This window comes from Pleurodeles waltl, chromosome 4_1 (assembly GCF_031143425.1).
Source record: "Pleurodeles waltl isolate 20211129_DDA chromosome 4_1, aPleWal1.hap1.20221129, whole genome shotgun sequence".
NCBI lineage: Eukaryota > Metazoa > Chordata > Amphibia > Caudata > Salamandridae > Pleurodeles > Pleurodeles waltl.
The window spans coordinates 660,180,783-660,463,113 of NC_090442.1; the positions used below are offsets into that span (position 1 = coordinate 660,180,783).

The following is a 282,331-nucleotide window of genomic DNA, read 5'->3' on the forward strand; positions in this document are numbered from 1 at the left end:
CTTAGCAATATTTGGAATGGGGTATTACTAAAAATCATAAAGTGAATATTTATTGTAATTGCTTGCATATTAGGAATATGGGGATTATGTAAATTGTGTCTAAAGATTAAATTGAGAAGATCTAAAAATAATCAGAGGAGGGAAGGACGAAATAGAGAAAGAATCTATAGGGAAGATTTGAGGAGAAGGCAAAATGCTGAAGAAACAGAGTTGTAAAACTATTGGTGGTAAAAGTAGTGTGATTACATATTTAGTCATCAGAGGAGGGATTGTTAACGCAAATGTCTTAATTAGAAATCATTAATGAATGTTTATGTATTTGAATAATGAAAAATGTAGAAAATTACTAATGTCGAAAAATTATGTGCACGTTCAAAAATTGTGACCTCGGAGAGTGGTCGCCAAAATTCACAAATTATATTAAAAGAACGACTAACATATGTGAAATATTGAAAATGTATTAGAATAGCGTAGTAGTATGTCATAATGAGAGATATAACTTATGTTTTGCATTATATTGTAGAGCTTAACTTAGCACAAGTCGTGGCCTAGTTTTGCCAGGCCTCGTGCAGAAGCTGAATATTAACGTTCAATGAAAAGATGCTGACAAATCAGACTAACTGTGAACTGCCTATTGTTTAATCAAAATTTGCTTAGCTGAAACCTTTGCATGAATCAATGGACAGGAGTCGATGGAAACTAGAATGCATCAATTACTGTGTAAAGCGCACAGAGAACATGCAACATTTTCGATACCTGATGAGCCGGATAATGAACACATCGCAAAGTGAACCAATCAACAATCTGGGAACTGTGTAATATTAGAATTAGAGATTTGAACTATAAAAATTATTGGACAAAGTAAAATTGTGTGATTATTTGACCAATTAGGAATTGGGGGCTAGTCTGGGTGACTTTGATATAATGTTGTGACAAAGAGGGAAGACTTCAGAGATGTTAGCTGCAGATGTAGAGAAGACCTTGTTCCGAAATTGATGCAGAGAAGATTCGAGATTCTGTCATTGGGCTCATGCTCTTGAGAGCCTGATGTGATGCTGATCGATTGATGACCTGAGGAAGAAGACTGATTTGTTGCTGATCCATACCGTGGATAGGTAGATATGACAATGTGACTGAATTAAATTGTGTGCCTTTTGTTTCTAGGTACCAAATGTGCTGTTTAAATAGTTTTTCTTTCCTTAGTTAGATGTTTTCCAAATTCATGTTCTAAACCAGAGGTCTTCAAACTTGGGGGCGGGCCCCCCTAGGGGGGCCTCAAGTGTTCACAGGGGGGGCGCCAGACTCTTGCCAGAAGAAGCATTAAACACATAACAGGCCTTTGTTTTAAGCAGAAGCATGTTTTTGCATCTTTAAAAAGGTAACAGTACCTAACTGCAATGTTTAAATAGGTCTAGACATATTTAAACATTGCCATCTATATACAATAATTGTGCCAAATTCTGAGGAGGGGACCCAAAGATTTTTATTTTTCAGCTGGGGGGTCGCGGCATTAAAAAGTTTGGAGACCTCTGTTCTAAACTGTTTTCGCATGAAGTCCTCCATGCTGATGCTAATCTGGGTTAGGTGAGGTTCTTGCCTTATGGCACTAACAACACAGAGACAAATGATTGACAAACTGATTTGCTGAGCTCTACTACTTATGTTGACTTATTCATTCCTGATTCAGTTGTTGACTTATGCTACTGCTTTAGAATGTACTCTGATTCAAGTTTTGATTAGGCTATGTTTTTGGCACCTTCTAATGAAATTAATACGGATTTGTTGACTTGTATAGAGTTTGAACTAATTTTCATGAATTAGTATTGTAACTAATAGGAATAAAACTACTAAAACGTATAGTGAGCTGTGGTTATTCAGGACTGGAGGGTCATGGGGTACTATTTTCTGCTTCATTGTTGAAGATGACTAATGTTTATTGAATTGCGTATTAATCATTAGTGTGACTGCCATTAGCCTAGCTAGGATAGTCCATGCGAATCAAAAGGTTCATCGACCTATACATGTCCCCTTGTAAGTTTACTTACTAAGGTCTAGGCGCGCTAACAAAGGGAAGGGTGTTCCAGGTGTTGTGTGCTTCCAGAGAAGGACTATAACACCTTGCATCTCTGCAAAGTGTCAACTACAAAAAATCTAGAGCAAGCAGCCAGTATCACAGAGACACAGAGATCCTTGGCTATGTTGAATTCAAGTGGACTCTTTGATCTGACCAACTGTCGCTCATTCCCAAAAATGTGTTTTTCGTGAATTTCACCAATGAAATAATGTTAGGAGCCTATGAGCAAATTCTATACAGTGACTAAATGTTTTAACCAGGAAAAAATAAAACAGTTTATTAGCATTCTACCAAAAAAGCATCTCAGACAATTACATTATTCAAAGTCAATTTAAAGTTGTATGCATCTCCACTATGAATGTGTACCCAGGTACTTCCTGCAGTATTGCGGTCCTTTCTTTGTTTCCCTGTGTGAGTGGATCATAAATGTCCTTATCTACACACCCCTCTAGTTCATCCATTCCCCCAATGTGTGTTGATGTTTATGTGAGCAACCATGGGCCTTGTAAAGTGGCCCTCTATGCTTTTATGAAGGTCTAGGCCTGCCTCCATTTTAACTTGGCTTGGTGCAACTCTCCACAGCTGTGTAATATCACATCTGAAAGGATTAGTGCTATATTTTCCCACAATCGTTCAAAAACACTACTCCCCATGCTATGTGTATAAAGTCTCCCTCCTCAGTCTAGCTTTTCAGGCAGATTGGAAAGGAGTTCTTCTGGAAATGCCAGACCCAATATCCAGAGAGATAATATGCCAAAAGTAGAGGAACTGCATAAACCTATATCTTGCTGAGGAAAACATCTCCAGTAGCGCCATTAAAGCTGTCTGCCAGGCAGTATCTTTGTGTATGCTGATATCTGTCTCACGTGTCTCCCTCGGAGTGGAGTATGTCAGAGGTGCTTATTACCAGGGATCTGTATACTCTGAAGGATATTTTACCTGGCAGTCACTCTAGGTGAGCTTGGGTTCATGAGGGTTCAAATCTAACATGGCTATTGTTGCGGTGCTATGTGTGTATCACACATGGCAGACTTGTAAATATCTAAAGAATTAGTAAGAAAAAACTCAAAATCTACCTGTATCTCTATGAAATCGCTTCATGCAATTGGGTGTAACTACTTCCTTTAGTGTAGAGAGTCCCAGCGTGTTCCATCCCTCAATCTCAGCTAGAGCCACCACTTGAGAGAGGCTAGTGCCTACCCACAGTTGAGATACTGCGGTCAGTGTCCCATCCCAATCCATAGTATGCAGGGCACTCCTCATGCGGGACCTAACTTTGGTGCTAAGGGGATCACAGTAAAGTGGAAGTAGAATAAAGCTAGTGAACCTTTGAGCTGTTGCCTGTGTCTAGAGTGTGTACACAGGGTCAGACCCCGACCAAACAGCCAGTTATTAATAATGACTAGGTGGGAGTCCAGATGGAATTATAGCATGACAGTCATGCCCAGGCCACTGTTGAAAGTCAATTTGCAAAATTTGCCAATGGATATACTGGGCACCTACTTTTTCAGAAAAATTCCCTGAACACAGAACTTAGCTGTTGAAAGAACTGTGAGATTAATATATAAGGACAGCTCTGCATAGATTTTGTAGGCTTTGTAAAGCTGCCACCATTCTCATCAGTGCCATTCGGCCAATGGGAGACACGGTAGAGGGATGCCACACTGGTTCCTTGTAGTCATGCTAACCATTTAGTGTGGGACATAATGTGGCTATCTTGGGCTCTTAATAAGAAGGTCTCCATTTGCAGGTATATAGGGTTTGCAACTTGGAATCTGAAGCATTAATTTTTTTAATTGCTGTGTTTTAAGAGCCTCATTCTTGTGTAGATACTATTAACCCCTTAGCCGCTCAGGATTTTCCTGCCCCAGTACTGAGCAGTATTTTTGATGTTTGAAACACTTTGCACATGAGCCTCCAAAAGTTTGTTTCCCACACAGAGTATACACACCACATTTGTGTCCTTTTTTCCTCCACATGTAGTGATTCTAAAGGTATCCAGAATGTGTTGATTCCCCTGGGGAGAAACAAGAAAATATCCAAAATAGATTTTTTTTTAAATGGGATGACAACAAGCCACCTCAAACTGAACTCAAACAAAACAGAGATCATCATCGTTGGCCACAACAAGAGAGCATGGAACGACTCCTGGTGGCCGACCACCCTCGGACCACCCCCAGCACCCACCACCCACGCACGCAACCTTGGCATCATACTGGACTCATCCCTTTCCATGACCCAGCAAATCACGCCATATCATCCTCCTGCTTCAACACCCCCTGCATGCTACACAAGACTTTCAAATGGATACCCTTAGAAACAAGAAAAACAGTCACCCACACCCTCATCAGCAGCAGACTGGAATACGGCAACGCCCTCTACGCAGGGACCCCAGCCAAACTTCAAAGAAAAACTCCAGCGAATCCAGAATGCAGCCGCATGACTCATCCTCAGCCTCCCTCGCCACAAACACATATCTACCCACCTCAGATTCCTACACTGGCTGCCCATCAACAAAAGGATCATTTTCAAGGTCCTTGTCCACGCTCACAAAGCCCTCCACGACACTGGACCGGCCTACCTCAACGAACGAGTAAACTTCCACATACCAACTTGCCAGCTCAGCTCTGCCGACCTCGCCCTCGCCACAGTCCCCCGCATCCAACGCACCACCTCCGGTGGCAGATCCTTCTCCCACCTCGCCGCCAAGACCTGGAACTCCCTCCCCACCAACCTACGCAAGACCCAGGACCTAACCTTCAGAAAGCACCTAAAAACATGGCTCTTCGAGCAGTAACCGGCACCACCATCCCCCCCCCCGCGCCTTGAGACCCTACCGGGTGAGTAGTGCGCTTAAGAAATTATTTGATTGATTGATTGATTGTATGGGAAGAAACTGCTGTGCAAGAAAGTGTGATTTTTCTAAAAATTGCATCAACAAATGGTTTGCGGCGCTAAGATCATCATGTCAGCTTTGAGGAATAATCAGATTTGTAAAAAAAAACAGATTCATCGCATGTTTTGCAAATGTTTTGAATTTTTCCAATTCGCAGTCTATTTTCCTTTTTTCTCATTTCAAACTACTTGCAGTTTGTGGTGGTAAGAGGAATGAAACACTGACTCTGCTTCAAGACATATGGGAAAAATCTAATTGATGAAAAATGGCTATGAAGGAAACCTATACATTTTTTTAAATGTGCCAAAGAAACTGTGTTTATGAGTAGTGGTGATTTGTAAAGCTCAGAGCTTGGGGTTATCCATTCTATCACGAATTTGGGGGTATTTGAAAAAATGTGTTCTTTTTTCACACTAGTGTAAATTTGGAAGCCAAAAATGGAGAGAAATTCAATTGATAATAACAAATGTTCTACTAGCCTGTTTTCCCATACTTCTCCATTAACAATGGTACCCCATTTGTGTGGCTGGGCTTAGCACCAATGCACCCAAAATGCAAAGGGGAGACATCAAATTTTCACCACCAAAATCAACCCACCGAGATATTGTTTTAATTGAGAGAAGTGTGGGAACTGTAGGTTGCAGGTATTTTTATGGATCCCTGAACTTTCTCTCACAGAAATGTGAGGAAAATGCATGATTTTCACCAAAGTCTAAGTGTTGTAAGACATGCTGGGTAAAAAATCTGAGCAGGATCAATGCAAGCCACACCACTCTGGATTTGTTTGGGTCTCTACGTTTCAGAAATGCTAGGGTTTGTTGGATTCCCTGATTGCCAGCTGATCCAGCACCGAATAGTGTGGACATTCCCCATGACAAGTGACAGGAAATTGGGAATTATCCCCTCTCTGCTGGAGCAAATGTCAAAGCTACACCAAAAAGAAAAAGAATCCAAATGTTCAATTACTTGCTACTGGAATGGGGAAGCTCTAGGCCCGGAGAAGGAAGAAAGACTTTGGTGGTTCTTTAGAAGTGAGGGATAGGGGGACATCCCCACACCATATTTTTTTCCACTAAAAGAAATGTATATATATATATATATATATATATATATATATACATAAATATATATATTACCTACTGGCGTTTGCAAGTAGGTAGTTATATTTATATTTAGGACCATTTTTTCAATAGACAGACCTTTTTTTGTTTTGCCAATAACTTTGGCGCTGCTTGGCGCATCTCTGCAAAAGTTTTAAAACATATTCTTTAGTCAGTTCAGCTGCTGTGTTGAAACTTTCGGGGTGATCCGTCAAGCGGGGGCCGAGAAGAAGAGGGGTCTCAAAACACTTTTCCCCATTCTATGTCAAGGTGATTTTTCAAATTTTTGAACAGGACTACAGCCCGAGCTGCTGTACGGAATTACACCACATTTGGCAGAAAACTAGCTGTTGGTCCAGAAAGAGTGTTTTTGTTGTGAATTGGTGTAAATCCCTTCAGTAGTTTTGGAGATATTAAAGGTAAAAATTATAGATATCTAGGGATGCAGTTCATCCGCTGATCCAACTGTCCCCATGCTGGTATCTGATTGGAGGCCAACACTATAGCAAGGAAGTATATAACTCACCCCCTAAGGCAACTACAACTCACGCCCTCAGCATTTACTGCTAATTACCCAAGGCATTACAGCACTCATGACAACTTTTATAACGTCATTAAAATATAAATCATACATTAGCAGTCAAATTATTGAGGAAAAAAACTGTGTATGGCAGAGGTGTGAGTTACAGTTACCTTAGGGTGTGAGCTACAGTTATACACACACATATCCCCCTTCTGGTGTGTAGTGGCCTGGGTGAAGGCTGAGCCCAATGGCTGTGCAGACTACCCCACTCCTTCCTTTTTATAACATTTTCCCTGGTGTCTGGTGGGCTTTCTGGTACCTTCCTCAGGTGGGGCAGAAAGACTGCTGGGGCTGTGTCACAACCCTACTCCCTTGTGCTACTGCACGCTCATGCGCAATGTTACACTACAATGGAATGTGCTTAAAATATTCAGGAACTAAGTATGCATGCTCTAAACGGAATCATGACATCATGTTTCTCTGATTTCTTTGTTTTTTCATACAGTATATAAATAGTGCATTGTAGTACTCAAGTCCCCTTGTAGAGTTAGTTTGCAAGAAAGTGTACGTATTTTTGATTCACTTTATTTTCTTTATGCAGTTCAAAGTGTTTAAACACATCCTGTTGAACAAAATCATGTGCAAGGACATTGTTTGACAATTGACAACCATTTGCTGTGCGTTACGAAACATGAGGAAAAAACATCCTTGACTGTTGAGACCAACTGCTTTGTACACATTGCAAAACATAATGATTCATCCCCAGTTACACGTGCAATTGAACCGCTGCACGTGGAGAGCAGCAAGCAGTGACTCACGCCCTCAACAAGTCTATTTAAAGAGAGCAGTTTTGTTTGCCTTTGCTTGGCCTCATCTATATTCCTTAACTGAATCTCCAGCCTCTCGGTCAAAGCGTCTTCCTGTATACTGGCAATGGATCCCTTTTCATCAGCCGGCGTCTCTCTTTGGCTTTCTGGACAATATGTTTCCACAGCAACCACCCATCACACAGCTTCGGCTCCAGGCTTCCCTACCTGCAGAAAGAGAAAAGGGACAACTCAATTGCAAGTAATACGTGAACTTCAATTTTGCAAGGTGTGTCAAAAAAAACATTCTGCATGAATACAGTATAGTTTATTTTTTTGTTACTTGTAAAATCTGATTTGTGTGGGAAGTTTGTGAGAAAAACTGATCAGTGCCAAAACTTGGAGCGCTTTAATTCTTTTTCTTTCGTTTGAAACAATTGGGTGCATAAGCAATGTCTGATATTATGTGACTCAAAAAATTGTTCACCACTGCTAACGGACATTCTTGGCTGCTGTGAAGCAACAATAGCCCAGTTTATTGAGAGACAAAAGCATATTGTCTACAGTGTTATTGGTGTAAAATGTGCGCAGAGGTACTTGGTCATGAAAGGAACTTTGTTGGCTTGATGTGCTATACTGGATAAGATTGACGTGAAGAAACTCCTGTTGAGATTCTATGTACTCTAACCTGTACGTTTATTTTGGTATGCTATGTTTTGATGCACCACATCAAGCTGTGTTCAGAGTGAACTAATTGTGTCTCTTTCTACAGACCTGTTCCCCCTGCTGAAGTCCTCTTAACTAAGGGGACCCGAAACCTGTGACAGCACATCCTACCCACCAGTCCCTGCTTTGATAAGGGGGTGTGCTGAGACCTGAGTGGTTCATTTTTCTTTCTTTCTCCTCCAATCCCCCTTCCCTTTGGGGCCTTCCCCAGTGCAGTGCTTGTTCAGAACCATTGCAACCACAGCAAGATCCTAGAGGGAGTTGGGGCCATAATTACCCCATCGGAACAACCTGGGGAATTCAGGTGAGTGGCCTGTGACAGGACGTTTTGAGGGTGGTAGGTTGATGGCAGTGTGGGCTTCCACCACCATTTGTTTTCTTCTTCTTCAATACCCTGGTGTCTAGTGGGTTTTCTGCCCTTTTTTTTTTGGGGGGGGGAAGGGATCAGAGGTAAACCTACAAAATCTACCCTCTGGGGGACAAAGAGACTGTTGGGCTCTTTTTGGGCCATCTCCACCCCTCCTTTTATATTTTTTTTTAAAAAAATTCTGTGGTGCCTAGTGAGCTTTTTGGGAGAAGGAACAGAAAGGCTATAGTATTTTCAAAAATAAAGAAAAGCACTTGACGATGCCGGAGGAACCACTTACACCTCCTTTCTGTCTAGTTGGTGGAACCATACACTCCTGTTCCGATCCCCAAGCAGGAATTGATTTGGGAAATGTACAGCTGGAAAGGATACATTGTCCTTTTTCAGTGGTATCTGTCCCACGCAAATCAGTGCTTGTGAGCAGAGTTTTCCCCTTACGCACTGATCAAAGTGAAAAACAGACCGCATCTAGGCCCATATTTATACTTTTTTGCGTCACATTTGCGCCTCTTTTTGATGCAAAAACTGTGCAAACTTACAAAATACAATTGTTTTTTGCAAGTTTGCGTCGCTTTTGCATCAAAAAATGACACAAATGCGGTGCAAAAAAATATAAATATGGGCCCTAATGAGTAGCAAAAAATGAGGTGCTTAAAGCATGACTTTGAACTTGAGGCACTTCACAAAACACATACCATATGCACTTCAAGAAAGCGCCAAAAGCTAAATTTAATTCAGAACGCTTGTGGCCGCCTCAGCTGTAAGAGGCACTTTATAAATGCTACCATAAAGTACATATATACAACCCAACTTACTTTATCAATATGATGCACACAAGTAAAGCACACACACACAAACTCAAATGTTTGCAGCAATTTGGTGGATGAAATGTGGTCTCATCCTTCCAACCCTCACTCAACATACCATTAGTTTTACTTTTCTGAGCATATTTGAAGCTTTATGATAAAGAACAGTGGGATTTAATAAATACCTTTTTTACAGGTATTACTCTGGATTACTTATTCTTTATGCTCATTTGAAGCACTGAATGAGTGGTGTAACAAAGCCCCCCTCAGCCCCTGCAGTGGGGGGGGGGGCCTTCAGCACAGTACACTGTGGATGGGTGGCAGGCCCCCTGACTGGGTCCATGTGGGGGGGCCCTCAAGGTTATTAGGGGGGGGCGGCCTCAAGTTTTATATCGCCACTGTACTGAATGAACCATCTTAAGGTAGCTGTGGTGGGGTCAGGAATGTCTCTTTGGAGCTCCAAGGCCTTGTTTTCATCTAATAATCTTGTGGAATGCAACCACCATCCAAATGTACTCAAATGTCCAAAGAGAATCACAGAGATTGTGATTGTGAGGTCATGAGCATCCAGACTGAGCTCCCATGTCCTTTTGTCTTTTTGGACTCCCGCTACACAACCATGGTTAACTAGACTAGGAAAGCTTTGGAGTGTCTTGAATGGCAGTAGAAACCTCTGCTGTCGCTTTGAGGACATTATGCTGATCATGCATGGTTGGCTCAGCATTGGGTGGACAGATGAACGGACAAACAACCTGCCTCAATATGGTGAGTGTGAGGAGCTTCGAGATTTTGCTTGTTCAGGCAGGACAAAATGGAGAAGTGCACCTGGTGCTGTGTGTCTTAGATTTATCTCATCTGCATCCTATCTGGGATCTTGATGCCACAGGGAATGGATCGACATTCATCTGGGAATAGGGATGGTGGAAATCCCCCTTCTCTTCTGTGGTGTAAACTAGAGGTCAGGATAAAGCCCCCATGTGACTTGCAGGCCGCCATTTGTGCCATGATGATAGACAGAGGTCAAATGTCAGGCTATGTCCGCTGACAAATTGCTGCTTATTCTTTTAGCATGTATTTCTTTCTCTGACTGCAAAGTTAGAGGATATTGTAAGTGGCCTATCTAACAATCTCGAAGGAGTGACGGGGAGTTGGAAGGAAAGACTGTAGGATGTCATTTTTCCTAGTACACAACAACATTTAAATACCTGTAAATTAACTGTAGGAATATTTCAAAACATATCAGCAGTTTTGTAATTCTGAAGTGTGATGGAAAAATATGTTAAGAGGACCTAAACAAATCAAGACACTTGACTTGGTGATGCACACATGATAAATATTTGCTGAAATACGATTTCCACACATTGTCATTGGGAAGCTTTATAGTTTTATCAGTAAAACAGCGCGTCACTGCACCCTGTGTTCCGATTTCATTAGAAAATGCGCTAGCTGCAAATAATAGTGAGCCACAACACGAAGAATTAGAAATATATTTATGCACGAGTGCTCCAAAATAAATGCACCACCACCTCAAACACCACACCCTTACCACTCTACCGCTGAATACATTTGCTACACTTGTTCTTCGAGTAATCCTTATGACTTCATTAATGGCAGCACCACTGCTACGAAAATTGTTCCAGCACCACTGTCAGTGTGCGACACAGTTGACAGGCTGGCATCCGCATAAAATCGCTGGCAACTTGTCTCTTGTCGTGAGAGCCTATTTCAGCCAGTGCTGGCCTTTCAGAATAATAAAGCTTTCAGTTGTCCTTCCTATTTGAACAGCCCTACAAGTTCCAGCATGCAAAGCGCAATTGACTCAAAGGTTAAGACAGCCTGAAGAAGTCTCCCATGGCATGGGGCCAGGCCAGCTAATAAACTCACTGACTATGTCACACTCACTGGCTTCTTAATGTAAACTTTATTACACGCCCAGCAAACTCATTTCATGCCCTCAGAACTATGCAAGTGGGCTCACTGTTTATAACCTGCAGGCTACACGCGTCTCTGGGGAACTGCAGATGTCTAATCCGACTCCCGAGACATTTTAATGCATTTGGAATGTTTTAGCCGCAGTCCACGTACATAGTGTCCACCATACACTCAACTCAACCTAGTCAGGGGTAGTAAGCGCTATTTAAATACTATTACTATTGCATTACTATGATGAAGAACACCACAATGTTCATGAATAGAAACAGCAAACCAGACAGGTTTGCCGAAGCGAAAACACTCGTTCCAGTAAGATTACAAGCGTTTCATTTGCTTACTTAGCGGTTTGCAGGCATTGTCAATGAGTAACCATGAATCCATGTGACTTGTGGAGTCTGAAAACATGAAGATACGTATTTTTTTAAATCTCATCCTTTGTTTAAGTAACAGATACGTGTTTTCTCGTTAATACAAGATTTTCGCTCTGTCTCAGATAACTTTAAGGTCGAGCTCACTGGCTCCCTTCCCAGCACCTGCGCGCCATTAACCCTGAGAAAGTGCCAGCCATGGGGGCGATGGCAGCTGCTGCAAACCAATTTTCAGAGCCCTGCCCTCCGAGTGAACCCTGGCGGAGCTCCGCCTCCGAGACCTGACCCTTACCGTGGGTGTGCTAATGCATGCCCTCGCGGAGAAGGAAACCGCGCTAGAATCAATGCAGCGGGCGCGTGCTGCACAAGGTGCGGGCTAGTGACTTCCTGTGTGTTGCTGCAGACCCTCGCACCTTCCCTACGCAAGAACTGTTCTCGTGTTCGTTTGGAAGGGTCTGAGTAACTCTTATCTGCTCATTCACAGGACCCAGCGACTTAGAAAATCAACGACTGGGAGAAATGTAAGGCTCCATCGTTTTACTATTTTTCACAGTTTCTCTTTCACGTATATTTTTTAAAAGTTATCCATGAATTGTTATTGCGCTTGTTGTGTCGTAATGCGCACTTCAAACTAAAATATTTTGAATATTGTCCCTAACTTCTTCGAATATTGCCTAGTTTGCCTTATAATACATTTCTTCTGCATTGGTGTCCTCAGTTAACCTATCGTGGGAAAAAGCTGGTTGCTGATATGTGCCAATTTCAGTTTTGAAATGACTTTATCGGAAACGAGCAAGTGTTCATATTTTTTAAAGAGATTTGTGGGATTTTAAATAAATACATTCGGAGTGAAGGCAAACAAATGCATGTTTTACGTTGAAATAAATTAACTTCTCGTGTTTTTTTGTTGATTACCGGTTTCTCCTAACATATAGTATCGATCCAAACATGGTATGTGTGTAATATTTTGAGTGTTTTGGAAAAATTATGTGCAGTGCTTAGAAAAAAATAAACTTGCTTCTTATTAATGTTGTTTCTTATCACTTAATGGCTGTTTTAAACCTTGCTGAAATTAGAAGTGAAGCACTTCATATGAAAATAAGTTACTTTAACAATTTTGAAAAAAATCTGTGTATTGTACTCACGAAAAGTACAGCTATGCTGATTAGCCACTGGAACTATGAATGCAGGTATACAGACATCAATATATTAAACTGCAAAATATCAACCAGTATTCACTCAGCACACCTGGTTGAGCTGAACTCGGGGACAGAAATTCTGCAGTTTGTATTCAGATAAAGTAACTCTTTTGAAAACCTCTTAACGAAAATTAACATATTTGTCACAGTCTGCATCTTCCAGTCCTCTCATTCCGGCCCGGACGAGATTACTAGACCCAAAACCTGATTGAGTAAACAAACTTTTGTTACATCTATAAACACCTTACCATTATTTGTCTGATCTAGTGCATCTGTACATGTATCAAATTATGTCCCATTTCTTTTCCAAGTTCCTGACTGCAATATTGTCTGGTACTCAGTCCTGGCTGTGAATAGTAAGGAGGATTTCCAGGCAGGCCGGGGTTTAGGTATCACCCGAGACACAGGTGTTGCTTTGCGATGATCTATTGTTTCTTTAAAAAAGCCTTTAAAAATGGGCCTCCAGCTCTCACATTGACAGTCCTATTTTTTTTCCTTTTTTATTAGTTAAAGCCCATCTACTTCACTTTGTCTATATGTTTTTGTTTTCTTTCCTGGAGGATGAACCAAATACTGATTGATTTCTTGATTGTTGTTCTTCTGCACTGAGTGTACCCAGATTGCGGTACTTATTTGCTTGTGTTTGCAGGGCAACTTTTTTGCGCTTCCCGATGTTTCCAAGAGCTGAAATGCAAACAGCTGGCAATGATGAAACTTTGTGGCATGTGACCAATTTCCAAAACATACATTGTGGCCGTCTTTTGCTTTTATTGATGGAACTGTAAACATTCTTCCTTCGTTAAAGACTGTAGCCATACAGATTGAGTTTTTGTGAATTAACGTTTGCCACTGTCTCACATTTACTTATTTGCTGGATACCTCTTTTATAATTTAGAGGCTGTTTTAGTCATCATCAATCACATGCTGATTTCAAAAGGGTTATGTTCCACTTTACCTCCACCCACCTGTGAGCCCTCAACTCCCTTTACCTCTGCCCACCTGAACCCTCGTCACCCATCCTTAAATCTTAAAATGACTCAAATAACATAAAAAGTGTGCTAATAAAAAAAATAAAAAAAACTGTGTGGTAAGGAGGCTCCGTGATAAAGGATGTTTCCCCTTATGCAAGACACTTCTCCCACCCTTTATTTAAACAATCTTCTGACTTCACCTTAGTGCCCCTAAATGTTTTGGGGGTGCTGTTGGTTATTTTATTTATTTCAGTAGAGTTGGGGGGCACCTTTGCCTCTTTAACAGTTTGCCTCCTACCTTGCCCCGCCCCACTGCCACTTGTGAGACTTTTTGTTTACTTTCAGGGGGCTTTGAGCCTGCACACTGCTTACCATTGGTTGGCTTCATCGTCACTCATTTCCTTGCTTCTCTGTGGTCAGTGCTAGCCACCCTACCACTTCTTGTGTTTCTCCTTACCCTGGAGCATTGCCAAATAATGCATTCCTTGCCCAGTGTCCTTCCACTGCTTGCCCATTTCAGAGGTCCTTTTTTTTTTCCTTTTACTTGTGCCACTTTCCTTCCCGCCATTGCATTGTTTCTTGATCTGTCCCTCCCTCGTGATACTTATCTGGCCCACCCCTGCCCATATCTTTGCTTGCCCCCTGCTGTCCTGCCATTTAAAAAAAAAAAAAAAAAAAAAAAAAGACATGACAGTGGGTTACAGGATGCAGACGGTGAAGCGCTTCCTTCTTTAAATGGCTTTTTCAGAGATGTCTTAATCTGAGGCCAACACAGTGAACTTCAGCAGATACATTTTTTTTTTGTGTGTGTAGGCAGAGAATAATCCCATACTGAGAAAATGGATCACTGCCCCTTGCAGTCAGCGCTGGCTACGTAATATCGCTTTTTTTGTTTTTGTTTATCTTTCTTTCAACCATGCTCTACAGCATCTGTTCTGCTGTAGAATATGGCTACAAAATTGATCAAGCCAATATTTGTTCCATAGGTGAGACCTATCATCTTTGCCATGCTTGTTTTCTTCTGGAGCATCAATCACATCTCGGGTTCTGGATTTTTTTTTTTTTTTGTCGTATCCATAATATTTACAAAATGACATGGCTATTCGAGGCAGACAAATGCACAAACGTGTTGTCCTTTGATAGGAGACTGATGTTTGAGTACATCAGACTTTTCCTAGGGTGTTGAGTTTTTACAAAGGGGCTCTGTAATGAAGAGAGCACAAAATGTTTGCCTAATTGAGAAAGAAAGTAGACACTCTAGTCTTTGACGATGTTGCAGGGATAGGGAAGTGCAGAATATAGTATGTGAAATAGCTTAAATGATTGATATGGGGTTGTGTTATGCAGCCAATAACCCCAGAGCATTCCACGTTAGTGCATGTACCGAAGACCAGCCTGCCCAAAAACACAGAGTGGCGGTTCATCCCTTTCCTCTCAGTTAAACTATTTTTGGGTGCTCTCAAGAACATAAAAGGGTGGGTGCAGTGCTAACAAAATCAGCCTCAATCTGGGCATTAGCTCTGTTGTCACGGGTCGGGGTGCAGAGTGCCTCTAGTGCTAACAGTATAACCTCTACCAGGCTATCACTGTCTATACAAGGGCTATCCTTCCCTGTTATTGGAAGGGGCCAGGGACCCTCCCACCATAGGATACAGTCTATGTCTGCATCCTTTTCACAGGAAAAGCGGACAAGTGGATGACTGGGACTCTCCTGGCACTTCCTTAATGGGACTTGGGATATGAGATTTCCACCACCTCTTGTGTGGTGCATATTGAGTGTGTCTGCTTGCACCTTTTTGCATGTACACTATTCCTGAATCTGAAGCATGCACAAAGGCCAAAGCATTCCTACATTGCATAGATTATGCCCCATGAAAATGATGAACCTACACTTGCTATTGTGTACGAGCTAACTTTGTGTCTGCGCAATACGTAATATAGAAGAGGCCCTAAAACCAGATACACTCCCTTTTGTAATACAAGATTACAGTGTGAGCGCAGAAACAGGTGCAAATGCCCATCACATTCCTGCAACAATTTTGAAATACTGCCCCAAGTACTGCAAATGGGAAGGTTGAGACTCAAAGCTAAAGAGTTTATGAAGAAACCACACAATTCTATTTGAGTTGCTTTCTGTCGGTGTATTATACAATCTAGGTTCTATAAAAAGATAAAGGTTTCATGGACCTCTTAGGCTAAAGTTTTTTTTGTCTTGGCACATGTTGCAATCTCCCTTTATGAGGGTGCCCCAGAGAAGACGAATGTCCTCTATTACAAAGCAGTAGTGTGGAATTTAATAAAATATCAACTTGTCCACAGGACAAGTTGCTTCTTAAATCTACTTGTCCTGTAAAACAATCTACTTGTCCCTTTGGTGCCATGTAGATCCGCAACACGTTATGGCAGCAATCTCATTATGTAAGACGTCTGATAATAGCCTCCCTGGTTATGCCAGGGCTAATACTATAGTAGGGTTTGAATACTAGCAATTCCAAGCCCTAATATAGCAATTTCTTTATTTTGCCACCTTTCTGCAGATCTACATATTGGGGCTAGAGGAAGCAATAAGCAATCATTTCAGGCCTGGAATGCCTAGTCTGTGCAAACCAACTAACTTGCATGTTTTAAGGATTTTCACCAGCTCTTCCCTTTTCTTTTCCCATAATGAGAAGGTTGGAAATGTACTCCTGACAAGGGCAAATGTAGAAGTTCTTTCAGGGTTGGGAATAAACGTGGTTGATAGGAAAGTGAACTTGTAAATGCTCAATAGATTTTCGCATGAGGAAATCTACACAAGCATATTAGCGTGTGCTAAAATACAGTTCACAAATATTTTCTAGGAGTACAATTTCCTGGTCTGATTCTGTAAGTTCTTGTGAATTCATGAAAGCCACTAATGCAAAGACATATACAATGAGTGCACCCTTTTGACTTTCCTTAACAATTGGGCCCTAATTAGGTCTGGTGTTAACAAAGACTTTTTGTTTTTATTAAAATTCTATTTCTCTCTCTATCGGCTAGCTTTACTGTGAGTGATGGCATTCTGCTCTTTGAAAAGTAGCATACTGGCACACAAAGTAGTTTTGTTCAGTGGCAGGAACTACTGTGGCAATGTGTGCTTTTTGAGACAAAAAAACTTTTTTTTTTGCTTTTTGACAATGTTTGTTACAATGGTAAGGACCTAGCAGTTCCCACAACAATAAAGTGTTACAAAAGCCATGTCAAAACAAGACACGCATTGACAAAACCGAAAGACTGACAACCAATGTCGGATCAGGTGGCTTTGCCAATTCTTGTTTATTTTCATGTTTCCCAAAATCTTGTTGAAAGTAGTTAAACTGATTTTCCATTTTGAATATGTTTTGGAAATACTAGAATGCATCAGCACATTTTACTAAATGATGCTTCAAAGAAATAGTACCTAAACTTTTACAGTAATTTAGCAAAACGTTTTTTCCTACTTGCAATTGTTTTAGAACAATTTATTTTGAAATCAAGGAATCACCAGTCTTGCTTACAAACTTCTATAAACACATGCATCTAATCAGAGAGCATTCTGGGAGCATTTATACAGAGCCTCATATTGTTAAACTTTTCTAACATGTGTGCACACTTTTTTCTTTTACTGGAACCACTGCCAGTAGTGCATTGTGACCTTACGTTTATTTAGAGCGCTCACCCTAATAATAAAGGCTTCACATTAATGAACCATAAATGCAAGTTCTAACAGCATTAACATGAGGACACAAATATTACCTCAGCTGCAGACAGTTCCCTTTCCTGTAAACTGGTAGCTAAAGGGGTTTGAACCTATTTGTACCAAGGACAAAATAAACGTGAAAACTTGTTGTCCTTGGTGTCCAACAATATGTGCTGGGTGTCAGGCTATAGGAATTCCACACCCCTGTAAAGTGTGTGTGCACTAGATAGATTGAGATCTCTCATGTTTAAAAGTAGTCTAAGGAGCATATCTATCAAGATTTTGCATCACCATTTCACGCCGCAAGGATGACACAAAACTTAAATGATATTTATCAAGTCATACAATGCCACCTTGCATCACTCCGTGATATGGAGGCGTGCCATGGGTGGAGCTTGGATGTTCCCATACATCGATCCATGTATTCTGACAGATTCTCAGATTTACCAACATTGGTAGACCTTGGAATGCATCAGAATTGGACACTTTCCCACCAGAGGCGCAAAGAGGAGAAAAATATGTATTTCTCCACATTGTTTCCTCTTTCGAAGTGTGCTGCATTATGCAGCACACTTCAAAGGGGGAAATGCTTCTGAGGATTATTGTTGTGCAATAAGGTACTCCTTCAAGCATAAAAACAATTCTGTGTGCAATGCAGGCACCCTTGTAACGTGACTCAAGGGTGCCTGCGTTGGTACTAGGCAGCCAAAGTGTGCTGGTGCTAGGGAAGGAAAGCAATTTGCCCTGTAATGGTAAATATGGTGCAGTCCTGTTCTTTCCCTTTCACACAGCGCAGCACAACAAGGTGGCTTGTTGCATGAATTTGTTTTATAAATATGGCCCATAAATCTTTTCTAAAAGATCTTTTCACTTATAATGCTGTTGTTGGAGGTAGGTTAGTTGGAAGAGGAGTCTGGCAACTGAAACAAGAGTTGGGAACATGGTACAATTGTATGTATAATGGATCATGATTCTTTTTTCAAGCAAAGTAATATCTGAGCTGTAAAAGAAAACGGAAATTCCCTTTCAAAATGTGAGGCTTTTTCTGAAGAAATGCACACTGCCCACCTTAGGTAAGCTGAATTTTTATGGTAATGTGGGAGTCCGAATCCAAATAAAATTAACAGAGTAAAATCAAATAGTAACTGGGACTGCTCAATAACCGAGTAACAGATTAGAAATCAGTTTAAAGGTTTATTACAGAAATCTTAATATAAGCAATACTGTGAATATCATGAAGGCTCAGGTACAAAATCTGAAATCCATAATCTTTTAGTCCTAATTAAGCATGAAAACCCCTCAAAATTCAAAAAGTCAGACTCTTAGAGAGAACTGACATCATCATAAAGATAGAAGAAAAAGTATCAAAGCAAACATACAGTCTAGGCAAGAAAATGAGAAGTCACCTTCAAAACTAAAATACCAGGAGTTTGTATACACATTGAGCAAAACTGCAGATTCGGTGTGACATGATCACCATTATCTTACATCAGACATAAAGGGATCAAGTTTGTAGCCTTTATGCCCCTTAGCACTTACCCATTTTAAGATAAAATCCTTCAGTTAGCTTCGTCAGCAATAGTAATCCAGAGATTTAAAATACAATATGAAACATTGTCAAAGAAAGGCTCATACGTTAGTGTGTTTGCAAGTCTGCATCAGAACTTCCAGTGGAAGTGTTCTTCAAAAAAATGATACGTCAGGAACACAATGGAATGCTTAATTCACAATACATGCTGTATAAGGAAAGATACTAACTCTGCCACAGTACACCGTGCTCCACGGAATCTATGGGGAGAGAAGACTTACAACTGGACACTGATTGGGTGGGAAATGAGCAGGAGCAAGATGGACACCAGAAAACGGCATCACTTTTAATAAAATGGTGCCTCACACAAAAATGTGGCATAACTAAGCTACATGAATAAACGCACTTCTAAACATTGGAATCAGTTTTCTTCACTTGCAACATCATTCATTCACCAGTTGCTACTATATCCATCATAGAAATACTCATTTCACCCAAATTATTTGTTACCCATAATTGCACATTTGAAAAAAAACTTCAACAATAATATTGGCCTCAGCAGTAAGAGGACTCCCTGTCCACAGAAAAGTAATCTTTATTGAACAACCTTGCCAAATCTGCAGATAAACCTTTTTTGGAAAACCATTTTAATGTATGCCCGTTTGTTTGTATTAAGAGGTGATTATAGCCATATGGTGGTGTATTTTCTTATCAAATAGGGATCTGCACAACCCATATTGGAACCTGGCTGGGAATCGGCCAGGTCATCGTGTTTTCAATCAGTTTTTATCTTGAAACCGCCTTATGCTTCTCTGGAAATTGATGTGTTTGCAATACCAACATTACAAATAAGTTTATGGCCCTACCTATAGAGATCTCATGATGGATAGGTACCTAAGACACTGTAGGTTCATTTGTAGACTGCAAAATATTAGTTAACAAACCTCTTAAGTTCAGTGATTTAACTAGGCAAGTACGCCCAATCTCTGCCTGTACCATTATGTGGGCCTATAATCGAATGTTAATGGAAGAAAAGCATATCTGGGTCTAGCTCTAGGGCAGTGTTAATGTTTGCCTTGAAGGAAGTTCTGGGAAACTCCTCTCTGTCTTGATGTAGTGATTTATATATATATGTGCTTACATTGCCACAAGCTTGCTCAATTTTAAATGTATTCCCAAGGGCACCACTCTCCAAGTTGAGGTGGTGTCTATCCTGAAGGTGCTAAGTAGGCTCCTAAGTCGTTAAAGAACCGGTATCAAACTACCGGCAAGCAGTGATGGGATTAGGACAGAATACATTACGTGACATTCTCATTAACTAACCCTCTGTCCCATTTCATAAAGTTAGCATTTTTACTAGGCTGATCGTTATTATGTTTTCTCTTTTTCACTTTTGTTTGGCTCTGTTCCTTTGTCTGCCTGCAATATTGGGCATTACCATAGTGATGTCCATTTTGTTGACTACTGTATTTCTAAAACATGTTTTAAATATCTAGTCAAGACACTTACAGATGATTCTTGCGATTTTATACACATTGCAGTCACATTGGGGACTTATGCTGATATTGTTATATTCGTTGTTTGTAATTCCTTTACAAACAATTGCAATATATATATTTTTTTATTTAAAAAAGTAACCAGTTTCAAGACGGGAATTATACTTTTAGCCCAATTAAGGTTAGGTGGATCATAGGACCTCACAACACCCTCCTTAACAGAGAAATATTCAGAAAGATCACAGTATTGAAAATTGGAGTTACGACAATGGGATACTAAAAATGAGTTTCACCTTTTTTTTTTTTTTTTTTTTTTTTTTTTTTTTTTTTAGAGCTTGAAGAATTGTGCACTGCATGTGGGTCAAAGGGTCTTTACATAGACCACTACTACCTTTTATTTTTAGCAGAATCCACTACGTTATTTGAAGTAATGTGCTCGGGGTGTAAAGAAAAACTGATAGCCTCTCTTTTATTACCTGCTTCTTTCTTTTGTTTTTTTTTTATTGCCCAATCTCATCTGCCATCAGTATTTTGATGTGCTAACTCTTTCCCTTTGATTAAATGATTTTCATCATTGCTAGGGGAATGCAAGGATAAAGGTCTGTTCATTGCGGCAGATGAGGCATTTCCTCCAAAGAGCCTGCCTCTACAGGACATTCAAAATCAAACTCGTCTCCTCAAGAAACCTCTCAGACACAGTAGAACCTGAAAGGCTGACATATCATGTCTGGCGTTCATAAGAGACACGTAATGGAACGCAGGCCTTTTAAAGTCTTTGAAAAGGTCTAGAACAGTTGCAGATACTGGGCATTCCTGGATAAGTTTATGGCCTTCTGGGAAGTTTCCATAGCTACATTTAAATCATCCAGTGATGGAGAGGAGACCAACCGGCTCTATAGTAAAACAACATGCCAGACATTTTTTGAAGCAGGTTGGCACCTACGACAAAAATGCAGGTTACTGATGCGAGGTGTCAGTCAGAAATGAAAGGTACGTTCGCTCTCAGCATGAGCAGGAGCCAGATATGAAGCGCATATGATAAAGAATGAAGCACACATAAAGTGATGGAAGGAATGCTTGCAATTTGTCTAACCACTGGCAATCGCTTGAGGTAGCATCCCAACCCTTTGTTCTTGTGCTCACCATGCCACTTAAGTTTGGATCCAGCCATAGGCAACCAGTTCGGAGTTGCTTGTGTTCTGGTTCAGGCAGGATCTGGCTTTGCAGTTCGGGCTCGACTGATCCCATTGGAGCAGGGTCAAGACCTGATTTTCATAAAGCTGGTTCCAAAGTGAGGTGGCATTGTGTACAAAATAACAATGGATTGGGATGCGGCCAGAGTAATTATCAGTGACTGAGATTAATTCAAGCATTCCATCCATCACTCTTTGTATACTTTAGGATAAAGAATGAATAATGAGAAACTGAAGCCTTGAAGCACCACAACTGTAACATGATGCATCAGGAAATTGTGAAAGGTACCAGGAGAGGCTGCCACATAGCTTTTGGATGGACTGCATCAGCCACACAATTTGGCCTACACCCAAGTGAAAGCAGTGTCTCTGTGCCACCAGAAGAGCTGTCTTACTATTCATGGTACCACCAGCACAATTACTTCTCTTTGCTCAGTTGACCCCTGCACCCCCATTTAAAAACAAAACAGATAAATTGATATTGTCCTGCTATTGCTGTTTGCTGACACAAGTTTGTTCTTAGGGACTTAAGCCACTGTTTTAATGGTCTTAACTTAGTGAAAAAACAAACCATCATGTAGAATTATGTGCAGCATATGCTAAAGGGGTGCAGTTACAAGAGAATTCCCACTGTGACATCAAGGTATTTGGTTTGACATTAATATAATGCGTTGTTAATATAATGTAGAGTTTGGTTCACAGAGGTATTTGCGCTGATGAACAGCTAGTTCTGCCGGTATGCCAATTTATGCTTGCACCACTATTGGTGTCCTTTTCAGCTACCAGGCCTCCTTCCTCTCACTTTTATAGTGCATGTCCTGCAATATGAGATCTTTTTAGGTATGGCATTAGCTAGACCTTTTAGATTTCACATATTGTATATACAATATAATTACTTGTAGGGGTTTTCAGCCATCCCTCTCCATTCATTGGTCTGTTATTGTGCATTTCGCATTTTTCCCCGCCCAATACAGCATAAAGCATGTGACAGTGGATCAGCCCACTTCAGCCATTGCTAACTTCAGTGAGAGTGGCTGCATTTCGCCCTTTCACAAAGGGCACTTCCACGCACAAAGTTGTTCCATCTGTGCTAGGGAGTACTCATGCCAATATGTGCTTCTTTGGGCCCCAAAATATTTTTGCTTTAGTCTGTGGCGTATTTTTAGGGTCGAGCCTGCGTTGCATGCGTATCGCAGCAAGACGCTTTAGTATTTAGAAAAGGGCTCGGAGCCCTGTCAACTTCACGTCAGTGTTTTTTATTGGTTCATGGGCTTGCCTAATAAAATCTGCTTGCTTTCATTAGTCGAAGGCACGAATACGTCATGCCTTTTCCGGTAGCTAGCCCTCCTAGAGCGCAACGACCAAGTACAGAAAACATGCGAAGCTCGCTGTTTTCTGTCCGGCTCGTGGACTTCTTTTTCTCTAATTTACGAGCGCGATCTCACTTGGCAGAAGTCGAGCGCTTTACATAGTTAATTTCACTTTTTCGGGTTATGTACCTAAATGCACTTTTGCCCGATAGGTGAAAAGTCGGGTTAGGAGTTTACAACGCGATCAGCTCTAACATGAGCAAACGCGAGACCCGTTGCATTGTAAATGCTTGTTTTAGTTTGATACAGGTCCGATGGCTTCCACAACAATTAAGTTTTGCAAATTCCATGCCAAAACAAGCATTAAAAAAGCCAAAAGGCTGGCTCCCAGTACAAGGCCATTTGGCTTTGGCATTGCTTATTCGTTACAGTTCTGGGAACTACATGTGTCAGTTGTGGAGAGTGCGAGGTAGTTTTTTTTTTTTTTTTTTTTTTTTTTTTTTGGTGCTTTGCATGCAGGCCTTGTGATGAACTTCAAAATCACATGGCCTTTTGCTAGTGTATTTCCTCTCACCTTTCTTGTACACTTGATGCACCTACATTGACCACTCTCTCCTCCCACACCTGAATCTAAGATGATGACTCCCAGAGCTGAAGAAGGCAAGGGCTGGTGCACATGCAACATGAGTAGTATGGTGGTCATGCACACCAGACTCTCTCTTAAAACACAATGGATTGATACAGTGGACATAGTAACATAGAGTGGGTCAGATGTGCATGCACACTGTTGTACACATATACTGTCATACACGTGGAGGATGCCTAAGGGACTGAGAAATAGTGAGGCACGCTGCCCAGTGGGGCACTGCATTTGCAGCATAAGTAAGACAGAGCTCACGATCAGCCGGTCCTAATAGCAAAACCTTTCTTCTTGAGTTTCAATGAGCGGGACAGGTGAGCATGAACAATATGGTAGAGATGTGTTACATTAACTGTTTTGTTTTCTGCTTCAGGTTTGTGAGGTAGTATCCTCAGCACCAAACCTGAAATGAAGTGAGACTACCTTCCGCTCAGAACCCACCAAGATCATCTGCGGCGTCCCACAAGGCTCCTCGCTCAGCCCTACTCTCTTCAATATCTACATGAGCCCCCTCGCCGTCATTGCTCGCAAACACAACATCAACATCATCTCCTACGCCGACGACATCCAGCTGATACTCTCCCTCACCAAAGACCCAGCCACCGCCAAAGCCAACCTACAGGATGGAATGAAAGACGTCGCACAATGGATGAAACTCAGCCGCCTGAAGCTGAACTCGGACAAGACGGAAGTCCTCATCCTTGGAAACTCCCCATCCGCCTGGGACGACTCCTGGTGGCCCAAGGCCCTGGGCACCGCACCAACCCCTTCAGACCACGCACGCAACCTCGGATTCATCCTGGACCCCCTCCTCACCATGACCAAGCAAGTCAACGCTGTCTCGTCCTCTTGCTTCCACACCCTTCGCATGCTCCGAAAGATCTTCCGCTGGATCCCCGCCGACACCAGAAAAACTGTGACCCACACCCTCGTCACAAGTCGCCTGGACTATGGAAACACCCTATACGCAGGAACCTCCGCAAAACTTCAGAAACGTCTTCAGCGCTTACAAAACGCCTCTGCACGCCTCATCCTCGATGTACCACGCCACAGCCACATCTCCGCCCACCTGAAACACCTGCACTGGCTACCCGTCAACAAAAGGATCACCTTCAGGCTCCTCACCCACGTACACAAAGCCCTCCACAAACAAGGGCCCGCATACCTCAACAGTCGCCTCGCCTTCTACACGCCCACCCGTCACCTTCGCTCATCCAGCCTCGCTCTCGCCGCCGTCCCTCGCATCCGCAGAACCACCGCTGGAGGAAAATCCTTCTCCTACCTGGCAGCCAAGACGTGGAATTCCCTCCCTGTCCACCTCAGGACTACCCAGGATCACCTCGCCCTCAGGAAGCCCCTCAAGACCTGGCTCTTCGAGCAGCAGTGACCCCCCCCCCCCTTAGCGCCTTGAGACCCTCACGGGTGAGTAGCGTGCTCTATAAATGCCCTGATTGATTGATTGAGACTATCGGGTAAGCTATAGGCTTCTGTCTCAGTAATCACCAGTGTGTTCTGTGTCATTCAGCCATGCAGTGTGTGTTTGGCAGTGACCCGCACTTTCTGCTTTACTGTCTGTAGTGCTTGTGCTTCCGGCTGTAATGCTATCTGTATTTAACCACCGGTTCCATCTTGACCACTGACTCCATTTTGTGCTTGGCTTAGCTTCAAACGCTGTCACATTGGTGGCACAGATTTTTTTCTGTGCACCGCTTGTTCACGTGTTCTCGCTTTTTCTCACCAGGGAAGGGAACATAACAAGAGGGAGGAATAAAGATAAGGATGTACCAGGCTGAGAATGTTTATGGTAGAGCAGGGTACAGCACGGTCTTGAAAATACACTGTGAGATCTGACCAGTCTATCGTGTTTTTTCAACACTGACCTGGTACGGCCCGCATTTGAATTTCACAACTTACTCAAAGGGAGGGGGTTTCTTGATCCTTCCTCTTAAGTTTGTTTAAAGTATATAAGGTGGGGGAGATTGGTAACTGGGAGAGAAGGAACACATTTTTGGAGATGGATGCATAGCCCAGAGAGTAATCCCATCGGGGTTGTTCTCTTTTGTCTCGATTGTGAAGGATTCCACAACTTGAAGTTGGCCAACATAGGATGATGTTGGATTCAAGCCCCATGGTGATGCATTTTTAAGTCTTATATCTAGCTTTACTGTGTGCATACATGAATACGTAGTCACAATATGTACAATATTCATTATTCCGCTACTGTGATTAGTTTAGGAGTTGCATGCGTGTTGCTCATGTTGTTATCTTTGTGTAACTTGGCAAGTGCCTTAATACATTCATTACTTAGACTAAGAGTGCTGCATTCTTTGCATTCCTTTCACTTCATTCCCTCTCAGTCTGAGGTAAAGCAGAAACACTGGCCCCAGTCCAGCTCATAGGCAATGGAATTAGGGTTATGAGGAGTACTGCAGCACCCCCAAAATAACCTTGCTGGAGTTCAGAAGGTGAATGAGCAATAAGGATGCCTTTTTACATTTTATTTTTATCATCTCACTGTTAAAATGTCAGAATATGTCTTCTGGAAAAATTGCTGCTTATTCTTTTAACATGAAAATTGGTATTTACTTTCCTTTTTTGATTGCAAAATTAGAGGATTTTGTAAAGTGAACTATCTGAAAATTGTCTTGGGCTACAACGAGTGAAAAGAAAGGATGTAGTAGGTAATTTTTTTCTGACACAATATTTAAATATCTGTAAAATAACTGGACAGATATTTCAAAATGTATCCGCAATTAGGAAAGTACAAACAAAGCCAGTTTTTTTTTTTTAGGGTCAAGCCTGCGAGTGCTTTCGCTAGCGCATACTTCTTGCTTGTGAGACTCTGTTGTGTACAGTAAAGGGCTTGGAGCCCTCCTATCGCTCACCATTTGTGGGCTTGCTCTTCTTTATAGCCTCGTAATTCATCACTACAGGCCTTGCATCATTTCCAGACCTCTATGTGGAGCAGGGACAAAGCACTTATTGATTTAACTTAATCAGTGCCCCTCCACTGCCCCAGTGTGATCGAGGTACTATTTTGTTCTTTTTGACTTCTAGTGCCCTACAAACAGAAGGTTTGTGATTGGCAAAAATGTGCCCAGCAGGACACACCAAATTGCAAAGTTTTGTTTTTTATAGCTAATTTTATTAAGTCACCTTTTCTCATTTTTTCCACTCTTGTTTTTTTTTTTTGGTTCGGTTTTTTTTGTTGCTTGTGGGCGCTCATCTCAAAAGATGATGATTATCTAGTTCCAAATATTGCTAAGCGACATTGTTTCTTTATTATGTGTCATTGATGAAATGATGCTTTAACACATAACCGTGCCACCACACCTTACCCCACACCAATGCAATCCACTCACTTCAGTACAATCCATTCTCCAAGTAGGAGAGCGGATGTGGCGCAACAACCAGAGCTGCTGACTTTGGAGCTGGGGAACCAGGTTTGAGTCTCTGCATCGGCTCCGCATCCTGTGATTCTGAACTGATCACTTAGGGCCTATTTAGAGTTTGGCAGACAGGTTACACTGTCACAAACGTGACGGATATCACGTCCACCTTATTATGAGCTCCAGAGCTCCATAGGCTATAATGGGATCCCAGTATGGCAGATGGGATGTCCATCATATTTGTGACTGAGTAACCCCTCTGCCAAACTCTAAATCAGGAAATCAGGCCCTTAATCTCCCCCTGCCGGCCAAAAAAAAAAATGTAATGTGTGTCTTTGTCTAATGTTACTTGTTCTCATGTAAAGCGCTTGAATACCTTTTGGGTCGAGTCCACGCTATATAAAATTGTAAAAAATAAAAATAAATTCCAACCCACCCCACTCCACTTGTCCCAACCCCCTCTAGTCTAATCTGCCTCACTCCAATTCGCCCCACTCCAATTCAAAACAATCTGCCCTGCTTCAGTCTAAAACAATATGCCCCACTCCAATCCAAAACAATATTCCCCCTCCAATGTGCCCCAACCCAAAACAATCTGCCCCACTGAAATCCAGAACAATCTGCCCCACTCAATCCAAAACAATCTGTCCCACTCCAATCCAAAACAGTTTGCCTCACTCCAAACCGCCCTACTCAAGCCTGGCCCACTCCAATCCAAACCAGTACGTCCCAATCACCTTCACCCCAATCCAGTCTACCACTCTCAAACCCAATTCATCCCACTCTAATCCACCCCACTCTAATCCACCATAATACTATCTGCCCCACTCCAATCTTCCCCACTCCAATCCAAAACAATATCCCCACTCTAATCCACTCCAATCTGCCTCACTCCAATCCAAAATAATCTGTCCCACTCCAATCCACCTCAGTCCAATTCACCCTACTTAATTCCAATCCACCCCAGTCCAATCTACCCCATTCTAATCCAATACACATCACCTCAATCCCACCCCAGCCCAATCCATCCCACTCCAGTCCAGTCTATCCCACTCCAATCCAACCCACCCTACACCACACCACTCCAACCCACCCTACATCACTCCAACCCACTAGATTCCTTTCCAGTCCAATCAAGTCCATGGCTACCAATCCACCCACACCTCCCCCGTCCATCCGTCTCCAATACATTCCACATTAATCCACCCCACTACAGTCCACGTTAATGCACCCTAGTCCAGTCCAATCTACCTCAGTCCAAACCACCTTAATCTACTGCACACCAATCCACCTCACTCACTCCAAACCAATCCACCCCATCCCACTCCAGTCCACCTTACCCCAATCCAGTCCACCCCAATCCAATGGACCACACTCAGTTCAATCCACCTCACTCACTCCAATATACCTCACTCCAGTCCATTCTCTTCCATCCCACTCAAGTCCACCCCACTCCAGTCCAGTCCAATTCACCCCACACCACTCCAATCAATTCACCCTCTGCAGTCCACCCCACCCCATTTCAATCCAATCCAATCCATCCACTGCACTCTGATCCACACCACTTTACCCTAATCCATCCCACCCTAGTTCAGTCCACCACACTCCAATCCATCCAGCCTACCCCATTCCACTCCACCCCACTTCAGTCCACTGCACTCCAATTTACTTCACTACTATCCACCCCAATGCAATCCACCCCGCCCGATAGTCAACCCCACAACATCTCAGTTCAATCCACCCCACTTCAATCCAGGGAATCCAATACACCCCACTCCACTCTAATCCACCCCTCTCCAATCCACCCCTGCCCATTCATTCCAAACCACCCACTCCAATCCACTATTATCCATCCCACTCTAAACCATCCCAGTCTCATCCACCTCACCCCAATTCAGTCGAATCCACCCCACTCCATTCCACCCTACACCACTCAACCCCACCCCAATCTAATCCATCCCACTCTACTCCAATCCAACCCACTACCTCACTCCACTTTAACCCACTCCACCCTACAACACTCTCTGCCACAGAAGTCTACTCCCCTCTACTCAACTCTACCACACTCCACTCCTACTTCACTCTACGACATACCACTCTGACATTCCACGCCACTAACCTTTCGCCATTCTGAACAGCAACCACACTGGTGTACAACATGAAAAAACACATTGCCAAATCCAATAGCTCTTGTACAGGCAATACCTCTTGGCTTTGCTAGTGCTTGTTTTGTAATTCTGAGGTTTGATGGGACCAACGATTTTACTAGGTTTAAAACAAATTGTTTTCCACTTTTCCTTGTGATGTGCAAATAGTAAATATTTGCTGAAAACCGTTTTTTGCACTGTATAGGTTTAGCAGTTAAACTGTATGTCGGTGCAAATTTTGTGGCCATTTCATTGGAAAATTTGCTGTCTGATAGTGCGCTACCACACCATGCTTCAGTAATTTATTTGTGCCAGTGCGCTCCCAAATGCACCATTGACTACATACCACACCCGTACTACTCACCTGCTGAATGTGCCTGACATATTTGCTCCATTTGTTCTTTGTGTGACACTTGTTTTTTTCATATTCCCTATGACTTCAATGATGCCAGCACCCCCACTCTGAAAACTGTTTCAACACCAATGGGCCGGCCTGCTACACATGCTGGCTAGACACTCAGGCCCTCATTTTGACTTTGGCGGTCTTCCTTAAAGACCGCCAGTGCTGGCAGTCTTCCGCCCACCATATGACGAGTACTGCTGGATTTCCGCCACACTTTGGGCAGAAATCTAGCAGTAGTGCTGCTGGCGGGCGGAGGTGCATGGGCGTTTCCACCACCGCCCCGCCAGAAGGACACCGCCTGCCGTATTATGTGCAATAATACGGCATGGCGGTGTCCTGATGACCAGGTGCTGCCAGAGTTGAAAGCGCCCTTTTCCTGCCAGACGACCTCCTCCCCGGACCATGTAAGGTGATCGTCTGACAGGGGAAGGGGGTGGGAGGATGGAGGGTGTTGTGTGTGAGTGGGTGTTTCGTCTGCATGTATGTATGTGTGTGTATGCGTGTTTGTGTGAGTGTGTATACTCGTGTTTGAATGGGTGTGTGTATGCGTGTTTGGATGGGTGTGTGCATGCATGGCTGAATGCGTTTGAGTGCTGAGCTGTATGAGAGTATGGATGCGTGTGAGTAAATGCGTGTAAGTGTAGGTGAATGCATGTATGCGTGGTGCCTGTGGGTGTCTGTGTGCATGTATGCAGGGAGGGGGTAAACATTGTTTGCCAGTGTTTGAAAAAGGCCTATTGACAATCGCCTGTTGCCCCCTACATGCAAAGTATGTACTGTTTGCAAGATCATACAACCCTACAAGTCTATTGAAGCGTAAACCTAAAGTAACTAGGTTTTCTACCAGACTTGGATAACTGATACATTTACATAAGCATTAGAAGAGTCCATTCTTAGGAGCTTCTTACCGAGGCCTTGATCGTCTCTCTGCTGGCAACCCAGGTAATGCTACGTCTTTACATGAGCTACAGCTGGCGATTAACACCATGTACAGTCGTCTCATTCTCCCTCACGAGGAGGTTTGCGACAACCACAAGAGACAAAGCATTCCTCATTAATGTTGATTTGTTTTTTACCCTTGTAGGATGGAGATACATTAACTAGGAGTGTATTTGAATGCGAAGCCCTTTGAGCAATAACCAACAAGCTTTGGCAAATCCAATAAGTCTTGCCGATGCTAGAGCTACTGGCTTTGCCAATCTGTTATAGCCATGTCGTTCACCAGCGTAGCTGCTGTTCGGCATGGTTAAAAGTTAGTGGCACGGGGGAAGAGTGGCGTGGAGTGTTGTAGAGTGGAATGTTGAAGAGACGAGTTGAGTGTTGTGTATTGGAATGGCATTGTGTGGAGTCGCATAGAATGGCAAACACTGGAGTGGTATAGAGTAGAAGGGACTGGTGTAGAGTGCATTGGCATAGAGTGTTGCAGAGTATAGTGGTGTAGAGTGCAGTGGCATTAAATTCAGCGGCGTACAATGCAGCTTCGTAGAGTGGAGCACAGTGCAGTGGTGTAGAGTGACGTAGAGCGGTATAGAGTGGAGTAGCATAGAATTGAGTGATACAGAGGGCAGTGATGTAGAGTCGAGTAATGTAGAGTGCAGAGTAGAGTCAAGTGGCATAGAGTTTTTTTTTTTTTTTACTGTTGTGCCTTAGTGGAGCCGGCCAATGAGTTGTTTAGTTTTCGCTCCGAGTTATAGCCACGCTTCTGCAGGGACTGGCCTTTTCATTTTTGTGCACGCTTGCCTTTGTAGCAGTTCATCCTGCTGGTGTGTGTGCAGACAGTGACCTGACAGCCAGGATGAGAACTCACCGCTCCTCCTTCCTGCTATTTTCAGGACAGTCCTTTCTTATCTGTGCAGCATGACTCACTGGGATATTCTGCACAGATAAAATAAATGTGTCAATTTTTTCTTGTTGAGCAGTTCAAGGAGCAGGGTTGAAAATAAAGAAAAATATTGCAAATTATTCTGGGCACAGAGTGTGTGGTAGTAGGGTCACACATGTAGTTAAAAAGGATGAAATATTGTATAATGTGTTGCCTTTTACATGCATCTAGCAGTATATTATAATATGTAATGCACAAACCTTCAATGACAAAATGCAAGTTAAACTACCTTTGTCAGCTGGGAAATCTGGTGGTTAGTGAAATCCCTTCAGACTTCTGTGTGTGTAGCAATGAGGTCAGTCATTTGAAGTGCACTGGGGAAAAGACTCCTGTTTTATAGTTTATAGTGTTCTGAGGACAAACGTATGACAGAAAGCGCTGTCAGTATGTAGTCGTGGGTTTCAACAGTGTACTACACTTTGTATAAGATACACAGCCATGGATGTATCTGTTGGTGGGAGGAAATCCACTTTTTGAAAATGTACTCTTTTCCTCCCTTTACCTATTCCCTCCCCATAACCCTAAAGTTACACTTACCTTCCTTTACCATTACTCACCCCTAAACATACTCTTATCAATATATATATATATATATATATATATATATATATATATATATATATATATATAAACCTAGTGGTGACCATCACTGCTAGATAGTTAGAATTATGACCTAGTTTCTATAGAAAAAGCGTTTTTGACTTGCATATATCTTTGGCGCCCTTCTGTGAATCTTCACAAAATATTCTAAAAAAATGAATTGCTCACTTTAGCTGCTGTCTGGAAAGTTTCAGGGTGATCTGTCAAGCGGGGGCTGCAAAAAAATAAGGGGGGGGGATCCCAAAACATATTTTCCCCATGTTAATTCCCATAGGGTTTTTTAACATGACTACAGCCCAAATCACTGGACCGAATTACACATGATGTGGCAGAAAGGTAGCTGTTGGCCCAGAAAGCACCCTTTTTGTTATTTGGTGTAAATCGGTTTAGTCGTTTTTGAGATATTAAAAGAAAAACAAATTTATATATCTAGGGACATGGATCCTCTGAGGATCCGACAGTCCCCCTGCTGAAATCTGATTGGCTGCCAGCACCTCAACCAGGAAGTGTTGGCAGTCATATTGGTACTCTGCTTCAGCCGGGTTCCTGAAGAAAAGGGGCCATGGTACGGACACCTTGAACCCTTAGCTCTGGTGCTAGCATTCCAGAGGGACCCTGGCAGGGGAAAAAAAGCATTTTAAAAAACTTTTTTGCCGAAAGACACAGCAGATCTGCAACTCTGGTGAGAAAAAAAAAGGTGCAGGCTTCTATACGTGTTTTGAAAAAAGGCCCTGTGTGGGCCACATTTCAGGGGCGTTATTTAGGAAAAGAACGAGGCTCATGGGGTAACCCCTGAGGTTTCTAAAGCCCCAGGGATCACAACCTCCCTGGGGCTTACTTTATAAATAAATAAAAAAAGAGGGGGTACATGGCCCCCCCGAGGCTCTATAAGCCCCAGGGACCACCACCTCCCTGGGGATAAATGAGCAGTAATGGAGAGGCCCCTGGGCTAAATTACATGTAATGGGGCTCTATGGACCTCACGGGACCGGTGACCGGGGACCGCCACCTTCCCAGGGCCAAATGTTTTAAAAACAATGGGAGTGGGGCCTCATGGCATCCCTCATGGGCCATATATGCCCCGGTGACCACCAGTTCTACAGGCCCAGCCCTGAAAAGTAAAGGAGAGGGGGCTACACAGCCCCCCTCATGGAGCAAATAATGCCCCTGGAGACTGCCACCCCTCAGGGCCGGCTCCTGCTATGTCCTGGGGTGACCACCCCCAGACATAGCTGTTTGCTTTTGCTTGATGAGAGCTAACATCTCCCACCAAGTGAAAGCAAACACTCCGGTTCTAGCAGGCAGGAGCTGTGAAAGTGCCCCCACCCGCTGGAAGCAGAGGTTTAATCTCTTTCCCTGCCCGCAGCAGCTCCCCGTGTGCTGTAACAATGCCAGATACCGCAGGAGGTGGGTAGTCTGTTGGGACCGTGGGGGTCTGGAGGCTCCCCCGCAGGCCCATTGCACACTGGATGCCCTGGGTAGGCCCCAGGACACCCAGGTAGACCTTGCTGGGCACCAGGGGATGTGATCACCAGGGCCAAAATCGTCTGGGGGCCGGGCTGCCCTCCTTCACCACTTGTATTAATATTGACAGGTCTTCCTGACATTTGCCAGGATGATAGACAGCTTACCAAAGGGACCTTGAGTGTATTTGCCTCCAATTTTAGTGGCACATTATCAATTGCGAGGAATTCGAGAACATCTCCACAAAACAAAGAAGCACTTGCGTAATATAGATAAGTGTAACGACCCTGGTTTGTTGGAGATATGTCTTTGTAGTCCTGTTGGACTGTGGAGGATTCTTTTTACCACAGATGTTTAGTGAAAGATGCATGAGTCACACTCGCATTGCCAAATGCACACAAGGTTGCTGGAGACATTTCCTCGTGGTCCACTATGCATCTGTAGTGTAGAATACGTACTGAACATTTACCCAAGGAGGCAGAAAGAATTACATTTGAAAAGATATTTTGTACTGTGGACTCTTATTGGATAAAAGTGCAGGTGTGGTCCCTTTGTGGCCAAGTCATTCACACAGCTACTGACATACCCACACAGACACTAACACACCCACTCACAGTCGCACTCAGAGACTCACGTACTCACTCACAGACCCATTCAAACACTTATGGACTAAATTACAGACCCACTCAGACAATCACATGCTTTACACTCAGACCCCCTCAGACAGTCATGCATCCATTAACAGATCTACTCAGTCATGTAATGACTCATACATTTACTCAGACTTGTGCACTCACTCACAGATCAACTCAGAGACCCATGCACCCACTGACTGAGGTACTCATGCGTACACTCACAGACCCACTGAGGGACTTATACATGCAGGGTTGGGTGGTTATAGGGGGGTTGGCTGCAGCCCAGGCCCTGTGGCCAACCCAATCCACACTTGTTTGGAGGCTGTGCATTGGGTGGTGGTGTTTAGTTATGGGGGTTGGCCAAAAGAATTAACATATAGTAGTTAAAACTACATTACGTTAAAAAAAAAAAACCATAGAAATACGCTGAAAAAAACAAAAGGTTACAGTGACCAAATAGATGGGAAATAGTCTTTTTTTTTTAAATAGAAATTCACTTTAAAATACAAAGGTTACAGGGATGTTATAGCTAGGTTCTAAATTTACTCACAGAAAACCACAGAAATTCAGCAGTTATTGTTAATTATTTCAAGTAACTTGCGCCCTAAGGTAACTATAACTTGCACCCTTGCCATACACTGCTAATTACCTGAGATATTACAGCACTCATGACAACTTCCATAATGTCAATAAAAATATCAGTGAAACATTAGCAGTCAAATTATTGGAGAAAAAAACTTTGCATGGTGAGGGGAACGAGTTAGTTACCTTAGGGCACAAGTTATAGTTAGTTGAAGTACGTCTGAATATAACAGCTGAATTTCAGTGGTTTTGTACGAGTAAATGCAGAACCTAACTGTAACGTCACTGTAACCTTTGGTTTTTTTAAAAGTGAATTTCTTTGTTTTTTAATTCTATTTCCTAACTATAATGTCACTATAACCTTTGTTATTTTCGGGGTGTGTGTGTGTGTGTGTGTATATACATATATCTTGCATTTGCTGCGAAAGGTGCTTCATTTTAAATGGCAGTGGCTGAAGATTAGAATCTGTGCTTCAGCTGCACCCTGCAGCCTTGGTCACCTGACCAAGGCTGGTGGGTGCAGCTGAAACACATAGAAGCTAACCTTCAGCCACTGCCTTTGAAAATAAAGCACCTCAACTGGAGTGCCTGTCTCGTGGCCATTTTAACATGGTTTGCAATATCCACAAGCGCTGTGACGAAGCACCATTGATGGTTTTGTGTACTCCGCCAACTGCCAAAGGAAATATATAAAATTTACTGGCTCTTGCCAGTAGGTAGTTACAGCTAGGACCTAGTTTCCGAAGGAAAAGCATTTTTTGTTTTGCTGATAACTTTGTTTTTGCGCATGCCAACAACTGCCGAAGGAAATAAATAAAAACAAATGGCGCTTGCCAGTAGATAGTTATAGTTAGGACCTAGTTTCCAAAGGAAAAGCATTTTTGGTTTTGCTGATAACTTTGGCGCCATTTGACGAATGTTCACAAATTTTTTAAAACTGATAAGACAGTCGGTTAAGCTGCAGTATTGTAAGTTTTGGGGTAATTCGTCAAACGGGGGCCGAGAAAATATTGGGGGGAGGGGTTGTCCCAAAACCCGTTTCCCCATTCATTTTTGCAATAGTCTTTAGACCGGCCTACAGCCCGAACCGCTGAACGGAATTCCAAATTTCGCACAAATCTAGATTCTGGTGTGCAGATTGTGCTTTTTGTGATTTGGTGTATATCCATTCAGTGGTTTCTGAGACGAGAAAGGTTAAAAAAAGTAGATTACTAGAGACACAAGAGTCTCAGGCGATCCTGGAGACCTCACCTCCTGCTGAGATCTGATTGGTTGCCAACACTTCAACCAGGAAGTGTTGGTAGCCATTTTGGAACTCTGCTTCAGCCAGGGCAATTTTTTTAAAAAAATTTGGACAATAATTTTCATTACAAAAAAGAGAACCATAGAAATTCACTGAAAAATGCCAAAGGTTACAGGGACGTTATTGTTAGGCTGAGAAACTGATAACAGGGCCCATTTTTTTGTTTTTTTTGGACTAGGAAGACCGAACTGATGAAGCCTGAAAGATGGAGTGAAAAGGGGACAATTGCCCGCTTTTGAAGAAGGGTTTGAATCTCTGAAGAAATTAAGTTTGTCATTTCCGTAGAAAACTGGGGAGGATGAGGAAGTATTAACTGAAAAGAGTCTGAGTAAAGCTCGATAGTATATCCCTGAACAGTGTTTAAAACCCATGTATCCGCTGTTATTGACTGCCATTTTGGAAGAAATAGTAAAAGCTGACCTCATACAATAGGGAGGCCAGAAGAGTGACTTACCGGGCTGGGAGGTGTATCTGGAACCTCTGTTGCCTTTAATACAGAAACCATGGCTTCTCAGTGGATAGAACTGTGGTCTGTACTCCTGGTAAGAGTTGTTGTTGGCACCACGGGAACCTTGGTTATTGTATGCACGGCCGGCAAAGCGGTTCCTGCCTCTGCCAGCCCTGGCAAAAACCCGACCCGAAAACATCTTCTTAAGTGATTGTTGAGCTTTGTGCAATGATGCGAACATTGCCACATATTTACTAAGCTCCTTTACGAATGAGTCCCCAAACAGGAGACCTTCAGCTTTAATTCCTAAATCTGTAACTGCTAGACTCACCAGTTTTGGATCAAGCTTGAGCAGGAGCCCCTTCCTGCGTTCATTGGTGATCGCTGAGTTGGCATTACCCAGTAAACATACAGCTCGCTGCACCCATAAAAACCGATCAAGAGGGTTAACAGCATTATCCAAGCAAGCTGCCTCATTCATGTCAAAAATGCGGGCTAAGGGCCCCACTATGTCTAACAGTTTGTCCTGGCATGTGGACCATGCCTTATCCATTCCCTTGTGTGGATCCTTGCCGATCTTTGTAAGAAAGGTAATGAGGGAAGAGTCAATAGTAGGAGTTGCAGTTATTGTTTAATGTAGGGAAGCACGAGGACATTCCAACCTTATCTGGCTTGTCAAGAGGAGTGCGTAGTCTGGAAGCTACGTATTCAGCTACATGGTCCGCAGGAAACCATTCAGTAGAATGTGGATGATGAATATCATTCGGGTCGAACATAGGAACCCATTGTGTGTCAGTAATTTTACATGGTTTGGATAGTTCTTGAGCCACATGTTTAGCTTTCTTGGAGGAAGGGGGGTAAACAAATCCCCATCATCATTGTCTGATTTATCCGTATCCAAATCAGCATCTTGCAACTCCTCATCAGTATCAAGGATTTGAGATGTAATAATGGGGAAAGATAAGTGCTTGGACTTAGACGCTAATTTTTTTACACAATTTATTTTTGGATAACCCCTCCCGTAAGGGAGGCCTTTGAGGAACCACACCCTCTGCCTTTTGTGAGGAACGCTGACCAACCAATAGCTCCACCTTGGTATTTTTTTAAGAAAAAGGACACTTTCTGCTATCCCCCACAGACTGAGCCAAAATAGTCTTTGAAACCAACTTAATAACAGAATTTTCTATTTTTTTTTTTACAGTTTACCCAATGAGGCAGAGACTGCAAGCTCCACAGATAGTTGAATAAAATAATTAAAATTTTCTTTAATAGCCTCCTCCTCCTCATTCAGAGCATAGGAAATAGAAATGTCCATTTCCATGATAATTGATGGGAAAAACTGCACACTTTGAAAGTACTGGCGAGGAAGGGGTTAACAGCCTCACAAGTGAAAGAAAAAATGGCTAAGCTCAACCTATGGGGGGAGAAAAGAGAGTGGCTGGCAAGGAGAAACGGTAACGGAAAGTAAGCTCAATCTTAATGAGGACTGCAATGCCAGTGATTGGAAATTCAAAGCCCCAAGCCGACGAAACCGGAATTCAAAGGTTGCTGAGGGCGTAGCGGTAAGAATTCGTCATTTCCCCCTCAACGGTAATCTAAAATGGCTACCGAAAGCTGAGGGGAAAGCTGAAGATTCCAAGTGGCAGGCGCGAAAGGAAAGGTGCGGCTACAAGCTGGCTAAAGAGAAAAAGCTGTGTGATAAACAGACGTGCATATAAAGTTAGCAATCACTGTAAATAACACCACTTCAGGAATATCGTGAAAAAAATATATACTCATCTTGACTGCGAGCAGAAAGAAAAGAGGGCTGTTCACGGTCAAGATAAGTATTATGGGGGCAGCTTGTTTGTGATTGATGTGTTCTATAACTACACGTTTCTTCCCATTGGCTACTATAGTTTGCATCTTGGGATATGTAGTTCTTTGTCTTGACTGTTGCTATTTAAAATAAACAAGAAAAGAAGGCATAATAGGAGCCTCCGGTCTTGTCATAAAATTTGAGAGTGCTTTGGGGCTATTTGAAGACTCATAAAGTATGTCCTCATTTTAGTTTTTTTAGACCACGAACCATAATTTCTATGGGAATAAGACTCTCATTTTTATTATTTCTAAAGGAAATGCTTTAGGTAGTACAGTTTTGATTACATCAAGATGATGTCGGGTGTGCCACACTTTTGTAATAACTATAGAATGATAACAGTCTAGTTTTTCATTAGAATACTGTGGGGAGGCAGATGTCTCAAGGACATAGGTAATTGAGAACGGAGGAGGGTGCAGAGGCAACAAGTTGACCATGCTGGGCAGGCCGGAGAGGCCGTGGTAGCACAACAGACCGGTGATGGGGTGGGGTCATCAAGGGCAACAAACCAACCAGGTAGGACAGGCAAGGGAGGCTGTGTCAATATAACAGACCATTGAGGACAGAAGGACGAGGCAGTGTCAGTACAACCATGCATGCCAACAGACTCGATTCAGCCAGGAGACTCCTGATGTTTTTAAGCCCAAAAGGGCTTTATTTTATCTGTTTTTTTGGCTAAAATCTCCTCTTTTTCAATGTAATTCAACGAAGAAAAACATTTCCCCTGTTTATTTATTTTTTTCAAAATCTCCCTCTTACCAAGTTCAAATATAGGCAAGTGTAGTACATTGGATCACTGAGGGCAGGAGGAATTGGGTAGGGAAATGGACTCTGACAACAGATGGCAGGAGGTAGATGGACAGGAACACCAAACTGACCTTACAGGGCAGATGTCTGGGTTACACAAGCAAAGTACACCACACAGGGCAAGAGGGATGGCAGTGCAACGGACCATGGAGAGCAATAGGGGTGTCAGACAGGGTCCCGTACATAGACATCAGAGAACAGAGGGGAAAGAGGCAAGCTGGCCATACCAGACAGACAAAAGGGACAGTTGCAGCATAACAGACCATGAAGGGCAGGAGGGAGGGGGCAGAGGCATGACAACAGATCAGACAAGGCAGGAGGGAGGGGATAGGGGCCTGCACATGGAAACGGAGGGCAGGGGACAAGGGGGGCAGGGCTGGAGCAGACAGCGGACCATGGAGGGCAAGGCTATAATGAGGGAGCAGCGTCATGGGCTTGAATAGTGGCTAAGAAGTGGGGTTCAGGAGCAGCAAGCTTGGGTGGTGACAGCACAATGCCAGACCAGGCCTGTGTCCACCTCCTTCTCCCCACCCCCTCCCCCCCCCCACACCTGTGCATTGTGATGGGCATTTTACTTCGTGTTTAAAAAAAAAAACACAACCTAGAAATTCACTGAAAAACAAAGGTTACAGAGACGTTATAGTTAGGTTCAGATTTTACATGCACAAAATCATAGAAATTCAGCTGTAATAGTTATTTCAAGTACCTATAACTTGTGCCCTAAGGTAACTGTAACTCACTCCCTCACAATGCACTGCTAATTACCCCAGAGGTTACAGCACTCATGACATCTTTTATAAGACCACTGATAATGTCGCTGTAACATTTGCAGTAAAATTATTGATGAGATAACTGTGCATGGCGGGGGCACAAGTTTTAGTTACCTTGGAGCACAAAAAGACAATAGATAGATACATAATCAATAGATATATATACATACACATGGCAAAGGCATGTGTGCTACATGTATGCGTGGAATTGGATGCATAGTAAAGGTTGTTTATGCAGTTCCACCAATAACTGATTTGAGCCAGTGGTTACAGGTGTCGCCCACCAGCTCTCATTTGTGAGGCTGGCACTTATTTTGTCTCATCCCTCTTTAGTCTAGAGTAAGCAATAGATAAACACACAAGTGGGAAAGAAGCTGGGAGGGAAAGACGGAAAAACAGTGACACATGCAGTACTCATGGATGAAAAAGATTCTGTAAGAGTAAGTTTAAATTACAGTGAGTGTCTGGTAGTGGATTAAAGAGACATGTGAGAAATCAAAAGTGGGTAACCTTGGTATCCAGCACCCTGACCTTCGATAGCCTCAGCTGCAGACTTCTGAAATAAAGAATGGGTCCGGCACTAATTCTTTTACAAATTAAGCACTGGCTGTCACAGTTTCCAAAATGTATTGCACACTGTAAGGCGGTCTGCATGTAGGATAAGAGGCAGCCACAACATATTCAAAATTATAAAGCATTTAAATGATTACAATGTATCCAGAAGTTACAATGATCTGTATTAGAGAAGTGTGATAAAAGGGAAAGGGTGGTGGCAGAGGCTGGTGGCAGGACAGAATGAGTTAACTGACAGTAATTCCATCTGACGTCACAGCCTTCAAAAAGTTATGTCAATAGTAAATCATTAAACAACAATTATAAAATGTTGAACCACGGCAGAGTAAAACACCACTACCATTACATAATCACTAAGAAGACCACGAAATACTATCCAAGTTCCAATCTATTTCACTTGTGAATCCTTGTTGAATTTGCATATTAATACCTCCAGTAGTGACTGATTCACTAAGGCCCCACTCAGCAAGTCGCCATTGAGGTTACACGACTTCTGGTTGTGTTTAATTGTTCTGTTATTTTTCAGCATTTTGGGTTTTCATTGCACTGTTTTAAAATATTTTTGCAAATTTAATGTACTTTTCACAAGGATGCCTTGTATGAGTATTAAATATCAGTGTTTCTGAAAACTATTTTAGAATGTGTAAAAACTGCCTTCTTACACAAATTTTGATGCTTACTGTAGGAAAGTACCATCTTGCCTGGCATGTTACCCCCATATTTCACTGTATATATGTTGTTTTAGTGTATGTGTCACTGGGACCCTGCCAGCCAGGGCCCCAGTGCTCATAAGTGTGCCCTGTATGTGTTCCCTGTGTGATGACTAACTGTCTCACTGAGGCTCTGCTAACCAGAACCTCAGTGGTTATGCTCTCTCTGCTTTCCAAATTGTCACTAACAGGCTAGTGACCAATTTCACCAATTCACATTGGCATACTGGAACACCCTTATAATTCCCTAGTATATGGTACTGAGGTACCCAGGGTATTGGGGTTCCAGGAGATCCCTATGGGCTGCAGCATTTATTTTGTCACCCATAGGGAGCTCTGACAATTCTTACACAGGCCTGCCACTGCAGCCTGAGTGAAATAACGTCCACGTTATTTCACAGCCATTTACCACTGCACTTAAGTAACTTATAAGTCACCTATATGTCTAACCTTTACCTGGTAAAGGTTGGGTGCTAAGTTACTTAGTGTGTGGGCACCCTGGCACTAGCCAAGGTGCCCCCACATCGTTCAGGGCAAATTCCCCGGACTTTGTGAGTGCGGGGACACCATTACACGCGTGCACTGGACATAGGTCACTACCTATGTACAGCGTCACAATAGTAACTCCGAACACGGCCATGTAACATGTCTAAGATCATGGAATTGTCATGATCCCCCGAGTCTCTAGCACAGACCCGGGTACTGGCAAACTACCTTTCCAGGGGTTTCACTGCAGCTGCTGCCAACCCCTCAGGCAGGTTTCTGCCCCCTGGGGTCCAGCCAGGCTTGGCCCAGGAAGGCAGAACACAGGACTTCCTCAGAGAGAGGGTGTTACACCCTCTCCCTTTGGAAAAAGGTGTCAGGGGTGGGGAGGAGTAGCCTCCCCAGCCTCTGGAAATGCTTTGATGGGCACAGATGGTGCCCATCTCTGCATAAGTCAGTCTACACCGGTTCAGGGATCCCCCAGCCCTTCTCTGGCGTGAAACTGGACAAAGGAAAGGGGAGTGACCACTCCCCTGACCTGAACCTCCCAGGGGAGGTGCCCAGAGCTCCTCCAGTGTGCTCCAGACCTCTGCCATCTTGGAAACAGAGGTGCTGCTGGCACACTGGACTGCTCTGAGTGGCCAGTGCCAGCAGGTGACGTCAGAGACTCCTTCTGATAGGCTCTTACCTGTGTTACTAGCCTATCCTCCTTCCTAGGTAGCCAAACCTCATTTTCTAGCTGTTTAGGGTCTCTGCTTTGGGGAATTCTTTAGATAATGAATGCAAGAGCTCATCAGAGTTCCTCTGCATCTCTCTCTTCACCTTCTGCCAAGGAATCGACCGCTGACAGCTCAGGACGCCTGCAAAACCGCAACAAAGTAGCAAAGACGACTACTGCAACCTTGTATCGCTGATCCTGCCGCCTTCTCGACTGTTTTCCTGGTGGTGCATGCTGTGGGGGTAGTCTGCCTCCTCTCTGCACTAGAAGCTCCAAAGAAATCTCCCGTGGGTCGATGGAATCTTCCCCCTGCAACCGCAGGCAACAAAAGACTGCATCACCGGTCCTCTGGGTCCCCTCTCAGCACAACGAGCGTGGTCCCTGGAACTCAGCAACTCTGTCCAAGTTACTCCCACACTCCAGTGACTCTTCAGTCCAAGTTTGGTGGAGGTAAGTCCTTGCCTCCCCACGCTAGACTGCATTGCTGGGTACCGCATGATTTGCAGCTGCTCCGGCTCCTGTGCACTCTTCCAGGATTTCCTTTGTGCACAGCCAAGCCTGGGTCTCCGACACTCTAACCTGCAGTGCACAACCTCCTGAGTTGTCCTCCGGCGTCGTGGGATCTCCTTTTGTGACTTCGGGTGAGCTCCGGTTTACTCTTCTTCATAGTGCCTGTTCTGGCACTTCTGCGGGTGCTGCCTGCTTCTGTGAGGGGTCCTTGTCTTGCTGGGCGCCCCCTCTGTCTCCTGACGCAATTGGCGACATCCTGGTCCCTCCTGGGCCACAGCAGCATCCAAAAACCCTAACCGCGACCCTTGCAGCTAGCAAGGCTTGTTTGCGGTTTTTCTGCGTGGGAACACCTCTGCAAGCTTCTTCATGACATCCATCCTCCAAAGGGGAAGTTCCTAGTCCTCTTCGTTCTTGCTGAATCCACAGCTTCTACCATCCGGTGGCAGCTTCTTTGCACCCTCAGCTGGCATTTCCTGGGCATCTGCCCAATCTCGACTTTGTCGCGACTCTTGGACTTGGTCCCCTTGTTCCACAGGTACTCTCGTCTGGAAATCCACTTTGGTTGCATTGCTGGTGTTGTACTTTCTTGCAGAATTCCCCTATCACGACTTCTGTGCTCTCTGGGGAATATAGGTGCACTTTACACCTACTTTTCAGGGTCTTGGGGTGGGTTATTTTTCTAACTCTCACTGTTTTCTTACAGTCCCAGCGACCCTCTACAAGCTCACATAGGTTTGTGATCCATACGTTATTCCCATTCCACTTTTGGAGTATATGGTTTGTGTTGCCCCTATTCCTATTTGCTCCTATTGCAATCTATTGTAACCATACACTGCTTGCATTACTTCCTTTTGCTATTACTGCATATTTTTGGTATTGTGTACATATATCTTGTGTATATTTGCTATCTTCATAATGAGGGTACTCACTGAGATACTTTCGGCATATTGTCATAAAAATAAAGTACCTTTATTTTTAGTATATCTGTGTATTGTGTTTTCTTATGAGATTGTGCATTTGACACCAGTGGTATAGTACGAGCTTTGCATGTCTCCTAGTTCAGCCTAAGCTGCTCTGCTATAGCTACCTTGTATCAGCCTAAGCTGCTAGAAACACCTCTTCTACACTAATAAGGGATAACTGGACCTGGTACAGAGTGTAAGCACCCCTTGGTACCCACTACAAGCCAGACCAGCCTCCTACACTTACCCACCTTGTTTTTTCAACAATATAGGTGGGTCCAGCTCCAAAAACAAGCATTGGCAAAGCCAATAGGTCTGGCTGTGGAAAAGCTAGTGGCTTTGTCAATTTCTTTTAGCCATGTTGTACAGAAGTGTGGCTGCTGTATAGCATGGTTGAAAATTAGGGGGACAAGCACTATGACTTGCCCAACACTGACCACGAGGGCAGTGATTCTTTTTCTTAGTATGGTATTATTCTCTGCCTTCACATAAACATTTAAAATCTTAAGTCTGAGATGAAGTTCAGTGTTGGTCCTCATGAAGTCAAGCTGTTTGCATCTGTGTAGTGCTTTTTTCTGTTGATACGAGAGGGGCTGAGCAGTGAAGGGGTACTTTTGGTGAGATGGAGAGGGCAAGCAAGGGTAAGAGTAGGCCAGACAAACAGCAACACAGGAGGGAAGTGGGAGGCAGGGAAAGCAAAAATGTGGGAGAGGAAGGGAAGAAGGAGGTGCAACGGAAAAAGTACCTCTGCAAGCAGCAACCAGTAGAAGGACACTGAGCAAGTCAAGCATTACCTGGCAGTGTTCCGGGGGCTGTACAAATACATCTGGGTAAAGTGAAGCCGAAACTCGCTGACCAAAGAGAAGCAGAGTAATGTGAGTGAAGAAGCCAATCGATATTAGGGAGTGGGTGGGCTCCAAGCCTCCTGTAAGTAAACAAATGGTCAAGCAAACAACAGCACAAGTGCAGTCTCGGGTGAAACCTATAGTACAGGGTATGGGGGGCAGTAAGGGGAGGGAGTGATGTTAGGGTTCACTTCTGGGTAGAGGTGAAGGGAGGTGAGGTGAATTGAGGGTTTTTTCTCAAGGCAGAGTTACTGCCTGGTAAAATGGATCTATTGTTCCAACCCCCAGGAAGACCAGGTGTAGGAGTACCGGCCCAGTAGGGGGTCGGGCAGACTGGAGGTCTCTATGGCAATTGCACTATGCCTGACTATAACCGGTGCCTTAATGTCTCTTTTAAAGAATTGGTAATAGTAGGTCTGCAGACAACTTTGCTATCAAGCAAGATCTAACAGTGATTATGTTGAAAAAAATTCTGTCAAAATTGCTGGAAATAAAAGGCTTCTTGTTTTAAGAGATTAAGCTTAATTTGAGTGCTTTTTTGGAGAACTTGGGGTGGACCATTTCTACTCTTTAATCATCCCTTTCTTCTGCCTCACAGTGGTGTTCTTTTGGACTGCATGACACTGAGGAACACCATTTCTCCTGTCCTTCAGCTTGGTCCTGTTAACCCCCTCCCAACAAGTAGGTATTTTTTGATTTGTGTTTTATGGGTGGTTCAGAAGAGAGACCCTTCTGATCCCCTTTCTAAGGACCCACTACCCCGACCCTCACTGGCATTTTTCACCAGTGCTTGCTTCACTGTTCTTCCTCACTTGGTGCTTGTACAATAGCTCGCCCATTGCACACTTCCAATAATGACATCCAAACACTTCCTGACGTCCATCGTTCACTGCTGTGCACAGGCGCAAACTTTTGTGTTGCTAGAGACTCGTTTCACTACAGTCCTTTAGGTACTTTCCTTTTTTTGGCGTTCGTGTTGTTTAGTATGCATGACTTGATAATTTTTTTTAAGTTGGTGCTAAATGAGTGAAGTATTTTATACTAACTGAGATATTTTCGGACTGCCAAAGCCAGTTGGTGTGGAGGCAGTCTTGTCAGAAGAGGGCCTCCTGCAACACTGAGCAAGCACTTATGGACCTCCCTCAGCTCTCGCAGTGCGTGATGCATACGGAACACACCTGGGCGATGACCCGGCAGTCTGCATCTGTCCACATCTGGACGTGGTAGCGCTGGGCCTGCTCTCATAGCCTGGGGATTGAGGTCTCTTTCGTGTATAAAGGTACTCCTTTTTATGGGCGAGCACAAAGTGCTCTGTCCATTCTGTAATCTCTCTTTGGGCTTGAAACCACGCCCATGCCACGTCAGTCACTTACATTGGTTCATGGGCTTGCCTTTTAAAATCCATTTGCTTTCATTTGTGAAAGGCATGCATACGTCATGCCTTTTCTGGTGTTTAGCCCACCTACACAGCACTGGTAAAGTACCAAAAACATACGAGGCTCGATGTTTTCAGCCTGGAGTCCGGACTACTTTATCTGTTTATTTTCCACGCAGTGCTATCGCGCTGCATTTTACATAGCGCAATCGCGCTGCGTTTTTTTTTTTTTGCTTAATAGCTTTAACTTGAACAAATGAGAGACCCGTTGCATTGAAAATGCTTGTTATTTTTATTTTACCCCTATTTATATTTGGCTCGTGCTTGGTTTTATGCTTCCTCCAGGATAGTAAAGAGGAAAGCTAAACCCCTTCAGAGGACCCAGTAATTAAGTCAATTACCAGGTTCTTGACAACGGTTATGAGGCTAACAATTCGGAAGTTAGCTCAGCAGAGGGTAGGATTAATGAATTGATGAAAACGTCCTTAGCAATGGTGTCAGAATCTTTTTGTAAGAAGAATTTTCTGGATTGGCAAACACGAAAAAGAAACAGCAGGAGACTGTGTGATCATTAACTTTAAATCCCCTCAAATTGTAAGAGCTCTTTAACAGCACCTCTATCAGCAGACTTTTTCCCCAACCTCAATTCAAGAAATGCTTCTTGGCTATTTCGATAGGGCCGAATGACCCACCAACACTACTGTCCTTTGCACCAGCAAATACAATGTCATTAATCACCTGGCCAACCTATAATGCTGAAACTACAAATAGCTTTGAGGTTTTACACTTTCCAGAAGTCTTGGACTAACTTAACACTCATGGGTATTGTGGTCATAGGAGTCTGCATAACAATTCTGGATTGGATATTTTGCAGCAAAAGCTGCCAGGGTCAGTTAACGGGGTACTCTGACGATTCTGCCCCAAGTTCGAATACAAGGATTCTTTCAAGGAATATTGCTGGTGTTCGATCTAAGATGTCAAACCCTGACTGGCTTTCAGTCATGAATGAATATGGCGCAATCTATCTTCAAGAGACCTGGGCTCCTGACACCTTCAGCGTAAATGGGTTCCTTTGCACGTGCAACCCAGCTATACCTTCTGGATTCAAGCTAGCCTGGCTGATGAGGGGTGAAACCCTGAAACCGGTCCCAGGATGCTTGTTTCCAGTCCAGGGAAGACCTGGCCTAGCAGTTCGGGCTGGACTGTTCCCATGGGGAACAGGGTCAAGACTGATTTGCATATGGCTGGGTCCAAACTGGAATGGCATGGGCAGCAAAAAAACGATGGATTTAGGCCCAGATCACTGTACTGCGGGTGAATGTTTGACATTGTTCAGCATTCCGTCCATCACTTGTTGTTTTTGCCATACCTTCAGAGTCTGGCATAGTGAAAGGGGTCATGGCCTCTTTGATTTTGGTTAAATGGTTAAAACTTGCTGTATAATAAAGCTGATCTACTTCTTAATATCAAATGTTGTTGCTTGTGATGCAAAATGTATACAATATTATACTGATTCATTAGTATAGTAATATTTTCGATGTGCACTTTATTTACCAAGGTAGTAGAAAATTTTGAAACTAATTTGTCCATTTTCCAAGATAGGCACGGTAGGCATGCCATTTTAATCTTCGATTTTGTGATGAAAGTAACGCTTTGCTCTGCTGCCTAAAGGACATTGAAGGGCGGGATCTACCATATTTTAAGCATGTCAGCTCTTTCTTAACAGGATTATTTTTTCTAAGAATCTGATTTTGCCAATGAGTGTAGAATAACAGATACATCTCTCCCTCTGACAGTCAAAGGAACCATGTATGGTAGTGATATTAATTTTATGATTTTGTCGCCTGACTTGACTCCACTGTTAAGAGTATAATGTAGTTGCACCTTGCATCAGTGATCATAACCCACTTATTTCTCTTGCGCTAACATTATATGACAATATTAGGTCTGAGGAATATCTGGTACCAGCCTCGACATGCAATAAAGGTATTAGGATTAAGTGGGACAATAAAGGTAAGCAAGAAGTTATGCCTTGGCTTATTTGGGAAAATCAGGAAGCATTTATGCGCTTGGCCACCCCAGATGAAGAGCCAAGAAAATTTTAGGGACCTACAGTTCTCTTTGTATTTCTGTCTCATTGTAGTTACTTCTAAATAAGCCTTCTAAACATAACGTCTCCAGGGGCTGGTTCAACCTTGCCTGTTCAACAGTTCAAAGTGACTTAAATTATCGCTGTCTAAGTGCCCACAGCCTAAGGAATATATCAAGTGTGCCAGGAGGTCATATAAAGAAATTTTAGACACTGGAAAAGCTGAGCTTAGAAGAAAAGCATGGGAGGACTAGGTGTCAAAGGCATCAACGAGATTGTGCTGCCTTTTGCAAGGTTGTTAATCATCCTTTTTTCTAGGGTTGCCAAAAATCCTCAATAGTATGTCATATACCAGTACAGATGTGAGTGGATCATTTATTAACATTTTTAATACATGCACTCCATAGGCCATCTCTAGTAACAGAGAAGAAATATCCTATGATCTGGGGGCTGCTTTATGACTTAGTCAGTCTATCGAGGTGAAGAAAGTTATAGCTGTAATCAAAGTAACAGTGGCGGCTGGTAACCTTTGAAACAGGTAGGGCGTAAATACCGCCGTTCTGATTCATTGAGTCATGTTCGTAAAATGAAACCATGCATTTGACTGTGTGAGAGCAGGGGGCGAGCACAAAAGTCCTGTGAGTAATTCAGTGGGGTAAAGGGATATGTTCTTTCCCCAAAGAAAATGTTTCAACAATCGAGTAAAATGATGTACTTTCCAGCGCAATATCATTATTAAAATGACTAAAAACCGGTGGCTCTCGACTGATTGATGTAGAAGAACTTCAACCGGTGTAGCCTTTGGTAATGGTCTATAAAGCTATGGTAACTTAAGGGTATCCATTTTAATAGCATGCTAATTATTAGCATGAATTTTGACTGAAGGTAGTGAGTGAGAAATGTATTTTTTAACTGATGCTAAAATATTTATCCTAGCATTAGTTTAAAGTGCAGACGGTGTTGTTGTAGGCAGTATGTAGTTAGTTCTTATTAGTTTGAAGTGTGCTATCAGACCACATAGCTGCAAATAAGCACTTGTGCATGTTTTATAATGGGTGCAAACATGACATTGGTCGGCCTGCAGAGCTCTCAGATTAGAAAGACGGTGAGCATGTTTAACAGAGGAAATGGGCACTCCGATATTACACCTTGGCTCAGAATAAGCTGAACACATTGCAGTGGACAAGAAAAAAACCGCTTTCCAGAAAGAGCAACCTTGAGTATGAGCAAATAATACAGATGTATGCACTTTTTCTATTGTGGATTGGTTCTGGTACTGATGAAAATATAAGACAAGTTTCTCTTACTATTAAAGAGTTACATCCATTTGAATATGAGCATCACAGTGAAGCTTCACAACCAAGATAATTATTGCTTAATTAACACACTCTCCTGCTGTAATATTGTTTTGGCATAAGGCATTGCCTAAAGACAATATGCACTTTTGGAACATAAACATTTTCTGTTCCAACGGCACATCAATGAAGGCATATCACTGGTTTACTTTCCATGCGTATTTAAACATTGTCTAGCAAACCTGTCCAGCTTCTGTATGCACTTATAGAAACACAATTAAGTTTCAAGACAGTGCACATCTTGTGATGTATTCTTCTGTCACCTATAGAGAAGTTGTTCACCAAAAATAAATCTAGTCTAACACCAGTGGGCAGTTCATTTTCAGAAGACGAGCTAGTACCATTGCTGACAGTCAGCTGCCAAAGGAAAGAGTCCACAACAATTCGGTATATTATTTAGATTACTTAGCAGCAAAACAGTTACATAACATCTTAAAATCCTGTAGAAAAAAATATTTGTTCGTCCTTAAAATGTATTGGCACTTTGTGTACTATGTCAATCATTCATGGAACACTAAAAGGAATTGTAAGCTTGCAGTGCTACCAACCTTTTTTGCCGCTATATTTATGACTCCAAACATCATTAAGACCATGGCTACAGGTTACCAGAAAAAACCTTTCAATAAAAGCACAGCGACCAGTCATCAAAACAGAGCTACCACAATCACTAGGAAAATATAGCACATATGAAATGCAAAGAAGCAAATATACACCGATTTAGAGTAATTGTATTTTTCTGCTTGGCCCTGTGTGCATGCACACACTGTTTTATTTGAAGATGTGTGCACAGAGTAGGCAATCAACTATTGAATTATACATTGAGTGGGCCCTCAGAATTGAGGCAAGCACTGTTGTGTTAAGGCACCCAAAACTGTTCTTTGTGCTTTGGGTTTTCAAACAATAATTTTCGCTCCTGAAAAACGGAACTGACTAAAAAAAAAAAGAACATGTTTAAAACAGCACAGCAATACTTTGTGTAAAGTGGTGCTAACCCACACCTCTGTGCTATTATGCCCAACTTCTTTCTTCCAAAAATCATTGTTGCTCTGTGGCAGAAAAAAATCAACATTCCTAATTTCTTCCATCTAGACTAAACGGACTGATAAACACCACCTGTGGTTCAAATCTTTACAATTTCAAATGTACATAATTGCATAAACCTGAGCGGTTTATGTAGGCTTGCGTTTTAATAAATAATTTCTTTGACATACACATTCTTTCATACAGCAGGTACATACCCGTGATATTTATCTCCGGGACTCACATGTCCCCTTTTGAGTTTTATTGCCTATAAGCGGTTCCTGCTCAATAAGGTGAGTATTCGCAAGACAGAACAGCGAGCAAGCTTCCAGGCTAGAAAGAGAGCAGCTGTGGAAGAGTAAACAGAGACAGCACCCCTCGGATCACACATTCTAACAGAAATCAACTCCTGCCTGTCACACCCTGCCGCACGGTGCACTAAGCTCACCTGTTTGAACTATGCAGTTCATACTCTCTTGTTCGATCCAGTCAGTATATACCAGGACCCTCAAATCACAGACAAGAAGCTCGGCGCGATAACCTGCAGAGTAACACCAAAACTTACGTTGGTACACTATGCACGCTCTAAAGCTCAGCTTCTGCCTGCACCCTCAAACCTCAACCTTTCACAATTTCTCACAGGGAGGGGTGACGCCAGCGAAGCTTATTGACCACTCCCCACCCTGTGACGAGTTGTGAAAGGGTGGGGAGGCCGAAACTGCAGTGCTTGATTAGCATGAAGCCTGTGGCGCTGCAGGGCTTCAAGCAGAAGCGCCCAGGACAAACGTCACAACTCTGTCTTCAGGGGGTGGAGCTCAGCACACAAGTCTATGGCTGTGCTTGGCTGGTGACATCACAAGCCTCAGGGCTGTATGAACTCTAGCCCGCAAATGCATTAACAAGGTAGATTGCTGTAAATGTGCGTCCGCGCATAACAAAGTCCAAACAGTGTTCACAGGGAACACGGAGAGAGTGTGTTGAATCAGGTAGGCGTATGTGTGTGTAACATTAGTTGTTTATTTGTTTAGTTACATTAAAATTCCTTTCCTTATATATTTTTTAATCTTGTTGGAAACAATTAAGGGGATGGAGCCCCGACACCCATGAAAGGAAACCGCCCCTGCAAATTAAACCACTCCTCTGAGGCCCCGTGATTGGGCAGGGAGCCTATGGAACTGTTTAAAGACAATGGTGCATTTGGACCCCCTGCTAACCAATATGATTAAGGCTACAATAATAGGGTCGTGAACACAAAAAGTATGGGGGGTGAAAAACAAGACCTGATCATCCTGTGGTAGAACCACTCTTTCCGTGATCCAGTCTAATCAGACATGGTTGTGAAAACCATATGTTTAGGGCCTATCTTGGGGGTTCCTCCTTACGAAATAGGTGGTCTCACACACATAATAGTGTCATGCTTCATCATTTTGCCCCCTGCCCCCACCCAGGTAGGACAGTGTCACCTGGGTGCACCCAACCTCATGGTTAAACCCAGAGAGAGGTCTTAAATTATATTTTCTGGATAATATCAGGATCCAGTCGTTTAAATAAAATTACCTAACAGATCGCCAGTGTGTATCACACCTTTTAATAGTAGTGACTGCTGGTAAAAAGCTGGGTTTATTTAACCACGAGGTTGAGTCCGCCCAGGTGGCACAAAGCTAGGTTCAATTATTTTATCCAACTTCAGACTAGTTGCCAACTTCACTTGGCAGAGGAAATCAAATCAGAGATGTGTCTCCAATCAGTTGATCTCCTCTATCATTGTAAATTACATACTTGCAGACTACCGATCTGGCTTCTGACCTGGCTGCTGCAAAGGGATTGCCACTTTAAAACAAGCAGCTGTCTAAGATCCCACCAAAAGGGGAATGTCAAACTGCCCACAGCGGCATCAACTGTGGATTTGGTTCACAGAACAGGAAGCAGGGGTTGGACGTGCACTATTGGCGCTCAGTATGAAGCAATATTTACATTGGTGAAGTGCTTGAGATGTTTTTATTTTAGACAAAAAACTGCTGGTTTACTGAAATATGCTGAATTCATATGCAATATTAATGTACATAACAGGAATGTATATATCGGCTAATAATAACACCGTGATTGACTAATGGCCAATCAAGATGATTATATAACCATTCTCACTAAATAGCAGAATAAAACTATAATCGGCCCACAGCTGGTGGGAGGGCACAGTGACCTTTGTACGGGGACAGCTCTGGAGAATATGACAAGTTGGCTTCAGAGAGTCATATGTGGAAATGGGAAATCTAGAGTTAACCAGACATGCTGTTAATACGGGGTTCTCCTACCTCCTCTATGGCTGCAGCACATCTCATCTGCGTCTGGGCTGAGGGTCACTGTAGGAAGTAAGTGGCCAAAAGGAAGCATGAAAGCGAGAGGCTCCACATGACCTCAGCTCAGGATAACTTAGCGAAAAACTAAAAGGCTGCCCTTGTGGTATGCCAGTTCAGTAACTTAAAGGAGGATCATATTGCGCATGTGCCAGACAAAGACACAAACAAAAAGAACGTGTTGCACGTGTATATGTGGACCGTAGGACCTTTGTGTCTGGAAACGCATAGTCCGGATTAGTAAAAACATTAGGCGAGTGCCGTGCAGTAGGTAGCTGTATAATAAAGTGCACTAGATATGAAAACAGAACTTGAGCACTAATGTGAAGTGATCATCCAAGTTTACAACAGGAGGCTGCCACGTTGTGTGATCAAGCACCGCAGCCGTTAAGCCGCCAAGAGCGCATGAATAAGGTCCCTTTTAGTAAATACAGCATGTCTTGAAGATAGCGCATGCACTCAACCTAAAAAGGGAATAGGCCCTCCCCAAATTGCTATTAACCAATCTCCCTTTTCAACAGCTTAGACTCAAGAACAGGGTAAAGGTTGGAGGAAAAGCTGATAATATTTAGGTTCCAGTATGGCTCCCGGCCAGGGCTTGGCACTGTAGACAGTGTCTCAAACATCTGCTAAATATTGGGGAATTTGTCAAGACCAGGAGAGGCTCAGTTCATTTAGGCCCTCATTACGACCTTGGCGGGTGGCTTCAATCGGACCGCCGGGCGGCTGCCTATGCGGCCGCACCTCCGCCGCAGCCATTTGAAGATCCCCGCTGGGCCGGCCTAGTTTCCGCCCGCCGGCCCAGTGGGGATCTCGGCCGCAACACAGGAGCCGGCTCCAAATGGAGCCGGCGGTGTTGCGGCCGTGCAACGGGTGCGTCGCGCTTGTCATAGCAGACAGTGAAAAGCTGCACGGGGCCCTATCAGGGGGCACCTGCACTGCCCATGCCAGTGACATGGGCAGTGCAGGGGCCCTCAGGGGCCCCGCAACTCCCCGTACCGCCAGCCTTTTCCTGGCGGTTCAAACCGCCAGGAAAAGGATGGCGGTAGGGGGACTCGTAATCACCTGGGCAGCGCTGCCCTGGCAGATTACTACCGCTGGGGCCATTGTGGTGGGAAACCGCCGGCCCCGGCGGTGCGACCGCGGTGCTTCAGCCACGGTCGTAATGTCTGCGCAGCACCGCCAGCCTGTTGGCGGTGCTTCCGTCATAACAGCCCTGGCGGTCTTGTACCGCCAAGGTTGTAATGACCCCCCTTAGTCTTAATGGACTTTGATACGCCTTTGATATGATGAATCATCCTAAACCTTGGGACATTATGGAGAGAATGGGGATAGAACAAGCCCTGACAGACTTACTACACCGGATGCATTGGGACACTATGGCCAGTATATGATATGGGGTCAGTAGTGAACTTTCCCCTAAGGTCAAATCCACCCTAGGAGTCCTCTCAAAATTGTGTGATGGTCCCACATGTTTTTTAGAATATATATATATAAATGGCTTGGAAAACTACCTGTGACACTCAAGGAGGGATTTGCCAGGAATATGATCTAGTGCAGTACCAGTTCTGCTTTACAAGGATGATGCAGTTTTCATTACAAATATCCCCCAATTACTCTTGGGTGCTTTCAGCACTTTTATGGGTGACCTGGACCTTAAAACAAATCTTAGCAAGTCATTTACCATGAAAATTGGGCAGAAAATATTAAAACCATGATATTGCAATTAGGAGAGGCTGAGTTAGTGAAAGTGTCCAACTTTACGTATTTGGGTTTGCCTCTTGTTATGCACTTGAGTTGGGAATATCTACTTAGCTCCAGGACCAATCAACTTCAGAGAACCATCGAATCTATTTCTAACTTTGCATGACAATTGGGGCATACACCTGTGAAGGAGTTTAATAGTAGGTGTGTAGCCATAGCGACATACGAAGCAGGGTTTTTTGGGTACAAATGCACGGAAAAACTGCAAAAGGTAGAAAATAAATTTATAAGGAGACTGTTCGCCATCCTTCAAGCATCGTCAACCTTTATGTGCTACACTGAGGTTTTCTTGATTTCATAGAAGATAAAATTAAACCTAGACCCCTATTGCTATGTCTAAGGATTTGGGTCACCTCAGAAGCAGGCTTCTCGAGGGAAATTCTGTAAGACTGTCTCTCACTGGAAAACACCTTAGCTATTCCATTGTTATACTATAAGAAAACTACTTTAAAAGCTTTAGGATTTCCTGAGTTTTTCTCTAATCCAGGTTGTATTGAAACAAGATCTAAATTGTCTTGTTAGAAATACATTCCTTCTGAGGCAAGTGAAAATCTATTTGGAGGACTCTTAAAAGCTATAGACCGGTACCTCTCGTCCAGATACCAGGACCCGGGTTTTATTTACTTAATGTTTGACATATTGAGCACAGGTTTTATCTCAGTAGATTAAGTTTTACTAAAAAGCGTTTCCATCCCTTTCAAATTGTCCTTGTGACAGTGTCTCTAAACACACCACAGTGCACTTTGTTTTTGTAAATTATAATCTAGCCATTGGAACTGTCTTCTGGTCCCAATTTTGTTTACTACCTACATTAGACAACATAAGCTAGTACTAGTCTTTTTGCAACAATTGGGCAGTTTGCGTAACTGCTTAGCTGTAAAAATGCTATTTGTTATGTCCTGGCTACTATGAAGAGGTATGGGGCATCCGTATGAGTTTTAAATGTTTCATCAATGGACTTTAATGGACTTGTTTCCACAGCGCTCTTTTTTGTGCCTAGATTTTATCAATAGGTATTTACATCGTGTTTCTTTTTGATGTATTTCTGTGATGGACTTGTTTAAACTACTTCTGTAAAATAATGTGCTTTTATGGTTCTAAAGTAGCCGAAAAAAATGATGATGATGACTGCCAAAGCTATTTTGGTTGGAGGGCATCTCGTCAGAAGAAGGTCTCCTGCTCAAGGGGGTACTTCCTGGACGCCTACTGCCAAACTCCCTGCAGGAGTGCAGGCACCTACATTTCCAGTTGGCGTCCCTTAGTTGCACAACTCATGAAGATGTCGGGATATGGACAAACGGGACAGTTCTAAGCCATATACAACCAAATGTTGTGCTGGAGATTGTGAGGCAGATTGCCCGCTAAGTGACTCCAACATCCCTTAGCCTTGGATGTGTAAAGGCGATGTAGCTAGGCGTGGTGGGAACTGATGGAGTTTTGTTACCAATTATATGAAATTATTCCTGTCATCTTTTTTGGGTTTCATTGACCATGGTTGTGGAAGCTGTTTGGGTACTTTGAAATGTTGCCACATTGGAACGTCAATAGATCTTGTTTATTGAACTCGCTAAGACTTGTGTATATTGTGACTCCTTTCTGCTCTTCTCCTGGATTATTGGAATTGGTGTGGAATTTCATGATTACCAGTGGTTTCATTCTTGAGCAGGCTAAATGAGCAGGTTAAATGACAGTTTACTAAACAGAACTGATAGTTTTCAAAGTATGACTGCCTTTCAACCAAAAGCCTAAATTCCTGACTCTTTCCTTCCTCCATGACAGAGCCTTTTGTTTACTTCTTCATAGATGATTCAGATGACCTATGTGGCGTGCTGGGCACTTTGGGTTGTTTAGAGAGCCTCCCAGTTTGCAGCAACTTTATGTCTATTTTGTTTATCACTCTTTTTCTCTCTTTAAGGCATTTTTCCTGTATTCCATGTATAGCTGTTTAGTGATAGTTTGTTCTCTGTGAGGAGTTGAGACACCACTGCAGAGATGCACTATATGCAACAGCTGCATAGCAGAAATACCATTCTCCTACTCGCCTCAAGCGGCTCTTGTGTGTCAGAGTTAAGGACACTTCTATAAAACTCCAGATATTTGACTAGTCAGTGGGTCATACCAAGAGGTTTCATATGTTGTTCCAGTCGTTTGTTTGGGCACCACCAAAATTGTATACCATAAGTAACCTCATATGTATTGCTACACCATGAAGCTTTCCATTCAAAATAAAGAAGAACATAACTTTGACTTTTTCTGAATATCTTTAACCAGGCTGTTGTCTGTTAAATTGTTTGCATAGTTTTTTTTTTTTTTACATTAATGATTAACCCACAGTGAACAGACACTTATTCCAAATAGCAGGCAGTTCGCAATAGAGGTCACTTGTGAGATGCAGCTAATTCATTAAAGTTGTAAAGGAAAAAATACAAGATGAACTGTACAATTGGTAATGCCAAGTTGATGTATGATCTTCTGGATATCAGAGTCTGAAATGACATCCCTCAGATGTTTGCAAGGTTGACAGTGAAGGTAACAGAACATCATCACTGACCACCTCTCCTGTGTGAATGCAGAAAAGGGGAAAGAATGTCTATTCATAAAGCGCACACCATGGCATCCACTGTCAGTATTATTACAAGACACGTCATGTATTTTACTGATTCAGAACGGTAAAATGCTAAGTTTGTACTTGTGGATTGAGTTAACAGCCTGTCACTCTCTGGTTGGATATTCATCCTTCTTTTCTTGTTCCTCCCTTGTCCTTTGTGCTTCCTGAAGTGATTCAAGGAGATGGGGTGGCTTTTCTACCTAAAGGGGATGGTGCTGCAGAAATGTTGCTCCTGTTGTATGAGAAAGATTATTTAATGGAATTGGTTATTGTCAAATTGGGAAGCAGACACCCCGGTGTTGAGGAGCTACGACTGGATGTTCATGTTTGCATTAAGTCTCAATGCAACTTTTTAGTACCAGAGTGATCCTCTGTGAAACATCTTGTAGGAAACTGGCCCCTTGTCTGAGTGTGTGCTGGGATGCTGCTAACTAGGCCCCATCACCTGTGTTCCTTCCCTAAAACTGCACCATTGTTTCCACAATTGGCACACATATATATGTCCCTTGTAAAAGGTACCAGTGGTACCAAGGGCCCTATGGCCAGAGAGGGTCCCTAAGGGCTACAGCATATACAATGCCACCCTAAGGGAACCTGCACCAAACATATGCACACTGCATTTGCAGATTGTATGTTTTGGTGGGGAGAAAAAGGAGAAGTCTGCATGGCAACCCTCTCAGGGTCTTACCATTTTTTCGCTTTTCTCACTAGGAAAGGGAGCATAATATGGGGAAGGAAACCTGATAAGAATGTACCAGTCTGAGGATGTTTATGGTAGAGAAGGATACAGCTCGGTCTTGTAGATACACCATGAGATCTGGACAAGCCTCTAGCATGTTTTTTCAACAGTGACCTGGTATGGCCAGCGCCTTGAACTTCACAACTTATTCAAAGGGAGGGGGGTTTCTAGAACCTTCCTCTTAAGTTTGTTTAAAGTATATAAGGTGGGGAAGCTTGACACTGGGAGAGAAGGAACTCATCTCTAAGTGTAGACACATTGCTCAAAGAGTAATCCTATTGGGGTTGTTCTCTTTTGTCTCAGTTGTCACGGGTTCCAAAGCTTGAGGTAGGCAGACAAAGGATGATCTTAGATTCGAGCCCCATGGTGATACATTTTAAATTCTTGATATCTAGCTTTACTGTGTGCGTGCATAAATAGAAGTTGTCACTATAGTTATATTCATTGTTGTTGTATTGCATTTTCTTTGAATAATCGTATTCCACTGCTGTGATTATTTTAAGAGTTGCACATGTGTTGCTGCATTCACATTAAGTGCTCATGTTATTATCTTCGTGAAACCTGGGAAATGCCTTAAGTTCATTACTCAGACTAAAAGTGCTGCATTCTTTGCATTCCTTTAGCTTTGTTCCCTCTCAGTCTGAAGCAAAGCAGAATACATGCCCACAAACCACTGCATTTGGCATAGGTAAGTCACCCTGTATCAAGCCTTACAACCTTAAGGCAGGGTGCACTATACCACAGGTGAGGGCATAGCTGCATGAGTAATCTGCCCCTACCATGTCCAAGTGCATTCTTAGACACTGTAAGTGCAGTGTGGCCATACTGAGTACCTTGTTGGGAGTTCATCATTACAAATTCCACAATGGCTTTACTGAAGACTGGGAAGTTTGTTCTGAAACCTCTCAGCACAATAAACTCACACTGATGCCAGTGTTGGATTTATTGACAAATGTACAATGAGGGCATCTTAGAGATGCCCCCTGGATTTTACCCAACCCTCTAGTGTAGGGTTGACTGGTCTGTGCCAGGCTGCCACTAACAGACAAGTTTCTGACACCATGGAATGACAGCCTTTGTGCTTTCTGAGGTCAGGGACAAAGTCTGCTTCACACCTCCCCTTGCAGGAAATGCAACACTTGACGGTGAGCCTCAAAGGCTCCTGCCTCATGTTACACTGCCCCAGGGCACTCCAGCTAGTGGAAAAGTTCGCTCCCCTGGGTCAGGCCCCACTTTTGGTGGCAGGTCCGGCAGGAAAATTAGTAAACACCAGGAGGTGTGCCCATCCCAGCCAGGACCACCCCTAGGGTGCCCAGATCTGAGGTGAACCCCTCCTGGCAGAATCCTCCATCTTGTTTTGGAGGGTGTTAGCCAGTAGGGTTAGGCATGTGCATCCCTCCCCAAAGGGAGTGGGCACAGAAAGGGTGTAGCCACCCTCAAGGACAGTAGTCATTAGCTACGGTCCTCTGACCCCTGTAACACCCCTAAGCGTAGCATATAGGGGCGGTCCTGAACCTTGCTCTTCAGATTTCTGGTGGCCTAACAAGAAGATGGACTCATGAGCCACACCGGCAGAGAAGACTCAAGATGACAATTGACCTCGCCCCAGCCCTACTGGCCTGTGTGCACCTGCAAAGACCCCTGCTAAAAGAAGACGACTCGTCCTGCAGGACCAGCTAATTCTACAAACCCCCAGAGGGCTGCCTGCCTACCCAAAGGACCAAGAGCTCAAGAGGACAGCGGCCCTGTCCACAAGAAACATCCAAGAAGGACTCCATAACCGCCCAGGATCCGCGAGTCCTGCCCACTTTGCACCCGACTCCCACAGCCCATCGGACCAGAGAGGGTCCCCAGGCGATTTCAACCTTGAGTCCACCCTGGGTTGACCCCTCTTGACCAACATGACCATGCCTGCAGCCTAAATCCAGAAGACCCCCTGACCGCGACCAGCTTCGGTGAAGATTTCCCAGCGCCTAAAGGTACCCCTGCACCTGAAGCCCCCTAGCGTTGGGGAACGCAACCAACAGTCCAGCAAGGTCCAGTAGCCTCTCTACTTACCTGTCCAGCAGTTGTTTTTCTTCAGTCATCTCCCTAGACCAAGCCTACAGCCAAGGTGCCCATTATAGCAGCAGGGCTTGAATGGAGTGATGATGAGACAGATGTGGAAGGAGGGGATACAGAGTTTCTGTCCCAGGTCAAGGAAGAGGTGGATGCTTGGCCTAGGTAAGTAGGGACAGGCCAAAAAGTGTATGCCAAGAGAGGGACTGGTGGGAAGGAGACTGGTTCAGGAAGGCAGAGGCCGGGTCAAAGGGTGGAGTGGGATCACAAGGCACTAGCACTGGTTGGTGCAGAGATGGAGGGTAGATGGGAGAGGTTAGCAGTAGGGGTGTGCTCAGTATGGTTTGAGTTAGGGGACAACCCACCAGACATTTCATTCCCTTTGCAGAGTGCAGAGGAGGACAGAGACGACTCTGGGGAGCTTGGTATGGCTCCTGATCTCTGGAATGAAGGAAAAGCGTGGCCGGGTATAGCCAGCCGGACGCTATCGGTGGATCTCAAGATCACCGCCCTATGAAGGCCCAGCACGGTTTTGGCAGTGCATCTGACCAGAGGGTACCCCACTTCTCTTGGAACACAGCTACAAGGAAGGAGACCTCGTGTGTCAGAGGAAAGGTTGAGAGGGTATGGTGTGACCCCCCCCCATGGTAGCAGCTTTCAGAGTTTTGGACATGGTGCTTGGCAATGCCACAGTGGTAGGTGGCAAACACTGCCACGGAGGTTGCATGTGTGTATGGGGCAATATGACACTGTTGGATTATGAGGAAGAAAGCTTAGAGGAAGAACTGGTGGATGATAAAGGTCCGGGTATGGAAGAAAATCGCTGGTGGCAAGGGGATGAGGGGGTTACACTCATCAATCTGTACCTAGTATTTTGCAGCAGTCAAGCTCGAGACTGCAGTGGCAGGAGAGAACGGTTGGCGATGCGGCAGGCTCCAGCACAGGCACTGACCCTGGCACCAGGTAAGAGGTGAGCGCAGGGCTGCTGCAATGGTGTCAGTTGGGCTAGATGCAATACCATTGCAGGATAGCTCATTGAGACGCCAAAAAAGGCACTTACGTTGCTAACATGGGGGTAGGAACGGGGGAAGAGGCTCTGCGAGAAGCAGATAGGGGCCCGCAACAGGGGGAAATGGAACCAGGAGTAGACACACCCAAAAGGGGGTGTCCAGAGTGCTGATGGAGGGGCAGGGGCAGCGCTGGTATGGGCAGCAGGCAATACCAGGGATGGGGAGTTAGAGGTAGGTAAAGGGAAGGTCAAACCGGAACCCCTGAAGAGTAAGGAGATGAAGATCAAAAATATGCCAAATATTGACATCTCAAAGCCTCTGGGGGCTCTCCTGATGCAGGCAACTTAAGAAAAAATCTGGAATGGGGAATATGTGAACCTATAGAAGCTCTTACATAGGGAATTAAGGGCAAAAGAGGGTTCTGTGGAGGAGGAATATGAACTGGGTAAGCGCCCTAAAATTCCACTGACCATTGAGAACTGGATGGCAGTCTTTATAATTTAGGCCAGTGTTTACTATGAGCGACACCTGGAAAGGTGTGTGGCACTTTTTAAGTATATGGACACAATGAGGAAAGCAGAGATCAATTATGGGTGGATATGCGTGGGTCCAGTATGATGATGAGCTTTGGGCACGCATGGCGGCAGATCCTGACATACAATGACCTGTGGCATCATAAAATGGGTCCCTCCAAATTTGGCAGGACCATCTTTACGGCAAGTTGGCTGCCAATTGTGTATCGGACCTTTAAAGGACGCACCACCTGGAAAGGGTTGGGGATGAGTAGCAAGATGCAAAATAGACAGACGGGCATGCTCTGATTTCAATAAAGGCCTGTGCACTAGAGAATACTGCAAGTTTCGTCACTAGTGTTCCAAATGCTTGGGCATGCATGCTCTCTTCAACTACTATGGTGTGGGGGGGGACAATCTGGAGTTCTAGGAGGACAGTGGGCACAGGAGCAACACAGTAGTCAGCAGATGGGACAAGCTTCCAATTTCAGGGGAGGAAGAGGGGCTCATGGGGCCATGGGCAAGAGTTTGTGCTCTCATGAAGTTGCATTGGTTATGATTTTGGCTGGTTCAGTACAATAAGGTAGTGGAGAGACACATATTGATTGAAGGTTTCATGAGAGAGTTTAATTTAGGCTACCAGGGGCCACCAGTCTTAAATCTGTGGGTCCTTTAAAACATGTGGTCAAAGAAACGTTGCTGAAGGAGATAAGACAGAGGAGGATGGCTGGGCCGTTTGATGACTGGCCCATGTCGGATTTCATGAATTCCCCTATTTGGGTGTTGCCTAAGAAGGAGAAAGGGCAGTTCAGGCTCATCCAACACTTGTCATGGCCAGAGGGATACTCCATTAATGACTTCATTCCTGAAGATCAGTCTTCCGTCAAATATTCATTGTTAGACATTGCTATGGCCATTGTAGAAGGGGTGCGCTCATGGCAAAGTGCAACATCAAATCAGCTTACCGTTTGCTTCCAGTTCATGTGGACGATTTTCAGCTATTGGGAATCCAATGTGAAGGTCAATGGTACCTGGATAAGGCACTGTCAATGAGGTGTTCCATTTCATGCACAATGTTTGAGGGATTTTGCACAGTCCTACAATGGATTTTTTTCATAGCATACAGGGTACTCATGTTACACATTATCTAGATGATTTCTTGTTTGTGGGGCGGCTATGGACAGGAGACTGTCACAGCATGCTGAGTAGTTTCCAAGCCATTATGGAGGACTTAGGGGTCCCCTTGGCACCAGAGAAGACAGTGGGACCCGGCATTGAACTGGATTTGGAACCAATGGAAGCCTGGCTACCAGTTGACAAGAAATTGACAATGCAGGTCTTGCTGGACATCATGCTAGTAAAAAACAAGGTAACGGACAGGGAGGTGCAAGTGCTGTTTGGACATCTTAATTTTGCTTGTAGGGTGGTTCGAGCACGGAGGTCATTTTGAAGGAGATTGGGGCAATCGCTAACAGGTTCCACACTACTGCACCACCATATCTGGTTGTCAGCAGGAACAAACCATGGCTTGTGTATGTGGAGGTTCTTTTTAGAATCTTCTAACTGGGTGGTATTGGTGGTGCTGTCTGAATTTGAGTGGGAGGCACAAATTTACTCGGATGAAGCAAGGGGCATGGGTTTTGGATTATACTGGCAAGGCCAGTGTAGTGTGGAGGAATGGCTGCTGGCATGGAAGCATGGAGAGAGGAGTATAGCCTTCTTGGAGTTTTTTCCTCTGGTAATGGCTGTGGCACTATGGGGAGAGCAATTCGCTCAAAAGAAAGTCTTATTCCGCATTGATAACACAGCTGTGGTGGAAGTAGTGAACAGGCAATCTGCAAGGGATACTCAGGTGCTGAAGCTGCAAATTTTTGTGCTGCAATGCTCGAAGTATGACCTAATGTTAAGAGAGCAACATATACCAGGGGTGGACAATGACACTGTGGGTGCTTTGTCTCGTTCACAGTGGAAGAGATTTCATGGGCTAGTCAAGGAGGCGGACACGGTCCAGGACAGAATGCCTTGAGATTTATGGACAATAGACGAGCAAGAATGTCGCAGCTGGTGGTAGAGTCTCTTGCTGTGTCGACAAGACAGGCCTATAGGCAGGCTTGGGAGGGGTTCCTGACCAGCGATGTCAGGTGGAGGAGGATGTGAAGGGGCTGGTTGAGGATGTAGTGCAGTTTGTTTTGTCGCTCATTGAGAAAGGACAGTCCAGGGTAACAATCACCGGTAAGCTGGCAGGTATAGCATTCTGGGGGAAGCTGCTCTGGGGTTATACTCTTCAGCTAGCAAATTGGGGAATCAAATATTGGAGGGATGGGCCAGGGAGACCGGGTGAGCGTGGCCAAAGAGACAGCCATTGACATGGGAAATATTCTGTGACGTAATTTATAGCCTTAGTGACGTGTGTCTTGATGAGGATGAGCAGGCCCTGTTTACAATGCTGATGACCTGGATGCTATTTGGGGCATTTTGAGTATCTGAACAATTGGGGCCAGAGGGGCAAGGGGGAGTGGAGGGAGGAGGTATCTGAGCTATTGGGGCCAGGGGGGTAAGGGAGGAGTGGAGGGAGGAGTTATATTGGAGGAAGTGTGTCCTTGCAAAGTGAGACTGTAAGTATAGTTGCACAAGTCTAAGACTGATCAGAAGGTGCAAGGTAGGTCAGTGTTACTTCGCAGATACCCAATAGCCCAATATTGCCTGTTTTTTTTTTTTTTGGGGGGGCCGCATTCATTCGAAACAGAGTTATGAAGAAAGAGGGCAGGATTTTCCTTCATAGGACAGGCACGCTAGTGATGACATTTCAACTTCTGGCTGTACTCTGTAAGATACTGACTTATATAGGCAAGGAGGCAAAGGAATACTGTACTAATTCATTCTGCATAGGGCTGGCCACGGAAGCAGGGAGGAGAGGATGGAGTAAGGACACAAATCTTTTTTGTATTTAAGGTTCAGTTCCAGGCCAGAGGCAGCTGGACAATCGCTCTGGATCGTAGGACATTCATTTGTTAAATGGGCAGAGAGACCGGTGAAGAAGTGTGCCGTTGGATATAACTTAGTTTTCGACCCCTCTTAGCTAAAAATTTGTTGGCATGGAAAGGGGTTATGAAATGGTTGGGATTGTTGCATTATTGAATAAACTGATAGTCGGGGGACAGTTGCCGGATATTTTAGTTTTGTACCTAGGGGAGATTGAGTTGGTTTGGATAAAAGGAGTAGCATTATTGAGGGACACGAAGGATGATTTGTCTGAGATAATGAGGCAGTGGTCGGGTTCTCATGTTATGTGGACTGAATTTATTCCAAAGCGTATTTGGCAAGGGGCATTGAAGCCGTTGTCACTGTAAAAACAAGGAGAAAAGTGAATAAGGAGATTAAATGAAAAGTAGAGCACAGAGACGTGACGTATGAGGCAAGGCAATTCTTCTGGGGGGACGGTGTCCACCTCTCATTTATGGGCATGGAGCTTTATTTGCTGCAGGTACATGAGGTGGTAGGCAGGGCCCTCAATCTAGATTAGGGGACTCCTAGGCAGGGAGGGGGCAGAAAAGGTTGGAGTAGTACCCCTCCTTTTTCTGGGTGGCGGTTGGTTGAGAAGTTGGCCTGGGTTAGCCAGGTTTATGGTAGTTGACAGCGGAAATCCAGGCGGAAAGGAAATGGGTAGATAAGCGCACGCCTGGACGAGGCAGGAAGTTTAAGGTCATTAACAAGTTAACTCAGTTACAGGTTAATAGTTGCACCGAAACTGTTTGGGAGGTTAACGGCCTCAAGTGAGGAAGTTTAGCACGGGATGGTACAACCTTTTAGGTTTAAGCTGGAGGGGCAGGAGGGACACATTAGGGGTGGGGTAGTTTAACTTGGATAACTTGGTTGTGTAGTGAGGTGTAGTTTTGTAAGGCAGAAAAGGCCAGGGGTTTTTCACATATGTGATGTGCACCTGTTTCAATAAAGCAGACTTTTACACACAAACTGTGTGTTGTGGTCTGTGGTCCCCTATTCCCCAACGCACGTGTGTGCCTACAAAATAAAATGGCGGGGGCATCCCTTTTTTTTTTTTCTTTTTTTTTTGGGGCAATTCTATTTAGCATGTCTAAAATAAAATATTAGCAAAGCCAATAATTCTCATAGGCAAGACCTGCTGGCTTTGCCAATGCTTGTTCTTCCAGCCCCTCTCTCAGCATGTTTCTTGTGACTCTCCTCTTGAGGCCAGCCCCATTAAAGCCTCCTTGTTTAGGCGGACACCCTTTTTGGTATGACATCATTACCATAGCTTGGCATCCTCCAGCCATCCCTTTAATTTTGTTTCCTCGTCCTCTTCAGTCACATGATCAGAATCTTCCTAATTGAACTTTTATATATTAGGCTGATTTGAGCCTTCTCCTCTCCCCTCTGCCAGCCTGCTTGTTCCCAAATTGTCCTGTTGATGTTATCTGTCTTCCTCCTCAGCCTTCTGTTCCCTCGCTGAACCCCACTCCTCCTCCATCCCTCTCCCGCTCAGCTTCTTTCTCCTATCCAGATTCCCCCTCATGAACGCGCTCTGCTACGAAGCCCTATTTAATTCAGTCTGTCCCATCCTATCCCTAGAAACCCCCTCATAACCCTGCAACATAGCCCTGCTCATGTCTCTGGCCACATCTAGAGTACAGATTTTAAACTGTGCCAACGTACATTAACTACTAAAGACAAAGGTACGCAGCCTCCTAATTTGGTGATGATACCTACAGTTTTATTTTATTTTAAATGTGTTTTTAGCACACAACGAGATGTGCCTTATGCTTTCACTCCGGTTTAACATAGTTGAGTTTGTTATGAAAGTTCACCTGTAGTTTACTTAGTGGTGATTGTGTGATCCATTTCTATACAAGGTTTTATATGAGGCATAAACAAGTAGGTTCACCTCCACAGGAGGTTGCAGTGTTTGTTTGATATACTCGGGTACAGGTTCTATTGTGCGCTTTACATTTGGACAAGGGCCACAGAACACCACATAAATGGCCCACACTATATACTGTGCATTCATATATTTAGTTAAATAAGTTTTTCCACTCACTAGGCTCGCCCTTGCATTGTAGTTGATTCACAAAAAGTTAATTCAGATTTAGATTTAAAATTGCAGTGTTAAAAAAAAAAAAATGAACAAAAAATAGAATGCAAAGCAGATTTGCGAGCAGACAAACTGTGTGTTGGTCAGATTTGCCTTGGAAGCAATGAGTCTTAAGTTTGCACTGCAATGCAGGTTGCTACAGGGTGGCTGGCAGCGGGGGTTGGCTGGAATTTGAGGAACCAGGGGTTCACCAATGTTGGAATAGAAAAAAAGATTAACAATTATTTGCAATGCAATAGGTATCACATTTGCTTGAGTTAGAGCAATTAGCATTGTAAAATCATAACTGGACTTTTCTTGCCACAGAAATTAGTCAACCCTGCCTTATAATTTCATCTTTTACTGCCATATGATTCCAGTGGACCTGCATATAACTAAAGCACTTCCATTTACCTTCTTCCTCTGTCTGCAGCAAAAAATGAAAATGTTGCCATTTAGCATCCTAATTTAAATCTGCCATGCTAATTTCAATAGAATACCACTTTCATCACCCCACCATCAGAGTTGCTGGCTGGCTAACACGATTCCCCCCAAAAAGACAAGACAGCTGCAGAGGAGAAACAAACTAGAAGGGTCACCCAAACATATGAAGTGTGTTCAAACAGTCATAGTGTAATCCGGATGTTAAATTGGCCTAAATTATGTCCATACTTGTAATAAGGAGAGATTATTAAAACATATACAATTATCATATAAACCTTTTCAGAAATAAGCTTTGGCATTAGACTGTAATGCTTAAAACTTCCCCTAGAGGGCACTACAACAAAAATATGATTTTTAAGAATTATTACATATTGTTAGCCCCTAGAGAGGATAACCCCATGATAAAACCAGGAGAAAGTAATGCAGAGTAACCATATACTTAGCCCCTAGAGGGTGTTTTTAGGGCTAGCAGGCCTATTGCAATGATATTACAAACAAGGCTTTTAAAACAAAACTTCTCCCAGCTGTAAAACAAAAGTTGTAAACATGAGAAAGCTTAAAAAACACTGAATGGTGGGAGGGGTTATTATTTTGAGGTCCCCACTAACCTAGAGATGATGTAGACAGAGCTTTTTGAAGGTGGTCGGAGTGTCGCTAGGACTGCCACAGGCTGATTTATGAGCAAAAATGTTTTGCAAAACTAATGCCCTGCAAAACATTATGGGGCAAGTTCGTGCCATTAATATTTTAATATATGTATATGACTGTAATGCTTAGAACAGCCCCTAGAGAATACCACAATGAAAATAGCATTTGTAAGAAACATGGTCATGTAACTATATAGTTAGCCTCTAGAGGGCTAAACGCCACAAAAAGAAAATGGCAATAACTAATGCAGTGTAACCATATATTTAGCCCCTAGAGGGCATAGTGCATTATATATCTTCAGGGGTAGCAGGCCTATACCAATGATATTACAAACAAGGCCCTTAAAACACAAGCTATTCCCAGCTGTAAAACAAAAGCTCCAGCCATGAGAGAGCTTAAACAGACACAGAATGGTCAGAGCGGTTATTATTTTGGGGTCCCCACTAATCTAGTGTGGGGACCCAATGATTGTGTAGACAGAAAGTGCATGCTGTTGTTAACGTTTTGGTGGTGGTCCCATTGTCCTAGGACCACCACAGGCTGGGTTATGAGCAAAAATGTTTTGTAATAGTAATGCCCTGCAAAGCATTGTGGGTCAAGTTTTCGGGAGTGCAGTGGATATTGTGGTATCAGCTCTCCCATTGTTCCAGGAAAGCCACTTTTGCAGGATTTCTGTTTTACCTAAAGCTTTCACCAATTTCAAATGTTTTAAGGGGAGAGCCACAAGAAATGTCTGTGATTAGGTCATTGTGAACAATGTGACCAGCGCTCCAGAACCGCCGATTGAGTTCTCACTGTTGTGCCATGATAGCGCTGGGAGCGCCATGCTGTCATGCAGAATGAAGGGGAGAGACAAAAGAAATAGTTTGCCCACGCTGAAGTATATCAGCAATCCTGCAATAATCCATGTAACGGGCAGTCTGCAAGGCGTGATACAAACAGCCTCAAGGCAGGACAGAGGTAAAGCAGTTACCAATGACATCAAGTGATTTTTGAAAGGCAAGCCCATGAACAAGTGAAAGTGATGGCGTGACATTGGCGTGATTAAAATCCCACAATACTTACAAGAGGTCAAAGTGCTTGTGCGCACGACCTGAAACCAGGGGACTTAATTTTCAAGACAAGAGTTCTCTGGGACTGCCCTGTATCTGCTCCAGGGTTTCCTTGTTCTCAGCAGGTTCTCAATATTTTACGGAACACCCTGCCTGTGTGGGCCAGAGGCCTGAGGAGCCCCCTGAACCCTGATTATCACTGTAGTTTATAATTCAAACAGCAGCCAGGGGGACCATTTCCTTTCTTGCACTAGGGCTCATGACACAATGCTACTGTTACAGTTTAAGGTTGTTTCATAGGAAACCGTGATTTCATGACTGCTAGTCATGAACCTTTTCTACTCTCCACAAAATCATGACATAGCTTCAATATTTCCCCACACTATTAATAAGGCAAGCCTATTCCACATGTCTATTAGTCATTGGAAGAGGTTGGCATGATCACCTCACTACTGGGTCATTGCTTTGTTTTTCTTCCCTTTTGAATTAGTTGTAGTCCAAAAGACTCATTTTTCAAAAGTGAAACTTGACCAAAGGTTTGTGATTTAGTCGGAACAAGCATTGGCAAAGCCACTGTCTTGCTACATGAGAGCTATTGGCTTTGCTAGTGCCTTTTAGCCATGGTGTACAGGAGCATGGCTGTGTAGCATGCCTAAAAGTAAAGTTGGAAACAAAGCGCTATGACGTGGCCAGTGCTGGCACCATGTCATAGTGCTTTTTGTTCAGGGTGGGCAGGATGGGCAAGCAGGGACAGATAAAGGGGGATGGGCTACGGGAAAGCAACGATGACAGGAAGGGGTAGGAGGATGGGGACCGCAACAAAGAAGGGGTGATTGGGAGGGGAAGAAGCAGCACAGAGAAGGGATAGTTGGGAGGGGGAAGAAGCAACAATGAGAATGGGTGGGCAGGAAGGGGTAGAAGCAGCATGGACAAGAGGGAGTGGAAGGGGAAGAAGAAATAGTACCTAAATCGCACCGAGAGCAGAAGACAGATGCTAATGAAATGGAAATAATCTGTGCTTGTCTCATGCTCCACACAATGAAAAATGTCAAAAATAAAAAATTGAGCCATTATATCATCTAAAACAAAGAAATTATTTTACAATTGGAATCTTTTCCAAGGGATTAAAACAAAAAAGTGTTTTTCAAAGTTAGTCCTGAAATGTACAAATAATCCTCCAATTTGCTGGTGAAGTAAACCAGGAGTTCTGCTCCTGGTTTACTTCACCAGCACCACAAGAACCCTCCCACCACCACAAGAAGTTCTGCTCATCAAGGTAGGGCTTAGCCCTTGTTTCGTATGAACAAAACATATGACATAATTTTAGAAATTCTTGACAATTGGTATTGTTCCTGCTAGGCAAATGAGTGCCCGGAATGGTAGCCTCTGCATGTTCTTACTTACTAGAAATAATGCAGAGACTAACTTCCAAATCGTTTGTTAATAAGGGCTTCAATCTTCTAAGAAAAACACACACTGGGAAATAAAAAGTACCATGCTAAAGGTTGACTGAAATCGCTTCGAAGGGCAGGATGCCACAGTAGGCTCTGACTTGTTAGGTAGGACTTTGGTCTCTGAAATCTTTCTCAGTTTGAAAGTATTTGAAACAGTAGCACAGTGGTGGGAAGCATTAGAGGGAATTCTAGCTTTGATATTTGAGGTTTTTGCCCCAGCCCTGGTTATCTGAAATTTCTATGAATTTTATCCGCTGTCCTCTACTGGTCGGCAGACAAGAAACTTAGCTGGTAAGTGACACTTTATCACAAGGGTATGTTTACCCAGTCCTGGCTTTTTAATCCACAGAATGTGGTTTTTATACTATTTGGGAAATGCTGTTGACAAAAAGCTAGGACTGGCTAACTCATGGCCATGCGAGAAGTATTTGGAGAATTGAGGCTACTAAAATGCCCCAATAGTTATTGAACTTGAGGGGTTCACAGCAGATATTGTTTTATGGGATGGAATAGAAATGAAAGAACGTAGGAGGAAGGGAACTTGAAGAGTGAAGTCACGTGTTCATGGCAGACTACAATGAAAAATAGAGAGGACCATCAATAAAGAGGTGGAACTGCAGTAAATGGGGAGATGTACCTGGCAGGGAAGAAAGAGATGCTGAACAAATGAGTGGTAGCTGGAGGGACACAGTAGAATCCTGGGTAGACTGGAATAACTGCAGGAGTGTTTGCAGGAGCTTGTTAGATATGAGTCTTTTAATTATTGAAACATATGTTTAGACTGAGAATGTTTTTGTAGAGTGAAGAAGATGTAACATGTATTGGTCTATGCTTGATAAAAGGATGAATATAGAGGTTAAAGAAAATGACTTTCATTTAAGCTGTTTGCTTTAATATGTGAGGCAAAAAAAACATTATTTCAAAAATATTTGAAATTGGAAGCTTAAAGTAGCAGCAGCTAAGTTCAGCGTGGGTGTAATGAGCCTATTTTGTGAACTGATAAAAGGTGCTGTGGTTTTCCACGTAGGTGTTGAGAAGCATTGGTCTTTATTTATTCATAGTCTCATTCGAATTATGCAGGTGGAATATCCACTTATATAAAGAAAAAATATTTTTTTAAAGAAACCCTTCCCCATGCCCCTCTGATTTTTGCTTTCTCCATATTTGTTACTTTTTTCTGAATGTCCTGTAATTGTCAGTGGGTGTTTACAGCCTGTAGAACGGTTTGTTCTGAAATGCCACATTCCTCCTGTTTTCGTTATTATCTTGTTTCAGAATTTTACTCATCATTTTTAGGTCACAGCCAATCAAGCAGCAGAGCTGCCTGATTTGCTCTAGACATCTTGGAGCGTTGTAGAAAGTTGACCTAGGAATGTATTCTGCACATTGTTTACCATTAGCTCTGTGGTTTGTAACTCACACCTTCTGGCTTTCCATTTGCTGGCTTTATGTGCATTAGGTTCCCCAGGTCCAGTTTGTTCCTCCTGATGCCTAAACTTTGTGTTCAATGGCATGTGTGGCTGTAGCTACAAATGCTCTGCATACTCCTGCCATACATATGCTCTGCATACTCTTGCATCTAGTGTTGGGTCCCGAGTGGTGCAAGTCGTTTTTCTTTGAAGAAGTGTTTGGAGTCACAGGCTCGAGTGCCCCTCCACTCTGTGATAGTGCACATAGACATCGACTCCTTTGTTTGATTGTTTTCGCTCCACTGTCGGGATCAGACGTGTGTGTGTCTCCTCTCCTTCTTTGATTTGTTCCGGTTCAAAATCTTTCTTCTATCTTACCCTCTTTTGACGGTATTGTTTTATGATCTTGTTTCTTCCACCCTAGCGTTCGTTTCAAATTGTCAAACTAGACATCGACCGCATGCCCTTCGCCTAACTCAGGCCTATCTTCCATGTAGCACCGACGGACATGCTGACCTGATGGAACGGACTCCATTCCATTTCTGCCCTAAGTGCCAAACAAAATTTCCACGCACAGAACAACATCGGGTGTATAATCTCTGCCTTGCTCCCGATCATCAAAAGGCTACCTGTGACACTTGTAAATCATTCAGATCGAAAAACACTCTTCAGGACCAAAGAGCATGTCGATTTGAAATGGCGCACAGGACTTCAGACAACATTCTGGCCATCTTTGGGGAGGAACATGCACATGAGGAACCCCAGCAGGAGAAGGAGTCTCTTTCTATCCAGGACTCTTACGACTACGACATTCATCATCATATATAACTTTATTTCGGCTATAAGCCATAAAAGTAAACAATACAAGACATAACATGATTAAGAAACATAGCACTTTAGAAATTTTAAGAATGTATAGACAACGTTATTTTTAAACATTTTTTGTTTTTACGAAATCTCAAAACGTATAAAAATATTAGGTTGTTAAAATGTAACTTCAATTAATTAAAATGTTATCAAATTAATTAAATATAATCTAAAACCAAGTTATTAGAAGCACGTGATTATCAGAATTCTAGTTCGTGTCACCTGTGTATTTTACAAGAACCTTGCCGCTAAGTGACCAATTTTATCATTTGTCTCTGTTATCCGAGATAAAAGGAGAAAATTGCATAATTTACTTTTTTAAGAACCCTAGATAAATAGTGAGGTCATATATTTATAAAACATACAAATCATCATTATTCTTTAAACTAAAAATCCAGACCCTTTAGGTTTTAGGTTCATCCGGTTAAGAACTGATGTATTAAGTGAATATAGTCTAAAACCAATGTATTAAAATTACACATTTATAATAGTTCTTTTGTTCTTATTAACCATGCACTTCGCAGATATCCCACCACAGAAAAAACTATTTTATCATTTGTATCAGTTGTTAGGAGTCGTAGTGCCGTATTCCATTCCCTTATCCCAATTGCCCTACATAGTGGAGCAATCCACTTTTTCCTAGGTACCAAATATCAGGGCAGAAAAACATAAAGTGCGCGAGTGACTCTTTTGTCTTTTGACAATGATGGCAGTATATTGAATTGCAGTCCTCCGGTCTCCATTGCGCTGTAAATGACTTAAGCGGAAGAGTCCCTAGTCTAAATTTAATAAATAGTGTTTTGGTATATGGAGGATTTACATTATCCATATAGGCCTCGAACTTGGGACTACATTTATGGCCTAAGAACTGCAAAGTCAGACTACCATGATTTTTTAGCCAAATTTGGGTCAGAATGCTCTCCCAGTAGCACCTTTTTACACGTTCCTTTGCTTTCCTTTGCCAAATTGTGGGGAGCACTCCACACCTCCTCCATTTTGAGAAATTTACACGTATCTCTGATGTGTCTGAACCAAGGGATCTTTAGTACGCTGTCATTTGCAAGAAATTCATCTAGTGCTTTATGGAGAGTGGACCGGTCCTCTGAGGTCCAAAGATTAATCCAATACATTAGGGGTCTTAATGCAATTTCATTGTGTTTTTCATTTAGGGCTAAGTCAAATCTGAGTGGAGTGAGAGGGGTGCTCATCGGCAACTTTAGGAAATTTCGAATAAACCGGTTTTCTACAGTGGTCAGACACCTAGAGTTGGTATGACCCCAAAGCTCGGCACCATAAATTGAGGCCGCTACTGCCACTGCTTTGTAGACGGTGATGGCAGGTGTTATCTCCCCTTCACAAGTATTAGCTATTTTCTTAGCTATCGCTATAGACCTTTGCCTAAGTGTTGTCAGACTCTTCTTGATCTGTGCCGACCAACGTTGGTCGTCACTTAACCTAATCCCCAAATAATCAAATTGTCTGACTCTCTCCACTGGTTGGCCTGCTATCATCATTTTTCCCCTAAATAGTTTGTGTGGGTTAAAGGCCATAAACTTAGATTTTGTTGGATTAATTTCAAGTCCTCTGTTGGAGCAAAAATTATAAAAAGTGTCCAATTCATTTTGCAAGCCCATAGTTGTTCTTGAAATTAGTAAGGTGTCATCGGCGAACATTAAAATAGGGACCGGGGTTCCAGCTAATCTAGGGGCATCATGATTACAGTGTAGCAATTGGTCCACAGCAACGTTTATGTAGAGATTAAATAGTGTTGGTGCCAAGATGCAGCCCTGCCTAACCCCTCTATTGACGGGTATGGCTTCCGTTAGGTCGCCACTATCTGACCAACGTACATGAGCATAAGTCCCTTCATGGAGATATCTAATCAGTCTTAGTAGTTCGCTATTGGGTTGATAACTCTCCATAACTTCCCATAATGTATCCCGAGGTACCATGTCAAAAGCAGCTTTTAAGTCGATAAAAGCTACATACAATTGACTTTTATTGAGTGACAGGTATTTCCAGCAGAGGAGGTTAAACCTAAATGCCTGGTCTATTGTACTCACTCCTCTTCTGAAGCCTCCCTGGGATTCAGAGAGAATTTGGGCATCATCTATCCATGTCTGTAATCTGTTCAGCACTTGCTTAGCGAAGATTTTTTGGCTAACATCAATAAGACTGATAGGCCTATAGTTGTTAGGTTGTTCCCTTGGCCCTTTCTTATAAATAGGGACTATAACTGCTCCTTGCCATGTAGTAGGGAGTCCTCCCCCCTCAGTATCTCGTTACTAAGTGCGTTTAGATACAATGACCACGTTGTCAGACGAGAAAGATATAAATCTCCTGGGATACCATCAAGACCAGGGGCCTTTCCCTTTCGTGTGGATTGGAGAGCCTCTGTTGTTTCTTTTATGGAGAATAGGTCCAGGTCAAATTTGGGTGGTGTTGTACTCCCCCACGTTAGGGTATTGCCAACAGGATCGTTAGGTTTTAGTAGGGGTGTAATAGTACTATTGGTATGTGGTTTTCTGTATATATTTGAAAAGTGCGTCATCCAAGTTTCTGGCTGGATGACAGGGTAACTTTCCATTTCTTGAGGGCTACTCTTATCTGACACTAGTTTCCAGAATAGGTTGAGATCCTTCTCCTGGAGCGCCACAACCATCTTGTTCCAATTCCTATTCGCCCATTCTTTTTTTGCATTTTTAAGTACATCTTTGTATACAGTCCTGCTCTTCCTTATCTCTCTTAAATTCCCTTCCTTAAGTGCTCCCAGTAAGTGTATCTTAGCTTGACGGCAGGAGTTGGAGAACCACCTAGAGGTTTTAATCACAGTCTCTGTCCGCCTCCTTACCGTCTGGAAGTGTGGTTTTAGTCGGATGGCCAAGATGTTATGGAGATAGACCAAATCAACCAATTTGATATTTGTATGTTTCAGGGGGGAAAGTGTTGTTGCAACTGTTCTATAGATCGCTAGCTGGAAATTTACATCACTTTCAACCCGATCCCATTTCACATTTTTACGGTCATTGGTCCTAATGAGGGCACTATTTGAAGTCCACGTTGATAGTGTCTTGGAACTAAATAAGATAGTGGAAAAGGAGGTACTTAAGGCTAGATGGTCACTATCAATGCGAGGGAGAACTATCATGTCAGTTAGGGATTTCCAGAGGGCGTCATTTACTAAGACATAGTCCAGGTGGCTAGTATATACACCTCTCCTATATGTAGGTGACGCCGGATTGTCTGATCTGGTATTCCCATTTACTATTCTTAATCCCTTTATTTTTATTAGGTCTTCCAGTAGTTCTGAGGCTCCTCCTTCTTTCTTAGATGTAATTTGCACCGGCCCTGATCTATCCCATGAGTCTGTGAACTGGGATCCCTCTTGCTGATTGCCATCTCCGCGGTTCCATTGCATATTGAAGTCGCCCGCAACCATTATGCCCCGCCCATTAGGTAAGCAGTTAAGAAAGTCTACTATTGAACTCATCTGGATGGTCTGGGTCCTTTGGGTGCCAGGTCTAATATATAAATTTACAATTATTATGTTAACAAGACCTTTAACAGTACTAATTTCAACTGCAACGGCTAATAAATCCCTCAAAGGGGATACTATCTCTTTAACTTTTGGGAACAAGTTGTGTTTTAACCAAATTATCAGGCCGCCTGAAGCCCTACCTGATGGTGATGGTAGTGCAGCCTTCTGGAAGGTCCAATAGCCTTCTCTATTTACTACAGATGGCGCCCATGTCTCCTGTAATAAAATGATGTGGTGTTGATCTATAAGTCTGTACCAGTCAGGATTAGCTATTTTCTGAGTCAGGCCTGCCACATTCCAGGGTAGAATCTTAATCGGTAGGTCATGGTCATGCCCATTTTCTGGTAGATTTTCCCTAGTCTCATATGTACAAAGTATTTCTTGCTGGGACTTCTCCTTTGGCGAGCCACTACAATAAGTTTTAGGCTCTGCTCCCAGGATATTAGGTAAGTCATTTTTTGTAGTATAAGAGTCGGGATTGGGTATGCCATTGCTCCCAGCTTCAGCGGCAGGAACTTCGCGTCAATCTATGTCTGAAGTATGGGTTTGCTTTCGATCCCTTCTCTGCGGGCAAGGATACTGGGCCATTATAGTATTATTTATCTCTTGTGGAGACCGGTTTGTCAATGATTGAGGAAGTTTGTGAACAAGTGTCATTTGGGAGGAGGTGCCCGGTCTCATTCTTTCCTCAAGTGCCAAAAGGCCCTTAACTAGATTCTGACTAGTCAATTTTATCCCAATGAGATCTGATGTTGAACCTATTTTTGTAAGTCTCTGTGCAATGACTATATCGGCCCTTATAATGGATCTACACTTCTTTGTCCTTCTTATCCAATGTATAACTTTATTTTTAAGGGAATCCCCTTGCTCAAATTGATCTTTACTTAGCTTGGGGACGTTTGTTATGTAAATATCATAGACGTTATGTCTAGTCTGGCTTTGGAGGTTATTTCCCAAGGGGCATTTGGAGCTTTTATCTAGGTGTCTTTCTCTGTGCTTCTTCCAATTATTCCCTGTGTCCAAGGGTGGATTGTAGTTATTACGAACACACGCTGCAGGAGGTGCGCTATTGCCCCCCTGAGTAGTCTGTGTTACCATTTCGACCCTTTGACCCCTACGCCTCTGTGGGATGGGTGTTTCCGGTATTTCAACTGACTTTGGTAAGGAATTAAGGTCTAATTTTTGTGGTGTCTTCCTTATGTCCCCAATTACTGCAGATATGCCGTCCAGCTTCTCATATATCATATGAGTAAAAGATGTAAGATGCTCTCTAAGACTTAAAATTTCATCTCTTATCTGTGCTAGCTGGAAGACAGCTAGATGTTCATCCTGAGTGGATATGACTGGGACTGGCTCCTCAATTTCCCTTGAGATGGTTCTCTCTAATTCAGCTGGCGATGGTAGGACAAGGGGTAAGAAGCGGTTATTGCAGTTTGGCAGGGGGGATACACCATCTTGCTGGTTAGGCAGATTTAAGTTAGGGCTCTCTGTTGGATTCTTTAAAATTTCTAACTTCCTGAGTTCTGTGCTGGTGCCTTGGGGTATAGATATCTGCGAATCTCTGTGTACAGGAGCGAAGAAAGATTTTATGACATTAGAGGAGGAAGAAGCATCTTTCCTACGAGATTTTGAGGGTTTAGTGGCTAGCAAACTCTCCACTTCCTCTATAAGATCATCAATTTGGGTGAGCGTACAATTTTCGGCCGCGTGTCGAGGTGCTCTTTTTGCCCTTCCCTGCTCAGTAGGATTACTGGTAGCTTTCCTTTTCCCCATCTTGATAAGCTATTTGCCTCAAGGACGTTATAACTAGCGCGCGAAGGGGGAGTTATGAATACCTTGGGTAATATATTCCAAAAGCCGATAGGCCCTAATTGGGAGGTAGTGCGATATGGGTGAGGTTGTTTGTACTTAAATAAACCCAGGCGCACTGCTTTTGAGGGGCATCACATTTGAGCCTACCTAGTTCAAATTATTAGGGGGGTGGCCCTGCCCTGGCTCTTCCTGGCAATGACGGGCCCGCCCTTGGCCCGGGCGCTGCGCGCGTCCCGCGCAGCGGGAGCGCGTCAATGTTTTTGAAGGGCTCCTTGCCCTGACGTGTGGCGGCTGGCCCCTCCTCCTGCTTCACGAATGCGCTACCCGCGGCAGCGGGAGCGCGTCAATGTTTTTGAGGGGCTCTTTGCCCTGATGTGTGGCGGCTGGCCCCTCCTCCTGCTTCACGAATGCGCTACCCGCGGCAGCGGGAGCGCGTCAATGTTTTTAAAGGGCTCCTTGCCCTGACGTGTGGCGCTGGCCCCTCCTCCTGCTTCACGAATGCGCTACCCGCGGCAGCGGGAGCGCGTCAATGTTTTTGAAGGGCTCCTTGCCCTGACGTGTGGCGGCTGGCCCCTCCTCCTGCTTCACGAATGCGCTACCCGCGGGAGCGCGTCAATGTTTTTAAAGGGCTCCTTGCCCTGACGTGTGGCGGCTGGCCCCTCCTCCTGCTTCACGAATGCGCTACGACATTCAATTGGACATCGAGAGCCATGAGATTACCTTGGAACCCTTGAGTAAAGTGGCCCCTTCTGTTCAACACAAGATCCTTAAAAAGCCCCTGCTTGAGGTCACCGGTCCGCCACTGCTACTGGGCCAAGGTCCAAATCTGAAGGATACTTTGACTGCCTTTCCTTCAGGTTCGGCACCGAAAACAATTGCCAAAACCACGCTATGGTCTTCGACCTTCTTCTCATTGGACCAAGAGGTTGTCTCCGTCTCAATTTGAGCTTCGTCTCTGAGCCAAACACCTTCAGCTTCCACTTCGGTACAGAGCAAGTTGTCCCAACCAGAAAGACACGGACCTGAAATCATCGGATCAGAAGGACTTCAGCCAGTCTTCTGCTAATCCTTCTACAGTTTAGCTCAAATTTGAGACTATAGACGCTTGTCTGCGCTGACTCCAAATCCAGAAGGGTACAGGGCGTATCATTGCATCCCCATCTGTGCTTTTGAAAAGGAAGCTTTCCTTCCAGGAAGCTCTGGACACTCCACCTCGGAAGAAGACGACCAAAGACAAGGCCACTAGTCCACGACAAAGGCCTTCACCACCTTTATCTCCACCTCCTTCTTCCTCTTGAGCTCCCTCTCCTTTTCATTCTCCCACCTCTTCCATTCCAGGAGGTTATACTCCTAAGGGCTCCCCTTTATCACCTGGGGGGCTTAGGTGGGCCACCCCATGACCCAGACCCATGGGATATTTATGATCCTGATCCGATCACATCTAATGATCAAGATCTCAACACTGCACGCCCCTCCACACCAGGGGATACCACTTTATACCAGCAAGTATTGGGGCGAGCATCAGCATTTCATAACGTAGAACTGCATAGAGACCATACAGAACAATACTTCCTTTTCGATACCCTTACTTCCACACATAGGGATATTCAGTTTCTACCAATGCTCACCGGTATGCTGTGTCACGCAGAGGAAATTTTTAAGGAGCCCATGTGCTGTAGAGTTATCACTTCTAGAGTTGATTAAAAAGTATAAATCCACTCCTTCTGACCCAATATATAATGGGTCTCAGGTCCCTCCTGACTCAATTGTGCTACCACAGACTGAAAACTTGCCAACAGCTAAGCTACTGGGGACTCACCTCCTCCTTAGAAGGAACGCAAGAAAATTTATGCTGTGGGTAAAACGGTTGCCGCACAGACAGCCAATCATTGGCGTATCACCAGTTCACAATCACTATTGGCCAGATAGGACAAGGTTCACTGGGATGAAATGTAGGCACTCCTCCAGTTCTTACCAGATGAGTACAGAAAAAGAGGACAACAAATAGTTGCAGAAGGGCAAACAATTTCAATTAACTCCAGTCTCTGTGCCCTAGACGCTGTTGACACAACTGCACGCGGCATTAACAGTAGTGTCTTACTCCGAAGGCACACTTGGCTGCGCTGTTCAGGTTTCAAGCCCGAAGTTCAGCAAGCGGTCCTTACCATGCCCTTCGATAAGGAGCATTTTTTTGGAGTGGACACTACCCTTGAGAAGCTCAAAAAATACATGGACACAGCAAAAGCTATGGGTGGCCTTCAGTCCCCCACACAGAGGTACTTTTCGTCAAAACCACCTCATCTGAAATGTCTGCGTCCCATTCCAGGCAGCCTTAAACCACTTACTCAAGGGGTTATAAAGGTAAAACCAATAAGGGACGAGGTAAGAGTTCTGCCTCCCACAACTCTTTCTCCATTGCAAAGCAGTGACTACCTCCATCTGCCTCCAGCATATTCCACATCTGGCAGGAGAAGACTTCAACACTTTCACTCACAATGGTTTAACATCACAACTGATCAAAGGATCCTTTCCATTATCCAACATGGTTATTGGCTGGATCTCATCATCACTTCTCCCAATATGCCCCTTTGCACCTACACCCTTCTCTAACAAGAGGTCCAATCCCTTCTTCTCAAAGGGTCCATAGAGCCAGTTCTGCTGCAACACCAAGGGACAGAAATCTACTCCCTATACTTCCTAATTCCTAATAAGGACAGCTCTTTCAGGCCGATTCTCAACCTCAGACTGTTAAACAACTACATCCTATCAGAACGCTTTTAAATGGTTGCCCTTCAGGATGTTGTTCCACTTCTACAGCAGGGGGACTTCATGACCGCTCTAGATCTGAAGGATGCCTACTTCCATATTCCCATCCCCCTCTGCAGAGCAAAAATACCTAAAGTTTGTCACTGCAGGTAAACATTACCAGTTCAAGGTCTTGCCTTTTTGGGGTTACCACCATTCCCAGGGTCTTTACGAAGTGTTTAGGAGTAATTGCCGTACACCTCAGAAGACCAGAACATCCACGTGTTCACCTTATTTAGACAACAGACTCATAAAAGACAGTGCCTCACAACAGTGTCAGCACCATACCCAGTTGACAGTGGACCTCCTTCACATGCTGGGTTTCACGCTCGACTTCCAAGTCCAACCTTCAGCCTCTTCAGGAGCAGCCTTATCTAGTGGCTATCCTGAATGCAGAGTTGGGGTTGACATACCTCAGCCCAACCCTTATCCAAAGTTTCCAGTCTCTTCTCCCTCATTTTCAGGAGAATCATACTTGCACAGTCACGACCATCATGAGACTCTTACGGATGATTGCATCTTGTATTGCCATAGTTTCCATGCCAAAATAGACATGCTTCCTCTACAGCTGTGTCTCTCTTGTCAGTAGTCTTAGTCACAGAGTCACTCTCAGGATCGAATGTTGTTAGACCGCCATACTCACCGCTTTCTGCAATGGTCTACCACCACCAACCTGTTGAAAGGCCAGCCCTTTTTGGACCCTGTGCCTCAGGTTATTCTGACCACAGGTGCATCAATAACAGGCTGGGGTGCTCACCTTTACAACCTCACAGTGCAGGGCTTCCGGGATCCCAGTCACCAATCCCTACACATCAGTTATCTTAAGCTACAGGCAGTCTTTCAAGCTCTCAAAGCCTTCCTTCGTCACCTATCTCCCATGGCTGTCTTGGTCCGAACAGACAACATGACCGCAATGTATTATGTGCAGAAACAGGAAGGGGCGCAGTTGTCCCAATTGTCACAACTTTCTCAAACAATATGGGAGTGGGACATTCACCACCACATTCACCTGGTGGCGGAGTATCTCCCAGGGACGGGCAATGACTTTGCACTTCTGCCCAGCAGGATGCAGTAACAAGTCCACAAATGAGAACTCCACCCACAAGTCCTTCAACCATACTTTGCAAGGTGGGGAACTCCTCACGTAGACCTCTTTGCCACAACAGAAAACATGAAATGCCCAAGCTTTGCCTCCAGATACCCACACCCTCTATCCAAGGGCAGTGCTCTGTGGATGAATTGGTCAGGGATATTTGCTTACGGTTTTCCACCTCTCCCTCTCATTCCATTTCTGGTTTGAAGGATCAGGCAAACGTTCCTCACCATGATCCTTGTAGCTCTTATTTGGTTGTCAGGAGTCATTTACCACACTCCCAGAACTAGTTCCCCATGAGAAGCTCCCCAACAGGCCAGAGCTCACCCAAAATCAAAGACAAATCAAACATCCAAACCCAAAGTCACCCAACCTTGCAATATGGCTCCTGAGGTCATAGAGTTTGGTTACTTCTGATTGCCTGTGGAATTCTTGGACATTCTCAGGAAAGCCGCTAGACCCACAACTAGAACCTGTTATGCTGCAAAATGGAAATGTTTTGTTTGCTACTGCCAACCCAAACAGATTGACCCCATGAAAGCTACTGTTCAAGACATTTTTTGTTATTTGCTCCACTTACAGAAAGCAAATCTAGCGTACACCTCAATTCTCCTACATCTTGCAGCTATAGCTGCATATCTAAAGAACAGGCATGTCTTTGTTCAGATCCCAGTCATTAAAGCTTTCATGGAGGGCCTCAAATGAGTTATTCCAGCTAGGGTTTCTCTTGGTACCCTCATGGAACCTTAAACTTGTGCTCCCCGGACTCATGGGTCCACCTTTTGAACCACTCCATTCATGTCCTCTTCAATACCTTTCTTGGAAGGTAGCCTTCTTAGTTTCTATCACATCACTTAGGCGTGTCCGTGAGCTCCAGGCATTAACCTTGTAAGAGCCTTTCTTCCAGATTCATAGGGATAAGGCAGTCCTTCATTTTAACCCTATTTCCTCCATAAAACCCGTCTTATGTCTGCAACCGGACTCTGTTTCAGAAAGAGCTCTCCACACCCTAGATGTTAAAGGAGCACTCATGTTTTACATTGACGGAACCAAAGAGTTTAGGAAAACAGAACAGCTTTTTCACTACCACACAAAGACAGTCTAACATCCAAAACTGGCATAGCTTGATGGGTTTTTAAATGTATCCAGACTTATTATGCCTCTGCAAAGAGCCTGTTACCCCTAGAGCAGCACATTCTACTAGGAAAATAAGTTGCTACTATGGCCTTTCTTGGAAATATCCCCATAGCTGACAATTGTAAGGCAGCTACATGGTCTACATCACACACATTCACAAAACACTATTGTGTTGATGTGCTAGCACGTCAGTAAGCCAATGTATGTCAAGCTGTGCTACAAACACATTTCCAGTCAACTGCAACTCCTTAGCCAATGCTTTAATGGAGGGACTGCTTTACAGTCTATGCAAAGCATGTGTACCTACATCCACACATGCCATTGAACAGAAAGTGCTACTTACCCAGCACACATCTGTTTGTGACATGTAGTGCTGTAGATTTACATGCACCCTCCCTGGGTGACTGTGGCCATTGCTGTTACATTATATTTGTATATATTTGTACATCTGTAGTTACATTTGCATGGATATCTTTCTCCAGGCTTTTCTTTTCTTACACTCCTTTCTCACCCACCTGCGGGAAACCTATCTAACTGTGGAGTTGATGCCCATGCGCACTATAACCGAGCGGAGGAGTCACTTGATCCTGTGACTCAAAACCCTTCTTCGAAGAAAAACAACTTGCACCACTCTACACCCAACACTAGATGGCGCAAGAGTATACAGAGCAAGTGAATCTACAGCACTACATGCCGTGAACAGATGCTTGCTGGGTAAGTAACGTTTTCTTTTCAGCATCCTTCCACAGGTTCGCTATCTGTATACAGGCTTTTAAATCTTGTTCTTAACTTGTCACGTTTGGTGTGCATTCAAAGACCGAGGTCAAACATCAGGCACTGTCTTCTAAGGGCACTTGTTTACTTCTTTCTCGGAGTTCAAAATGAGAAGATTTATGTGCTGAAGGTAGAAAATAGTTTTTTCTAGAACACGAAAATGTTTAAATGAACTGTGTAAGTATTTCAGAGTATATCAAATTATATGAAAGCACAAAAGAAGTATATTTTCTGTTACTTCTGAAGTGTTTTAGAAGCAAATACTTTGATATGATGAAAACGAATCATAAAACTAGGTGAATCATTTCCACACATTTTCGTCTGTGCACTGTTTAGTTTTAATAGTAAAACTGTTTCTTTGCAATACAGTTGTCATTTCAATTGAAAACGTGTTGTCTGTTATGGTAGAGTGCTACTACACTATAAATACTCCCCTCTATGCCACTCCACTCTGCACCACTCCAGCCCACTGCACTCTACTCTGCACCACTCCACTTTACGCCACTCCACACCACTGCACTTTGGACCACTCCATTCTAAGCCACTGCACTTTATGCCACTTCATGCTACACCTCTCTACACTACCATGTACCACTCTACACTATTCCAAGGCCCTCTTCACCTCTCTACTCTACACCGCTGCACTCCTTACCAATGCCCTCTACACTAGTCCAATGTAGACCACCCCAGTCTACTCTGCACAAATCCACTCTACGCCACTGTACTCCATGCAACAATGCACTCTACGCACCTGCACTCTATTCCAATGCACTCTCCGCCAATGCAGTTTACTCTATCACACTCAACTCTATGCCACTGCACGCTACTGTAATCTACTTTGCACCTCTGCACTCTATGCCACTGCACTCTACACCACTTTACCCTGCACCACTCCACACCACTTAACTTTACTCTGAAACGATCTACTCTACGCCACTGCACTCTGTGCCCCTCTACTCCACTCTGTGCCACTCCACTCTATGCCACTCTACTTTTAACCACTGCACTCAACACCAGTGCACTGTACACAACCGCACTTTGTCACTGCACTCAATGCCACTGTACTCTATCACTGTATTCTATGCCACTGCTCTCTATAGCACTCTACAACACTGCACTCTCCGCTACTGAACTCTACGCCACTTTACCCTGGACTGCTCCACTCTGTGCCACTGCATTGTATGGCAGTATACTCTACTTTGCACCAGTCTATGCTACTGTACTCTTCACCACTGTATGCCACTGCACAGTTTGCCAAGCGCGTCTACACTGCACTCTACACTATTGCACACTATGCCACTCAACTCTACTCCATACCACTGCCCTCTGCATCACTCAGCTCTGTGCCACTCCACTCTACGCCATTACACTCAATGCCACTGTACTCTACTTTGCGCCACTCTACTCTGTGCCACTTCATGGCACTCTGCACCGCTGCACTCTACTATTCACCACTGTAATCTGTGCCACTCCATTTTATGACACTGCATTGCATGCTGGTTAATTCAGTGCTACTGCACTCTAGACCAGTCCATGCTGTGCTACTCCATTGTATACCACTCTACGCAACTCCACACTATGCCACTCCAAAACACAACAATCTGTGCCACTCCACTCTACAACACTCTGCTCCACTCTTTGCCATTCCACTCTGACACCCCACACCACTCTCACGCCATGCCACTAACTTTTATCCATGATGAACAGCAGCTATGCTGGTGAGCAAAAGGTAAAACACATTGGCAAAGTTAATAGCCCTTGGACAGGCAAAACATATTGACTTTGCCAGTGTTTTTTTAAAGTATTTAGATTTATTTCACTACCTTGTCTTCTCCCTCATTTCCTAGAGAAAGATGACTTGTTGCAGCTAACTAAACAAAGGCAGTTCTTACAGTAGAACATAAAATAACCTAGTTCCCTTCTGTTTTTTCTTTCTGCCCTTTGAGTGTGAGTTGTCCTCATTCTGTTTTATTTCTATCTCCATTGGAGTCGGGTCACTATCAAACTGTTTTCTACTGCTAGGTTGGTAGTTAAGAAGTGTGGGCTTCTAGCAAGCTCGGAGGTAGGGCTTCCAGTTGCCCTTTAACTGAAACTTTATCAGGCAGTCTTTGATGCTGAGGGTTGGGTTGCATGGCTGAGAGCAGCCTTGTTATAGCCAACATGTTCTTCGCTCGTAGCGGGCAAATGCCAGTGTACTTTGCTCCAGAGGGACCATGATAGCGCTGTGCATAGTGCACATCCCAGGACCTGGCCCTGGTATCGCCTTCTCTAGTGCTATTGAAAGAAGGCCCTGATCGGAGCCATGGACAGGGCAGACAGGAGTGTTGGTGAGGTGACATTCCTTTGTGTATACCATTGCCCTGACTGGTGAAGTTGTCTACCTCGTAAGTGAAGACCTATTTATTCAGAATGGTTTGAACACCGTTTGCATGGGTGCCACCTGTCTCCACAGGGCTGTGAACTGCATGGAACACAACGTCTCTAATTTGGCAAATGGACAATTTGGAGAGGCTGCCAATAAAAGTCCTTATAATCAATTGAATTATTAATGTTGGTCTAACACTGACCTAGTAGCAAAAGTGCACATATGTTACTAGATTTGCTCATGCCCAAATTTGAACAAATGGTGCTCGGAAGGGAAGCATGTCTGTGGGAGGCAAAGTGCGCATTACTTCTGGACTGCAAGCACGAAGCCACATCACTGCCAGGACAGGCTAGCTCAGCAGTGGGCTCCATAATGAATATGGGGCAATGCACAAGTGGTAGACGTACTGATAAAATGGTGGCATACCAAGCGTATAACTAAACAGTTACCCAGTGAACATTGTTTTGAATCTGTCTGTGTTTTGAACACTTGTGCCTGGACTGTATTGACTTACTGCGGTACTGTTGTTCCTGTCTCTCTAACAAAAGACTGACCCATAATTGACGGCTATGCGCTTCACAAAATTAAGTATGCAGTCACAATAAACGCGCTACGACAGTAGCATGTTCCCATTTTGAAATGTATGTTTGGAAAGCACCTCCTTTATGCAAATGTAAATTTTTTCCTCTCAGGACAATAGGGATTTAGCAATCTCAGCATGTTAGGGAAACAGTTACAGTGTACTACAGGTACATTTGAGTTCCATGTATCCCCCTGTTTGGAAGTTTATACTGGTCCACCCAGTGAGCACACGTGTAGCAGGGACTCCTCTAGATCTAGCCATTGCTCCAGAACAGAGGGAGGAGATGTGGTTTACTAGATAACGTTCTCTAAGCCATATTTTTATTTCAGCTTTGGCTCTTAAAAAATAGTGACCTCAAGAAATTGTGGCAGTGGATGGCCTAGAAAAAACTGCGTAAATTGCATAATTCAGGATAGTATACCTACGCTGTACGATATTAATCTGCGTAATATAATTAGGTGTTCTGTGAAATCCTGCTCTACAGTCTTCAGTATCCGGTTGCCTGTCTTCCAGCAAGTCAAGGTAAACTTCGTTGGTCGATAAGTCTGAAGCTTTATAGATATTAAACATGATGTTCCTTCCACAAAAGCTTTAAATATGTGAAACATAAGAAGTTAAATTGTTCTTCCTTGGATGCCAATTATTTGACTGATTGTGTTTTTGGTTTTGTTTTAAAGTGTACTAGACTAGGGGGAAAATTACAGGTTGGCTATAAAATTGGGTTGCCTTGAAAGTAGCAAATCTGAAAAATTAAGATAATAAATTATGTTGGGGTCCCCCTCAGAGTGATATCAGCACAAATCTCTGCTTCTCTCAGGAAAAGTAAGCAAGTTTCAATGCAGTTGTCCACTCACTGGAAATCCTCTTGACACTAACGGGGGACTGTTGCCACCCCATAAATTTCCACAGCAAAGACAGCCTTTTTAGGTTTATGCGAAGACTTGTACATTAATTGATATCTGTTGTAGAATCTTAATGAGCAGCCCAAAAAGTATTTCCTTGTGGTTGTGCCCTTCTCTGAGGCGTGCTAAAATATAATATGCAAGATCTGAGCCAGCAGTGCGCAAGATCCAATTTTTCAGTGGGTGCAGCAGGCTCGCGCTGATCCCACCGAGTATCGAGGTCAGGGCCCTCATTTATGTGGTCTTTACTTTGAAGGACTGTCAGTAACTATCCTAATCTGCCATGTGTGAATTCAAGAGGGTGCTCCATCAGTCATTTTTCATTATGGTCCCTGATTGCCTTCCAGAGCTGCAAAGTTGTTGCCTGAATGTTGGTTCCATGGCCAAGTCATTGAGCCCTTCACAGTTTCTCACCGAAGAAGCCATTTAACTTAATGATTAAAAGGTCTGACTTTGTTCAAGCCATATTGCAGGACTCCATAGGGAAGATCTGAGAATTGTAAAACAAAAGATGTAGCAAATATGGCTCACTCAAACACGACAAAGTAGGAAGCTGGAAGGCCTGGAAAGTGTGGAAGACAGGTTTGGGAGGCTGGGGCTACATAGGAGGAAGGCCTTGAGGGGTAGAGGGAGAGAGAATGAGGACATTCAGAAAGAAAAAATCACAATGACATTTTTGCAGCAGCATAAGAAAAATCAGTGTCTGAACAATTTTGGAGCACAACTTTCCTGCTTGTGTAGTTCACGCTGGTGCTAGTTTATTCACCATGTGGTTCTCGCATGTTGTTGTTTTTCATTTCCTGCTCTGTCATGCATTTTGCGTCACTTATCTTATCTGACCCGTACCCTCAAGCGGGTAACTTGTGTCTGCCTATCGAAAACCTCTAATGAGAACCTCTGAACTCCAGACTCCTGGCTGTTCCTTGACTGTGGCACCTGGTTCTCCCGAGGCCAGCTTGTTTTCCTTATATCGAAATGGACTATAGTCATTGGAGCATCAGGTAACGCTTATTCATGGGAAAGGGAATTGAGGCACATGTATGATCATTGCCCATATTCACAGATTCCCTTGTGTATTTCTCATGGACAAACCACAATACAATTCTGTACTGCTGAGGAATGCAGCCTATTGCTGGAAGACCAGGTCTCAGAGAGACGAGCGGAGACTCCTATGATTCTCTTTCCTTCTATATACCACATTTGCCATTTTCCACTGTAGGAATTAAGTTATGGCTGCTGTTCTTACTCTTCACTCTGTTCTTAAATCTCTTCTGTGCGGGGGATTGGAGGATAATAGCCAGAGTTTCTGTCACCTCGTACCCACATTCTCTTCATAATGGTGACATCAGACAATTTAGAGAAGGTGTTTCAGGCGGTTATTTGTTGGTTATTTCGCTTAAGGGTTTTCTAACTTCCTGGAGGGTTCTATAACATATCTGACTAAAGCAGCCTTTAAATTGGCAGCAGTTCTCAGCAATAGGTCCAGCTCATTACGGAAATGGTGGCTGAAAAAGGTAGCCAAGAGTGCCCCTTTCTTTAGTTGTTGCAAAAAGTTCTTCTGGTAAATTGCAATCTCTGGTTAGCAACAAGGAATTTTAGCATGTGTCATATTGTGTACAGGTAGGTGATGTAATCCATTCTACTTCCTGATCACTAGAATAGAGAATCCTCTAAAATACTCTGGTTCCATTCATTGGAATACTTCCGGGATTTCTCATCTACGGGTAGCCTCAAGATCTGTCTTGTTTCTTTGCAGAATGATTGTGCTTGATCATAAATTGAGGCCATGTGGTACCATTGCCATTTTGTGCAAACGATTGGGGTTGTGATATGTGCTTGAATCTCGATTAGCTGCATCTTGGACTACATAGTACCAGGTAGCTCGAGGAGAGGATAATTATCCCTATCTGTTGTGCAGGAATTCGAGGTTAGATCAGTATCCCTGCAAGCATGTTTATATGGTGTCATGTGTTGTGTCCTAATCTGGTGCACATGCAAATGTTAGTATTCTGACTAGGTTCAAGTGAGTGATGTTGGGTTAGATGCGGAAACCAATGGGAGTTTGTTGGTGGCCCAGTAATCTGTACTGTTGTTTTTCACAGGTGGTACTAGGCAGTCATAGTCCAGCTTTACTTCAGTACTGTTTCCAATATTCTGCAGGTATGATGCGCTAAAGAAACGGACCTCTGGTAGAGACAAAAGAGTACTTTGTTCTATTTCTAACTATTATGTGCACTGTGGCTCTGGAGAAAACACAGTGGCCACCCAGTGTGTCATCTGAGAACCATGGGTGAGCTTAAACATTATAATGACAGCGAGCCAATGTGGATTCATTTAACAAGACAGTTAACATTCTTAGTTGAATAAATCAATAATCTAATATTTAATAATGAATACAAAAAGAAAAACAACCACCCAAACCCAAAATAATCAGTTGTACTAGTTGTTACAACACATAACATTTATTCACCGATAAGAATCAATATGGTGCTGAGAGTGTGACTACACAATGCAACAAAAGTGAGAGAAGCGAATTGTGGTCACAAAAAAGAACAGTTGGCTCGGGAATCAGAAATTGTAAAAGAGTTAATATGGTCCAGTAGTCTAACTGTACATAACCAATGGCATTTCGACTTTATCCAGGATAAGAAGGCCGTCCTCCGAGCTAGCAGACTTTTGAGTACTAGGTGAACAAGCATTGGCAAAGCCAATAGGTCTCGCCTATGCTAGAGCTATTGGCTTTGCCAATGTGTTTTAGCCATGTTGTTCAACAGCATCGCTAAATGTTAGTGGCATAGAGGAGAGTGGCGTGGAGTGTGATAGAGTGGAATGGTGAAGAGTGGACTAGTGTTGTGGAGTGGCAGAGAGTATTGTGTATTGGAGTGGCATAGTGTGGAGATGTGTAGACTGACATACAAGAGTAGCGTAGAGTGGACTGGTGTAGAGTGCATCGGGGTAGAGTATTGCAGAGTAAAGTTGCGTAGAGTGCAGTGGTGTACAATGTATCATTTTAGAATGCAGTGGCGTGCTGCAATAGAGTGGTGCAGAGTGGGTCGGAGTGGCGCAGAGTGGAGTAGAGTGGGGCACAGTGGAGTAGAGTGCCGTGCATTAGAGTGGTGCAGAATATAATGGACTGGCTCAGAGTGGAGTAGAGTGGCACACAGTAGATTAGAGCGGCATGTCGTAGTGGTGTAGAGTACAGTGGCATAGAATGGTGCAGAGTGGAGTGGCTCAGAGTAGATTGCCTAGAGTGCAGTGGAGTAGAGTGGCTTAGAGTGCAGTGGCGTAAAGTAGAGTGAAGTGGTGTAGAGTGGAGTGGTGCAGGTTAGAGTGCAGTTGCATAGAGTGGCATAAAGTGTAATGGCGTAAAGTGGTGCAGAGTGCAGTGATGCAAAGTAAATTAGAGGTGCGTACCATGGATTAGCTTAGAGTGCAGGGGCATAGAGTTGAGTGTTACAGAATAAAGTTCATTGGCAAAAAGTATATTGGCATAGAATGCAGTGGCATAGATAGCAGTGTTGCAGAGTGGTGTAGGGCATAGTAGCTTTGAGTGAAGTTGTGTAGAGTAGATTGGTGTGGCTTAGACTGGAGTGGTATAGAGTGCAGTGGCAAAAAGTATAGTGGTGTAGAGTGGCGAAGAGTACATTGGCATAGAATAGAGTGGAACAGGGTAGAGTAGAAAGGCGTAGTGTGCAGTGTCGTAGAATTGAGTGGTGCAGAGTGCAAGTGGCGTGGAGTTGTGTAAAAGTAGAGTCCAGCGGTGTGGAGTGGTGCAGAGTAGAATGGAGTGGTGTAGAGTTGAGTATTCATGGTTTGGTAGCACACTACCATTACAGACAGCAAATTGTCTATTGAAATGACCCTTATGTTTGCACAGACAGAGTTTCACTAACAAAACTATACAGTGCACAGACAAAAATGTATGGAAATTGCATCACCTAGTGTAATGATTAGTTTTGATCATATTGAAGTATGTTTCCAACACACTTCAGAAATAACAAAAAAAATGCTTAAATTGGGAATTATAATTTTTTGTAATTTTATTAAACAGTTGCTCAGTGTACATTAAGCATAAACAAGTTAACATGCTTAGAATAGATACTGGACGAGTACCAGTTTCAATACAAGTGGTGTGTCCACTAGGATGCATTGTAAGAAGAATTTCGCATACAGTAGTTATCAATATCTTATAACACACATTTGACAGTAGCATCAGTTCCTCACTCAAGATATCATTACCCTTTCCCCGACAGAACCCTTTATTCCCTGTATCTGCACCAATTGTCCCATATTTTCTTCCATTTCTTTGGGGCAGCTCTGACTCTGGTGCACCACATAGAACACAAAAGGATGAAGGATGGAGTGCTGAAACATTTCAAACACTCACCCCCAGTTACAGACTTGGGTTTAATTAATCGTTCTTTTGCTCACCATGCCAACCTAGTTTAGTCCAAGCCATATGCAAATCAGTCTTGACCCTGTTCCCCGTGGGAACAGGCCAGCCTGAACTGCCAGGTAAGGTCCTCCCTGGACCAGAAACAGGCAACCTGGGATCGGTTTAAGGTGGGATCAGGCCTAGCAGTTGTGGGTGAGTGTTTGAAAAGTCATCCTTTTGTGTTGCTCTGGTACACCACATGTTGAGCCCTTTGGCACCGGGCAACATCAGATTCCCAGTCTGTAATCCGTGGCAGCCCACATGCTCGCCAAGTCCGCTCTATATTCCTTTTGGCAGTCGACGAGGCCAGCATAAACCATGTTTGTTTGTATCTAGGCCACTTCTCCTCGCCAGTTATACATAGGAGGTGCCTTCGGGCAGACAGCGGCACATTGAGTCCTGTAACTTTGGCCATAATCTTAGTCACCCCTCTCCAGTTACATTGTATTTCTGGGCATGCCCAGAGTAGGTGATTTAAGAACTTTATCTCACCTCAAGCCCTGGCACATGGAGTGTTTTCACACTTCCCCAGTCGATGTAGGAGCGATCTGGAAAAGTATGACCTGTGGAGGATGCGCAACAGGATCAGGTGGAACCAAGCCCTTATGGCCATTTCCATGGGGCTTTGTCTAGCATCCATGAGGTCATAATTAAGATATATTCAGAAATATCTACAAGGTTCATTTATATGTTGTCTTTGGTAGAAACAAACTCTTTCCTACCCCCAGTATCCAACAAGATTGTTGCATAAGTCCTCTCACTTTGAAGTTAGAGAAAGAAAAGTAAATAAGCACCCTTGGAAGACAGCACCTTACATTTGACCTCAGTCTTTGAACGCATAGCAAAAGTGACACAAAAAGAACAAGATTCAAAGGTCTGTTAACAGAAAGCAAATTTGGGGAAGAATACAGAAAACACGATGTAGGCAACAGGAGGCACAAACTGAACCTGGAGAGCCTAAAGCATATAAAGCCAGTAAATGGGAAGCCATAAAGTGTGTGATGTTGCAAAGCGAATGGTAATTAAGGAGTGGAATGCATTCCATGTCAAATTTCTGAAAGTCCCCAAGATGTCTTTAGCAAACTAGAGAGCTGTTCTGTTTTGTAGGCTACGACCTAAAAAGAGACAAAAGGTAGAGTGCTGCAGTAAACTGAGAATTCATAGTACACATAGGTCACAAATTGGGAGTGTCCAACTCGTTATGAAGTTATTCCAGCAATAGCACAGTAGAACCCTGGGAAATAAGCAAGACCGTGGCTCAGTAGAAGGGTCCTGAAGGATCCCTTAGCCAAGTGTGGAACTGCAGCACCATTGAACTTAGAAAAAAGCTGGAGCTAGCAAAGTCCTCCTGACCAAACGCCAAATGAAAGCAGGGCCTCGAGCAGAAACCACCAGCTCATTGACTGAATCAGAGCCCTAACATATAATAATTATAAAGAGTGGCACAAATAGTCACCATCTATATCCACAGTAGCCGGCAAGCATGGGCAAAGCCAATTCATCAGGCCTTGGCAAGTTGGTGTGATGGCGAAAATAAAAATACGGAAAAAAGCATGCTGGCTTTTAAAAATGGCCATATGACTGTAATCATTTTTTATATTTTTTTTAAATTAACAATTGCATATAATTTTGATAGAACTCTTCAGCTGCTTTGTAGCAGACGCATGTTCTTAGAAAAGGTATAAATCCCCTTTTCTGCTTTAATGCACAGAACACAAAAATAAATGATTTTATTGTCACATAGAAATGGTGCTATCGGTCTGAAACCACTTTATGTTGAGGACCTATTTTTAAATGCACAAAAGTGACTAAAAAAGAATAAAGAATTGAAAGGAAAAAGGCTTGGCTAAGTAAAGTATTTGCCCACCAGCAACACTACTGAAGAATGCTTCTTTTTAGGCATGTATGAGGGAAGAACATTGGCCCAGTTGACAGGCAGAAGGAAACCAGCATTGGCAAGGTCAATAGGTCTCACCTATGCAAGAGCTATTGGCTTTGCCAATGTGTTTTAACCATGTTGTACACCAGGTTGGCTGCTGTTCACCATGGCTAAACGTTAGTGGTGTAGAGGAGAGTGTTGTGGAGTGTTGTGAAGTGGAACGGCGAAGAGTAGAGTATTCGAGTTCAGTGGCATAGTGTTGTGTATTGGAGTGGCATAGAGTGGAGTCGTGTAGAGCGGAGCAGGATGGTGTAGAATGCATTGGCATAGAGTGTGGCAGAGTATAGTGATGTAGCGCACTGTGGCATAGAGTGCAGAGGCATAAACTTCAGCAGCATCCAATGCAATGACGTACATTAGAGTGTGGCATAGAGTGCAGTAGTGCGGAGTGGTGTAGAGTGGCACAGATTATGGTGGCATAGAGTGCAGTGATGTTGAGTAGAGTGCCATAGAGTACAATGTTGCAAAGTAGTGACATGCAAATCAACGGCATTCAGTGCAGCCACATAGATTAGAGTGGTGCATAGTAGAGTGCAGTGGTGCTGAATGGATTGCCATGGAGTGCAGTGGTGTAGAATATAGTGACATAGAGTGCAGTGGTACAGAGTAGAGTAGAATGGCATAGAGTGGTGCACAGTTATGGCATGCAGTGCAGTGGCGTAGAGTGGACTGCTGCAGAATGCAGTCGCGTAGAGTGCAGTAGTGCAAAGTAGGGTGGCATAGAGTTCAGTGGTGACTGCAGTGTTGGAGAGTAGAATGCAGTGGTGTAGAGTGCATTGGTGTGGAGTGGCACAGAGTGCAATGCCGAGGACCACAGTGGTTGCAGAGTAATGTGCATTGGCATAGAGTGTAGTGCTGTAGAGTGCAATGGCAGAGAGTAGATTGCTTCAGAGTAGAATGAAGTGGCATAAAGTGGGGTGGTGCGGGGTAGAGTGGCTTAAAGTATAGTGCCATACAGTAGTTTTTTTCACAGTAGAGTGCAGTGGCGTAGTGTGGAGTGGTGCAGGGTAAAGTGACGTACAGTGGATTGGCATAGCGTGCAGTGGCATAGAGTAGATTATTTCAGATTAGAGTGAAGTGGAGTGGTACAGAGTAAAGTGCTTTGGTGTAGAGTGTATTGGCATAGAATGCAGTAGCATAGACTGCAGTGTTGATGAATTTGCGTAGAATGGAGTAGTGTAGAGTGGAGTTTTGTAGAGTGGAGTGGCCTAGACTGGAAAGGTGTAGAGTGGGCAGAATGCATTGGCATAGAGTGAAGAAGGCAGAGTAAAGAGACAGAGAGTGGGTGGTGCGGAGTGGAGTGGGGCAGAGTGGCATGGTGTGTAGTGGTGTACAGTGCAGTGGTGGCGAGGGGTACTGAGTGTACTGAGGGTACTGAGTGGAGTGACTGAGTGGCTTGTGTGGTAGCACACTGCCATTACAAACACCATATTTTCAATCAAATGACCATTACATTCGTACAGACATACAGTTTTACTAATACAAATATACAGCGCACAAATGAAATTGCATCACATACTGTATTGATTTGTTTTGATCATAGTATTCATTTCCAACACACTTCAGAATTCACAAAAAATGTGCTTCATTTGTACTGTGCTAATTCTGATACATTCCTTAATACTTGCACATTTCATTTAAATGTTGTGTGCTAGACGAAACAGTTTCCGCTCCCCCAGTAGCAAGCAATATTGTCACATAAATCCTCTCATTTTGGAGCCTGAGAAGGAAAAGTAAACACCGAGCTCCCTCAGAAAACTGAGTGACAAAAGCAAATGTGACAAAACAAGAATAAGATTTACCGTCTCTACAGAGAGGAGCACTGTGGAGGAATACTGGGAGAGGTAGTGTGAAAAGCCTTTGCTCCTGGGGAGGGCTGAACTGAACCTGACCACCCAAAAACAAATAAAGCCAGCAGTTAGAAGCCCAGAAAATGTGAGTTACAAACCACAAAGCCAATGGTAAGCAATAGGCGAAATGCATTACCAGGAAAGGTTTCTGAATGTCCCCAAGATGTCTTTAGCGAACCAGACAGTTCCGCTGCCTGGTAGTTTTCGACCTAAAAAAGTGAAAGACATAAGATTCATTGAAATTTCAAGAGTAGAAAATTATTGTTAGTAGAATGTTACATGTTACATGTTGCCTGACTCCAAGGTGAGGACTCCTCTTCAAAAAGTAAAGATTGTGGTAAGGTCAAGTTAGACTCGGAGTAATAAAGTTTAGTGGCAAAACTTTTCCATTAGTGCATTTTCTGTTTGTGCACTTTTCTCTGGACCTAAGTACATCTGTGTTTTCTTTTTCCTACTTTGATATTTACTTGTCTGTTTTATTTAGTTGAAAGTATTGATTTAATAAATCCCTTTCTTTTTCTAATTGTCTTCGAGTAAGGTATTGGAAACTGGTGCAATATCCCATTGAGCAATCTGTAGGTATGAGCACATTTCAAAATAAAGATCTGAATGGTAGTCATGGACACTAAGTGCATCCTCAGGCAGTTGAGGAAACATTGGATAAATAAAAACAAATTTGAAGCAGTGTTAAGTAGTGCATTGTTACCCCTGCATGTCCTATAACAAGAGACACAAGTGTTTAAATCCGAAAAGAGAAGAGTTATAGAGGAGTTCCAATTCCCATAGATATGAATACCTTATTGGTATCATCCTATGGAGGACCTTTTATTCTCCTTCAGAGAACAAACCTCTCCCCTCCTGAGTCCGGGGACCATTTACCACCTGTACTATGTTGTAATGGTCTCCTACTTCCTTACAGAGCTGGGGATTTGAATACTTTCAGGTGAAGTATTTGCCCTTACCTCGCATTTAACATAAGCTTAGTAGATCATAGCACAGTGACCTCATCTAGGCTTCTATTCTCTGTGCTCTGGAACTAGCTGGTGAAACTTTGTTCTCACGTCCAACCTATTTGGTTTCATGTGGATGTAACCCAGCCTTTGTCTCATTAAGTCTTCCTCAAGGTCATCATCCACAGTAGTATCAAGGTTTGGAACATCCAAAAGTAATGCATTGATTTACAGGACGAGTAGTCCCCTTACATATTTCTGTGTATTTGTATGTTTGTCTGTCCCACCAAATAGGATATGGCACAAGACAAATGTTCCTGTTAATTGACATCATTCATAAAAGCCCAAGGACCTTTGGCAGTGGTAGTAGGATATCTTTTGTGGTTGATTTAGGCTAGGGAGCTATGTTCTAAATCCCCTGTTGGAGTCAACAGTTGTCTTTTAAGCGTTCCTGAATATAACCAGTTGGTTCTTTCCGACACCTGTGCGAGCAATATTGCTACCCATTCGAAAAATATTATTTCTAAGCAGAAAATCATAATATAAATTGGCTACAGTTATGTCTTATAGCTTATCTGTCTCTTTGGACCACAGACTTAGGGCTAGTTTATGAAAATTGGTAATAACGATTACCAAATAGAGATTTTTTTTTTTTTTGTGAGTCGCTATTTGTTAATCACTATTACCAATGTAAAAAAAAAATATCTGGCTCATTAGCAATTCGTAGTAGGTTGCATATAGACCCACCTCATGAATATTAATAAGGTAGGTCGCTAATTGTGATCCACTAGGATTTTCTGCCATCCCAGGGATGGTAGCTTTCTGGGGTCAGCAGACAACCATGTCTGTGGTTGCTTTTGTATAAAGCAATCCTTCGTTTTTTAAAGTGCAGCTTGTTGTCTTTAAAACAAAAATGGAAAAGTAAAATTTTTATTTTTTAAGAGTAGGGATTGGTCAATGGGACCAATCACTGCCTGTTCTTTACTAATATTTTTTTAAACATTCTCAAAAGATGAAGGGCTCCCAAGGGGACCTTTTTTCACTTGTGAATGAGTTACCACTAACTTTGAGTTTGTGGTAAAGTGTCAATGTTATGCAACCACATTTCAATCACAAAAACATTCATGCATCCCGTTCTGAATCGGTATTTGGAAGGGGCGCCCTGAACAGGCTCCTTCTGAATACCGAATGGGTATGTATTTGAAGTTCCAAATTGTGATTCAATAACATGTTAGCAAATCACACATTGCAATTCACACATACCAAAATGCATTTTTGTGGTCAGAAACAGCCCGATTCCATGAATCTGGACGTTTGCGTCCACGAAAATACTTTGCACATCCATCCCTAAGTTCTCAACTCCTCACCGTAAATTCTTAGTCATTACCAGAAGTATGTTTGTGATTTCGCCCACACTCTCATGTTCATTTATACCCATACAATTAAACCCACCCACGAACATTCAATTTTGCACTCCAAGTGGGGGCACTAATGGTACAGGATTAGGTATAAATAATAAATATCATGAGTATATCCAAACAAGCCTACTGTTTTGTTGATAATAAGTTCCCTGCTTAAACAAGGAGAGAAGAAGCCTTTAAGATAAGCATATTAATGTTGTTTGTGAAATTCTTCAAACGATGGTGGTCAGGTATAGTTGGAATAGTGATTTACTATTAATGTTTTAGCTGTTACACAGATTTGTTGGACAATAGCTTTGTCTTTGAAATTCAATGTATTGTTCTTAAAAGTGAGCAAAATAACTCTGCCTGACATACATTGGAATCGCATATTAAGTATTTGAAAATATATTTCTGTATTTCAGTGTAGGATTTTTTAGGGCATAATCAAAGTAAAAGAACTAATTGAGCATATTATAGAGACAAGACATAATTTACTGTATGTAGTAATTACACTGCTTGATCTTGAACAAAGTTGCATTATCTGACAAATATTGAGCCCTTCCCCGTGGTAAAATTGTCCTCATACAAATCTTTCAGTTGATGCCCAATATCAACTGACTATACTTCCAAATTACATATGTTTTTTATTAAGAATGTTGTATGGTAAAGCTAAGGGGACATTTCTTTTTAGTGATTGTCAGTAAAAATATGATATTCATCAAATAATGAAATTTTTTAAGAATTAAATGGCAAACCTGGTGCAATACAGATAAAGTAAAACTGCCACATACATCCATCTAGTTTATGTTATGATCTTATGTTCAAAATTTGTTAGCCCATTACAGAAACTCTGTACAAATATTCTGGAGAAGTAATATAAATGTGCAACCTTTTGTTTCCCATATTCCCAATCATGTGTATAAGAGACACAGTCAGAATTCATCATTGTCCGAGTATATATCTTTATTATATTTCAGCAGTCCCCAATCTTTGATGTGTGAGAGAACATTCTCTATTTGATCTATCTGGCAATGCACGCAATAATGACAAAGATCAGTCATTGCAAATTTCCCTAGATCAGTGGGTAGGCACAGCATAAGCTTCTTTTATTGTCCTAAAGAGAATTTATAATTGAAATAACTTGTTTTTAATGCTGACCTTTTCCCTTATAACTTTGGAGGCCCTTAACTTCTCCTAAAGAAATTGTAAATTCTGAAACCAGGTGAGCTATCAGTATCCTGATTCATGGAGGAAAAAAGTAATGCCCTTAACATATTGTCTTCTGTGTATCTTTAACTGATGTCTTCCTGCATAAGTACCAGGTTTTGAAGAGAAAGAGTGAAGGGCTCAGAAAATGAGTCTATTAGAAGTAGCCACTTCTGTCCAATATCAGAATTACTCCTTGTTCGGGCGGGGACGGAACAGAGTATAGTTTACTGATTGCTTATCTTCAAAACTTTGACATCTTACAATAAATGATATTTTATAGACTTTGACATCTACAAAAAACTATATTTCATACAGTTTCATTTTTCCTTCAGGTTCCTAAAATATGGATGTTCAAGTGCCTTTATTGGAATAATCATTGGCATCTACTTCTTGCCCTCTCCCATTGATCCAGAACCATTCATGTGAGTCACCTTTTCAGCTGTGTGGCTAAGACCGAAATTGTGAAATGGACTTTTGCTGTTGGTTAGGAATGTTTAATTATGATCTGATGAGTTTTATTTTATTTGAAGTATTCTTGGCATGTTGACACAGACTGTGACATTCAGCCCCTTGGATGTTTAATAATTACCAGTTTTTCCTTGTAAATGTTGTTTTCAGTGGATATTTGCAGAAATGTACAGAGATGGGAGAAGTGAAAAGGATAAGAAGTACAAAACACATTTTAATGGTGCTAGATGTATATGTTGTGCCCTGTATTTGACTGTTAAAATAAGTAAAGCTACAGTAGTGCATTAGAGTTGTCTAACTGTGACTAGAATGTTTTATTTGTCCTTGATGCCCTGAGTTTGTACAATCCGTATTCCAGAGAATAACTACAGGTAGTATCCTGCTCACGTATTCTCCCATGACCTAAAAATGCTCTGGGTCTGCACATTTCTTTTTTTTTTTTTTTTTTTGCTAAAGGGAAAACATTTCCCCTAAACCCCTTTTAAAATTTGGAGGTTATCTGTCAACCCATGAAAGGGTAGTTACTCCAGCCCTTTTCCAACCATTTACAGTGCGGGAAACGGTCAGTTTGGGTTTTGATGTGATTGTGGACAAACCTTTAATGCAATTCATGTCTTGATCCACCTGCCCTACACCATTTCCATGATAGTTACTACTGCAGATTTCTCCTCCCACATGGTGAAAAAATCTGAGGTAGTATAGCCATTCACATTTGTCAGGAATATTTTTATAAATTCCTGACTGCCATAAATTAAGCCATTTCTTGACCAGTTTAATCATGTGTAAGTTACAGATGCAGAAAACAAAGTATATGTATTTCTTCCTTATTTTTGTAAACGTAAATGACCACCAGCACCTCACCGGAAATGAATGCGTCTTTCTTCCACCAACTGCCACCTTCAGAATCGTCCAGGATTTTATATTCCACCTAAGACACTAAACATACAAGAACCAAGACCCCACTTACATTCCCCCTTAAAATAAAAAACACATTATGTAGTACATGTCATGCAGAAATAAGAAATACATGTTGCATACAACTACAATGCACAGAAGACCCACAGGAAGTGGTGTCCGAATCATAACATAATCCTTAAAGTATGTAGGATATTTTCTTCTTGGGCACTGATCGCGTTACATCCTTCACTGGAACATCACTTCCAGAATTGCATGCCATTTATTTTGCACAAAATCCAGTTGCCCCATTGGTACAATCACCATTCTTTTTTTCATTCCAGACTTTACCTTCGCTCGTATGGTCATTCGACCAAACCTTTACAACCTGACTAGGGGAGGTACATTTAGACTCCCCAGGAACCACATAACCAGGTTTTTTCATGTGTACCCAACAGCCCTTCTGAAACATGTCATGCACTCCTTCCTGCCTCTAATATAGAGGTCTTCAAACTTTTTGATAACAAGACCGCCCTGTCAAACTTTTTTAGGCGTAAGGACCCCCTCCTGACAAATTCTAGAACCGGGTACTCCTCGTCATCGATGACCATACATGCCCCCAATTCCCACAGCAAATCATTTTTACGGTAGAGAAATAATATTAGTCAGTGTTTCGCAAACAAAGGTTTTATGGGTGACTCCTAGTTATGTTAGTTTGCTGCTGCTGTTGGCTTCAGTCATTTTTTGGGGGCAGGAAGGATGGAGGGCATTGAGGGTCTGGGCACGGGGAACCATGTGATAATCTCTTTCCGACCCAGTGGTATAACCTCCTGAGCTGTGCCCCCGTGCACTATAGGGATTATTAATGGGTGCACCTTTGACACACTGCTTTTTTTTCTGCTTCTGCATGGGAGTGAGAGGTGGCCTTGGTGCATGGGTGCAGCTATATGCTGAGGCAGGCGCTGTCTGGGAAGGACAGCAGCTAGCATAGTACTGTAGGACGGTGCATGTCTGTACGACTTAAAGGTGAGGTGCACCTCGCATTAATAAAACATATACAGGGTTCAGTTTAACCCCGAATTGTCAGTGGTTGCACATTATCAATGAGGTGTGCACCAAACTGGAAGCACAGGCAGCAGCGTAAAAAAGAAACATAACTGCTGCTTGCCCCTCAGGCTGAGTGAGTCTCAGCTGTGGTCAGACTGCTGCAGCCACTGCAGCTGAGCTCCCTGGCCAGCGCAACCAGTGCCCGCTATATTGTGATGAGTGAACTGAACTCACTGAGGTATCAGTGCTGTGTGCAGTGCAGTGCTCCAATTCTTGTCAACCTCCCATCATCTGGACAGGAATGGGCAGCCAGGCCAACCAGCTGTCGAGGTGCATTTAAAAAAAAAAGTATGGGAACTGAGATGCTGCATGCAATAGGGGTGATTTTGGTGAGCGCTGGGCAAGGTCAAAAGTGTGGCCAATACTAAAATATTGTCTTTTTTTTTTTTAGGTCTCTCACCGTCGGGTAGCTACATATAAAATGACACACAGTTTAAAAGAAAATTAAATTAAAAAAAGTTGTTACTCATTGGGAAATGCACAATAGTAAGTTATTTAAACCTCTATTAGTTGATGCACTGCCGTGGTCTGTGTGTAACCAGAGAGCCACACAATTACATTTTGGTTGGTACAGTGGAAAACAGTGACTTGTGTATTTTTAGGACTACGAGGTCACAACCTGTGACAGAAAGCACTGTGAATATGCAAGTCATTATTTTAAACTTGCATTACACACAGTATGCAGTATACTGCTACAAAATGATTAAACGTTTTATGATAAAATGGTGCTTCCAAAATATAGATTTTAGCAATACCCAGACTGTGTAATGCATTTTTTTTCTACATACCTGCCACTTCAACACCTACTCATGGTAGTAAGCGCTATGTAAATACAATTACAATTAAAAGCACTCCCATCAGAGCTCAGTTGTCACTGCACCACCACTCAAAATAATAAATCTTTGTTGCCATAAAGATTCAATCAGTTAAAGCCAGTACTGGCTCCCAAGCATCCTTTACATTTGCAGATTACCTTTTACATTTGCAGACTAACTCTTAGCGCACATTTGCCTTTCTTTCAAACAGCAGGCACCCTGGCAGGATGATGTTTATCTGTCTGCCCAGCTTTGGTTTCACAGCACAGGACACTTCCTGAATGACACTTCAGCTGAAGCATTTACAAAATGGGAATTAACCATCCCCTGACGGTTGTTTCGCAAAAAGTGGGAGAACAGTTTTTCATAAATCCTTTTTGTGCTTCTAGTAAGGCTGGGGAATGCGCGAGCCACTTCTCATGACTCTATGGCCCCCCCCTGGGGGTCCTACCTCACAGATTGAAGACCTCTGCTCTAATACAACCATCCATCTAGGTTTGAATGCACGTCCTTACATCCTTTTGTCCTTGCAATGATTTGGGATGAATGGGATACAAACTTATCCTCTCCCTCCTAAGCTTGGTGCCAGGCACCTAACTTGTCAATAAATCGAAAGGGGGAGCACCCGTGCTGTCATTTGGAGTGGTTCTCATCACCCAACTAATGTTGTCAATCACTGTTCTCCTATTAAACTTGTTTATGAAGGCTAGATGTTAACGCCCTTTCAGAGTACGATTAAATCATTCAACTATTCCATTGCTCCTCGGATGATAAACAGCAGTTCTGTATGTTTAACAACAACCTCTTGAATAACTTTTTCCATCTCAACAGACACCAGCTGCGTTCCTTTGTTGGTTAATAATTTTACTTGGGTAGCCTTCTCTTCCAAATACATCTTCAGAAATCGTATGACAACCTGTGTACTAACTGTGCTCACAAACTTCACTTAAAGCCACTTAGTCAAATAATCGATCAACACTAAACCCAAAATATCCAATGCCAATATAGGCCATGGTGCCATAGGAACCTCTATAGGTCTGACCGCAGACTGATGCACCACTTATCTTTAATCACTTATTACACAAGCACTATAATCCCTGACATAATTCTGTACTGCCTTGTTCTCACCCAGCCACCAAAATAGCTTTTGGAGCCTTCGCTTCATGGCTCAGATCCCTACGTATCCTAGTTAAAAATTGCGCTCTTGTAATTCCAGTGGGAAAAAACAACTGTTGCACACATTGCAGCAAACCAACCAGTTTTCGGAGTCAACTCCTGTGATACATGAAGAAATTATGTAAAGTCAGACACACACACACACACACACACACACACACACACACACACACACACACACACACACTGCGCTACACACACACACTGCGCTACACACACACACACACACACTGCACTATACACACACACTGCGCTACACACACACACACACACACACACACACACACACACACTGCACTACACACACACTGCGCCACACACACTATGCTCCACACACACACACACACACTATGCTCCACACACACACACACTATGCTCCACACACACACACACTATGCTCCACACACACACACACTATGCTCCACACACACACACACTATGCTCCACACACACACACTATGCTCCACACACACACACACACACACTATGCTCCACACACACACACACACTATGCTCCACACACACACACACACACACTATGCTCCACACACACACACACACTATGCTCCACACACACACACACACTATGCTCCACACACACACACACACTATGCTCCACACACACTCCTTCTCACACTCATCCCAGACAAAGGAAGACAGGATAAGCAGTCAGCCACAACAATTTTTGTGCCTGAAAAATACTCTGTATCACAATCAAAGTCTTGTAAACGGCTCTGCCATTTAGCTATTCTGAGTATGGCCTTGCCGGCATTTTCAGTGGTGAACAAATTCACCAAAGGTCCATGCAAATGGTGAAGTGTCCACCCATACATAGGTTTTAAAATGTTGTGTAGCCCACCACAATGCCAAAGCTTCCTTCTCCTTAAAGCAAACGCCATTACTTCTATTCCATACACCTTTTTTTGCATGAGCACAGCCCTTAAACCTTCATTTCTGGCATCAGTTATTATCACACTTATGTCCCTGGTATCAAAGAGCTTAAGGGGAGTACAATTTATAGTATCCCACATGTACTTCTCCCCTTTCTTCATCACCTTCCTTAGAAGAAATGTCTTGTTCACAAAATGTGGTATACATTTAGAAAATAATTAAACCAAACCCAGAAACAACCTCAATTGTTCCTTATCAATAGGTGTGGGCATTTTTTTTCAACAGCTTCTAAGATTTTAAATTTAGGTTGCATCCCCTCACCACTGAGAAATACCATGACCCAACTAGTCCACACCATCCTTATTAAACTTACACTTGTCGATACTTAATGTCAAACCATGATCATGCAGCTTAAGCAGGACCTGTCTCAATTGCTCATCATCTCATCGTGTGTTTTCACATCATCACCATACACCAACACATCGTCTTGAAAACACAACACACCCTCCACATTCTTAAACAGGAGCCTCAATTACTCTTTGCAATACTGAGAACACACTTTCAAGACCAAATGGCATGCGTTTGTACCTGTATGGCCCCTCTGGCATTACAAAGAAAGTAAGGTGTCTGCAGTCCTCAGTTCACCTGATGGAAAGCGGCAGACATATCAGAGGTTGTAAATTTCATTCCACCTTTTAATGTGTTTAACATTTCTGATATGGTGGGCAATGGCTCATGACCCATCCATATATTACAGTTGAGATTGCAGAGATCAACACAAAGACGCAATGACTTATCACTTTTGTGTGCTAAGACTACAGTCAAAAGCCATTCAGAACTCTCAATTGGTTCCGTGATGTCCAAATTACACAGCATGTCCAATTCTTTGGTCAACTCCTCCCTGAGACACAATGATACACTTCATGTACTGTTGGAACCGCTCTGTCACGCAACATTATTTTGTGATGAAAACCCCGTAGTTTCCTCAAGGAATTTGAAAATACTTCTGGGAATTCTTTAACCCCTGAATTAATTGCATCTGCATTATTATGACACACTGGTCCACCTTCATACAACCTGTGTTTGGAAATAAGCTGATCAGGTTGATTGGGACCAAGAAAAATATCCAATTCCTTTGATCACTCCATCCTAACAAATTTGATCCCTCCATAGCCACATACATTTTACAAAATGCACACTTGTCTTCGAAATTCAAAGTAGCCTGAAACTCCCCAACTAATTCAATTTGTATACCTCCAGAAGCAAATAAATTTACTGAAGGTTTATCCAGAGGTAATAATTGCAAACCCTTAAAAGTATCAGGACCAGTAAGAGTGAATGGTGAACCTAAATCAGTCATCAAGTAAATCTCTACCCCATTCATTAGTACTTTACACTGAGGCGGTTTTATCTTACTACTGTGTGATAAATATACTTGTTGCACGTTACACTCCAACTGTCCTTCAATGCATGTAATGATCTCAACATCCACATCTGATTGCCCATTAAGGTTGACTACAGATGCTCTCTGTACACCCACAGGTCAGCACACTCCAGCGTAAAGACCTTTGCGATTTCATATAAAACACTTTGAATGAATGGCCAGACAGTTATTTGCAGATCCAGTGTGACTGCGACTACCACACCTAAACAAAGTTATTATGTTCTTTCCTAGGGCCTGTCCATTTTGGGTTTAGATTTTCTGTGATATCCCTGTGTGAGACTTTCCCAAGTCAGACTTTTATCTCCTGTACTGCAAAATGTACAACTCTTTAAAATATTTGTCAGCATTGTTAATGCTCCTGCCAATAGTTAAAGCAGATACTAAACATGGATTGTCTGTTGACAGCAATTTGCTTTCTTGGATTTTATGTTTTTTGGTTCTTTCATTTAGCTGATCCTTAACAATTTCATCTCACATTAACAATAATTACACATAACAGCCAATATCCTTAAAGATGAGACAAAATTATCTATGGATTCCCCACACTTATGTCATTTGTAAGAATTTGTCTTTCAAACACAAAATTCCTCTTGGGAGAAAACTTCCTGAGTAATGTTTTAAAAAAAAGAAAAAAAGTGGCATGTTCATCCACAGATTGCACATATATTATTTCTCCAATGTGCACTCCTGAGTAACTTGCACTTTCACTTCTTGTACCAGTAAAGATCTTTCTTCAGGACCTAAATTATGAATTAAAATCTGTTTTCTTTATTAGTAAACCACAGTATATAGTGTATTGCATATTCTTTGTCCAGCTAACCTATTTTGCCCTCCTTTTATTTACTATAATAAATGTTTGTTGTTTATTTTCTGCAAGCACTGGTATTTCCTATAAGTAACACTGGTTGTTATTTTTAATTGCTGTGCCCATGTTCTACATTGTGCTAGTACCTGATTTTCAGATATAATTCTGCAGATCTCTGCTCTGAGCTGCTGCCTACTGACCATGTCCTCTTTGTTTCAGGCCTACCTATATGTATCTTATGTCAGGCCATTTGTTATCCAATCTCCCCCCTGTTGCACTTTCTTACACTTATACAGTTCCAGTCACAACCGAATTGCAGACATTTTTCCTAGACCATTCACAGTAGGGAGAGCTAATCAGGGGGGTCCCACAACAGCACATTCGGCCAGCCCCTGCACCTTTTTAAGGTACCTTTTACTTTTGGTGTCATTTCCTCTGCAGGATAGTTTATTTGAGCTTCAGTGGTATTACGTGTTGGTATATTGTAAAAACTCTGGTGTTTCAAGACCAACCATGTCCCAGCTGTTCACATGAATATCCTAGGATCTGTGGAATGGACATGTGACCCACACCAAGGTGCTGACATATTTAAATAATAATAATCTCTTCTTCAGACACATTTACGTCACACCCCTCCTGGCCTCATTTATTTTGACTCCAGAGGACGGAGACAATGGGGACTCCTTCATGTCTGTTCATCCTGATAAGACCAACCGGCTACAATAATACATGTTTTCTTAACCACAGTGATAGTGTAGGAAACTGAGCTTCTTTGCAGATGCCCCCCACACTTTTTGCCCTCTTTTAGAACTACTAGATGCTGGATTTCAGCTCTGACAGTGCACTGAGGCCTGCTAATCATACCTAGGTACCAGTGCCTTTCCTTAAAACAAGGTATGTCTGATTGTTACAATTGGCACAGGACTTCAGCACCCTTGTAAATCCCTAGTACATGGTACCACTGGCACCTAGGGTATAATTATTAAAGATGGTCCGTAAGGGCTGCAGCATACAGTAGGCCACCCTAATGGACCCCCACACAAATTGCACAAAGCCTGCCATCACAGACTGTGTGCCAGGGTGCAAGCCCTAAGTGAAAACACAACATGCCATACACATTGTGCACCATGCCAAAGTCACTGCATGTATTATATGTAAGTCACCGCTAGAGTAGGCCTTAAGAGACCTAAGGCAGGGTGTGTACAAGTGAGGACATATGTGCGTGCTCTAGTTCCATTCCTAGACATTGCAAGTGACCGGGCAGCCATCTTAAAGCATGTACTCTACACTGGTCAGCACGAGCGACTCAGCTACATGATCGCTGCACAGAAAATAGTGGTGTTTGATATCAAACACCTCGTCTTAATAAATCCATACTGATTGCCAAGTACCCATATGCAATCTGTTTCTTTCCCATCGGATAACATTAGGGCATCCAAGGCTAAAAAGTACCTTTGCACCTGGACGCCTCAGTGTCTCCTCAAGTGACCTGTTGGGGCTGCTTTGGACCTTGTCCCATACTTACCTTAATTCCAGAAGAACAGTCCTGTAAGTCGCTGTTAAATGCCTGAATACATTATGGGGGTTATTACAACTTTGGAGGAGGTGTTAATCCGTCCCAAAAGTGACGGTAAAGTGACGGATATACCACCAGCCGTATTACGAGTTCCATAGGATATAATGGACTTGTAATACGGCTGGTGGTATATCCGTTACTTTACCGTCACTTTTGGGACGGATTAACACCTCCTCCAAAGTTGTAATAACCCCCTATATGTCTTTTTCCCATAGGATAATATTACCACTCCAGAAATTGAACTTTTGCAACTTATAAAATATATATCTCGAAAAGTACTTAACTGATTCTGATGATCTTGGTATCCAAATTCATATGAAAACAAGTGTTATTTTTATAAAGTGGTGTCAGATTTCTTTATTGAGTCTGCGTCTCGCTTACTGGCGCTGTATGTGCAATAATTGCATGACATTGTCCTCTAATAAGCCTAACTGCTTGGCCACACTACTACAAAAGAGAGCTTTTAGGGTTATTATTTTAACCCCTATCTGCCAATAAGGGTCGGCCTGGACTATCTGCATAGTGTCCTCTTACATAGGAACAATACATAGATGGCCAGGGTCCTAAAGACAGAAAAACATGACAATTTTTTTCTACGCTGGATAGGAAGCCAGAGAGCCCATAAGCCTGCCAGTTGGACTCTGCCTCTCTCAGAGGGATAACGTTTACGTCTACGTTCAGCATCATTGTGGGTTTCGTGTAGTGAAACTGAATTGCATGTATTTTAAACCCATATAGACAATAGAAGGTTAAGGCACTACAACTTGAAGTATTTGTCGTTTCCTGTAGCATCCTACGGATAGCGGCACAGTGGCTTTAATTAAAACGGGCCTGAACATGTTAATGGGTGGCTCTCCCATCACTGTGGTCCTTATCATGTTACCAAATTATTTAATACTTACTACCAATTTGTTTGAGTTATTTTCTTGACTTAAGGAAGTTGAACCAATGTAAGTCTGGTATCTCTACTTCTTTTTTTTAACAGATGTTTTCAGTATTAAATGATCAGTCGGTCTCCTTGCCTGCACTGATGCAGTCATGATTATACTCAGTGAGGCAATATTTAGAAAGAAAAATATACTTTAATGTACCCTTTCATTCGACCGATCTTGCAAAGGCAATAGTGTCAGGATATCTTTCCTTGTAGGCTGTCCTTTTCTGAAAAGGAGGACGCTAATATGTAATAAGTCTAGTGTTTATTGGATATGCTTTGAAAAGAGCAACTGTATGTGCATGAATCCCCCAGAATTTAGTCATTTGTAATCTCTTTGTGCAGATTTGAGAGACCACCACCTGCTCTTGTCGGGCCTTTAATGGTAAATAAGAAGCTGAGCCGAGGCCAGAGACTCTTCGAAGGGCTCCTCAGAGGCCCAGAGTCCTTCACTGCTGATGAAACAGGTAAGCCAGAAACAGACATGAGCATGAACGATGTTGATTGAATTAAAACCCTATGGGCAGAATAAGGTTCCAAGAACTGCTGCTGTTAACCCATTCCCCGAAATTACCAATACCCATCATTGTAACACTGGTGGTAGTGAGGGGCTGGATGAGGGCAGAGACACCTAAGTACTAAATTTGGGAACCCGAACACCTCTTTATTTAGCCCCCACATTTCACTCCGAGATTTCAATAGCTTTCTCAATTGAAATGTCAGGATCATTGAGGCCTCTGTCTCTCCATACTTATTTTAACTAGTTCCCTCAGTCTATACTAGCAGACTTAGCTTAGAATGTTATGAAAAGGGCATCTGTTGCATAAGTGAAAGCAGTGGTGGCTGGTGACCATTAAGAGTGGCGGGGCATAATCCTTAGCTTGAATTCTAGTGAGCAAGATAGATAGGGGTTGTTTGCTCATACTCGCTTGCAGCCAGTCTTAGCCTCTCACTTTTTCTCACTTGATCTTGGTAATTTACTCTCATTCGCACTTGCAGTCACTTTTACTTACTCTGACTCTGTTCCACTGACTCAAGCAGTCTCACTCTGAACCACTCAGTCTCACTCATTCTCAGTTACTCTCACTCATCGCTTTCATTGTAAGTCATTCTGATTGACTCAATCTCACTTGCTTAGCCTTACACAGTCTCAGGCTCACTCTGATTCACTCATTCTCACCCAGTCTCACTCATTCTCAACTAGTGTCCCTGAGTCTCACCATGACTCACTCATTCTTCCTGATTCACTCAGTCCCACTAATTCCGATTCACTCAATGTCACTATGACTCATACTCAATCAGTCTCACTTATTATCACTCAGTCCCACTCAGTCTCTCTGACATTCTCACTCCAGTCTCTCTCATTCTGACTCACACAATGGGTCTCTGACTCACCCAGTTTTCCTGCCTCACTTTGACTCGCTCATTCCTACTCAGTCAAATTTAATTCTCACCTAGTTTCCATGAGAACTCACTCATCCTCCCTGATTCACTCAGTCCTACTCATTCTAATTAAATCTCACTGTAACTCACTCGTATGCAATCAGTCTCACTCATTAACACTCAGTCTTCCTCATTCTGACTCACTCAGTCTCACTGTGCCTCAGGCTTATTCATTCCTAGTCAGTCTGTCATTCTCACTTAATCTCACTCATTCCCACTGATACACTCAGCCATACTTATTCTTATTCACTCAGATTTACTCCCACTCATTCTGATTCAGACGCTCTTATTCACACTCATTCTGACTCAAACTCACTCAGACACAATCATTCTCACTTAGTCCAACTGAGTTAGTCTCACTCTCACACTGACTGACTCTCACTCATTCTGTAACTCACTTAGACTTGACACAGTCTCGCACACAGTAACATTCAGTTTAATTCTGTCATTTTCTCTCCCTCATTCATTCTCACTTGTACTCCCTCTTCTTATCACTCATTGTCCTCACTTTGGCTCACTCCACTGACTCTCTCAGCGTTACTCACACATACAGACATAAAAGCATGATCACATATACACATACTCTCTCACGGACACACACTATCACAAATACATACACAGTATTGAAAAGCAGTTTTTACTTACCTTGTTGTCTGTGCAGGTCCCGTTTGTTGCTGCTACTTTCAGCTTTGAAACTAAACTTTCTCAGCATCGGACACTGTTTTGCTGTTCACTAATGACCGAGCTGAACTACTCATACACTGACAACAAATCTCTGTAATGCACTTCTTAGTCCAAAGAAGGCATTTATTATTTCACTAAGCAAGGTTCCTAAAAGGAGATTAGCATGTTGAAAGCACACGTTTAAAAATAGACAAAGCAATGAAATATAAACATACAAGAATGATTCTCTACTGCAATATACACAGCAAATATATGTATCTATATTATAATGCAAAGCAAATAATGAATTAAAAATGCATCACCATAGGGCCTGTAAGGTGCTTTATCTTTCTCATGCCAGCAAGCCGATGACCCTGTTCGACTGCGAAAGAGAAAGAGATCTCTACCCTCACGGAAAACCTATATCAGGCATCCGATGACTGAGTCCTGATTGAGGCCACTGACTCTCTCTCGCACTGTCGCACTGGGTCTGTTTTATATCTTAAAAAACAAAAGGAGCAATCTTCAAAAAAAAACCTCATTTTGCGATTCAAAATGCTGCCTAGTTTAGGTATGCTTTGAAAATAACACGTTGGGGTTTGCCACAATCCCAAGATGTCAAGTCAAAGCAAGGTCGTTCCCTGCTGTCTGAGTACATCCTTATCAACCAAAGCCCTTGCTGATGTTGCCTAGGCTCTCATTATTCTAAGGAGACTACTGGATTTTGAGCAGCAAGATCGTCCACAGTGTGGGGGACTAAGTCTGACACACGGTGGATGACACTTGTTGCTCCAAATCCGGGCTTTGCTCCGGCTAACTAGCAGTGCCTCATCTCTCCCAAGAGGCAGAGACGATTGGGCAGCCGAGCGCATGACATATTGGTACTTCTCAGGGAAGTCGTGGTCACTCAGGTCACAACCGGTTCTCTCATACACAGTTCGGTCTCATATATAAATGTCAACCAAAGCAGTATAAGTTTTAAAGATTGGTTTAATAAAACAACTGCATTTTGGATAGCAAAGCATGAGCTGCAATAACCAGAACTACAAAACACAACAATATTAAAATAGTGACAATGAGAGTGAAGAATCAGAATAATGCTATCATAGTGCCACTAGAATCGATGGACTATTCCCTATCTAAATCATATTTCGAGCACAGCATGTTAAGCTCTAATCCTGTCTTTCAGGTTCCCCCGGGAGGACATTAACCCCCATACCTGAGCAAAGGCCTGTAGTCTGCGTCAGCATCTGCAGCAGAGCATTCAGCATACAGTTGTGGTTCCCTGGCTGGAATGTCCCTCTTGATGTGTAATAGGACTAGAAAGTGTTTTTTATAATTAACACAGCAGATGTTCTAAGAAAATGTCCCTACGTAAGGATGTGTATTTTCTATGAATGTTGGAGGCTAAACTTCTACCACATTTACCGGCAATGTACCAGACTGTAGCCTTGACTGAAGCACAGGGTGATCAAGAATGCGTTGTTTGAGAACACTGTGCTGAACTAAGCAAAACAGTTTGATAGAAGACATTAAAACAAGACCGTAAAACTGGTTATTGTAAAAATAACAATGCAAAGCTGAATAAAATATATATGTAGGTCAAGGTGCACAGTGGCCTAGTGTATTAAACTAAGCATGGAGCTATAATTAAAATGGCTACACAACAGTGAGAAAAAGCACGAAAACGAGACAGAATGCACAGTTTACAATGTGGAAAATTACGGGCAGCCTTTAACATGGCAGTGTCTAATGCTATGCTAAAGTCAATAGGCAGAATTAATCTAAGACTAAACTGAATACAATTGTAGTCTGTAACTGGTGAACACTGCTGTGACGGTGGGCAGCTAAGCCAAATGCAAAGTGGTGCAACACGAAGTCAGTGGTCAAAACACACATTTCACTACAGACATGAAACTGAAACTTCAAACCTGTGCAGTCACAGATTTGAGTTGTCAGTCTCTGCTCATTCACCCCACCCTTTCCCAACTCTGTGATAATCTGGGAAAGGGTGGGGTGACTTGCTGAGTGACATGTAGCCATGGGCACTGCAGGGCTTAAGTCTGCAGTGCCCGTGGTTAACTATATCTGGGACACTTCATCACGTCACAGATTGGGAGGCACTGAGGCATGCCAGAGGTCGGAGGCCAGGCCTGGGGTGTCACCAGCCCTAGACAGTCTCTGATGGCTGATGCAGGTGCCTTTGTGCGCCTGCGCCAGACATTTTCACTAGCAGAGCTAAGGCTGCTGCTGCTGCTAGACGTCATTTTCTTTTACACCAAGAGCGAGGAAAAGATGATTATTCAGTCTTGGGATAATAAAGCTGGGGGCGTAGCCCTGGATCCCTAATAGTAAAACCACCACTGACTGAAAGGCCAATGTGGTGAGAGGGGACGTCCAAAGCACCTCAGTGCAAAGAAATGTTGTAATGGTCTTTGTGAATAATGGTCGCTTTTGAATTTTCTGTTCATCTACAAAAAAAGTATACCGTAAATAAACTTGGGCTGTCTGTAATGTATCTTGTAAATAGTTTTTATTCTGAAGTAGTGATAAGAGCCTTCCAGGCTAAGGTGTGGGTAATTAATCCCAGTACAAAATATCTTTATCTGCTAGTACACAAATGTCCTTTTTATTGAGAAGACAAATAATGATTGTCAAATGAGATGTAAAGTTGATAATACTTGATGCATGAAAGAATTTCCCTGACTGTTTTGCAGCACGTTACTCTTTCCATCAGAGATAAAAACACCTTAGGTTGACAGTTGCTTGGGCTAACTCCTCGGATAAGAATGCTTTAAAGCATAGCAAGGTAGCCTTCCAACATATGTGATGTACCCAGCTGCTGACTGCCAACAGGTTAGAATAGCTGGCAGCCAAGCTCAGATGAGCTTGGAATGGACGTCAGGTGCTATCGACCCTTTCTAGCTTTAGGTCGCAGCCTACCAGCTGTCTGGTTTGCTAAAGACATCCTGGGGACTTTCAGAAAGTTGACTTAGGAATGTATTTCACTTGTTGATTACCATTGGCCTTGTGGTTTGTAACTCACATATTATGGCTTTACATTTGCTGGCTTTTAGGCTCGCCAGGTTCAATTTGTCTCTCCCGTTGCCTAAAGCGTGTTTTCTGTGTTCTTACTTGCTTTCTGTTAACCGGTCTTTGAATCTTGTTCTTTACTTGTCACATTTGCTGTGCATTCAAAGACAGAGAAAGAAAAGCAAAAGGGCGCCTCCGTAAGACAGCACTTGAATTCATCCTCTAACTTTAAAGTAAGAGGATTGAGGTGACAATCTTGCTGGATCCTCGGGGTAGGAAAGAGTTTTTATCTAGCACACAACAGCATTTAAATGAAATGTGTATTTCAGAATATAACAGAATTTTGAATGCTCAAATGAAGCACATTTTGAGTTATTTCTGAAGCGTGCTGGAAACAAATACTTCAGTTTAATCAAAACGAATCATTAAACTAGGTGATGCAATTTCCACACATTTTCATCTTTGCACTATAAAGCTTTATTAGTATGTCTATGCAAATGTAATGGGTTTTTCAATTGAAACTGTGTTGTATGTAATGGCAGTGTGCTACCAGACCATCAATACTCCACTGTACGTCATTACACTCTACTCTGCACCATTGCACTCTATTCGCACCACTCCACTTTACACCACTGTATGCCACTACACTCCGTAACATTCCACTCTGTCACTTCACGAAACGCCTCTCTACTCTACCCTGTACCACTCTACTCAATGCCAATGCACTCTTCGCCACGCTACTCTACATCAGTGCAATCTTTCTGTACACCACTCCAGTCTAGGGCATACCAATTTACTTTACACAACTTCACTCTGCGCTACTATACTCTGTGTAACTCTGAAAAACTGCACTCTATTGCAGTACACTCCGCGCCAATGCACTTTACTCTGTAACACTCAACTCTGTGCCTCTGCAGTCTATGCCAATCCATTGTACACCACTTTACTCTACACCATTACACTCTGCCACTCTATCCAACTGTACTGTACCCTGCACCACTCCTTTCCACTTTGAAACAATCCACTGTACGCCACTGCACACTACGCCAATCCACTCCACTTTATGCTACTGCACTTTATGCCACTCTGTTTGTAACCACTGCATTGTGTGTCAGTGCACCATACACAACTGCACTCTACACCTCTGAATCACTGTACTCTACGGCACTGCTCTCTGCGGCCCTCTACTCCACTCTAAAACTCTACTCTGCAACACTTCACTCTGCCACTGAACTCGGTTTCTCTACTCTGCACTACTCCACTCTACGCCACAGCACTATGTCACTATACGCTACTCTACTCTGCACCACACTGTCACTTGACTCTACTCTACACTCCATGCATTGCACGTTATGCCACTTGAATCTACTCTGTGCCAGTGCCCCCTGCATCACTCAACACTCTGTGCCACTCTACTGTGCGCCACGCCACCCTGCACCACTCCACATCACTGGAGTCTATTATGCACCACTCTAATCAACACCACTGCATTCTACTACGCTGGTTTGTATGCCTCTAAATTCAGTGCCACCCCACTCTACGCCACCATACTCTGCAACACTCTATGCCAATGCACTCTGCACCATTCCACTCTACTCTGTTCCACTCCAGTGTATGCCACACTGTGATTCCACACTATGCCACTCAAGTACATGACACTCTCTGCCACTCCACTCCAGTATTCCCCATTCCACTCTAAGACACTCCATGCCACTCTCCTCATTAAACTTTTAGCTATGCTGAACAGCAGCCACAGTGGTGAACAACATGGCTAAAACACATTGCCAAAGCCAGTAGTTCTTACTTTGCCAGTACTTGTTTAAAATAACTGCTACTTGCAGTGGCAGTGTTGCTCTGATTCGGCCAAAAGGATAACTACACAGCGGAGTCATTCCCTGTGTACAGTCTCCATGTCGGCACTGATGGCGAACTCTGCCTCTGACACGCACAGCCCCATTGCTGAAACAGGAGTGGCAGGTGCATTGTGATTGATGTGTGGTAGGGCTATGACGTCCTCCAGGTTTGCATGAATGGTGGTCGTGAGGAAACAAGCAGTGGTCACAGTCTGATTGGTGACTTTGTCATACATTCTCTCTGTGGAACATATTTGGTCAGACAGAGTACACACTCTTCAGCTCTAAGTTAACATTCATCATCAAAGTAATAGGTTTCTGAGATGACAACTACTGATGAGCGAAATCTGCATCATTTGCTGCAGTGCAGTTTTGCAAAATTAAATGTAATTACAAAAAATGCATCTTGCACTCAAAGGTGCGGTTGTATAATCTTGGTAATTTTGCATACATTTTGTTGCATCAAATTACCAAAACTAACGCTGGTGGAATTGGAATTCTCACAGGCGTAATCGCAACTCATTACAATAAACATGCCCAAAAATTATTGAAGACCTTGGCAATGTGGGTTTCACTCAACTAATTTAATAGCAAAAACATTCAGGTTATCAAAGTCTTGAACTTGTTCTACTGAAATTAAAAACATAAAATCTCTTAATAAGCGTTGCTTTCATGGACAAACCACATTCTCTTTAATGTTGCGGTCATAGACTGTCTTGGTTCAAACTTTAAAGAGCTAGCTGATGGGATGCTAAGGGTTTCTCACAGAAACCTGAAAAAAATAATCAGGTGACAGTGACTCAAGCAATAGGATTTGTAGAGCATTGGTACTGGTCGACCAGATGAAGAGATTTGTTCACATCAAAAGCATGATCCTCTGCCCCTTTGATTGGATAGCCCTTTTAAAGCCTTCCAACAGATCATCAACATCTGTTTCACCAATGATATTCATCAATAAAAAAATAAGTATGACAGCACTTGATCGTAAATGAAAAAATTCTCTATTAACCTTTCAAGTCCACCTCAGGAGATAAACATTTTCTTCCATGCCGCCAGTATTAAGACAAACATTTCCATTTAAGAACTCATTTGTAGAGATTTGATGATCTTCCAGCAGATATAAGCTGCTCAGCCTTTTCTCAACAGCACTCATAACATGTTATTTTACTTCAAGACAGAATTGAAGCACTGAAGGCAGACATCCCAGCCGGCCAAACATCAGTTTTCATCAAGGTACAAAAACCTTGTGCCACCACTCTTCCTGGAAATCACACCTTTCCAGGAATTTGAAGTTTCCATCAAAGTGGTTAATTACTCAAGCTTACCTAATGTGGCCCCTTTTCATCACCAAGCTCATAACTGCCTCTCTGGTAATCATAGCCATTTTTCAGACATTCAGGCCCTGATTATGAGTCGCGGTGGCGGTCGGACCACCGCCAATGCGGCGGTCCGACAGCCACATTATGACCGTGATAAAAGCGCTACTGTCCACCTGCCGGCATCGTCATTTTTTGGCAGGCCGATGGCCTGGTGGTGCTATTGGCCTTAATCCGCCTGGGCAGTGCCGCCCTGGGGATTATGAGTCCTGTGTTCATCCGCCATGCATATGCTGGAGGAGGCTGGGTGCCAGGGGCTCCATGGGATCCCCTGCACTGCCCATACACTTGGCATGGGCAGTGCAGGGGCCCCCATGGGCAGCCCCGTCGCGCTTTTCACTGCCTGACTTACAGGCAGTGAAATGCAGCACAAGTGCTGTTGCACCCGATGCACCACAACATTGTTCCAGCTCGATTATGAGCCATCGTCAATATTGTGGGTAGTTTCCCGCTGGGCCAGTGAGCGGAAAAACTGTTTCCATCCGCTGACCCAGCAGGACACTCATACTAGGGGCAGCGGGCGGAAAACCAAACTGGTGGTCTTCTTACCCAAAACGTTTGGCAGGCGGCCTCCACCACTCGCCAAACTCATAATGAGGTCCTCAGACACACATTGTCACTCCATTCCAGAACTGTGAGACTCTATACCACTGTTGGTCTATGTTTGAGCTTATCCTACATTGATAAGCAGTTGAATGTAGTGGTCTTATGCATTTTTTTTGTGTCTGGAAAACAGCTGCATACTCCCCAACTAAAGAGGTTTGGCCTCGCTATGTGACAGATACCATTTTTTAAAGATCAGAGAAGTGTCTAACAGCCTGAGATAGTGCCTTTGTGTAAATACTCATGTAACTGTACCTCTCAAGGGCTAATTGTTCAGTTTGAAAAGGCCATGGTGGTAGGTGGAACAGCTCAAATACTTAATTTTTTCCACATAGACGGCACACTTCAAGTTATACTGGCTAATAGCTATCCAAAACTAACACCTTCACATGGGCCGTACCTAATAATTGTTCTGTAGATAATCCTCCTTTCGTGGCCTCATTGGCCTATGTCACTTTGTAACATTCACTGTAACCTATGCAGATGACACCATGCTCCACTTCAACCTAAAGAAAAAGTCTGCACATCAGTACCAAGCCACGTCTGTGAATGACTAGACTAACAATTGGCTCTGGCTCAATGGAGCAAATACAGCAATCCTAACTCATGATCCCTTCACCTTGTCTTTTTGACTGGCCAGGTCAAGGTGGCCCTACAGTGGACGAACAAACGTTGCTTGACTGAGGCCTCCTTTTTACACATCAAAAAAGTCACTCAAATCCTTTCAATTCCTTTAGCCTGGTAAAGAGTTGGGGAGTCGTACCCCAGTACAGCCATGTCACAAAATTGCTCTGATCCTTAAAGTGGGTTACCAGCCTTGCCAAGTAACATCATGGGTTAGACTAGTGCATTTTAGTGCTGGTGTCTGCATCACTGCACTAAAATGCATTAGTCACACAGTTATAGCACCCCTGACCAACCACGAAGTGCACTGTATGAGAACTGCATAATAAACAGCGATAGCAGCACTGGAGTGTGCTCTGCAGAGAGTGACTGTCTCTTGGAACTGGGCCTTTGACTCTTCAATACATACCATAAAATGAACTATGCATTGTGGGCGAATGATAATCATATTTCACCCAGCCTGACTCCTCTGTCTAATGATAGTTCCAGAGTGCCCCACATGGGTCTAGAGGGTGGCGCCCTGCTTTTTGATTTCCAGCAAAGCACCTGCCCCCCCAGTGACAATGCAGGGGGTGATTGGCCAGAGGCAGTGACACTTTCATGCTGTGCGGCTGCAGCAGCTTTTTCTGTCATGGATTGGCTCCTTTACAAAGCATGGCATGCGCCACCAGCGTCATACAGAAGGTGATATTGGTCGTCGGAACTCATGCTCACAGTATGACATGGGGTCTCGGGGTTGTGGTATTTAATAAACTATCTACTTGTCCATGGGACAGGTTGCTTTATAAATCTACTTGTCCTGTAAAAAAAAATATACTTGGCCCTTTGGTGCCATGTAGTGTGGTTGGCACCAAATTATGGCAGCAATCTCATTATATAGAAGCTGTAATAATAGCATCTCTGATTATGCCAGGGCTAACTATATAATACTGCTTGAATACTAGTAATATCCTTATTTTATCACCTTTCCGCAGATCTAGATACTAAAGCCTGAGGTAGCGGTAAGCAGTAGTTCCAGGGTTAGAATGCCCTTTTGAGTCTGTGCAAACCTACTAACTTGCCTATTTTAAGGGTTTTCACCAGCTCTTCTCTAACCATTTCCTATACTGATAAAGGTTGGAAATTTACTCCTGAAAAGAGCAGAAGTAAAACTTCTTCCAGGGTTGGGAAAAAAGTGGTTGGAGGGAAAGTGAACTTGTAAATGCTTAACAGGTTTTTGCATAAGCAAACCTACATGTGCATTATGCACATGCTAAAATATAGTTCACAAATATTTTCTAGGAGTAGGATTTCCTGGTTTACTTCTGTAAATTCTTGTGAATTAAAGTAATATGTAAATCTGCACTAATGCAAAGACATATACCATGAGTGCACTTTTGTGACTTTCTTTAAGAAATGGACCCCTTTTTAGGTGTTGTGTTAACCAAGATCTTTTGTTTTTATTAACATTCTATCTCTTGCTCTCTCTCTCCATCAGTTGGTTTCACTGTGAGTGATAGCATTTTGCCTTTTTACAAGGAGTATGTTGGTACACAAACTAGTTTTGTTCAGAGCCAGGGGTTATTGTGGCAATGTGTGCTCTTTGAGATCAAAAATATTTTTGCCTTTTGCTAATGTTTGGTACAGTGGTGAGGGCCCGGTAGCTCCCTGTGGCATTCTCTGCTTAGAATGTAGATTGTACATGGTAGAACGTGGTGATCGTAACCAAGGGGATCGCAACGGCAGTTGGAAGAAGAGATTGGAAGAGAGCGGCAGGACAGCTGAAGGATGGGGTGTAAACCGTCTTACATATATTAAACCAGTGAACTTGTACTCACAATACGCCTCCCTCATCATTTCACTCCCACAACAATAAAGTTTGCAAAACCCGTGTGAAAACAAGACATGCATTGACAAAACCAAACGACTAACCACCAGTGTCAGACCTATTGGCTTTCCCAAAGCTTGTTTATTTTCATATTGCCCATAATCTTGTCGAAAGTGGTTACGGCGATTTTCCATTGTGAATATTTCTTTGGAAATACTAGCACGCATCAACACATTTTTTCTAAACAATTATTCAAAGAAATGGTACCAAATATTTCACAATAGTTTAGCAAAACATGTTTTTCCTAGTTGCATTTTGCCACAGGAGCTCCAAACACTGGCAGATAATTTGTGCCCTTGCCAAATTATAACCTAATCTGCGCAGCTCCATGTGTGTTGGTTCGGGTGGGCACACAGTCTAAATGGAGGCACTGACAGGATGTTTCTAAAGTTCTGCAGTCCCCAGCACGCTAGAATTTAGGATGATAAATCACATCCCCACTGCGACCTGTACTCACGTTTTGGAGGGCACATTGTCTGACTGCAGAGTTTAGGCAAGCTGTTCTCAAACTCTCCCTCGGGAAACCGCTGTACCTCGGACTATTTGCCCTCCCTTTAACCCCACAACAAAAACACCAGCTTTCGAGAACTCCCCAAGGGACTTTATATTACCTTCTACCGCAGTGCTTACATGTGCACTTTATCATTTCTGCTCACGTGGGTGACGTGAAGAAGCAGGGAAAGTAATATATACTTCCACTTGTTCAGTCACGTTGTCCCATAAGCTCCCTTTCATTCATCCACCGTGACTGCCATTCTTGGAATCTGGTGATCTCTGAACCACTGGTCACTGTGGAAACCAAGAACGATGTACGTAAACCGAACTGGGATAGAAGGGACTCCTTAGCATAGACTACACACAATATCCATTATAACATAAACGTGCCATTAAAGACATTACAACATATCCCCTTTCCTTGCAATTGAACTTAACAATACAGTTGTAATATTTTCTGTAATAAAATTCACACCACCACTCCCCAAATCAATAGCTTAAAATGGCAAGAAAATGTTTGCAAAGCAGCGGCCTGGCTCCGGCACGTAGGTAACCCCCATGGTATTCCCTTTGGCGTGAGTGTGACTACAAGGGAAAACCCCCCCCCCGGTTCTAGCCAGACCAGAGGCAACACGCCCCCAGCTCCGGGGCCTACCCCACCGTGAACTACCTGTTCAGGTAGGACACACACGTTTACTTTGAGCACCGTATTGATTACACGTGCTCCGACCCTGACGAATGCCCCTGACCTACCAGCACTTAGTGAGGGCAGAAACATGTTGGTCATGTACAACCCCTTTTAGACTCCAAGAGACATTATCCTCTAACGAGCCTTTCCCCTTAGTTTTAGTCTTACCAACATGCACCACTATTAAAATTAATAAGAGCCACCGGTGACATGTTAGGTAATTTTATTATTCACCCCCTCTGGATCACTGTAATTATCCAGTCAATTTAATTTCAGCACTCCCTCTGGTTCTTTTAACCAGAGGTCGAGTCCGCCTGAGTAGTATCATCTTACTTAGGTGGGGCTAGGTGGTCATATGATGAAGCATGACACTACTATGTGTGTGAGACCACCTAGTCCGTAAAGGAAAATCCCCCGTCATTCCTGTAGGTCAATACAGCACCCCTTATCCAGCAACCTTAAATAACCAGACACTGGTTAAAAGACTAACCCAGTCTTACCCCCTGTTCCCACTACCCCACACCTTTTGTGATTATATAGTTTCTTTTGGGAAGCGGTGTGGGTTAGCCTTGCTTCCCTTGCTCTCTTTCTGTGTATTTGCAAAGCACAGACTACATAATATGTAATTTATTACAAAGCATATCTAACATTTTAATTCATCACAAAATCTCTAGTTTGGAGCCGATGTTGCCTGTGACAGTTTCCCTATGAACCCATAAGACAATGAATCCATAACACAATATTCAACTTCCAGCACTCGCCTCTGTCGCTGCCACCAGCCACCTCTTTCACACCGTTCTACGATGTCATTATGTTTGAGCATGTTTATAACCTCCATTAACATGAATCCACTGCATAGTATACTAACGTTCTCATTCTCCTCCCTAGATCCTCTATACTGACCTTTAATATCTTTCTTACTACATACAGCCACCATCTTTTTATTCCATTTTTGTTCGTTCTTCAGTACTACATGCCAGCATACACTGACTTGGAGTTCTGAGAATCTATTCCCTCCATCACTCCTCATTCCCAGTTTGATTTTCACTAAATCTCTTTCCGAAACCCTTTTCCCATCCAGCTATTGCACCCATCTTTCCCCAACCACTGAGGCATGAAGTTTATTTTAGGTGCTATTCCTCTCATCCTCACAAATGGCAAGTCATCAGTAACTGTGGTATTGTACGCCCAAATAATTTCTTCTACAGCACTTTTAACTTCTCTCAGCCATTTGACTGGTGCGTTTGATCACCCTACTAGCCCACCCCACTAAACCATTGCCTTGGGGTTTAAATAATGAAGAGCACACCTATCTGATGCACTGTCATTTAAAAAACTCCTGCATCATAGTGTATGTCACAATCACCCCTGGACATTCTAATTTCCTGAATATGTTCTTAAAAACTGTTTCACTGGTGATGTTCTTCACAACCTTAATCTCCATTCACCTTAAAAATACTTCTTCCATCACTATGGCTAAACACTCTTATCCAGATAATTATCCATAGGGCTGATGAGATCCACACAAACATTCATCCATGCCCGATCAGAATCAGTCAGTGTCCTTTGTCTCACTATCCACCTTCAAGCACTTCTCACTCTCCTTACACAAATCACAACTCTCCACTCATTCATTGACTTTGTCATCCATATCTGGCCACCAAACATTTTCCTTCAGCCGTCTTCTAGTGAGGGCCCCAAATGACCTTCACATGCCAAATGTATCAATTTGTTCCTTATCCATTCTGGAGGCATGTAGCTATACCCTCTTATCACCACCATATCTGATGCCCCCAAGGACCAATCATCCTGAACTTTATTTAACCTGTGCAAAGGAATACACAAACCTGCTTCTTTATTCTATCCTTCCTGAACAGCAACCACCAAATTCCAATAAAAAAAAATCACTCTGTGCCTACGTTTCCCATTCCCCCTTTGTAATAGCATCCTTTTCACCTTCTAAAGCATCACCAACATTCACCACCACACTTTTTTCACATCACCCTCCCATGTCAAAGGAAATCTTGATAAGCAATCAGTTTGTATGTTCTTCCAGCTGGCTACATATTCAATTTTACAATTGAACGCTTGTAAATGAGATGCAAATCTCGCTACTTTTGCTTGTCCCTCCTGGTTTTAACATTGACCAAATGTTTCTGATCTATACACAATGTCAAAAATGTTCCCCACAAATGAATACAAAAGTTATTTGCTGCCCATGCAGCTGCCAGAACTTCACACTCAATGACTGCCTAATTGTATTCATTGGAATTCAATGATCCAGATGCAAATGCAACAGGTTTTTCACCTCCCTTTTAACGTTGTGACAAAATTGCCCCTAAGCCATGAGCACTGGCATCCTTTGTCAATATACTGGTACAGTCTGGATCAAACAAAGTTAGTATTTGTGTGTTACTAATTTCCTGTTTGTCATAAAAACTTGTTCATGTCTCTTCTCCCAACTGAACACCTTTCCTTTCCTCAACGAGTCTCGTAGAGGTTCTGTTTTTTTCTGCAAAATTCCGAACAAATTTTGCATAATACTCCGAGCCCTACAAAGGAACATAATTGGTCCTTCCCTTCGGGTGATGGAGCCAATCTAATAGCTTTCACTAAATCCTGTTTGGGTACGATACCTTGCTTCGAAATAGTGCATCTTAAATTCTCAGTTCCCTTCAACAAAAATTGAAATTTTTCTTTCCTCAGTGGTAAACAAGCCCTCCTTAACCTCTTAGCTGCTGGGCCTTTTCCCCCTCCCAGTGCTGAGCCCTTTTTTGGCTATTTGGGGTAGTTTGCGCTTAGGCCTTCAAAACTTTTTGTCCACATAAGCTATCCACGACAAATTTGCATCCTTTTTTTCCAACATCCTAGGGATTCTAAAGGTACCCAGAGTTTCTGGGTTCCCCTGGAGGAGACCAAGAAATTAGCCAAAATACACCTAAAATGTTCAAAAAAATTGGGAAAAAGGGCTGCCGAAGAAGGCTTGTGATTTTTACCCTGAAAATGGCATCAACAAAGTGTTTGTGGTGCTAAAATCACTATCTTCCCAGCTTTCAGGAACAGGCAGAGTTGAATCGGAAAACCACATTTTTCAGCACAATTTTGGCGTTTTACTGGGACATACTTAATTTTTACTATTTTTGGTGCTTTCATCCTCCTTCCCGTTAGTGACAGGAATGTGTGTGAAACAAACACTGGATCCCGGAAAGCTAAGTGTTTCTGAAAAGTAGACATAATTCTGAATTCAGCAAGGGGTCATTTGTGTAGATCCTACAAGGTTTTCCTACAGAAAATAACAACTGAAAAAGAAAATATTGAAATTGAGCTGAAAAAAACAGCCATTTTTCTCAGCGTTTTACTCTGTAACTTTTTCCTGCAATGTCAGATTGTTTTAAGATATATACCGTTACATGTGCTGGACTCTTCTGGTTGCAGGGATATATAGGGCTTGTAGGTTCATCAAGATCCCTAGGTACCCAGAGCCAATAAATGAGCTGCACCTTGCAATGGGTTTTCATTCTATACCGGGTATACAGCAATTCATTTGCTGAAATATAAAGAGTGAAAAATAGGTTTCAAGAAAACCTTTGTATTTCCAAAATGGGCATAAGATAAGGTATTGAGCAGCAGTGGTTATTTGCCAATCTCTGAATTCCGGGGTGGCCATATTAGCATGTGAATTACAGGCCATTTCTCAAATAGACGTCTTTTTTACACACTGTCTTACATTTGGAAGGAAAAAATGTAGAGAAAGACAAGGGGCAATAACACTTGTTGTGCTATTGTGTGTTCCTCCAAGTCTCACGATAAAAATGGTACCTCACTTGCGTGGGTAGGCTTAATGCTCGCGACAGGAAAGGCAATATGGACACATCACATTTTTACATTGAAATTGGATGTGTTTTTTGCAAAGTGCCTAGCTGTGGATTTTGGCCTCTAGCTCAGCCGCCACCTAGGGAAACCTACTAAACCTGCACATTTTTGAAAACTAGACACCTAGGGGAATCCAGGATGGGGTGACTTATCGGTTCTGTTACCCATAATCAGGTTCTGTTACCCATAATCAGGTTCTGTTACCCATAATCCTTTGCAAACCTCAAAATGTAGCCAAAAAACACTTTTTCCTCGCATTTCGGTGACAGAAAGTTCTGGAATCTGAGAGGAGCCACAAATGTCCTTCCACCCAACATTACCCCAAGTCTTCCAATAAAAATGGTACATCACTTGTGTGGGTAGGCCTAGTGCCCGCGACAGGAATAGATCACACAACGGTCAATGTTGGTACTTGCATGAGGCAACTGTTGACCCTGGGGTGATCCATTCCTTATGCAGGCACTAGGTATAGGCACTCAAGTGGGGTAGTGTTTTTATCAGGACAGGTGAGGAATCACTGGGTGGTAGGAATTTTGTGGATCGCAGCATAATCCTGTAGTTTGTGTGACAGAAATGCAAGAAAAATAGAGTTTTTATTCAACATTTCATCTTTGCAGGGTATTCTGGGTAAGAAAACTTTGGGGAATCCACACAAGTCACACCCCTGTGGACTCCCCCGGATGTCTAGTTTCCAGAAATGTTTGGGTTTAGTATGTTTCCCTATATAGCCGCCGAACCCAGGACCAAAAACACAGGTGCCTGCCTTACAAAACCAGTTTGTTATGTGATAGATAATTTTGATGTCTCCACAATACAATTTGAGCAGTGGAATTCGGGGCTGAACTAAATTGGAGTGCTCCCAAGAAAGCACCCTCTCTGTGCTTGCCCCCGCATTCACGTGCTCTCTGGGTTGGGCTAACCCACTATTGCCCTGTTGCACAGACTCTGCTTGCAAAGGGACAACAGGACTGCCCTCATCACCTCCCTCACAATTTACTGGAAGGAGTTATCCAATGGGACTCCTCCAACTGAAAAATCACTCCCAGAGTTTGCGCCATTATCCTATCCCTCAGATGCTGTCTCAGTATCTGCTGTCTCAGTCTCTGATCCTATGTTAGAGCTGTCCTCTATAACCAGAGTGACGTCAGCAGCAGTCATCCATCAAGATGCCATCTCTGCTATTGGCTAAACTGTTGCTCTAAAACACTAGCCTACATAGACAGTCACAAAATTGCTGGTGTGTGTGTGTGATATGTGCAACAGTAGAGGCCACCTTACCTGCGCTTCTTCCCTCAATCAGCACGTTCTTTCAAGACACTCAGACACCTTGTCACATACCATTCGTCACAGTCTTTAGCACCTTATGCGCCCAGTCCAACAATCATTATTGGTGCTCCCACTCCCTCCTCTTCGGATTCCCTCATTACCACCCAGCAAACGTGCTCTTCATCTCTTCATAGCCACACCCCGCACATACATTTCATTTGTATTATAGTGCAGGTAGTGGCTGACTTTACTAATGTACTCAGCTATTTACATAAAATACAGATTTGCTCTTTGCAGTAGTCATATAAACCTTCTGCGCTTCTTTATGGCACTAAAACTGCCACTAGACAAAAGACTGATCCTTTTTTAGCAGAAACATAATCACAAGACTTACTTGACTTCTTTATTGCTGCCTAAAAGCTACAGTTGAAATGAGTCAGTTGAAGTATGTGCATTGCTTTGAAGACGCAAGCTGCAACTGCAAGACAACTGGTGGCAAATATATATATATCTCTATATATCTATCACTTTTATATGTCAGTCTGGTTTTCCTGGGGGCCGATTGCAGCCCCCAGGGAAACCACACATGCACTGACAAAAGTGATATACATATATACATCTCTATATAGATATATCTATCTACATGGATATATCTATAGATATATAGATCTATCTATAGATATATCCATGTAGATAGACATATCTATCTACATGGATTGGTATATATATATATCTGTATTTTTTTGGGTAGTTGTAGGGTTTCCTTGGGGGGCAAAATGGCCCCCAGGGAAACCCTACAGCTACACAAAATAAAAATTGCCCCCACAGGGGGTCGCCCTGCCTATGGGCGACCCCCTGTCAATATCTTTTTTTTTTTTTTTTTTTTTTTTTTAAATTAGCCCCTGGGGGTGGCGCGATTGCGCCCCCCCCAGGGGGGCCCCCAACATTGAAATGTAGAAATATGGCCCCACAGGGGGTCACCCTGCCTACGGACGACCCCTGTCAATTTCGTTATTTTTTTTGTTTTAAAAATTAGCCCCTGGGGGTGCCGCAATCGCACCCCCCAGGGGGCCCCAACATTGACATTTTAAAATATGGCCCGGGTTCCGTTTTCTTAGGGAGGCTGACCCCTCCCCCCCCCCCCCAAGTGAAATCCCTGGTGTCTAGTGGCGTTTCCTGGCCCTCGATCGCAGCACAGCCGCCACCTGGGACTTCGGCAAGGCCTGTTATCGCGCGCCTGCTCAATTATAGGGATAGAGACACTGTTCTAAGACATGCTTGCGACTGTCCCCTAGTCATCTACAATAAAAACGAACTCCGCTTTTTCCCGGACTACACTCCTGGCGTGGAGGCAGATTGGTGGGCGTTCCTCCCAATCAAGCGCACCCTGAGCCATACGGAGGCCAAATACTCCCTCATTTACCCAGCTAAGTTACGTGTGCAGCAAAAAGGCAAATTACATTTCTTTTACAGATCCGAAGCTGGCTGCCAAATTTGCCAAGAGTATTCCCAAGAGGGCGACCCCTGCGTCCACACCAGCACATGACGAGGACGGAAATCACTTAAGCGACAGTGATTGACATCAGACCTGCATTATGGATAAAAGTGGACTTGGACGGTGCCCCGTGATCTGAGTGCCCGTCGGTGAATTGCAGCTCATTATTGTCTGCCCGCTGTGTTTTGAACTGCTCAATGGCTCCTGCCCACCTACCCATATTGGGTAGGATGATTGACGGCCATGACATCGCCCCGATGGATGAGTCCAAAGTACTTAGTTGTGGTTTTGAATTGGATTGTGTTTGAGGGTGGGGGTGGTTGGGATGGTTGGGCCCATTTGGGGGGCCTGAGTGGGTGGGGTGGTGGTAAATGTACTGTTAGTTCCTAGGTTTGATAGGTTGGTCCTGATTTTCCTTCCCTTCCCATTTCCTTTCCTGCAACAGCTCCTCTTTACGTATGAAGAGGGTGGAATGCTTGTGTGGGTTATTGTGATGGCTTCTAAAAATGCGACTCCTGTGAGATGCCTGGCATGGAATGTTCGGGGGCTGAATGATTGCCGCAAGATGAAACTGCTGTCAGCCTATATGAAGCGTCATGCAATAGATGTATGCATGCTCCGGGAAACTCATATGACGAAGTCCAAAGTCCAGGGTGAGGGATAGCTGGATTGGTGAGAGCCATGTGGGGTGTATTCCAGCTATGCTTGGCGGGATGGCTATCTTGCTTCGAAAAGGGCTGCATTGGCGCACCGAAAAAGTGCTCACGGACCCACATGGCTGTTATGTTACGGCACACACTACAGGATAGGCCATTTCACTTGGTGTCGGTGTACGGTCCCAATGTTGATGACCCAGAGTTCTTTGGTGAAGATGGCGACTGATGACGTCCTTGGGCTCCAGATCCCTGCTCTGGGGAAGAGATTTTAATTTTGTGTTGGACTTTGAGGCAGACCGAGAGAGCCGGGCTAGGCCGCAACATGTGGCGGCTGCAAAGGCCTTGTCCTCAGTTATGGCAGAGGGGACCTTGGTAGATTTATGGAGGGTTAAACATGCCTTAATTCCGTACACAATAGCTGGTCCCGCATCGACCAATGGCTTGGATCCAGAGATGTAGAGCTTTGGAATGAGTCTGTTCAACAAATGCCTCTCACCTTGTCAGACCACTCCCCGGTCCTGCTGAAGTTGCTGATCCCTGGGGTTCCACGCCGCGGGTTCTCGTGGAGACTACCCTGTGGAGCGTTGCGTGATCACGCCTTTAGGGAGGAGATTTGTGCCGCTATAGCTGATTATTTTGCTGTCAATCAGTGTTCAGTTGCCTCAGTGGGTACCTTGTGGGAGGCATTTAAGGTGGTGATTCGTGGGATTTGCATTGCCAAGCAGCACGGTGTGCTGAGAACGCTCCGTCGCGACTTAGTGGAACTGGAGGCACAACTGGCTGTGCTGGAGAAATGACTGGCTATGAATAGATCAAAAGACCTCGTGGCTGAGCTAAGAGAGAGAATAACACAATATGAGGAGGCGGCCCTCCACGAGATCTGTTTTCTGGGAAAGGAAGGGAAGGCACAGGCTGGCTGCTATGCTGGCTGCTATGCTTCACAGGCCATGGGCAGGAAACTATATTGTGGAGTTGCTTAACTCAGCTGGGATACGTCATACTGGCACAGAGTAGGTCAAGCGGGTCTTGACTGATTTCTACTCTGATTTATATGCCGAGGAGACAGAGACACACTCTGTGGAATCTGTGGAGTATTTTGATGACATCAGCCTGCTCTGTCTAGAGAATTCTCACAGGTAGTACTTGGATGTTCCTTTTTCAGTAGAAGATGTAATACAGGCCATACGCATTCTGCCTGGAGATAAGGCCCCTGGGCTGGACGGTTTGGCGTTGGCCTTTTATAAGGAGTACGCAGATTTACTTGTGCTGCGCCTACTGGAGGTCTATGAGGAGGTGCTTTAGGGCGGTATACTCCCCCCCTCACTGCGGGAGATCCTAATCGTGACAATCTTGAAACCAGGGAAGGACCCGTGCTGTTGTGATTCATATAGACCTTTATCGTTAAAAACATTGACAAAAAGATTTTAGCTAAACTTATTGCAACCAGGTTTCAGCCCCTGCTCCCTTCTTTGGCATTACCAGATCAGCCTTGCTTTGTGCCTGTACGCTCCACCTTGTATAAACTCTGTACTTTTTTTTGCAGTATCTCGTATGGTCGGACCCGAGAAATGCGGCAGTGTTCATTGATGCCACTAAGGCGCATTTGACTCTCTTGCTTGGTCATACATGTTTAGCTTGTTTGCTAGGGTGGGGCTGCATCCCAGGTTCATTAAACTGATTTGTTTGCTGTATTCTGCGCCTATTGGTAGATAGGAATTAGCGGGATGGTGTTGGATCACTTCCAGATAGCTAGAGGCACTCGACAAGGCTGCCCCCCTCTCGCAGCTGCTATTTGCGGTGGCAATGGAGCCGTTGGCAGCGCGCTTGATAATCATAGAGGGCTGGCATTCAGACAGAGGCCTTACTAGTGTCTATGTATGCAGGTGATGTTGCGCTTTATGTTCATGACCCACATCTCCATCTTGATACGCTGATAGATGAGATAGTACACTTTGGGTGGGCTTCCGGTATCACGATTAACTGTCATTCTAGATATCCTTTCCGGTGGGCTGATGGGCCGGTGAAATATTTGGGTATATGGCTCAGTAGAGAGACGGATGAGTTGTGGTCAGCCAATTATGGTAAAGCCATTATGTGGCTAGAAGAAAAGGTGGCGATCTGGCTCTCGCTGATGGGCCGTAGAGCAATAGCTAAGATGGTAGTTCTGCCCAAATTCCTTTATTTATTCATTAACATACCTCTCGTTCTTAGGGCTGGCTTCTTAAAAAGACTTTGATCCTTACTCAGCGCTCTTGCCTGGGCGGGTAGACAATCACGAATTTCATGGGAAAGATTGACATTACCGTTCGAGCAGGGTGGTCTGGTGGCCCATGGATCTGGAATTTTACTATAACTGTGCACAGGCCCATTTCGCACACTTCTGGCTGCACCCTATTAGATACTTACCGCATCTGGCCCCGAAATGTGATTCAATCTGGCCCGATAGGTTGTCTGGGGCAATTGGTAGATCGCTCAAAACTAAGCCGAGAGGGGTGGATACTGTGGCATGCACGACGCGCGCTTGGAGGGTGCTTCTGAAACGTGTGAAGGTTGAGGAGCCCTTTACGCCTTCGATGACTGTGCAGGATATTATGGAACTGCAGCCGTCCAAGAAGGGTAAGCTCTGTGAACGATCTAAATATGACTACACTGGAGTCTTGGTTTCCGGGGGTTTGTTTGTTTCATCGTAGGCCGCACTGAGCGATATGCATGATAATGCGCTGTACCGTTTACTCTTCCTAAGAATCAAGGCTGTGATACGAGCACCATACCCCTGTTTCTTCGAGTTGCCTCCAGTGTGCAGTGCATTGGAGCTTATGTACAAAATGCCGTCCCCACGTAGACTAATCACGGACCTATATGTCTGTATGCAGAAAGGGACGGCCCCGGTCAGGTCCAAGGCTCGGATTCATTGGGAGAGGGATATAGGTGAGATCCTATCAGACGAGGGATGGCGTTATTGCTGAATGCAACTGCGAGAACTCTCCCCTAACTAAAGACTGCGCTTCATTCATTTTAACTTTCTGCATCGCTTATACTATACGCCAAGTAGACTGAGCAAAATGGGCGTGAGATCAGATGTTAGCTGCGAGAGATGCTTGGCTCCAGAGGCAGACTTCCTGCACCTGGCATGGAGCTGTAGAGTGCTGCAAGGCTATTGGACAGAGGTGCTGGAAGCCATTGGTGAGATGGTTGAGCTGGCGGTGCCACACACCCTCAAGTTTGCCTTCCTGTGATATTTTAGGGATTATAGGAAATTGACGGGCTGCTGTTGTTGCTGGCTAAACGCAGGGTGGCGATGTGCTGAGCGAAGAAACAGATACCCCGATGCAGAGAATGGCTTGGTGATGCTGCATATTTCCAGGAACAATTAATGGTCTATTGGGAACTGATGCCTGTAAATTCCCGACCTCGTGACATATAGGCCCCTTTACAGTCTTACCTCGTGTCTCGATCATGAGGAGGATTTGGATAGCTGACCCATAATACCAGAGATGAGGCAGATGGCGCTTCCCCCTGGAGCGATGTGATACTACTACATCCCTTGAGTGGGAGAGGCAGCGACCATGCAGACCATCCCCCCCTCACCCCCCCACTGTTTTCCTTTTGTGTTTCATTGTGGGTTTGATAGTAAGATGTTGATTACCATAGTCAGTTCCATTTGATACTGTGCTGGTACATCTAAATATTAGCAGTGTTATTTTGAAGGCTCATTCTCATGGTTGTAAACTGATTCGTAAAGAATGGGAAGGTTGTCCTACATTTTTTCTTGGCTAACTGCTGTTTATGACACAGTCTGATGAGACTTATCAAGACCCTGATGTTAATTATGTCTCCTAACTGACTTAATGGTGAATGTTTCGTTTGGTTGTACCTATTATTAAAAGTCATAATAAATATAAAAATTCAAAAAATAAAATAATAATCCCTTTGTGAGTGTACTCAAGCAGAGGGTTTGTGATGTGCAAGTGGGATAGGTGACAACTCCTTCCCCTGTGAAGTCAGAGATGGCCCATCCTGCCAACATCTATTCCCCCTTTGTCTCGCTGTCTGGGAGCAATACATGAAGACCAACTGCCAGGTACACCCAGGCTTGTAACCCAGGATACAGGGTGTGGCCACCAAATGGATAGGACAAGAAAATGCCAACTTTCTAAGAGAGACATTTTCAGCATTGTGAGTTAAAATCCCCCTTTATCATTAAAGAGAGTTTTATATTGCAATTCTTTTGACAACAAACATGACATTCCTACTTGCTCTCAATTTAAAGTTAGCACTTACTAAATGTAATAAGGTAACCCAATTTTCTCCTATGGCATAGGAAAGCCTTGCAGTAGTGAAAAGGGAATTTAAGAGTTTCACTACCAGGACAGGTACATGTCCAATGTTTTAAATTCACCGCACCCTGCCCTAAGGGCTGTTCAGGGCCTACACTAAGGGTAATGTATATGTAGCAAAAAGGATGATTTGGCCTGGCAAAAGGTTCATCTTGCTAGGTTGGAATGGCAGTTTAAACTGCACCGGTTAGTGTTGCAGGCCCACTAACGCAAAAAGAACAGATGATGGACGGAATGTTGAACAATGCAAACATTCACCCTCAGTCATAAAGATCTGGGTTTAACCTGTCTTTTTGCCTTTGTTGTCCTAAGAGAGAAGGCTATGCCCAGACGTGGGTCCCGTGCTCACTGCGCCACTGGATTCAACCTGGCTGATGAAGGGTGATACCCCGAAACTGATCCCAGGATGCTTGTTTCTGGGCCACGGAGGACCTGGGCTGGCAGTTCAGGCTGGACTGTTCCCATGGGGAACAGGATCAAGACTGATTTGCATATGCCTGGGTCCAAACTGTGGTGGCTTGGTGGGGGCGGGGGCAAAAAAACAATTCTTTAAACCCAGATCTTTGTGACTGGGGGTGAATGTTTGCATTGTTCAGCATTATGTCCATCATCTTTTCTTTTTGCTTTTGAGGCCCACTATTAGTTTTTAATTTACAGGCACTGGATACATGTAGTACAACTTTACTGTAGATTTAAAAGTAAATTAAATGTGTCAGTTGGGTGTAAACCAATGTTACCATATTTAAAACATACAGCACAAGCACCTTAGCACTCGTTCTCAGTAGTGTGTGCACAAGCCTAAAACCAGCAAAAACAAAGTCGGCAAAAATAGGAGGATGGAAGGCAAAAAGTTGGTGGGGAAACCACGCCAGGGATGTCAGGTCCAACAGTGGACCACTTTCTAACAAAAACATTTTATGCCTGGGTCTATTTTCTGTTACAGTGCGAACCTGTCTGCGATTAGAGACACTTGGTGCTTAATTTAGATGGAGAGTCTGACATTTCTATTTTCAGGAAGTTCCTGAAGCAAATGTGAAAGCAAAATCAGAAGATGGTGGAAGGGTGTTCTATAGTCATGGGAATTGTCCTCCTTGGTAACTGTCTCCATGTTTCAACCAGTTGAACAACTGTGCTTAAAGTTAGAAGTTGATGCACTGATGTTTCTAGTTGGGATATAGTGTGTGGCTAGATTTTGCAAGTGTTTTGCGCCTTATTATCAGGGTTTGCCAATGTCAAATATTCTTCATACTTGCATCCTGTGTTGTCACAGCAACTACATGGCACAGCTCTTGCTAATTTATTGCTCGTAGTTTCATATGGCAATGTAGTGCTTACAAGAGTTATTTTTATAGGAAACCTCTACACGGGAACTGTGGATGGAAAGCTCTGGAGGATCAGAGATGGACAGGCATCATTCATTACACAGATGGGAAAGAATCTTTCAGAATGTGGTAAGTGAAAGGTGGTAGTCAGCAATAAAATTGCATTTTTTAACACATTTGATTTCTGTTTCGATAAAGGTTATTTTGAATAAAAGCATGAGAACAGTCATAAAGAACCTGATAGTGTGTTGAGAAACTGCCGCCTCACTGAGTATTCTTATGTAGCTCTGAATTTTATTTTCCTTTCTGTAGTAGTGCTTGGGTGTGATTGCTCTCACTGCATAAGTAAACAAAATCGAAATCTGTAGAAGTGTCCAAGGGACGGGGGTGGGAGGCATAGTAATCAAAAGTGTTCAAGTTTAGATGAACATGTCTTTCCCAATGGCCTCTGTAAGAAATGGGGCTCCTGGTTGGCTAGGGTATGTACCTTAGCCAAGCAGAATCAACTCATTCTAGTCAGGGCAAGTCAGACACACAATTTAGGCCAACCTGTGCTCACTCCCGGCTAGTTTGGTGCAGAGCAGGCAGGCTAAACTCGGAAGGCAGTGTGCAAAGTATTTGTGCAATCTCCCTAAACAGCAACTCCCTGTAGGCACCCACAAAGAGACTCAACACAATGCGTTTAGAAGATAAAATATATACAATCTTTATGTACATGTTTAAAAGAGGTGCCTAATGATGCAGAGCAAATCATCATAAAGGGCTGTGTGCAGTTTAATTCTCCCAGGGCCGTTGGCAGGAGCCAGGCAATACCTGTTAGATGCTGGGTTCGAGGTCCACTAAAATGAAGAGGTGCTTGTTCTTTAAATAATGTAATCCTCTGATCGCGCTCAATCCCATTGAGTGGCCAGGAGTGGTGTGTACTGTGAGGTTACGGGGTGGCTGTCCACTCTGGGAGGAAGGCTGGCTGGTTCAGCGAGGATTCCGAGGCTGGAGTACAGCGGTAGACTTCCCAGGGGCCACCCGGTCTCAGACTCGTTTGTGCCAATACTGGAGACCGCAGGCGAGTCTCCCTAGGTGCCGAGATGGAGGCAGTGAATATTTCCGGGGCTGGAAGAGAGCAGCAGACTTCCCAGGGGGCCGCCCAATCTCAGACTCGTTGGCTCCTTAGTAAGTCAGGGGCTCCAGAGAGGGCGGGGGCAACTCTCAGATGCCGGCGGTTTCAGTGCGACGGCATGACCGCGATGTCCTCCTGGCGGCAACGGACTTGTGGGGGGATGTTGAAGATGGCGATCCCGAAAAGGGTATAGGGGCTGCCTGGTTGATTCTTAGGAGCTGGGCAGAGTGGTGAGGAGAAGGGGTGTAGAGAGCGATGCTTTCTGGCTTCCCAAGGGTGATAACAAAGGCAGGGCACATAGGCAAGTCCTGGAGATTCCCTGGGAGGAGTCGGAGGTGGGATGGTGCTGGGCAACTGTCAGCAGGCAGAGGGCAGAGTCTGGTAGCAGTTCCTGGAAACAGTCAAATCCCAGCAAAGTGGCAGTCCTTCTTGCACAGCAGCCATTACTCCCGCAGTGTTCCTTCGTGGTCCAGGGATGATCTGACTAGTGGGTCAAGGGGCCCACTCTTTATAGATAAAAGTGCATGTGATGTGGGGGATGACCACCAAGAAACCGTGTGAAGTGCGCAGGTCCCCCTTTCAAGTCCGGCTCGGCTCCAGGCAGCCAGTGGGGGGTAATCAGCCCTCTTGTGTGACCCCAACCCTTACCCTTTGAAATATAAGGGCAATATCCTCCCCACCCCTTTCTTAGGAAGACCCATCAATATGCAAATATGGCTGAGTGTCCTGTGTTGTGGGTGTCTGAAGGGAATGCACAAGTTGAACTGTTACCCCACCCACACCAGACGTGTATTGGAAGGAGGCTGTAGGCTCACAGGGCAGTGAGGGGAGAGAAATGTCCGCTTTCTAAAAGTGGCATTTCTAGACTAGTAGTAATAAATCCAACCTTACCAGTAAAGAAGATTTATTATTACAATTCCAATGGTACTAAACATGACCCTTCCACTCCTCTCAGATCAGGAATTACAATTTAAGGTTTTTATAAGGATTTCCTAATATTAGTCTATGAGAGGGTTAGGCTTCCCAATAATGAAATTGCACTGGAGGGGTTTTTCCTTACCAGGACATAGGGACGGTGAGGTGCATGTCCTTTCAACTTACATTGCTCCCTGCACCATGGGCTTTCTAGGGCCTACTGTAGGGGCGACTTGGATGTAAGCAAAAGTGGGAGAGTAAGACTTGGCATGGGGGTTTAAATGCCAAGTTGGGGTGGTAGTGGGGCTGCACGTGCAGGCTCTGCAGTGGCAGACCTAAGACTGTTTTACAGGGCTACTTAGGTGGGTGTTCCAATCCGTGCTGCAGGCCTAGTAGTAGCATTTAATTTGCAGGTCCTCTGGGTATGATTCACCACTTTACAAGCGATTCACATGTAAATTAAATAGGCCGATTGTGAGTATACCAGTGTCACCGTGTTTGTAGGGAAGAAGCACATGCACTTTAGCACTGATAAGCAGAGGTAAAGTGCTGAGAGTCCTAAGTCCAACAGAAAGATACAGCAACAAAACAGAAGGGAAAGGCCAAAAATGTCTGGGACAAGACCACCCTAAGGATGCAAGGTCTAACAATTTCCAAATTGCTTGTTCTTTCCTGAATTTGAAAGTGTTTCAAAATGATGCTTTCTATTTAAGAGGAAAATCCACACACTAAATAAAAACAATAAACGTTTAAATAAATGGTCCACTAAGAATTTAAAATGGACCATCCAGAGCCCAGTTAGAAACATATGGAGGAAACGTGTCTATTAACAAACATGGACATCCAGGTTTAATCACTGATTTCCCACTTGAATAAATTGAATGCTCATGAATAAATCACTTTCTCTACTTATCTTTTCATCTTTAATTGTCTAAATTGTTCGTACGCAAATAAATAAACATTAGAATGTGCCATATATCAACAGGACATTTCTATTTGTATTACTTCTACACATTGGCCAATCCCATTACTGAGATTTGGCCTCAGATGCTTTACCCTAAGGTTGATCCTACACCATATAGAGTTGTTGTCTGGCTTAGAACAGTGAATACCCGGAGTGTGCCTAGAAATTTCGTACTTGAGAGAATGAAAGAGCATTTTATAATCTTAATTTTTCTGTTCTCTGGTCTTTAAGCACAGTGGACACAACCAGCATTCACTTTACCTCTATACGAACAATAAACTTCAATTACGTATCAAAATCAGCATTTCAGTGTGAATCAGAAATTGAGCTGTTTTTCATTTTTATTGGGTTTTTAAAAAAATATCGATTTAAATCAATAGATCACAAACAATGGAATGTATATTTCTACAAGTGTCATCTAGCGGTCCTGCAGTAACCCCGTTTATGGGAAGGTATCCTTTGTTCAGATCAGACACTTAGGGGCATATTTATACTCTGTTTGCGCCAAATGTGTGTCAAATATTTTACGCACAGTCGGCGCAAACCTTGCCCCATATTTAAACTTTGATGCCCGACCCCGCGGACGTCAAAATTCCACGGTGTGCGTCATTTTTTTGGAAGCGGGAAACTGCCTTGCGTTAAAGTAATTTTTGGGAAGGGAATGCCTACCTTGCATATCATTAAGGCCTGTGCGCCTTATTTATACCCCAGTCATTTTGACGCACAGGAGGGGGTGGGCCTTAAAAAAAACGGCGCACAGCCTGATGTGCGCTGTTTTTTAACACCTGGGTCAGGGCAGGCGTTAAGGTATGTGTGGGCTCGGAAGGAGTCCAGAGGTGCCCTCCCCTGCCCCCAGGGACACCCCCTGCTACCCTCGCCCACCCCTGGAGGACACACATGGATGGGGGGACCCATCCCAGGTAAGTTCAGGTAAGTATTTTTTTAAGTTTTTTTTAAGTGGCATAGAGGGGGCTAATTTGGGCCCCACTACATGCCACTATGCCCAATGACCATGCCCAGGGGACATAAGTCCCCTGGGCACAGCCATTGGGCAAGGGGGCATGACTCCTGTCTTTGATAAGACAGGAGTCATGTCAATAGGGGTTGTGCGTCAAAACAAATGGCGCAAGTCCGGTTTGAGGCCTGATTTTTGCCTTTGACCTGACTTGCACCATTTTTTGACGCACAACCCCCATTGACCCATACGACGGCGCTGCCGTCTTTTTTTTTTTACTCAGACCAGTCTGCAGCGCCGGCTAACGTCATTCCTTAAATAAGGTGCCCGCATGGTGCGTTGGAATGGTGTTAGCCGACGGTAAAATATTTGACACACAACTGCGTTGGCGCAGTTGTGCGTCAAAAGGTATAAATATGGCCCTTAATTTGACTCTTTTTGTATGCATGAATACGGGTATATAGCTCTTCTTCTTACACCCCTTGTCATTGCCTTACCAGTACCGGGCCTCTGACAGTCTTTTACAAGCTTCCGCCACCCTCCTTTTCACCGCAATACATTCTTAACCTTTGTAGTCTCCGCGATTAAGTGTGTTCCTTCCACTAATCAAGCCGCTTCTCAATATATTTTGGGAGTGATTTTCTGTGGCACACTTGCTTCTCAAACAGACAGAAATCTTATATTGGATTTAAGCATCATTAAGTAGCTTAGTCAGTCCCATGTGGAAAATGGCTAAGTTTACACAAATCAAATGCTGAAAAAAGGAAGACTTGAAAGGAAAATTCACTTTGCCTTAGACACTTACTAGACCCTACTATTCTTTCAAGTAGACCAACCAAGCTCTGTCAGAATGATGAGCTATTTATCTATTTTTGAATTTTGTAAAAAATATTTTGTATATAGAAGACTGCTGTGCTGTACAAATAAATAAAATCCGATTTACTTGACATTGAAAAACTGATACTAGAATAATCACAAATGTAGATACAAATATAATTTAAACCAGTGCTAAAGAGGAAGCAGTTACTTATGAAAAAATGACAAGCTTTATCGTCATCACAGAAGCTATGTTTTTTTGCGAAAGAAATAGGCTTCCAAGTAAGACAAAAAGCTTTAGATCTTGAATGTATCTCAGAGAAACTAGAACGAAATTAATTCCAAATCAGACTTCACTGGTTGTGAAAACACGTGGGGTGGTTTCAATTTCTTGCATAAATATCATTCTTGCAGGGATCTCTGTTCGCTGTTGGTGCTGATGAGTGTATCTCAATAAAAAATGTTTGGTTAAATTAAGATTTCTGAAACTTATTTTGGGTGAAAGTTAACATTTCTGGAACCCCAATGCAGTTGTCCGACATCAAGCAAAACGTTGGGGGAATAAGTCTGTCGAAAATTGCTTCTGTACTTTTAGGATAGATGTTTTTAACTGTGAGAAGCCATTTTGTTTGGAAAAGATGAGTGATTTGCACTTACGCACTTTTAATTGGATGTCACCTATACCAAAAGGAACTGAGGGCCTCATTTACAAGGCTTTTGCACTACTGTAGCATCGTTGTTTTTTTTAGTTTTTTTAAATGTAATGGTGGCGCAAGCGGTGCTCTACACCTCTGAGCATTTACAAACTGACGCATTGGGCCCAGTGCGTCAGCTTGCAAAGCCTTGCACCACGTGATACATTCGCCAGGTATAATGTATGCAGGGTAGGTGTTCCCACCGGAAAAGCCACGCAGAACTGACACAGCGAAATTTACAACATTTTACTGTGTCATTCTGTGACCTCACTGCGTCAGATTTTTATCACCTGCTCCGATCAGGCGTAAAACTGAATCAGGGCTTTTCTCAATGGGGGACTCCTGGCATTGCTGGAGTAGCGTCTTTTTTTTTTTTACGCTAGTCCAGCAATGTGTGAGTTTAGCCCCACAGATGCGTCAGAATTTCTGACGCATCTGTGAAAATGTGCGCCATGGAGCTCTGCATTGTAAATACGCACTTCCATAGCGTCGATAGGGGGTTGTAAGGGCAGCTGAAGAAATCTAACTCATCGGAGCAGATATGTCAGATTCTTGTACATAGTCCCTGAGAGTTGACATTTTATCATTTGTTTTTTGTTATCCAGGGACTACGGACTTTGAACCACTATGCGGTAGGCCGCATGGCATACGAATGGATCGCGATGGTTACCTCATTGTGGCAGATTCTTATTTTGGGCTGTATAAAGTCCACCCGAAGACGGGTGAGAAATCCCTCATCCTCAGCAACCAGAAAGGTGAACCTATGCCTAAAAATTTCACAGTTATTAGGAGTGGGTGTGCGTAGAGTTGTTTCTCTGATTCATAAGCAAATGAGCCAGAATATTGAAAAAAATTGCAATATTTATTTCAGAGGATAAACACTACTGGTAATTAGTATGCATATTGGAGTACTACATGTTATCCCTGATGATGGGAAAATGTATTAAATCAACCTTACCTAAGCAAGTACCTGAGCTTTCTTAAATATTTTGACTGATTTGAAAACAATCATACACTTTTGCATTTTGAAACACAAATGAAATGCTTTCGTGAAGATGTTACTCATCTGATACCTGACATTTGGGTGCAAGCAAATATGAACGCTTTGGCTGCGGGTGATGGTAAGATCCTTTTAGTAGAAGATACACCGCACATAATGTAATTACTAATGAAATGTCGCCTTTGAGACAGATTTCGGGGTTCCTCCGTGGATGTCTGCACATAGTGAATGTGACAGCCATGAGCGGAAGTTTATTATTAAATTGTTCAGCACAAGCCCACTTTTTCAAATAAGTAATTTCCGAGTGCTACAGGCAAATGGGTTTTAGAAAAAAAAAGCATGTGGTCAGAACTGAAACCTACATCCACACCCTCCTTCGAATTTGCGGCTCCCGTATCACTCCCACAACAAATGATTGCCTTCCTTTTATCATGATTGCCTTCCTTTTATCATGATTGCCTTCCTTTTATCTCTCCGGACGCGCACTTACTGCCATAATTCTGCAACCCTCGCTTGTGGTCCAAGTTCATATAATCGTAGGTCGGGCCCTGCCCCTAGTGAGTTCCATCTAATTTATCTGGTGTGTTTTTACACAGCTCCCACTATCTTCTGAGGCAATAAAAACTTACAGAAATACAAAACCCGTAACAAAATTAAGAAAATACGGGCTCTTGGAACAAATAGAAAAACGTTGTATAGTAAGGTTGTAACTTAGACAAGATATGTAGTGTACTTGATGTGCAACAGAATACCATAAATGTTTTTAATATGCATCCGGCTTTCACATAGCTTGATAGTGAAAGACAACCCCATTTTACTTACCTGTGCAACGCCTAGAGCAACTCGGTGGCATTTTCTTACTGCCTAATAAGTTTCTTTTGTAGATTGCATGCATGCATGTCAGAATAAGTCGGAGCAGCGAGGGAAGAACAGGGTATATTTTTGTCCATGCCCGTGGTATTTCAAGGCCTGACCTAGTGTTTTTAAGTGCATTTATGGATGTTGTAGCCAATCTGCTCTGTAAATGATGAGGCTAGCACACTGGATTTCTTTCAGGGATTTTTTTAATTTAGAAACAGGTGCTTGTGCTTCATGGGGTCTCGCATGATATTTTTTATCCGGGCTCCACAAAAATGTCTGACAAGTTTGATTGGATGGGTTGTAGAATAAAGTAACTTTAACCAGGCACTATTAGGCTCCATCTACTAAGAACGTATGTAGCACCACGGATGGAAGTGCTTAATATAGCACAATTTATCCTCTATAGTACTTTGTACACAATCAACTCTCTAAAAAAATGTGATATTTTGTATTACTTAAAGATAAACTGTGAATCACCTCTTGTGTTATTTACATTGCCTGCATGTGAGTGACAGAAGAAAGGAAGGTGAAATTATGTAAACATGTGGAGCATTGTGACGTCAGGGGAGTTTGTTCGCCGATAGCACTGTGATGTCAAAAAGGTATTTATTTCCAAAAAGGTGTTTCCGAAGTCGAAATGCACCAAAGTACATTTCAGTTGACTGTCAAATAATAATAATAATAATAATAATAATAATAATATGTTTCCATCAAGTCGGGTCCTATGTCTCAATGAACTACTGAAGGGATCTGTGTTTGACCCAAATATTCAAATCTCAGGGGATCGATCCATTTTGCCCCTCATTCTCCAAGGTCGATAAAATGGGTGGTATTGAGTTGTACAACAATGATCATCTAGTATTCAGTAACCATCTATTATTCAGCGCCAATGTGCCTACTATTGCATGTGCGCTTTATAAATGCACGTTATGTTAGGCTACTCAGTTCACATTTTATTTCTGTAATGCCATTATATGTGTTTTAATGAAACGAGAGACATACGGGATCGATGTTGTTCTAAATTTTTTAATTTGCTTTATTTGAGATCTTAACCTATGGAAAACAAACTCTGTGTCTGTAGAAAGGAAAAATATGTTAAATGTCTTTTTTTAAGCTAAACATAACCCATTAAACGTAAGCAAGATCTCAGCCTAGTGGCGCACAGCCATAGGTAAATTATAAAGCGGAAGGCCACATTCAGCATGCTTCTCCCACGCTACAATCAAGGAAGAGCTAACGCAGCCAGTGCACTATTTTTTCATGAGAAAAGCCGTCTCTTGTTACATTGTGCTCAGGCAAAACAACACTCATAGACTAAAATGATTTTTAATTTATTTTAAAGACGTAATCCCTTCGTAATCCCCAGGATGTTGGTGTGCTGACACATGAGCTATGTGTCTCATATTCCAGAATAAAAATGAGAGTTTGGAGGATTTTGTAAGTCTTACCGCAGTATGACATGAGATGGACATATGCTTTTGGTTTATTGAGCCCCTGAGCTTTGCTTACGTAAGATTGCATGGTCCCTTCTAGTTGCTGGCTCATCAGAATGTGCTTGTGTACACAGGCGTGGACGGCATCCCTTTCAAGTTTTTAAATGGACTGGAGCTGTCAAGGAACGGTACCATCTACTTCACAGACTCAAGTAGCAAATGGGGACGGCGTCACCACAGGTACGAGGTAAGCAGCTTATGTGCACGTGCAACCTAGCCCTTCCCAGTGAAGAGTACTGATCTCTGTGCCCAATGCTTGAAGTGGAACTAGAAAGTTCAGGTACTCACTATCCAAGAGTACCTGTTTGCTGCTGAGACTTCGACCATGGAGGTTACATGACCTTTGTAGGATGTATTAAACCAACCCTATGGTAGCTCAAATGACTTTGATTACTTTTCTGCAATCCAGTCATTATGTGAATGTTTACAGTTTTGGGACTGACTGCCGAATTGGATACTACTCTCTATTGATTAGCAAGCTAAACAGTTTAATATGGTATGCTCTTGTGTCCTGGAGGTATTATTATTATTACGCAACAAGTAAAACCAGGTTTTTTTTATTTATCAATCAATCAATATTTGTAAAGTGCAGTAACTCACCCGTGAGGGTCTCAAGGCGCTGGGGGGAAGGGGAGGGGAGGGGCCTCATCCGAAGAGCCACGTCTTGAGGGTCTTCCTGAAGATGGTGAGCGGCGTGCAGGGGGAGGTTGTTCCAGCTCTTTGCTGCAGTGTAGGTGAAAGATTGTCCTCCAGCGGTGATTTGTGGATGCGAGGGATGGTGGTCAGTGCCATCTGGGCAAAGCAGAGGGATCTGGCGGGAGTGTGGAAGGAGACGCAGTGGTTCAGGTAGGCTGGTCCTGCGTTGTGTATGGCCGTGTATGTGTGAGTGAGAAGCTTGAAGGTGATTAGCTTCTCGACCGGTAGCCAGTGGAGGGTTCTCAGGTGTTGTGAGACGTGTTCTCGGCAAGGGAGGTCCAGAATGAGTCTGGTGGCAGCGTTCTCGATGAGTTGAAGTGTTTTGATTTTCCTAGTTGAGGTGCTGATGTAGAGGGCGTTGCCATAGTCGAGCTTGCTATTGACTAAGGCGTGAGTGACTGTCCTACGACAGTCTGCTGGGATCCATCTGAAGATCTTCCAGAGTTTGCAGAGTGTGTTCCAGCAGGAGGGGGTGACAGAGTTTACCTGGTGGGTCATGGGTAGGGAGGTGTCGAGGATGATTCCGAAGTTGCGGGCGTGCTCGATCGGTGCAGGGGGGGCGCGGAGGGATGTGGGCCACCAGGAGTCGTCCCAAGCTGAGGTGGCATTTCCGGAGATGATGAGCTCAGTCTTGTCGGAGTTGAGCGTGAGGCAGCTTTCTCTCATCCAGGTGGCAACAACTTCCATTCCTGAGTGGAAGTTCCTTTTGGCCGTATCCGGGTCTTCGGTGAGGGAAATTATTTTTATCATATTGGTATTTAAAGCTTGTAAATTGCATCTATATATTACATTTACTACCTCTGAAAAAGGCAATGAAGTGCTTTATGGCAAGTAGCACTGTACTCCTGAACCCAAGATTCGAGGTAACAGTTCGTAAAATAGTAATGTTTGTTTATTTTATTTTTCTTCTGTGTGCATTAGTTATGTTAGGTTTGTGCTCTTGGGTTCTTGTGTGTTTAGTAGACTTTAGAGTAGAGATCGAATGATGGAAATGGTTTTGAAAGGGTAAGTTGTTTTTGTAAAAACAAGCATTCGCAATGCAGTAGGTCTCGCGTTTGCTCGAGTTTGCGCTGTTAGCGTTGTAAATTCCTTCCTGGACGTGAAAAAAGTGAAAATGAAAAGTAAAACAGTTGACATAAGCGAGCCAATTCAAAGCACCACGGTCAGCATGAGCGCGAAGGAGAGACACAGAAAGAAAAATAAGTTAGCTCACAGTCAAACGTATCGCGATCGTGCAATTATCCATGTAACAGTGGCAGTCTGCAAAGCGGTAACAAAACTGCCCACAAAGAAGGACAAACATAAAGCATTTACCAATGATAACAAAGGATTTTTGAAAGGCAAGTCCATGAACAAGTGAAAGTGATGGGCATGAGGTGGGCGTGGCTAAAAGCCCACAGATAGATTACAACAGGTCAAAGGGTTTACACACACGACCTAAAAACTGTGTGCAGCAGAAGGCCAATCATAAAGTTTGACTGCTTACCTTTCAGTTGTTTATTGGAGTATTTGGGTGTTGAATTGGCACTAATGAGGTAAAACCTTTTACCAAACAGCGTTAAAATGTTTAAAAATGGCAAATTAATGAAGTAATACTATTACAAAATAAGCGCATTAGGCTGCATAGCTTGGCTTTTGTTGCCACATAATTTAGCCAACCCTGCTGCATAATTTGGTCCTGCCAAAGTAGTCCAGTGGCCCTGGCTGAGAGTATGCTGGGGGAGCACGCTAACATATGTCCTTGTCGCTTCCAAAACATCCTTGTAGCTTTCATGTGAACACATTCTGGGCCCTTTTAGAAAACATCTTGTGGTGATGTTCATTTTCTTTTTTTTGGTAATTAGAAGTTCCTTAATACGAGAATGGACAGAGGGTGCTCAAACGGCAGTGCCCTACCATGTCCACTTTACAAAGACATAATTATACCTGCCTTTTTGTATCAAATTTTTTTGTTGCGGTTTTAAATAGCACAAACTCAACCCGAAGGTATTGGAATGCTTTACATGAGCACCAGTTACGTTACACAAGTACACATTCATTTTTGGTAGGCACAGGGAGATTAAATGATTTGCCCAGATTTAAGAGATGTTTGTGCCCACACCGATACTCGAACCTGGTTCTTCAGCTCCAAAAGCCGGCAGCTCTGGCCATTACGCCACATCATCTCCCTCTCGAGACATTCTGTTTCAAGAGGCTCACGTGCCCCAATGCAGAATTTGAATGGGGAGGTATCTTGATGCTCCTGAAATGGGTGACTATTGAGAGGACCAAAATTAATTCTATGTCACAGTGTGCAAAGTCACAGACGTGAAATCACGCAGACAATGAAGAGTGGAGCTTCACCTGTCACCTTACAGCTAACAATATTTAGAAGTAGTTGCAAAAACAAAGTATGTCATCTAGAGTGAGTTCAGAGGAAAAATATGGGCTACAATTTTTGTTCGAGCAAAATACACAATATTTATGAGTTGTATGCTTAAGGAAAACACATAGCAACTATCTGTTCTCTTCATAGACTATTGATCTGCCAAAACATTTGTAATTGTAAAGTACATGTTGACATATGATGAGGTAGCGTGGCAGCTAGCGGATGTTTTTATTACATAACTTAAAGATACTTGTGTTGTAGACAGCGGAAGGATAAAAGGCTACTTGAACCTGGCATCATAAGAAGCAGCTACCCGGTACATATTCATACAAAACTACGGTGCTACTGAAAAATCTTCACAATACAGATAGTTGTTGCGTTTGATTGAAGTATATGGGTTATAACCAATGGGTCATTTAAAAAAGGTGGAGTGTACTAAATGTGTTAATATTTGGAATAATGAGCTTTTCATTTTATGGGTACATTTTCTTTTCGTGGCTATAAACAGAGCAGTCTTTTCCACCTGCACCAGACTTCCCCTGGCCACAGTTTCTAATGTCACATTTAAATTGGTTATTTTTAAAATACACTTTATCGAATAAGTTTTACTTTGCCATGCATTAACCCAGCTTTTTAGCCATCCTAGGTCGATAAATTAACTGCACCGATTGACTAAGCACCCAGAGATGGTAGTGTTCGCTCTGTATGCTATAAAATATCTGAGATTAGGAAAGACAACATTGGTAGCGTGAAAAATCAGTTACAGTAAAGCAAAAAAATCACAAGAGACGAGATGACTGCACTACTTCCAGTTTTGGAAACGTCTGAACAGAAATTCAAAAATGAGGCTGGAAAAGTATTTTTCTTTTTATGTTAACAGAATGAAAAGTCTTGCAAGCATTTGTGCCTTGCATTTCAACAAAGCTCTAATGAAGTTAACCATAGCAGAGAACTCTGAAAAAATGTATGGCCCCAATAAAGGAGATAAGCAATGCCCTGTGAGCGGATGTCTCTGAGGGCTGGCAGGGATGGGACCTGGAAAGAGAATCCAGATGCGAGGCTAAGCAATTTTCACATCATTGCTTCTAGGTTTAGCCACATTCTACCAGGACGGGCATATTGTGGCTTCAGTGAGCTAAATGTTTTGCCACCGGGTGTTTCTTTTGTAAAATACGTTTATTTTAGGAGCCAGAGGTAAATGAGGACAGCATTGGAATAAAGCCAAAACAAATGTCCGCAACGTGGGAGGAAAGGAATGTTGAAATAAAACGCAGGCAGCTACCAGCCTAAAACACACACGGTGAGAAGAGAGTAGCAAAGAAATGACAAAAGTAGACCATCACAGCAACAGATGAAGAAAACGTGGAAAAATACTGTGGTTGGTCACTGCTCTGAAACAGAAAAGGAGGGAGAAAAAGGCAGAACTGACCACTAGTAAGCAATAATTTTTAAAGGACACTGCAACCAACAAATGAAATCGCTTTAAGCAAAAAGAAGTATACGAAAAGTATACACGAGGTACAATGCTTTTGTGCGACCTAAAAAGGATGGTGAAGTTTGAGAAGGATGTTTGGCAGGTCATAGTAGTCATATTGGTTCGGGGTGCATCAGAGAGAGGAGGAACGGGACAAACGTTAAATAGAGTATTATTATTTTTTTTTTATGTAAGAAAACTGAAATTAACTTGTACATGCATATGTACACAGGACACTTGGTAAGGTTTTAGGGACTGGGGTAAATCATTTTTATGAATATCCATAAGTACACCGAAGCAGCAATATTTACATAGCCTGCGCAAATTTATCTTATAGTGAAGTATCCAATTTTTTACAAATAAATTAATTTATACTTGCATATACAGGGCTCGAAAAATCCACTCATATGGCGAGTCATATTTGATCAGTTCAAGCTATTTTTAGGACCTACTCACCCCTTCTGGCGAGCTCACAAAGAACAGGTGTTCTGTTCAGTTAGAAAGTGGAGGGGCAATAAAAGATGCCTTTATATCTTGTTCTTGTATGTCACATTTGCTCTGTGTTCACAGAGGTCAAAAGTCAGTTTGTCTTACAATTAATTTTCCTTCTGACTGCAGAGTTCCAGGATTTTGTAAGGTGAACTATCTGAACTGCTGTTTAGAGTGTGAAATAAAAGGCTACATGGTGTCAGGTTTTTCCTAACACACAACATTTAAGTGACTAAGTCAACTGCACAAACATTAAAAAATATATTTCACTAGTTGTGAAAGGCCATTTCTTGTATTTCTGTGTAATGAAAAAAATACTTTAATAGTATGAAAACAAATCAGAAAACTTTTCCTGTTGATGTGCAAAGGATATGTTTTCTGAAACCCAATTTTCACAGATTGTTAATACACTATACAGTTTTATCAGTAAAGCTGGAAGTGAGTGGAAAGTTTTTGGACATTTCTTGGAAATTTTCCTGACAGTATGCTACCATCATATTTTAGTAATATATTTTTTTAAAGCGAGTGTTTAAACAGACTGAGAAATACTCCTGACCTGATGGCAATGCTATTAGTAAAACGAAAAGCAAGTAATGGGTCATGTGTCCCCTATATCTGGGTTAGATTCTTGTGATACATGCAGCATATGTTAGTCTGCTTAAGCAAACAAAAGAGGTTTTTATTGTACTGCAGAAATGCTGAGATCACATATTTTAGGATGCAATCATATGTGAGAATGAAGAAAAAGGCGACTGTAAACTATTTGCCTAGGATCACACAATTTGAGACCCGTTTATGGGTCAAGTGCATTACAATTAGGTCGAGTAGATTATTTAAGTTACTCGACCTGCAGGTCTATTAACATTTTTAGGATTTTTCGAGGCCTAATATATATACATTACATTTCTGAAAGTTTTAGTAGCAGGTATAAACCTGTCTCTATATGCACCTATATGTACATAGCAGTAGCAATTATGACATAGTCTGATATGCATCTTGTGGTGTAATACACAGTTTCCCTTATATAAATGTAGCTGCTTATAACAGGAAGCATTGTTCAATAACATATGCATAATGACAACCTCATAGCCATATCGTGGGAAGCATAGTTTGTCATGTCTGATTAGACTCTTGTGGTACACTGTTGTGTTGTGAGTATAGTTGTCATGTGGGGAAGAGATAGCTGTTGACTAATCTACTGAAGCTGAGATGGTTGTTAGTGAATCTTATGTTTGTGGGTAGCGGATTCCATAGTTTGGCTTCTTGAACAGAGAAAGATACATTTTGAGGTGTGGAGCCATTCTCAAGTGTAGTTTGTGTTTGGTGAATTTCTTCCTGATGAAGGATGGTCATTTTTCATGTATTGCTTTGTGTGTGATACAAAGCAGCATGAAGATTGGTCTTCTGGCAACCAGTGTAGAGCCCTCTAGGCAGGGGAGTTGTGCACTTGTGGCTTTATCTGTAGGAGGAGTCTAGTGGCAGTGTTCTGAATACTCTGTAGTTTTCTCATAGGTGACAAAGGTGAGCTGTGATACAGACCATTACCCTAATCCAGTTTTGATAGTACAAGAGAGATGTTAGCTTGAACCCTCTGGGGGAATCCTAGATGTGCGAAGATGTGTTGCAGTGTTTTCATTGTGAGAAAGCTTGATTTGGCAACCTTACCCACTTGTGGATTCATTTGTGTTTTAATTTTAAGTCTCTCTATTTGGTTTTTGGAACGATCCAAACAACATAAAACACCCCCCCCCCTACCCCCCACCATCCAAGGACATGTAAGCCAAATACACATTTATTACAACAATTCCCATCTTTCAGGTCCGGTCAGGGCTGGGCATCGGCAGGTCAGACATTGTTCTTCTGAGGGTAATAAACACAGAGGTCAGAGAGAGTTTCTCCTTCAAACTATGGAGGGTGCCCAGTCTGTCCCCTATCTGGGCCGGTCCCTTTCTTCCTTCACCATTCACCCTCTTTCCTCGTTGTTCTCAAGGGGCCCCAATTGTTTTCGATTTCACGCAGGCAGCTTCAGGTCTGGTATAATAACTTTTTGGCCCCCATTCATCAGTTCAAACCCTCTTCCCATTCCCACTGAGTGGGCTCCCCCCAGTGTTTCAAAATATCACTACGGGCCACCATCCAAGCCAGGTTACAGAAGAGGAGGGCATAGCGGTCCAGGATCTGTTTGCTTCAGATTCCCAGTGTGACCAATTGGGCCGTAACCTTCACCTCCTCACCCAAAGCCTCTGAAGTGCGCTCTCCACCCTTTTCCAATAGGTCCCTAATTTCGGACAGCCCCATAGTGTGTGGACCAGAGTGCCTCCATATGGCATTTCCTGGAACAACGATCATCCTTCGCCCGACCCATATGAAACAGGTGAGTCTGGATATAATAGACCCTGTAGGATTTTCAGCTGGATCAGTAGAAAGCCTGCTTGGATTTCTACTCCTCTGTGGTATCCACATGCCTGAGTCCAATCGTCGTCCTCTAGTCTGCCTAGATCCCCCCTCCCATTTTTCCCTCAATGTGTCCAATGAGGGAAGACCATTTTGCAATAATGTAGAGTAGATCTGAAACACTGCGTGACTTGGCAGAGGGGAGCCTAGCACTGTACATTCCAATGGGGGTTGTTCCTCAATCTCACCCTGCAATGCATCGCATTTCGTGAGTAGGAACCTTAGTGGTTGGTATCACAGGACTTGGCTCCCAGAGAGGTTGTATTCTACTTGTATTTCATCAAAAGGCAGTGTCCTCCATCTCTCCAGACATCACCAAGTTGGGACACAGATCCCACTTCCAATGGTCCGCAATATCTTTAGGCCATGTAATAAGTCTGAGTAAGTCGGAGGTTCTGGAGTGCAGTGCATCCCACCGTCTGCCATCTAGTCAGTAGGGAAAAGGCTTTTCTGGGAATCCCCCCGTCCCAGATCAACCCTTGTGTCACACTGTCCACTCTGTGAAAGAAAGCGTCCGGGATCGGGTACAGTGTATTCTGTAGTACATATAAAAACTTGGGTAGATAGATCATTTTATATAGGGCTGCTTAACCCAGGAGAGAAAGTCACAGCTTCCTCCATCTGTCCACATCACCGTGATAGGCCCCTGAAATCTTCTCCAGGTTTTCATGCATAAATAATTCTTGGTTGGGTGTGACAAAGATACCCAGATATCAGAACTCCTGGGTCACTTATCGAAATGGACTGTTTCCTACTGCTGGTGGGGAAGCTACCCCCAAAGAGAAGGCCACTGACTTATGCCATTTTATGCAAAATCCTGCATGGGATCCAAACACTGTCAGTATGTCTAAGGTTTTCTTAAGCGAGCGTGGGGGGGTCTGCAAGGTAGAGGGGGATGTCATCTGCATATAGAGAAACAACATCCTCCCGATCCAGGCCCATCTAAGATCCCTGATTTGTGCGTCTGCCTAACTCCAGCATGCCAGTGGTTCGAGTGCAATGGCAAAAAGCAAGGGCAAGAGTGTGCAACACTGCCTGGTGCCTCAGCCAGCCTAAAATGAGCTGATAGAGTTCCATTGACCCAGACTCTCGCCACCGGTTCCCTATAGAGTAGGCTGATCAGGACAACAAGTATGGACCAAAGCCCATCATCCAGAGGACTGCAATTATGTAAGGGTACTCCAGGGAGTCAAAGGCCTTCTCAGCATCTAAGGCCAGTCGGACCCCCCAGTTCCTGCAGTCCTTCGTTGCACATCAGGCTTTCCATTAGCCTCCTCAAATTATGCCTCACGGCTCTACAGGGCATGAAGCCGGATTGATCGGGATTAATCAGGGTGTCAAGTACTTGTGTCCGGCGGTTCGCTAGGACCTTAGCTAGAATCTTCGTTTCAGTATTAATCAGGGATTTTGGCCTAAAGGAGGCGCAATAGTCAACTGCCTTTCCCCCCTTTATGGGTTAGGGCAATTGTAGCTTCCAGGAGGTCGTATGGCAGAGCACCCACTTCTCTGGCCGCATTAAACATGGCAAGCATAGGTTTCATGATTTTCGATGTTACACTTTTGAAGAATTCTACCGGGAAAACATTAGGGACCTGTTTTCCCATTGTTCAATTGTGAAATGGCCATGGTCACCTCAGTCAACTCACCCTCCATCGTCTCAACCTTGTCCGGATTCAGGCGAGAGGTCGGAAGGTCCTCCACAAAGCTTTCTAGGTCTGCCTAGTCAACGGTAGATTGACTTTGATACAGCTGTTCCAGGAAGTGCGCAAACTCCCTTGCGATGGCCTGGGGTGTCTCTCTCCACTGCAAGTCAGCCAATAGCATCCTGCTTACCCACCATTGCCCCTCCTTTTTGGTCAGCCAAGCCAAAAGCTTGCCTGCCTTGTTGCCCATTTCGTAAAGCCTACCCTGGGTGGCTCGAAATGTGCTTGTACTTTCTCACCAGGGCGGTATATTCCTGCCTGATCTCCACTTTAAGGACCAGTTCTCTAGTAGGGACAGCCACGTATTATGCCTCAAGCTGCGTTAGTTACTCCTCAATCGACCAACACTCCTGTTCTCTATCCCTCTTGAGGGCCGACTATCATGCAGTCAGTTGTCCCTGCAGTACCATTTTATATGCTTCCCATAAGTTGGTTGCAGACTGGACTGAGCCTTCGTTCTCTGCAAAACAGTTGATAGTGGCTGTAGCTACTATTGCTTTGGCTTCCCAATCCTTTTTTTCCCAAGCGTCAAGTCTCTCCACAGGGTTATCAGGCCTGGTGCACCTCAGTGAGCAGTGGTGGGTGCTGAGTTGATCGGGACATGGCTCCTTTTGTCACGGCGACATATGAGTATTGACATATGCCAGGGTTCCTTGCTGTCCGCAGGTCTGTTAGTCCCATGGCTTCTACAAATGTAGCCAGTCTAGTGTTTGACTGTACTCGGCCCCCTGATTTCATCACCCTGCAGCGTCAGATTAAGGGCTCCCTTCCCACCCCCAGTGATCGTGAGTGCATGTGGGGAATGTGTCAACCACACCCCCATACATTTTAGACCACTGAATTGTAGACCCGGTGAGGGGAGTAGACGATCCTGGGACCACATCCTCCCTATAGCATTGGCCATGTATCACTGCCTGGCAGCCGTTGTCATCCACCCAGGTGTGGAGTACCTCCAAAGGCAGGGTGCATTGTATCAGGAGTTCCCCCCCACCCCCGTAGTCCCTTTCGTAAAGCCTGCATGTGTCAGTGGTTTATATCGGCCTCTCCCCAGGAACCCACGGTTATTCCCCAGCAGGTGAGTTACCTGCAATAGGATGATATCCTGGTCTTATCTAAGCAGATATTTCTGCACCACCCCCTGTTTTAGTTTGTCCCCCAGGCCGTTAACATTCTTCGAGATAATTTTCAGGGTTAAAGTTGGGCCCAGGTCTTCACTTATCTCATCCCCAAATAGGTTGTGAATACCTTGCATGGTCCTTCCATCCCAGCCCTTCCGGGCACCTGTTATCTCGTCCATGTACTCAGTGGCTAAACTCCCTTACCCCCAACTCCCCCCTCCCAATCACCTTGTTCTGCGGGCTCAGAACTAACTACCAACTCAACCCCCAAGATGGCTGCCGCCCCATATGAGTAAACAAAATGTGATTCATATTAAAAACTGTAAATGTAAGGCAGGATTACAATTCTTCTATTAGTGTGTGAGTGCGTGGCCCTCCTGGTGCCTCCATCAATGACCACACGAGGCCCACTAGATTCTGGCTGGTAAGGTTTATTAAATTGTGTCAACATCACCCCATGATCTTGCCGGGGTTACACCTTTACCCACGTAGGTCCACAGTCATTGAGGTCACCATCGCTACCTTCTCGTGCTCCCCATTGGGCAAGGACTTAGTTCCCCCATCTAAAACTGGTTGGGACAGAGCAAGTACACTGCAACTCAGTCACTACCTTCGCCCGTTCTGTGTAAGTTTATGCCTTCATTGGGGTTGCTTTCAGTCTGCAGCGGACCTTCCTTTTTGGTCTGATCTCTGTCCATTCTTCTGGTGTTTGATGATTGTGGTCTGACAAGCAAGCACAGCCCTTTCTCTCCAGCCATTTCCAGGCATCCCCGTGGTTGTGAATTAAAAGGTGCGCTCCTGGTCCACCACCCCGACCTTAGCGCGGAAGATAAGTGTATACTCTAAACGAAGAGTTTGCAATTGTTGTTTCATGGCCACAAAAGATTATCTGTGGTGCTGGACTGCCTGGGTGTAATCTGGGTATATATTCACCAGTCTCCTCTCTACCCGCCAAGGGCTATGTGTGCAGGCGCATTGTAGGATATCGGCCCTGTCACTGTAGTTCAGGAGGCGGACAACCACTGACCTGGGCGGCACTCCCTGCCTCTGTGGGTCCCCCCACATACCCTGTGGGCTCGTTCACCAGTAAAGAATTTGCATGTCTTGCCATCCATGACTTCTTGTAGGAGACATTGTTCCTTGTAGAGATCCATATTGTGACCCTCGCTGCATTCCAGAAGGCCTACGATCCATAGATTATTGCGGCGAGAACAGCCCTCCGCATCCTCCACCTTGTCTCGGAGCAGTCCCACCTCCTGTTGCTTGCAACTTTGGCAGTTGTTTATTGTGGTCCTTGACTATGGGATGCAACTGATGCACCTCCTTTTCTGTTTCTGTCACCCTATCAGCCAAGGTATGATGTTGTGCTATCAGTAGGCTGAAGTGAACAGCCACAGCGTATATCTTCCCTTCCAGTGTCGACTTGGTGTCTCAAATAGCCACAAGTATGGCTGTTGTATGGCTCTCCAGCCTATCGGCTGGCAAATGGTGAGCACGTAGAGATTGACGTGGTTGGTCGTTCTGATCAGCCTGCAAAGGGTTGGTCTTGTGTGTTTGTTGTGCACCTTCATGTTTACTAGGTTGGAGTGAAGCTCACTTCTGCTTGAGCACACCAAGGTGAAGAGCACAGGGGCTGCCTTGCGCCAGGCTCCAAAGGTACCCTTGACGGGTCCGGTTGTCCACCACCTCAGCCCCTCCCCCATCAACCAGACTGACTCCTCAGCCCAAGGGGCGGGAGGGAGCCTGCCCCAGCAGCAGCTCCAACCAAACCACCCCAAAGGCCCCACTGCACCCCCAAGCTTCCCCGACTCACCTCATATTCCCATACGTCCGGCAAGTGCAGCTTTTGAAGTCAAGTGGGCAGTTTCAACTAGTTGGTGGAGGCATTGTTATGTTGTGAATTGTATTCTATTTGGAATTTGTCATGCACGTGGCGTTCCGAGAGTGCGTTCGATAACCGGCAGTTGCTGGTCATCGAGCGGGCCATCGGAAAGGTCGTGTGCTGTCTTCCCTGTTCCTACATGTTACTTGTGGCAAATAAGCTTTAATATTTTATCCTTGAACGTTGTCTGATGTCACAAGAGTAATGAGGGGAACATTAATTGCGTGATACACAGGTTGACAGCACCAGTATGCCTATCCTGCTTCACTCTTCGGCGACTTTGTTTTTCGGTGAGTGCGTGGTGCCACTTCATTCTTCAAATAATTGGGATTTTCGCTTTTCATTGCTGATTGCTGATCATTTTGAAATGTGTCCTCGAGACGTTCTGATGTAATGATTGTGCCCAGCCAACTGTAAAAAGAGATCCGAATGACTTTGGCAACCATATTTTGGGAACTTTTTTCATGATTTTCTTCAAAGTACGACCAACCAGCTTTAGAAATTAGCCTGTTTGACTTTTGCAGACATATTTTGGGATCCTGTTATTGCTCTTTCACAGGATTACAATACAGGTTTACCAGAGTTCATAAAACAGATTCCTAGAAGCGACTAGGGGCCATATGTACAAACACATTTTCCCATTGACACAGAATGGGAAAAACCCTTTGCTACATCTGGCCCTAAGTGTGGAGTTCATCATTTTATAATATCACCGCATTGATATTTTATTTTGGTTATTTTTCATTTCTTATAACATGCAGAATGCCAATATTCCTCCACCATTTTAGCTGAACCAGGTGTTAGGAAACACAAATGGATACACTAGTTCAAGAACTTTGATAGCTATTTGATAGCTACTGATGGTGATAAATGTTCAGCCAAACGGAAATTTGCAATTTTTTATAATTGTTTGGGTGCTGAAGGTATTTTTGATCATCTACCTACTGTGGTGCAAGCTCCAAGTTCAGATTGGGATGTATATTCAGAAGCTGTTAACAAACTTGAAATTCATTTTAAGGATGAAACAAGCATTATTGTGGAGCGAAACAGATTTTTCACCAGGAAACAGATGCAATTTGAATCTATGGATGCTTATTAGGCTGAATTGAGGGTATTAGCGGCTACCTGCAGGTTTGATGGTGATCTGAACAATTACTTCAGAGATCAAATTGTGGTCCATTGTTTTGACAAACACATTCAGGAGAAATTATGTTGCCGTGGCGCAGATTTGCAAGAAACACTGGAAATAGCAAGAGGGATTGAAAAGTCAATTTAAGCTTCAAAAGAACTTAATGCAGGAAAGGAACATTTAAACGTTGAACAGCCCAATGCTATAAGTACCAGATCCAATCCGCCTGACTCCATGGGAATAAATCATAAGAAAAGCGGATCCAATAACAGTTTCCGATGTTGATCTCATAACCATTTAGCCAATGCAAAAAACTGACCAGCTATAAATAAATCATGCCTTAAATGCAGGAAAATAGGTCACTTTGCAAACACTCAAAGGCCTGACTTGATAAAAGAAGAAAATGTGGTTAATGCGCATGATTTAGTTAATGATTTTGATAACTGAGTTGTCTTAGCAGTTGATATGTTGGAGACAAATGACGATCACATTAGTGCCCCTGTTTGTGATGTATTTGTTGACAGTTGTAAGGTGAAAGTTAAAGTTGATTCAGCTTCACCTGTTTCCATTGTCACAGAAATATGATATAAGTCAGATTGGGATTTGTTTTTCTTGTCACCTCCAGATATTCACACTGTTGCTTTTTGGGGTGCACAACATTGATTTGTTGTTTTTTTTTTAGACCACCATTCTATTCCAAGATAGGTCCATAAAGTCAAAAGTTTATGTGGCAAAGAAAGGTTATAATATTTAAGGATGGAACGATCAAGGTTCATTAAGAAAGATATAAAGACCGGGTACCGCTCATCCTATATCTTTGATTTAATCAATCATTTTGCCTAGTTGTGTGAATTAAATAATTGATAGGCGCAAAAGTTTATTTGAAGATCGCCTAGTAAAAGGATTTAAACATCAGATTATTCTAAAGAAAGATGCATTTCCCGTTGTTCACGAAGTGAGAAATATTCAGTTGAGTGATGGGGTTCAATTGAAAGGACATTTGGACAAATTGTGGTCAGACAGGGTTATTGAACCTGTCAATTCGTCCAAATGGGTTTCTCCAGTTCTCGTGGACAAAAAGGAAAATGGAGAATTGAGACTGTGTGGACTTGAGATCACTCAATAAAAATATTCTGGTTGCTTGTTTTCCACTTCCTAACATACAGGAATTGCTGGCACAGTTGGGGAATGCAAAGTTCTTCCCCACCATAGACTTGCGCGCAGGGTACCACCAAATTGAGCTGTGTAGCAAATCCAGAGATTTGACCACATTTAATAAACAACATTTATTACACCATTTGGCGCATACAGATTCTTACGTATGCCGTTTGGTTTGGCATCAGGCGCATCAGTGTTTAAAAAAACTCATGTTTGAGCTGTTTGGTGGAAATAAACATGTCTTGGCTTATCAAGACGACATACTCATTTTCACCAAAAATGAGCAGGACCACTTGGTACTTGTGGATGAAGCTTTGGGTACACTTGAAAACAATGGGCTGACGGTTAAAAAAGAAAAATGTAGATTTAGGACTTCTCAGATAGAATATTTGGGTCATGTGTTGTCTAGTGATGGCATCAGGCCCATGTCACAATTTGTTGATGCAATTAAGTTAAGTCCTGAACCCCAAGATAAGGAACAATTAAGATCATTTTTGGGATTGTGTGACTATTATTCCAGATTCATTGAAAACTTTGCATTACAAACAACCTTTCAGGAAGTTTTTAAGGAAGGGAGCTGAATTTGTGTGGGGGTCTGAGGAGGATGAAGTTTTTGCTAACCTTAAGAGACTTATTATTGAAACACCAGGGTTACACCCTTTTGTGGATGGGGAGAAACCGATTGTCACAGTCGATGCTAGTGGGGTTGGTGTAGGAGCAGTCTTGTAGCAAATTATTGATGGCAAGGAAAGTACTATAGCATTTGCTTCCAGGTGCCTATCAGCTGCAGAACGCAACTACAGCACAATTGAGTGAGAAGCTCTGGCATGTGTGTGGACAACAAAGCATTTTGCTACATACTTGTGGGGACGTAAATTTGCTTTAGTTACTGATCATAAACCATTAGTGTCACTACTTACTGATAAGGATTCAGGGATGGCTAGTCCCAGGTTAGTCAGATTACTTGCAAGAATGTATGAATATAATTTTGAAGTAAAACATATACTAGGGGTTAAGAATACTAGGGCAGACTTTTTGTCTAGATATCCTATTAAACATCAACGGGGTGAGTTTGTTGATGAGTAAGTTGAGTGTGTAGCAGTAGTGGTGGATGGTATCACAGTACTGGATAAAACTATTTCCTTGCAGGAATGGATGGATTGTGTGAGAAAAGAACATGCGTTGAATACATTGAAAATTTCTGTAGTCAAGGGTTGGCCACATGAGAGAAATGTGGAGTGTGATGTGAATAAGGTCAAGGATGAATTGTCTGTAGAGGGTGATTTGGTGTTATGTGGGAACATGCTTATTCCACCGAACAGTCTCGGGAACGGGTTGGTGAATCTGGCTCATCGTGGTCATTTTGCAATGACGAACACAAGGATTTGCGCATTTTATTGGTGACCAGGAATGGATGATGAGATTAATCTGTGGGTTGGTGGATGTACTGACTGTAATCATGCGGATAAGGCCCTAAGAGTTTACAACACTCCTTGTGTCCTGTTGAATTTCCTAAGGACCGTGGGAAAAATTAGGTATGGATTTTGTGGGGCCCATGTTGGATTTGCCGGTCACCATGAGATATGCACTTGTTGTAGTGGATTTCCATTCCAAATAGGTGGAGTGTAAGTTTTTGAGGGAACCTAATACGGAAACTGTCATTGATTTTCTTAATTCTCTGTTCAGTAGAGAAGGGTATCCCCAGACAATTGCTACAGATAATGGAGTGCAATTCAGATCTGGAACCATGCAGACATTTTTTAAACTTACATGGCATTAAGCATCTTACGGTCGCGTCATATAGTCCTCAGGGAAATGGCATGGTCGAAAGGGTGAACAGGATGATAAAAAAAAGTACTTGTACTGCATTTACCATGGTGCACTGGGGCTGACTGCATGCTGGAGTGTGAGGCAGGGTGCTCCCTTTCTGTTTTTTCTGTGTAAGAAGGCTCCCTTGAGCCAGCGAGCTGGCGAGCTCTGGTTGAAGCACCTGTGTGCCAGTGAGTGGTACACAAACCTGAGAGGACTTTTGGCAGCATTTCCAGCAACCCCACAGACAAAGCTGCGCCACGCCAGTTGACCGTATCATGACACATGATACGGCCTGGCGGTGTTCTGCTGGTGGATGCTGCTGCTGACCACCTGAAATCAGGTAAGTTGGGTGCTCCGACAGGAGAGGGGAGTAGGGGGGTGTTTGTGTGGGTGTGAATGTTGGTGTGTGCATGTATGCGGGTGTGGGATGCGTCTTGTGTGTGTGTATGGATGTGTGAGTGCGTGTATGTTGTGTGAATGCGTGTGTGCTTGTATGTATGTCAGTGTGTGTGGATGTGTGTGTGAATGGATGTATGCATGCGTGGGTGAATGTGGGTATGAGTGTGTATATGAGTGTGTGCGAAGTGTGCGTGAAGGTGCGTGTATGTTGGGGGGTGGGTCTGGAGTGGAAGGAGTGGGGGGAACCTCGGGAGGGAGAGGGGGGCGGTGAAGGAATTCCCTGTCACTGATAGTGCCTACTGCCATGGTTTTCGTGGCGATAAGGAAGCCACGAAAACCATGACGGTGGCGGTAGTCGGGGTCATAATCCCCCGGGCAGGCTGAAGTCTCCAGACTGAAGTCTCCAGCCCGGCGGCTGTTACAGCTGTGGCAGACGGAGTGGTACATTGGCGGTTTGGCTTGAGACAAACCGCCAATGTCATATTATGAGGAAAAAGTACCGCCAGCCTGTTGGCAGTACTTTTCTCCATTTTACCGCCATCCACCAGGGTTGTAATGAAGGCCTATGTTCTGAACTAGTTTACAATCTAATTGCTGCAGTAATTTTAGAGTCGTAACAAAAGGTATAATCTACTTTGAATTTTGATTAGTTCATTCTAAACAAGCATATTTTTACAATTGTAGTTCTGTTGTTAAAGGATAGGTCTGTATTTCAAGTTGCTTATGCTATTCTAGTTATTCAGTTTCTTTCATTTTAAGATGCAAATTATTTATTTTGTTTGGTGTAATGGGGGGAATGATGTTATGTTGTGAATTGTATTCTATTGGGAACTTGTCATGCACACGTTGTTCCGAGGGTGCGTTTGGTAACTGGCAGTTGCTGGTCGTCGAGTGGGCCATCGTAAAGGTTGTGTGCTGTCTTCCCTGTTCCTACATGTTACTTACATCAAATAAACTTTAATATTTTATCCATGAACGTTGTCCAATGTCACAATCTGTATCTTCCCCCTCGGAAGGCCAGCCACTGCTCCAGTCTCTTGTCTTGGGTCGCAGTAGGGCCTCTTCAGGGCCTTGGGGCAAGGCAGGAAAGTCAGGCTTCATCCCCAGGCATCTGGCTGCATATCAAAGCCCCTCTCGCAGGCCAGGGACCCAGGTGAGCTGCAGATTCCCCAGCAGTCATGTTGCAGACATCTTGGGGACAGTGTAAGGTCCCAGATCCATGTGTCAGGCCCCTCTGCTTCTCAGATTCAGCGTGGTTTAAGCTGCAGCAGGTGGGGTTCTCCCCCTTGCCAACATCAGCCCCTCCGGAGGCCAGTCTTCAGGCATGTCCTTGACAGAGGAAACCTCATCTTCAAGGCCCCGGGGTCTGCCCCCCACCGTCAGGATCACCAGTAAAACCAGCGAACCGGTGTAGAGTCCGCAGCCGGTGCGTTCTCAAAAGCAGGAGCTGTGCTGGGCTTCCAATCCTGTAATTTATCACCCCCGATTCATGCCGCCTTCGGTCGGGACTCCAATTGTAACGCCCGCTGTCAGCCGCGGGCTGCCGGCATTTTATTGCAGGTGAGCGGGCTACTTTAGGTCTGTATGGTTTGTAAGAGAATGGAAGAGTATGTATAATATTTGTCCGATTGTGTATGTACAGTGTAATCAAGTGAGAGCTGTGCCCTCTTTTGCGGCTTCCTCAAGTCTTTTGAATAGTGTGTCATTATCCACTGTGTCAGAGGCTGGTGAAAGGTCCAAGAGGAGAAGGACAGACACAGTGTTCTGGTCTACTGTATTTTTAAGGTCATCCCAGATAACGATTGGGGCACATTCAGGCCCATATTTATACTTTTTGATGCAAAACTGCGCCAACGCAGTTCTACGCATACCACTGCGTCACATCGTAAAGGAAAACGACGTTAACGCAGCGGAAATGACTGTGAGCCGGTTTACGACACCGCAAACCGGATATGCAGCGTTTTTTGATGCAATTGCGTCAAAAATCGCCACAAACACAGCAAATTGTGCAGAGGAGAGCCAGAATGGATCCCAGATGCTTGCACAGACCCCAGGAAGATGACAGACCAGGAACCAGCCAGGACGACCCACACAAGACCCAGGACAGGGAGAAGAAGAAAAGAAAGTGTCACTTCAGTGCAGAGGAACAGGAAATTTTGGTGAAAGAGATGACGGAACACCAGCACCAACTGTTAGTCACCTCAAAGTTGCCAAAGTAGGAAAGAGGCAATATGGCAACAAATTGTTGACAAGATCAACAGTGTGGCAGAAGTACGCAGAATAGTCATCGAGTGCAAGAAACGCTGGCATTACTGCAAGCGCAGGACCAAGGAAAAAATGGCCAGGAACAGGAAGGCAGCACTGCAGACTGGAGGTGGGAGTCCAGCACCACAGGAGCCCCTGAACGACATGGAGGAGATGGTCGCAGCTGTCATCCCTGAGGAGATCGTCACAGGGATTCAAGGACAGGACAGCGCAGACTACCAGGAGACAACGCACATGCAGGGTAAGTCACATTGGGAATAAAAATGCACTAATGTTAACTGCAACCGGGGGGTGGACATACCTACTATGCAATGCATGTAAGTCATGATATTCAGGGAGTGGAATGGGTAAAGGGGCACGGCACGGGGGCATGGCCCGTACTGAGGAAATCTGGGGCACACCACTACACAACACCAACAACCTTTGCATGGGGGTATGCTGCCATGCCAAGGTTGTTGCAAAGGTAAAGCCAGGCCAGGAGGGCAGGGTACAACGTTAAACAGGCAGCCTGTCACACGTCAGCCAGTATACTCCCTACATTAACTAGGGCCCAATTAACAACCTCTGGCCATACCTGCAAGTGGAATGTAACATTGACAACAGTTGCCACTAACACCTCTGCTGTGTGTGCAGGTCAAGTAGCTAATGGCAGTAACGTCCCCATGGATCAAACACACCCAAATTAGAGGGTTCAGGATGACAACGTTATCAATCCCCTGAAATCAAGACAAATGTTCCAATCCTGTCAAATGTGATTGCCAAAAGTTGCCACAAACTTCATCCATTGTCATTAACATTAGGAGGTACACAGCACAAATGTCATACCCATGCTGCATATGTCAGGGTCCACCCTGTGCCTGGGTCACTATAGCTCCAATGACACCATGCAACATCCCAAATGTCATACTGCTCAGACAACAGAATGTAGGAGGAGGATAATGTAACTGGTCACAGAAATACACCTGCACAGTCAGAGGAGGAAATAGAACAGTGCTACAACTATTAGTCCAATCCAATGTACCACACATTCCCCAACATCAGCAGTACACATTACCAATGCTGACATCCATATCGTGCCATAACAATGCTATACATAGTATATGCTACATCTCAACTACATATAGGTGGATGTGAAAGATCAGAGACTGGGGCAGGTCCAAATTGTTAAGGGTGGTGCTAGTGCCATCAGAGCACCCACAGCCAGTGAAAGGCCTCACCATGAGAATGGAAGTAGACGGAGGGTTGAGTAGGACAAGAAGGTGGCAATTCACAATTTGGCCAGAACCAACACCTAGAGGATATGATGCTGACAAGTCCACAAACTGACCGCAATACATGTGACATGCAGGTGGGGCATAGGCCTGGGAGAATGCCAATCTGAAAGACAGGAACAATGAACAGGAACCAAGATCACAATGTGAAAATAATCGGAAGGCAGGCATGTCACATTACAAAGCCCACAACACAGACACACTAATTGTACCGTATTTCATTGCAGAGGATGATGGCTCTCCTGCGGATATGCCTGTCCAAGACTACCCTGATGACATGGATGACGAGCTGACAAACATCAACCAGCAGACCCTCCAAGAGGTCCTTGGAACCCTCCAGACCCCACCTTCAGTCACAAGGAGGAGCACAGAACTAGCAGCCATCACAGAGGACCCTCCCACAACACCAATTGTACGACCTGCCAGCTCCAATACAGCTGAGGACTCTGACGAAACTGGCACCAGCTTTGAGCGAACTGTAGTTGGAGTACAGCGGAAGCTGGCCAAGGAGGTGCGGGTGAGGATGGAAAATATGTCAGCCAGCCTAGAGGGGGTGCGTTCGTGCATGATGTCAACTGAAGAACAGGCAGCAGCTATGCAAGGGCGAACAACTATCTTGCAGGAAGTAGAAAAAAGGTTGAAGGAAATCAGCACAGCCGTAATACAGTTGACCCAACACCTACAACAGCAATCCTGTCAATGCGTGCACAAATGCAACATTGAACCTCTCAGGGCCGACCTGGCTGCCTACCACTGTGATGTGGCTGCTATTCTTAAGAACCAGCAGATCCTCCTTGCTGCAGTACTGCCCTTAACCTCTTCTGTGCCTTGGACGAGATGATCTCGTCCAAGGCTACAGTTCCCCTGTGCCTTGGACGAGATCATCTCGTCCATGGCACAGGGGAACTTGGGGGCGCGCTAGCGCGCCCCCCGTGCACCCCCCTTCCCCCCCCAAGTCGGGGATGGAAGGGGAAGACCTTCCCCTTCCACCCCGACCCCCCCTCACCCCCCCCCTGTGACGTCAGCGCGCGCTGATGTGTCACAGGGGCCTCCCTCGTCGCGCTGGAAGCTCTGCTTCCAGCGCGATTGAAAAAGAAATGCAAAAGCATTTCTTTTTCAATCACTTGGGAGGCCCGGAGGGGCTTCAAAGGGAAGGAAAAGTATTTCCTTCCCTTTGAAGTCCCTCCGAGGGTTTCAAAAGCCGGATTGCTTGCAATCCGGCTTTTGAAACCCCACTAGACACCAGGGATTTTTTTTTTTTTTCATTGAAATAGACAAAAGGGAGCGACCCCTTGGGCAAGGGTCGCTCCCAGGGGGGGCATTTTTTTGAAAAGGCCTTTTCTGCCCCCAGGGGGGGGCAGAAACCTCTAGGCACCAGGGACCATTTTTTTTTTTTTTTTTGTTTCATTTTTTTTTATTGAGGTGGGGAGCGACCCCTTAGGCAAGGGTCGTTCCCCTTGGGGGAAAATTATATTTTGGCCATTTCTGCCCCCCTTGGGGGCAGATTGGCCTATTTTGATGAGGCCAATCTGCCCTCAAGGGGGTAGAAACCACTAGACACCAGGGATTTTTTTTTTTTTTTATTGTTATTGACAAAAGGGAGCGACTCCTTGGGCAAGGGTCGCTCCCAGGGGGGCATATTTTCGGGAAGGCCTTTTCTGGGCCCCCTGGGGGCAGATCGGCCTACTATTAGGCCGATCTGCCCCCAGGGGGGGCAGAAACCTCTAGGCACCAGGGACCATTTTTTTTTTTTTGTTTCATTTTTTTTTTTTTTGGTGGGGAGCGACCCCTTAGGCAAGGGTCGCTCCCCTTGGGGGAAAATTATATTTTGCCCATTTCTGCCCCCCTTGGGGGCAGATTGGCCTATTTTGATGAGGCCAATCTGCCCCCAAGGGGGGTAGAAACCACTAGACACCAGGGAGTTTTTTCTTTGCGTGAATTTCACGCAAAGGGAGCGACCACTTAGGCAAGGGTCGCTCCCTGGGGGGGAGGGGAATTTATTTTAGGCCATTTCTGCCCCCCCGGGGGCAGATCGGCCTATTATTAGGCCGATCTGCCCCCAGGGGGGGAAGAAACCTCTAGGCGCCAGGGCAATTTTTTTTTTGTGTTTTTTTTGTTTTTGTTTCTTTTTTTAGAGATGGGGAGCGACCCATCAGGCAAGGGTCGCTCCCCTAGGGGGGCAAATTGTATTTAGACCATTTCTGCCCCCCTGGGGGCAGATTGGCCAATTTTAGGTCAATCTGCCCCCAAGGGGGCAGAAACCACTAGGCACCGGGGATTTGTTTTTTGGCACCAATGTCACGCAGGGGGAGCGACGGCAAGGGTCGCTCCCGGGGGGGGGGGGTTGGGGGGGCAAATTTATTTTAGGCCATTTCTGCCCCCCCGGGGGACAGATCGGCCTTTTATTAGGCCTAACCGCCCCCCGGGGGGGGGGGGGCAGAACACTCTAGGCGCCAGGGCAATTTTTTTTTTGTGTTTTTTTTTTTTGTTGTTTCTTTTTTTAGAGATGGGGAGCGACCCATCAGGCAAGGGTCGCTCCCCTGGGGGGGCAAATTGTATTTAGACCATTTCTGCCCCCCTGGGGGCAGATTGGCCAATTTTAGGTCAATCTGCCCCCAAGGGGGCAGAAACCACTAGGCACCGGGGATTTGTTTTTTGGCGCCAATGTCACGCAGGGGGAGCGACCCCGTAGGCAAGGGTCGCTCCCGGGGGGGGGGGTTGGTGTTGGGGGGTCAAATTTATTTGAGGCCATTTCTGCCCCCCCGGGGGGCGGATCGGACTATTATTAGGCAGATCTGCCCCCGCGGGGGGGGCAGAAACCTCTAGGCGCCAGGGGAATTTTTTTTTTGTGTTGTTTCTTTTTTTAGAGATGGGGAGCGACCCATCAGGCAAAAGTCGCTCCCCTGGGGGACAAATTGTATTTAGGCCATTTCTGCCCCCCTTGGGGGCAGATTGGCTGAGATAAGGTCAACCTGCCCCCAAGGGGGCAGAAACCACTAGGCACCGGGGATTTGTTTTTTGGTGCCAATGTCACGCAGGGGGAGCGACCCCGTAGGCAAGGGTCGCTCCCGGCGGGGGAGGGTGGAGGTTGGGGGGGCAAATTTATTTTAGGGCATTTCTGCCCCCCCCCCCTGGGGCCGGCTGAGCTACAGGCCAAACACCACAGGTAGGCACCTTGCAAAAAACACCTGTTTTCTGTGAAAAAATATGTTGTGTCCACGTTGTGTTTTGGGCCATTTCCTTTTGTGGGCGCTAGGCCTACCCACAGAAGTGATGTACCATTTTTATCGAGAGACTTAGGGGAACGCTGGGTGGAAGGAAATTTGTGGCTCCTCTCAGATTCCAGAACTTTCTGTCACCGAAATGAGAGGAAAAAGTGTTTTTTGGGCCAAATTTTGATGTTTGCAAAGGATTCTGGGTAACATAACCTGGTCAGAGCCCCGCAAGTCACCCCATCTTGGATTCCCCTGGGTTTCTAGTTTTCAAAAATGCACTGGTTTGCTAGGTTTCCTCAGGTGTCGGCTGAGCTACAGGCCAAAATCCACAGGTAGGCACTGCTTTTTATAAAAAAATGTGATGTGTCCACGTTGTGTTTTGGGCCCTTTCCTTTCGTGGGCGCTAGTCCTACCCCCACAAGTGAGGTATCATTTATATCGGGAGACTTGGGGGAACGCTGGGTAGAAGGAAATTTGTGGCTCCTCTCAGATTCCAGAACTTTCTGCCACAGAAATGTGAGTAACATGTGTATTTTTAGCCAAATTTTGAGGTTTGCAAAGGATTCTGGGTAACAGAACCTGGTCCGAGCCCCGCAAGTCACCCCTCCTTGGATTCCCCTAGGTCTCTAGGTTTCAGAAATGCACAGGTTTGGTAGGTTTCCCTAGGTGCCGGCTGAGCTAGAGGCTAAAAACTACAGGTAGGCACTTCGCAAAAAACACCTCTGTTTTTTTCCAAAATTTAGGATGTGTCCACGTTGCGCTTTGGGGTGTTTCCTGTCGCCGGCGCTAGGCCTACCCACGCAAGCGAGGTATCATTTTTATCGGGAGACTTGGGGGAACGCTGGGTAGAAGGAAATTTGTGGCTCCTCTCCGATTCCAGAACTTTCTGCCACAGAAATGTGAGTAACGTGTATTTTTAGCCAAATTTTGAGGTTTGCAAATGATTCTGGGTAACAGAACCTGGTCCGAGCCCCGCAAGTCACCCCTCCTTGGATTCCCCTAGGTCTCTAGTTTTCAGAAATGCACAGGTTTGGTAGGTTTCCCTAGGTGCCGGCTGAGCTAGAGGCCAAAATCTACAGGTAGGCACTTCGCAAAAAACACCTCTGTTTTTTTCCAAAATTTAGGATGTGTCCACGTTGCGCTTTGGGGTGTTTCCTGTCGCTGGCGCTAGGCCTACCCACGCAAGTGAGGTATCATTTTTATCGGGAGACTTGGGGGAAAGCTGGGTGCAAGGAAATTTGTAGCTCCTCTCAGATTCCAGAACTTTCTGCCACAGAAATGTGAGGGACATGTGTTTTTTTAGCCAAATTTTGAGGTTTGCAAAGGATTCTGGGTAACAGAACCTGGTCCGAGCCCCGCAAGTCACCCCTCCTTGGATTCCCCTAGGTCTCAAGGTTTTAGAAATGCACAGGTTTGGTAGGTTTCCCTAGGTGCCGGCTGAGCTAGAGGCCAAAATCTACAGGTAGGCACTTCGCAAAAAACACCTCTGTTTTTTTCCAAAATTTAGGATGTGTCCACGTTGCGCTTTGGGGTGTTTCCTGTCGCCGGCGCTAGGCCTACCCACGCAAGTGAGGTATCATTTTTATCGGGAGACTTGGGGGAACGCTGGGTAGAAGGAAATTTGTGGCTCCTCTCAGATTCCAGAACTTTCTGCCACAGAAATGTGAGTAACATGTGTATTTTTAGCCAAATTTTGAGGTTTGCAAAGGATTCTGGGTAACAGAACCTGGTCCGAGCCCCGCAAGTCACCCCTCCTTGGATTCCCCTAGGTCTCTAGTTTTCAGAAATGCACAGGTTTGGTAGGTTTCCCTAGGTGGCGGCTGAGCTAGAGGCCAAAATCTCCAGGTAGTCACTTTGCTAAAAACAGCTCTGTTTTCTGTGATGTGTCCACGTTGTGTTTTGGGGCATATCCTGTCGCAGGCCCTAGGCCTACCCACACAAGTGAGGTATCATTTTTATCGGGAGACGTGGGGGAACGCTGGGTGGAAGGAAATTTGTGGCTCCTCTCAGATTCCAGAACTTTCTGCCACAGAAATGTGAGGAACATGTGTTTTTTTTAGCCAAATTTTGAGATTTGCAAAGGATTCTGGGTAACAGAACCTGGTCCGAGCCCCGCAAGTCACCCCTCCTTGGATTCCCCTAGGTCTCTAGTTTTCAGAAATGCACAGGTTTGGTAGGTTTCCCTAGGTGGCGGCTGAGCTAGAGGCCAAAATCTCCAGGTAGTCACTTTGCTAAAAACAGCTCTGTTTTCTGTGATATGTCCACGTTGTGTTTTGGGGCATATCTTGTCGCGGGCGCTAGGCCTACCCACACAAGTGAGGGATCATTTTTATCGGGAGACGTGGGGGAACGCTGGGTGGAAGGAAATTTGTGGCTCCTCTCAGATTCCAGAACTTTCTGCCACAGAAATGTGAGGAACATGTGTTTTTTTAGCCAAATTTTGAGGTTTGCAAAGGATTCTGGGTAACAGAACCTGGTCCGAGCCCCGCAAGTCACCCCTCCTTGGATTCCCCTAGGTCTCTAGTTTTCAGAAATGCACAGGTTTGGTAGGTTTCCCTAGGTGGCGGCTGAGCTAGAGGCCAAAATCTACAGGTAGTCACTTTGCTAAAAACAGCTCTGTTTTCTGTGATATGTCCACGTTGTGTTTTGGGGCATATCCTGTCGCGGGCGCTAGGCCTACCCACACAAGTGAGGTATCATTTTTATCGGGAGACGTGGGGGAACGCTGGGTGGAAGGAAATTTGTGGCTCCTCTCAGATTCCAGAACTTTCTGCCACAGAAATGTGAGGAACATGTGTTTTTTTAGCCAAATTTTGAGGTTTGCAAAGGATTCTGGGTAACAGAACCTGGTCCGAGCCCCGCAAGTCACCCCTCCTTGGATTCCCCTAGGTCTCTAGTTTTCAGAAATGCACAGGTTTGGTAGGTTTCCCTAGGTGGCGGCTGAGCTAGAGGCCAAAATCTACAGGTAGTCACTTTGCTAAAAACAGCTCTGTTTTCTGTGATATGTCCACGTTGTGTTTTGGGGCATATCCTGTCGCGGGCGCTAGGCCTACCCACACAAGTGAGGTATCATTTTTATCGGGAGACGTGGGGGAACGCTGGGTGGAAGGAAATTTGTGGCTCCTCTCAGATTCCAGTACTTTCTGCCACAGAAATGTGAGGAACATGTGTTTTTTTAGCCAAATTTTTAGGTTTGCAAAGGATTCTGGGTAACAGAACCTGGTCCGAGCCACACAAGTCACCCCTCCTTGGATTCCCCTAGGTCTCTAGTTTTCAGAAATGCACAGGTTTGGTAGGTTTCCCTAGGTGGCGGCTGAGCTAGAGGCCAAAATCTACAGGTAGTCACTTTGCTAAAAACAGCTCTGTTTTCTGTGATGTGTCCACGTTGTGTTTTGGGGCATATCCTGTCGCGGGTGCTAGGCCTACCCACACAAGTGAGGTATCATTTTTATCGGGAGACGTGGGGGAACGCTGCGTGGAAGGAAATTTGTGGCTCCTCTCAGATTCCAGAACTTTCTGCCACAGAAATGTGAGGAACATGTGTTTTTTTAGCCAAATTTTGAGGTTTGCAAAGGATTCTGGGTAACAGAACCTGGTCCGAGCCACACAAGTCACCCCTCCTTGGATTCCCCTAGGTCTCTAGTTTTCAGAAATGCACAGGTTTGGTAGGTTTCCCTAGGTGGCGGCTGAGCTAGAGGCCAAAATCTACAGGTAGTCACTTTGCTAAAAACAGCTCTGTTTTCTGTGATGTGTCCACGTTGTGTTTTGGGGCATATCCTGTCGCGGGTGCTAGGCCTACCCACACAAGTGAGGTACCATTTTTATCGGGAGACTTGGGGGAACATAGATTAGCAAAACAAGTGCTATTGCCCCTTGTCTTTCTCTACATTTTTTCCTTCCAAATGTAGGGGTGTGTGTAAAAAAGACATCTATTTGAGAGAGTCCCTGTAATTCACGTGCTACTATGGTCACCCCGGAATTCAGAGATGTGCAAATAACCACTGCTCCTCAACACCTTATCTTGTGCCCTTTTTGGAAATGCAAAGGTTTTCTTGATAGCAATTTTTTACTCCTTATATTTTAGCAAATGAATTGCTGTATACCCGGTATAGAATGAAAACGCACTGCAGGGTGCAGCTCATTTATTGGCTCTGGGTTCCTCGGGTTCTTGATGAACCTACAAACCCTATATATCCCTGCAACCAGAGGAGTCCAGCAGACGTAACGGTATATTGCTTTCGATAATCTGACATTGCAGGGAAAAGTTAGAGTAAAACGTAGAGAAAAATTGATGGTTTTTTCACCTCAATTTCAATATTTTTCTTTTTCAGCTGTTATTTTCTGTAGGAAACCCTTGTAGGATCTACACAAATGACCCCTTGCTGAATTCAGAATTTTGTCTCCTTTTCAGAAATGTTTAGGTTTCTGGGATCCAGCATTGGTTTCATGACCATTCCTGTCACTGACTGGAAGGAGGCTGAAAGCACAAAAAATTGCACAAATGGGGTATGCCCCAGTAAAATGCCAAAATTGTGTTGAAACATTGGGTTTTCTGATTCAAGTCTGCCTGTTCCTGAAAGCTGGGAAGCTGCTGAGTTTAGCACCGCAAACCCTTTGTTGATGCCATTTTCAGGGGAAAAACCACAAGCCTTCTTCTGCAGCCACTTTTTCCAATTTTTTTGAAAAAAACGAAATTTTCACTGTATTTTGGCCAATTTCTTGGCCTCCTTCAGGGGAACCCACAAAGTCTGGTACCTCTAGAATCCCTAGGATGTTGGAAAAAAAGGACCCAAATTTGGCTTGGTTAGCTTATGTGGACAAAAAGTTATGAGGGCCTAAGCGCGAACTGCCCCAAATAGGCAAAAAAAGGCCTGGCACAGGAGGGGGAAAAGGCCTGGCAGCGAAGGGGTTAAGACCCCCACAGTTATCAGCTACCGGGATGTCTGACTCCACGTCTTCAAACACTGAGGTGTGTGTTGCCCCTTCACAACCACCACCACCAAGGGCAGAGGAGACTACACACACATCAGAAGATGAAGACGTGGAACAGATCACCTTCACACGTAAGAGTACCCGGTAGCACTAGTCCCGGCCAAATGGCCACCTATTACCAAGGTCCTGTGCTTAGTAACATGCCAGTCTTGCATCAACTGTACTCAAGCACTGTTCTGCATCCCACTGTTTATCTTGTCAGCCTGCCCTGTGATTGTCTCTCACTAACTCATTGGCAAATCCTGTCCCTCTGCACTGTCTGACACTTCACCCCAGCATGTCCAATGGCATGTCCTTTTGCACTTGTGTAGTATCACAATGGAAGATGTCACACTAATGGACTCACAATCATGGACAATGTACATATAGCACTACAGCACTTTTAAAATAAATAGCACTTACACAACCACTTTGTCTCTGTGTAATGTGACACATCAACCGTGCAGTAGATCAGTGATGTTTGCCTCCTGTCAATGATTATAGATTGTCAATACAACTGCCCTGAAATAATGTGGGCTGATAACTATGCACAGTGGCCTGGATTGTACCATCATCTGGCCTTCCTGAGGGTTAATTCTGAGGGAAATAGAAACTATACAGTATAATGCTGTGTTGGACAGAATAGCGCTTCCTCAAGGGATGTCTAAGCCAGAAAATACTGCCTTCTATTGTTGCTGAAAGTGAAAACTTTCGTATTTAACATTTGCCCCAAATTTAACCTAACCCACACCAAACTGCATGAAGGGATGTGTATGAGTTTCCATACAAATAAGTAACCATGCTGAACATTGTAACAAATTATATGTGTGAGTTATGTACACTATACTACAAGAGAGCATACTACCACTCGCCTTATAAGGATTTGCTTGGACATCAGGCTGCAGGCAGACTTAACACAGTGTCCCCAATACCAAATCTGGTAGCACAGTATGTGACATTGAAAACTTACATCACAAAATAACCACACTTTGGGATCCATAGTAACCGTGAGTGGTGGGTGCAATGAATGGCCGAATCTCAGCTAAGTAGCTTTGGGGTAGCGGTCAGTTGGGATATAGTTGCAGCATGGGACACAAATACTAATACAAAAGAGACACTGTTCACTCATGGCAAGGCCCTGATCTACAAGCATTTGACACATACTGTAAAGGGTTACCTAGATATTTATTAAACAGAAGTAAAAACTAGGGGAAACACCTTACCTAACCTAATCTACTCTAACTACACATTACCCACAACTGTCCCTAACTAACATAAGCTAAACTTACTTATCACATTTAACAAAACGATCTAAACATCAACCCCTCACCCCCCTTATAAGACTGGACACATGGAGGACAACATATACTAACCTAAACAAATACTATCCTATACTAAACAAATATATTTCCTTTTTTAAATATTCTTTTGTAATTTATTTTTATTTTTATTTTTTAAACTCCCCACCCACTACTACTAACTAAACTAACAGCCTATACTAACCTAACACTAAGCCCCCTAAGCCCACAAATTTTAAGAACCAGGAAAGAGGAGGGAGGGGAGGGAATCAGGTCCGTGTTGATGCCTACAGGTTGGCCCTCCTCAGGGTCTTTTTAATGGCATGCACCCGCCGGTTGACCTGTGCCACCTCCTGCTGCAGTCTGGTCATCTTTCATAGGACACGGTCCAAGTTCCTTTGCAGTTCTGCAAAAGCTGTAGGGTCTATGGCTGCAGCAGGGGTGGTCTGGGTGCCAGCCAAGGAAGTATGGGCCCTTGTCGGTGCATTGTCTGTAGGCTGCAGGGCAGGTGGTGCTGTGACTGCTCCTGGACCTGTTGCATTTGATGGTCCCGCAAAGGTCCCAGCTGCTGTTGGTGCCACCTGGGTGGTGGTAGTGGTGGTGCTGGTGACTGTGGTAGACATGGAAGGGCCCCTTTGGGCAAATGCCCTCCACGCTCCGGAGGCTCTTTCATGGCGATATCTTCTTGCCATGTTGCAGTACCCAGACTCAACATCAAGAATGTGGCGGTATCGCATTGCCCAGCGTTGAAACTCCCGAATCTGGATGGGAGTCATATTTCCAGCTGTAAAGACAAATAGAAACCAAACATTAGTTACTGCATTGTGTGAAATAGCTCAAGAAGTAAATCATACATTACATCTAATGTATCTGTAACAGCCCATATCAATATACAGATCACTTACAGTCCCTGAGGAAGTACATGGCAAGCCAGCCTACTAATGTCCTATCATCAAATAGCACATCCAAACCCTACAAGATGGGTAACAACTGGAATGATTTTGGCATAATTGTTCTGCCAGTTATCAGGTAAAAATCATGCTGCATATCCTCCACCACTGCCAGGCCAACACATTTCTATGTACTGGATGGCAATCTAGGGCCGCAAGATCTGCAAATTGTAAATGGACTTGCCAGTATAGAATGCATGTGCTAATCATGAGAGGGTATCCTAGGTTTGGACAAGTGATTTACTGATTTACATGCCTGTGTACCAAACTTGGATCATCAGTCCTAGGTACACTATTCACAATACTACGCCTGTGTCTGGTGGGGGGGGGTGGACAAGCAACTAATAATTTCTAACAACAAGGACACCCAGGAAGCTTTGGAAAGCTGTACATGGGTTTGGCCAGCACACCACAGGTAAGGAGGAACTCGAAATAGGATACACCCAAACCTTGGACAATCCCATCAACACTTATCTTTGGAAATGCAGACTTTTGTCCACATCATTTACTACCATTATGCCTTGACTTAAAACAAACAGATAGATGCAAGCACACCTCTGGCCATGAGCTGCATGCACACCTAGGCCATTGTACTCAAGTGCCTCATACTCGTAGCACTACATGTGGAGCTACATGCTGCTAGGAAGTTTAACATACAGTCAAACATGTTCATTAGTGAATAGGGAAGCTGAAGTCTGTCGGTAAGACTTTGGCATCCCTATTCTGGGAGCATCAGGGTCTGACTGGCTGACTAAATCACTAATATGGTCCACTGCCACTTTTTCAGATTCAGGTTTTATCCACGACTCATCCCTATTCACATTGCCGTGCCTACAGGACTGACCTAGAATCCCAAAATATGACAATACGATAAGGATTGGCCAACTCAAAGATGGTGATAAAATGATATTCCACTCATGGAACAAAACAAATGATTGGCCAGCGCATCACACCTTGCTATGTGTCCAACACACAGGAGTCAATCACACATCATCACCTAACACAACACAACACAGAACAGAAATATCAACACTTACTGGAGATGCCTGGGTCTGCAAATCGAGCCACCTCTCCAATAGTGTAGGGTGCCAGTCCACCTGTAAGGCATGGAAGGGAGAAATGTGCTCAATGTCTGTGCACTGTACAACAATTCAAAATACAAATACTATGTGTAATATGAACTCAGAAAGTAAAGCCTCTCAGACATGATGATACTGCATCGTTCAAACCACTGCAAACATGTACAGACCCCGGGACTCCAGTGAGTGATACACACATATCTGCACACATGCAGTGGCCCTAACTATCATGTGGTGGCAAACATGCTCCTTCATTACTGAGCAGACAAAATAATGGCGTGTATTCCTCTCATCATGCAATACCAGTCACCCAGACATTGTGACTAAGACCAATTTTACACACACAGGTACAAAGTACAGAGGGCCAGGGACAGTTGTTAGACCTCAATTTGTATCATTTTCTTCATTTGATGTGCCACAGCTATGGTGAGTTGGACCAACCATAGAGATATGAACCCATGTGCATACCTTTTGCCAGCCATCCCTAATTGAAATGTGGCACTACAAACTCCAAATATCAGTCTAAGATGTTAGCTGAGCGCAGCTATAACTTGTTACGTCTGTGTCCAAATCCAGTTCAGTTATGTATGCGAAAACAATGGAGGTTCACAATATTTCTGAAAATTTCGGGGATTTCCATGATCTGTTTCCTGACACACTCACCGACCACACATGAAACATATGTTTGCGCCACATTGCCATCATCAATTGACGTGAAGCCTGCACTAATTTTCAGGCTCCTGTTGTGTTTATAAAGTTAGTCTAGCTGTTGCGTCAACAAATGACAGTAATGTGTTGGAAATTTCTACACCTCATAGGCAACTGTGGCCCATATCTAAACATATTTTGCACCACATTTGTGTTGTTGTTTGACACAAAGGTGGCACAAACTTACTAAATACAAATGTATTTTGTAAGTTTGCACCGCTCTTGCTTCAAAACAGGTCACAATTGCGCTGATAACAAAGTAGAAATATGGCCCTGTATGTTTCACTAGAATTCCACATGTTCAAAAACATTGCCGGCAGAATATGAAAAAATCAGCTACTGTCCACTACAGAGCATTTAAACGTGCACATTACCCTGATTTGTACTCACCAACAGGGCCACCAATCGCAATCCCCAGGTGGTCCCGCAGATCTTGCTCCCTGGATACAAGGTCAGCCCAGCGATGGTTCAGCTGGTGGTCATTTCGTGGTGTGTTGTATATCCTCTGCAGATGGTGCAACACCTTTGCCCACCAGAGCCTCATGACCACCTGCCTCAATCATCAGGGGTAGGAAATGGCACACCAGCCAAATGAACCCACCCAGCTCCTCCTTTCCGATCCTGCCAAGACGAGGCCTACCCAACATTATCTCAGGAAAATAAAGAGGGGATAAAGGGGAACAAAGGAGAATAGAGAGATAGTAGGACAGGAAAAATGCAAAAAAAAACTACAAACACAGCCCAACTATACCCAAACTCCCACTACCCACAACAGACTCCCAACCCAACAAAGACAAATGTTGACAATACAAATGACCACAAAAACACTCAGACAGGATACCACAGACCGTTATGAAACACAAAAAGACAAATTAAAGACCACACTGGAGACAAAATCACAAAATGCACAGAGAGACAATTCTAAACACCCCCACACAGTCAGGAAATATCACAGACTGCAAAGTGAAAGTGAAAGTACACCCACTGTACCAAATCTGTAAACAGGATAACCTATTACATTACTTCCTTCCTCAAATGCGGTGCGTTTTTATTGTTATGCGTCAAAATCTTATGACGCTTACAGTCTGCGCGTAATTTTTTTTTTACGCACATGAGTCGAATTAACCCCGCATCCATATGGTTCAAAAATGTTTCAAACTTAACCAATTTCCGGGGGTACAGTGTGGGAAATACCTCTCAGGGCCAATGGATGTTTCAGGGCATTGTGCATCATGTTTCGAAGCCAATAGGGGTAATTTTTAGACGCATGTGCGTCATTTTTTGACACGTATGCGTCAAAATTTCTGACATTAACTGGGTTTGGGTCATTTTTCCATTTTAATTGTACATGACAGTTGTGACAATACAGAGATAGGCTGATTGCACCCACTTTGGGCATTACGGTGTATGGGCACACAGTGACAGATCATACTACTGCGGACCATGATCCGCTACTTGGTGTACAGGATTTTCACTCTTATCTGACGCAATAGATGGCCAAACGTGTGGGCTACAAATATGTATTACCCAATTTGGGCATGTTTGGCGTCAAGAGAGGATAGCAAGGCGACACACATGTAGAATAACTCAATGCCTATGGGTCAATGTGTGTGATTTGGCTACTACTATTGTTGTTGACCCACACTGTGACCATCACAAGATGCATTTTAGCAAATATGCTTGTATGCATGTGGAGTCAATGTGTCCAACCCTCAGATGCAAGTCAGTGTGGAAATGAGAGAGGACATGTGTTAGTCATACACGTAGCAACAACTGCTGTGCGCACTTTCTACTTTTTTTGTAACATAAACACCACAAATGACAAAGCATGCACTGGATAGATAGCAGACGGTTATTCATGTCAATGGTCCAAAACTTGGCCATCACATGTCCTGGAATGTTGGATACTACTTCCTAGGCACTTGTTTGTTAACCCACCATGAGTCAGGCACGGTACATACTATGTGGGTTCCGTGTTTGTGACACGGAGACCCAAAGATAAACCACATTTGTAATGTTACGCCACAGTTGAGGTCATATAACTGAGCCATGTCTCTCCTGTGGCAGTGGAGGACCAGCAGACCAAGCAGCAGTGTTCACATATTTCCAGTGGTCAAATGCAGAGGTTTCTGGTTCATGTGTGTGGGCCAATGTTTAGCCTGTATAATTATTGTGGTCTATGTTGTCACAGTTACGTGCAGGTCTAGTCATGAGTCTGTGGCGCCATTTCCTGTATCTACAAAGTATCCTTCGCAGATCAATAGAAGTAAAGCCAATGAGTATTTGAGAACGCACATGAGGATGGTCCAACCCTGTCACTGCAGATTTGTTATGAGACTGTCAACAGGGCAACCTTGGTGTGCTGAGAAAGTTAATATCTCAGGATTCTTGTACTGGCAGGTGTCATCACAACATTTGTACACAGGTTGGCCTCTACAATTCCCACTGCATCTGGGAACATCATTGCCTCTGTGCTGATTAATCTCACAGCTATTCACCACGTACGCCCCATCAATATGTTGGGAGCAATGTGAATCAGCGTGTGGACTGTCAGGGTCCTAACATGTGTAGACATTTCATGCACATTATCTGACGTTGTTGGTTCTGCTGGAGGCACCATACACAATCCCTGCATACAGCCATGGTACACTGTCACAATTTGTCACTCACACATACATGAGACCCAGACAAGGGATAGGCCATGATTCGGGTATTTGGAGACAAGTTCCCACCCATGGTACGATAAATAAACTGATAATGCTATACAATGCATTTGAGTATGCATTGTAGACCCACCTGACACAATACCCCAGGAGGAATATGAGGGTAGGTAAAGCAACTATGATACAAATGTAGCCACAAGGAACCTTTAGGGTAACGCAAAGACAGGAGCCAGTCAGGCTCACAGGATGCAGGGTCAATCAGGATCCAGACTTTTCACAAGGTACACACACAGTGGTCAGACTGAGACTGGTCAAAGGAGGAACAAGACAGTTGAAATGGAAAACTGTGTTTGTCCTGTGTTTTGGAAGGTAACCCATTAACCCAATGGCTGTGTTACACAGCTGAGTTGAACAGCAAGGCATAACAGTTTAATAGATAAAATGGCAGCTTCTATGCTGTTCCAAGCATCTGCAAGGGCAGTGCATGTTCAAATGGCTGGTCTCCATTGAGGTGCTCACAGGTGTGTGCAGTATCAGTCTCTCACAAGTCCTGTATGTGAGATTCAAGTTCAAAGGGCCAACAGTACCTTTCACATGGGAATCACTGTACAGGTGATAACAGGTCTTAGAAACTACAAGCCAGTGCATTATTTAACGTGACGTCCATGCAGACAGAAGTACAATGACTATGGCACACCATACTAAAGGGGGAAGCACACTAGATTTACATTGTCTGGGAGTGTGTAGAGGAGGGATTATCTGGGTACACGTATTACCATTCCAGGGACCTCTGAAGACGGGTGGGGTGAGACCGGGTACATGGGTGTGCCAGGACTTAGGACATGGGCTGACATGTGCAGGGGATGTCATGTGAGCAATGCTAGTCATACCTGGGGCACTTGTGCTATGACTTTGCCGCTTATATGGAAATCTAGTCACAGATAGTCCTTGCAAAGATAGGTGATGTAACAGTTACTGCTGTCAAGGGTCTGGGCATACATTCCTGTTACTAATGCAATAGCACATCCACTGCCTCCTGTATGATGCACTTTTTTCCATTATTGACTGATGGTGTCTTAGTTGTGTGCCATATGCTGCAATGAACCATGTTGCCAACATGTATCTGTGAAATAGGTGTTGTCCTCTGCTATTGCCCTTCAAATGTGACATGTACAGGATATATGTCATTTACAGTGTGAGTGAATGTGGTTGTACATTCATATGCATCTAACTAGTTTAGCAATGTTCTGTGTCCTAATCGGTATTTCAGCAATGCTCCATGAGGCTACACTCTGAAGCTGATCGTTAGAGATATTGTTATGCAAAAATGATTATCCAGACCATGATATGGTGATTAGTATAGATGTTTATTTACATATGGTAATACAGTGGTGATGGGTGAGTAGGGTTAAAATAAATTTTGGGCTATATGTTGTCTCCGACGCAATCCTGCAGCTGTGTTTGGATGGTCCCCCTCATGTTGATGGGCAGCATCCTCCTCTTCAGGCATTTGTGGGTCGGGTTCATAGAGGGGAATGTTCCTTCTTACACATATGTTGTGCAGGATGGCACAGGTCAAAATGATTTTGCACACCCTTTCAGGTGAGTATAGGAGGCTGCCTCCGATGATGTCAAGGCACCTGAATCTTGACTTCAGGATGCCAAAGGTCCTCTCGACTATGGTGCGTGTCCTCCGGAGTGCCTAATTATAGGCACGCTCTGCTGCAGTGCTTGTGTTGGCAAATGGGGTCATAATCCATGGCTGGATCCCATACCCCTGATCAGCTGAAAGAGAAAATGAGTGAGAACATGTTGATGTAGCTTGCCCCATAAATATCACCCTAAATGGCAGTTCTCTTGTGTTGTCTGTGACTCGTTGGTGCTTGTGTTATTGTGTGGATTCCTAGGCTTCTAGGATGTACCATCAGCATTGGGTTGTTTCCTTATCTGAACGGGTGTTTGGCTGTTGACCGGATGTCAGCAGTATTTTTGGAGAGTTGCAGTACAGTGTGCACTCCCTTGCATTGTGACTTGTGATACAGGTGTCCCTGTGTCTTAAAAGGGGGATGAGCTGATAGTTCCATACACAGAATCAGTTCGACAGTGGTGGTAACACGGTTGCATCTATGTACCCTGGACATCCCATACAATTTGACATATGCAATAGATTAATTTAAGCATCAGTGAGACCCTTAGATTTTGCAAGGTGACAATGTGCAAAACATCTCCGTACGTTGTGAGCACTGACGTGTTAACAATTGACTATACACTAGTTTCACATGTGTGACAAGTTCACTGCAGACCTATTTCTCTGCCCTTGCCAAGTCGACTCAGGTTGTTACTTGTTCCTATACTACTGAACATGTTCAGGTTCCGATGGCTAACTTGGTTGTGAGGTTGTCATTTAGAGTTTCAGAAGGTCCGTATGCGAGTACATCAAGATGTGTTCTGAGCACAGTCCACTTGCTTCTTGGTAGTGGGCAATGTGAGAGCAGGAGTGATGTGAGATATTGGAACGGCCTCAATGATTGCATGTGACCTTCATTGTAGTCGTCATCATCATGTTATGTGTGTCATGGTGTTTGACCTGCAGCAAAAAACATTACACACCCCTTACACAGTACGTATTGATTTGAAGGGTGTTGGATTGAGTGTTATTGATGTGATATTGAAAGTTTAATCTTCCCATATGTACTGCCAGTTGGGACCATGTGTTTGTCATTGTGTTGTTTTACATTTTTCCCTTGTGTCTGTGGAGTGGTATCAGTTGTTATTTGGAACGGTCATTTGTCCGTAGGTGTGTCTCCCATTAGGTGAAGATATCAAACATGCCCAGCGGTGCCACAACCTCAGTGTGTTCCTGTACACGTGTCGATGTCATGGTGTATGTGTTGTGTGTCCTAGAGGGTTGCTGTGCTGTGTGTACATAAGTAGGTTTCTGTACTTACCAACAAGTAGCCAATTTCCATATAGTCCATCCTGGAAGTGTTGATTGATGATGCAGTGACAGAAGATGAATGAATAATGTACACTCCCAGGATACTTTGGCACGATGTTGGTGATCAAACCCCGGTGGTCGACAATGACCTGCACATTGATGGAGTGTGTGTGCTTCCTGTTGCGGTATAGATGTTCGGTTGCAGCAGTTGGCACAATGTGTACATGTGTGCAGTCAATGGCACCAAGGACGTGTGGGAAGCCATTAATTTGGTAAAACCCCTGTTTTGTCTCCTGCTGCTTCTGCTGTGTGTTGGGGAAGCAGATGTGGCGGGGTGAGAGTGAGATGATGGCATCCAGTACCTTGGGTAGGAAGGCGGAGAATGATGGCTGTGAGATCCCAGCAACCAGGGCACCAGTGGTTTGAAAGGAGCCACTTGCCAACATGTGTAGTACAGCTAGCAGCTTGGTTTCTGGTGGAATGGTGCGGGGTGTCTGCAAGCTGGGTGCCAACTGTGGCTCAAAGTTGCGCAGCAGCTGCTGAATGGCTTGCCAGTTCAGCCTGTACCTCTGAATGATGTCTTGTTGGCGGAGTCCCATAAGGGTTGTCCTGGTGCGGAATATCCTCTCCTGCCTTCTGCGTTGCCTTTGGGGTCCCTGCTGGTGTTGTGGAAGCTGCTGTTGTTGGTCCTGTGCTCTGCGTTTGCGTGCATGCTGGATGAAAAGAACCTCCATGTCTTCCTTTTGGAGCTCTGCTGTTGCTTCTGTGTGTTTTGATTAAATACAGGTGTGTTTGCCCCATTTTAACGCCTGCCCTGACTCAGGCATTATTTTTTTACACAAATCGGGCTGTGCGTCATTTTCCGACTTTGCCAGCCGTGCGTCATTTTTGTGCGGTAGCATGAATAAGGCGCACGGGTGTTTAAGTAATTTTTTGGACGGGAAAGCCTACCTTGCATGTCATTAACGCAAGGCGGTTTTCTGCATCCAGAAAATGACGCACACAGTGGGATTTTGGCGTTCGCAGGCTCGGGCGTCACAGTTTAATTATGGTGCACGGTTTTCGCCGATTGTGCGTCAAACCTTTTGAGGCACATTCAGCGCAAACAGAGTATAAATATGGCTCTCAGTGCCTCTTTCTGGACGGAATCCACTTTGGAAGTCGGAAAATACAAAATTGGTTTCAATGAAGCGGCATCTGGGTGAAAGCTGTTTCTATTTCTAGATGTTTGACCAGGAATGGTCGATTTGCTATGGGTCTGTAATTGTTGTAAAGTTGATTGTCCAGTTTTTTTTTAATAACGGGCAAATGCATGGCTTGAATTCATCTGGGAAAACTCCTGTTGTTAAGGTTCTGACTGGGATGGCCACTGAAGTTGATAGAATGTTTTTGAAGACCGTTGATTGAGTCTTCACCAAGTTTGGCTGTCACTCAAATTTGTGGAAATTATTTGAGCATTCAGTCATTATAAAGAAGTCTATTTCTATCACAAAGTTCTATCAATGATGTCCTGGCTACTCACATTCAACCTTAGCAAGTTATTTATATTTGGTCAAATTGGACCAAACACGTTTTTAGTATTTAGCTTTTAAAAACCCTTTATAGGTGTGGAGGGGAGAACATGACTGACTTCTCCTCATTAGCCAGTGTTAAACAAAAGTTGCTGCTGCTGTTCTTGATATAGGTTCTATGAGTTTAAATTTATCTTAATTTTTTTTTTTTTTAAACCTTTTGGTGGGTGATGCCATCATCGGTGTGTTATAAACAAGGCACAGGCGCGGTGTCCAAGGCTCACTCTCCTCTCTTCTGCAGGAGCTTGGAACCGGTTAAAAGATGCATTTAAACAACCTGTCTTTAGAATTTTATTGCAAAAAATATCGAGGGTTTGCCACACAAGAATGTGCAGTGGAACATGGAAAAGTATATTTTTATTACTAAGATTAAATGATTCAAATTGACGTATTTCCAGGTGGTCAACTCCGGGCAACAGTATCGATGTTACTGATACAGCAGCCAATAACATACCGAAGTCCGCGGCTCTTCAGCTTCCAGAAGTGCTTTCAGTGCTCAATTCAAAGGGCCCAAACACGCCAGTCTCCTTATATAATTCAGCAACCTCTTAAAGAATCTAGCAGTGATGTATTTTAGACGTTCCCAGCTTTTAGGATACTACTTTACATACGGTTTTATGCCTATAGATAGACTGATGCGTCAACAAGTGCACCTTTAACGGTTCCATTGCTATTTTAATATTGGCTGTTTTGGAAGCAAATTCCATGTTTTCACTTCTAATGTCTTAAGCATGGCAGGCGTATTTGCAACTAGGGAGGTGATATTTCTCTCTTGCTGGAAAAACAAGCACCTTTTTTTCCTTTGGCATATTTGACCACTGGATGAACTAGCACATGAAAGAAACAAGATTATCAATGCATGTTGCTAATGTTAAGTAAGGAAACCATTACTTACCTGTAACTGTCGGTTTGTAGATTTGCATGCTCTGCATACTCCTGCCCTCCAGTGTTGGGTGTGTAGATTACATGTTGTTTTTCTTCGAAGAAAATGTTTAGAATTAACTTGTGATACATCCCCTGAAACCAACAGAGAACCAGGAAACACACTCCACCTGAAATAGTTTTCGCCTAATATGGCCGAAAGTAAGCAGGTGCAGATATGCGAAACAGAAAGTGTATGTGTACTAGTATCTAAAATTGAATTTAAAAGATGGAAATAGTTAAAACATCATACCGCAAGGATGCATGTGATTCTAGAGCACTTTAAGCTGCAGCCTGAGTGTTACCGGTAAGGAACGTTTTCCATTTGCAGCATTAGAACTCGGAGGCCGCCAGCAGGCCCTCGCCCCAACACCTGTCATACACAGACCGACACCTCATTTCGTTGGAAGAAGTTTTTATTTTATTTACTTTAATATCCAAAACATACATATATTTATCATAGAAATCAATTCAAGAAACTTTTCAACGCAAATCCAAAATTAATATCAAATGAATTCGTACATTTATATCTGTAACCATAAATCAATTGTGACAGGATCCCTTCCTGTCCTGAACCTCCATTGGACCACACAGGAACTGGACGTCACCTGTATCCCTCGGGGGGCGGTACCCCTGCTTCCTCTGTTCCTTGCCCACATGCTTAGGGTTCCGCCCCCTCTCCAAACACCAATCAGCCAAGGGGTGTAACGGGGCGGCCAAGGGCATGAGCCCGTGACCACCCCAGTGATCTGGGCTCCCTACCCCCAATCTGGTGTGTACATCTGCAGGTTGGTCCAGGACTTCAGGATCCTATCTCTGGTGTTATACCGGGGCCCCAGCCTTGGGGACCCCTCTGTTGCTTCAGGTTACTTTAGTACTTCTTCTCCCGCCACGAGGGCGACCAGGGCCCCAAAGGTCCTTCGCCCTCCCCACCTGAAAACAAACTCTGAGAGAAGAACCACATATCAGCCATAAATTGGTCCGTACCGGCATACAACAAGTGAACCATGTCCCTATTAAACATCTCAGGACCCTTTAGAAGTTTATGAGGAATATTCCATAATCTGCCTGGACCGGGGCAAAGTTTGGCCATCTCAGCATTGAGTCTCCTAACGGACACATTGATTGTTCGTGCTTTAATGCCTGGGCCCCAGTTTCGGCGAGGCACCATGTGAGACCAAGCGATGGCTGCATTTGGGAATTGCTTAGCTAGTTTAGTAATTTCCAGGAAGATAGTTTCCCTGAGTGTCTTCCGCCCCATGCGCACCAGGTCATTGCCACCAAGATGAATAATGATGAGATCCGGGGACTGGAGTCCCACACATCCACGGGCCAATGCGACAAGTTGCTGCAGCTGTTTGATTCCTTTGCCTCCAACCCCGCACCAATGGAAGGCCACGGCTTGATTTGCTGCCGGATTCGGTTTACAGAGCTGTCGCAACCTGTAGGCCGCCCGACGAACGAACGAATGCCCTAGGACCCAAACCACACGAGGTGCCATCGACTGTAATAAAAGAAAATTGCGTGAGAAACAGTATTGGACTTGTAGACATAACGAAAAGGAACCCCTGATTACGCCAACTCAGGTCTAATGTAACGCTTGTAACAGAAGCCCATCTCCCAATGGCTTTCACCTATAACATAGGCAAACCTGCACCTGCCGCCAAAGTAGCTGCACCAATCCTAAATGAATGGGGAGAGTAACCAAGAGGTTCCACTCCCGCTGCCCGTATTGTAACTTTCAGTACCTCTGCAAATTGGTAGCGAGATAGGCAGTCCCCATTTGCATGAATGAAGAGCGCGGTGGACCTATCAGGGGGACGAACCACCAAGTAAGATGCTAGATTACCCACAGGGCATAAAAGTGAACCATGAGCCGCCCGGAGCCCAATACGTGCTCCCTTACCTAACTGATCCGTTTTGGACTTACGCAGCTGTATAGTTATAGAATCTGTACTGATTTGCACATCAGCCCACTGGAGTCCTCCTGCATGGTCGCTCTTGGAGGCTGCTATCAACTCCCCAATGCAGAATGCCCCATAAAAAGCCACAGAGAAAGCAGCTATAAATAAGGTAGCCTCAAAAGGCGAAGATGTGACAGCGTACAATAATGTTTCTAGTAAGGGGGGTGTTATGGGACGCCTAGTGTCTGACCTAGGACCAACTGTTCTAGACCAACCCGCCAGAGCCTGCTTAATGACAAAAGAGTTTAGCTGAGAAACTTGATTCCTGAGTTTGGCGAAAAAAACAAATGGCAGACAGGTTAGCTTTGGCGCAAGACACTGGTTTACCTTTATCCCTTAAATGTTGTGAAAATGCACAGATTGCTTCAGCAGAAAACCAATCTAAAGTACTTAAAGATTTCAAGAAAAGTCTGTAATGTAAAAAGGCTTTCTTGTATGTCTCCCTCGTGCGGGAAGCTAAAGATGTCGCTACAAGAGCTGAGAGTGCGGACACCAATCTTCCACAGTGATGTTGGGAACTCTGTCATCTTCTCCGTCGCCTTTGGGTGGAACCTCAGAAAATCCTGCATCAATTATCGAGATAAGGCGTCAGCCGCATTGTTATTCACCCCCGGTACATGTTTCGCCCGAAAGGTAATGTTCAGTTTCAAACACCGTAACACCAAATGTTTAAGTAGCCTGAGTACCAATCTACAACTAGCTTTCTGTCTATTGATCGCCTCTACTACTGCCATGTTATCTGACCAAAAGACCACAGACCTGTCCTTTAATTTGTGATCCCAGACAGAGACGACGACAATGATGGGGAATAGTTCTAAAAAAGCTATATTTTTGGTTACTCCCATGCTGACCCAATCAGCTGGACAATCCGCCCTGCACCAGGAGGATCCAAGAATGGCGCCAAAACCTATGGTGCCTGCTGCGTCTGTGAATAATCCAAGGGTGGGGCTAGCCACCGGAGGATGAGGCCAGATCACCGCCCCATTGAAGTCCTGTAAGAATACATCCCAAACCTTCAAATCTTCCCTCACTTCTGAAGACAGCCTGGTGTGATGGTGTTTCTCAGTCAAAGCCGCCATGGCCCTGATGATGGATCTGGAGAAAGGGCGAGCCATAGGGATAATCCTCTGTGTGAAATTCAGTTGACCCACCAGAACCTGTAGCTGGTGAAGTGTGACTTTATTCTGGGACAGCACGGTTCTGATGGACCCTTTAAAGGCCTGAAGTTTGTCTACCGGAAGGCGACTCTCCCCAGCCAAAGAGTCAATCTCAATACCCAGAAAGGTAATGCAAGTGGAGGGCCCTTCAGTCTTGTCAGGTGCTAGCCGGACCCCGAATTCCCTGAACATAGCTGTCAGGGCTTGAAGAGCCCAAAGGCAGTTTGCCGACCGCGGGGGACTAAAACTAGAAAATCATCTAAGTAATGGATCACATCTGCATGGCCGTTGCGTCTGGTAAAGATCCACTGGAATGCAGAGCTAAACTGTTCAAAATAACTGCAGGACACACTGCAGCCCATGGGCATACACTCATCATAGAAGTAATCTCCGTTAAATTGGAATCCAGGAAGGTGATAATCAGGGTGGACTGGGAGAAGCCTGAAAGCTGCTTCAATATCAGTTTTTGCTAACAGCGCACCACACCCCAAAGCCCTTAATTTCTTCAGTGCCTGGTCAACAGTAGCACAGCGAACTGAACATAGAACCGGATCAATAGCCTCATTCACCGAAGAACCCCGAGGTGCAGACAGGTTATGAATTAACCTGAACTGACCCGGTTCTTTCTTGGGTACCACCCCTAAGGGAGAACAAACTCTGGCCCTCATTCTGACCTTGGCGGGCGGCGGAGGCCGCCCGCCAAAGTCCCGCCGTCAGCTTACCGTTCCGCGGTCGAAAGACCGCGGCGGTAATTCTGACTTTCCCGCTGGGCTGGCGGGCGGTCGCATTCAGGCCGCCCGCCAGCCCAGCGGGAAAGAGGCTTCCACGATGAAGCCGGCTCGGAATCGAGCCGGCGGAGTGGAAGCTGTGCGACGGGTGCAGTTGCACCCGTCGCGTATTTCACTGTCTGCGCAGCAGACAGTGAAATACATTTAGGGGCCCTCTTACGGGGGCCCCTGCAATGCCCATGCCAGTGGCATGGGCACTGCAGGGGCCCCGCGACCCCCCCCTACCGCCATCCGGATCCCGGCGGTCGGTGTACCGCCGCCGTGGAGGATTCAATGGGGCGGCGGTACACTGGCGGGAGCCCGCCAGTGGTGCCGGTCCGACCGCGGCTTTACCGCCGCGGTCGGAATCCCCATTGGAGCACCGCCGGCTGCGGTGCTCCCGCGGTCCTCCGCCCTGGCGGTCTTTGACCGCCAGGGTCAGAATGACCGCCTAAATCTTTTGAGGGGGGGGAGGGCCCGACAAGCACCCCAGTGCACGTTCCTTGCCAATCTTTTTTGCTACTACACCAGGGTTTCTTAAAGCAGACACAAAGTTCTTGCAATGTTCCAAAGGGGGGACGCTGGTGGCAGGAATCCTAAAACCCTGAGAGAAACCTTTTATCAATAATTCTGCTGAAACTTTTACTGGGTAAACCTGTAACCAAGGAAATAGTGTGTCTAAATGTATGGGAGAAGGCAAGGTTAAACTAGTTGTTGGGCTTACTCCCATCTTTAACTTTATCCCTTGACTTCTTAAGGCACTTGAATTCGGGGTGGGAGGGATGCCCGCAAAAGGAACAGGTGTGGCTGAATTTGCACGACCCCGGGGGGCGTGACCATACCTTTCTATTAAACGCCCAGCATGAACCTTTTTTGTCGCTCGAATACTGTGATCGAAAGGGATGTTTACCAGGTAACTTGTTATTCACACATTCTAACCAAACATTCACTTCAGTCTGGTCCCATCCAATCGCTGGGTCCTCAACCTTCGCCCACCTGAAATCCCTATCGTACTCCAGCCAAGCGTTCCCTCCATACATATGGTGCGCTCTTAGTATTTTGTTTGCATAGCAGATCATAGCAATACCTGATTCAGGTTTCTTCTCAAGCATGACCGACATAAATACATTAAAACCAAACAACCAATTAGTAATACTCTCCTCAACCTTTGGCTTTCTATCAATAGATGATGAAGCTTTTGCATCTTTCTCTCTTGTTTCTACCTCCCTTCTCTTTGCCCTGATCAGGCTGAAAATATCAACAAATTCCCCTTTCCATATTTTTTCTTTTATGTCAGGAGCCACATGTGCAGCCAACTTCCCTGGCCTTGACAACAGCATGCCCAGCCCCGCCCCTTCAGCAGATGTGATATTTTTTGCAGGAATGTTGGCCAGTTCAGTAACCTTACCCTGTTCTTTTTCCAAAGGAGTAGCCTGAGTCAGAGAGCCCGGTGCCGGATTGACACTTGGGCTCGCAGTCGTCACCTATAAAAGGGGGAACATTACGTGCCACTGCCAGGGCCTCCACCTGGCGCTTAAGTTCTAGCACTGAATTCTGCAGCGAATCGTTAGCCCAAGGAGTCGTAGGCGGAGGAGGGGCGGATGCTGTATTAATATTAGTTAACATCTGTGAAACCGCCAACAAAGCTTGCGCCGTTGAATCTTGTGAGGTTACTGGGGGGGCTGGTGCAACCTCCACCTGCTCAGTGGCTGAGCCAATTGTTGGTGCCAGCACCTGAGACTGGGGGGGTAATTGAACAGGTGTCCACACAGGATGCGCTGACAGATTTGCCAATGACCGCCGTATGTCGGCCAACATAGATTCTACCCCTAACATTGCTGTCGGTGCCACCACTACCTCCCCTACGCGCAGCGCAGTATTATTCGCCGTTGTTGATGCAGCAGCTAGGACAGGAGCCAATTCTGGAACTGTACCATCCGGTGAAGGTGATGGTGGTTGCTGAACTACTGCAGCCTGTTTTTTATTTCTCCGCTTTACCAGGGGGAAAGCTGCGCGCGGGGCAACATGTGTTCGTCGTGGGCGTGAAGGGCCCTCACCACTGTCCTCCACCTCAGCAGGGGCATCCCCGCCATCTGAGTCCCCATTGCCTAATTTAGCCAAAACCAATTTCAAAAGGTGCGCCAATTCAGGGTCACCCCCCTTCCTCTTACCCACCCTTATCCGATTTGATGCCATTACACAAGGGTCTAATGGAATTCAGTAGACTAAACTTGGACACAATGTATTACATGCTGCTATGATTTCCCCTTGCGCAAAAGATACCTTCTCTGCTACAAAAAGGGGGCGGGGGAGACAGGTCTCTATACAGAGTAACTTAACACGGACTATTATAGTGACAATGGCCCCACACCGTATGGGAGAATTAGAATATATATTAAAATAACATTGATTACTGCAAAAGAAACACTCTGATATATAACATCATGGAGTCAAACTGTGTTGTCCAGGCACCTTTGCTTTACATCAAGAATATAGACAGTGTAAAATAGCAGTACTTTGTTTTTTTTAAACACACAACTTTGCCTTAAAGAATCTGCACACTAAACTGGAGCGCGGCCCCCAGCTGCTTTTTCAAATTGAAAGCCCTCGAATTAATGAGGGCCTAGTACACTTCACAACCGAACATAAAAAACCCCAAGCTATTTAAAGCGCTGAGGAGAAAGCGCGCAGCTGTACTGCCTCAAATTTAAAGCCCTCCGCTATTTGAATGACCAAACCACACCGAAAACACCGTGCTGATAAAGGCACCTGTTAGAGACAATAATAGGAGCGCGCTTGGATGACAGGGACTGAAAAAAAAACCGTCCCTTGAAAAAACATCCGCCAGGTAATTAAACAAACAAAAAACAAAGGTTGAAATGCCCCTGTGCCAATTAAAATTGCCCGAGCGAAGTGAGAGCGAGCACAGGGAACTTATAATTATTTCTCCTAAAACGGAGCACCAGCCTCAGTGCGCACACTCACCTCGGGCCCCTTTTAATTTTCCGGCAAGGAAATAAATCTGAAGGGAATCCCCGTCCCTTTACGCGAAGCTAACAAAACCTGTTCGACGTCCTAGGCGGATTGGACACCACTCCCCCGACTTCTCTAGTGCCGACGGTCCGAACGGGTTATCCTGCTCCTTGTTGCAGGCACTGATCCCCGCTCCTGCAGTAGGACCTGGAATCCCACGAGGTCCTGCAGTCCAAAAATGCTGCCGTCCATCCACGCCGCCGCTGCGCCGAAAACAAGAAGACCAAGCCTTCTGTGGGGGGGCGCTTAGAAAGCCCCCCACTGGGGCGCGGCGGTTTGGACCGGAACAACAACGCACCTCCCTAGATGTTACTTCCGCCTACACACCTCGTGAGGTGTGCAGGCGGAAATAACTAGGCCAGCCCACGCACAACTAGTGCCGAGGGTCCAGCCCCCGGCGGCCCCGACCTCTAAGGGGCCGCGCTCCCCCCATTTTGGGGGGGCGCTTTTCCAGTGCTGCTGTAGATCGTATGCTCTGCACATAATTAAAATCAGTACCACTTTCCCTTACGCACTGGCTTCTGAACAGAACAGATTTGGATCAAAGTTTTAGGTACACTTTTCCAAGCTTGTGCTTATTATCAGGTATGTATGTCCACAAAGTAATGTTTGGTGAAAGTGTAGATAGTAGACAATGTAGTATTTTAACACGTCTGCAATTTTGCCTCGGAAAGCCATAGTGGCTCCATTTTTTTCAAGTGAAAAGTGCCTTAGGAAAAGAGTGTTGTGTGCCTTTAGTTTTGAATACATCTGACAAATCATCTGGAGAGGCATGTTTTGGAAATTGGTTGCCCAAGGTAGGTAGGGCAGGCAAAAAGCGAAAAAGAGTTTCTTCGTTTTTCTAAAGGAATTAAGGGCTATTTTAACAACTGAAGCGCGTAGAGCTCTTTTTGCAACCAAATGAGATTGGGGGTAGCTTTGCATGGTTTGTAACGAAAAGGGGGATTACTTGGGCAAAAAGCAAGGGCTTGGTATAAGGACAGCCTTATCTTTGTACATCTGAGTAAATGGCTTCTCTTGGGCTTTATGTTTTCTAAGGCTATTTTGGGAAGTGAGTACAATGAGGAAGACTACTTTTCGATCAAAGGAACTTCAGTGGACAAGAGTGTAATGGCTTCAATGGCTTCCATAAGCTATGTAAGAATGATGCTGAGGTCTCATGAAGGGATTGGTGGCATTTTAGGAGGGGTCACCCATTTACGTTTGTACATGAAGGTTTTAACAACCGCTATCTTGAAGACTGGCAGATAGTCTCGGGTTTCTAGGTAAGCTGCTACAGCAGCTAGATGTACCCTTGTGGAAGAATAGGCTAGCGCTTCCTTTTGTAGGTGCAGCACTAATAGATGAGGTCTTAGGTGCGTAAAGACTATTTATAGAGATTGTTACAATAGTGGCTAAATCGTTTCCATTTAGCCACTTAGCAAGCCCTTGTAGTGGGTTTACAGGTTTCTTAATATTTGTTTTTGCGCTCTTCTGGAAGCTGTGTGCACCCAAATTCTAAGATGTCAGGTGCCAAATCGCAATATTCAGGGCCTTGGAATTTGGGTGTTGCAGTTGCTGCGTGAGGAGGTCTGGACCCAGAGACAATTTTTCATGGGGATGTACGGACATTTCAGGAGCTTTGAGTACCACAGCTGTCTTGCTTATGTTGTTGCTAGGAGAATGAGCTTCATTGGCGCTTGCTGGATTTCCCTGACTACGTACATAGTAAGCAGTAGTTGAGGAGAATCATATGCAAATATCCTTAGTGTTACTTTGCCGTTCATGTCTCCTGCTGAGCAATCAATAGTGTTGTTGTCCACTCCTGTTGAGTATTACGGCAGGAAAAGGACGGGAAGATGAATGACCCTATACAGTATTGTCTGTGCTACCTTGAACAAATATCGGCCATGCGTCCCCTCTGTTAGTACAGTGGTCATGTTGTCTTTGTGTATAGGAATGAGTTTGCAAAACTCTTGGAGTGCTAGGTGAACTGCTATCAGTTTGTCTATATTGCAGCTGTGGGTTAAGAGAAACCCTGCCCAGTAACAAGTTCTTGTGATTCCACCACTGACATTTATGCTACAGCCTTGGCTCCACCAATATTAGAATCTCCGACCGACCACTTGTGTAGGACCACTGTAATGCACTCTTGCAGAGGGTGCATGTGCAGTCAAGCATTTGGTCCTATTGCAGTATAAGACACCATTATTCCCAAAAGTTTCATTATCCTTCTCACTGGCTGCGGATGCAATACCTGTAAAAGGGAAGCAGGCTTTGAAATGCCATCATTCTCTTGTGGCTGGAAGAGGCTTTGCCTGTCACTGTAATGAGCATGATTCCTAAGAACGGATGTGTCCATTGGGCAGGATGCAAGATTTATTTAGCATAAATGGTGAGCTCCAGTGTATGGAGGAGTGAGATGGCTTGTGGAATGTGAGTGAGGCATTGTGCTTGGCTGTTGCTTTTTACCAGCCAGTCGTCCTGGTATGGATTCATGAATGGCTTTGCCCCAAAGATGCACTGCCCTTCCTTCTAGAGATCTGTTGAACACTCAAGGTACTGTTTGAATTCCAACGGGTAGTACTTTTTGAATTGATAATGCACTCCAGTCACCACAAACGTGAGGCACTGGAGGTGTGCCGGGTGAATGGGGATGTGTAAGTAGGCATCCATAGCATCCTGTTTCTCCAAATACTCTTCTATGCAGAGCCAGTAGAATGATGTCTTGGAGAGTTGTCATCTTGAAGTGAAGTACTGGATTGAGCATTTGCTGCAATGACCTGTTTTATTTGGTGTAGAGAAGATACAGTGAATACACTTTTGATCCTCACTGTTGTGATGGGATAGGCCTGATTCCTCCCTTTTGAAGCAATGCCTGCACTTCTTCCTTTGGTGATCTTGGCTTGGATGATGCTGTGCTGGTGTGGTTTGATATTGGGTAGTGTTTTATGAAATTCCAGCCAAAAGCTGTGGGCAAATATGGAGAGTACGCATATGCTGCCTGCTTTGGGTCACAAAGACTTTTGAGAAAAGTACTGGTAATACTTCCCCCTCTTGCAAAAAGACTCATTGTTCAGGCAATTATTCTGTCCCAACTCGACTATGGTAATAGTTTATTTCTTGGCTCCCCTAAATATGTGGTCAGGAAATTGCAGGTGGTGCAGAATGCTGCGGCGCGTCTTCTACTAGATATCCCAAGGCATACTTCAGTTAAACCAGCCTTTTTATCTCTCCACTGGCTTCCAGTTGAACAGCGTATAAAATGTAAAACCCTATGCATCATCCACAGATCACTATATAATAGAGGACCCCATTTGCTAAAAACCCTAGCCACCTTCTACAAACCAGCTAGAGCCCTTAGATCCGCATCTACAGCACTGGCTATACTACCTAAAATTAAAAAAACCATATCGGGTGGTGGTACAATGGAATATCGGGGAGGCAAACTGTGGAACTCCGCCCCCCTCAGTATTCGATTAACCAGTCACAAACCTAATTTTCGAAAGGCTATTAAAACCTGGCTTTTCAAACTCTAGTTTTCCCTTCCTTTTGCACCTGTTGTGGTCCTTTTAGCGCTGTGAGGCCTTCGGGTAGTCCGGCGCTTTATAAGTGCAAATAACATAACATATGTCTGAGCTTACATCCTCTCATTGAGGAACGTATAACCTTAGACCTCTCCTGACAGGTGTGAGTGGTCGGTGATAATGTGTGGAAGGTTTTGCTTGGGACAGAGGTGCCCTTGCTTTGGGTCTCTCTGGTCTTACAGCATCTGTTGCCCCGTAAGCCACCTTGAGAGTACTGCTTGGATGACTGGACCCTCCTGAAGGAGGAGTTGTGCTGGTACAGAGGGTGTTGGGCGCGGTTACTGACTTGTGCTTGTTGCCTTTGAAACCTCATCTTTGCAGGTTTGGTTTGGAAAGCTCCTGTGGTCTTTGCCTTGTAGGTTTTTTTCTTAATTTTCTCTAATATGGAATCCAATTGTGGAACAAACTGGGCAATGTTGTACCTAACACCAGCACCCAGATGCTCAGGATGCCAGAGAAGAATGCTAGTATTGTCCAGGAGCTAGTGACAACTGCGTCTAGTGAGCACCTAATGTTGACATTTGAAAATATTTGCCATTTCTGGACAATGTCCTTTCCTCACTTTTTGTTAAACATCAGGCAGGTGCTTTACTAATACCAGTTCCTCCATCTTCTCCCGGTAGTATCTGTCATACATTGACATCTATCCTACGGATTTGGCTATAAGCCAAATATATGTGGGTGGCCCCCACAGCTAACCACATGCCTGCAGCCAGGTGCTGACCTTGATTGGGGGGTGCGCTGACCTCAAGGGTACGCTGGGTTTAGCAATAACTTACGAAATTTGCGATTTAAAAGCACCTGCTGAAAAGTTCCTTGTGCTTCCAGCCTTCAGGAAACAATTAAAATGTCAAGATAACTCTTGTGATTACTGTTCATGCTGGGAGAGAGATGGGAGTTTTGTCTAGCAGCAGCTTTGCTCGCCATAAAGTAGTGTAGAGGGTTAATAAGCCTGCTGCAAAGAACAGAACTATATTTTATGTGGATAGCTGAGTGGATTAGTAAACCCAGCCTTTACAAGCACTTTAAACCAAATGATCATATGTGAAAGGGGGTGCTATGGCAGTGTCCTAATGAAACTGGAGGGGTTCCCCTGCAAAGTACCTGTAGGTGGCCCCTTCCTCCCTGGACCCAGTCAGGGCATGCTTGGTTATCACTAACCGATGTAGTTGAATAGTTTGTGATAAATTCACAAGTCTAAATCGAGTTAAGATCGATTTATGTTGAAGCAATATGTTCAATTTTTCCCCACAGTTTACTGCATTTATATGTTATATTGACAGCGTATACTCAGTTGCTTTCTTTGTCAGGTTGAGGGTTTCCCCTGTACTGTGCACAGAAGCCCATTTGGATGCCGCATGCACTACAAGTGAATCAGGTGGGACATTACCTCTGATGTTGATGGGGCCTTATGGTGCTGGTCTATATATCTTTTCAACCCTAGGCCTGAAACCTGATCGAGTTGAATCTGTATAAATTGACTGTGCTGGGGACGGTGACTGTGCAAGTGGTGGTGTGGGCTCCCTAGGTTTTGTTCCCTTTTTGAGAATGTGATACGCACAGAGCTCCTCAACTATGAGGTGACACTTTTGAGCATGCAGTTGGAGGGGGCTGAAAGAGGATGTTGCCAGAGACTGAATAAGTATAAATTCTCCTCTGCCCTAAGTCTCTTCTGCCACACATCAGGTTGATTTCCTTGATCTTCAGTAAAATGGGGTTTACTTGGAGTTGGATGCCATTCTTCAACAGTGGCTTTGGAGTCAATTTCATTTCCAAGTTGGGTCAGGACCAAATCTGTATATCTCGATATTGAGTCTTGGAATCTGGAGCTTGCGTAATCTCTGATGCTGAAGATGTATTTCAGAATTCAGATGTCACAGGAATACTGGGCAGTGTTTACTGTCTGATTCTCAAGGGAGCAGTTTGGGCTTCAAGCCAGAGCACTCTCAGGGTGGTTTCTTGCTCTGGAGACGAGGAGCTGTTTGAAAACGAGCTGAAAGGGAAGAACTTTAGTATATTGTGTTTGCAAAACTGTAGGTGTGATGTTTGTCCTGGGTGTGTGTTCTTTCTAGGGTTCTGGGGATGATTACTTTCAAATCGGAGTTGCTGGGGGACACATTTTGGACGCTGCTGGCCCTGTATCTCTGAACTACTAGTGGCCACACTACCTTTACCATCAGAGAAAGCCCCTTTGATGCCCTGTCCGGACAGTGGCTTGAGAGAGCAACTGCACTGCGTTCTATAATGTGGCTTCTGTACATCCCTTTGGTGCAGTTAGGCAGACTCATCTTAGTCCCTAGGAGACAGGGCCTACAGACCTGAGGTTGGTTTAACCACCGGAACTTCCAAGTGCATTTCAGGGAAAACTTTAATGGCGTATTCTCCATATTGTAACTGCACTTGATTAATTCTCATATAATAAGGCCTTCTCAATCCAAATTTGCTTTGAATCGGTTGACAGTTAAACAGAATTCTGCTGGAGCAGATGACAGTCGCATGAAGACTGCTCGTATAGAGTATTCGTTTTTCATTGTCATAACTTCTAGCTGCAGATTCCTTACCTTTGAATTTCCTAAGGCGTAAGATTGGATCCAAAAGGTATTTCAGGAGCAATACCCCTTAGTGCCGGTAGGTGGCATGAATCTGCTATGCATGCGTCCATGTCGTCCACGCCACAAGTGACATTGCGGTACCTATATAGGTGCCACCTTGGTGCGCGACATCGGTTCTTTTCTTTCCACGCCAGCAAGCTGTGATCCGATGAAGAGTTACTCCGCGGTCACTTTTTGAGTGGATTTTTTCGAGGGTTTATCCAGAGTTTTTGAGGTTTTCCTCCTGATAGGAGTATGTCATCTAGAAAGACAGGATTCAACCCCTGCGTAACCAGTCATTGGTCGATGTTGTTGACGGACCGGCACCTTACCTGCCTGTGGTGTCTAAGGCAGGACAGCAACCTGAAGTCGAGCTTTGATTGCCGCGCCATGAATCTGAAAGCTTTGAGGGAGTGGTCCCTAAAGCTCATGACAGCTCTGCAATGTGACTCCATGTAAATCGAGGCCTCAGTCGAGAGGAAGATCCTGGGACTGGTCACGGCGCCTTAAGTCGTTGTCATCATCACACTCTTAAGTCCTCAAGATATTTGGGTAAGTCGAGGTATGAAAAAAAGAGCTAAAAGTCAAAGCGGTCTTTGACTTCTTGTCTGTCGGCCAGCGTGACGAGGGAGTGTTGGCATTCAAGACCTGGTTCTTTGGAGTCTGCGCCGACCCCGTGTCTCTGTGACTTTCTGGGAGCCAGAGCGATGCCCACCCAATTGAAAGAATTCTGAGGCCATTTGCCTCATTTTTGGGCACCTTTAGGCCCTTTGGGGGTCAGAGGGAGCCCCATATGTTTCCGCGCCGGCAGCAGTGGCACCAATGAGACTGGCAAACAGTCTTACCAAGTCACCTTCCCCAGTGCCAGCCCCGATGTGGTGCTCCCAGTGGCGCCATCCCCATTGTGATCCCCGACTCAGGCATGGAGCCAGAGGGGGTGTCGCCAGACACTGCATCAGACACCGGTAGGAACTTTGCTTTCTAGATTGGAGCCTGTGCTTTATTCCCTTGGGTTAGGCCTCATCGAGGAATGGGAGGGGGTCGCTGGACCCTGCATATTACCAGCCCCATTAGGAAGACCCAAGTGTGAACTGGTGTGAGGAACTGGGTGAAGCCAGTGGACTGAATACTTCTCAAGACAGTGGTATGCTTTCTCCCCCTACCGTGGCTATGGAGTAGGGATCCTCATATGCCAAGGTGGTGGAGGGGAGGGTGACTGAGGTCCTTGAGCTTCAGTTCCCCTGGATAGCAGTTATGACCAACATCTTGACAGCGGTGTTGCAACCGGGATTGTCCTCCTCAATACTTCTACTTCCATTCAGTGACGTCCTCACACGTCCTTTTGGAGACATGGTCCAAACCCAAAACAGGGGCTCCTGTGAATAGGACAATCACCCACCTCCATGGCCCCACCCCAGGACACCCCACACCGGAGAGCTTGGTGGTCCAAGCCTCAACATCCCAAGGGACATTGCCTACCACCTTCTCGTAAATGCATCACAAGAGTCTGGACTGTTTGGGGAAGGTGATGTTTTCTTCCGGCAGGCTTGCATTGTGGTCTGTGAGCGCTGCATGCATTTTGGGCCATTACTTCCACACTCTGTGATAAGCAAGTACTACCTCAGGTTCTGGAGGAGGCCTGGGCAGTGCTGTCTTAGGCTGTTGATGGGGAGATGCAGCAAAGATCACAGTATGATGTGGATTTGACATGACGACTTGATGGACAGAGTGGTTTCATCAACAGTGGCCCCCAGGAGCCATGCCTTGTTGAGGGCGACAGCTTTTCAGGGGATGGCCATGCTTCCCTTACAGACATGCCCTTCAATGGCACCCGTCTATTCGGAGACAAGGAAGATTCAGCATTCAAGCGCTTTAAGGACTTTCGCGCTATGGCCAGGTGCCTTGGGTCTCTCTGCGGCCCCACCTCATCCACAATCTGCCTTTTGCTTCTTTTGTGATTCCAGCCGCACCAATTCCCTCCCAGTCATAGAGCCATGCAGGCCCCCGGCATCTGTGTGGCTGAGGGCACAGTACCCACATGCCTCATGGGTTAGGTAGCCAGTGTTCTGGTCAGTCCATCACCCCGCATCCCCCTGGCAGGTGCAGCCTCCAAACCTTCCTAATCTGCCCCCTTATCACTATGGGCATCTAGTTGGCAGCAGGATTCGCCAACACCTTTCCCGCTGGCAGTCCACAACATCGGCCAGGTGGGTTGTGCAGATTGTCCTACGGGGCTACACCCTCCTCTTCGAGGCTACCCCTCCTTCCTTGCCATGATCTTGTGACAGGCTAACAGAGGATCATCTGTCCTTTCTCTGTGAGGAAGTTGCGGCTGTCTTGCCAAGGCAGCCATAGAGAGGGTTCCGGTGCCAGAAGTAGGCTGTGATTGCTATTGCTATTGCTGTTCACGCTACTTTCTGGGACCCAAAAAAGAGGCAGAGGTCCCTGGTGGTTCATCAGCTGGTGGGTTCTCTGAATGCCAGCGCAGACAAACTCAGCCGTCAATGCCTAGTGGATAACAAATAGCGTCTCCACTGGGATGTGGCACAATGTCTATCAGCAGTGGAGAAAGCCTAGCTTAGATATGTTCACCTCTGCCAAGAATGTGCAATGTCAGCAATTGCGCACTGGAGTTTCCAAGGTGGATCTTGCTCAGAGATGCTATTTGTCTCGAGTGGAGCTAAGGCGTCCTGTACGCTTTTCTGCCCATACCACTTCTGCCCAGAGTTCTCAAGAAGATCAGGAACAACCGGGCCCAAGTCAGTCTTTTTGCTCCGGAATGGGCAATTAGAGCCTGGTATCCTGAGCTACTGAGCATGGCCGTCTATCCTCCAATTAGTCCACCCCTTTGGGAGGATCGTCTGTCGCAGCAGCAGGGGAGCAGTCTACTCTCTGCCTTCTTGCATGCAGATTGAGTGGCGGAAGTTGACAGCTTTCAACCTTTCTCGTGAGGTCTATCTGGCAGTCAAGCTTCCGTCCACCAAGACGGTATACACCTGCTGTTGGAAAAAAATTGTGGCATGGTGTGCAGAAATATATACTGATCCTCTTTCTGAGGTCTTGCTTTTCATTCTTTCCCTTGCCCAGCAGAGCTCTGCTATTGGCACTCTTATGGGCTAACTGGCTTCTCTTTCTGCCTTCCTGTGGCTGCCTGATCAAACCTCATTGTTCAAGTCCCCTGTTGTGCATAGGTTTTTAAAGGGTTTTGTTCATCTTTTCCTTCCACCATTTATCATGCCTCAGTGGGATCTTAATCTGATCTCAACTTTCTTAATGTGTGCTCCTTTCAAGCCTCTCCACAATTGTCCCCTCAGGCTTCTGACATTCCTTGTGGGAATCTGCTCACTGAGTGAGGGAGCTGCAGGCCTCATTACCTAAGCAGCCCTACCTCTCTGTCTGCCCTGACAATCAGTCACATTGCCTACCTTTTTCACTCCAGCTACATCCCTCTAAAGAAGAGGAGCAACTCTAGCACCAGGACCCAAAAATAGCATTATCGTACTAACCAGTGCTTAATTTGTAAATAAAAAGGTGCTGGTGCCCAAAGCCCTCCTCTTAAACACACAGCTGCTGCAATTAAATGTGTGAAAACTGAATACTGAGGCGGCGTAATCCTGAAGCCATCTCGGGCCTCTTCAATCCATATAAAGCCACTCCCTGCCCCTTCAGCTCACTCTTGCAGCTTTCTACTTTCTTCGTTTGGGACGCTTTTTCGTTTTTCCCTTCCTCCGTCTTTCCCATATGTGTCTTTTGCTCACAGGAAACGCTTGAGGCAGAAGAATAAACCCTGGCCCCCAAAAATAAGTGCTGGTGCTCAGTACCGGAAACAACAAGCAAAAATTAAGCTCTGGTTCTAACTTAACCGCACATGAGAGTTCCAGATGGGCAACCAACTCTTCATGGGGTATGTTGGTGCGAAGAGAGGTTTAACAGTGCAGAAGCAGACCAACTCTAGATGGGTCAGACTATGCATCAAAATCTGATACACATTGGCCAAGAAGCAGCCTCCTGATGGCTTGCAAGCTCATTGCACCAGAGATAAAGCTGCGACCACTGCATAAGCATATGGTGTTTCGGTCCTGAGCATCTGCAGGGCAGCAACATGGGTGTATCTGCACATGTTTACCAAGCACTGCTGCCTGGACAGTCAGGTCTGTAGGGATGGGCACTTTCCTCGTTTGGTTCTGCAGGACTTCCTTGTTTGAAAGTAGTCTGCAGACCCACCTCCAGGGAGGTATTGCTTGAGTATCTATTCCAAGGTACGGAATCTGCGGCTATAAGTCTGTCAGATGAACGAGTTGCTTACCTTCAGTAACACCTTACCTGGTAGAGACTATACTTCGCTGCAGATTCCTTACAGACTTGCCCATCCTCCCAGTTCTGCAAACTGATTTCTAGGGACAGGGCTGACCCCTTTCAGGACTCTAGCCTTTCACACCAGTGGTTAGGGCACTTTATGGCTCTGTGCTTCTGGCGTAGAAAGTTGTGAAAAGAAACTGATGTCAGCTAGGTGCCGCCTATATAGGTACTGCAGTGCCACCTACTGCTGATCAACGTCACCTACTGTCACATACGGGTATTGCTCATAAAGAAATCTTCAGAATCCAATCTGACAGCCAGGGAAATTTAAAGGTAAGGAATCTGCCACTAGATATTGGCCCTCATTACAACTCTGGCGGTCAAAGACCGCCAGGGCTGTTTCGTCGGTTGCCCCGCCAACAGGCTGGCAGTGCAATCCTGTGTATTACGAACGCGGCGGTTTTCCGCCACAGTGGTCCCGGCAGATTTAATCCTCCAGGGCAGCGCTGCTTGGAGGCCCAGTGGGGATGTTGTGATGGCCACCGCGGAAGTGCGGCTGCATTGGCAGCCCCATGTGGTTACAACTTGGCGGGCGGTGGTTGCAGCCCGCCAAAGTTGTGATGAGGGCCATAGTCTCTATCAGATAAGGTATTACAGAAGTTAAGTAACATGTTCATCAAAGTTCTCAAGAGCTGTTACACAATGGTTATGAGCAGTCTCAGACATGTCTGAACCTGATGGCAAAAAAAACAATCTAAGGTGGTCTGTATCCTGATGCATTGTGGTTTTCAGGGAAGGTAACACATGGCAACTCGACATCAAAACATTTGCTTCAAATAAAAAAACAACAACTTGCAATGTCTATACCCACACTAGGTGGTAGGGGTGTGCATAGCATGTGATCTACAACTGCACATGCTGCAAACACCAGGTATATCCATTCAACCTGTTAGAGAATCATACCCGAAACAGAAATGTGCTGATCGTTTTAAGGAGGTGTGACCAATGTTTTGAGGAAACTCTTTAACTGGTGTGAAATTCTAGTAAGTCTTAGAACGTTTATAATGTAATGTACAGTAGAGTTCCTTGGTGGGCAATGTACTTGGCCTCTTTCTACCTCTAGGAAGTAAAAATTACGGAGATGTGTCTTGAGAATTTCACCCTCAACACATGCATTTAGCTGTTGTAGGACGCATGCATTGATCTTAAGGGGTTGCCATCTGCTTCAGGTAACCTTCTTAAAGACTTCAATTGTAATCAGTTATATTCAGATGATCTTATTTTGCCTTAAGCCAAGATGGTACGACTTGGCTTTTAAACTTTGTGTTACTACGGTGCACTTTTTCAAGTATCACTAACAGGTATACAGGATTTGTATCTTTCTGTGACTACTCTACCAATTTCTGCAATAGTTGCTACTTAGTGTTCTTCTTTATTTTTTCTTTCCTTCCATGGTACATTTGTCATGCACACTGCCAGTGTGCCCTTCTGGGGATTTAGCACATTGATGAATAAAAGGAAAAGAGAAATTAACCCTGCCATGTTTTCTTGTAGGTCATTGAAACAAATCACTTAGGAAGACTTTTGGAATATGATCCAGTGACAAGAACCGCAAGGACTCTACTTGATGGCCTCTACATGGCCAACGGAATTGTAATATCACCACAAGAAGACTACATTCTGATAGCAGAAACCAGCATATGCAGAATTCTACGGTAATGTAAAAAATACTCTTCCGTTTATTTTCATTGTTCCTTGCTTATGACAACTACAAGCAGAATGTGTGACAAAGATAGCGGCTACTTAATATTTCCAGAAATCAATAGCTAGCTATACCCTACTGAAGGGTTTGGTTAGCAACTGGGACATCTTACAGAAAAATAAAAATCTTTTGACAGCACACAGGTAATGGTTTGTTAGGCTGTGTTAAGTGTATTTGTACAGCATATAACTACCTGAGGGTTCCTTTGTGGTTACTTGCTTACAGTCCAATAAAAACTGTAAACATAGATTAAAGAGTTTTATAATTTATCCAAACTGATCATCTCTTTCAGAATAATTGAAAAAGCTCTTCCTATCTACGCACTTTCTAAAATCCACAAACCTTTGTGAGACTGATCAGCTTGAGACAGCAGTTGGACACAGTACACTGAAATCTGTGAATCAGAAATAGGTACTGCTGCTTTTGGTGGGGGCAGGTGGGTTAAACAATACACATAACTATAAGCTGAATAATGCTGCTCAAAGACAGCCAGTACAGTTGAGCTGAATACCATCGCAGCAACACCCATTACCATCCAGGCTGTGGTGTTCTGCAGACAGTGAAAATGCTTCAGCAAATACTTGGAAAGTCTGAGTAAAGACTATTTTACAATAGATCAATTATAATAAAATGTGTGTGGAGGCAACCCAACTTCTATAGTAGAAGGGAAGCAGTAGAATCACAGGACTCAAGGGTCAGATGCCATTACATGGCAGGCAAATATATATGGAGTTATTGCGTCACAGCCAGCACGTTGGTAAGATACTTAGATCACAACTTTCAACTTTGCAGGTGAGTTTAATATTGTGTGTGCCTATTAGGTGTGGAAATGAGACACAAGCTAATATTAAAAAAAAAACATTGAAATACACCAGGTATAGTTTACTGAACTAACTAAGTTGTACCCCCATCATGCACTTGCACAGCAAGTTAAATTATCTCATTAATTATGTTTAAATAGCAACATTGTTGACATGACTAATGAGATAATCCAATGATTCAAGCAGTGTGCTATAAGCTTCGTGAACGAGGAGTCATACAACTTAAATCAAACTTATTTGAAAGCTTTCAAAATGTGCAAAAGAAATTTAAGATTTCAGAACTGAAGCCCTTTCAATGGATGTCACTGTATTATTACTTTTATTCACCCAAAGCATGGTGCACTGGGGGTAGGTAACTTGCAGAGAGCTGGCTGGTTAACATAATTGAAGAGAAGAAGATTTGGCCAACCATTGCTGTGAAGGGTTGAAGACACGCGGAGGGTTGGGCGCAGAGTCTCACCACAGGGCAGGCCCACCTCCAAACCCCTACAGTGTGTTAGAATGCTGGTGGTCTGCAAGCCTGGTGTCACACCAGACCCTGCATCCGTTTGCGTCAAACATGTTCTGTGTATGGCTGAAGGTGGAGTGCGGTGGAGATTTGATCCTTGTGGAGGGGTTGGTGCTGGGTGTTCCAGAGCCTAGACACTGAGTTTAAGTCTAGATGTGGATTGGAAGCAGGGTCTGACTGGAGGCTATGACTGTTACGGCATGAGTGATGTCATCAGTGATATCATTTAACATGCCATGAGTGATATACCACCAGCCTGCACTGCTTTTGACTTCACATATTATTATAAGTTATAGTTAGTTCATTAAACTATAACTAGTGTAATTCAATGTGTTTTTGGTTTTGTAACATTACCCCAGGTCACTTTCCAACGCCTAACTATGACTTAATTGTAGTTCTTATGCTTTTTAGGGAATTTCTTTTTTTTTGTTTTAATGTAGGTTAAGGTCTTGGCATCAAACCAAATTGTGTGTGTCTGTATATATACACAGACACACACATATTTTGACTGAAAGAAAAAAATGGTTAAATTGACGTTATAGTTGGGTGCTATAATAATATCAAAGCTAACATATATAGACACAAAAACTGAAATTCACCAGTAGTAGTTTACTGAATGCCTTGCTTATGACCTCACGTTACCTCACTGAATACATGTTGAATGACACAATTGATGACATTACAGATAACACCATAGTCATATACAGCGTAGATTTACACCTGTGGGCCCATAGCATGGAAAAAGCTTAGCCCATATATATATATATATATATATATATATATATATATATATATATATATATATATATATATATATATATATATATATATATATATATATATATATATATATATATACAGGGAGTGCAGAATTATTAGGCAAGTTGTATTTTTGAGGATTAATTTTATTATTGAACAACAACCATGTTCTCAATGAACCCAAAAAACTCATTAATATCAAAGCTGAATATTTTTGGAAGTAGTTTTTAGTTTGTTTTTAGTTTTAGCTATGTTAGGGGGATATCTGTGTGTGCAGATGACTATTACTGTGCATAATTATTAGGCAACTTAACAAAAAACAAATATATACCCATTTCAATTATTTATTATTACCAGTGAAACCAATATAACATCTCAACATTCACAAATATACATTTCTGACATTCAAAAACAAAACAAAAACAAATCAGTGACCAATATAGCCACCTTTCTTTGCAAGGACACTCAAAAGCCTGCCATCCATGGATTCTGTCAGTGTTTTGATCTGTTCACCATCAACATTGCGTGCAGCAGCAACCACAGCCTCCCAGACACTGTTCAGAGAGGTGTACTGTTTTCCCTCCTTGTAAATCTCACATTTTATGATGGACCACAGGTTCTCAATGGGGTTCAGATCAGGTGAACAAGGAGGCCATGTCATTAGATTTCCTTCTTTTATACCCTTTCTTGCCAGCCACGCTGTGGAGTACTTGGACGCGTGTGATGGAGCATTGTCCTGCATGAAAATCATGTTTTTCTTGAAGGATGCAGACTTCTTCCTGTACCACTGCTTGAAGAAGGTGTCTTCCAGGAACTGGCAGTAGGACTGGGAGTTGAGCTTGACTCCATCCTCAACCCGAAAAGGCCCCACAAGCTCATCTTTGATGATACCAGCCCAAACCAGTACTCCACCTCCACCTTGCTGGCGTCTGAGTCGGACTGGAGCTCTCTGCCCTTTACCAATCCAGCCACGGGCCCATCCATCTGGCCCATCAAGACTCACTCTCATTTCATCAGTCCATAAAACCTTAGAAAATCAGTCTTGAGATATTTCTTGGCCCAGTCTTGACGTTTCAGCTTGTGTGTCTTGTTCAGTGGTGGTCGTCTTTCAGCCTTTCTTACCTTGGCCATGTCTCTGAGTATTGCACACCTTGTGCTTTTGGGCACTCCACTGATGTTGCAGCTCTGAAATATGGCCAAACTGGTGGCAAGTGGCATCGTGGCAGCTGCACGCTTGACTTTTCTCAGTTCATGGGCAGTTATTTTGCGCCTTGGTTTTTCCACACGCTTCTTGCGACCCTGTTGACTATTTTGAATGAAACGCTTGATTGTTCGATGATCACGCTTCAGAAGCTTTGCAATTTTAAGAGTGCTGCATCCCTCTGCAAGATATCTCACTATTTTTGACTTTTCTGAGCCTGTCAAGTCCTTCTTTTGACCCATTTTGCCAAAGGAAAGGAAGTTGCCTAATAATTATGCACACCTGATATAGGGTGTTGATGTCATTAGACCACACCCCTTCTCATTACAGAGATGCACATCACCTAATATGCTTAATTGGTAGTAGGCTTTCGAGCCTATACAGCTTGGAGTAAGACAACATGCATAAAGAGGATGATGTGGTCAAAATACTCATTTGCCTAATAATTCTGCACTCCCTGTATATGTGTGATTGCACGTGTTGAAATTTGTGTGGTGCACTTATAACAAATATCTATATTTTTGGGACGAAATTTATACTCTGTGTTTATCAGTATTAAGGCTGAGCACAGGTAAAGTAGGTTGCAGAGGTATGTTTGAAAGTAGGTTGAGTTCATAGTCAAAGCCAAATCCCAAAAATCGGTCAAAACAGCCTAACAATGTCTTGACAATAGATTATCTACAAGTGATTATGTAGTCACGTACTCATATTAAGTAGTTGTAATGCAGTGATATAGATCAATTCTGTGTTGCGAAGAGGTTTATATTGTGTGGATGTTTTTTCTCTAGAACTGTGCTGAAGATTTTGAGCCACTGGCTGTAGTTGAATTATATGTACAATGTAAGGGTGTCTCACTTCAAAGTAGTTTATCTCTCACTGCTGTTAGAAGCATTGCTTTAAGTTTGTATGTCACTGTGCCCATCTCAGAAAAGTGAAGTGTATTTTATAATCAGTAATGCCATGTAACATGTAATGAGTGATGTAATATGTGAGATTATAAGCAAGGTACGGTTGGGGCACAAGTTATAGTTAGCTGAGTAAACTAAATAGTGAATTTGAGTGTTTTTGTTTGTTTTTAAACATGTTTTTCTATTATTACAACACCAAACTATAGCGTCACTTTAACTTTGTTTTTTTATTTGTATATATATATATATATATATATATGTATTCAAAGAGGGAATCCTGTGTTTCTTCCAGCGCTCGCCTATCGAGGTTGGTGCTCAGTCAATGGGCACAGGACCCATTTTAAATCCACGCCAAAAACAATTCAAAATCTGGCACTCCTTGCAAAACAATGGCCTTCATTTATTTCAAAAATCCATAAAACAGAACATAGGGCAACGCGTTTCAACCTTCACGGTCTTCTTCATTGGCCCTTCTTACAGAGTTATACAACAGAAAATATGTGGCCCCTCCCATCTGCTATATATACCATCATCAATAGACATAGAATATATATATATATTCCTTTTCTTTTTTTTTTTATATATGTATATTTATATATGTCCATAGGAATATACATTCTAATATCATTTTAAATGTCCATTTTATATACTCTTCCCATTTTAGTATAATGCTCCTATTTAACCAAAAATCATATCACTAATCGGATGAGCCACTATTGTAACACAATGAATCATCAAATAAATATTTTTGTAGGCCTTTCAACAAACAATAAGAGGTAATCTGACCTAACATTGTTCTAATGGGACCCTGCCTTGACATCATCCTATTAACCAATATGAACAGAAAGTTCCTCGTCCTTGTTCAATCCCCAAGGATAACGGCTATTAAGCTGAATAATATATTCAGACTCCAATCTTCTCAATTGTTTTTCTCTGTCCCCTCCTCTCGGAGTGGCCAAGACCCTGTCTATACCAAAAAACTTCATCTTCTCAACTTTCCCCTCATGCTCAAGATTACAATGTCTCGCTACTGGATACGCAGCATCCTTGTTCAATATCGCTCTCCAGTGCTCAAGAATGCGTTTCTTCAGAGGAAAAATTGTGCTGCCGACATATTGTAATCCACATGGGCATTCTATTACATACATAGCAAAATCTGAGTTACAATTAATATACTTTTTAATATCTGCTTGCCTACCCGTGGGTAACTCATATTGCTTCCGGTTTGAACTGTATCTGCATGCTTTACACTTGGCACACTTATAGAAGCCTTGATATTTATCTAAGAAAGTTTCTTTCTTCTTCCTTGTATAACTATGTACCAAAATGTCCCTTAAAGAACTACTCCTTTTGTAAGTTATCAAAGGAGTACGGCTGACTAGCTGCCCAATTATTCTGTCAGCCTTGATAAGATGCCAATATTTTATGAGGATCTTTTTGACTTCTGACGAATATGCATTAAAGACTGTCACAAATCTCGGGGTATTGGTGCCTTCTCCTCTCTTTTTGGGAATCAATAGTTCCGCCCTTTGAACTACTGCTGTCTTTTGGCATGCCTTTTTTACTACTCTGTATGGGTATCCCCTAGATCTGAATCTCTGTGTCATTGTTAATCGTTCTTTCTCAAAACTTTGTGGGGTACTACAGTTTCTCTTAGCTCTTAATAATTCCCCATAGGGTATGCTCCATTTTACATTCGGAGGGTGGTGACTTGTGGCGTGTAGAATGCTGTTCCCTGATGTGCTTTTCCTAAACAGTTTTGTATGTAATGTGCCTTCTTTTACACAGACCTCTATGTCTAAAAATTCCATTACCTGTTTATGTATTTTATAGGAAAATTGTAAATTTAGGTCCCTATTCGGTAGCGAATTAAAAAAAAGTGTATATATATATATATATGTATGTATATATATATATATATATATATATATATATATATATATATAAACTGCATACACTCGCCACCTAGTGTTGTACTCGGATGTGTGCAAGTTGTTTTTCTTTGTAGAAGTCTTTCAAGTCACAAATTATAGTGACTCCACCTATTACTTGTAATGAGCTTGGACATTGGCTCCATTGTTAGCTTGTTTTTTTCCAAAGGAAGGGTGAGGCTCCAGCTAGAGCATTGAGATACAGAAAAGATTACAGAAAAGATTACCATGTGAAAGAAAATTAAAGATGAAAAGAAACTATCTGCAACATTAAAAGGCTGGGGAGGAAGATGGGCACATGTCTACAGCACTACATGGGAAGAACAGATGCTTACTGGGTAAGTAACCATTTCTGTTCATGGCACGTGTCGGTGTAGATACACATACTGTGCATTATCTGTAAAGCACTCCTCCCCTAACGTGCTGGCTAGCCAGTGGATGTTGCACAAGATTGAAAAAATAATCATAGGACAGACTGGCCAACTAGCTTGCGAGCGAATATGTCCACATAGTAATGAATAGTGAAAGTGTCGGAAGTAGACCAAATAGCTGCCTTACCCAAGAAGACCATAGAAGCTCCTTTTGTGAGGGTTGAGCAGGGTATGGGAGGGATACGCAAAGATTTTCTGGCATTTGCATAACTGGTCTGGATGCATTTGACCAAGCAGCGTGCTATCCCTGCCTTCAAGAGAGCATGGCATTTGTGTGGAGTGGAGTGAAAAAACTAAGAGCTGTTGTGTCTTATGGGAGGGGTTGGTTCTGTTAAATGTAATACTTAAGTGCTCTTTTGACATTTAACGTGTGCAGAGCTGTCTCTGCTACTGACTGTGGATGGAGAAAGAACACTGGGAGTTCTGTAGTTTGATTGAGACACCAGCAGGAAGGAATGTGGGGTTTGTCCTGATAACTACCCTATTGTGGTGAACATAGAAAAATGGTTCTTCCAGAGTAAGAGCCTGAAGCTCAATGACATCTGAGGAAAGTGATAGCTACCTGTAAGGCTACCTTCCAGGAAAGGAACTGCAAGGTACAAAAGCGGAGTGGCTCAAAAGAAGGGCCATTGTTAGACAAAAGCCTTGTTGGAACTATATTGTGGTTTCACACAGGGGCATATGGTAGCCTTAGTGGGATAACCCTCTTGAATCCCTCCTTAATAAGCCCTTAATTACAGGAACCTGATAAGGGAAGCATGTTCTCTGTGTTGAAGGTAAGTAGCAACAGCCTTCAAATCAGGCTTAATGGAAGTGTAAGCAAGGCTGACTTCTGTAAGTGGGCCACATAACAGACAATATCTTGGACTGCTGCTTGGAGAGGGTAAGTATGTCTAGGAAGACAGTAATGCATGAACCTTTTCTATTCGGTTTGCTTAGCAGGCTCTGGTTGTGGGCCTGTATATCTCTTTAAGGATGGTCATGCATTCTGATAGGGGAGTGAGGTACCCAAACTCTATGGCTTCAGGAGCTAAATCGCAAGATTAATCTGTTTGGGTTGGGATGCCTGAGTGTACCCTGATGCTGCGAGAAACAATCTGCCTGGTGGGGAAGATTCTTGTGAGGCACTAAAGAGAGTTTGAGGAGTGTGGTAAATCAGGGCTGCTTGGCCAAGATTAGGGCTACTAAGATGAAAGTGTGGGATGTTTTCAAATGTTTATGAACCGTGAAGTGAAGAAGCAAGAGAGGTGGAAAAGCGAAGCCAAATATCGCTGACCAGTTCATCCATAATGCATTGATCACGGACTGTGGGTACCTGAAGGCAAAGTTTGGGTATTTTATGTTTTCAGCCTTTGGCAAAGAGGTCTGTGTGGTAGGGTTGGGGGGCTTGAGGGGGGGGGGGGGACACCCGACAGAGGAATTCTGGAAGGAGGACTTGGTAGAGTTCCCACTCATGGACTTCTTGCTGCACCCTGCTGAGCAGGTCTGCAAAGTCATTGTCCATTGCTGGTATGTGCTGTATGAGGAGTAAGACTCTGATGTATCGCCCAGTGTCAAATGCCCTGGGCTATAGCAGACAAAACCAGGGAGTGAGTGCTGCCCTGTTTCTGGAAGTAAAACACAACTGTTATGTTGTCTGCCCGAATGAGTATGACTTTGTGCTTTATGGGAGGGAGGAACGCTTTGAGAGTTAGATGAGTAACTAATAATTCCAGTAATGTGGAGACCCTTTTGATTGGGCGTCCACAGCCCTTTAACAGTCAGTCTGTGTAAGTGTGCCCCCCAACAAGTGAGATATGCTTCCGTTGTTATGGTCATCTGCTGCATTGGGTCCAAAAAGGACTGGCTTTTGCAACAGGTTGTTAGCGGCATTGCACCACTGCAGAAAGCAATGAGTATAGCCCCAGGTCAACACTAGATCTTCCCAGTGACCCTCTCCTACTGCTATTGTGCTGTTAGGCACTCCTGCAACAGTACATATGTAACTTGGCAGTGAGACTATAGCAGTGCAGGAGCCAATCATGCAAGGATGCGCTTGACCTTTTTTTCCATTACCTAACTATCTGGGTGAAAAAGAGGGAACAGCACTTGGAACGCTTGGACTCTTGCAGGCTGGCATATGCTTTCCCTGTGACAGAGTTGAGTATGGCCATAGGAAGGGCTGGACCTGAAGAGGCTGGAGTAGAGATTTTGTGGTATTGATTGTAAACTCTAGGCAGTCTAAGAGATGTATGGTGGCTTGGTTGTTCACTAGGCATTGATGTTTTGTTGTGTTTTTCATCAGCCAATTGCCTTAATAAGGGAAGATGTGTACTCCGTTCCTTTTGAGATGTGTGGTTACCACGGTAAGACCTTTTGTAAATACCCTGGGAGCTGTGGTCACTCCAAAGGGCAGCACTTTGAACTGATAATGCTGACCCACTTACCACAAACTGGAGGTACTGAGTTGGCAGGGTAGATGAGGATGTGGAAGTAGGCGTCCTTCAGGTCGAGAGAGGTCATGAAGTCAAGGGCAAGTTGACCAGATGCTGCTGTACCTCTGGCTTAAAACCAGAAGCACGCAGCCAGGTGTGTCTGTGGAGGATGATACTGGCATTTACCCTACAAGCAGTGGTGCCTGCTCCATCTAGGGCACTAAAATGTTCTTGTTGGCTATAACCTTACCCTCAGCTACTAATTCTTGGTCCCTCTTTTTATACTGGTCTGGCAAGTGTTGCAGCAACTCCTCCATTTCGTCTCAGTGGTTTCAATCGTACCACAAGAATAAACCCATATAATTGGCAGTACACCAATGCGTGGACGACTCAGCTGCCACATGTTTCCCTGCAGCATCTATTTCTATTTTCTTACTCTCCTTGGGGTGGAGGGGCAGCTTCCCCTGTACCATGGGAATTTGTGTTTTCTAGGATTTGTGCATAACTAGGGAGTCAGGTGGCAGTTGACCCCTGATGCAGGGAGAGTCGTAAGGAGAAGCTTTGTACTTCTAGTTGACCTTAGGGATGATGACTTGCCCTTGACCGATCGCTCAAAGATGTCAGAGGCTGTTTTGAGCATCCTGTTAAGCATTGGCGAGTATTGCATGGACCTCTAGGTGGTGGAGAGTGTCTTCATGAGGAAGTAGTCCTCCTCAAGTTACTTGTGCATCTCCACCTTGTGGTATGCAGTATCGTCTGATGGGGATGGCTTAGCCCGATAGAAGAACCTGTCAGTATTGTTCAGGGACTCTACATCATAATCATCTTACAGGTCAAAGTGGGGTAATAAGATGTATTGTATGGACCAAAGGGAGACATTGGTCTATCACTCTCACAACCTGAAGGAAGGGAACCCTGAGGTGACCGGTGAAGGGTCCACTGGTAGTACTGGGGATGGAGGTGGAGGGGGAGAAGGGCTAGGAGGAGGTAAGTGTGGCAAAGGAGGAGATGTGTTTGTCATTGTGCAGAGGTTTCTTGGGCACCGGCCCAGAGTATGGATTTAGGGCCTCCTAAAAGTCACTATCCTCTTTGGAGGAAGGCTTGGTGAGTATTCATCCAGTCTTGGGATGAATGAGGATGTGCTGTTGTCTGGCATCGAGCTCCTCTTGAAGGCGCTGGAAGATGGGTTTATCTTGATCTTTGGAAGCGGTAGAGGATGCTACCCTTGACGCTGGCTGACTCAGAGTGGAGGATTTCAGTTAGTCTGTTGGAACAGACCCCAATTTTGGCTCCGAAGGTTGGGACTCAGAAGACAGGTTCCCAGGTGTCTTCAGGGCCAGAGTTGAAGAGCCAGTCGAAGGGCGTGGCTTGTAGGTGGCCTTCAATGCCAAGAGATGGGTGAGTCGGGATCAATTCAACAGTTCAGTGCTGACCATGGCCTTATGGCAGTGGCAGACTGGAGGTCTCCCCCTCCAAGATGATGCTTGGATTCTGAGTGGCTTTGATGGGTTGGAGGCATTGTGGTAGCACCCATTGCGGTCATTTTTGTGGTTGGTCGCTGTGCAGTGGAAGGCCTGTCTGCTTTGACTTCTGAGCCAGAACTCTCCTCTATTGCCAACACTTGAGCCTCTGCACCAGATGTGTCTGGCTGCAGCTTAATTGGTGTCGGACTGCAGCTCAGAACAGGTCTGTAGTATTGTGTCCTCGGTGGCGGGCCATCGAAGACATGGTGATGCGACAATCCTGGCAGGGCTGGGAGGTTTTCTTGTTCCAAAAGGAAAGGCACGCCGGGCTGGCTATCTCCTCGTGGTCCAGGGCAGACAGAGGTTACACCCCTGAAGGAGGTCTGTCCTCAGGTATGTTGCTTGACACTTTGGGAAGTAGCAAAATGGAGTTATTTTTATTACTGGTACGTTCTCTGGTGCCGAGGAATAAATTGATCTCCTTGAGATGTCAAAGTTAATCCACCGTGGAGCCGAAGCAAAAGGCTACATTACACTAGCAACTGATGCTAATATACACTGTTAGTTCATCCGACAAATAAGAAGGATCCAAGTGTGCTCAGCAAGAACATTATGCAGCGTTTAACCGGATCTTAAAGGGACATATGTAAACCAGACTGCAGAGAAAAAACTATCTAACAGTGGAGCCAGTGCCAGTGCACATTACCAGTAATAGATGAAGTCACTGTATGTTTTGAGACCCCCACTTGGCCTCAGCCCCTGCTTGATAGATCACCCTGAAACTTTGCAGGTAGAGCTAAACTAAAAAGAGCTAATTTTTTGGGAAAGTTTTATGAAGATTCGTCCAACTGCACCAAAGTTATTAGCAAATTAAAAAGCTGTTTCCTGTGGAACCACTCTGCTAACTATAAGTACTCAGTGGCAACCGCCAACGGGTAATTAATATAACTAATTACCCAGCTCATTTAATATTCACTGCACCTAGAAAGGAGTGCCCCATATTTCCCTAGGGCATTTTAACAAAATAAATTTTCATATGTGCGGTGGCTGTAGAAGAGGCAGTGTAGGGCAGGTGTCTCCAACCAGTCTATCATGAGCTACCAGTAGCACCCAGACCCCTTCTGAGTACCTCACAGCCTTAAGTTTATGTTCAATGGCATCTGTCGCTGTAGATACACATGTTGTGCATAGCCCACCATCTGGTGTTGGGTCGGAGTGTTACAAGTTGTTTTTCTTCGAAGAAGTCTTTCGAGTCACGGGACCGAGGGACTCCTCCTCTTTGTCTCCATTGCGCATGGGCGTCGACTCCATCTTCGATTGTTTTCTTTCCGCCATCGGGTTCGGACGTGTTCCTTTCGCTCCGGGTTTCGGAACGGAAAGTTAGCTAAATATCGGAAAATTTACGTCGGTATTGTTGCGTTCGGGATCGGCTTAGTTAGGATCGACACCGATTCGAAGAGTGAAGAGCTCCGGTACCCTTCGGGGTGGTTTTCGATCCCCCTTCGGGGCCTGGTCGGCCCGACCGCGTGTAAACCAACGCTGATGGAACGGACCCCGTTCCGTTTCTGTCCTAAATGCCACAACAAATACCCGTATACAGACCAACATCTGGTCTGTAACCTGTGCCTGTCACCTGAGCACAGTGAAGAGCCTTGCGAGGCCTGTCATGCGTTCCGGTCCCGAAAAACACTCCGTGACCGTCGAGCCAGAAGACTGCAGATGGCGTCCACACCGACAGCCCACTGAGAGTTCGAGGAACAAGAGGAAGAAGAACCCTTCTCGTTCCATGATTCGGACTCCGAGGAATTAGACGACCAAAGAACTGTGAGTAAGACGTCGAAGCCAGCACACAAGACAAGTGACAAGGCCCAGGGGACGCCACTGCCATCAGGCCATGGCTCGACCCATAAATTCGGTGACCGACCGTCGGCACCGAAAAAGGCCGAAAAGGTGCCGAGATCGTCCGACTCCGGTCGAGACACCGGCGCGCAGCCTTCTCGGGACCGAGAAAGTGCTGCTGAAAAACATCGACGGCGAGATAGCGGAGCCGAAACTGCTCGACGCAGAGACAGTGGCACCGAAGAAGATCGACGCCGAGAGGGTTCGACTCCGAAAAAGAAGAAGGTCACCTCGGAGCCGAAAAAGAGTATAGCCAGGGTTTCGGTGCCGAAACAACCCGCAACCGACCCAACTGCCGGTTCCTATTCAGAGGAGCACTCACTGTCCTCTCAGATGCGAAAGCATAGATTTGAGGAAGAGTTGCAATCCACCGAAGTGGACCACACTCAGAAACGTATTTTTATACAGGAAGGAACAGGGAAAATAAGCACCCTTCCCCCTATTAGGAGAAAAAGGAGACTGGAGTTTCAATCAGCCCAAGCACCACAAACAAAAATGGTGAAAAAGGTAACTCCGCCACCCTCTCCTCCCACTGTACCCAACGTTTCACCGGCACAAACTCCATCACATTCCCCGGCTCACACCACCATGAGCCAAGGTGATCAGGACCAAGACGCTTGGGACTTATACGACGCCCTAGTGTCGGACAACAGTCCAGAGGCGTATCCTACAAAGCCCTCACCACCGGAAGATAGCACGGCATACTCACAAGTGGTGGCTAGAGCTGCAGAGTTCCACAACGTGTCCCTACACTCGGAACCAGTCGAGGATGACTTCTTATTCAACACCCTCTTCCACCCATAGCTCCTACCAAAGCCTGCCTATGCTCCCAGGGATGCTTCGGCACGCAAAGGAAATCTTCAAGGAGCCGGTCAAGAGTAGAGCTATAACACCGAGAGTGGACAAAAAATATAAAGCACCTCCCACAGACCCTGTTTTCATCACCTCACAGCTGCCACCAGATTCCGTTGTGGTAGGAGCAGCTCGCAAGAGAGCCAACTCCCACACATCTGGGGATGCACCGCCCCCAGATAAAGAGAGCCGCAAGTTCGATGCAGCCGGAAAGAGAGTCGCAGTACAAGCTGCAAACCAGTGGCGCATCGCTAACTCTCAAGCACTACTTGCGCGCTATGACAGAGCCCATTGGGACGAGATGCAACACCTCATTGAGCATCTACCCAAAGAGCTACAAAAAAGGGCGAAACAGGTGGTTGAGGAAGGACAAAATATATCTAATACTCAGATACGCTCCTCTATGGACGCAGCGGACACAGCTGCAAGGACAATTAACACATCTGTGACTATACGAAGGCACGCATGGCTACGAACGTCTGGTTTTAAACCAGAGATACAGCAGGCAGTGCTCAATATGCCATTCAATGAGAAACAACTTTTCGGACCTGAAGTGGACACGGCGATTGAGAAACTCAAAAAGGACACTGACACTGCTAAAGCCATGGGCGCACTCTACTCCCCGCAGAGCAGAGGAACCTACAGCACCTTCCGCAAAACAACCTTTAGAGGGGGGTTTCGAGGTCAAGCCACACAAGCCAGCACCTCACAGGCAACACCGTCCAGCTACCAGGGACAGTACCAAAGGGGAGGCTTTCGGGGCCAATACAGAGGACAATTCCCTAGGAATAGGGGAAGATTTCAAAGCCCCAAAACCCCTACAACAAAGCAGTGACTCACATGTCACTCATCCCCTCCACACAACACCAGTGGGGGGAAGAATAGGTCAGTATTACCAAGCATGGGAGGAAATAACTACAGACGCTTGGGTCTTAGCAATTATCCAACATGGTTATTGCATAGAATTTCTACAAATCCCTCCAAACATACCACCAAAAACACAGAATTTATCCAAACAACATTCAGACCTTCTGGAGATAGAAGTTCAAGCATTATTGCAAAAAAACACAATAGAACTAGTCCCAAACACACAAATAAACACAGGAGTTTATTCACTGTACTTCCTAATACCAAAAAGGGACGAAACACTGAGACCTCAGAACACTAAACACCTACGTCAAATCAGAATACTTTCACATGGTCACGCTACAAGAAGTGTTACCATTGCTAAAGCAACAGGACTACATGACAACCTTAGATCTCAAAGACGCGTATTTCCACATACCAATACATCCGTCGCACAGGAAATACCTAAGGTTCGTATTCAAAGGAATACATTACCAATTCAAGGTATTACCCTTCGGTTTAACAACTGCACCAAGAGTCTTCACAAAATGCCTAGCAGTAGTAGCTGCACACATCAGAAGGCAGCAAATACACGTATTCCCGTATCTAGACGACTGGCTCATCAAGACCGACTCACTGACAAAGTGCTCGCACCACACAGCTCAGGTCATGCAAACCCTCTACAAACTCGGTTTCACCATCAACTATGCAAAATCACACATTCTGCCGTCCAAGGTACAACAATACCTAGGAGCCACAATAGATACAACAAAGGGAATAGCCACTCCAAGTCCACAAAGGGTTCAAAATTTCCAAAAGATTATACAACGCATGTATCCAACACAAAAAATACAGGCGAGGATGATATTACAACTACTAGGCATGATGTCCTCATGCATAGCCATTGTCCCACACGCAAGGTTGCATATGCGGCCCTTACAACAGTGCCTAGCATCGCAATGGTCTCAAGCACAGGGTCAGCTTCTAGATCTGGTGTTGATAGACCGCCTAACATACCTCTCGCTTCTATGGTGGAACAATATAAATTTAAACAAAGGGCGGCCTTTCCAAGACCCAGTGCCACAATACGTGATAACAACAGATGCTTCCATGACAGGGTGGGGAGCACACCTCGATCACCACAGCATACAAGGCCAATGGGACGTACATCAAAGAAAGCTGCATATAAACCACCTCGAACTACTAGCAGTTTTCCAAGCATTAAAAGCATTTCAACCACTCATAACTCACAAATACATTCTTGTCAAAACAGACAACATGACAACAATGTATTATCTAAACAAACAGGGGGGGACACACTCGACACAGCTGTGCCTGCTGGCACAAAAAATATGGCAATGGGCAATTCACAACCACATTCGCCTAATAGCACAGTTTATTCCAGGGATCCAGAATCAACTTGCAGACAATCTCTCTCGAGATCACCAACAGGTCCACGAGTGGGAAATTCACCCCCAAATTCTAAACACTTACTTCAAACTTTGGGGAACACCTCAAATAGACTTATTTGCAACGGAGGAGAACGCAAAATGCCAACACTTCGCATCCAGATACCCACACAGGCAGTCTCAAGGCAATGCCCTATGGATGAACTGGTCAGGGATATTTGCGTACGCTTTTCCCCCTCTCCCTCTCCTTCCATATCTAGTAAACAAATTGAGTCAAAACAGACTCAAACTCATACTGATAGCACCAACGTGGGCAAGGCAACCATGGTACACAACACTGCTAGACCTATCAGTAGTACCCCACGTCAAGTTGCCCAACTGGCCACATCTGTTAACGCAACACAACCAACAGATCAGGCATCCCAACCCAGCATCGCTGAATCTAGCAATCTGGCTCCTGAAATCCTAGAATTCGGACACTTAAACCTCACACAAGAATGTATGGAAGTCATAAAGCAAGCCAGAAGACCATCCACTAGACACTGCTATGCAAGCAAATGGAAAAGATTTGTTTGCTATTGCCATCATAATCAAATTCGACCATTACACGCATCTCCAAGAGATGTAGTGGGTTACTTACTACACTTACAAAAATCAAACCTGGCCTTCTCTTCCATTAAGATACACCTAGCAGCAATATCTGCATACCTGCAGATTACCCATTCAACTTCACTATTTAAGATACCTGTCATTAAAGCATTTATGGAAGGCCTCAAAAGAATTATACCACCAAGGACACCACCCGTTCCTTCATGGAACCTCAACATCGTCTTAACAAGACTCATGGGTCCACCTTTTGAACCCATGCATTCTTGCGAAATACAATTCCTAACCTGGAAGGTTGCATTTCTCATCGCCATCTCATCTCTAAGAAGAGTAAGTGAAATTCAGGCGTTTACAATACAAGAACCTTTTATCCAACTACACAAAAATAAAGTAGTCCTAAGGACCAATCCTAAATTTTTGCCAAAGGTAATTTCACCGTTCCACCTAAATCAAACGGTAGAGCTACCAGTGTTCTTCCCACAGCCAGATTCCATAGCTGAAAGGGCACTACATACATTAGACGTCAAAAGAGCACTGATGTACTACATCGACAGAACTAAAGACATCAGAAAAACTAAACAACTGTTTATTGCATTTCAAAAACCTCACGCAGGAAACCCAATATCGAAACAGGGTATAGCCAGGTGGATAGTTAAGTGCATCCAAATCTGCTACCTTAAAGCAAAAAGGCAACTGCCCATTACACCAAGAGCACACTCAACCAGAAAGAAAGGCGCTACCATGGCATTTCTAGGGAATATTCCAATGCACGAAATATGTAAGGCAGCCACATGGTCTACGCCTCACACATTTACCAAGCACTACTGTGTAGACGTGCTATCAGCACAACAAGCTACAGTAGGTCAAGCCGTACTAAGAACCTTATTTCAGACTACTTCCACTCCTACAGGCTGAGCCACCGCTTTTGGGGAGATAACTGCTTACTAGTCTATGCACAACATGTGTATCTACAGCGACAGATGCCATCGAACTGAAAATGTCACTTACCCAGTGTACATCTGTTCGTGGCATCAGTCGCTGAAGATTCACATGTGCCCACCCGCCTCCCCGGGAGCCTGTAGCCGTTTGGAAGTTAGCTTCAACTTTGTACATTTGTAAATATATTAAATCTTAGTTAGGTACATACTTATTCACTCCATTGCATGGGCACTATTACTAACAAACAACTCCTACCTCACCCTCTGCGGGGAAAACAATCGAAGATGGAGTCGACACCCATGCGCAATGGAGACAAAGAGGAGGAGTCCCTCGGTCCCGTGACTCGAAAGACTTCTTCGAAGAAAAACAACTTGTAACACTCCGACCCAACACCAGATGGCGGGCTATGCACAACATGTGAATCTTCAGCGACTGATGCCACGAACAGATGTACACTGGGTAAGTGACATTTTCATTATAAATTATCAGTAGGTCACATTTTTCCTTTTAAAGTTGAGAAGGCTGTGTTTATTTTACATTATTATCATTAGGCTGTAGATAGCAGGGCCTGATAAGGAGCAGTGCTGGAGTCAGATTTATGACCCAGAGCATTAACATTTTTCGGCCAACAAAACACAATCGTAACAACAACTACAAAAGAGCATAGAGCTCCAGCTGAGGGTGTATTTGAAAAATATGGCAAGTCTTCCTGGGGGCATGGATTCAGAATCACAGAAAACTTAGGCCCATATTTATACTTTTTTAGCGCCGCATTTGTGCCACCTTTTGATGCAAAAACAGCGCAAACTTACAAAATACAGTTGTATTTTGTAAGTTTGTGCCGCTTTTGAGTCAAAACATGATGCAAATGCGGTGCTAAAAAAGTATAATTATGGGCCACAATGTTGCTTGGGGGTTGCTGTACTCCCCAGAGCCCCCACCAGCAGCATTAAAAAAAATTTTGGTTGTGCCTCTGCCCCTTCCTGGCACATCACCAAACTCCACAAAAAAACAGTTTAATGAGCCCTCCAGGTCATTATAAGGTGCTCCTTAAAGGAGCAGTGGATAATAAATGAGCAGCCCCTGACACTCATTTTTTATTCCTTTCCAGTTATTGGGGACAAGAATGTGGCTCCTCCTCCTTAAGACAATACAGACCTGGGAACCTCAGTCCCCGGGACCATATTTTTTTAAGGGGCAGAGGTGTGTGAAAAGCAGTGAGTTGTGAAAATCTTACAGAAATCTTCACTCCTGTTCTCTTCATCTGAAATTTGTGGTTTTGGTGTCTATTTGAACTTAAAAATATACTCTGAGTTTATCAATTGGAGCGTGGTACTGTTTTGGTACTGAAAAATGCTTTACACTTGTTTTCCTTTGAGTTAAGCCTTACTGCTCTGTGCCACGGCTACCCAGGACTGAGCTAAGGTAAAGAAACATAACTGGACTTGATACAGGATAGCAACAGGATAGGATAGCAACTTGGCGACTCACAACCACCCTAATTCACAATCCACTCTTCTCACAATTAATGTGAATGTCAGTAGTCATCCACGAGTCAAACATAAACCTTAAGATTTTAACATTATCGCTGACAGCTATCTCTGAGCCCACAACTAAGAATGATGTATACTTCTTCCCACCTTTTAAGCAGGTGTCTGTACCAGCCAACAAAATACAATCTGTGGCCATACAGCACTGTATGTTGGAGAACATGCACCGTATCTGTAGTTGTGTCCTGGGTAACATGAAATACTACTTGGGAGTTTCAGCCTTATTTTGAAACTTGCAACACTGACACACACACACACACCCTATGCACTCCAAACTCCATAATCATAGTCGCCAGAGGTCTGTCCTGCCTGTTAGAAAGCAAGAAATTCAACCATCGTCTGGCCAGGTTCAACACCCTTACCATCTTTCTAATTTTGTTCATAAATGTTTTATGGTTGAGCGTGCCAAGCTCAGCTGACAGGTCCAAAAGCATAAAGTGTGCTGGGCCTCCTATTCCCATAAAATAGAACGTCCTGGTTCATACATCCAGTAAGGCTGTTTTTGTTCCTTGGGTGGGAATCTTTCAGTATTTACTTTTTCTTAATAAACTCATCTACTGGTTTTGTTCCACTTCTGGTATCAGCCTGAGAACATGAGAATCAGGACAGTAATTGTTTAGGCTTAGTATCATCAAACAATGAGTTTTCTTGGCAGCAATAGTACTTATGCCCCCTTAAACATGCCTGGGCTGTGCCTGTCCTAACACAAACTGTTTATTAGATCACCAACTAAAGGTGCCATGGTTTTATTTGCTTATTCTGATGCTACTTATGCCAGGATCTTTATTTGGATATGCCACACTACCTGGAGAAGAAACTGCTGAGTCTGATGCTTCTAACCCCTCTCCTGCATAGTTCCCTTTGTATTGACTAAGGCAATGTACAGTTTCTTGCCGAAACATGCAGTCGTTTCACTTGCTACATTGGGTATTGATTTATAAATTGAGCTACAGATTAACAACACTTGAATCTATAAAAATGTTATTACAAAAGAAAATACCTCTCAACATGATTAGTGGCATACGAATCCAATTCATGAATGAAATACTAGAGGATGACATGTCAATCTTGTAGGCAAAATAGTTTATCATATAAATATCATATACATTTGACGTGGTTGTTATTGCTTGCTCTGCCTTTTTTTAAAGAAATTATGGGCTTGAACGGTTTTGTTCAATGCACAACATTTTGGAAGTTTGATATTTATCACTGTAATAGCTATTGGAAACAATTGCTAGGAGGACTCTGCCAAACAGACAGTCCATCCACCATATTTAGGATTGAGAAGACCACCAGCTTTTGGTTGACAGAACCTTGGTTGGCCTTGTCGTGGAAAGTTACCTTTAATGGTTCCACAGAGTTGGGGTAGTCAGAGTAAAGCCATCATACCAACCATTCTAATTTGTGGATGGCTTGATGGGTCTATACGTCTGTCACGTGCAAGAAAAACCTTGCAGTGAGGGGCAGAAGAAAAACATAATAACCCCCACATCCTGGTAGATAACTCCAAGTGTGTGGGGGTCATTAGTTTTTAGGGTCGAGGTCATTAGTTTTTAGGGTCGAGCCTGCGAGTGCGTGCACTTGCGCATGCGTCTCGCTTGTGAGACTCTGTTGTGTACAGTCAAGGGTTTGGAGCCCACCTATCACTTACCGTTTGCGTGGAACTGTTCTTAACAACCTGGTAATTCGTCACTGCAGTCCAAGCATCAGTTCCAAGGATCAAGGAATGATTGATTCAACGTAATCAGTGTCCGTCTGCTGCTCCTGGCGTGATTGAGGAACTATTTTGCTCTTTTTAACTTTTTGTACCCTGGAAACGGAGGACTTGTGACTGGCAAAAAAGTGCCCAGCAGGTCACACGAAATTGCAAAGTTTTTTGTTTTTTTTTATAGCTAACTTTCTTTTATTTTACCAAGTTGTCTTTCATCACTTTGCACTCATGTTTTCTTGTTTTTGCTCATGGGCGCCGTTTTCAAAAGATGAAGATTATCTTGTTCTAAATATTTCAAGGAAACAATATTTCTTCATTATGTATCATTTCTGAAAATATGCTTTAACACAGTCATCCAGTCCACCCCAATCCGCCCCACAACAACCCACCCCAATCTGCCCCACAACAGTCCACCCCACTTAAGTCCAAACCACTCCCCTCAGTCCACTCCAGCTCAACACACTGCAATCCTCCCAACCCAATCTAATCTACCCCATTCTAATCCATTCTACCCAAATCCATGCCACCCCCTACATCCTATCCCACCCTGAAACACCCCATCCCATTTATATCTAATCCACCCCACTCTACTCCAGTCCATACCACTATACCTCAGTCCACCCCACCCAATCCCAGTTCAGTCCACCGTTCTCCAATCCATCCAGCCTACTCCACTCCAATCCACCACTCACTAATCCAGTTCACTCCACTGCAGCCCACCACACCCCACCCCAGTCCACCCCACTCACTCTAATCCATCACACTCTGTCCCAGTCCAGTTCATCCCAGTTCAGTCCACCCCATACCGATCCATACAGCTCACCCCACTCCAGTGAATCCAGTCGACCCCACTCCACTCCGATCCACCTCACTCCAATCCAATCCACCCCACCCAGCCCTATCACCTACCCCAGTCCAATCTAATACACCCTACCCGAATCCAATCCTGTCCAATCCACCTCACCCCATTTCAGTCCACTCCAATCCAGTCAGCCCCACACCAGTTCAACTCTCTCTACTCCAATCCAATCCACCCCACTACCTCATTCCACTCCAACCCACTCCACCTTATTCCATCCCAGTACACTGTCACTACACCAGTGAACTCTGCTCCCCTCTACGACACTGTACTCCCCTTACAGTGCAACAAATCCACTCTAAAAGTCTCTACTACCTGTCCCCACTCTGAAACATCACACCACACATTTTTAGCTATGCTGAACAGCAGGCACGCGGGTGTACAACGTGGCAAAACACGTTGCCAAAGCCAATAGCTCTTGCATAGGCGAGACCTATTTGGCTTTGCCAATGCTTGTTTGTTTTCCCACTCCCACTTTCGTAAAGGTTTGGACGCTGTCTACCAAACTTTTAGTACTTTGCAGGCAGTTGCTGTGACTGCTGTTCCTTTCAACATACAGTTGTCTGTCCTGTTCAGATAAGACTGGTCGTCTCTGTAAGTCAGGGGCTAAATCATGAACCTCGGTTGCTTATTCATATGTTAAATGATGACGGATTGAGTATAAGTACTTGGGGATTAACTCAGAGAAGAATTTCATGAGGATGTCTGGATTCATCAAAACCAGCTAGAAATTCCTTATGAAATTCCTGCTACGAGTTAATCCCTACTAGAATGATAAATCATTATTCTAACCTGTTTTCAAGAGGCAGGAGCCACATGGTAGTCTCAGTTTGATGTGGCGAGGGGGGTCTGGAGTGACATAAGGAAGCGCAAGTCACTGCCTTGGGTTATTCTGCGTGATGCAGGCATTCGATGGATGGATTGTGGGTGCTCCCACGCATGAACCCATGGGTTTTGACACATTTCTAGGCTTACTAAAACTACCTGGGAATGTGCCAGAATGCCTTCCCAGGTGAGGCGTAACAAGGAGAAATATGTTTATTTCTTCTTGTTATTTCCAAAGGAAAATGCTCTGGGAGACGTTTTTGTGTAAGAAGGTGTCCGTTCCGCCACATAAACAATCCTGGCTGTAATGCAGGCCCCCTTGCACCATGCCCACAATTGCAACAGCACAGAAAGAGAGCAGGAACGGGTCATCTGCTAGTAATTAGAGAACATTCCTGCTCTTGCCATTTGAAGCAGAGCAGCAAGTAGACTTGCTGTGTTGCACCAAATGTTAATGAATCTGCCCACTGTGTCAAACTGTAGAACCAGTTTGCTAGCGGTGGGACGCTTGCGGGTAGCCATGCGCTTTACAAACCCAATAAAATAGGATAGTTTGGAGTGGTTCTTCTTTGAAGTGTACTATTCAGGCTGATGTCCAGACACAACTTTTTTATAGCATGATTCTTCTCACCGATGACAGCATTAGGGCTGCCTCCAACATGGAAAATCTACAAAAGAGCCACAAAGGTTTGTGGATTCTGCGCCTATCTGTAATCAGCCCAACTGAAGAAGTAATCAGACACGGGCAAAAGAGCATCCCTCACACAAAAATGTTCTCACCTCTCAACAGTCTGAAGTCCCATCCCTTAGCCCTTACATCAAATGGTTGTGCCAACAAAAGGCTTTATGAAATTTCTAATGGTACCCCTGGCTATATCTTCCTCACTTCAGGGTCTGGAGTTACTCCCTCCAGCTACAGAAATGTAGGTAATACACATCCACTGTCTGGGCGCACAGTCCTAACCTTCCATCTTGTGCTAGACCAGGCCAGAGGCATCTGAAATTTATCTCACTGGCATCCATTACTCAAGCTTATCACCACCGGTTACACACAGTCTTGACAAACACTGGTTGTCAGTACAAATTTATGGCATACACATGATAGCAAGACTTTACACACATGCACATTTAGCTCCAGTGAGATAGGTAACGTGGTCAGGGCACACAACTGATTTCCTGTTAAAACACTTTTTATGTGCTATACCCAGGATAGCTACAGTAGTCCACTGCCCTCACTGAGTGCATGCTTGGTGTACTCCTCCAGAACCTCACAGTCAGGGACAAGCTTGGGCCTCTGCACACATGCTTAGAGGATTGTCAAAAAGGATACCAGGTGTATATTCAGTTGGTCACTCCAGGCAGGGGAACGTGGCTGCAAACCATGCAGGGGAAATTCCTGTCCCAACAGCTGATGTTTGCATAATGTAAATTATGTATCTGATATTCTACATATAACCCCATTTATTTTATGTATCTGGTGGTAGACTTGGGTAAAATAACGGAAGATAATAATACATTCAATCTAAGCCCTTTATGTTTAATTCAGTTGAGAAAAACACGTTACTTTCTAAGAATGGCTCACTAAATGCATCCGTTTCTGTTTTTCCTGTACAGCTATTGGATCACAGGCGACAAAGCAGGTGTAAAAGAAGTGTTTATGGACAACATGCCTGGATACCCAGATAACATTAGAGTCTCTACTGCAGGCACGTACAGAGTCGGCTTTGCTACCACAAGATTCCCTGGCTTCTTCACTCCATTTTTGGATGCCATTGGGCCATACCCAGCAATTAAGAGATTTATTGCAAAGGTATTGAGCTGCTTTGTATTAACCAAAGAATGTTTAGGTATATGGGAACGTGGTTCATTTAGAAATAGACTACAATTCATCAGCACCCGCATCTCCATATTACAAACTTTTTGTAAATTTACAATGCGTACGTGTATAGACAATAGTGGTAAGATAGCTAATTGAGTTAACACTCATTGTCAACATCCGCAGGTCACACGTTTGGATCCCACCAAAAATACATTCAGACCTCCATCCTTCTGAAGTTAGTAGATCGAGTACCATTAAATATGCTAATTGTGACACCTCCTCCATATATGGAACATAGAAATGCAGAAGTGCAGTACGAAGCCTAATTAAAAAGCAAATTGTTATCATATAATTACTATGCCGCCCAACTGGCCCTGCTCCCCTCGCTAGCACAACTGCATGGTAGTTAGTACAAGCACCATAACAAGCTTTACCTTTTTAGCAAGGCACAAAATAAAGAACTTCATTCCTACTGCTTCCCATTGACACTGGGACATTATCACCAACTTATTACTCATTCTACAACTACATTAGCAGCCTTTCGAGGCTAGCTTTGCAGTCCCAGATACCACCTTTATTCACAAGCCTATATGTTCTCCACCACAGGCCAAGTATCTAAACAGATGTTTCCACTAACCAACAGACAGCAGGCCTTTTCCTTATATGCACCCAGGATCTGGAACAACATCCCCACCCAAAAGCTGCTCTAATTTAGGAAAGAGGTGATTACTGACCTCATTAAAGAACATTACATCACAAAGCATTAACCGTCCGCAACGCAGCATCCTCTCATATTACTCATTGACTTTAAGTTTGCCTTTGACAATGGGGAGCGCCCTGCTCCATTAGGGCTAGGATTGCGTTAGAGAAATGCCATATACGTACAACCCACGTTTGGTAAAGTAACCTCCTAGTAAAAGTGTACAATTGGAGGTGGGTTTCTACAGTCCAAGCACCAAACCTGCAACTCGCTCACCTTTCATCTACCGGAAGCCTATTTTCAGCTGTGCTGCAGCCAGCACAACCTACATGTTTTATTGTCATAAAATGCTTCTAGCTTTATTTCTCTGTAAACCTATGCATATTAAAATATATTTTACATATAATTTGTCAGATCATTTGCACTGAATGTCAGCTATGCAACATAGAATATTCATTATGCACCACCTTCCTGCATAGGCTTCCATAAGTAACCCATTTCCACATAATCCTGGGACCACACACACACTGCATCCTGCTGCACAGTAAATAATGTGGTGATGGGCTTGATGTTTACTGGCAAAAGAAAAGGCAATCGGACTACTGCATATGATGCCGTTTGTCCATCACGATGGATGACTCTTGCACAGCAGGAATGGTGTCTTCTTGTGTGCAGATGATGGTAGCATATACAAATACAATGTTGCATGTGTACCTGTACGCTTCTGCTAAAATTGCACACAACTAGAGGCGACTCGCTGTGCACAGCTCTGCTAAGACCTCTTTTTACTTAACTATACTTAGGTCTCCCTCCCCTCCATATTTATAAGCATGAAGGGCAATCAAACACTACTTATTCTGTCGAAGTGGGTTTTCTCCATGTTTAAGTCGCAGAAGGATTAATCTGCTATTTCGTTGATCATCCAGTATTGTTTCTTCAAGTTTCCTTGACAAACATAAGAGTGAGTAATTGCATCCTATTTTTTTCTCCTGCAGGTTATCCCTCTATCAGCATATGGAGCCCTTCTCCGCAAACATGGATTGGTTCTGGAGGTCAGCAACACAGGAGAAATCTTGGAGAGTTTCCATGACCCAGATGGTAGTGTCACCTGGGCCATCAGCGATGTCTATGAGCACAATGGAAAGTTGTACTTGGGGAGTACCGATCTACCGTTCCTGGTAGTAATACACTGACAGCCCTGCAGAGCCGTCATGGTGCTCAGGCTCATGGCGCATGTGTGATGTTCTTTATTCTCATAGAATAGATGTAGTGCAGACATCCAAATAATGGGTGGGTAAAGAGAAACACCTAGACACAGTAGCAGTCAGGCTGCTCAGCAGTAGGGAAGCATTTACACTACTGTGTGTTGTAAGGATAGTGTGCGTACTTTATTGGACAGCAATAGGTGGCAGAAGGAACAGTATGGACTAATCTTGAGTATTACTGACTGATTCTTAGCAGCAGGAGTAGAGGAGACCTTCGATAGTCTAAAATCTGTGACAGTAATTGGCAGCAAAGCAACGTTGTTGACAGAGCTTCATTTAACAGTGACGGTGTTACAATGAGTGGGACTCCGTGATTAGCAGCAGAGGAGACTCCACGGACAGATCACCTGCCCGGGCTTAACACAATAGTCATACTGATTAAAAGTTAGTTTCAGGAGTGTAGACATACTTCTGTACTGTGTAATGTCTTTACAAAGACCACTGACAACTGATTACAGTGCAGACTACCTTCCAGGGCTGTAGATTTAAAGAATAGTGGTGCAAAGACTTCTTTACAGAGTTTACCTCATATTAAGAGATCACTTGCAAATATTGGAGGATAGAAGTGCACAACTTCGTCCAGTGGTATATTTTGTTACGACATCAGGGTCACTTTGCTCAGTTCAACAGAAAACCTGATGGTGGACTTCCCTCTACGACCGATATTAAGACCTGCTGCAAGGTTAGTAGTGATGGCGATTTCAAGACTGAAATGATGACAATGACTCAAACCTTCAATATGGCGTGCTGCGAAGACCACTGCAAGAAGTCATCAATACACTAATCACAGATACTGTCTTGATGTGCTCCGTCCTGGACTGCAGATACTTAGAATTAAGATATTGGTACACTGACGGCTCTTCGGTGATTCTGGGCACATACTTCTTTCTCCCAATTTTACGGTCATCTACAGAATGGTTAACAGCTGTGGGCTAGATACACAGGACATTTTTGCTTTTATGGACATATTTTAAATTTCTTTATGTATTTCTGTACCAGAGATGCTGTGCATTACATCAGTCATGTTTTTAATTTTTTCAGAAATCTAATGTGCCTTTCATTATGGCACATTACTTTTGGGGATGAAGTGGTGTGCATATAGAATTACAATAGAGCTGCAAGTCGTACTGATGAAAGAAAGTTCAAATCCTGTCTCTTACAGAGGGTGTTGGCCCCATCATGTCTTCAAGGATAGTTATTGGAGAAAGGTCTCTTAGAATAAAATAATATAATTTTGGTGGAGTTGGAAACCATATAGGAATACCTCACTGATATTATAAATGGTATACCAATGCTAAAAATGTTTCTAAAAAAAATGTAGTTTACTCATTTTGCTACAGTAGGTTATCAGTGTACAGCAGACTCGTTAACTGGAGCACTGTGTACAATAAAACGTTAGATGTTATACCCAGCAATGTATGATATCCTGAGTTTCTAATTCACTTTTCGCTCTCTGGTTATAAACATTGTAGAAACTAACTGGGATTGTCGTCTATGTGTTCCCATTTAACGTACTTGAATGAATATTTTTGTATCAAACATTTGTATTAGCCCAGTTATTTGTGTATTTTCATTATTTTTTTTAATATAAAAAGGGAATTTAAAATGAGATTGTTGTGTGCTTTCATTAAGTTTTAAATGTTACTTTATTTTGATAGACTTCTTATTGTTCTTCATCCAATCATTACCGCAGTAACTCTTTCGTTCACTGTACGCCTCGCAGTGGTTCCAAAGATCTAGGTGGTAGGTATTAATTGAAACATTTCTGTAGCCCAATTTTATTACAGTGGTCTTTAGTTTCTGTTTTTGAATTTGCACTATTTGCTTTTGATACGAGTGCGCACGTAGTCAAGTGACTGCCTGCCTGCCTGATGACTAATAGTGAAGCATTGATACAAAACGCAGTTTAATGATAAGGGAAGGGGACGAGTCTCCTACACCTCCTCCGTTCAGGCAAACCAATAACAGGGTCCCAGTCCTAAATTCTTGGTTAAGTTACTTTTACTGTTTAGAGTACTTATATCATTATTCTGATATTTAAATAATATTCTGCACCAAAGCCCATAGAGTTCTCCTGATCTTAAACATTAATGATATGTCATTTTTCTATGCACAAGGAAGCAATATGAAAGTATACATGAAAAATGTTTAAAATAACACAAAGCAATTCCTCATTCGCAAAACCAATTTCCTGTGTTTTGTTCTTTAGGGGCACTATAGCGAGGGAGATTAGATGAAGCAATACCTTCTAATTTAAGGTAACACTCATGAGAACACGTAGGGCCAGATTTTTTCATTTTAATGCAAAACTGCGCCAACGCAGTTTTCCGTCAAAAAAGTTTAGCGCTGTCTAGCGCAATTTGTTAACGCCACCCGTGCGTCATATTTAAACTATGACTTGGGTGGCGCTAAGAATAGGTTAGTCATTTTTCCTGACGCTAACCATTGCTCCCTGTCGTAAGGCAAAATGACGTTACCGCAGGAAAAATGACTCTAATTCTGTTTACGACATAAACACGTCGCAAAACGGAAAATCACTATTTTTGCCCGCAATAGCGTCAAAAAGCGACACTAACGGAGCAAACACTGCAAAGGAGAGGCAAGATGGATCCACAAAGCCAGGAGAGACCCCAGGGAGACCCCAGACAACCAGGAACCAGCCAGGAGGACATTGACAAGACCCAGGGGAGAGACAAGAAGAAGAGGAAGTGTCGCTTCAGTGCAGAGGAGCATGAAATACTGGTCAGAGAGGTGACAGAGCACCAGCATCACCTCTTCATCACCTCGAAATTGCCAATTGGAAGGAGAGAGGCAATTTGGCAGCAGATTGTGGACAAGATTAACCTTGTGGCAGAGGTCAGGAGAAATGTCACTTAGTGCAAGAAACGCTGGCATGACTGCAAACGGAGGTCAAAGGAGAAAATGGCAAGGAACAGGAAGGCAGCACTGCAGACCGGAGGTGGGAGTCCAGCACCCCAAGAGGACCTGGATGAGATGGAGGAGATGGTTGCAGCCATCATCCCAGAGGAAATCGTCACTGGTATCGCAGGACAGCGCAGACTACCAAGAAACAACACATATGCAGGGTAAGTTGCATGGGGGAACTAAAAGGCCTAAATGTCCAGTGCAAGAAGGGGGAGGCACATAGCTACTACACAATGCATGTTAGCCCTGCAAATCAGGCAGTGGAACGGGCAAAGAGGCAGGGCATGAGACTCCCTGCACTGCCCATGCCAGGTGCATGGGCTGTGCAGGGGCATCCAGAGGCACAACACAACACCAACAACCTTTGCATGGGATACACCGCCATGCCAAGGCTGGTGGAAATGCTGAAGCAGACCAGGAGGGTAGGGTAGAACGTAAAACTTGTCTGGTGTCACAGGACAGCTGGTATTGTCAGAATGTAAACTAAAGGAAAATGCCCAGTCTCAGGCCATTAGCTCAAGCGGCATTCCCCATTGACAATAACTGACCTGTGCTGTTTGCACTGGTCAATTAGAAAATGGTAGTTAGGTGCCCATGGAACAAACACACTCGAAATCAGGGTTTAGTATGACTATGTGATCAATCCCTATCTAAGTGCAACTCCTCTCAACTGGTCATGTCCATAAACCTCAATAACCATCAGGTGCTGTCACATACATAATGATGTACACAGCAGTAATCTCATACCCATACTGGCCATCCTTGGGTTTACCCTTGTGCCTGTGTCACAATAGCTGCAATGCCACCATGCAACATCTTAGGTATCATAGCTGCACTTTGGGGGGTGGGGGGAAGAATTGTGTGTAGGAAGGCGAACACACCCGCACAGTCACAGGAGGAAACAGAACACTGCCAGGTCCATCAGTGCAATGCAATGTAGCACACATACGCAAACATGAGATGTGAGAAACTACCAATGGTAACACATGCATTGTCTCATGGCATGGTGTGGTGCTAGGTCTCTGCACTACATAGGTGTATGTGAAAAATGAAAGACTGGGACAGGGCCATATTGTCATGTGTGGTGCTGTGGCATCAGCACACCAACATTCATTGCAAGGCCTCACCATGCAAATGGAAGCAGAGGGAGGGTTGATGAGGACAAGAAGGTAGCAATCCACAATTTGGACAGAAACCACACCTAGAAGATGTGACGCAGTCAATAGCCCAAACTACCCTTCACTACATGTGACATGCAGGTGGGGCATAGGGCTGAGAGACTGCAAACATTAATGACAGGAACAATGCATGGGAACCAAGATGACAAAGTACCACCAATAGGAAGTCATTGACGTCACATTACAACTGGCACAACACAGACACACTAATTGTACAATATCTCATTGCAGTGGACGATGGCTCTCCTGTGGATTTGCCTGTCCTGGACTACCCTAATGGCCTGGATGACTAGCTGACAACCATCAGCAAGATGTCCTGGGAACCCTCCAGACACCACCTCCAGTCGCAAGGAGGAGCGACCAATAGTACGACCTGCCAGCTCAAACGCAGCTGAGGACTCTGACACAGGGACCACCTTTTAGAGGAAAGTAGTGGGAGGACAGTAGTGGTAGTACAGCGGGAGCTGGCCGTGGAGGAGGGGATGCAAACTATGGCAGCCAGCCTTGAGGGGATGCGCATGTGCATGATAACGGCCACTGAACAGACCGCAGCCAAACAAGTCACACAATCCCTACTGCATGGAGTCTACACAGTGTGTGAGGGACCTCACCACTGCCATGAGGGAGCTGCCACAACACCTGCCCTCCCAATCTTGCTGCTGCATGCATGACGACAAGCAGGACTCCCTGCACCGGGAACTGGCCTCCATCAGGGCAGATATGGTTGCCTACCACAGGGATGTTGCTGCCATACTCAATAATCAGCAGCTCCTCCTTGCTGCAATGATTCCATATGTAGTTCCACAGATGGCAGCTGCCGGGAATTTGGTGTCCACTTCTCCAACCACTGAAGTGTGTGTGGCAAGTGTGTGGCCCCCTCACACGCACCACCATCAAGGGCAGAGGAGACAACACACACATCAGAGGATGAAGATGTGGAACAGATCATCTTCACCCATAGGAGACCCCGGTAGCACCAGCCCATGCCACAAGGGCAGTGATTTCCCTTTGTCCTGTGCTTGAAAACATGCCAGTGTTGCTACAGTTGTTGACATGCACTCTTCACCCACACACTGTTAACCTTTCCTCTATGGACTGCAATCGTCTCTCACTACTCCATTGGCAATTCAAGTTCCCCTGCACTCAATGACACTTCACCTCAGCATGTCCAATGACATGCCGATCAACCCTGCACTTGTGTTGTGTCACAATAGAATGGTTTATAATAATAGGGTCACAGACCTGGACAATGTAAATATTGCACTACAGCACTTTAAAATAAACAGCACCTACACAACCACTTTGTCTATGTGTAATGTGACACATCTACTTTGCTGGAGATTTGTGATGCGTGCAACATGTCTATGGTCACAGAGTGTCTGTACAAGAGTGCAGAAATAATGTGGGCAGATATCTGCGCACAAGTTATCTACATGATGAACGTCCATGCTGGCCACATCTCCTACAAGCAAGTCACTGTGTATGTGACATTTGTTTTAAAACATACATACCTCACCCACTACCTGCAGCAGGAATGGCTGTGTAAGAGTTCTCGGACAATAACGTCAGCTGGGAGTACAAGTGAAACACATTGGTGTGAAATTGTTATACCTGACCTTATATGAAATTGGCACTGCTCAGTTAGCAGTGTTGACATGAACTTCAGGCTGCATGCAGACGTCCCACAGTGCCCAACATCTCTACACAGGATCCAAATAATTACAAGTTGAAAAGCACACCTACCTGTCCAATACATGGGAACCATAGTCACCTCGAGTGGTGGGTACATTGGATGGCAGATCCATAGAGAATTAGATTTGTTGTAGCTGCCAATGTGACAGCTCAGTTGGAAGTGGGAATTGACATGTCAAGAGAGGGATATGGATGCAGGACGGAATCCCCAGGCCAACAGACCATTGTCACTGTACACTCATGCAAAGACCCTGAGCTCCAAGAATATGACCCATGCACTAAGGGAGTACCCAAACGTTTATTATCTATGTATGGAACTGAACTTAAAACTATGTGAAACACCTATACTTACCTAATCTACCCTAAAAATACATTACCCACAACTGGCCCTAACTACCCTATGCGAAGCATACTGAACACATTTAACAACATACTCTAAACACTGGCCTCCCACCCCTCTTATATGACGAGACACATGCAGGACAACATATACTAACCTAAACATATACTACCTAATCCTAAACAAATATATATATTTTTTTATTTTTTACATACACAAAAGCCCGAACATTAACCCCCACCCACCCACAAACTAACATGTAATAATATGAAAACCACCCCCCAAACCTACTTATCCTATCTAAACAACTCCCCTACTCTAACCTATCACTAACCCCCTTAAACCCACAACAAAACATGATGAGGAGGGAGGGGACATAATTAGGGGTGAGAGGAGGCAAGAGTTCAGAGGTTGGCGCTCCCGAGTGTCCTCTTGATGGACTTCAGTCTGTAGGCTGTCCAGCTTTTTTGAGGACCTGTTTCATGTCCCTCTGGAGCTCCCTTATTGCTGACATATCCATTGCAGCAGGCGTGGTGGGCTGTGGTGCTGATGTTGATGGTGCAGCAGGTGAGGCAGATGTGATGGTGGCTGCTGTGGTCCCCTATGTAGGTGTGGTGCTCGGCCCACTCTTTATGGATAATGCGGGTCCCCCTTGGCTGAATGCCCGCCATTCCCCTGTGGCTCGCTCTTTTTAATAGCGTTGTGCCATCTTGCTGTACCCAGACTCAACATCCAATATGTGGTGATATTGCACTGCCCGCTTTTGGAACGCCCTGAGTTCCACCACATCCATGTTGTCAGCTGTAAAAGTGAGACAAGCAGCCGTCAGTGTCATCATTGTGTGATGCATGTACAGATGATAATCTAACACTCTGCGTCGATTTGCACATGCAGTCCGAATCACAGTCCAGATAATACATTGTCCCTGATTAATGTAATGGCAACGCTGCCTACCCATCATGTAATTTACACAAGAGCAAAGCACAACAAGAGTTGGACCAAATAAAGTGATTGGTGCATTGATTTAGTTCAATTTGTCACAATGCAAAGGCAGCAACTACTTCATCTGGGCCAAGCTCACTAATCTTTATCATCTGAGTCAACTTCAAAGCACACAACACCAGTGACTAGTAGATGTAATTGGCAGTATGGTATGCAGTTGCTAACCATAAGGGGTCAGTGTTGTTTGGGACACATGCATGCTTGAATGAGATGACTGTCATCTACACTGTGACCATCACATCTACCTACATATATGTTGTTCCCCTACCCCTGTGCGTCAGGGGTGATGGGTGTGCAATACATCATCACAACTGTCGAGGTCAACCACAAAGGCATGTCCACTTATACATGGATTTAGTGAGTGGAACCCATGTGAGGAGGGCTGCCACCTAGGAATAAGGTATCCATAGGTCATTCACATCTACATTCATGTGTCCAGGTGTTGACACCGATCAACACCTGATCTGGCAACACAATTCCCAAAATACCCCCATTGATGTCAGCACACGTCTAGCCTTGACCTGCATGCAATCACTACACGGGACAGACACTATCACACTTACTGGATACGTCTGGGTCCTGAAATCTTGTCACTTCCCCAATGGTATAGGGGGCAGGCCCACCTGCAAGACATGGAATGGAAATATATGCTCCATGCCATATCACTGTACATACGTGTGGATAATATATCACTGTGTGTAACATTTTACATGAGTGAGCTGGTGATCCTGCTTGAAGACAGTACAACAGACATACCACTGCAAACTCACATTGACACGGACACTCCGGTGAGTGATGGTCATACATCTGCACACATGTACTGGGCCGAACAATCATGTGGCGCTAAGCCCTACTACAACCATATGTGGCTAATCCATTTCAGATGGTACTCCATGGCATGATTTGTATTTGGGTGAAAATTTCCATGGCACTTCCCTGGTGCACTGCAATACAAGTGACTCGGGTATTGTGGCTTGTGCATCAAGGGACACTGAATTACTGTGTGATGGACATGTGGCTCAATTTTCAGTCTGCAATTATCATGTGCTCAGTGGTCTATGACAGATGTGGCACAGTTGTTTGTAGGTAACAAGTGCCCCATGGGCAGTGTCCCCTAAGCCGGATATGCCTCCTTTGCCAACATAATGTCAGGGATCATGTGTGTGTAATGATGACAATGTAGCGCTAAACACGGATTGCCCACTTTGCTGTCCGGATCCAGTGAAATGTGGTATGCTGACTGTGTTTTACCTGATCATCATTGACAGAAAGCATGGGCACAGGTGTTGCCATAGCACCTGAAATGTGTGACTGGGGGCCACATGTACAAAGATCAGGTTTTGTGAGTCGCACATTGCGAGACTTATCGACTCGCAATTTGCGAGTAGGAAAATCTGATGTACAACACTGTCAGTGACACTGTTTGCAATTCACAAATGGGGTAGCAAATGATCTACCTCATGAGTACTCATGAGGTAGGTCTCAATTTGCAAACCCTTTGGGAATGGCGGCACTCACAGGGATGGTGGCCTGCTGGGCTCAGCAGACCATCATGTCTGTGACTGCTTTTAAATAAAGCTGTATTTTCCTTTTTAAAATGCAGGCGGTTTTCATTAAGGGTAAACAGAATGCATGTCAAAAACAAAAAATATTTTTTATTTTCATTTTTTTAAAGCAGGCAGTGGTCTGTGGGACCACTGCCTGCTCCAAAACAATGTTTTTGCATGCATTCACAAAGGGGAAGGGGTCCCAGCTTGAAACTGGTGATAACTGCAATTGTTTTGTGACGGCATTTGCGGTCACAAAACAATCATACACAGGACTGCAAGTAGGAAGGGAACGCCCGTTCCTAAATGCGACTAGCAAACCCTGTTTTGTGATTCGGCAATGTGATTGCGGAATGGCAAAATTGGATTTGTGCATAAAAAGCATTTTTTCTGGATGAAAAGGCACCAATTCAGTAAACTGGGCCGTTTGTGACGATAAAAAAAGAGCTTCGTACATGTGGCCTTAAGTGATAGTTGTACATGACTCAACAAACCTCAGATTTGCATTGTTAACATGTTTAGACATGTGTACTCCATCTCAGTACTGGGACACTAACTCTTTGTTCTGGTTGGATTCAACCTGGCCACAAACATTGCATGCAGCATGTCAACACATCTGCTACTGTCACTCAGGATCATTGTACTGTACACATTTGTCAATGTGATACTCACCAACAGGGCCACCGATCACCACATCCAGGTGGTCCAGCAGATCCTGTTCTCTGGCCACCAGGTCAGCCCAGCGATGCTTTAGCTGGTGCTCATTCTGGCTGGTATGGTACACCCTCTTCAGGTGGTAGAGCACCTTGCCCCACCGCAGCTGCCTTGCTTCGATGTGATACCACTGTATCACCCGCCCACCCATCTCGGGCATCATGGGTAGGAAGTGGCACACCAGCCACACAAAGCCCCCAAGCTTCTCCTCCCCCATGCGTGTCAGCCTCGCCCTTCCTGACATGTCCCTCAGCCACAAATTCAAACAGTAAATGTTGAAAAAAAGGAAAATAAAGGAAACTCACTTCCCAAACCTAAGAACCCCAACTACCCCAACTAATCTAACACCCAGAAAGACACCCAACAGTACAAATATGAAAGACACGAAACTACATAAAATCACAAACACTGGTACAAGTAACAAACAGATCTCACCAGACACAACAAAAGAGACAACACAAGATACAATAAACACAATCAACACACCAGCAACACCGAGACACAGCCACACAGTCAACAAATTGTACAGACTGTAAAGTGAAAGTACACCCACTTTACCATGCCTGTAAACAGGATTTCCTATTACATCACTTCCTGTCCCTGTGCGGCACGATTTACGTCATACGTGTATTTTTTTGACGCATGCAATGTTTGCGTGAATATTTTCGACACATCACCTAAATGTGCGGCAAAATACCACGCATTACCTGTATGCTTCAATTTCAATGGATATCCGCATGAGTGTGGTGCGCAGGTGGAATTCACGCTAAGGACCCATGTATGGTTAGTTTGCGTTTGCAGGTGTTTTCGACGCATTTGCATCAAACTTTTTACTCTATCTGTGATTGCGTGATTTTTAAATATTTAACATGGATGCACCCTGTATCAACATGAAGATAAGATGGTATGGCCTGTAGTGAATAATACAGTGTATGGCCACATGTGATAGAGCATGATACTTTGTGATTTGGGTGTACATGATCTGTAACAACGATGTGTGTGTTTCTGAAGGAACGGAATGCAATACTTTGGACGTCATGCAAATGTATGAATGTGTGCCAAATGTGTATCTATAGCTGATGGCAATCAGTGATCTACAACAGTCATGGTATGTGTTTGTAACATGTGTTGACTCATGTGATGTGTGTAGTCGTTTGACTTAGGGGACATTACATTTCAGAGGACAAACGAAACTCAGGTATCATTGAGGATGGCTGATGAGTGCTATGTAGGATACGTTACCCCTCATATGTCATTAATTGTTGGTTATGAATTCATGATGACTTGTGTGTGGACTGCACAAGTGTCTGACGTGTACATGTTTGGTACATACTGTGTTTGAGACACTGTGCCTAAATTCCACTCATAAAATGTTTGGTACATGTCAGTTTGACTCATTACAATTACCTATGTTACTTGTGTTGCTGTGGTGGACCTGCTGCCCTGGCTGCATGTGTTCACAGATTTGCATTCCACAGAAGTGTCCAGTTCAAGTGTGTGGGCATGTGTACCCTGTGTCAGGATTGGGCTCCATGGTGTCACGGTTTCAGGCGAGTCTAGTCAGCACTCTAGTATGGGCACCCCTTGAGTTCACAGAGTATCTCCCAAGGAGGTAGTGTACCGAAGCAGAAGAGCAGCTAAAGGCTTCCAAGGGGAAAGGACAGCTATGGTAAGGCAGAGAAAACAGGAAAGTGAAGGCAGAGCAATCTTATTGTCAACAAACATGGAACGGATCAGTAATGGACAAACACGCTGGGTTCATCACTAAGGTTGTACACAGGGTAGGGGCTCAGAACTTCCCACAGCAACAGGGAATGTCAATGCCTCTGTGCAGATTACTCTTACAGATAGTCACCCCACATACTCCATAGAAAGGAGGCAGCGGCAGTGATTCTGTCTCTGGACCCTTAGGGCACAAACAAGGATTGTACTTACATACACAAGACTAGCCTTTGTGGGTCCAGCTGGAGACACAGTGGCAATTCCTGGAAAACAGCAATAGCACACTGTCACTGTTAGGCACTAAAGACTACATGCAACACTAGACAAAGGATGGGGGCTGGAATTGCCTCCTGGAAACCAGGGGCCAAACCCAGTACAATAGAAAACACTTATACACAGGTAAGGACTGATAGTACACTTACCAGACACGATAACCCAAGAGGAAACAGAAAAAGAAGGAACAAACTAGGAGGCAAAGCTAGGAACAGAGAACAGGCTCAGGCTGACACAAAGGCAGGAACAAGACTGGGAAACAGAGAGCAGGCTCTGACTGGAACAAGCAAGAACAGGACTGGGAAATAGATAGCTGGAACAAGCAGGAACAGGGCTGGGAAACAGAAAGCAGGCTCTGGCTGAAACAAACAGGAACAAGGCTAAGAAACGAGGAGCAGACTCTGGCTGGAACAAGCAGGAACAGGACTGGGAAAACAGAGAGCAGGTTCAGGCTGAAGCAGGACTGGAACACAATCCAACAAGGGGTCTGGTACACAAAGGGATGGAACTCCAATGCATGAAAAGGAGCTTCAGGGAATGGTAGCTTATAAGCAGTTCCAGGCAGCAGCAAGCCCAGGGCGTAGTAACATGGCTGGGCTGCACAAGAGAGGTCACAGGTGTGTGCAGCTTCAGTCTCTCACGCCCTGGAGGAGAGAATCCAGTATAAAGGAACAACCTAACTTTTCCCATAGGAAGCAATGGACAGAAGATTACAGGTCTTACCGATTACCAGGCAGTGCATTATGGGACCTGAAGTCCATGGGAGCAAATGTAGTTCTTCTATAGCATGCCATATCGAAAAGGGAAGCAAACTGGAGTCAGAAAGGGACTCTGGGTGAGTGTGAATGATGATTCCCAGGCTACAGATAGTCCGTTTATAGCGCCCCCTAGAGATGGGCCGGCAGAGACGTAACACATGACAGTGGCAGGACTGATTTCCAGGGATGGAATGCGCAGGGCATGTGTTGTGAACGTTGCTTCTCATACCTGGGACAATCATGCTATCCATTATCACAAATGATGCCCGCCCCCTTGTCACACAAGCTCCTTGCAGACATTGCAAGTGTCACACTTAGTAATGTTAGGGGTCTGTTCATACATTTCTGTACTTCTGATATTTCACATCCACTGCCTCATGTATGGGGCCCTTATTTACCTTATGATTGGAGATGTCATAGTTGTGTGTCGTGCTACAGTAGACCATGTTGGCAACGTGGATATGACTCATATGTTGTGGTCCATTGACTGTGTCCTTCATATGTGACATTCAGGAGATGAGTATTTGTAATGTGTGTGATGTTTGCTGTACAATCATACGTATCACATGTGATGTTGCATCAGAAGTAGTCAGATTTGTCTTTGTAACATGCTCCCTGAGGTAATACTCACATTCCTAAGGTACATGTGATGGAGAATGAAGACACCAGAGCAGGATTGTGTGATCAAGTGAGGTGTTTATTTACTTATCTTAACAAGGTGTGCAAAGTGACTATTAAGTGAAAAACTTGTGTACAATTTGCTGTCTGCGGCGCATTCCTGTAGCTGTGTTCTGCTGCTCTCTTCCGCCCCCCCTCAATTTCCCTGCCACCATCCTCCTCCGCCAGTTCTTGGTCAGGCTCATATAATGGGATGTTCATCCTCACACAAATCATGTGCAGGATAGCACAGGTCAGTATTATTTTACAAAGAATGTGTGAGGCATACATGAGGCTGCCTCCTGTGATGTCCAGGCACCTGAATCTGGACTTCAGGATGCCAAACGTCCTTTCCACAATGGTGTGTGTCCTCCAATGTGCCTCATTATAGGAATGCTCTGCTGCTGTGCTTGTGTTGGGGAATGGGGTCATGATCCATGTCTGGATCCCGTAACCCTGCACCACTGCAAAAGATAATAGGGGTGAGTATTTTGTTAGTGCTTGCAATAGGAATGCCATGTAGCATGGCAGTTGATATCTTGTGTTGTCTGGGACTCATATGTGTTTTTGGTATTTTGTGCGATCCTGGGCTTCTGTGAGGTTTTCTCTGTGCTGGGTTGTTAGACATGACAACTTGTGTTTGTCTCATTGACCTGGGATCTATGATTTGGTTTCCAAACTGTTGGTCAGTATGTATGCACCATGCATTGTGTAGTGTTCCACATGTTTTAGTGTGCTTTCACTGGAGGGGACATGATACACATGACCATGTGGCCTAATGTAATTGTAAATGGTTAATCTTCCAAGTTGTACTTACAGTGCAGGCTATGTCATTGTCACTGTGGGCTCTGACATTTGTCCCTTGGTGCTCTAGAGTGGCAGCTAATGTTTGTGGCAACCGTCATTTGTCCAGAGGTGTGTATCCCATTGTGTCAGGGTGTACAACATAACTACCAGTGTCACACCTCAGTGTTACCCTGCCCATGTGTCAAGTGTAGTGGTGTATGTTTTGTGTGTCCTACAGGGTTGTTGTGCTCTGTGTATATTGCTAGGTTTATTGGCTTACCGACAAGAAGGCCATTGCCATATTGTCCATCCTGGAAGTGCTGATTGATCCTGCTGTGGCGGAATATGAATGAGTCATAGGCACACCCAGGATACTAGGCCAAGATGTTTGTGAACAATCCCTGGTGGTCAACTATGTCCTGCACATTGATAGAATGTGTGTGCTTTCTATTCGAATAGGTGCTCTTTTGCTGCAGGTGGGATGATCTGGACATGGGTGCAGTCAGTTTCACCGAGCACATGCGGGAAGCCATGGATTTGATAAAAGCCCTGTTTTATTTCCTGCTGCTTCTGCTGGGTGTTTTCGGGGAAGCTGATGTGGTGGGGTGTGAGGGAGATTATGGCATCTGACACCTTGGGCAGGAAAGCCAAGAATGAGGGCTGTGATACCCTAGCAACCAGGGCAAATGTTGTCTGGAAGGAACCACTTGCCAACATATGCAGGACAGCTGGCAGCTTGGTCACCGTTGGTATATTGTGAGGTGCCTGCAGGTTAGCTGTTAGTTGTGGCTCAATATGGCGCAGCAGCTGCTGTATGGCTTGCCAGTTGAGTCGATACCTCCGAATGATGTCCTGTTCCCTGAGGCCATGGAGGGTTGTCCTGTTTCTAAAAAGTCTCTCCTGCCTTCTGCGTTGCCTTTGTGGGCCGCATTGGGGTGGTGGTGGTGGCTGCCGCCTTTGGTCCTGTGCTTGGCGTTGTCTTGCAAGCTGCATCAGTAGCACCTCCATGTTGTCCTGTTGGTCTGTAATGTTGCTTGTGTGTGTTTTCCTTAAGTAGTGGTGTGTTTGCCTCATTTTAACATCTGCCCTGACCCAGGAGTTAAAATGTGACACAAATCGGGTTTAGCGTCATTTTTCAGGTTCGCCTCCCACTCGTGCGGCATTTTTGCCTTGTTGGATAAATATGGCGCTAGGGGGTTGAGTCATTTTTTTGGACGGGAACGCCTACCGTGCATCTCATTGACGCAAGGTAGTTTCACGCATCCTTAAAATGACGTTAACTCCATATTTTTGACACTAGATGGGTCCAGCATCAAAGTATAAAATGGAGTTAGGTTTGTGCTGGATTTGCGTTAAAAAAAAATGCATATCTGGTGCAAACACAGTATAAATATGGGCCATAATTTGCTGAATATCTGCACGAGCCAATAGCTCACCCAGATCTGTCACTGAGGTTTTACCAGCACTAGAAAACATTTTACTTTTGTGTGGCGCCACTTTTTAGGCCCACATCGCTTGATCCCAATGACCCACTTCTCTGCTCTATTTCTTACTGTGTCTCAATAGATCCGCCAAACCTTGCTGCAACATTCCAGGCGACCCTAAAGCTTGCATAAGCACTGAGGGCAAACAATGCGAGCCCTACATCCCCACAGACTGTGCACATCGTTGTCAAATAACTAGACTCTCCCGTTTACTAGACTAGCGCTAATGGGAGTTCCAGTGCACTGGAATCTGTACCTTTAGTATGTCTCATTTTTGCATCCAGACCTCCCGTACGCCCCAGGCATGGACCATTGTCATTTGAGGCTCCTTCGAGAGATTGCAGATGCATGTACCTTTTAAAGCTCCTGTTTTCAAAATACACTTTGCCACACATGGATGATTAACAGAAATTCAAACAAGGAGTGATTGATTGCCTTGTGTAATGGGCTCAGCGAACACAAAAGATGCACTGTGCCCTGCATCATGACAATATAGTAGTGGTATTTGGACAGTCTTAAATACTGCCTTCATAGTCCGTGCAGGACCAAGTCTAACCTTTCTTTCTCTCCATTTGGCGCAGCAGCTTTCGCTGAGCATTTTTCCTGTCCTCAGTCTTCCTCTGTGAGGCACAAGAGAGTCTGGCTACGGTTTGATTCCCTACTGCTGCCGACCTCTGGTTCACCACACTGCCCCATGATTCGACGACTAACCACCTTCATGTGCAATTCTTAGGAATCCGATCGTTTCCGCTCACTCCAAGCCTTCCGGCAAAGGTAGCTAGAAATTCAGAGGTCTATACAGGGCTGGGGTATTCAAACTGGGGCCGGCCCCCTACCGGGGCCTCAAACGATCCTGGTGGGGGTACAAAGCTCTGGCCAAAAGAAGCATCATGCTGATAACGGCTTTGTTTTAAGCAGAAGAAAATGAGCTGGAGTAACCCGCTCTGTAACGGGCCATCACTAACATAGGTTGTCATTTATATCCAAGCTGGGAGTGTGTGTTAAAAGGTAAGGAACTCCAAATACCCTTCAAAACCCCTGATAATCACACCATGGCAGGGGTTGCTAGACTAGAATAGTATGTTTGGCATCATGTATTGCATTTTTAAAACAGTAATAGACACATAACTGCAACGTTTAAATAAGTCTAGACATATTTAAACATTGCCAATTTAATATAATATTTGTTTGAATTGTGGAGGGGGGGCTGCGATGATTTTTTTCCTGGGGGTTGGGGCATTAAAACGTTTGAAGACCACTGATATATGGTGTGGTGTAGTGTTCAATCGTTCTACTACCTATAACCAGGAATGCACTACAACAAGAAGAAAAAATAAACAGATGTAGATCCCCCCCCCCCAGTTCCTTAGAACATCAGTCCATACATTCAGTCCAGCACACACAACTAAGATGTGACATGCCTCGACTTGCACAGCTGTACTAAAGGGTGTAACAGCCCACCCAAAGGGCCAGAACTACAACTGCACTGAAGCAAGTACACCAATAGTGTGACTGTTAAGGTGTACTGTCATTCTTATGCAGGGCTCTGAGAGCCACTAATGTGAACACCAAGTTCTAAATCTCACTGTTCGCTGCTATGACGTATAAACAGTGTGTAACAACTTGCCCATCTTTGCTATGTTATAAATGAATTCCAGGCTGCTGTGATAGGCCTCCTCTTGTTCAGTCCAGTAATGGATTTTTGCCCTAATGGAGGACGGATGGTATGAAATGGCACAGAGGTTGAGTGCCTTGAGGCCAATTGTTTATTTTGTTTATATCTGGGACAGGCAGGAGAAGCTGTGTGTTTGAGGCACGTGTGGCTGTAGATACACATGCTTAGCATAATCCTACCATCTAGTGTTGGGTTCAGATGTGTGCAAGTTGTTTTTCTTCTAACAAAGTCTTTCAAGTCATGAGGAAGAGTGACTCCTCTTGCTGGCAATTCTCACGATTATCAATTCCAATGCTAGATTATATTCTTCCATTGTCAAAATTAGAGGTGTGCTCCTCTGCTCTGGTTAGACACCATAATCAGTTACTTTGCTTAATAGCTTTGTTATTCTTTCGATTGCAGAACTGTGTTTCTCATTACATAAGAGCATCCACTTTGAATTTGTCTGGGTGACTCGAGGTCGGTTGCAGCCCCGCTGGGTCTTTATCCTTGAGGGCGATATTCCTCGTCCACATTCCTTTCAAGAAATGTCCGCTCCTCGATGGAACAGACGCTTATCTCGTTGTCCTCGTTGCCACACTAAGTTTCCATGCACTGATCTCCATCAATTATGTAACTTGCGCCTTTCCCCCGAGCACAAGGAAACTACCTGTGAGGCCTGCAGGTCTTTTCTTTCCAAGAAGACGCTTAAACATCTAAGAGCTTGAGGCTTTGACATGTCTTGCCACAGTGCCCAAAAAACACCAGGTCTCTCAGCTCAGAATATCCAAAAAGGAGGTAAAGGCTCATTCATCTGACGCTGATGAGGGCACCTTCTCTCCTGAAGATGGCTCCAGTTCTGACATGGAGATACAAGATACCACTCCAGGGTAGCCCGTTAGTGCTGTGCTCCCCACCCCACCACAGCACGTCTCTACAGAGTCGCCTGCCACCCTCTGATCAATCAGACTCCGATGTTGGGCCACCACTGCCTTCGGGCCAATGTCGGCACCCACCAGTAATTCCAGACATGACCAGCCTCGGCTCGGGCTGAAAATACAGCATGGACAGCGTGTCATCGACCCGAAGTCTACTACTTTGGATTCCAACCGACCCTCAGAACCAAAAAATTAGATGTCAAAACACCATTCCACCTTGGCACCTAAAAAGTTGGCCTCCGGGCCAAAACCTTCAGCGATGCAAATTTGGATGCCAAAATCTACGTCAGAATGAGAAAAAAAAATTGAAGCATCTGTCGGAGCCGGTCAAACCAGAGCTTGAGAAAATACAGCACGAGTTGGACTCACACCAAAAACACATACTGATACATCCCGACACTGGCCGCATCATTGTAAAACCTCCACATCCAGGGGTACAACTGGCAAAAAGGCAGTTATCTTTTGAGGAAGTCGTAGAAGGTTTTGTTCCTCTAAAGAAAAAGGAAGACAAGGCTACCAGTCCCCTGCACTCACCACCAGTGCCCGCTGTGCACTACACTCCATCACCACCTCTTTTGCGTGTTCACGGCACAACAGACTCACCTCAGGGTTCCCCACAATCATATCGTACACAGGGTGGGAGTTGATCAATATTCCATCCCACTGGAGGATAATCTGTGGAGGTTGTATCATGCAGATCCACCAGTAAATATGGACCCAGATCTCTATCCGGCCAAACCCTTGCCCCATGACCTCATAGGTAGGGCAGCTGCATTTCATAAGGTCCCACTACATACACAGGGTGATTTTTTTATTGAGAGACTCTCCTCTACTCAACGTCTGGCACAATATCTGCCAGTTTTAAAGGGAATGCTCAGGCACACACAAGATATTTTCAATTACCCTGTTAGGTCCAGAGTCATCACACCCAGGGTTGACAAAAAAAAAAATCACCACCTCTGGATCCTAAATACATCAAAGGGCAACTTTCACCAGCTCCTTAGTTGTGGCCGCAGCCTGTAGGAGGGCTAAGTCTCAAACATCTGGTGATGTGCCCCCACCAGATAAAGAAAGCAAGAGAATAGATGCAGCAGGTAAAGGGGTCAGTGCACAATCTGCCAACCATTGGAGAATTGCAAACTCCATTGGTCTCTTATCACATTATGACAGAGCCCACTGGGATGAGATAAGGGGGGGGGAGATCCTCCAACATCTCCCAGAGAAGCACAAAAAAACATGCATATCAAATTGCCTCCAAGGGAAAGCCCGTATGCAACACTACCATTCGCTGCACCCTCGATGCTGCTAATACCGTAGCTAGAGGCATAAATTCCAGTGTCTTCCTAAGGTGTGCATGGCTCACAGTGTCAGGTTTTAAAACTACGGTTCAGCAGAACGTTTTGGCTATTCCCTTTGATGCAGAACACTTTTTGGTTCTCAGGTCAACACCCTCCTGGAAAAGATTAAAAAAGATAATGAAACAGCTAAAGCCATGGGGGCGTTGCATACTCCATCACAACATGGCTCCTTTTGTTGTTCCTTTTATTGTAGATGATCCAACATGACCCACCCGACCTCCCCCCCCCCCAATACGAATATCCCCAGGCACACACCACCTCGCCCAGGAGATATTACAGAGGCTCTAATGGAGGCAATAACTGCAAGGGAAGAGGCAAGGTTAGTTTGGAAAACCCTCTGCCACCACCACTAAACCCTGGCTTGCCAGTCATTCCCCCCCGATCACACAACGCATGTTGGGGGGCAGCTACAAGGATTGTTCCCCGCCTGGCACAACATCACCTCCGACCAGTGGATTTGGATATTAACCAATATGGTTATTCTCTGGAGCTCACTTCCACAACGCCAAACATTCCACCCCGCAAACATAAACGTTCATTAGAACATCAATAGTTGATTAAAAAATAAAATAAATAAGGGGGCATAGAACCAGTGCCAAAGCACAGGAGTCCATTCACTCTACATCCTTATTCCCAAAAAGAAAAGGTCCTTAAGGCCAATCTTAGACCTCAGACCCCTCGATCAATGTATCCTCTCAGAGCACTTGCACATGGTCACTCTTCAAGATGTCATCCTGTTATTACAACAAGGCGACTTCATTGTAGCACTCTACCTGAAAGATGCTTATTTCCACATTCACCCGGCGCATCGCTGATACCTCAAGTTCGTAATAAACAACCACTATTTTCAATTCAAAGTGCTACTATTCAGCGTCGCAACCGCCCACACAGTTTTCACCAAATGTCTTGCAGTAGTAGCAGCCCTCCTGTGCAGATAAAACATACATGTGTTTCCATATTTAGACAATTGGCTCATCAAAAGCACTACTCATCAACAATGCTTCCAATACACTCAGGTCACCATAACTTTACTTCAAATAGGATTTACCATCAATGAAGTCAAATCCAATCTTCAACCTTTCCAAATTCAACCCTACCTAGGAGCCATCCTTGACTCACAAAGATGGATAGCCTACCACAAGGCGACTCGGATCCAGTACTTTCAGATGCTTATTCCTCTATTCCAGCCTCATCAGCAAGTATTAGCCAGGACAGTCATGCGTCTCCTCAGTATGATGGCTTCATGCATAGCCATAGTACAGCATACCAGACTCAACATGTGTCCGTTACAAGAGTGCTTAGAGTGCCAATGGTCGGCTGTCAAGCTTGACACACACTGCAGTGATGGAACACCAACAATCTCCTAAAAGGGTTGCCTTTCTTGGACCCAGTTCTGCAGAGAACAATAACAACGGATGCCTCCCTCATGGGAATGGTGAGCGCATTCACAAGATCTCACTGTCCATCGAAGCTGGACCCTTAGCTAGAAATATCTCCATATCAGTCACCTGGATTTGTTAGCTGTTCAGCCAGCGATCAATGCCTTCCTTCCCCATGTAATTGGCTAAGTAGTCTTGATCAAAACAGACATGACTGCAGTGTATTATCTCCAAAAGCAAGGGAAGCACCAGGTCCTCTCAGCTCTCTCACCTAGCCCAGACCATTTGAAAATTGACTTTCCGCTACAACATTCACCTGTTAGCGGGATACAAGCTGGGAGTGGACGACTATGGAGATCACTTCTGCAGTAGGCATCCACGTGTCCACGAATTGGAGCTCTACCCGCAAGTCCTCCTCCCATACTTCCAGTGTTGGGGTGACCTAGAAATAGACTTTTTTGCCACAGCAGAAAACACGAAATGCCCGTACTTCAACTCCAGGTTCCCACACCCACAGTCCAAGGGCAACGCACTATGGATGAGTTGGTCAGAGATATTTGCTTACACTTTTCTACTTCTCCTACTGCTTACGTTTGTGGTTCATAAACTTCAGCAAACAACTCTCACCCTCATCTTATTGGCTCTCCCATGGGCACGGCAACTCTGGTTCACCACACTCCTAGAGCTCTCAGTAGTTCCCCCACAAAGTACTGCCCAGCAGGCAGGACTTTCTAATGCAGAACCACAGATAAATCAGACACCCGGACTCCAGGACCCCCACCTTGCTATTTGGCTCATTAAGTCCCATAGTTTGGTTACTTAAACCTACCACAACCTTGCGTGGATATTCCTAAAAAAGCACACAGGCCCACTACTCATGCTTGTTATGCAGCAAAATGGAAAAGATTTGTTCACTACTGTCATTCCAAACAAATTGATCCTTTAGAACCCAATGCTCAAGACACTGTGTATTATCTATTTCATTTACACACCTGTGGTCTAGCCTTTACATCTATAAGAGTACACCTAGTGGCAGTAGCCTCATTTCTGCAAAACAGACAACATACATCCTCATTCAGGATCCCAGTTGTTGAGGCCTTCCTGAAAGGTCTCAAAAGAGTGCCACCAGTTCCCACCTGGAATCTCAATATTGTACTGACAAGATTACTGGGCCATCCATTCAAACCTCTCCACTCCTGCCCCCTCCAGGTCTTATCCTGGAAAGTGTCATTCCTAGTGGCCACCACTTCCTTCAAAAGTGTCAGTAAGCTTCAGTTATTAACCTTAGAAAAGCCATTCTTCCAACTACATAGAGATAGGTGGTATTACATACCAATCCTAAATTTCTCATATCCTAATATCTCAATTTCACCTTAATCTATTGAATTGCCAGGGTTCTTTGTGCCACCAGACTAATTTGCGGAAAGGGCTCTACACACATAGAATGTCAAACGAGCCCTGATGTATTATATTGATAGAAACAAAACATTTTAAAAGACACAACAACTCCTTGTTGCTTTCTCTAACCCACACAAGGAAGTGCCATTTCTAAATCAGGCACTGCACGTTGGATTGTCAAATGCATCCAAACATGCTATGCCAAAGGTAAAAGGTATTTCTCTATCCCTTCTAGAGTTCACTCCACTCACAAAAAAGGAGCTTCTATGGCCTTCCTTGTAAATATACCCATAGATGGCATATGTATAGTAGCTACTTGCTCTACACCACATAGATTTACAAAACATTGCTGCATATACAGCCCGTCATCAAGCCAATGTGGGCCAGGCACTTCTACGTACTTTATTCCAAACAACTGCAACTTCCACAGGCTAGCCACCGCTTATGGAGGAGGACTGCTTTTCAGTCTATGCTAAGCATGTGTATCAGTCACATGTGCTTTGAACAGAAAATGATACTTTCCCAATACGCATTTGTTCGTGGCATGTACTGCTGTAGATTCACATGTGCCCACTCTCTTACCAGACACCTGTGGTTGTTACAGTTACCTTTATAAGTTATAACTCATTCTTTCAGCATAAACATCACATTATCCCACACTATACTTCACATTCCATCCTTGCCCGCCATGAGGGAAAACAAACAATGGAACTGATGATCATGCACCTTGCCAGCAAGAGGAGGAGTCACTATACCTCGTGACTGGAAAGACTTTCTTAGAAGATAAACAATTTGCATACATCTGAGCCAAACACTAGATGGTGGTATTAAGCTAAGTATGTGAAACTTTAGCACTACATGCCACAAACAGATGCTTACTGGGTAAGTAGTATTTCCCTTTTTTTCTCTGGATACTTTTAACCACAGATTTCTCACCTATAGAACATCCCTAGCTGCCAGACTGGATCCAGATGATTTTTCAGCATAGCCCCTGCACACAAATAGTTGACATTGTATGGTCTACGCATCAAATTTGTGTAAGTGATGACTGATGATGCTTTAAGGCACCACCGAAGTGCGTCAACATCAGTTCCTTTTTCTGTTGCACCTTCATATGTGGATCTGGGGCTAGCTCTTGCTTTTTCTCATCAGTGACTAGCTTTTTCTCAAAAACATTCTTCCCAGTGTACAAGGGAATATGTCCCGTACTACAACTATATGGTTCAAGCCTTGTAAGGACTGTTGCATGTCTGTGACAGATCCCCATGGGATGTGTCTCAGGTGCTTCAGGTCAGGCCATGACTCTGTCATGTGAGGAGTGTGCCCTGATGTGCACAAAAGTGATCCATGACTGCAAAGCTAAGCTGTATGTCACTGAGAACCAAAAGAAATCCCATAAGGGGCACTGCCGCTCAAATTTAAAACACAGACCTATTCACACTTTTGGGACAGCCTCACAACAGGTTGTCCCCGATCCAAGTCTTTGAGTAAGTCTAAATCCAAAAAGAAACAAAAGAAGCCCAAGTTGGGCTCGTCCCCAGCCTTGCCACTCAGGGTCTGTGAAGTCACGAGTACAACAAGGTGGCCTTGCTTCCAGTCCTCTATTGAGAAGCCGATTATGCAGCAGATTCTGATGCACTCCAAATTTCCAGCTCCATTGGTGGTACCACAAAAGATCAAGATGTTTTAGGAGGTTCTACTTAACATCTTTGGCACTCTACCAGCTTTCTCTGGGGCCCCATGAATCCAGGAAGGCCTCTAGTCGGTTTATCACTTTTGGTTTTATCCTCAGCACCATCTGTAGCTCCTGAACCCAGATTCAGTGCAGACTCCACACTCGGTCCCACAATTAACGCCGGTTCCTACCGCATCAACGCTGCCAATGCCAGAAGAATACATTGATCCCACAGTTCCAAGCTGAATCAATCTTGACCTCAGCCAAAGTCACAGTCAAGCTCAGACCCTACTTACCCAGCACCCATACATTCTGACTCTGTTTAAGTCATCGCTTTTGCCTAGGAACCGCCCTCCAGTGCACATACAACAGTTCGGATTGGACTCTCAGTAGAGCCAACTAGGTTTTGGTGGGGACAAATCTTCCCACAATATGATGATGACAATTTTTACATGGACTTGCAAGAAGTCAGTGGGCTGAACAACTCCCCTGACTCAGGACTGGTCTCTCCCTACTGGCTCTTCAACAGAAGAGTCTTCGTTCTTTGCCATGGTCATTAGACAAATGGCCAATCTTAGATGTACAATTGCATTCAATTAAGGCAAAAACCAACATGTTTAAGGAAATGTTACAATACGGAGAATCCTCATCTTAATCCCTACTGACCAACACCCTCAAGGGTTTTTGGACCAAACCCTGCTCTTGCCCACTAGTAATCAGACAATTGGCATGTCATCACAGACAAGCTCCATGTGACCCTACCTTCCTAAAGAAGCACCGTACTCCTGAGAGCCTGGCAGGGTAACCCCAAATCTTACCCACTTCTCCACTGGACAGAGCCAAAGAATTGAGGCATTTGAGAACAGCAGATTTTCTTCCACTAGCCACGCCCTTACGTACTTCAATAGCAGCTTTGTACTGGGAAGGTACTCCCATGCATCATGGGACTCTAATCCAGGACTGCAGGTAAGGACAATTTTTGCACAGACCATTCAAGAGGGCCATGATGTGACTAGGTACATCATCCTGTAAGGCTTGAACACAACAGACTGCTTATGCAGAGCGGTCAGCACTAGCGTGGTGCTCCTGTGCCACGCCTAGATAAGATCCACAGGCTTCTTGGGTGATATTCAGGCATCACTCATAAATATGGCTTTTGAAGAGTCTCATGTCTGGCATTAAGCCTCTGACCTTGAGACTTTGCCGTATTTAATTTTTTTGTCCTTCCAGATGAAGAAATTGAGGGATCAAATTTAAAATGCGCACGCTGGCCCAGGTTCTATCTGTTATGGATCCAGGAATGTAGATGGTGGCATTGGACCGGTAGGACACATACTTCCATATCCGTGTCCTGCAGGCCCACAGACGTTACCTGAGGAGAAAAGTGGTTATAAAAGCCATCTGTTGGAGATCAGAGGGCTTTGGCAGAGACCAGTCTCCACATCCACCTGCTGTAGTTACAGACCATTTGCTTGGCATTGAAAGCCTTCCTGCCATTTAACACTGGAGGCTGGCTCCAGTCCTTCATTGGTATTTCAACAAGGAAGGCAGAGTGGGGTCTTTAGCTGTGTGCCAAGAGGCCCAGCTTTGGACCTGGCTGAATCAAATGGCCATGTCCCTGATTGTACACTATCTGGCAGAATCTCTAAACTCCAGGATGCACAAAGTCTGACGATGGTTTGCATCTCATATATGATTGCTACGCCAAAGGTTGGCTCAGGGCATCTCCCAGTAATAGGCACAGTCCTGACTTGGATGTCTTTGACACTGCCACAAATATGCAGTGCCAACTTTTGTGCATCGGAGTTCCTAAGAAGGCTCTCACTCAGGGAAGCATTCCACCTTGAGTGGAGCAAGGGACTTCTGTATGCCTACCTGCTGCTACCTCTCCTATGCAGAGTTCTGAAATCAAGAAAGATTTGGCTCAAGTCATCCTAGTGGCTCCAGATTAGACCAGAACAGTGTGGTAGCCAGACCTTTTGGGCACAAGAACCTGACTCTGATCAGGCTGTAGCTTTGGGAAGATTTTGTGCCGCAGCAGCACAACAGGGTCTTGCACCTGGATGTGTGCAATCAACTCCTTCATGCGTGGAGATTAAGCAGTGTCAGTTGACTGCATATGATCTACCTTCCATAGTAGTGAATGTCATCCTACAAAATCTGTATCTGATAGAGACTTCTAGTTGCAGATTCCTTACCTTAGAATTTCCTCCAGGCATCAGACTGGGTCTGGATATTTTTCTTCGAGTAGTACCCTTGCATGCCGTTAGGTGGCGTCAGTTGACTCTGCGTCTGTCGTTGGCATTGTGTTCACCGGATATGATGTCGCAGTTCAGAGATGGGTGCCACCCCGGCATGCTGACATCCGTTCTTTTTTCTCTGCGCCAGTCTACGTGCAGAGCTACCCTTACAGTCGTTTTTTGACTGGCCTTTCTACTTTTTGTCGAAGTATTTTGACTTCTGGTGTGTCGAGATGTCTCATAAGACCGGCTTGAAGCCATGCGACTCCTATCACCGCATGATGTCGGTGACAGATCCGCACCTGGTGTGTTTGTGGTGCTTTGAGCGTGACCAGGACCCGAAGTCGTGCTCCGACTGCCAGGCCATGAACCCAAAGGCTTTGAGGGAGGAGTCCCTGAAGCTGCTCGCAGCCCGGGGTCCAGATCCACATGGCTTCCAGTCGAGAGGAAGGTCCTGAGACTTCTCACGGAATCAAAGCAGCACAAGCGTATTTCGGCTTCACCCTATCGGTTGGACGATGCGATGTGATGTGCAAAAAGGAGCGTCCTCGCGCCAGGCCTCTGTTTTCAGAGCCTAATTCAGGGTTGGCTCCGCGTCTCCCCGGGCAGTCCGGCCCTATCGGGCAGCCTTCGGGCCCCACAGGGTTGGAAGGGGTCCCTTCTGGTTCCAGGCTGGCAGCTTCGGCTCCGAGGGGCACCCAGGGATAAATTTCTAGATCTGGACCGGCATTGGTCGTACTTTTGAATCTTCCTTGACAATGGTTCAGGTGTCAACGCTCCCAATGTTGCCTGGACCTGCAGGTAGCATTGATCCAGTAATCATCTGGGACTCAGACACTGAGCCGCAGCTGCGTCACTCAGTGCCAACTTCAGCAGGGACTTTAGTCCCTAGATCAGATCCTGACCCTTATGCTTACAAGGAAGAATTTGGTGAGAGTTTGGAGGGGTTGCTGGACCCTCTAGAATTTCAGCTTGAAGGCCCTATGGACTAAGCTCAGGAACTGGGTGAAGCCAGCGGTCTGATACCTCCCCTGATGCTGGTATGCTTTCTCCCCCTACCGTGACTACGGAGGAGGGAGTGTACTCTCCATGGTGGTGCAGAGAGCAGCCGAGGTCTTGGGCCTTGAGCTGCCTTCAATGGCTGTCGGGACCAATCTCCTGACTGAGGTGCTTCAGCCGGGGGCTTCCACATCACAACGCCTTTTGCCCTTCAATGAAGCCCTCACGGATGTCCTGCTGGGGGACTGGTTCAAACCCAGCACAGGGACTCCTGTTAATAGGACAATAGCCCACCGCCATAAGCCTGCCCCTAACAACCCTGCTTTCCTGAACCAACAACGTATCCCTGAGAACTTGGTCATCTAAGCCTTAACGTCCCATGGCGCGTTCCCTTCAGCTCCCCCAGATAGGGAATCAAAGAGGCTGGATTACCTTGGGAAGAAGTGGTTTTCTTCCTCCAGTCTGGCATTGCGGTCTGTGAACACAGCCTGTCTTTTGGGCCGTTACACCCATCCTTTATGGGACACGGTTGCGCAGGTGCTACCACAGGTCCCGGAGGAGGCCCGCGCCCTTCTCTCCCAGGCTGTTGCTGATGGGAGAGAAGCGGCCAAGTTCACAATCAGAGGTGGGCTGGATTTTATGTACTCTCTAGGCAGATCGGTTGCTTCTATGGTGGCCTTGAGGCGAAGTACGAGCTACATACTAACCTTTTGTAGCTCAGGGTGATCAGACTAGCTTTGAAAGCATTCTTCCCCTCTCTCAAAGGTAAAGTGATGCAGGTGTTCACGTACAACACCACCGCCATGTGGTACTGCAACAAATAGAACGGGTGTAGTTGTGGACCATTTGCCAGGATGCTCTGTGCCTCTAGACATGCCTGGAACAGGTCATATCCCTGGTGGTTCAACATCTGGCAGGCTCTCTGAACAGGAGTGGACAAACTCAGCCGTCAATGCCTGGTCGATCACGAATGGCGTCTCCATCTGGAGGTGGCTCAAGGTATCTTTCAGCAGTGCGACGAGCATTGGTTAGATCGGTTTGCCTCTGCAGAGAACGCGCTATGTCAGCTTTTTTGCGTGTTGGAGTTTCCAAGGAGGCAATCGCTCAATGGCGCTTTTTGTCTTGAATGGAACTCAGGCCTCCTTTCCGCCAATACCACTTCTGCTCAGAGTTCTGAAGAAGATCAAGAACGACCAGGCCCAAGTCATTCTTGTGGCTCCGGACTGCGCACGAAGAGTATGGTATCCAGAGCTCTTGAACATGACCATCGATCCTCCAATCAGACTGCCCCTTTGGAAGGATCTTCTGTCTCAGCAGCGGGGGGGACAGTTCTCCACCCCCACCTGCCCAATCTTCTTGCGTGGAGATTCAGCAGCGGCAGTTGACAGCTGTTGGCCTTCCGCCTGAAGTCTGTAACATTATCTTGGCAGCTAGGAGACGCTCCACCTAAACGGTATACATCTGTCGCTGGAACAAATTTGTGGCATGGTGTAACAAGTCTATTGATCCGCACTCTGCCCCTCTTTCTGAGGTTTGTTTGTTTGTTCTTTCTTGAGCCCAGCCGGGCTCTGCTCTGGGCACCCTAAAGGGTTATTTGTCTGCCATTTCGGCTTTCCTCCGATTGCCTGACCAACCCTCTCTGTTTAAATCTCCCATTGTTGGCCGATTTCTTAAGGGCCTTACCCATCACTTTCCTCCTTCCCCGTTCATAATGTCCCAATAGGATTTGAAATTAGTTCTTAACTCTCTAATGTACGCTCCCTTTGAGCTGCTTCACAACTGCCCATGTTGTCTGCTTACTATGAAAACAGTTTTCCTCTTAGCCATCATTTCTGCTCGCAGAGTGAGTGAGCTGCAGGATCTTTCTTCAAAGCCACCTTTCATCTCCATCGACCCTGACAAAGGGCCTGTTTTCTGCCTAGAGTGGTCACTCCTTTTCATGTAGGTCAATCTATCACCCCAGGCTACTTTTTAAATGCTCCCACATCCTTCTTAAGGAAGAGGAGAGACTCCACTGTCTCCACCCAAAAATAGCATAAGCATTCTATCTTGATCATAGAAAAGAGTTCCGGGTGGACGATTAACTCATTGTGGGTTATGTGGTTGCGAAGAAAGGGCGGGACAGTGCAGAAGAGAATCATCTGTAGATGGGTGGTCCTCTGCATTACAATGTGCTACGCACTGGCTAAAAGGCAACCCCCAGAGGATTTGTGCGCTCAATCTACTAGAGCAGCAGCTGCAACCACTGCATTAGCACATGGAGTTCTAGCTCTTGACATCTGCCAGGGAGCAACGTGGGGTGTCCGTGCACATGTTTACCAAACACTACTGCCTGGACAGTTAGGTCTGAAGGGATGGGTACTTTGCCCGTTCGCTCCTGCAGGACTTCGTAGTATGATCTTGGTTCGCAGACCCGCCTCCGGGGATGGTATTGCCTGGGTATATACCCTAAGGTAAGGAATCTGCAACTAGAAGTCTCTATCAGATGAAAAAGTTACTTATCTTTGGTAACAAATTATCTGGTAGAGACACATTATAGTTGCAGATTCCTTACCGACACACCTATCCTCCCCACTCTGCAAACTGATTTCTAGGGACAGGACTTCCCGTTCAGGGGCCTTGTCTGGCGCACCAAAGTCAGTGTTCTTCATGGCTCTGTGCTTCTGGCGTAGAAAGTTGTGAAAAGAAACTGATGGAGCCTATATACAATGTCATATCCAGCGACCACAACGCCAACGATGGACGCGGAGTCGACCAATGCCAAACTAACAGCACTTTAGGGTGCTGTTCAAAGAAAAATCTCTGGATCCAGACTGACTCTAGTAAGTTGACTACCTTTCACATCCGACAGTCCCATCACTCTTCCAGTATTCTTTGTCCCACCTCAACCTTGAGGAGGAGAGACTCCATTGTTTCAACCCCAAAAGAGCATACTTTGTCCAGATGGATAGTTCTCTATTAAGATCTGCTTTGGCCAAAAAGCAGCCCCCAGAAGGGCTGAGGGTCCACTCCACAGGGCAAAGGCAACTGCCACTGTGTTGGCATATGGAGTGTCTGTTCTGGATGTTTGTTAGGCAGCAAAGTGGGCATCAGTGCACATATTCACCAGTCACTACTGCCTTGACTGCCAGGTCCAATGGGAAAGGCATTTTGGCCATTCCGTCCTGCAGGACTTTATGGTCTGAGGCACTTCTCAGACTCATCACTGGGAGAGATACTGTTTTGGTATCTATTCTAAAAGTGAGGCATTCTGTGGAATCGTCTCTTTTCCATCTAAAAACGACCCCAAATTAGTGATCTGCACAGTGGCAGGAACAATTAGTTTTTGTGCTCCGGGTCTAATGATGCATACGATGTTCAGAAAGAGACTGACCTGTCCGCTTGGTGGTGCGTAAATGCAGCTTCAGCTATCACTTCTGGGGAAGAGCAGAGTAGACTGAGAGCCACACAAGATCACATACTGGCATGCAAGGGCTATGCTGAAAAATCTTCCAGATCTTGTCTGAAACTTAGGGATATCGTAAAGGTGTGGAATCTGCAGTTGGATACAGTATATCCACTAGAAAGAGTGCTACCAAAGGTAAGTAACTTCTTCATATAGCTCACTATTAATCCTCTGTCTTGGGTGAAAGTAGGGCAGATGATTTTGGGGTCAATGAATAATATAAAATTATACCGATGTAAAAGTGAATAACAGATGTTCGTCATCGCTTGGTTCTGAGTGACCTCATGGAGAACTTTAGCTTTGCTTTTGTCTATTCGATGCCACTTAAAACCCCTCAGTGAAAGTTATCCATCTATAATTCTGTTAGTAAGTCCCTTTCCTGATCTGCTTACCCTAGGCTATAATGTCATAATATATTGCTTTGCCACTGGATTGCCCAAGAGTGGGCAAAGAAGGAAAATGTTGCTCTTGGTGTTGGCCACTATGACACATCAGATTAGAGAGTTACATATGCCTCGATCTTGCTCCAATAGGAACAGTCCAGCCAGGTCTCTCTAAATCAGAACACAAGCACTTAAAGAACAGCCTCTGCCGATTTGGGCCTCTTCAGTAAGGTGCAGCATGGCTCCACTGTTACCCATTTATAATTCTATTTATTATTTTCAAGGCTTTGATGCCACAGAAATGTTGCCGTGCCACTGGTTTGGTCGTTACAGAGGGGTCGGCGCAGGGAACATTTTGCTCCTCGTATGTATTGTACAAATAAGCTCTTAATGTTGCCCCTAAAAAATACAATTTTCTACACGAATTTCTCTGGACACGTGCATAACCCAAAAACGTTTCTTCGTTGACAACACTGGCGATACTTGGAAATAGAACCAATCTGTATTGATGGCAGATTCGAAAAGTAACACTTAAGTACCTCCCATTATCTAACCAGGGTCTCTATCATTATCATCTGTTTTTACAGATTCCGGTGTGTCAGAACTCTGGCAATGGCAGCTATGATCCAAACAGAATGAAAGAATGCTCTATTAAGTTAACACCACATACTTTCACATGTACGAGAGCGATAAAAAAAAAACACCAAGCAGTGGCAGAAAAACGAAGAACATCAATGCACATTCATTGGCTTTGAAGCGAAAAGAAAACCTTTTCACACTCTTCTGGTGAAACTTATGTTCAGCACCCTTGGGAGAGACAAAACCCCTCTATCTTTGTGCATGACAACCTGCCCTTGCAGCTATAAAGCACATAGCATTTAAGCGTGTCTGCCATCATACCACCACCACAAGCGTTGTCCAAAACATAGCCTGTACTACAACTGCAAGTCATTAACCTGTCTGATCAGAGAAGGCCACTCTCCAGGATGCCACAGAGCCACTCTCACATAGCTACCGAACAGAGCTCTAGTATTGTTGAGTACTCATACTATGTAACATCTTGATATACCCTGCTTTCTTCTAATAAATCAGGTTTTTGTTAAACATTTTTCTCAATTTAAAAACGTGGTATGTATCCTAGCGTTCAAAAGAAATGGTGAAACAATGCCCAAATACACAGCAATGCGGAATAGGAACGACGTATCACGTAATCAGAGAACTAAAAAAAAACTTTGTTGAGCTAAGAATAACACTCCAAGTAGTCCTTCCAAATACTGTTAAATTTGGCTATAAAACACCTACATTTAAAACAACATGTATTGGCAAAGCCAATAGGTGTTGCCATTTTGACCTATTGGATTTGTCAATGCTTTGTACTAATGCGGTACATAAAAATAAGACCCAATAAAGGTGGCCGAGTGGTTCTACAGGCATGCGCAGGCTGCTTACAGGCGCATGCTTGCGCCGCCACACATGCATGCTTGCGGAATGACACTGTTGGCATTTTCTCTTCTTTTTTATTTACTGGTGGCCGATACCACATCCATTGTTAAATATAATTTTTCAAAAAAGTTGTACTTGCAGTAAAGCACGGGCTATCTGCTGTCATGTACCTCCAAACAACTTCAAAAAGTGTTTTTAAAGAACCTTGATGAGTAGTTTGTGGATGGAGAGATAGCAATGGAGAATGAGCAAGAGCGCAACAAAGGCACAGGGGCGGAGTAGGAGGAATTTAAATTTAAAAAAAATAAAAGATGGAATGGTAGGGAAAGCAATGGACAAGCTTGAGGGGGGCGAGGGTGCAACATGGAGCGCCCACTGTGGCAGTTGTTTGTAGGGTGGAAGCAACACACATGAAGTGCTGAAAGAAAAAGAAAGAAGTAGTTCTCTAAATGTGAGCAGTGGAAAGGTACAAGTCAGCCAATCAAAAGGATGAAAAAGAGGATATGTTCCAGGGGAGTGCAAGCACTAGAAGACCACAACCAATGAATAAGAAGCAAGCAAATGAAAGTGACAATAAAGCCCCCTAATTGTAAGCAATGGGCAGGCTCCAAGCCCACTGTACGTTTTTGGTATAGTTCACAAGACGTCTTTAGCAACCAGACAGCTAACTGCTATCTGATAAGTGGGACCCAATAAGTATTTCAGAGCTGCCACTTGTACAGTTCTATGAATACTACGTTCAGCCTTGACCTGTTATTTCAGTTCCTTAAAATAAATCTTGTACCCTCTGTTACGGTTATCACAACTCATGTTCTCTTGTTAATATTTACACTGGTGGTAAAGTCACAGTTTCAAACCTGTTTTGCTTTGGCATTATGCCATCCTATAGAGTCCTTACAAATACCAAAGACAGAAAACAATAAAGCACACCAACTTGCCTTATTCCATACCTCCCAGCTGGAAATAAGATTCCTGTAATCTCGTAATAACTTCCTAAATTACAATCTGGTTCAAGTTTTTTGCTAACTCAATCTATAACATTATTATGCTTTTTTTGTTTTTTTTTTTTGCATGTCTATACCAGTCTCAAACTCCAATCAAAAATGTTTTTCCAATACTGACTTCAACCACAGGACAACCAACAATTACATTTGTATAAAATCAGTCTTTAAGTGTGATTCTGTCCTTGACACATGCAGTATATCACAAGCACTGTTCCAATCATTTGAATTTATCTCCTTCTAAATCTGAGAAGCCTTAATCACTGTTTAGTTCTGAAACAAATCATTATCTCACAATCCAAGACCTTTTGGCCCATATTTATACTTTATTTGCACCGAATTTGCATCATTTTTCTTACCCAAATGCAGAGCAAACTTAACTCCATATTTATATTTTGACGTTAGACACATCTAGGGGAATATTTATACTCCGTTTGCGCCGAATTTGCGTCGTTTTTTTCGACGCAAATTCGGCGCAAAACTAACGCCATATTTATACTTTGGCGTTAGACGCGTCTAGCGCCAAAGTATGAGGAATGAGCGTCATTTTTTTGCGTGAACGCCTTCCTTGCGTTAATGAGATGCAAGGTAGGCGTTCCCGTCTAAAAAAATGACTGCAACACAAATGCGTCGTATTTATACTCCCGGGCAAAAATCACGCCTGGGAGTGGGCGGGGCAAAAAACCCCGCATTTGCGCCTCTTTTTAACGCCTGGGTCAGGGCAGGCGTTAAGGGACCTGTGGGCTCAAAATGAGCCCACAGCTGCCCTCCCATGCCCCCAGGGACCCCCCCTGCCACCCTTGCCCACCCCAGGAGGACACCCAAGGATGGAGGGACCCATCCCAGGGACATTCAGGTAAGTTCAGGTAAGTATAATTTTGGTTTTTTTAAATATTTTTTTTTGGCATAGGGGGGCCTGATTTGTGCCCCCCTACATGCCACAATGCCCAATGACCATGCCCAGGGGACATAAGTCCCCTGGGCATGGCCATTGGGCAAGGGGGCATGACTCCTGTCTTTACTAAGACAGGAGTCATGTAAATGGCGTCTGGGCGTCGTTAAAAATGGCGCAAATCGGGTGGAGGCGATTTTTTTGCCTCAACCTGACTTGCCCTATTTTAAGACGCCCTAACGCCATTTTCCCCAACGCCGGCGCTGCCTGGTGTACGTGGTTTTTTTCCACGCACACCAGGCAGCGCCGGTCTGCTAGCGCCGGCTAACGCCATTCAATAAATACGGCGCCCGCATGGCGCTTCAGAATGGCGTTAGCCGGCGCTAAACTTTTTGACGCTAAACTGCGTTAGCGCAGTTTAGCGTCAAAAAGTATAAATACGGGCCCTAATGTCAAAATATTGGAGTTTGCACCATTTTTTAGATGGGTGAACCTACCTTGCATCAATGAGATGCAAGGTAGGCGTTCCCGTCTAAAAAAATGGTGCTATCTCCATAGCCCCATATTTATCCCCCGTCCCCTGTGCTGACCATTGGGGTGGTGGACATGACTCCTGTCTTTTGTACCAGCTTGCAGGATGCCATAATTTTGGCGCCTGGCTGGAAGCTCGGGAATGAAGCAAGCCGGCGCTATACTTTTTGACACAAAGCTGTGTTTGCACAGTTTTGCGTCAAAAAGCATAAGTATGAGCCATTGAGTAAAGCAACAGCTGATTTCCACTGTGCCCGTTTAAGCAACCTATGAGCATCTATCCAGGTTGAATCCCCTTTTCCTTATCAGATATTTTGTCACATGCAGTAATTTGAATGTACTGTTAAACCAAACTAGGATTTTAGCTTGGACTAATGTTTAAAAAAATCAAAGTCTTCAGTACACTGGCTTTGCATATAAACCAAACTGAAACTTCCCCACAGTGGTATTGCCACTACTCGACTGGACTGTTGGCAGAATAAAGACTTGGTGATAATTTTTGCAGGCAAAGAAAGCCAGTTTCACCTATTTTCATGTGTCCACCACTGAAAGCATCAATTTAGGATTTGAACCCAGAATCACTCATTGTTTTCTTTTTAGCAATATGGGCTACGCTTTACCCTTTAATTCTACACATTTTTATTGGTTAAATGCTTTTCTAAAGTCCCATAACAAACATATAGAACAAATATATCTATCATTACACACCTAATTAACTAACTTCTTAGAACAACTTAAATTTGGTAATGCTCTTTCTGCTGGATACTCTATTTAACCACAAATTCCTCACCTTGTGAATTTCCCGGATGCCACTCTGGATTTGGCAAACTCTAAAGCAGTGCTCATGTGACTCCACATCAATGTTGTTCAAGTCTGGGAGTGATGGAGAAGCATATAAGCACCACCCATGTGCGCTGATGTTAGTTTAGTTCATGAACTCTTCTTCATATTCTTAGTCAAAGCCCATCGGCAAATTGAACAAGCCAGCATACAGATAGGTACATTGGGATCTTTTTAGATGGAAGAGACCATATCAGAGAATGAATAAGTGGAAGGGTTGTGAAGAACCTGTAGTTAGAGTATACTCCAGAAAGAGTGTTACTAAAGGTAATCAACTTTTTCTAACTGCAGAGTTTTTGTGAACATATATCTTAGCAGAACCTCCCAAAGTGGTGGGTCTTTGTAATGGCTCAGGCTAAACAGCCATTCTGGACTGAGCAGGCAAATTAAGCAGCTTGGTGGACCGGGCTGTTGAAGTAGTAGTACTTCGTGAACGTGTGTGCTAATGCCCACGTAATTCCCTAACTGTAAGAAAGCACCCTTTTTGACATGGCTACCCCTCACATTTTGCCTAGTTTCTGATGTGCCTTTGACTGTTAGTACATTGGGTCCTTGCTAAACAGGTCCCCAATGCTAGATCTCTTTCCCCAAAACTGCACAGTTGTATGCACAATCTGAAAACTCTTTAGCTACCACTGTAAGTCCCTAGTGCACGGTACCCCTCGTACCTACGGCCTCAGGTGCTAATAAAGGTCTGTGAGGGCTGCAGCACCAACTGTGCCTCCATCAGGGACCCCTTCACCTAACCCACACAGTGCTGACATTGCAGACTGTGTGTGTTGGTGCAGGCTAAATTGAAAACATAACCTTTCACACACCCCTGTGTGCCAGGTCCCTTATCACTGCATGTGCCCGGTGTAAGTAACCCCTAAAGCTGGGTGCATCCAGGCACATGTGAGGGCATACATGCATGAGTAGATACGCCCCTGCTTGGTCTCTGTTGATTTTGAGACATAGTAAGTGCACAGGGAAGCCATTTTAAATGCATATGATGGCCACTGGTCATTAAGAGTTCCTCAGCTACATGATGGCTTCTCTGAATCCTGGGATGTTTGGTATCAAACATCTCAGAATAATAAATCCTCACTGAGCCCAGTGATATAAATAAATTCACAGAGAGGGCATCTTAGAGGTGTCCTCTAAAAACCTACCCAGCTACTAGTGTGTTCACTGACTGGTACAAACCAGTGCAGCCACCCTAGACCAAGTTCTGGCCCCCTGAGGTGAGGGCCAATGCTCTCGGAGGCCCAGAACAAAGGCCTGCTCTGGGCAGAGGTGATAACATCCTGCTCATCCGGAGCAGGATGGACATTCCTGGGCAGGAAGCTTCAAAGGCCTTGCTGCCTTTGAAATGCAACCCAGGTCTCACCAGATGGCAGAAATGACCTACCCCCCTGTCCTGACCTCACTTTTGGCAGCAGCCGGGGTGGGAAAATTAGTTAAGTTAGAAGGAGTGCCCACTTCATCCAGTCCCACCCCTAAGGTGGACGAGCTGAAGTGGACACTACTTTTCAAGTTCTTCCATCTTTCTTAGATGCAAGTAGGCCACTAGGGTTAGGGTTAAGCACACTTCCCACCAAAAGTGGTCATAAGAAGGGTGAAGTCACCCTAAAGGTGGTCAGCCCACTGACCACCACCTGGCACTCCTTGTAATGTCCCTAAATTAAGTATTTAGGTGGGCACCCCTGAACCCTAGAACTCAGATCCTGACTACCTACAAAGAAGAATGATAAAGAAGAGTCGACCCCATAGAAGAAGAGGAAGAAATAGCAGCTGATCCAGTATCAGCCTTTTCAGCCTGCCTGCTAAGTTCACCGGACACAAAAAGACTCACCCTCCAGCTGCAGCTTCAAGAAGCCCAGGAAGCCTGCCTGCCTTCCTTCTAAAAAAGACTTAGACTCCTGTGATCAGCGGACCTGCTCAGCATCAAAGTATCCAACAAGGACTATGCAGCCTGGAAACCAGACACCTGAAGTGACCTCTGCACCTCATAACCCTGACCCAGTGAGAAGACCACCATCGGTGCCAGCAGGGCACCTCAGCTGTCCTGATGCCACACCCTCAGCCTGGTGGTGAGAGAAAACCCAAAACCTACAGCAACACTGCACCCTTGACCTCAGCTGAGGTGGGTCATCGATGCCAACGATGTCCCCCGGCTCCTGAGAGTTCAAGTACACACTTGGTACATCCCTGCCGGACTCCCCCACTATGCCCGCAGTCTCAACTCACAGGACCCCCTGACTGGGAGTGCTCCTGGATGAGAAAACCTGACACCAAGAGACACCTCTGCATCTGCCCTCCCTTGGCACTGGAGAAGAGGACCAAAGGTGCACCTACATTCCAAGGCACCCCAAGTCTACTACCTACCTGTTTGTTGTCCTCAACTGGCTTTTCCAGTCAGACCCTGCAGCCTCTTTGTCACGGGGTCAAACTCCCATGGGAAACCATTGGGCACCCGACGCGTTACTGCACCTCTGCACCCAGCCGCCCCAGTGCCAACTGTTGGTGTGGTTCTGATCAGTGCCAGTACTTACCTTAACGTCCTGAGATTGGCTTTGTAAGTCGTCGTTAACCCTGGGTTTGCTGAACATTGTTTTCCCTCCATAGGATAACATTTAGAGAACTCTATCTACTTTTGCCTCTGGAATACTAATTAGGGATCCACTGGACTCTCTTTACGTTGTACTTCATTTTAGTGCACTATATAGAGAACCAGCTTCCTACACTAACAAATATCCAGAATAGGCACTCTGCTTGACAGTGCCATAGTAGCAACCCTGGCTCTGGTGGAGTGAGGCCTTGGGTCTTCTGGAGGCTGTCTCTTAGCCAGTGTGCTGCAGATCTTAATGCAGAGGATATGCATTGAAAGACAGCCCTTTCCAGTACCACCTTTCCCTTCTTTCCCCCAGAAAACCCCACAAAGAGCTGATCATCAACCTGATGCTCTTTGATAGAATCAATGAAAAAAACAAATGTTCTCTTGGGGTCCAAATGTTTGAGTTGCTCTTTCTATTCCAAGGAAGGAGGTGGAGAAAAGGTTAGAAGAGTGATTGTTTGTTGAACATAAACATGTGTTACCACCTTTAATAGTAATACAGCTCGAGTCCTTAACACTAGTTTGTCCAAACAAAGGTGGTATTGGGTGGGGTGTAGATGTTATTGCAACCAGGAAGCCCAATTTTAGCATGAGTAGGCACAATAGACAACTGTGTATTGATTCAAAAGGGATACAAATCAGAAATGTGAGAACCAGGGCCCTGATTTATAGTTTTTTTATGCCGCTTTTGCGTAAAAAAAGTAACGCAAATGCGGCGCAAAAAAAAGTATAAATCAGGGCCCAGAATTTAATTTCACTGTGGCATCACAAACGGCTTACGTGGAAACATGTTGTAAAACTTTTAAGAAATGTGCCATAACCGGTGATTTGAATAAGGGAAGTTAACCTAACAAGCATTTGCAATGCAATAGGTCTGTCAATTTCTTGAGTTAGAGCTATTGGCATTACACATTCATAACTGGACTTTTCTTGCTACATAAGTTGGTAAACCCTGCCTCAATTTTGTCTTTTCCTGCCCTATAATTCCAGTTGCCCTGCATATAACTAAAACACTTCCATTTACCTTCTTCCTCTATCTGCAACAAAAGATGAAAATGTTGCCATTTAGCATCCTAATTTAAATCGGTCATGCTAATTCTAAAAGAATACCACTTTCACCACCCAACCATCAGAGTTGCTGGCTGGCTAACACGATTCCCCCCAAAAAGAGACACAAGACAGCCACAGAGTAGAAATAAACTAGAAGGGTCACCCAAGAGTGTTGAAACAGTCATAGTGTAATAAGAATGTTAAAATGGCCTGAATTATGGTGATAATTGTAATAAGGAAATATTATTAAAACATACAATTATCATATAAACCGTTATCAGAAATAAACTTTTGGCATTAGACTGTAATGCTCAGAGGGCACCATAACAAAAATATCATTTGTAAAAAAACAAGGTCATGTAACCATAATGTTAGCCCCTAGAGGGGATAACCCTGTGAACAAAACAGGAGAAAGTAATACAGTGTAACCATATACTTAGCCCATAGAGGGCGTTTTTAGGGCTAGCAGGCCTACTGCAATGATATTACAAAGAAGGCCTTTAAAACAAAACTTCTACAAGCTGTAAAACTAATGTTCTAGCCATGAGAAAGCCTAAAAAGAGACTGAATGGTGAGAGAGGTTATTATTACTAACCTAGTGTGGGGTCCCAGAGATGATGTACTCAGAAAGAGGGTTTTGAAGGTGGTCCCATTGTCTTAGGACCCCTACAGTTTGTGGGACGAGTTTTTGTGCTGCAAGTAGTTGCAATGCTCAGAAAAGTCCCTAGAGGAAACTACAATAAAAATAGCATTTGGAAGAAACATGGTCATGTAAACATTCAGTCATCCCTTAGAGTGCGTAACCACATGAAAAAAGAATGAGAGAAAGTAATGCAGTGTAACCCTATATTTAGCCCCCAGAGATCATAGTGCATTACACTTTTTCAGGGCTAGCAGGACTATTGAAATGGTATTACAAACAAGGCCCATAAAACATAATTTCTCCCAGCCATAAAAGAAAGGTTCCAGCTTTAAGAGAACCTAAAACAATAATGAATAGTGGTACGGGTTATTATTTTGGCATCCCCACTAACAGTGTGCGGACCCATAGTTGATGTAGACAGAAAGTGCACATTGTTGTGAATGTTTTGGTGGTGGTCCCATTGTCCTAGGACCACTACAGTCTGAGTTATGAGCAAAAATGTTTTGTAAAAGTAATGCCCTGCAAAGCATTATGGGTTGAGTTTTCCTGAGTGTAGTAAGTATTGTAGTATCGGCTCTCCCACTGTGCCGGGACAGCCACTTTCACTTTGAGGATTTCTGTTTTACTAAAGCATTCACCAATTTCAAGTGTTTTAAGGGGAGAGCCACAAGAAATTACTCTGATTAGGTAACTGTGAACAATGTGACCAGCACTCCATTACTGCTGATCGAGTTCACGCTGTTGTGCCTGCTGGCGACATGGCTGCCAGGCACTACGAAGGCGAGAGACAAAAGAAATAGTTCACCCACGCTGAAGTATAACCGCAATCGTAAAATTATCCATGTAACAGGGGCAGTCTGCAAGAAGTGACAAAAACAGTCTCAAGGCGGGACAAAAATAACTCATTTACCAAAGACATCAAGTGATTTTTGAAAAGCAAGGCCAGGAATGAGTGAAAGTGATGGGCGTGGTTAAAAGCCCACAGTGCTTACAACAGGTCAAAGCAGTGGCACGCTCGACCCAAAAATGGGAAAATGCAGACAGGTGACCTTTACTGTGCCCACAAGACCTTCTTGGGCCAAAAAACAAAGCAAACAATAATACATCCAACAGTTTTGCCTGCAATGATTCCAACTAGTGGGTTCTGCACCAATTTTCAAACTTGTCCCAGTGCCATCTATACACAGATTTCCTTTAAGGGCACTTGGCTACCGGGAGGACATCAATGACGAACAAAGGCGATTAACTGTCTTCACTTAGTGAGGGCGTGGCAAGGCACTGATGAAGACTGACATGGACTGAGGTGCTCCTGGTTTCGCACCGCCATCTGGAGGCATCCTGTCCTCCACCCACCTCTATGAGCCCTATCTGTCACTACCTGGGGGTACCTGCATCCCTGGGGACCTGCCAGGATGACAAAAACACTGATTACCCAACCACACAAGGAAATTTTGCCAGCCCACTGGACTGCGTGCAGTTCTCCAAGATGGTGGCTCGTCTTTGCTTCTAGACTCAGCGTCTGCATTGAACCATCCTACTTGCTAGGCACTAACACCAAGAGGAAGAACAACTGGCATCCACGACCTGCTGTTGGGGTTAGGAAAAAGCCCCTGCATTGGCAGCCCCTTTTCTTGTCTAAATTCGGCTCAGGGCACAGAGGTGAGATCAGAGAGATGTGGCCTGCGGACCCTTAAGGCACATGCCGGGGAGCCTTTGGACACTGGCGGAGGGGTACCTGGGGCTAGCACTGGGTCCCTAATTCCCTGCCCCTGCTGTTGAAGTGGCACCTGGGCTTGGGGCCCACTGGGATGTACTGTTGCGGCCCTTTGCAGCACAGCTTCTGACTGCACATGCCTGGTCTCTCCCCAATAAGGACATGTCAGGGATCAGGGGAGAATAAGGGTGCAGCTGTGTGCCCCCAAGTTGCTGAAACCTGGAGCTGACTGGCACCCCCTCATCACCTTATAACTGCCTGCTCATATAGGAAAGATTGTCACCTCCTTTGCTCCTAGTTCTCTGTGGCCCATGAACTGTGCTGGCCCTGAAAGGTGTAGTGACCCAGAGCAGCATGCTGATGGTGCGGTCCTGCATGCATTGCGGGGCCAGCAGAATCTGGTCACTGGGGTGCTGCAGCATGGCCTGTGAGTGAGGGCCTCTTGATGAGTGCACCCAACTCTTAAGGATCTGGCAGCTGGCTCTAGGGGGACCCTGTGACATTGTATGTGGAGCTACATGGAAACTACAGAGAGACCCTATCGGTGGCGAGACCCTGAGGGCAGCCCCTGGCGCACTTGGTGTAACCTGGACAACCGGACGTTGGTATTGCGGTGCTCGCTGATGAAGCTGTGATGGGGGAGGCTGGTACATGCCCCTCATCACTCAGCCTGGTCACGGATAGCCATCTGGGCAAGTAGTGCTGGAAAAAGATGGTATGTGCATGACCCTGCCCCTGGACTCTCACCCCACTCCTTCTACTACCCTACCGGTTTTGGACCACTGGGAGCTTAAGGTACTAGGGGCAGCATATTCTGGTGACTCCCACCCGGAAGAACTGGCCAAGCCCTCCCCCAAATGGGCTCGAACTGTGCTCGTGGTTGGCGCCTGCCCCCACTTTGTATCTCCTGTTGCCTGCTACTGCTGCCTTTGGGGCCCAAGTCCCATATTTGAGTAGGGCGGTACACTCTACTATCCAAAGTGTTTCTTGGAGACCCTGGCAACATCAAAGTCACATCCCTCTCTACCTGGGCCACCGTTCCTAATGTTGCTGCTTCAGAGCTGGCACAGCCCATGTCATCAATATCTCCTGCCTGGGAACAGGACTTTCCCTCCTGAAAGAGTGCCATGTGGAAGGTCACCAAGAAAAAGGAAACATCACAGCCCTGCTTATCCCAGATGCAGGGCTCACAGGCAGCTACGCGTCACCCCCAGATGAAGAGACTCCAGGAGGGGAGTGTCCAGGCCCTACTTTGTAAAGTATTTTGCAGGCCATTGCAGCTTCTAGAAAGGCGCTTGAATTAATGATCGATGCCGTGGTAGCAGGCTCGTCAAGCATGTCACTACTACAGAACGTGCTCTAGATAACCTCACAGTATGAATTACTTCAGTGCAAACCAGACTGTCTAGCGTGGAAAACACAGCTATTACCTTAGAAACCAGAGCTGAAGATGCAGAAATTGGAGCGAGCAGGAACATCAGAATTATTGGGTTCCCACAGCGTATCGAAGGCTCTGCTGCAAATATGATTGCCTTCCTGGAGAAATGGATTAAAGAGGAGGTGGCCCCAGAGGGCTTCTTTCCTTACTTTGCGTTGGAACGTGCTCATTGTGTCCCATTATGGCCACGCTGCCTGGAGTGGCTCCCCAACCAATAGTAGCAAAACTCTTACCCTACAGGGACTGTGACAATACCCTGTCCCAAGCCAGACTCCGTGGAGACATCATGATTGAAAATAGCAGTCATTTTCTTCCCCCACTTCACGAGGAAAGTCCAAAAGCAAAGAGCCTCTTTCACAGATGTTATTCTTCGCCAATTAGGCTTCATGTATACTATGTTGTTCCCGACAAAACTGCAGTTGACCGCTGGCGAAGAGGCACAATTCTTCACATCGCCACAATTACTTGGGGATTGGATCAACCAGGAGGCGATCCCGCTTTGGAGACTGGGCAGCATGGACAGCGACCACCTCAAAGAGTCAAGTGTGGCTAGGGGGGTGGCACCATCGCAATCACTGGTGTGCCATGAATGCCAGCGTGTGGTGGAGGGGATTCTGCTCCGTCATCTGTCCAAGTTGAAAGTGAACTACATAACACTGATTGAGCATCTCATTCTTCCCAGGGATCTATTGACTCTTTGCGTAAGATTACCCCTAGCACTTCAGATGAGATTATCTGAGCAGACTGCTCTTGTTTGGTTCCATGTAGAAGCAGTATGGTGATGATGGCAGTGATGTTTGAACTGTTTATTTGTCATTCTTTTTCTTATATGGCCATATGGTTTTTCATACAGGGCTTTAGCTAGGGGGGGATTATCCTGCTTACACCCTTTAGGTGGTGTGCTGTGTCACCGGGAAACACCTCAGCAGGCACCCCCGCATTATTGTTGTTCCTGTGATGCATGCACGTGGATTGAATGGTTTTCGATTAGTTTGGATGGGGAGTTTGCTTCTGAACCTGGGGTTGGGGAGTTGGGTTGGTTGTAGTCAGTGAGATTTTTAATGGGATGCCCCAACCTGCTGTACTCGGATACCATTGTTAGAAAGATGGACCCCTATTATGTGGGCTTGAAAGGACCACCCCCTCTCAAACACTTGCCATACATTAATTGCTCTCCCAAATGGCAACCCCATAACTCAACTTTATCTCCTGGAACATCCAGGGTCTCAACAATATGTCCAAAAGGTGCAAAGTATATTCTGATCTTAAATACGCACTTTGCCCTACCGCAAGAAACCCACATCACTGCATTTGAGGGGGTGGCTCTCCATAGAAGATGGCGAGGCCAGGTGTATGCCACTTCCTATTCAGCTTTTGCCAGAGGTGTTTTGTTGTGTGTGAGGCCAAGGGTACCCTTCCAGAAAACGACTGAGCTAATAGACCCAGAAGGAAGATATGTGGTGATCACGGGGAGGTTAGTGGGGAAGCAACTTAACCATACTGGTCAGGGAGGGTTCTGTGCAGAATTATCCAGGGCCTTGGCACCATATCTGATGCATACTGTCTTACTGGAAAAGGATTTCAACAATGTTGCTGACCCCACCCACCTCTGGGAGATACCCCAGTGAACTGTTTGGCGCGGATCTTCTCAGCTTGCCAACAGTGGAGACTGGTGGACTCCTGGAGGCAACTCCACCTGGGGCACATGACTGTTCATTCTATCCAGGCATGCACAAACACTGTTCAGCTTGATACCTTCTTAGGCACCCCTACTGTCCATGGAGCAGTTCACATTTTAGAATATTTATGTTGTACAAGTTTGGATCATAACTCAGTCTTACTCTATCTGAGTGGGAACGCGAGCACCCCCGCATTCCTGACTGGCAGCTACGAGTTGAGGCATTAGACTATCCAGTCTTCCAGCATACTATCGGTGAGGCCATCACTGCTTATTTTGCTGACAATCCCGGGCTGCTGCTTCCACAATGATTGAGCAGGATGCTTTTTAAGACTGTGATTTGGGGTCCCTGTAGTGCAGAGGTGGTTGTGGTGAGGCAAACATTAGTGGGTGAGGTGGAGGACCAGGAAAGGGCCCTGTGGAACCTCAAAAAACAAAGACCCAGAAATCCGGCCCTTAAGTCCCACCTGCTGGAAGCAAATGAAGCAGTGGTAGCCCAAGTTGAGAGACTCCGCTGATTTCATCATAGAGAGTATTTGCCCTTAATTCCGGATTCTGTGACTGTTACACATCCCTCTATGCCCCATCGCCTGGAGCGCCAACTTAGGCTCTTAAGGACTCTTTAACCCTGGTAACTCTCCAGACGTTATCTCAGGAGGATGCAGATGAATTGGGACACCACACTCCAAGAAGTAAGGGCCACCACAAAAAATATGGTGCACGGCAAAGTACCTAGTGCTAATGACCTACCCATAGAATTAAAAATATTAATCAACATACACATTTGTTGCTCTGTATAGACAATTGGCAGAGATTGATACAATGTTTCACAGTTATAAAAGCATAATATCAGCAGATGATCTAACTTAATAAAAGGTAGCATTGCTGTAGTTAATGAGAGCAGTGCAAGTCTCAGGAATCTCCCCACCACGCTTCTTCCAGCTCTCTCCTTTCCACACTCCTCTTAGCCCTCTCTCCTAGAAGCTCCCCAGCCACCCCATATCTTGTCCCATTTTCAGGGGCATCCCCTACTTTGGTAAACCACTCTCTTTGCCCCTCTGCCAGATCAGTCCTCCACCTGGGGAGAGACCCCCCCACGCTTGTGCTATATTACATTTACATTTGGTCACTACTGCTGCTGTTGTGAGCCAGAGCCATTGATACTTTGGCAAGACCCCTTCTCCAGTTATATTTAAGAGGAGCAGCTCAGCGTCTAAGGGGACCTCTAGTTCACGCACCCAGAACATAACCCCGAGCACTGTCTCCCAAAATCGTTGCATCTCCGGGCAGGCCCACAATATATGGAAGATTGTTCCCTCCTGCCTACAACGCCTCAGAGTGGAGGTTCTCCCCTGTCCATTATGTGCATTAGCACCCTAGAATAGTAGACTCTGCCATATTCGCAATTGGATTAATCTGAAGCGAGCCCATATTGTCACCTCCCTGGGGCTCCGCTTCGCCTCTACCCAGACATCATCATCTATTATCCCTAAATCATTCTCCCAGGCCATACGTAGGACAGTCAGCGGATCCGGGGAGTTATTCATCAACTTCTTATATATCAATGGAATTGCCTTACTTTCAAGCAGAGCCAAAAGAAAGAGGTCTTTCAGTGTGGCCGGTAGCTGATCACCTTCCACCATATGGTAGGGTATGGCATGCCCCAGTTGCATATACCTATAATGTTCAGTCTCTGCCATTTTGTATTCTTGACAAAGATCATCAATCACCACCAGTGCCTGCTCCCTCCAAACATCCTCTAAGTAATCAATACCCAGAAGTGCCCACTTATTGAATTCTTTCAGAACTCTAACCAAGATCGCTGTGCCACAAAGGAGTGCGGGCCATCAGGGCAGCCCCTCATCCCAGGTATCTTGTCACCTCTTTCCACACCCTTACCACAGTACCTGTGTGTACCGGACAAGGCCAGTTCACTCCAACGAGTATATAGTGCAGCTTCATAGCCTCCTCTCCTCATTGTGTCTCTATCCACTTGGAACACCGGCTCTGTTTGGTCAGCGAAGGCCCAGTCATTGACAGTCACGAGACGCGATGCCCAATAGTACCGGAGGATATCCAGAGCATCCAGGCTCCCCTCACTGCAATTTACACAATGCTATGCAAGAACTACTTCCATCCCACAGCAACAATATTTCTTCCTACATATCTCTGGTGAAACCCTGAAGGGAGTGTTCTAGAGTACTTATAGCAGCCTTGGTAGCATCATCATTTCATTCAGGGCAGGCCTTCCCATAAAGGAAGGTGGGAGGGTCCTTCACTGTTCTACATCTCTATGTAGACTCCTCAACTGTGGGAGAAGGTTCACCCTCATAATTGGTCTGCTTCTCTAGTAACATAAATGTCCAGGTCCGTCAATCCATCTCGGACTATCGGGAAGGAGCAGTCGGGAGGCAGAACAGGGGGAATCCCCGCCAGCAGAAAGACCAGAGATTTATCCCCGTTTGAGATTTATCTCTGTTTTTTGGGTATCCTGAGTGGTTCTTAAAGATGTGTAACATGTGCAGTATCCGATCAATGGACCAACGAGGATTGGTGACAGAGCAGGATGTTGTCTGCATAAAGCGAAATTCATTCATCTTCACCCCACAGTTCCTGATGCCCCAGATCAAGGGGTCCTGATGGACCCTGGCTGCCAGAGGCTCGAGTGCAAGAGTGGCCAACATGAGGACGAGTGGACATCCCTGTTGAGTGCACCTGTGCAGAAAAAAGGCCCTGGAGAGTGTAGCTTTGACTTGTACAGGAGCCACACCCAGCCACAGAATTCTGGACCAAATCCAAAGCTCTCAAGAGTGGCAAAAATATAGGGCCATTCAACACTGTTGAAGGCCATTTTGGTGTCCAGTGAAAAGAGTGCTGCCTGTTGCACGCCTGGCAAGTGTGTTGTGTGTAATACCCTGTAAAAGACGTCGAAAGTTGAGGCGCGTACTTCAGAACGGCATGAAGCTGGATTGGTCTGGATGTACGATGTTGGAAATCACTGTCCGCAACCTTGTTGCAAAGACCTTCCATAAATACCTTGGCCTCCATATTTGACAGGAAGATGGACCTGTGGTCACCACACTCCATAGGGGCTTACCTTTCTTCTTTATTATCACTATGGTTGCGGCTCTCTGGTCCGCTGGCAGCCTCCCCCCCTTTCTTGCTTCCTCAAACATGGCCACCATGTGTTTCGCCACATTGTTCATCATACATTTAAAGAACTCTCTCGATAGGCCATTAGGTCCCACTGTCTTGCCCGACTGGATGCTTCATATCACGTGGGCAACTTCTTCCTTTGTCAGACCAGCCTCCCTGTCCTCCTCTCATAGTCGTGGCACCTGAATAGCTTTCAGGAGGTCCGCACAATCCGTCTCTGTCTCCCAAGCCTCTATGGCATAGATCCCCTCGAAAGGCCTCCGCAATCACTGGATCTCGCTTGTTGAGCCCCACCAGCAATTTGTTTGCTTTGACCCCCACGTCAGTCTTCATTGGGCTGCTAATGCGTGAGTCAGAGCCTGATGTTCTGTCAACTGTTGTAGTTCCTGTCGTTTAAGGCGTAGCTGATATTGGAGGTGAATCCCCCCTCGTCAAGCGCCTGGTCTCTAATGCATCAATGTCCCTCTCAAGCTTGTCACACTGCAATTGGCTTTCCTTCTTTTTCCCCCCATACTAAGTCCTGTGCATGTCCCCGAATGACTGTTTTGAAGGCCTCCCACAAGACAAAGGCAGAGTCTACTGAACCCAAGTTTTCTTTTAAATATTAATCTGCCCTCTCTCTCACTCGCAGATGCCATGGGTACTTTAGCTGGGCCCAATAAAGTAACTCCTACTGGGGAGTGATCAGAAATCCCTCGTGGTCTATGGAATGTGCTCCTGAATCTCCAGATATGGGTCTGCAAGGTGAGCAGGTAATCTAAGTGAGAATAACTGCAGTGCGCCGCTGAATAATACATATATTGTCTCGCCGCAGGATTGCGATCTCCCACCATTGGGGCACCAAATCTAGCATGTCCAGGAAGGCCCGTAGCAACTCAGGGGCGCCCTGGGGCCTGGCTCGTGATTCCCTATCCACATCAGGGTCTGCTACCAACTTCAAGTCACCTCCTAACACAAGGAGCCCAGGTGGCATTTCCAATAGTAAGGTCCCTATGTCTGACAGAGCCAGTGCCTGCAGCTTCTGCGGTACATACATAGAGCAAACATTCAGTGTGTGGCCATCCCAGACCCCTGATATCGCCACATAGCAGCCTAGGGGAACCCACCAGGTGCGCATTGGTATGAAAGGGACTGGTTTTTTTATGAGAATGCCTGCCCCTCTAGAATCTGTTGTATAGCCTGCATGCACCAGCAGAGAATATCCAAACCGGTCTGTGGCCTAACGTTGGTTCCCCGTCAGGTGTATCTCCTGTAATAGGACCAGGTCTGGAGTATGCCTGCGCAAATATTGCAAGACTATGGTGCACTTGATTTTGCTACCCAAGCTGCTGACATTCCATGTCAACACATTTAGAGATTGGACCTTTGCTGTCACCATTGAGTAACTTGAAGCACCCCTATCTGCCCTCCCTTCCCTTCCCTTCCCTTCCCTTCCCTTCCAGTGGAGCCCACACCACCCCATACACCAACCCAGCTGCACAATGTCCTGAGCAAAGATAAAAGATTACTGCAAACAAACTGCCAACAATTGTCTCTAATTAACAAGCTCCCTCCATCCTGCCACCCAGTGAAGTGGGTTAGAACTGCCCACCCCCCCAACCTGCACAGTGCCTGTCACCGTAAGTCTTGTGGGTGGGCCATTGCCACCTCGACTAGCCTGCTACACAGACTAAAACTAGAACGATTGCTGTAAATCCCCACATCACCTATTGTTCCCGGATTGTCCTGCACCTAAACCAGAAATCTGTATCATACATCACCTTTTCCCCCCTGATGAATGTGTCTGTACACTTCTTCCCCTGCCCCCCACTCCTTTGAAGGAGGGGTAGTGGGAAACCAATCTCAGGTTTGTGTTGTCCCATTAATCAAGGTTGCACCTCGCACCCCAGCACTTACAGTTACTGTAATGCAGTTGTATGTTGGTCACTGACATCTCCCAGTTCACCAGATCACAGAGTTCGAGGGTTATGGTGGCAGTGCTCATCCTAAGTGTTTATAATGGTCTGGACTGTTCGGAGGAACACTTCCTTTGTTGTGTCTTCAATGACTCCCTCTCTCCTCAAGCCTTGCCCTGCGACCCAGGGTGTACCATCCATCTAGCCACACCCCAGCTTCCTCTGACATGTTGAAGTGCCATATCTTACCTTCCACAATCACCCTTAAGCACGCCAGGAAGAGCACTAGATACTTGAGTTCACGCTCGCAGAGTGCCTTTTTGACTTCCTGAAAATTGTGTTGTTGATTCTTCACCTGAATTGTGAAGTCTGGAAAGAATCAGATTATAGCATTCTCAAACTGGATGTCACCTCCGGGCCGCGCTGCCTGCAAGATTGCATCCCTATCTCAAAATTTGAAGACCCTCGCAATTAGAGCTCTGGGAGGGGCCCCCGGTCGTGGCAGAGGGACCGGTAGCCTACGCGCCTGTTCTATTGTAAAGAATTTGGAGTATGTCTTAGAGCACATTGTCTTGGTGATAAGGTCCTCTATAAAAAGTTCAACACATGGTCCCGCAGCACCTTCCGGCACCTCCACCACCCTAAGAGTCAATCCAGGCTGCCAGTGTGGGAGTAATAGCTAGCCCCCACTCACCACATGAATCCCCTCTAAAGCAGATATTCTCTGCGCCTGAGGCCTCCTCATCACTTCACTGGGCAGTTCTTTGTGGGCCGTTCAATACAGTCTTCTCGCTTCTCAGTCCCCCATGGCTGCCGTCAGTCCTCGATTAATGGCCCACATCCCACCGCTGTCACCTGGACGTTTCACTGTGGTGCCACTGCTTGCCACTCAGCTGGATTCCCCCCACAGCCTCATGCAGGGGAATCCCGGCCCCAGCACTTACAGCTGCGCACCTTCCAGGCCACGCATATATGAGAGGAGGGCCGCAGCTCGGTAATGCTTCACACTGTGGGGCTCGGAGAGTCCCCAGAGCAGCTTCAACCGGTGTCCACAAACGCCCGCCCCTCTGTCCTCCGCCCCCACCGACACTCCGATAGAGCATGCGAGGCCGCAGAGAGCGATAGACTTACTGGAGAGTTTTGGTGAAGTGTAGGGTCTGTGCATTAACTGGCAGAAATCCCACCTCTTTCCCCTCTGTAGGTACATCACCCCACCATAGAACCTATGTGGACTCACCTGGAACCAGACCAGCCTGAAATACTTAGGTCTCAAGACCACCAGGACTTATTAGATGGTAATGTGGGGGCAGCAGCTGGGGCACTCTGAGCTAATGTAAACTTTTGGACGATGTTGCCATTATCTGTCACCGGTAGAACAGTGGTGGCTAAGGGGGTAGTGCTTCAGAGGTGGCTTTATTTTTTTGTTCACACTGCCCCTACTTATACCCTGCTGGCTGTACCTGGAGTCCCTATAGCTAGAGCTAATTTGGAAGACAGGCAGACGCAGAGTAGCACTATCCAAATCACAGTGCCCAGTTACAGAGGGAGGGCTGGCTGCACCAGACTTCGAGGCGTATTACTTTGCAGCACAGCTGCAATGGTACAACCACTGGATCTATTGCAAGATGGACCCCGAGAGGGGTGCCATCGGCTTACTTCCTCACTTGCAAGACTTGTCGCAAGTCCTTTTAGCTCCCTGATCGCACCTACCTACCGGTTCCTAGGAGCTCCTAGCAAAGCAACAATGCTGGCAACGCTGTCGTCAGCGAACCCGCACTTAAGCGCCCTACTCACCAGATTTGCCATTGAGATGGTTGAAGGTGGTGGCCCGTGGAGGGTCATTGGGTGGGGGATAGTGGGGTGGACTGCCTTCAGGATATCCCATATAGGAGAACTGTATCAGAAGTGTGAACTGCTCCTATTTAAAGACTTGTGGTGGAATTCAAAATTCATGGGACCAATTCTTACTACACAGAGCAGTGGTGGCCATGATTAAGAACCACTGGGGAATGGAGATTCAGACTTGAAGATGAAATGGGAAACAGATTTAGACCTTCAACTTACTGATGCAGACTGGGAAAATATCCTAGTGAATGTTATATGCAAACAATAAAAAAGTTTAAAAAAAACAAAACTGTCTTCATTAAGTCTTGACATATGGAGGTGCAGGTTGCCAAGGCTCGAACTTGGGACAGGAGGGGTAGCATCAGGGGGTCAAACTGTGGTCCTGTGCTCCACTCTGGGTTAAATGCTTCTCCAAGAGAGCCTTCTTGGAAGCTCTAGCGAGCAAAAATACTGACAGTGAGTGTTTTTGGTGATGGCAAAGACTGGGCTAGTGTTCTCCCCATTGTTGGAAGTTCCTACCTCCAGGTGTAACTGGCACTCATGATCCGCTATGCACCAGCGGCAGAGTTAATCCACTCTGGCTTTCATAGATCCTGCTAGGTAGTGTACCACCAGGGAAATCCCCTGATGATTGAGCCAGCTTCAGAGGCTGAGAGATTCCTGGCACGGGGCCCAGAACCCAGTTTCACCCTGACTGTTTAAGTACCACATGGCTGTGGTGTTGTCCAAGAAAAGCTGCACCAGTCATCTCTTGATGGAGGGCAAGAAGGCCTTCAACTCAAAGCAAATTGCCTGCAACTCTAGCATGATACAGTGGAGACAGGTCTCAGCCCGCAACCAGAGTCCTCTGATCTCCACCTCTCCCTCATGGCCTCCCCAAACCAGTAGCAATGCATCCATCACAGCATCAACTCTGGGTCCAGCAGGGACAGGGGTCTGTCAGTGGTCCAACTACAGTTTTTTAACCAACACTGCAAGTCTTTTTTAGTCCCCACTGACACTTGAATAGAATTGGACAGTTTCCCTTGGTGCTGTACCACTGACACTAAAGGTCCATTGGCAAAGCTCACTGAAGAGGAGTAACAGCACACGTGAAGAAGGTAAGAAAAGGTTGTGTTTATTCATGCAGCGTAGGTTGAACAGCCGGACCCCACAGTGCCATTCCTCAACTGCCAAAGCTTTCCCTTCCACATTCCATTTCCCTAGCTAACATTCTACCCATGTCACAGAGCAACTTTAAAAAGAAACACTACATAAAACACTCACATGTACCATATGGCATGTTTGGCAAGCAGGATGCAGGAGGCCAGTAGGCCCAGAAGCCTTACAGCCATCCTCACTGACACCCAGGACATAGTCTGAAACATCCGGATCTTGGCCTGAATGTCCTGACTGGTTGGTCTGGTGGAAAGATTCGCAAGCACACCATATTCAGGATGGCTCGGATGAAAAAGAGCCTAAAAAAAGGAGGTAGGTGTGACTTCAGCAGGTTTACTGATAAACCAATGATGGTAAGCGGTTTGTGGTCACCTGGAGGTGTTCCTTAACTGACTATGGCAAGCCCGCCTTCAACAGTCAGTTGTCAAGGTAGAGCAAAACAGGTTCCCCTGACTTACAAAGATGGTCAGCAAGCACCACAATCACCTTTGTGAAGACCCATGGGGCACTGGTGAGGCGGAACATTCTAGTGGCCCACTGTGAACCACAGGTAGAGTTTGAAGAACAGGTATGTAAAAATAAGCCTCCTGCAGGTCCAACGCCTGTGAGATTCAGGGCTGAGAGAACCTGGGCCAGT

The 282,331-nt window shown here is 44.6% G+C and overlaps 1 protein-coding gene across 3 annotated transcripts; it reads left to right on the forward strand.

Annotated features, from left to right (window-relative positions):
* Window positions 1–11,816: 11,816 nt before the first annotated feature.
* On the forward strand, window positions 11,817–230,612 carry LOC138288027 (adipocyte plasma membrane-associated protein-like). 3 transcript variants are annotated; one of them, XM_069229135.1, is made up of 9 exons: window positions 11,817–12,119; window positions 99,696–99,785; window positions 109,816–109,937; window positions 135,095–135,193; window positions 141,132–141,281; window positions 143,955–144,067; window positions 203,344–203,504; window positions 227,098–227,293; window positions 228,998–230,612. In XM_069229135.1, coding segments are annotated over exons 1-9 (1,131 nt in total). In that variant the 5' UTR covers window positions 11,817–12,117; the 3' UTR covers window positions 229,196–230,612. The 3 variants fall into 3 exon arrangements, with proteins under 3 accessions (XP_069085236.1, XP_069085238.1, XP_069085237.1); XM_069229136.1 differs by lacking the exon at window positions 11,817–12,119 and adding an exon at window positions 102,224–102,318; XM_069229137.1 differs by lacking the exon at window positions 141,132–141,281.
* Window positions 230,613–282,331: the final 51,719 nt, after the last annotated feature.

Bases quoted from the DNA above. Each gene is read 5' to 3' on its own strand.
- LOC138288027 (XM_069229135.1), top strand. The intron at 99,786-109,815 runs GTGAGTCACCTT...CTCTTTGTGCAG, and splicing joins ATTGATCCAGAACCATTCAT to ATTTGAGAGACCACCACCTG. The intron at 144,068-203,343 runs GTAAGCAGCTTA...GTTTTCTTGTAG, and splicing joins GGCGTCACCACAGGTACGAG to GTCATTGAAACAAATCACTT.